The sequence below is a fragment of the Tamandua tetradactyla genome, chromosome 3 (assembly GCF_023851605.1).
Source record: "Tamandua tetradactyla isolate mTamTet1 chromosome 3, mTamTet1.pri, whole genome shotgun sequence".
Taxonomy (NCBI): domain Eukaryota; kingdom Metazoa; phylum Chordata; class Mammalia; order Pilosa; family Myrmecophagidae; genus Tamandua; species Tamandua tetradactyla.
In genome coordinates this window covers 84,315,627-84,569,474 of record NC_135329.1, presented here as the reverse complement: position 1 = coordinate 84,569,474, position 253,848 = coordinate 84,315,627, and the positions used below count along the sequence as shown (strand labels likewise).

General features: G+C 42.0%; 2 protein-coding genes, 1 long non-coding RNA gene and 1 pseudogene across 4 annotated transcripts; 2 read left to right on the top strand and 2 right to left on the bottom strand.

The window, feature by feature from the left end:
• Positions 1 to 3,225: 3,225 nt before the first annotated feature.
• LOC143676203 (translocating chain-associated membrane protein 1 pseudogene) lies at positions 3,226 to 5,730 on the bottom strand (annotated as a pseudogene).
• Positions 5,731 to 17,495: 11,765 nt separating this feature from the next.
• UGGT1 (UDP-glucose glycoprotein glucosyltransferase 1) lies at positions 17,496 to 137,310 on the top strand. Of its 2 annotated transcripts, XM_077153429.1 has the most exons (41): positions 17,496 to 17,705; positions 28,361 to 28,496; positions 32,871 to 32,953; positions 35,352 to 35,482; positions 52,045 to 52,157; positions 56,591 to 56,765; positions 57,955 to 58,051; positions 58,747 to 58,825; positions 60,533 to 60,633; positions 61,318 to 61,417; positions 62,513 to 62,573; positions 70,399 to 70,490; positions 71,834 to 71,984; positions 73,844 to 73,963; positions 75,057 to 75,142; positions 80,530 to 80,665; positions 83,123 to 83,254; positions 87,522 to 87,686; positions 88,813 to 88,933; positions 91,318 to 91,416; positions 92,170 to 92,193; positions 92,695 to 92,789; positions 94,466 to 94,672; positions 95,494 to 95,625; positions 96,383 to 96,513; positions 98,506 to 98,601; positions 112,372 to 112,474; positions 113,484 to 113,563; positions 114,671 to 114,860; positions 116,400 to 116,558; positions 117,089 to 117,174; positions 118,945 to 119,029; positions 120,417 to 120,505; positions 121,169 to 121,273; positions 122,475 to 122,559; positions 123,621 to 123,803; positions 124,836 to 124,996; positions 126,021 to 126,135; positions 130,430 to 130,546; positions 131,416 to 131,584; positions 132,964 to 137,310. In XM_077153429.1, the coding sequence occupies exons 1-41, from the start codon at positions 17,630 to 17,632 to the stop codon at positions 132,987 to 132,989; spliced, it is 4,692 nt and encodes a 1,563-aa protein (XP_077009544.1). In that variant the 5' UTR covers positions 17,496 to 17,629; the 3' UTR covers positions 132,990 to 137,310. The 2 variants fall into 2 exon arrangements, with proteins under 2 accessions (XP_077009544.1, XP_077009545.1); XM_077153430.1 differs by lacking the exon at positions 92,170 to 92,193.
• Positions 137,311 to 153,612: 16,302 nt separating this feature from the next.
• Positions 153,613 to 184,943, bottom strand: HS6ST1 (heparan sulfate 6-O-sulfotransferase 1). The gene is made up of 2 exons (XM_077153428.1): positions 184,416 to 184,943; positions 153,613 to 157,568 (listed from the first exon to the last, which is right to left on the bottom strand). Exons 1-2 carry the CDS (start codon positions 184,940 to 184,942, stop codon positions 156,857 to 156,859), a joined length of 1,239 nt encoding a protein of 412 aa, XP_077009543.1. The 5' UTR covers position 184,943; the 3' UTR covers positions 153,613 to 156,856.
• LOC143677459 (uncharacterized) lies at positions 161,806 to 162,404 on the top strand. Its single transcript, XR_013172611.1, has 2 exons — positions 161,806 to 162,048; positions 162,298 to 162,404. It is a non-coding gene; the product is annotated as an uncharacterized LOC143677459 (long non-coding RNA).
• Positions 184,944 to 253,848: the final 68,905 nt, after the last annotated feature.

Sequence of the window (253,848 nt, the reverse complement as noted above, 5' to 3'; positions counted from 1 at the left end):
TAACTTTTTTTTATTAATTAAAAAATTAACAAACAAAACATTTAAATATCATTCCATTCTACATATACAATCAGTAATTCTTAATATCATCACATAGTTGCATATTCATCATTTCTTAGTACATTTGCATGGATTTAGAAACAGAAATAAAAAGACAACAGAAAAAGAAATAAAATGATAATAGAGAAAAAAAACTATACGTACCATACCCCTTACCCCTCGCTTTCATTTACCACTATTGCAAACTGAATTTATTTTAACATTTGTTCCCCCTATTATTTACTTTTATTCCATATGTTCTACTCTTCTGTTGATATAGTTGGTCTGCTTTTAATGAAGGGTTATAAAATGCTTGTCTTAATATTCTGAGTATTTTGTCTAGAGGACAAAGTTTCTGTCATATAAAAATAATATCCTTGTTGCTTATATTGACTTTATCATCCTTCATTTTAGAAGACAAGTTTTCTCACTTTTAAAGGAATTAAGTCTTTTCCTTACAATCATATTAACTCCTATTTTGCTTTGGTTAAATAAGAAACCAAATAACTTCACAGTAACCCACTTTCCTGTTTAACATACTGCTCAAGCCTAACAACTTTTGCCCTCCTAAAATTGAACACTAAAGGGTATCTTTTTATTTCAAACTGTTTCATTGATTTTCTCTTTCACCTTATAAAAGCAAGATACTAAAAATAGTTTAATATAGTATATAAAAAATGTTTGGGAAGCATTATTATAATCAAAAGGGATTTTGTTATCTTATGTTTGAATTTGGTCTCCATTCCTGGACAGCATGGGTGTAGATTTCCTTAGGAGGTCCTGCTTTGCCCTTAACAATCACTAGGATGTGAAATGCACTGGTGCAGTCATTTAACCACATGCATGCCTGCAAAGCAGCATCACTGACTTGGGTTCTGGAGCCAGATCATGGCCAACAAGTATATTCCTCCCTTACAAACCCCATACAGAGAGCTCCAATGTACCCCTATCCCCCAATACACAGATTCACCAATTTTAACATTTTGCCAAATGTCGATCCATCTGACATTTTTGAAGTATACATGGTAGTTATTTGTTTGCTTTGTTCCTTGCTTGTGTTTAGAATGTCCCTCCTTTTGGGTTTGCCTGATGTTTTCTCATGATTAGATGCAGGCTTTGCATTGTTGACAGGAATAGCACAGAAAGGATGCTGCATTGCTCGCCTGTGCATTAACAGGAAGCACATTTTGTTGGAAAGAAAGCCATACCTGAAAGAGAATAAACACTCACCCAATTGTGGAGAAGAAAATAATTTAATGATCTTGCAAGAATGGGCGCACAACCAAAATGTGGTGGTTTGCGCACCAAGTGACAGGAAACAGCAGCCTTTATTCCCTAATCCTAGCACAACAGATCCCTCCCCTGTTTCTCAGCTGATTGGATACTCCAGAGGTTACAGCCTATCCAAGTAGTTCAAATCTCCCACCAAAATGTCCCACTGTACATCCCAGTGACCCTGGTCATTACCTATTTAAACTTGTTTTACCCATATAAGGATCTGGTACCAATTCTAGGCTTATGTCAGAGGCCCTCTCCTTCCCCTGCCCATGAGACCAGTCTGAGCAGGTTTGCAGCCCTTTGTTTAGTAAATTTCATTTCTCCCATTCTGTGACATTTTGTGTGAAAGCTAAACTTAATTCTATTCTTAAAAATTCCCCCTCTTTTTTTTTTGAAAGTAAAAATTTTAATTTTGATTGATTTCTCAATGTATATAGTTTAATGTGATGCCAGTTTTTAATGGCAAAAATTTGGTTCCACTGAAAATGCATAATGCTACAGAGAGCTTTTTCTAGAAAGTAGGTAAACAGCTGGAAACAGAAAGCAAAACTTTCTAGTAGCATGGCAACTTAAACTGCAGACAGACTTATCAGGTATACAACTTTTACACTAAAAATGGCACAAACATTAGCTGGTTACAAAAGTGAGAAATGGAAAACAAAATGTGAACACCAAAAGGAACAATATATGGACTGTAAAAATCACAGAAAAAAACCCAAATTTAACTATGAGAATTTTAAAGGATAATTATAGAAAAGGGAACCAAATATTTCACTCAAATGCTTTTTAGAGTCTTTCTGTAGAGATAGAAATATATATCTATTTATCCAAAAATATATTTTATACAGATAAATGTTTCTCACTTAAAGATGGGACCAAAGTTGTAGTTTTAACATAAAGCACAGTCTTTCATAAGACTATTTGTTCACCTGAATTTTCAATGTAAGTTTAGTGCATTAAATGTTTTTCATGTATAATTACCTGACATTCTTTTTATAGATATAAATCAAGAAGGCATTATTTTTCAAAAGGGTTTGCAGGTTAAACAATATTTTTCTAAGATGCTGTACACATCAAACGTATGAGCAGCCCCATAGGAATCATTGTCATAAACATATCAAAAAGGGCTATATGTCAGGTTTTCCTTTATATAGTAAATATAAAATAGTAAATATTTGATTTTTTAATTTCCAGTTTGCAAGTGTTTACTTGTAAACAGCAGCAGAAAAATTTTACTTAAGTACTTTTATGTTGATATATTTTGATTTAATATATATGGTAATAAATTTTCACATGTTGTAACCATTAGTACACATAGATATTTTTAAAAATTGGGATGTAACACTAAACCACTACTATAAAATAAAGCACACAATTAGTTTGGTGCTTTTACAAATCTTCTTTTTTCAGGTGAAAATGCTACAAAAACTCCTAAAAATTAGAGAACACTGAAAACATAATAAAGTCTGATTTTGAATTTTATAGTATTTCCATTTTGCCCTGAAAGAGAACTTAAAAAATATGACCTTGCTGAACAGGCCACCCTTGCAATATAAAAAAAATTGGTGAGAGCAAGACAGTGTATCACTGACATGTAGAATTTTTGTAAATAATTATCTCTCCAAATCATTAGAAAAATGTTAAAAATAAAAAAAAATTATATAGTGGTGGTCCCTAAACTATTTTGAAGGCAGGTAGCTTAGTCCAAATTAAAATATATATTTTTCATTCATAGTAATCATCCTCCCCTCAAATGCCCTTTAAAAAAATGCATGAAACAGTACAATAGCAAGAATCAAAGAGCACAAACTGTATTTTCAAGAACAGAACAATCTCTAGTGTTGAAAGATATCTTACAGCAGAATGCAGATTTCTTTGGTGACACCAGTCAATAAATAATTAATTTTTTTATGATGACTTATCTTTTCTATTATGGGGAGAGTCGGCTCCATTTGAAGTTACTGTCCTATTTGCACCATTTTCTATTCCTTTTCTAGAAGACCTGTCTTTAGTCACCATTGGTTTCTTCTTCACAGTTGTTACCTGAAAATTAGAATGGTCCCTCCACCTCCAAAGCTGGAAATTACTGAATTTCCACATCATGAATGCTTGCATAATGCATATGGATGCCAGAACAGCAATTCTAATAGCCAACACACTGAAATTTCCAGTACTGAAATTCAGCTTCTGATTCTCTGCTCTTGCAAGGCCAAAGCTAACAGTAAGTACAGAAAGAATTAAAGTCAGAAGTCATCCCCAAACAAACAAAATTGCCCACAGAGAAAACCCTTTCTGATACTTTTCATCACTAAAATAAATGTGGAAAAGAAATTCAGCAAAATAAGGCAGCACCATAAAAACAAGTCCAAGATGATTCAAATTCAAAAGATAAGCTCCAGCAATGTGAGAGAAAGAGGTAAAGACCAATATAGTCAAGTTGACGTGGAATATCTTCTTTTTTGGTTTTCTGGAAGTAGAGTTCAGGAAAAGCATGATACCAGTAAGCCAACTATGACATGTAGAAAAACTTCATTTAAAATGTCATCAGGATATGGGGATGGGCCTGCCACAAGATAGTTGGGTCTGAGATGTAGTTTTCAGGAAACAGAATGAATGTGCCCCAAATACAGGAAAAAAGGTAGACTGCCCTAAGTTGACCAGATTCATTAAACTTGTTGTGTTTCGTTTTGGAGAAATGCATTCACCTGTTAATTTTATCCAACACACACTCTTGAATTATGGCATGAATAATTACTGCCACTAGCCTGTAGAAGAAAACTGTAGCCAAATCTTTGATAGCATAGTAATAAAGGGACGCTGCTTCGTTGCTTGTTCTTCTGTTGCTGGGAGGGTAACATTGCACTGAAGAGCAACGAAAATGAGAGATGCTTTTCCTGTTATCTCCAACATCAGCCCCGGCAGCAAGCCCATCGCCACACAGTAGACGATGTCTGTGTGATTCTGCAGGGTGAATTCGTGGCTCAGGACCGGGGGGCTCTTGGTGCTCTCCTTATGAATCGCCATGGGAGCCACTGGTCAGGCCCACAGGTGCTCCGCTCCTCCCAGCTCCTCGCTGCCTAGCCGCTGCCCCCGTCGCCTCCGGCCGCTGCTAAAAGCCCTCCGCAGCTGCTCACTGGGGCTCCACTTCCCATCCTACAGCCACCCCCCAACACACACTCTTTCTTTAGAACTCTTTTAGTTTTCACATTCTAGTTCTTTTTCAAACTTGATAAGAGCCTTTTCACATCCTTCATCATAGGGAACTTCCTCTTTAAGGGGGTACAAATTTTGTCTGTACTGAACAGGCATTTGCTTAGTTAGGGCAGTCTTAATAAGTCTTTGCATTAACCCTCAGGTGCATGGGATGATGCAACACCCAATTGCCAGTGAGTACCCTGCCTATGATGTCTAAAGAAGTCTAAATGGACAGTGCCACCTCTTTCCATTTTCCAAACCAGCTTTCTAATCATTCCATGAGGGGGTTACCAATGCTTGAATTTTCCACTAATTCTTCAGATAAGGCTAGTCAGGCTTTGCTGAATTCAGCAAAGATTTATTAATTATACCAAGGATGTAATTAATATATATAGTTAATCCAATCCACATTTTTGCTAACAATGACCCACCAGAATAAGGATGACTCAAATCCTACAGCTACTTGATTTCTAGCCTTCGACTCATCTGGGATTCCCCATGGGACCCCTATACTGTCTAAATAAATTGAATTGTCGAAGGAACCAAGTAAGCTTCTTTTCTTTTACCTTGGGTTAGAACTTCTTCCTCCTTTTCAAATGCCAAGGTGAATGGGATGGCCAATTGGCCCAGAGCACAGGTCCCCTACCACTTCTTAGGTAATACTAGTTGGAGGATGCCCTTTCCACAATACCACCAAAGTATTCAGGGTATAGTTAAACTGGAGAAATTGCTCGGGGTATAGTTAAACTGGAGAAATTGCCGGTACTATCCTCAGTCTCATCACATGTTTCGGTAAACGAAGGCATGGTCCCAAGATCCTGTAATCCTTCTCCACATCTAGAGAGACAGTCAGAGTGGTTTCCTGGACCAAGATGGGAAGCTAGTATTGCCTTGACTTTTCCACTTCTGAATGGAGGGAAAGGAAAGGGCAACGTACTACAATTTTCACCAGGAGTAGTATTCTGAAAAAGGAGTGCCATGCACTTGAACTCCTCTTCAGGTTTCTCCATACCTATTGGAAAGGGCATATTAAGAGCAGTGGGTTGGCCTGTTGCACAAGCATAACTGTTGGCTATATACCTAGTAGAGGGATTTCCAGGTCATATGGTAATTCTACACTTTCTGAGGAACGACCAAATTGGCTATCTGGGGCCTCTTAAACCCTCTCCAGATAAATTTGCCAATTGACTTTTCCATTTCTGCAAAGTAAATTTGGAATATTTTTTTAATTTTTAATTTTTTTTAAGAAAATAAAACAACATACAACGTACAAACATGAACATTCTTACCATATGACCATGCCATTCTTGGTATATAATCAGTAACTCACAATATCATCGCATAGTTGTATATTCATCACCATGATCATTTCTTAGAATATTTGCATCAATTCAAAAAAGAAATAAAAAGAAAAAAGAAAAAAACTCATGCATACCATACCCCTTACCCCTCCCTCTCATTGATTGCTAATATTTCCATCAACCCAATATGCTTTAGTCTTTGTTTCCCCTATTTTTTTCTATACCCCTTATCACTCCCTTTCATTGATCACTAGCATTTCAATCTACTGAATTTATTTTAACATTTGTCTCCCTTATTATTTTTTATTTTTATATCCATTTATTTTTAATTTTTAATCCATATGTTTATTTATTTTTAATCTATATGTTTTACTCATCTGTCTGTACCATGATAAAAGGAGCATCAGACACAAGGTTTTCACAATCATACAGTCACATTGTGAAAGCTATATCATTATACAATCATCTTCAAGAAACATGGCTACTGGAACACAGCTCTACATTTTCAGGCACTTCCCTCCAGCCTCTTCAATATACCTTAATTAAAAAGGTGATATCTGTATAATGCTTAAGAATAACTTCCAGAATAACCTCTCGACTCTGTTTGAAATCTCTCAGCCATTGACACTATTTTGTCTCATTTCTCTCTTCCCCTTTTTGGTCTAGAAGGTTTTCTCATTTCATTGATGCTGAGTTCATTCTGGGATTTCTGTTCCACGTTGCCAGGAAGGTCCACACCCCTGGGTGTCATGTCCCATGTAGAGAGGGGGAGGGCAGTGAGTTTGTTTGTCGTGTTGACTGAGAGAGAGAGGCCCCATCTGAATAATGAAAGAGGTTCTCTGGGGGGTGACTCTTAGGCCTAATTTTAAGTAGGCTTAGCCTATTATTTGCAGATATAAGTTTCATATGAATGAACCCCAAGATTTGAGTGCTCAGCCTATTTCTTTGGTTGTCCACACTGCTTGTGAGAATATCAGGAATTCTCCACTTGGGGAAGCTGAATTTTCCCCCTTTCTCACCATTGCCCCAAGGGGACTTTGCAAATATTTTTTTATTCACTGTTCAAATCATTCTGGGATTTATCGGGGCATCACTCTGGACAAACCTACGAAATCTCATGCCCTACTCAAGGTTCCATGTACTTATGGTGTTCAATTAAACTGTCCACATAAGTTATATTAGGAAATGCACTAGTCAAATTAAAAATTTTCTACCAAATAAACTTCTTTTGCTTTAGTCTTACAATAAGTAAAGTTTTAAAAATGAATTACCATCTATTTTCAACACCCTGCAATATTGACATTCCTTTGTTCTTCCTCATGCAAAAACATTTTTTAATTTGTACATTTAGTCACTATCATTGTACACTCTAGGCATTCTTAGATGATACCATCTAAGACTGTTGGAATTTTGATTAGGATTTTATTGAATCTGCAAATCATTTTGGCTAGAATTGGCATCTCAACAATAGTCTACCAATTCATGAGCATGGGATGTCCTTCCATTTACTTTTATCTTATTTGAGTTTTTTTAGCAAAGTTTTTTGGTTTTTGTGTATAAGTTCTTTTTATCTTTGGTTAAATTTATTCCTAGACATTTGATTCTTTAAGTTGCTATTGTAAATGGAATTTTTTCTTGATTTCCTCCTCAGATTCCTTATTACTAGTGTATAGAAACACTACTGATTTTTGTATGTTGAACTTGTACCCCACCACTTTGCTGAATTGATTTATTAGCTGAAGTAGCTTTGTTGTAGATTTTTTTGGACTTTCTATATATAGGATCATGTCATGCAAATAGTGAAAATTTACTTCTTCCTTTCCAATTTGGACGCCTTTTATTTAGTTTTCTTGCCTAAATGTTCTGGCTAGAACCTCCAGTACAATGTCAAACAGTAGTGGTGAAAGGGAATATCCTTTACTTGTTCCAGACCTCAAAGGGAAACTTTCAGTCTTTTCCCATTGAGTATTATGTTAGCTATGGGTTTTCATATGTGCACTTTATCATGTTGAGAAAGTTTTCTTCTATTCCTATCTATTTTTAACAAGAAGGGATGCTGGATATTGTCGAATGCAGGTCTTTTGTTGACAAATTCTGTTCATTTCTGTTTATCTGTGGATATTTCAAACTTGCTCTAATTTTTGAGAGACAGATTTGCTGGATTAAGAATTCTTGGCAAGCTGTGTTTCTCTTTCAGTACATTAAATATAACATACCACTGCTTCATTACTTCCATGGTTTCTGATGAGAAATTGACATTTAGTGTTATTGAGGATCTCTTATACGTGAGAATTGTTTTTATCTTGCTGCTTTCAGCATTCTCTCTTTATCATTGGCATTTGATACTTTGATTATGAGTGTCTTGGAGTAGATCGATTAGCTATTAGGGTTTATTCTATTTGGAGTAAGTTGAGCTTCTTGCTATATTTATATTTTTTCATGAGCTTTTGGGAAATTTTTGGCTGTTATTTCATCAAATATTCTTTCTGTCCCTTCTCCTTCTAGGACACTCATGATGTGTATGTTTGTGCGCTTCATGCTGTCAGTCAAATCCCTGAGACACTGCTCAATTTTTTTCTAGTTTTTTCTCTATTTGTTCTTTTGACAGTATAATTTTGATTGGCCTATCTACTAGATGACTGATTCTTTCTTCTCCCTGTTAAAATCTGCTGTTGTATACCTCTAGGTCATTTTATATATCCATTACTGGTCATTCATCCCTATAATTTCTGTTATATTTCTTTTAAACTTTTAAATTTTTCTTTATATATATATTTTTTATTGAGAAATCTTTACACACATACTGTCCATACATGGTATACAATCAATGGCTCACAATATCATCACATAGTTGTATATTTATCACCATGATCATTTGAAGAACATTTGCATCACTCCAGAAAAAGAAATAAAAAGAAAAAACTCATACAGCCTATACTGCTTACACCTCCCTCTCATTGACCACTAGTATTTCAATCTACACAATTGTTTGTAGTTTTTTAAAACTTTTTTAATTATATAGTATAACATATATACAAAGCAGAGAAATTAAAAAGCAGCAGTTTTCAAATCACTCTTCAACAAGTAGGTACAGGACAGATCCCAGAGTTTGTCATGGGCTACCATTCAATCTTTTCAGATTTTTTTCCTTCTAGCTACTCCAGAACACAGGAGGCTAGAAGGCTTAAATATTTTTTTGTCACCATAATCGACTTTTTTTGTGTGTGAAAAATAACATATATACAAAAAAATGAATAAATTTCAAAGCACAGCACCACAATTAGTTGTATTTCAGAGTCTGACGTGGGTTATAATTTCACAGTTTTAGGTTTTTACCTCTAGTTGCTTTAAGATAACTGGAGACCAAAAGAGGTATCAATTTAATGGTTCAGCATTCATATTCATTTGTTAAATCCTATCTTCTCTGTACAACCCCAACATCACCTTTGATCTTTTCATCCCTCTCTTTAGGGGTGTTTGGGCTATGGCCATTCTAAATTTTTCATATTGGAAGGGTCTGTCACTAATATGGGGTAGGGAGATCAAACCCTCTAGGTTTCAGGACTTATCTGGATCAGGGACCCATCTGGAGGTTATAGGTTTCTGAAAGTTACTCTAGTGCATGGAACCCTTGTGGAATCTTACATATTGCCCAAGGTTTTCTTTAGGATTGACATTGCCTTCTTAATATCCTTTAGCTCTTTATTCATATTTTCCTTCGTATATTTGATGTTTGGTCCAACTTATTCTGGACCTTTATAGTGGTCTGTGCTTACGTTTTCAGATTTTCTCAGCTCTTCTTTATCTGATTCCTGCCCTGAATATGCAGTACAATTTTTAAGATTGCACTTTTTGTGCAATTGTTTCACCTCCAGGATAAACTTCCTTTCCTCTGTTCCTTCTCTGGTAATCTTGACATGCTCTGTTTGCTTTTCTATATAATTTTTCTCTGCAGCTCCTGTGATTTGTTCAAATCCTCTCCTTCACACAGTGCCCTACTTTCCTTATACTTTTCAATTCTGGGAGCCTCCTTCCTTACAAAAGTTCACCTCCCTTCTTTTTTTTTTTCCTATGAGGAATATCTGCCTCTGGCTTCTTCCCCATGAAAGTGCCATGCTGGGGAGCCTGATGGAGTCAATCTAGAAGGGTTGTATGAATCAAATGTTGTACATCTCTCTCTCTCTCTCTTTCTATACATATATATATATATATAGATAGATAGATCTATATTTCATATAGATAAAAAATTAGATATATCTTATATATATACATATATATATATATATTCCAAAGGATAGCACTTCCATAGGTCAATCTGCAAAGTCTAGAAAAGATGTTTCCCTCCCTCTCTCCCTCTCTTTCTCTCTTTCTCTCTCTCTCTCTACATATATATATAATATTAATATATTATATTAATATATAATATATTATAACGTAAGCACAGACCACTATAAAGGTCCAGAATAAGTTGGACCAAACATCAAATATACGAAGGAAAATATGAATAAAGAGCTAAAGGATATTAAGAAGGCAATGTCAATCCTAAAGAAAACCTTGGGCAATATGTAAGATTCCACAAGGGTTCCATGCACTAGAGTAACTTTCAGAAACCTATAATATTAATATATTATATATATATGTAGAGAGAGAGAGAGAAAGAGAGAAAGAGAGGGAGAGAGGGAGGGAAACATCTTTTCTAGACTTTGCAGATTGACCTATGGAAGTGCTATCCTTTGGAATTTACCCATAGAAAATGTTTAGAGAATGGCTCAAGTTTCAAACTATAGGGCCACCCTGATTTTTCCTGCTCATTCATCTTGTCTTGAGCACACACATGTGGTCCTGGGAATTTCCTCATTTACACAGATACAAATACCTCCTCTTCTATTGGAGACAGTTTGCCTCATGGGCCTGGGTACTGCACTGTATGTCCTATAGCCATCAATTTCTTTCCCTAGGCATCACAACTTGACTACTCTCCCACAACTTTCTGTAGTAGACCTCAGTAAGCTGCCTTCCTCAACAAGACAAGTTCTGGGACAGCGAGTCCCTCAGGTCACCAAAGAGATTGGGCCAGACATATATGCTCCCTATATGTGCACAAGGATTACTCTGCCCGCTCAGAACTGGGACTAGGGATACATGGACTGGGAGTGTGGACGAGCTCTGCACCAAGCTGGTGAGGGGAAGAGTCCAGCAAGAGTACCATGAAATCTATCACCTTTAAGTAACCCTTTTTGGGTATGGTTCTCACTCTGCTATTACAGTCCTTTAACTCTTTAATGGAGCTTTGAGAAAGGTGTTTCTGCAGTTCTTGCTGGTTGTTTAAAGTTTTGTTGGGGAAATGGAGCCCTGAACTGTCTCACTCTGCCATCTTGATTGGGAAGGGCTCCAGACCTTATACTTTTTACAAAAATTAACTCTGTATGCATCATAGACCCAAAAGTAATAATGCAAAACTACACAACTTCTAAAAGATAACATGGGAGAAAAATCTAGGTGACCATGAGTCCTTAAATATAACACCAAAAGCACAATCCATGAAAGCAAAAGTTAAGTTGGAAGTCATAAAAATTAAAAAACCTGCTCTTTAAAAGGTTTTTAAGAGATTGAAAACACAAGTCACAGTGTGGGAGAAAACATCTGTAAGATACACATGTGATAAATGACTTGTATCTAAATTATACAAAGAACATTAAAATCCACAACAGGAAAACAAGCAATCCAATTACAAAACAGATCAAAGATCTGAAGACACCTCACCAAAGAAAATATACAGATGGCAAAAATGGAAAGTTGCTCAAGTATATATGACATAAAAATGTTGTGAATTAAAATGATGGAGAGGTACCACTATACAAATTTTAGAATGGCTAAATTAAAAGAAAAATCCTGACAATACAAAATGCTGAAGAGGGTTTGGGGACTCTGGAGTGCTCTTTTATTGCAGGTGGATCAATGAATCAACTGGAAGACAGTTTGGAAGTCTCTTATCACATAATCTTAGTCTTGCCATATGAACTAGCAATTATTCTCTTACGTATTTTTCCAAAGAATTTAAAAGTTTAGTTCAATTGGGTGTTGGGGATAGGGAGGGAAGAGGGAGAATGAAGTCAGATAATGCCAGTAGCCAAAGGGGTAAAATGGCCTATGACATTATTCTGTCCAGAGCTGGGAGATGCATAAGGGACACTGGAGCAATTTACACTGACACATGGCTGCTGCACCAGTAAAAACGAGACTTTGCAAGCTTGCACCTACTATTATAACACACGCTCCCTTGATGGCCACACATCTTCAGTCAGAAATACAAATATGTGCACACATTCCTTGAGTGCATATAATTTAGAACTAAAATCCTTATGATTAGATGAAAATGCCAGAATATGAGGAATAGCTCAGCCTGAACAGTGTGGTAGTCCCAGCGAATATATCATATATGGGTTCTTTGCTCTCTTATGTTCTTTGGATGTGATTGTAGCACTTGTAGGTTTGGTGTTGAAGAACTGAAGATAACTGGTGTTGGATAGAGGAGACTTATTTTTTATTATGGCAGCATGCTATTTTTTTTAACATGGTGATTGAGTTGAACACAATCAAAGTACTCATCTCCCCTTCTTCCTGGATGAGTGAGCAGATGATTAAATATTGAAATCAGCATCCCTGAATATCTCCAAATGGGCAGTGTCTGGCTACTACTTCTGTTTGAAATGCTGTGTTTTTGTTCTGGCCCAAAGCTTTGAATTGCTACTCGGCCTATTCTTTCTTCCATGGAGCTGTCACCATTCAAACATGGTAGATTTGGCAAAATACTAGTTAGGTTGAGTCCTGCTTACTCCACTCTGTCATCTTTGTATCAATCAAATGTTGTTGTTCTTTTTCAAAACAGTTTTTAGCTGATGTTCATAAAGAGCAATGTCCTTAGAATTGTGCTACTAATTAAAGAAAATCCTAAGAAGGTACATTTTTTCACCACAGCTGTGTCACACCAACATTTGGGCCCTCAGCTGGAAAACTAGAATCAAGTTTCAAATAACGCCTTTTTAATTGTATCCTCTAGTATTATAGATATAGGACAATAGTGCATCATACCTCTGTGAATGTAAAATATCTTATACCTGCTTTATGATACACAGTAGTGACTGTGCTATATCAAACCTGTTTTTAATGACGTTATTCTAGAATTTCTTTCTTTCCAGATGATGATTGAGAAGCTAATAAAAAATGTTGCCAGGTACCATAACAGTAATAGAACTTGCTGTTTTCTAGGTTTTCGTTTTCTACTTTTTTTTTTAATGGAGTGTGCTGGATGTCGCTATAATTTTGTTCAGATGACTGCAGAACCTGGAAAAGCTGCTGCTGCTATTGACGCATAACATACTGCTATTGTTCTTTTTATATAAATACATATATATTATTTGAATTTTTGGAAACTTTAGCTGTGTTGTCAACTTTGGAAAAAGTATCCCAGTTGTACTGTGTTGAGTTTGCATTGTACAGAAATTAACAGCCATATTGGTCTAGAAATGTTAATTTTTTTTCCATTTGTACAGGGATAACACATTGTATTAAATATTTAAGGTCTTACCTACATGGGTTTGATTACAGAAACTAATAAAGTATTCTCTAAATAGTAAAAAAGTTTAATTCATACAAAATGCTGTACGTGCATGTTTGTAGCAGCTTTATTCATAATCATTAAAACCTGAAACAACTAAGATGTCCTTCAATAAAGAAAAGGGATAAATGACCTATGGTATAGCTTACAAAGAAATATTTTCAGTGGTAAACAGAAATGAACTATCAGGCCACAAAAAGACATGGTGAAATCATAAGTGCATTTTTATGACTGAAAAAAGCCAGTGTGGAAAGGTTACATATTGTATGGTTTCACCTATGTGACATTTTGGAAAAGGCAAAACTCTAGATTAAAAAAATCAGTGGTTGGGTGGGCCAAGGTGGCTCAGCAGGCCTAGTTCTCGCCTGTCACGCCAGAGACCCGGGTTCATTTCCCGGTGCCTGCCCATGCAAAAAAAAAAAAAAAAAAACTCAGTAGTTGACATGGGTTTGGGGAGGGTGTTCTAGTTTGCTAGCTGCCTGAACGTAATATACCAGAAATGGAGTGGCTTTTTAAAAGGGGAATTTAATAAGTTGCTAGTTTACAGTTCTAAGGCCCAGAAAATGTCCCAATTACAAGTCTATAGAAATGTCCAATCAAAGGCATCCAGGGAAAGATGCCTTGGTTCAAGAAGGCTGATAAAGTTCAGGGTTTCTCTCTCAAGTGAGAAGGCACATGGCGAAGACAGTCACAGTTTCTCTCTTGGCTGAAAGGGCACATGGCAAGAGCAAGGCGTCATCTGCTAGCTTTCTCTCCTGGCTTCCTGTTTCACGAAGCTCCCCAGGAGGCATTTTCTTTCTTCATCTCCAAAGGTTGCTGGCCAGTGGACTCTCTGCTTCTCGTGGCTATGTCGTTCTTCTCTGGCTCTCTCTGAATCTCCCATTCTGCAAAGTGTTTCCTCTTCTATAGAACTTCAGAAACTAATCAAGACCCACCCAAATAGGTGGAGACATGCCTCTACCTAATCCACCTTAACAACCACTCTTAATTAAATCACATCTCCAGGGAGATTATCTAATTACAGATTCAAACATACAGTATTGAATAGGGATTTTTCTGCCTTTACGAAATGGGATTTAGATCAAAATACGGCTTTTCTAGGGGACATAGATCCTTTCAAACCAGCACAGAGGGGAAGGAGGTGGAAGAGAAGGGGAGGGCACATGATTAGGTGAAGCACTGGGGATTATTAAATTGGTGAAACTGTTCTTAATGAAACTCATGGCTACATGACATTATAATTTGTCTAAACCCAGAGAACTAGTACAATATAAAGATCAAACCTTAATGCAAACTATGGTGCTATAGTTAATCATAATGTAGCAATATTTGTTCATTAATTGCAACAAATATACTACAGGAATGCAATATGTTAATAGTAGGTTAGACTGTGGGTTTCAGGGTAAGAGTTGCAGTGGGTATATGGAACTCTACATAGTAATCTGCTCAATTATTCTGCAACTATAATACTATACTAAAAAAAGTCTATTATTTCCACATTTTATAATGAGATTAAAGGATTAGGTTATCTCTTTGGTTCTTTCCATCTTTAACATTGTACGATTTTTAAAAATTTTCTCAGCTGCACAACTGTCAAGGAGGAATTTGTTATGATGTTCTATTTCCTAACCTTTGACTTTTTTCTCAGCAATCACCTAAAACTTGCTCAAAGTAAATCCTCGTATATGGTGAGAAAACATAATTTCATCTCACTAACATTGTGTCAAAGCATCGAATCTTTCCAGTGAACAACTGACTACAAGATTCCAGACAGAGGCCAGCAATAAAGCAGAGGTCAGGAGAGAAATCTACCCTAGAGAAAAGAACTAACCATTTCCAGAAGTGGGTTAAATGGCAGCATGGATGAATTCATAGATCCTTCCATGATAGAAGTACCTTATAAAAATATATTTTAGGGAAAGATCTAAAAGTAAATGAATCTTGGTAATTAAAAAGAATCTATTTTCACTGGCAGAGGGATAGATAGATAAACAGAACTCAGAAAAAGCCCCCCCATGGACAGCCAACTGTTTTTTGATAAGGGCACAGAAATAAATCAATGGCGGGAAGACAGTCTTTTCAACAAATGTTGCTGAAAAATGGTGCATGGACTTGATGTAAAACTCATACCTTATACAAAAATTAGCTCAAATGGGTAATAGATTTAAATTAAATTATAAACCCATACAACTTTAAAATATGTACAAAATTTTATACATATATATGGTATAAAATTTTGGTTTTGATATTGTAATTATTTAAGATATAATCAGTAGGGAAACTGGTGAAGGGTACACAAACATTTTTGTACTAACTTCCAAGTTTCTTCTGAATTTAGAATTATTTCAAAATCAAAAGTTAAAAAAATTAAAAATCTGTCTTGTTCAAATAAAAAAAAACTGAATTTTCAGAGAGAGATTAAGAAAAAGAGAAACCTTGTCCAGAGTGATGCCCTGATGAATCCCAGAGTGATTCGGTCAGTGAGTGGAAAAGTATTTGCAAAGCCCCCTTCGGGGAATGGTGAGAACGGTGAGAAATTCAACTTACCCAAGTTGAATTGTTGATATTCTCACAAGCAGTGTGGACAACCAAAGCTATAGGCTGAGCCCCCAGTCTTGGGGTTTGTTCATATGAAACTTAACCCCACAAAGGATAGGTCAAGTCTACTTAAAATTTAGGCCTAAGAGTCACCCCCAAGAGAACCTCTTTTGTTGCTCAGATGTGGCCTCTGTCTCCAGCCAACACAACAAGCAAACTCACCACCCTCCCTGTCTACGTGGGACATGATTCCCAGGGGTGTGGACCTTCCTGGCAACGTGGGACAGAAATCCTAGAATGAGCTGAGACTCAGCATCAAGGGATTGAGAAAAACCCTAGAATGAGCTGAGATTTAGCAGCAAGGGATTGAGAAAGTCTTCTGGACCAAAAGGGGTAAGAGTGAAATGAGACTGTCACTGGCTGAGAGATTCCAAACAGAGTGGAGAGGTTATCCTGGAGGTTATTCTTATGCATTGAGTAGATATCACCTTGTTATCCAAGAAGAAATGTAGAGGCTGGAGGGAACTGCCTGAAACTGTAGAACTGTGTTCCGGTAGCCATGTTTCTTGAAGATGATTGTATAATGATACAGCTTTCACAATGTGACTGTGTGATTGTGAAAACCTTGTTTCTGATGCTCCTTTTATCTACCTTGTCAACAGATGAGTAGAACATATGGAATAAAAATAAATAATAGGGGGAACAAACGCTAAAATAAATTTAGTTTGAAATGCTAGTGATCAATGAAAGCGAGGGGTAAGGGGTAGGGTAGGTATAATTTTTTTTCTTTTCTGTTTTCGTTTTCTTTCTTTTTCTATTGTCTTATTTTTCTGAATTGATGCAAATGTTCTAAGAAATGATGACTATGCAACTAAGTGATGATATTGTGAATTACTGATTATATACGTTGTTTGATTTGATTTGTTAAATTTTTTAAACAAATAAATAAATAAAAGAGAAAAAGAGAAACCCAACATTTTTAGATGTTAATAGTTTTAAACAGTGGTTTATATTTGCCAAAAAAATAATTCAAAAGACAAAGCCATCTCTGTAGAATGGCTACAGAGGGGACCAAAGAAAAGAAGCTAAATCAACTTTTAAAGTAAAAAAAATATATCTTCCCTGTCACGAAAGCTATTAAATTTAGGGGTTCAGGGAAAGTCAAAGTTGTTTGAAAACAGGAACACAATTTGCCCTTTATTGGGCAACCGTGCTTTTAAGAGACGGTCTTAAGGAAGGAAACTCTTGAGCACCCCAGAGTCCCAGCTGGAAAAAAGAGAGACACTGCTATCGAGCGCTATACCTCGTAAAGCTTCTAGAGATGTACCGTCAGTCCCACGCCTCCCTAGAACTCTGAAGCCCGCGGGCCCCGCACCTTGCTGAAGGGGTTGGGAGAAAGGACAGAGACTTGACCACCTTCAAGTGAAGATGGCGGCAGCGCGGCGCTCTATATTCCCCAGTCGCTACTCGGCAGCCGGAAGTCCTCCGGCCCGCGCCTCCAGGAAGCGGAAGTAGGGGGTGGCCGGCGGCCGGGCTGCTGCCTTGCGAGGCCGGCTAGTGAGCCCAGCGGCGGCAAAAGGCGCGTGTCGGCCTCTCACTGGCGCAGCCTCGGGCGCTGCTATCCCGCCCCGCTCCGGCGTCATCGTAGACACGGTAGTGGATGAAGAGCGGCCGGAGCATGGGCAGGAAGAAGGACGCTAGAGACGCGAGTGCCGTGGCTGCGCGGCGGGTGACAGGTACCAAGGGGGTGGCATGGGGAGGCCTCGTAGACTGGTAGAGGGTCTGGGGTGCAAGCGACCCCGGTTGCCCTGCCTCAGTTTCCCCACCGGTTACCCAGCTCTCCCTCTAATCGTATCTGTCGCGAGTTTTCTCTCGGGGGGCTTCCAGGCAAGGTGTCGCTTCCGCAGGAGTGGCTCACTTCGGTGGTCTTGACCCTTCCTTGTCCGAGTGCACTGGGAGGTGACGGTAATACCCCAATGTAAATTCAGACCGATCCTGACCCTAAGGAGATGGATAGACAGCAGTTTACAGGAGTCTGGTTGAAGAACGTCTTATTCCTCTCCTAGATTTCTCTTTTCCTTAAACTGAATCCGGATGTTGCATATTGGTTTCCGTTTGCATTTAATACTAGTGTCTGTGAGCTGGAAATTGCATGATCCGGTTTCACTTTTCGTGTGGGGACCTGCCAGAGGAATATGATCTGCGTACATAGCCAATAAGTTATGTATTTGAGCAGTTCTTGTTCCCTGGCCAGAATGTCTAGAGTGGTATGCATTTCTTGCCAGATTTGACAGCATATTTTGTTCAGTTATAGTCCTGGGATCCTGTCTCTTACTGTGCTACGCTAACTATAGTTATGTTTTGGAAGCAGTCATCGATGCAGTTGACAGCCGATTGTAGTATAAAGACTTGTCTTTTCTAGAAATGTCTTGTACGCTTACCCTTGCAGGTTTAGACAATGTTTTTTTGTTTGTTTTTACTAGCTATTTAACATCACTAGATTAGTGATGATTGTAGCCTTTCCACGTGACTGGGCTTTACGTGAAATTTATTTTGATTAAAGGAAATAAACTTTGCATTTCAGCGTGACATCTTTTTCTTTTTAAAACTTTATTTTGCAATACTTTAAAACTTACAGGAGAGTTACAAAAATAATACAAACCTCCTACAGAGAATGTTATCATACCCCTACATCCCCAGATATTCAGATCCACCATTTTGGTGGATTTTGCAACATTTGCCCAGACAGTTTACCTTTCAGTGCGCCCATGCATCCATTTGTCCATCTGCCTGGCTGTCTGTCTTGTCTGTGAATCCAAACTCACTGATTTCTCATTACATTTTATGCAATTGCTATTTAGATACTGTAGGCAGTAAAAAGTGGGATTACACACCCAAAATAGGTTAGTACTGGCATTCGTATATTTACCCATGTCCTTGCCCTCACTAGAGATCTTTATTTTTTAATGCAGAAACTCTTGTTAGCATTGCTTTGTAGAGCTGGTTTAGTGATACTGAACTCTCTCAGCTTTTGTTTATCTAGGAATGTCAATCACGCCCTCTTTTTTTTTTTTTTTTTTTTGCATGGGTAGGCACCAGGAAACCAACCCAGGTCTCTGGCATGGCTGGTGAGAACTCTGCCACTGTGCCACCATTGCTCGCCCCACTCCCTCATTTTTGAGAGGCAGTTTTGCCAGATAAGAATTCTTAAATGGCAGTATTTTTGCTTTCAACACTTCAAATATGTCATCCCATGGCCTTCTTGCCTCCATGATTTCTGATGAAAAATTGGAATGTCATTTAGGGTCCCTTGTATGTGACATGGTTCTTCTCTCTTGAGGTTTTCAGAATTCTCTTGTTATCTTTGATATGCGACAGTTTGATAATAACATAGGGTTTTGTGGGTCTATTTGGGTTTATCCTGTTTGGAGTTGCTGAGTGTCTTGGAAATGTATATTCCTGCCTTGTGTTGAATTGGGGAAGTTTTCAGCCATTATTTATTTGAATATTCTATCTGCCCCTTTCTTCTCCTGGGACTCCCACAATGTGTATACTAGTACACTTGATTGTGTCCCACAGGTCCCTCAGGCTCTGTTTACTTTTCATCATTCTTTCTGCTCCTCGCACTGAGTGATTTCACTTGTCTTATCTTCAAGTTCTTTGATTCTTCATCAGTGCCAATCAGCTGTTGAACATCTGTAGGGAATTTTAATTTGTTATGGTGGTCTTCAGCTCTGTTTGGTTCTTTTTATAATTTCCATTTCTCTGTTGATACTCTATCTGTGTTCATCTGTTGCTTTCTGTATTGCCTTTGGCTCTTGGTCCATGTTTTTTCTTTAGTTGTTTGAGCATACTGAGGACTATTTAAAGTGTTTGCCTAGTCTGTTTCAGTTCTGGTTCTCCCCATTGATGGTTTCTAATGCTTTAATATGCTCCTTTCCCTGAGCCATCACTTCCTCTGTGTGTGTGTGTGTTTTGTAACCTTTGTAAACGTGGACGTTTTGGTATTTTAATGTTATCACTGGAATCTAGACTCTTTGATGCCTGCTTCTTAACCTTGTATCCAGCTAGTATTAATGACCAACAAAGGAAACCCACCTTTTTTAGTCCCTTAGTGAGTTTAGGGAATAGATCCAGGCCAAAGCATACGGACCTCCTAGATTCTTCTGTGCATGTTCTTGTCTGGGGCATGTACTTGTGTCCCTACAAATTCCTCTCTTTACCTGGTTCCTCTTCCCTAGGAGACTGATTTTCTCACAGTCTGGACACTGGACTCTTTATCCTACAGGCAGAAATCATAAGTCCAGGGAGCATGATGTGACTGTTCTTATGAGCTGCCTTTTCATGCAAGGCAGTTCTGCGAGCATGGACCCCTCAAGCCATGAAATAGATGACCAGACATCAGACCATATGTAACCAGGGTCCCTCTGCTCTCTCTAGAACCAGAGCCAGAGATCTATACTGGGAGTATGGGTGGGCTCTGTGCCAGAGTGAGTGGTGGGAGAGGGTCCAACCAGGGCACCGTGAGATACTACCACTTTTAAGTAGCTTTTTTCTTCATTTGGTGGTTGCTCTTCTACTGCAGTCCTTTAACTATTTTCTGGAGCTTTGAGAAAGATCTTTCTTGCCGGTTCTTGCTGGTTGTTCAAAGCTTCTGTGAGGGGAAGGAGCCCATCTTGGACAGGGTGGGGCCTTGAATGCAATTTGACTTTGAGGAAATAAATTGCACTGTGAAGAAAATTATATTAGAATATTACTGCAGTTACCTCTGATCATTTCTATAACAAATACATGTCTTCTTTTAGGTGAAATTAGATTTTATGTGGTCACAGAAAACATCTTTCCTGATAGGTATAAATATACTAACTTATATCACTCAAAGTTCATTTACTATTCAAGAAGGGTGCTTCTGTAACCTGAGAAATTAAGAATTAACAAGTGATTATGATTACTGAATCATGTAAATGTTTTTTTCTTTCTGTGTTGTAGAATAGCCATAAGTTAATAACTGAAATTACTTATATTCAACTAGCCTCAGCCCTGTGTATACTAAGTATTGTAATGGTTATTCTAGCCTAGTCTGAGCCATATTTGTACTTGATATTCTAATGGTAACATCTCTATCTTCCCTTGCTTGAATCCATAAAAATCCTGAGCTCCTTAGACTTGGCCCATAGGCCATCTGATCTTCTGCTTCACCCTTAGCATTAAAATCTTTCTCTCTTTGAAATCCTGATGCAAGGATTAGCTGTTCTGCACACCGGGCAGAGAACTCCATTTTTGTTTGGTATCACTTCCTAGTATTTTTCTTTGCTACTGTTATTAGATTTGTATATTGAAACTCAGATGGCCATTTATAAAGTTGTAGATCACAAGTTTTTAAAAAGAGTTTGTTAGCTCTGATCGACAGTTCAAAAATAGAAGAAAGGGGTACGAGAGTAGTGCAGTAGTAGAATTCTCACCTGCCAGCGGGAGACCGGATTTGATTCCCAGCCCATGCACTTCCCAAACAAACAAACCAACCAACAAAAAACAAGCAAACAAAAAATTCAACAAATGGTGCTGCAATAATGGAATACTCACGGGGAAAAATATTAAAATGTGACCTCGCCATACAGCATAAAAATAAAAAAAAATAGAAGAAAAAGATGGTGAATATATTTAGAATTTTTATTTTCTAAAAAGTGAAAAGTATTTACTATGACGTTGTTTTTATTACTATTGCCTGTATCTTATTATAGATAAAGAAGTAAGAGGTAGTGTCCTTAATTTAAAGGTAAGGAAATGGGGTCACAGATTAGGATCTTACTGAGAGTTGATGATCTAGTTCCTCCTAGAACTTGTCAAAGAGCGTTTTCTATTTAGCCTTTATGCCCATGGTCTTGCAGTGCCATTTTGGAGATTCTAACTGCTGTTATATCTCAGACTCTTCATCTTTATAAGCAACCTGAAGGACCAGCAGGGTCCCAATGATAGGAGATCCCATTATAAACTGGGGGTGTCCTCAAACCAACGGCCCCTTCAGTAAATTTCTTACCTTTGCTTCTCTGGTATTGCTTGTGGAATCAGGGACATGCGATCAGAGTGGGAAAGCTCTTCTTTTTTTTTTTTTAATATTTTTGATAAATCTTCACACACATGCATTCCATACATGATGTACAATCAGTGACTCATAGTGTCATCACATAGTTGTGTATTCATCACTATGATCATTTTTTTAGAATATTTGCATCACTCCAGAAAAAGAATTAAAAAGAAAAAATTCATACATACTATAACCCTCTCATTGACCACTAACTAGTATTTCTGTCTACCCATTTTTTTTAGCCTTTGTCCCCCCATTATTTATTTTTTAATCCATAATTTTTTTACTCATCTGTCCATACTCTTGATAAAAACAGCATCAGACACAAGGTTTTCATAATCACATAGTCACATTGTAAAGGTTATATCTTTATACAGTTATCTTTAAGAATCAAGGCTACTGGGATACAGCTCAACAGTTTCAGGTACTTCCTACAGTCACTCTAAACCACCATAAACTAAATTGGGATATCCATATAATACATAAGAATTATCTCCAGGATAACCTCTTGACTCTGTTAAAAACCCCCAACCGCTGAAACTTTGTCTCATTTCTCTCTTCCCCCTTCCTAAAAGCGGAAAGGTTACAAACAGAGTGGAAAGTTCCTCTTTAGTTTATTGCTTTCCTCCTTTTTTGTTCCCATTGGTACTTTACCTCAAGGACTCTTTTTTTTTTTTCTTTAAACAGTACAAGGGGATCTCTGGATAATTCACAGGTACATAGATTCATAATACTTGATTAGTTTGGAAAGTTGAAAGCAACTCTGAGGGTTTTCATTTTTACTCTTCTCTCACTCTTAGGCTTTTTGTAGGTAAGGCACCAGCCCCAAGCTTAGCCCCAAGCACTTGTTCACAAATGCCAGTACTTCCCCAGGGCCTTTCACATGCTCCCAGTCTCCTTTTCCTATTCTGCATGCTGTCTGCCCTCGTGTCCAGTTTTTCATCAGGAATCACCACTTTGGGAATTGTGCACCTAGGCTCCTTCAGGAAACAGCGTAAACATATCCAGAGCATGGTACCACTTAGACGTAGTTCATATGTCCTGTCTCCAGCTTAGAAACTCAGTGACTTTGGGGGGAGAATTTAAAAATTTATTTTTCTCTCAGCAGTGTGTTTCCAAGGCATATTTTTGCAGCCATGTGAGAAGTTTAATGTGCTATTTTATAATATAGAAGATTTTTTCCTTATGATAAATGTTTTATTAAAACATCTATAATTATTCAACTGTAAAAAGGAATGAGTTCTGATGCATGCTAGAACATGAATGAGCCTTGAAGACATCATGTTGTGTTAAATAGGTCAGAAACATACACAAAAGTATTATATGATCTCACTACTATGAAATACCTAGGATATACAAATTTATAGAGACTGAGGTTACCAGGGACAGGGCAAGGAAGGAATGAGGAGTTACTGCTTAATGAGTACAGAGTTGATTTTTGGGTTGATAACATTTTTTTTTTTTTTTTTTTTTTTAAAGGAAAGACAGAGAGAAGGAAGGAAGGATAGAAGGAAGGAAGGAAGGAAGAAAGGGAAACATTTTTAAACATTTTCTTGTTTTATTGTATTCTGTTTCTCCATTTTTGTTACATGGGCTGGGGCCGGGAATCGAACCGAGGTCCTCCGGCATAGCAGGCAAGCACTTTGCCCGCTGAGCCACCGCGGCCCGCCCATGGGTTGATAACATTTTGATGGCACATGGTTGTGAATCTAATTGATAGCACTGAATTGTATCCTTGAAAGTAGTTAAAATGGCACTTCTTACTCCTGTGTAATAGTCTGGAAGACCAAGGGCCAGAGTAATTAGAAATCATGTTTATAGTAAGTAGCAATCTCGGGAATTGATCACATGTCCCCTGCCTTTTAAAAGATTTTCTCTTTTCACTAGCCATGTTTGTTCAGTCAGTCAGAGAATGTTTCTGAGACTGAGGTTCCTGGACCTGTAAGGCAGGGGACCCTTAGTAGTCCATGAGTGCCCTGAAGTTGGATGTAAAAGTTTGAGTCCTTGCTTGCTGTTTTGGGGGAAATGTCAGTAACTTTTACTAGATGCTCAAAGGTACCCACTATTCCCAGAAACCACGAGTCATTGCCAGCTGTTTTCATTGACAAAGCTCTGGTTTGAACAACTTCATTTACAGTAGATTTTGTTTTTGTGTGTGTACTCTTTTGTTTCTGCAGAGCTTCTGTAGAAGTCTTTATAAATGTTTTTTTTAATACTTAGGATTATTTTTATTTATAAATGGGACATTTATATAGTTTTTTTTGTTTCCAAAGTAGCTGGCAGTACCTGAACTTGAACCTCTTCTAAAAGTTCCATTCCTATTCAGTATAATTGCTTTCAGTGGACCCGCTGTTTTTAAATATATTGTGTGTTATATGGAGCAGGACTTTAGCACAATAATAATGCATTTATTAAAGAGAAAGATACTTGTGGACTGCTCCCGCACCCCCCTCTCCCAACAGTGGATTTTTCACCCATGATGGAGGAACTAATGGGCCTGATGGGCTCAGAAGCTCAAGTATGGTTTAGTGCTTCCCATGCAGTCACACCCACTTTTTGATTCTCACTCAAGTGTGCTGAACTTGATATGAACTTTTTTTTTTAATAATTTTTATTAATTAAAAAGAAATTACAAGAAACACAAACATCCGTAATATATGCTCATTCCGTTCTACATATATAATCAGTAATTCACAATATCATCACATAGTTGCATATTCATCATCATGATCATTTCTGAGAACATTTGCATCAATTCAGAAAAAGAAATAAAAAGACAACAGAAAAATAAAACAAAAACAGAAAAAGAAAAAAAAATTTTTACATACCATATTCCTTATCCCTCCCTTTCATTGATCGCTAGTATTTCAAACTGAATTTATTTTAACATTTTTTCCTCTATTATTTATTTATTTATTTATTTTTTTCCTGAATCTACTATGTGCTTTTATTTTTTTATCCAATTTTTAAAAAATTTTTTTTAATTAATCAAAAAAAGAAAAGAAATTAACACAACATTTAGAAATCATTCCATTCTACACATGCACTCAGTAATTCTTAGTATCATCACATAGATGTATGATCATCATTTCTTAGTGCATTTGCATCGATTTAGGAAAAGAACTAGCAAAACAGCAGAAAAAGATATAGAATGTTAATATAGAGAAGAGAATTAAAATAATAATACTAATAAAAAATATATATATATATAAAAAGGAAAAAGAGAAAACAAAAACAGAAGATACAAACAAACAAACACACAAACAAAAAACCATATTTCAGGTGCAGCTTCATTCAGTGTTCCAACATAGTTACGTTACACTTAGGTATTATTGTGCTGTCCATTTTTGAGCTTTTGTATCTAGTCCTGTTGCACAGTCTGTATCCCTTCAGCTCCAATTACCCATTATCTTACCCTGTTTCTAACTCCTGCTGGTCTCTGTTACCAATGATATATTCCAAGCTGATTCTCGAATGTCGGTTCACATCAGTGGGACCATACAGTACTTGTCCTTTAGTTTTTGGCTAGACTCACTCAGCATAATGTTCTCTAGGTCCATCCATGTTATTACATGCTTCATAAGTTTAGTCTGTCTTAAAACTGCATAATATTCCATCGTAGGTATACGCCACAGTTTGTTTAGCCACTCGTCTGTTGATGGACACTTTGGCTGTTTCCATCTCTTTGCAATTGTAGATAATGCTGCTATAAACACTGGTGTGCATATGTCCGTCTGTGTCTTTGCCCTTAAGTCCTTTGAGTAGATACCTAGTAGTGGTATTGCTGGGTCGTAATCCATTCTGCCATTCTATGTCTTTTGATTGGGAAATTCAGTCCATTACCTTTTAGTGTTATTACTGTTTGGGTAATATTTTCCTCTACCATTTTGCCTTTTGTACTATATATATCATATCTGATTTTCCTTCTTTCTACACTTTACTCCGTACCTCTCTCTTCTGTCTTTTCGTATCTGACTCTAGTGCTCCCTTTAGTATTTCTTGCAGAGCTGGTCTCTTGGTCACAAATTCTCTCAGTGACTTTTTGTCTATAAATGTTTTAATTTCTCCTTCATTTTTGAAGGACAATTTTGCTGGATATAGAAGTCTTGGTTGGCAGTTTTTCTCTTTTAGTAATTTAAATATATCATCCCACTGTCTTCTAGCTTCCATGGTTTCTGCTGAGAAATCTACACATAGTCTTATTGGGTTTCCCTTGTATGTGACAGATTGTTTTTCTCTTGCTGCTTTCAAGATCCTCTCTTTCTCTTTGACGTCTGACATTCTAACTAGTAAGTGTCTTGGAGAACGCCTATTTGGGTCTAATCTCTTTGGGGTGCGCTGCACTTCTTGGATCTGTAAATTTAGGTCTTTCATAAGAGTTGGGAAATTTTCAGTGATAATTTCTTCCATTAGTTTTTCTCCTCCTTTTCCCTTCTCTTCTCCTTCTGGGACACCCACAACACGTATATTTGTGCGCTTCATATTGTCCTTGAGTTCCCTGATCCCGTGTTCAAATTTTTCCATTCTTTTCCCTGTAGTTCCTGTTTCTTTTTGGAATTCAGATGTTCCATCCTCCAGTTCACTAATTGTAGCTTCTGTCTCTTTAGATCTACCATTGTAGGTATCCATTGTTTTTTCCATTTTTTCTTCTTTGTCCTTCACTCCCATAAGTTCTGTGATTTGTTTTTTCAGATTTTCTATTTCTTCTTTTTGTTCAGCCCATGTCTTCTTCATGTCCTCCCTCAATTTATTGATTTGGTTTTTGAAGAGTTTTTCCATTTCTGTTCGTATATTCAGCATTAGTTGTCTCAGCTCCTGTATCTCATTTGAACTATTGGTTTGTTCCTTTGACTGGGCCATATCTTTAATTTTCCGAGCATCATCCATTATTTTCTTTTTTTTTTTTTTTTTTTTTTTTTTAAAGGAAAGACAGAGAGAAGGAAGGAAAGATAGAAGGAAGGAAGGAAGGAAGAAAGGGAAACATCTTTTAAACATTTTCTTGTTTTTATTGTATTTTGTTTTTCCGTTTTTTGTTACATGGGCTGGGGCCGGGAATCGAACCGAGGTCCTCCGGCATAGCAGGCAAGCACTTTGCCCGCTGAGCCACCGCGGCCCGCCCCATCCATTATTTTCTGCTGGTGTCTGGGCATTTGATCAGATTTCCCTGGGTGTGGGACCCGGCTGGTTGAAAGGTTTTTCTGTGAAATCTCTGAGCTGTTTTTCTTTTCCTGCCCAGTAGGTGGCACTCGTGGCGCTCGTCTGTCTGCGGGGCCCACCAGTAAAAGATGCTGTGGCTCCTTTAACTTGCCAATCTGAATCTCGCAGTCGGCCCGGGAAACCGTGTGTGGAGGGGGTGGGTCGCTGGCCGCCGTGGCTTGGGGGACTGCGGGTCCAAATTGCCCAGCTGGCCCGAGACGCCAAGCGTGGCGGGAGGGTCCCACTATCCAACGTTCCCAGTCAGACCGGGGAGCTACGTGCGTGAAGGGGACCCCAGTCGCCAGCCGCCCCGGCCGGGAAAACGCGCACCCCTCGGGTTTCTCACCGCAGCGGATTCTCCCTGCCCGTTCAGCCGTTCCAGAATGGGGTACGCTGTCTTTTTGGTCTCTGTCGTGGCTCTGGGAGCTGTTTCGTATTGTTTCTGTTTCTTTAGTTGCTTTTCTGGAGGAGGAACTAAGACCCGCGCGTCTTACTAAGCCGCCATCTTCTCCCTTGATATGGACTTTTGTGGCCAAAAGAGTTTATAGTCCGGTGAGAATTCTGATAAGGGTCCTGTTAGGCAAACTTCTGGGATGAAAAATTTGATCTTCTGATAGTGTGTAGGCACAGTCTTAGGATCTCAGCATTTGGAAAGGCTGTTGTCTAGAATTCAGGAGACCTGGCATTCTGTAGCCACATCACTTTGTTACGACCCCAGCTACTACCTCGTTTTGTAGATAGAGTCAGTCAGGCTGAAGACCTACTGAACCCTTACATTTCCTCATTCCACAGTCTGTCTTTGAGTTTATATTTGAGACCCCTCATTTATGTTTTCATCTATCTCTACCTTATTTCCTCTCACAGTTATAAAGTATGGCTCTGTACCACCTGCTGTGTCACCAACGAACTTTTCTATTTGTATGTAACGTAACCTTCCAGAAGAGGAAATAGAACCTATGTAGTAAAGAAAATAACGAACTACGTGCCCTTAATTATATGTCAATCACTCAGCAAATATTTGTCGAACAATTTGAATGTTAGATGCTGTTATATTTCAGAAGTTATGTTTCTTTTCCTTGTAGCAAAAATTTTTTCCTTTTTCCTTTTTAGGGGTTTGCTATAAAATGGGACTTCTGATTGTACTCATTGAACTGTGGCTATTCTCCTCAGTAAAGGCAGATTCAAAAGCCATTACAACCTCTCTTACGACAAAATGGTTTTCTACCCCGTTATTGTTAGAAGCCAGGTAAGAAGACATTTTTTTTTCCTTTCACGTATTTGAGTAAAAATGTAGGCTCTGCCAGAGAATATTTAGGAGCTTTTTAGGGAGTGAGATTATCATCATCAAATGCATTTATTAAGAGCACCTTTCACCGTGGCACTGTGCTGTGTGCTTTACAAAGGCTGTTCAGCAGCAGAGTCCTCTTTCAGTAGAGCAGTACTATATTGATTCCTAATGATGTTTACACTTCAAAGAACTATGTGAGGTTGCTTACATTATTATATCTTCTGGGTAAAATGTTAATGTGGTAATGCTTGTTTGAAGAAGGTTTCAAAGGGCTATTTAAAAGGAGGAGGAGGCGAGCTTGGCAAGAAAGGGAAAAGAGGGCATGCTCCTCATAAAAACTTGGAAGAAGACCCCCAAGATTAGAGAGTATAGGGAGGAAACTGAGGAAATGACCATGTTTTATCTAAGATGCTCATTTTCTACAGTTTAACACTGCAAAATCAGGATGTGTTTTTAATCAAATCAGACTGATATCTTAAAGTTGGTAACATTTTTCATTCTTAGTGGTGCATCAGAAAACAGCGGTATGTCTTAAAATAGTATCTTAAAATCGGTACACTACAGTATAGTAACAATTTCTTAGGGAAATTTTGAATTCCAAATCTACTTCTAGCTACTGTTTATAATTATATTCAGATTCCTCTTTCTGCAGCCACATTTTATATGTTTATGGATGGAAACTTATTCATTGTATCTTAAATAAAACATAGTTAGGGCCAGAAAATAATCTTTCCATAGAAAGTGCTAGAATAGTAGGTTACAAAAAACACTAGTGCAAGCTTCCTCAGTTAATTTTGTGATTTTCCTTTAATCCCTAGAAAATGTGAATGAAGAGTTTCGTTTTTGTTGTATATATATATATGTATATATATATATATAGTTCCTTCTCCTAAGGAAAAAGCCTCATTTGATGTTACTGAGAGGACCACTGGTCTTGATTACTCAGGAGTTCCATGGACTTTCTGCTGAACAAACTTTCTTTCATCATTTCTCTGTGCCTTCCTTGTCTGAGCAATAAAATGGCAAAAAATACCCACTGCATGTATTACAAAGTAATGTCATGGTGATTATATTATTTGATAAATGGTTTGAGCTCCTCAAGTATCAGAACTTTATTTGGTATTTTAGTCATAAGGGTGAAGCCACAGAAGGCAGTTTGAGGTCATCACCTGTCAAGCCAGGACTCTAATAACTGAACTTTGCTTTGTTCTCCTAATCATATTTGGGATGTTTTATCTGGTGTCTGTACAATTAACTACAATGTGTTTTGTGATATTCTGCTTAACATTTATTAACGGAATTACATGCCATTATTCTCACTTATTATTTACGCCAACAAATTTCTTGGCTTTTGTGCCCTGTCTTATAAGATTCTTATGGCATATACCTATTAACTTTTGAAAAAGTATGCTAAAATTGTCAGCCTTAATTTCTCACCTTTTTCTCAGTTTCCTTGAATACTATGAAGTAGGTGAAGTATGTTTCCTTCACCAGCATCTCAGTCACAAGTATCTTCCCTTCTTTTCATGATATCCCAAGTCATTTGCCATTTGGTTCACTATTGTAGGCCTCTTTTTGCATTGCTCTTTGCACACAGTTTGCTAGGTATGAGACCACTCCATTTTCCCCTCCAGAGCCAGCCGAGGCCACCATTCTTCCTTTTCGTGTTCATGGCAGAACTGGTGAAGGACTGTGGACATTGGTCCATCTGGATGAGGGTAGGGGTCAGAATCTTCCTCCATGTGTTGAGGCATTCAGCAACTATGGGTATTTTGCCATTTTTGTGTATAGCACTCAGGGACTAAAAATATCCCTGTGTTTATTTTTAGATTGGGCCTGATGTTATGAAGGGGTTTGTAGTTGTCCATCACATGATGTTTGTATCTGATGGAAGCAAAGGCCTGGATATGTTTTAAACAGCTATAATCACTGGCAAAAATACTGCATAAAAAGGTATTATTAAAATTGAAACCAGTAATCATTTATTGCGCTAGATATAATCATCTGAGAATGCAGCAAGATATAGGGTAAATCAGGTAGACTTAAATTTATGTTCCAGCTTTTTCCATTTACTGACTCTGTACCCTTAGGCAAGTTAATAACCACTCTGACTTGCAGTTTCTTTGAAAAATAGTTATAACTTGGAATTGCTGTGAGAATTTGAGATGTGGGTAGATATGCTGAATATAAGGTCTGCCACATAGTAGACTCTCCTTAAATATTAATTTCCTTTCCCTTTCTAGTCCTATATAGAAAGAGCTTATTCTGATTTCCCACAGTAATTTTGTAAATCGAAGAAAACAGGCATACTACCAGATTTATACACGGTAGACATATGGGCTATTTGTGGTTTTTTTAGTTGTTTTTTTTTTGCTACAGATTAGAAACTTTTTATTATGATGTTAAAAATGTTCCTAAGCAGTAAACTGTACCACACTTTGAAATTTGCTTTATAACTATTTGTTTTTTAAATTTATGTGTCTCCCTACACATATGTATTTCTATATTTATATATATACACACACAGAAGCAAATACATGATATGTGTATCATAGGGAATTTTGTTCACTTTTTTTTTGAGTGCATAGGATGGGAATTGATTACTTCTTAAATTGAAATTGAAATTTATCATTTTTCTGTATATATGTTATAGTTCACAATAAAAAATGTTAAAAACGATAAACTAATACAAATTGAAAAAAAAAAAAATGTTTCTAAGTAGAGAGAATGGTATAATGTATTTTCCCTTTACCCATTATCTAGTTTAAGTGATTATCAACTCAAGTCTGATATTTCCCCTCACCCTGGAATATTTGAAAGCAAATCCTAGACATTATATCTCTTCTGTAAAACTATACGTTTTTACTTAATGGGATAGGTTCAAGATACTAAAAAGCAAAAGGAAACGAAAAATAAATGTACTGTGGAAACTGGAGGTGTTCCTTTCAACAGTACCTATAGTCTCTTCTCCCCTGCATGGGCTCAGCGGATCTAGTAATTTTGTTAAGATTATTCCAAATGTAGATCTTTTAAGTTTTATTTATTCAGTGGAATAAAAAAAAAAAAGAATGCGTGTTTCAAGAGATTTTCCTGTAATTATATGAAAAGCTTGTATTTATTTGCATGTGGCCTTCATGTAGGAGGGATCTTAGCACCAGTGAATCCTTGTTCTTACCACTGCACTGGTATGGGCCTCATCCCTCCCCTTCCACTAGCATGTCTTGCAAATGCTGCTTTAATTCATGAATTAGTTTTGATTCACATATCATAATGTATCTGCTTTACTACCTGTTTTCTTAGACTATAAATTATTAAAAGGTTGGTTTGGTGTCTATATCAGTTATTAGAAAGCCTAGAAAAACACCATGCCTTAGGAGGCACTAAATAATTTAATGTATTATCGTACTGGTTATTTTCAGAAACCGATTTTTAGAGAAGTTGTGCATTTCTAGGAAATGTTTCTTTTTTTTCCCCATATTTCTGTGTCTAGCTGTGGAGTAGAATGAGAGTTGTACACCCCAGTGTTGACAAGTAATGGGAAAGTCTTCCTTTGGCTAGGTAAGCTGAGATTCAGATCTGTAGTTTGCTTTAAGACAGTGAAAGATCTCTACTACATTAGTATAATAGTTTGGAGGAGAGGATAACCAGTTTACATTAATTATTCAATTAGTGCATACATTTTCCTTTTAGGGATTTTAGACTCTTGAACGAGGGAAAGTTAAGATGGCCATTATTTTAGGTCAGTAGTGGAACAATAAGTAAAGAAAATAAAGACGGGGTAAAATCCAAAGACCTGATTTAATTAGATCAATATTAACTTCAACCCAAAATTTGGTGCTCTTGAAAATTTGTACTTATGGTTGCAACATAGATTACAACATGCTGCCTTGAGCCTCAGAAGTTTTTCTAGGGGTTTATGTTTTCCTGTGGGAGAGCATGAGGCAAAACCTATTTTTTTCCTTTCTAAGATCTTTCAGAAAATAAGTGAGCAGATCTAACGATAGAATTATCAGTACCTAATTCTGCTTTGACTAGCAGATAACATTTTCACTAATGGGGTTTCATAAGCTTCCTTTATAGTGGGACTTCCCTGTTGTTACTTTTTTTTAAATTCTGTTTCATAAGAATAGCTATTAAGCTATTAAGTTAATAAGCAACTAATAGCCAATAAGCTATTAAGACCTGCTTACCATATATATAACATGTTTATATATAGTATGGTATTATTAATTAAAAGTCAAACTCTGGGCATTTAGAAATTTAAAACCTGTTTTTATACAAGATTTTATTAAGTTGTTTTGTTTCTGACTGACATTTCTCCCTTTTCTCCAGTGAGTTTTTAGCAGAAGATAGTCAAGAGAAATTTTGGAATTTTGTAGAAGCCAGTCAAAATATTGGATCATCAGATCATCATGGTAAAATTGAAGCAAATGTTTGTTTGATTTTGGTATCTGGGAAAATAATTAGAAAGAATGATTTCTTTGACAGTATGTATGGTGTGGCAGTTAAGGGAAAACATTTTTATCTTCAATTACTAGAGATCTGGTGATAGCCAGCAGGGCTAGCAAAACCCAACAATTATTTTTGAAGGAGGTTATAACTTTGGCTCTAAGTACTACCTTAGATTTTTCCCCTTGTTTTTTTTTTTTTTTTTTTTTTTTTTTTTTTTTTTTTTAGACAGAGAGAAGGAAGGAAGGATAGAAGGAAGGAAGAGAGGAAGAAAGGGAAACATCTTTTTAAACATTTTCTTGTTTTATTGTATTTTGTTTCTCCGTTTTTCGTTACATGGGCTGGGGCCGGGAATCGAACCGAGGTCCTCCGGCATAGCAGGCAAGCACTTTGCCCGCTGAGCCACCGCGGCCCGCCCTTTCCCCTTGTTTTTGTTCTTTTGTGAGCTGTTATTAAAGTGCTATATGACAATTTTGTGGAAGTAAACTTTCATCTTAAATAATTTAGTTTTAATAAGTATCTGGTTTCATTCACTATTTCTTTTGTTATAAACTAATTACAGCTGAGCTATTAGTTGTTAGGTATTATTGATAAATTAGTACCATCCAGAATGTTTTCATTTTCTCTGCCAGCCACCTACAACTTGAGTGTATAAAAAGATTGAGGTTTTTCCTTTTATAATTTCTGATATTAGAAAATTTTCTACTTTAATTTTCTTGGTATTAGAAAATTTGACATTAATAGTCAAAGATGTTGATTCATGAGTAGGCAAAACCTTATTACAGTCAACTTAAAGTAATTCCTTGTTGAATAGGAATAGATCCTTATTGTCGAGGAAACACCAGATAGTTGTCTGACTGCTATAATATGCTGATTTTTAACTCTTAATTTTTGTCAAAATGATGCATATATAGAAAGTCATGTCTAAATTTTTTTTTGTGATGTAAGTACATAAAGGTTTTGAAGAAGCATCTCTAGGGTTTAATTATGTAGAGTCAATTAAAGTTGTTTAAATGATCAAAAACCATTTTACTTTTCGCTTAAGGCTTTATAGAGCAAATTTATTGATGTGAGTTTTATAATGAAATTTGAATTCTGGCATTTAAAATGAACTTTCTTCAAGATAAATAATATGTGTTCTTGGTTAAAGTTATGGGAGTACTTAAATTCTTGAAAGTATTCATAAACATGTGTTAAAGAATTTGTGCATTTGAAATATTATTTATTCATAGTCCTGCCACCCAAAGGTAGATGCTATTAACATTTGGCACCATTGTTAGCTATTTCTTCCTAGTTTCCTTTTCTACTTAGAAGGAAATGTTGTGTCGACCATTTTATATTTTGTTTTTTAAAATGTTCATATTTTTCTTTTAAAAATTTAAAATATAATTTCTTTTGAATAGATTCAGTATATGATTTAGAAATAAAAGCTATATAAGAGGCTGCACATAGAGAAATCTTGTTGTCTTCCCACCCTAGTTCCTTCCTTCTGTTTATCTCCTGCTTTTCATAACCATTTAATTTCCTGTTTAACCTTTAATGTTTTTTAACAACAAATACTTACATATGTATTTTTTCTCATTCTTATAGTGATAAAAGGTAGCTTAATGAATACGTTGTTTTATACCTTTTGTTTCTCATTTAGCAACGTATCTCAAGTATCTTTTCATGTTAATATATATAATATATATATATATATAAAACATATATATATATTTTCCTGTTTCGAATCATCTCATGGGAACTCTTTGCCTGTGTCTCTTCCCAAATTTGAAAAGTATGTCCGTAGCCTTTTAATACTTATCCTGTTCCCCTGCCCTGCTCAGTTTTTGTTATTTGGGATTATAACATGTGCACCGCATTGGAGATGGAAAGATAAATACTTAAGTTTTGATCTCTGCCTGTAGCAATGCAAAGGCTAGTTAGGGGAGGGGAGATAGACAGTGGATAAATCATTTAGTGCAGGATGTGGTAAGAGGACTGAAAGAGATAAGCAAAGAAGTAGTATCACAGCAGAGAAGAGGCACATTTAAATCAGTGAGGCATGTGTTGGGATGAGAGCTGATTCTTTGGAATAGGTGATTACATAGCTTCCCAAGGAGTGGTTAGAAGTTAGCCACTGGGAAAATAAAAAATCCAGGGAGGGGGATTAGATTGGACAAAGGGAAGTAGAGAGGAAGAGGCCAAATATACTCATGGGAATTTTAAGCATTTGGCTGTAGTTCAGCTCGAAGATCAAGACAGCATACTGGCAATATTTGTAGTCATATCTTTTGTAACATGCAGTTGTATTTGTTATGACTATATTTATTTGGATATCTGCAGTCATTTACAGTTTTTTCCATTAATGTTTTTCCTTGACAGATACTGACTATTCCTATTATCATGCAGTATTAGAGGCTGCATTCCGTTTTCTGTCACCTCTACAGCAGAATTTGTTGAAATTTTGTCTGTCTCTTCGTTCCTACTCAGCTACAATTCAGGCCTTCCAGCAGGTAAGTTAAGGGCTTATATTGCAAAATATATTGCAAAGATTGTATCACATGATGAGTGGATAGATTGTAGTTGACCTAGCATTGTATTACAGAGCTATAACTTTTTTTTACCTGAAATGACCTAGGATTTATGATTTTGTACAAAAGAGATTAATTTTAAATTTATTTTTTATTATAAAATAAAACATACAGAAAACCATGCATGACAGATATATAGTTTGAGTTATAAAGTGTGCACCCATGCTGATGAATAGGATGTAATTAGGCCCCCTGGGAATTCTCTAGGTGCTCTGTCTCCCCTTTTGCCCTTGTAAAGGACCCCTTCCCCACTTGGAATCACTTTCTGCGTTTCTTTTTGGTTTTATTGATAAAGAGTACATCTCTACACAATAGAGTTTAGTCTTTCCCAGTTTTTAAAAATTTGATAATTTTGGTGGGCGAACTTTCTTAATTTATAGATTCTTACTCCATCCCCTTTCTTTTCTTAACTGAATAACTTGAGCTGTAGAATTTTCCATAGTCTACATTTAGTGGACCAAATACTCATGAGGTAGTTCAGCTTACTTTGTCCTCTGTTTCCTGTAAATTGGCAACTGGATCCAGAGGCTTGATCAGAATCGGGTTTCATCCTTTTGACAGGTCTCTAGGTAGTGTTCTCTTCTTCCATTAGGAAGCACCTAATGTCTGGTTCCTTCTCTTTAGGATGGAGAAGCCATTACTGCTCCATGCTTTATCTGTTAAGAACTGAGAGTTGTGAAGTGATGGTGCCCTGATTTGGTCAATTCTTTTTTATTTGTTTCTGGAACTATATAAAGAGGCACATATCCTTATGTAGTCTTGTTCAGTGGTATTGCTCACCTATGCGCTCAATTTCTTTCCCTTTATTTACCAGTTATGAAATGAGTTTGATTCACTTGCGTCTTTTCTTTGACCATTTAGTTCTTTTTATTCCTTATAGTAGCTTGAATTTACAAAACGTTTATTCTGGTAGCATATACAACCTAAAATTTTCTCTTTTAGACCACATTCAAATATGCAATTCAGTGGTATTGATTATATTCACAAAGTTGTGCTGCTGTTATCACCATCTATTACCCCAATTTTTCTATCACTCCAAACAGAAACTCTCTACCAATTAGGCATTAACTCCATATTCCTTACCCAACCCTGTCCACTGCTTACCTACATTCTGGTTTCGGGCTATGCATTTGCATATTATAATTATTTCATATCAATGAGCTCAAACAATATTTGTCTTTTTGTGTCTTCTGGCTTATTCACTCAACATGTGTCTTCAAGGTTTATCCATGTCACATGAATCAGAATTTCATTCCTTTTTATTACATTTATGTGTATCCTACATTTTGTTTTTCTGTTTATCTATTGATGGACACTTGGGATGCTTCCATCTTTTGACAGTTGTGAAAAATGCTACTATGAACATTGATGTGCAAATATCTGTTTGAGTCCCTGCTTTTAATTCTTTGAGGTACATACCTAGAAGTGGGATTGCTTGGTCATATGGTAGTTCTATAGTTAACTTTCTGAGGAACTGCCAAAATGTTTTCCACCACAGCTGCACCATTTTACATTCCCATCAACAAGTGAGTGTTCCTCTGTCTCCATATCCTTTCCTACACATGTTATTTTCCTTTTTTTTTTTTTTTAATAGTACCTATTCTAGAGGGATATGACTCCCGAGCTCTTTTGATGCCACCCTACTAGTCTTTGGTTGCTTTGTGGCTCTCTGGTATGATGCGAGGTTTCAGGCTCACCTTATACATCCTGGTCCTAGATTTGGATCAACAGTTTCTTTAGAGGTTCTTAAAAATGTTATTGTTATGGTTGGGAGTGGTATTTCAAGATGTAGTCTAAGCACTTGGGTTATTTGTTGCTAATGGATCATTGTTCTTAGGCCTTCTAGGTGGTCAGAGATAGGAAATAATTACACACACACCCACACTTATTTAAAGATAAAATACAGTTCCTACTGATATTCAAGTTTGATACTACTTTGTTACATCACTTTTTTCTTCCTTATGGAGAATACCACTTCTCAGGGACATGAGGGATGACAGAATTAACATGGCTTGTGATTATCCATGGTACATCCCAGTAGTCTTAATAACGTGCTTGTGCTATTGCCACCAGTTGCATTTACTGAATACAGTTAAAAACTTTTCTTTTAATCTTCCCCCACCCTCCCCCTTTTTAAATGAGTGTGTTCTCCCTAAATAGTCAGAGCATAGTCACTTCAACTTTTAACCCTCCCTTAGTCTTCTATCTATGAATAATTATAGATTATAATTATATACCACCAGTCTTTTTATTAAATGTCTGTAACCTCTGATGCGTGCTCACTGGTAATTCCTTAGGAAGGCTCATCAAAATAAGATTTCCTTGGTTTTTGCTTGTTTATGTTTCTCTTTGCTCTTTATGCCTTTTTTTTCCCCAAAGAAATAAAGAGTTTATTTCAGGAGATCAACCAAATAATCTTATCTCACTGGGTCTAAGAGGTTTAGGGTTTTTATGGATTCAAGCAAGGGGAGATGGAGTTTCATTACAATATCAAATCTAAATAGGGCTGAGATTAGGCTAGAATGATCATTATAATAGTAAGAATTAACAGGGCTGAGACTAGTCTAGAATGACCATTACAATAATAAATATAAACAAGGCTGAGACTAGACTAGAATAACCATTGCGGTAGTAAGTATATGCAAGACTGAGTCTAGGCTAGAATAGCCATTACACTAGTAACTGTACACAGGGAGACCAGCCTAGAATGACCAGTTGTGTTTCAGTAATTTCAGGTATTAACCTTTGGCTATTCTATAATACAGAAAGAAAAAACATCAATGTAATGATTCAGTAATAAGTAAATTGAAAATTATAACTTTAAATATAAGGAGTAGAAGGAGGTGATCTGTAACTGTGTTACATTGGGGAATTAACTTTTTATAGATTTTAGATAGAACCTGAGGTGTTCCTTATAGTTTCAGGAATAGTGCTGACAATAACTGGCTGAGACCTGCATGTACGAGTAACCTCTGGAATGATCTCAGTTTTATCAGGTGAACAAATCCTTTGCCATAGTTTGAAATAAAAAGATATCCTTTAGGGTTTGATTTTGGGAGAGCAAAAGTTGTTATGTTTGAACGTTAAGATAAACTGGAAAATGGGTTACTGGGAAATAATATTTGGTTTCTTATTTAACCAAAATACCAACAGAAAGTAAAATAGTTAATATGATTGTAAGGAAAAGATTTAGTTCCTTTAAAATGAGAAGGCTTGTCTTCTAAAATAAAGGTTGGATAAGGTCAACATAAACATCAACGAGGATATTATTCTTATGTGGCATAGAATCTTTATCTTCTAGACAGAATGCATATATGGTTAAGAAAATCTTTATAACCTTTCTTTAAGAGCTGAATGACAATCTCCATTATTTTAACAGAAACTAAACTACAGTTTTGTGTGAATACACAGTTTGACAAACAAGCTCTTAAAAAATACTGTAAACATACCTGTCAGATTTTTGGTCAGCATTGACTATAACAAACAGAATTGACTTTCACATACCCTTTACAAACTTTCATATCCATTTAGGTCTTGTCTTACATATTTAAACCAGCCATTTTACATTAGGACAAAACCACACTCCTGTAAATAAGCTTATGAAATTTTAGCCAGCATTGACTATGACAATTAAAATTCACTTCCATAGACTTTCAGAACTTTCCTTATTCTTCCAGACTTTGTCCTACACATTCTGGAAGACAAAACTAGATGCCTTTTCTTAACAAAGCACAGCTTGTATACTTCTGCGTACCTTATGCTACCAAAAAGGTCTTTGATAACTTCTTTAAATAAAACATAATTATTTTTAAAATAATTTGTCAAAATAGTAACTTAATATCATTAAACACAAACTTAATTTTTCAGTCTTTTTTTTAAAACTTTTTTTATTGTATATTATAACATATATACAAAGTGAGGAAATAAAAAAGCAATAGTTTTCAAAGCACTGTTCACAAGTAGTTACACAACAGATCCCACAGTTTGTCATGGGCTACCATAAGATCCTCTCAGATTTTTCTTACTAGCTTCTCCAGAATGTGGGAGGCTAAAAGGTTTAAATATTTTTTTTATCACCGCAATCAACTTTTTTCTTTCTTTTTTTGTGATAAATAACATATATACAAAAAAGTAATACATTTCAAAGTGCAACACCACAATTAGTTGTAGAACATATTCAGAGTTTGACATTGTAATGCTGTGCCTGACGTGTCGTTTGGTCTTCAGGCTGCTCTGACCCAAGCCCCCCAAGAGCTGGGTTGAAGCAATCAATGAACTTATATAAATTTAGGGAGAAGCAAATTTACCCAAGTAGAATAAAATTGTGTATGGTTCAAAAGTCATCCTAAAAAAGCAAGAATATTACATGAATAGATTTTGTCATTGTTTTTGCCTTTTTATTTCTATTGGAGGTTAAAAAATCTCTTTGTATGCTTAATGTCCTAAAATTATGAACAATTTGAAAGACATCAAACTCTGGAAAAGGTACTATTATTACTTAATTTGTCCCAAACATACATCCACGAAAACTTTTCCATAGCTCTCAAGGACACTTTCCTTTATTTACTGAAATTTGGCAGTTAGATCCTATTCAGTTACTCCTATATCTAAGGCTATTAATGTTTTAATAATAATTTGTTTATTACAGTTACCATTGCAAAGGTATTATTTGAAAGAAGTCATTTTAACTGGGGAATTCTCAGAACAAACATGACCCATTTATTCCACAGCATTTCCTCTGCCTATCATTTCTAGTCTGCAGACCCAGTAGAAAGAATTGTAAACCCAGCCTACCCTTCCCCCATCTTTCTTTATCCAACCCTTTAGCTGCCCTACCTGGTTCATTCATAGTTGGCCAAGGTTTAAGAGGCCTTGAGAACAGGGATAGGTGGGACAGAAAGAATGAGGTTTTAAGTGAGGACAGTGGGATTTAAGATCCCTGGTGGCCTTAGTGTTGATGAGAGTTTCTTTGCCCTTCTATTAATTCTTTCCAATTACTAGATCTTTTTCACCTAAAGATGTGACTCTAACAGTTGGAGAAGTTTTTGCCATTTCCCTTTGCTGCCTTAGGGAAATTCCAGGGGACTGTTTCTTTCCAGTGTCCAGGTTTGTTTTCAGTAATTACAAGTATTAAGACTTTGAACCTTGTTGCCTAGAGGACTTTTTTTTTATTTTTGGAGGTGGGGGCGGTACTCCAGGAGTACCAATTTATACATATAAGCACTTATTTATCTTTAAGCAATTCAAATGGAGTTCTTTTAAGAATTCTTGTTTGCCAGTTTAGAATTGCCATACAGAGGTAGGAAATTGTACATTGAGCAAATACACAAATAAAAAGTTAGATGCAAAAAACCAGAAACATAGAAATATAAAACCACTAACTTTTGAGCCCTTTTCATTCTCTTCCACTATGATTGAATATTAGCCTAATTTGGGTTATAGGATGCTAATATTGAAGTAATTTGGGCCTCTATAGAATGAGCTATTGTTTCCAATTCTGTAAATCTGATGGAGAATGAGGTATGCACATATGCAGATCCTTTCAGGTCTCCCTGTTCATCTACTCCTAAAGATGCTTGCTGCAGGGTTTTGTTGGTAGCTCAGCAGCTGATTTTAGAGAGCAGGCCTGGCCAAATTGAGTACCTTGGTGGGTATGAGCTGGGAGACAATTTTTATCAGAGGAGTAGGAGGAGGTAGGGGAGCTTCCTTCTTTGTCTGTTGGTCCCTTGGTTATAGTGTGGAGGTGGAGCAGATGAAGGAGTTAATAAAAGGCTCTGTTAGATCAAGGAGGACATTTTTCTTTTCTCCACTAATATTTGCAGGTAAAATTTTGTATTTCTTCATTAGCATTGACTTTTTTTGGTGGGGGCTGGGATGGGGTAGGGTATGGGCAGGCTCTAGGAATTGAACCGGGTCTCTGGCTTGGCTGGCGAGAATTCTGCCAGTGAGCCACTGTTGCATTGCCCAACATTGACTTTTTTTTGCATGGGCAGGCACCAGAAATCCAACCCATGTCTCCGGCATGGCACCTGAGAACTTTGCCTGCTGAGCTATCATGGCCTGACCCCAACATTGACTTTTGAGAGAGGCAATTAAAGGATTGAATACAGATCATCACATCCTATTTTACTTTCTTTTGCAGAACTAATCTAATTATAATACAGTGTTTTTTCTATGGAATCATTCTCAGGTCATTTTTTTCTTCTGATTGTAAATCATATTGAGGCCATACATTATTCCTATGTTACAGAAATAAACTATTTTTTGTTTTTTCATAGGCTTATAATTAAAATCTGTCCAATTTTCAGAATATATATATTCAGGAATGGTCTTGGAATCAGAATTTCTCATTTTAAAAAATTTCAATAATCAGTAACTGTATTAGCTTGGGTTCTCTAGAAAAACAGAATCGGCAGGAGACTCTGTAAATACAAAATTTATAAAAATACCTCATGTAACTGGGGATGTAAAATCCAAGGTCTGTAGGGCAAGCTGGCAGCTCTGATGAAGGTCCTCAACAAACATTCAGGAGAGGCTGGCTGGCTGAAGCAGGAAGAGTGATTGTCTGGTCTGAGCCCTCCTTAAAAGCCTTTAGGTGATTAGATTAAGTATCACTCTCTACATAAGACACTCCCCTTATCTGCATGGAGATGCAGTTAGCTGTGGATGCTGCCAATGAGGTCATGATTTAAGGCCATGAAATGTCCTCATAGGAGCAGACAGGCCAGTGCTTACCTGATCAGACAACTGGGCACCACCACCTGGTCAAGTTGACGCATGAACCTGACCATGACAGTTCACCCCTTGTCATCTTGGCAGCTATACACATCACCTTAAATCATATTTAATCTCTAAATAGACACAATAACAAACACATTTTTCCTCACCTAACAATACTCAGCTGTCTCGTGTTCAGTTCCTAGCAGGGCTTGTGGAGGATATCACCCAAGTCCTGCTAGGAATTGTCACCTAATTGGCACTGTAATTGAGTTTTCAAAAGGCCATTCCACCTTTCTATCAATCCAACTGCCTCTGGATGATGGGGAACATAGTAAGAACAGAGAATTCCATGAGCATGTGCCTATTCCCGCATTTCATTTGCTGTGAAGTGGGTTCTTTGATCAGAAGCAATGTTATGTGGAATACCATGACAATGGATAAGGCATTCTGTAAGTCCATGGTGGTAGTTTTGGCAGAAGCATTCCAGGCAGGTAAAGCAAACCCATATCCAGAGTATGTGTCTCTTCCAGTTAGAACAAATTGCTGCTACTTCCATGTTGGGAGTGGTCCAGTGTAATCAACCTGCCACCAGGTAGCAGGATGATCACTTCAGGGAATGGCGCCATATTGGGGCTGAGTATGGGTCTCTTCTGCTGGCAGATTGGACACTCAGCAGTTCCTGTAGCCAGGTCAGCCTTGGTTAGTAGAAGTTCATGTTGCTGAGCCCTTGCATAATCTCCATCGCTACCACTATGACCACTTTGTTCATAAGTCCATTGGACAATGACAGGATTTACTGGGGAAAGAGGCTGACTGGTATCCACATAAACAGGTCATCTTATCCACTTGATTATTAAAACTTTCCTCTGCTGAGGTCACCCTCTTGTGGATGTTCACATGGTACACAAAGATCTTCATACTTTTAGCCCACTCAGAAAGGTCTATCCACATTTCCCTTCCCCAGACCTCTTTGTAACCAATTTTCCAATCATGCTCTTTCCAAGTCTCTGTCCATCCAGCCAAACCATTAACAACAGCCCATGAATCAGTATACTAATGCACCTCTGGCCAGTTTGCCTTCCAAACAAAATGAACAACCAGGTACACTGCTTGAAGCTCTGCCCACTGGGAGGATTTCCTCTTACCACTTTCCTACAGGGATGTTCCTGAAAAGGGTTGTAGTGCTGCAACTATCCACTTTCGGGTGGTACCTGCATATCATGCAGAGCCATCTGTAAACCAGGCCCAAGTTTTCTTTTCCTCAGTCAACTGGCTGTAAGGAACTCCCCAAGAGGCCTTAGCTCTGGTCTGAGAAGGAGGAGGTAATGTGGCAGGAGTGCAGACTGTGGGCATTTGGGCCACTTCCTCATGCAGCTTACATATGCCTCCAGGACCTGCTCTGGCCCTATCTCATATATACCATTTCCATTTTATGATGGAGTGCTGCTGTGCATGTCCGACTTTATGGCTTGGTGGGTCAGACAACACCCAGCTCATGAGAGGCAACTCAGGTCTCATGGTAACTTGGTGGCCCATGGTCAAGTGTTCAGTCTCTACTAAGGCCCAATAGCAGGCCAAAAACTGTTTCTCAAAAGGAGAGTAGTTATCTGCAGCAGATGGTAAGGTTTTGCTCTAAAATCCTAAGGGTCTGCATTGTGATTCTCCTATAAGGGCCTGCCAAAGGCTCCAGACAGCATCTCTGTTTGCCACTGACACTTCCAGCACCATTGGATCCACTGGATCATATGGTCCAAGTAGCAGAGTAGCTTGCACAGCATCCTGGAGCTGTCACAGAGCCTCCTGTTATTCAGGTCTCCACTCAAAAGTAGCTGCTTTTCTGGTCACTTGATAAATGGGCCAGAGTAGCACACGCAAATGAGGAATCTGTTGTTGCCCAAATCCAAAGAGACCAACTAGGAATTGTGCTTCTTTTTTGGTCGCAGAAGGGGCCAGATGCAGCAACTTATCCTTCACCTTAGAAGGGATATCTTGACATGCTCCACACCACTGGACTCCTAGAAATTTCGCTGAGATGGGAGGTCCCTGTATTTTTGTTGGATTTATCACCCATCCTCTGACACACAAATGCCTTACCAATAAGTCTAGAGTGGTTGCTGCCTCTCGCTCACTAGGACCAGTCAACATGATATCATCAATATAATGGACCAGTGTGATGTCTTGTGGGAGAGAGAAATTATCAAGGTCCCTGTGGACAAGATTGTGACAGAAGGCTGGAGAGTTGATATACTCCTGAGGTAGGACGGTTAAAGTATATTGCTGACCTTGCCAGCAGAAAACCAACTGTTTCTGATGGACCTTACTAACAGCTATTGAGAAAAAAGCGCTTGCCAATCAATAGCTGTATACCAGGTATTGGGATATATTGATTTTCACAAGCAATGATACCACATCCGGAACAACAGCTGCAATTGGAGTCAACACTTGGTTGAATTTATGATGATCCACAGTCATCCACCAAGATCCATCTGTTTTCTTCTCAGGTCAAATAGGAGAATTGAGTGGGGATGTGGTGGGAATTACCACCCCTGCATCCTTCAGGTCCTTAAGGGTGGCACTAATCTTTGCAGTCTCTCCAGGAATCCGGTACTGCTTCTGATTTACTATTTTGCTAGATAGGGGCAGTTCCAATGGCTTTCATTTAGCCCTTCCTACCAGAAAAGCCCTCACTCCACGAGTCAGAGAGCCAATATAGGGATTCTGCCATTTGCTCAGTATGTCTATTCCAATTATACATTCTGAACCTAGGGATATAACTTCAGAACGGGTTCAGTGGGCCCCTGTGAGATGACCTGAGCTAAAACTCCATCATCATCTGACCTCCATAAGCCCCTACTCTGACCAGTGGACCAGAGTGATGTTTTGGGTCCTCTGGAATTAATGTCACTTCTCAACCAGTGTCTAATAATCCCTGAAATATCTGATTATTTCCTTTTCCCCAATGCACAGTTACCCTGGTAAAATGCTGTAGGTCTCTCTGGGGAAGGCTTGGAGGAAGTTGCACAGTATAAATTTGTGAAAGTGTAACAGGGTCCTCCCCCAAAGGGACCTGGCCGTCCCCTCATTCAAGGGGCTCTGGGTCTGTAAACTGTCTCAAGTCTGGAAATTGATTAAGTGGCTGTGACTCTTTGTTTTTGTAATTCAAGTTAGACTTCTGTTCATTTGACCTATAACTCTTTTACTTATATAGTCCAAACAAGAATTTAGTAGACTGCCCATCTATTGTATGTCTAGGTACCCCATAATTTATTAGCTAGTGCCACAAGTCTCTGCAAGTCAGATTTTTTTTGACTCCTGCTTTGAGTCTGCTGTCCATTATGATAGCCATGCCCACCTTGTCTTAGGTGATTAAGTGCTGCCACCTGGCTTCTGCCAACTCGGGATCTGATCATCCCCATTGTGTTTAAGGATTCTAGCTCAGTAACAACAGTTCCCACAGTAATACCTGACCTACAGAAAAGGGTGACTACAGAGCTCTTCAGGGATAATGGAGCTAGTCTCATGAATTTATTTCTCAAGGTTCTGGGGAGAGATGTGTCCTTTAGACATTCCTGGGACATGTGAGGTATTCCATGATAAATGCACTCTAACATGCCAGTTTCTCTAAGCAATTGGATCCCCTCATTTACATTATACCAAGGCAGTTCTGGCATTTCAAGCTCAGGTAATGTTGGCCACTTTTTGATCCATGTTTCAGCCAACTATTCAAACAAACAGTTAATGCCTTTTCTAACCCCTTGAACTATAACATTAACACAGAATCTCTGCTCAGTGTGCTCATGTCAATAAATTCAGCCTGATCCAGCTTTATATTCCTCCCACCATTATCCCACACCCTTAAAATCCATTGCCACACATCCCCCTGATTTCTGTCTATATAAATTGGAAAACTCATGTAGTTCTTTTGGAGTATTAGCATACCTCCTCATGGGTGACACTTTGTACCTCACCTTTTGGGGCCTGTAAGGACTTTAGCCTAGTTATAGGTCTGGAAGAAATGAGGGGTGGTGGGAGTGGGTCACAGAACGAAGTAGAAATAGCTTCCAAGCCAATTGCCTCAGGGCATTTGTTTGCAGTTTCATCTGGTCAAACAGGATTAATCCCTTCAGTTGGAGGTTGGGTGGCCAACTTCTCAGGGCATGCTGGAGGAGGGCAGCTGTGTCCTCCGGGCAGACTATTATAGGTTATCTAGGAAAGACTCAGAATGATCTAGGGTTTCTACCTCTCCACAGCCATCATTATCAATCCATATGTCACCATCCCTTTTTCAGAGTTGCACTCCTTTCCAATCAATGCCCTCACTTTAATGGCAGACACCATGCAAGGTTGAGATTTCAGTTTTCTTTGTAAAGTTGCTTCACTAACAATGAGATTCTGAGTCTGATTTTCAGAGTTCTCAAGTCTGCAGCTATAGAAAATAAGATTTTCCTTCAGGGTACTCATAGAAACTGTCAACAGTGCTTGAGCTTCTCATTTGAAGCCTTCAGCTCATCCCTTTCCTTCATCAGTGTATACAATGTATCTAACAACAACCAGCCAATATCTCTATACCTCCTAATTCCACAACACTCTGTAAAAATGTCAAAAACATTATCCCTCAGAGGCTGGCTTTGTATAAGCGAAGCGTTAGCAGAATCCAGGGTGATATTTTGACTATCTCTTTTGCCAGTTCATCCCATGGATTGGCAGTGTCTTGATTATGGGAAGCAGAGACTTTAGTGCCTTTTGAATCCAGCGAGAGCAGAAAACCAATTGTAAATACCCATTTTTAAGATTCTGTTTCTTAAGAACTATTCCTGGTACCAAGCTGTATTAGCTACAGTTCTCTAGAAAAACAGCATAGGCAGGAGATTCTGTAAATACAAAATTTATAAAAGTGTCGCACATAACCCTGGGGATTTTAGAGTCCAAATTCTGTAGGGGAGGCCACAAGCTGGCAGCTCCAGTGAAGGACCTAAAAAACTCTCAAGAGAGGTTGGCTGGCTGAAGCAGGAAGAGTGATTGTCTCTTCTGAGTCCTCCTCAAAAGCCATCTGGTGATTAGATTAAGCATCACTCTTTGCAGAAGACAGTCCCCTTAACTGATTGCAAATGCAATCAGCTGTGGATGCTGCCAATGTGGTCATGATTTAAGGCTGTGAAATGTCCTCATAGCAACAGACAGGCCAGTGCTTGCCTGACCAAACAACTGGGTATCACCACCTGGCCAGGTTGACACATGAACCTGACCATGACAGTAATCAATTAGAAACACTTAAAAAATACAAATGTAGTACACACCAACTAACAATTTAAAGACATTTAACACTATATATTAAGTAACACACCAATTAAAAGTTAAACAGGTATCAAACAATTTCATTAAATAGCAATTGATTGTTGGATTACTTAGTTTCCACGAGTATTCTCAGCAGACAAACTCAGGCCAGGACCTTGAACCCCGTACAGAATGGTACTCAAAATAGAAAAGTGTAGCAGTCTGAGCAAAAGGGGATCTTTCTGGAAGCGGGGCCTAGGCTTCAAAACCCAGGTACAGGGAACTTGAACCTCCATACAGGCTTCCTGACCTACTTTTACCCAGTCACATGTCTGGATTTGGAATTGGAAAGTGCTTTTCACATCATATGTATGTTGAATCCTTTTTACCTAACTTTAGTATCTGTCATTTTCTTTTAAATCCCTTTTATCTCCTCTTCTTTGTTTTTATTTGTAAATTATTCCTCCTTTTCATCTACTTTTCTTAGCTATTTACCTATATTTATTTGTTCTTGTTCTCCTTCCAGTTTACTCTTCATTTCTCAAAAGACTTTTCTTTCATTCCTAATTCTTTCTTGAGTTCTGCCATCTTAGTTCAAAGTTTTACTAATTCTGGCTTAGGCTGTTCTTTTTTTATTTTAATTGAGAAATCTTCACACATACATTCTTTACATAGTATACAATCAGTGGCTCACAATATCGTCACATAGTGATCATTTTTTAGACCATTTGTATCACTCCAGCAAAAGAAAGAAAAAGAAAGAAAAAACTCATACATACCGTTCACCTTACCCTCTCCCTCTTATGGCCACTAATATTTCCATCTACTTAATTTTTTTTACCCTCTGTTTTCCCTATTACTTATTTATCCATATTTTTTACTCATCTGTCCATACCCTGGATATAATGAACATCAGACACCCGGTTTTCACAATCACATAGTCATATTGTAAACGTCCTATCTCTATACAGTCATCTTTAAGAATCTAGGCTACTGGAACACAGCTCAGCAGTTTCAGTTACTACCCTTTAGCCACTCCAGTACACCATAAACTAAAAAGATATACGTAAGAATAACCTCCAGGATAACCTCTTGACTCTGAAATCTCTCAGCCACTGAAAAATTATTTTTTCTCATTTCTTTGCCTTTTGGTCAAGAAGCCTTTTTCAGTCTCTTGATGTTGGGTCAACATAAGCCCTGGCTTATCCTGGGCTTTCTGTCTTACATTGCCAGGGAGATTTATGCCCCTGGGTGTCATGTCCCACATAGGGAGGGCAGTGAGTTCACCTGCTAAGTTGGCTTAGAGAGAGGCCACATGTGAGCAATAAAAGAGGTTCTCTGAGGGTGACTCTTAGGCATAATTTTAAGTAGGCTTTGCCTATCCTTTGCAGGAATAAGTTTCACTGGGGCGCACCCCAAGATTGAGGGCTCGACCTATTGATTAGACACTGGTTGAGAAGTGACATTAATTCCTTTAAAAGTATCAGAAATTCTCCAAACGGAAGTTGAATATTTCCTCCTCTCCATTCCCCCAAGGGGACTTTGCAAATACTTCTTTATTCAATGTCTGAATCACTCTGGAATTTATCAGGATATCACACTAACCTGGACAAACCAACAAAATCTCATGCCCTATAAAAGATTCCATGTGCTTATGGTGTTCAAGTAAACTGACTATGCAAGTTAAATTGGGGAATGTACTACCCAAAATATATATTTTGCACCAAATAAAAATCACTCCCTTTAGTCTTACACAGAAGTTGAAGTTTTAAAATATGGACGGTATCCTTCTTGATCAAAGTGGGGAAGGGAAATAAAACAAAGTATCAGTGCTAAGAGATTTCAAATACAGTTGAGAGGTTATTTTGGAGGTATTCTTATGCATTATATAGATATCTCTCTTTGGTATTTAGGGGATTAGAAGAGCTAGAAGGAAATACCTGAAACTGTAATCCAGTAGCATTGACTCTTGAAGATTATTGTATAACTGTATAGCTTTTACAGTGTGACCGTGTGATTATGAAAAACTTGTGACTGACACTCCCTTTATCCAGTGTTTGGACAGATGAACAAAAATATAAGAACAATAAGTAAGTAATGGGGGGAATAAAGGATATGAGATGTTTTGGGCATTCTTTTTTAGAAAATTTTAAGTAATGAAAATGTTAAAAAATTAACATTTTTTATATGTAGTTTTGTATATAGTTGAATGCACAACTATATAATGATACTGTGAACCATTGATTGTGCACTTTGGATAGATTATATGGTATGTGAATACATCTCAATAAAATTGCATTAAAAATGAAAAAAAAATGTGGACGATATCATCCTTTACCCAGTCTTCTGATATAGCTTAGTCCTATCCAGATCAGCTTCATTCATATCTCTACTCAATGTCTTGATCCCTTTTTTTGACTTTTTAAGCAGTTCGTCTATGGGATACTGCTGACTTTCTTAGCTTCAGATTTCTGAGTCACAGTTGTCACATAAGTACATGAAGTTTCTGGGATAGACCATGTTATATACAAACAACTCATTATCTCAGAATTTAGAATTAACAGACTTCCTGAATATATATGACTGCTCTAAGAGCTTGCAATCTAGGCCTGCTTAGGTTGTTCTTCATGGCTTGCATCATTTTCTTAAAGTTTTTAAGAAACTTGCTTTAAATGGGTTACATTTTTGATCTGTCTTCTGGGTGTGTGTTTCTGTCACGGTTGCGTTGGCTGGAGCTGCACTGTCCAATACAGTGGCCGCTACCCATATGTGGGTATGTAAAGTTAAATCAATTAAAATGAAATAAAATAAAAAATTAGTTTTTTGGTTGCATTCGCCACACTTCAGGTGCTCAGTAGCTACCTGTAGCAAGAGGATTCCCATCATGGTAGAAATTTATTTTATGTAGCATTAAAATTTTTGGTTACATTAAATTTTTTTTTCTTATAATAGATTTCTGTGTGATTTGACCTCGATATTTTTTTGTTCATTTTGAAGTGAAATTAGTTTTCTTGAACTTTTAGAGGGAGGCATGGCTCCCTCTTCTGTTATTTTTGGGTAGTGTTGTTTTATGTAGTGTTGAATATGGAGCCTTGCTTTCTGACAGTTCATGGTCCTGTTCCTTTCCTGCACTTTTATAAGGACTTTCTCTTCTGTTGTCTCATTCTTATTAAGCTCCCAGTGGTTACATGTAATTGTGGGTCCCTGTTCTGGAAGGGGGTCCTGGCTTGTGAGTTTTGAGAATTCAGAGTGGTTAACTGCTCCAGCCCCTTTAAGATGTTACTACAGACCCCTTGCACTCACCTGATACTGAATTGAACAAAGCCCCTCGATCCCCCTTGCTTTATGGGTTTCCTGTGGGTACAGGATCATCAGACCCTTGTTGCTTCCCTTTGCTTTCTTGTGCACAGATTCTGATATCCACGGGCTTTGTTTTTGGTTTGTGTCATGGGGATCCCTTTCCACCTACTTTTGCCATAAATGCAGTCTCTGTCTTTTGTCGTACAGTCTGAAATATTTACAAATGAAATGATATGCTATTTGGGATTTGTCTTCAAATGACCCAATGAATTCCAGTATGTGAGGAGGTGATTTATAGCTGAAAGAAGATTGGGCATGAATTGATAATTATTGAAACTGGTTGATGGATACATAGAGGTTCAATATACTATTTCTTTTACCTTTATGTTTGCATTTTTCCATAATAATTTACAAAAAAACCAATAATGTAATAAAAAGTTGTATCTGCTTTTCATAGCAAGCTTTCCACTTCTCCCCCATCTTTTCTTAATTATTTTATTTCATTCATACAGCGAAACATCTTACTATTAGTACAATGTCCATGCATAAGTGATGCCAGTGCACACACAAGTGCTGGCCATTATACTTTCCTTTCCCCTTTCATTATGTTCATTAAACACACATCACTCGATGTGCTTCTCTTTCAAGTGGCAGAATGACTTAGGCCTTGTTGTTAATACATTTTCATTGTAAATGAAGACTCATATCTCCTGCCTTTCCCTTGAATATCATACTATGTTTCTTATATATCTTTACTTTTTCATCTATACTCTTTTGGGGGGGGCCCAGTTATTTTTTTTAAGATCCTGCATAATTCTTCCTATTTCACTGAGACACTTCATGTTAAGTTGTATATTATACTAAATTAGGATAGCACGGTTAAATTGAGTTAGAACAATATAGTTAAATTATGGTACTTAAAATTGATGCTTTTAAGCCTAGTTTTCAATAAGTTGCATCCTTTTCCCTGGATATCTTTAGATACCTTCTGAGAAAGAATTTCTTTTGGGTATAATAGCACCTATTATAACTTGGGGGTGTATTGGGAGTGACTAAGTGAAATAAGTAAAGCACGGGGCTGTAAAACTGTTACTTGCCTGGGACATAATGAATATTAGGTAGATGTGAATTTTTGTTTTATTGACATTGTTAGGAATTTTTTCTTTAATATATTTTATTTTGTGTGATAGATAGCTGCTGATGAACCTCCACCAGAAGGGTGTAATTCATTTTTTTCAGTGCATGGGAAGAAGACTTGTGATTTTGATACCCTTGAGACGCTGGTATTAACAGCATCCGAAAGGTAGAGTGTGTGTTTCTTTAAATATCATGCATTTCGTTGTCCATTCTTCTATGTGCAGTGCACTTTCTCGTTTTGCTTCTGTTTTGTATTCTGTAAATGTGAGTGTGGAGTCTGGGACCAGACTGACTAGATTTGAATCTAGTTTCATCATTTCAAATGGTGTTGTGAACTTGGGGAAATAATTTAATCTTTTTCCCCTTACTTCATTTAAAATGGAAATGGTAAGAGTACTTATTACTGTTATTACTTAGTAATGGCTGTCTGTCTCTGCAGGGTTAGTCATCAGCTTAGCAAAGAATACTATATGTGTTACAGCCAGTACCTTAATTGATGATATTAATGATGATGTCTCAGGATATTATCAGTTTCAGACAAAGGTGACTGTTGAAAAAATATTTTGAATATTAGGTTGGATATAAATGGACTGGCTTTTTTGCTTAAAGTTAGGCTTCCTGTGGTGGACAAATGGAATAGGTGCCACTTTTGGTCCTTCCTCTAATGTGGTTATAAAGAGGATTGCAGGGCGCTCTCTGCATTATATTATTGCTGTGCTGTATCAAAAGTGCTGATGGCATTTTGGACTATGTCGTGCTTCTTTAGCAAAATTAGACCCAGCACATGGCTTCTGCCCACCAAATGCTATCCTTGCTTCTCATTAGAGTGGCAACCAAATACCCTAGCTGACTGAGGTTCAAGGCATGGGCATTCCATAATGGCTGCATGATGAAGTGGGGCTCTCTTGATTGTTTTTTTTTTTTATGTTTTAACTTTTTTTAATTGTGTAAAATAACATATATACCAAAAAAAGGCAATAAATTTTCAAGTACATTTTAACAAGTAGTTATACAACAAGTTTTAAAGTTTGGTATGGGTTACAGTTCCATGATTTTTCATTTTTTCTTCTAGCTACTCCAAGACACTGGTGACCAAAAGAAATATCAGCAGTCATATTTATTTGTTAAATCCTATCTTTATTATACTCTTCCTTCTCTCTTTTTTCTTTTTTGTGAAAACGTATGTATAAAAAACCAATAGATTTCAAAGTATATTGCAGCAATTAGTTGTAGGACAGATTTCTTTAAACATGTTATTGCTTTGCTTACAATTAATAAGATAGACATTCATAAAGAAAAGAATGATCATGTCTCTTCTGAGATGTAACTACTTTTTTTAAGGGTTTGGCATACTCCTTTTAGACTTTTTCTATGGTTACCAATTTATATGCATAGATAAACCTGTTTTTATAGGAGACATTTTTCCATTTAGTACATGTGGGTGTACCTTATTATTTTTACACATGCATAATAATCTGTGTAAAAATGGTCCTTATTTTTCTTTACTAATGGTTTATAAGGTTTTTTTCCTTTTTTCTTTTGCTGTTATTCCAAGGCTAGAGTAACCATCCTTTATACATCTTTACGTTCTGTTGAACAATTTATTATAAAAAAGTATGGTGGGTCTTAAAGTCTTCATTAAGCTCCATTAGTATCTTGATGCCATTCTTAGAGAAATTTTTTTTTTTTTTTTACTTTTTGAGAAGTTTTTAAAATTTATGAGGAAAACTTAAATTTTAAATTAAATACCAAGAAGACCATAATAGTAAAACTGTTAGAGGAGGGAACCTTACTGTTATTTTTTTGTTTGTTTTTGTTCCCCCTATTATTTATTTTTATTCCATATGTTGTACTCATTTGTTGACAAGGTAGATAAAAGGAGCATCAGACACAAGGTTTTCACAATCACAGTCACATTGTATAAGCTATATCATTATTCAATCATCCTTAAGAAACATGGCTACTGGAACACAGCTCTACATTTTCAGGCAGTTCCCTCCAGCCTCTCCATTACATTTGAATAACAAGGTGATATCTACTCAGTGTGTAAGAATAACCTCCAGGATAACCTCTCGACTCTGTTTGGTATCTCTCAACCATTCTTTTTGAAGAAAAAAGAATGTTTTTTCTCATTTTGTCTCATTTCACTCTTCCCCCTTTTGGTCTAGAAGATTTTCTCAATCCCTTAATGCTGAGTTTTAGCTCATTCTAGGGTTTTTCTCAATCCCTTGATGCTGAGTCTCAGCTCGTTCTAGGATTTCTGTCCCACCTTGCCAGAAAGGTCCACACCCCTGGGAGTCATGTCCCACGTAGACAGGGGGAGGGTGGTGAGATTGCTTGTTGTGTTGGCTGGAGAGAGAGGCCACATCTGAGCAACAAAAGAGGCTCTCTTGGGGGTGACTCATAGGCCTAATTTTAAGTAGGCTTGCCCTATCCTTTGTGGGGTTAAGCCCCAAGAATGGGGCTCAGCCTATAGCTTTGGTTATCCACACTGTTTGTGAGAATATCAAGAATTCAACTTGGGGAGGTTGAATTTTCCCCCGTTCCCACCATTCCGCAAAGGGGACTTTGCAAATACTTTTCCGCTCACTGATCAAATCACTCTGGGATTCATCGGGGCATCACTGGACAAACCAACAAAATCTCATGTCCTACCCAAGGTTCCATGTACTTATGTTGTTCAGCCAAGCTATCTACATAAGTTATATTAGGAAATGCACTAGTCTTAATATAAATTTTGTACCAAATAAACATTTTTTGCTTTAGTCTCACATATAAGTTGAAATTTTAAAATATTAATTACCATCTATTTTCAGCACCCTGCAGTAATGACATACCTTTGTTCTTCCTCATACAAAAGTATTTTTAAAATTTGTACATTTAGTCACTGTCATTATATACTCTAGGCAATCCTAGATTATACTATCTCAATCTTTATTGTCTATCTTTCTTTCTGATTTCATTTGTGCCCCCAGCCCCCTCTATCATTCTCACATTCAGCTTCATTCATTGTTTTAACATAATTGTATTAAAGTTAGGTAGCATTGTGCTGTCCATTTCTGAGTTTTTACATTCCATCCTGTTGTACAATCTGTGTCCCTTCAGCTCCAATTACCCAATATCTTACCCTATTTCTATGTCCTGATGGTTTCTGTTACCAATGAAATTCTCCAAGTTTATTCACTAATGTCAGTTCATATCAGTGAGACCATATAGTATTTGTCCTTTTGTTTCTGGCTAATCTCACTCAGCATAATGTCCTTAAGGTCCATCCATGTTGTTACATACTTCATAACTTTATTCTGTCTTACAGCTGCATAATATTCCATCGTATGTATATACCACAGTTTGTTTAGCCACCCGTCTGTTGATGGACATTTTGGCTGTTTCCATCTCTTGGTAATTGTAAATAATGCTGCTATAAATATTGGTGTGCAAATGTCCATTTGTGTCCTTGTTAGGTCTAAATTTTAAGTAGACTTGACCTGTCCTTTGTGGGGTTAAGTTTCATATGAACAAACCCCAAGACTGGGGGCTCAGCCTATAGCTTTGGTTGTCCACACTGCTTGTGAGAATATCAATAATTCAAGTTGAATTTCTCCCCGCTCTCACCATTCCCCGAAGGGGGCTTTGCAAATACTTTTCTACTCACTGATCGAATCACTCTGGGATTCATTGGGGCATCACTCTGGACAAACCAACAAAATCTCATGTCCTACCTGAGATTCCAAGTACTTATGGCGTTCAATCAGACTGTCTACATAAGTTATATTAGGAAATGCACTAGTCAAAATATAAATTTATACCAAATAAGCATTTTTTGCTTTAGTCTCACACATAAGGTGACATTTTAAAATATTAATTACCATCTGTTTTCAGTACCCTGCAGTAATGACATGCCTTTGTTCTTCCTCATGCAAAAACATTTTTAAAATTTGTACATTTAATCTCTATTATTATACACTCTAAGCATTCCTAGATTATACCATCTCAGTCTTTAACATCTGTCTTTCTTTCTGATTTCATTTATGCCCCCAGCCCTCCTCCCTCTGTCATTCTCACATGCAGCTTCATTCAGTGTTTTAACATAATTGTATTACAGTTAGGTAGTATTGTGCTGTCCATTTTTGAGTTTTTGTATTCAGTCCTGTTGCACAGTCTGTATCCCTTCGGCTACTCCTTTACTGTTATTTTTGAAGAATGTGCTTAAAGCCATCTGCTTTTTCTGTAACTTGCACATTTTCTTTTTAGATAAAAAGATACCTATGTTTTATTTATAGGACAAACTAATAAGCTAAGGCTTTAGTAAAATGAGATTTAGATATGTATTCCCTTTCTGGCTTTTTTTTCTCTTTAGGAATTGGTAGCATTTACTAATCCAGAGTCCTCATTGTATAGTTAGTATTTATATAATATACTTTATTTTTAGTCATTAACAAGTAAGACTCATACCCAACAGTTATTGTAAATAACTGAAAAGTGTTCAAGACTGGTACCCTTTATATTAAGATACTTATACTCTTTACTTAAATTATCCTGTAACTTGTACTTTTTATAGTTTTAAATTTAACATTTTAAACTTTCAATATGTATTTTTAGACCCAAACCACTGTTGTTCAAAGGAGATCACAGATATCCATCAGCCATTCCTGAAAGCCCAGTGGTGATTTTCTATTCTGAGATTGGCTCTAAAGAGTTTTCTAATTTCCACCGCCAACTTACATCAAAAAGCAATGCAGGCGAAATCAATTATGTATTCAGACATTATGTATCTGTAAGTATTGACTTATTTTACAATAGATTTGAATATTAATTACCCAGCATGACCCTAGAACATAAGCTGATAATCCCTCTTTGCAAAATAATTATTTGAACTACTTTTTAAGAAGTATAATACTTTCATTGAATGTGTTTTGTTTTTGAACATACGTGGTACTTTGCTTGTCACTTATGCTAAAAGAGTGGCTTAAAATATTAATATTTTATTTCAAAATGAACCGTGTAAACAATATTTTAAAATTTAACATTGTCATCACACTATGGAACTGATTCTTGAATTCAGTGTTTTCATTGTTCCTTTTCAAACTGTATTTTTTTAAAATGCCTTTTCATTTGTTGATGGGGGAAGGATTTCTAAGGAGATGAAATCAGGTGAACTAGTTCTGAAATTAAGCTTTGAAACCATGTGTAACCACATGTAATTTAGATTGTTAGCCTTTAGTGTTTCTAGGTCATAAAGAGCTTAGTTAATATTGGGTGCTAAGTCCATGCCAATAAAATAAAAAAATTAAGATATAAATTTGTACCAGCAGAAACAGGTTTATCAATGTCTGGTTTGACACTTCCCTCCACACCCATCCCTTGCACTATTTCTGGTAGTAAAAATTCAGGTGTCTCAGGGACCATCATCAGCCATGCTGGTGGTGAACCTGTGGCATTTGGTTAGCACCAGCCCTTCCTAAAGGCATTTAAATTTAATAAAAAAATGCCCACTTACATACTTATAGTCTCACTCAGGCACTTCTGAGTTGGAGACCTCTCCAGTTTTCAGTGCCTCATGTGTAAGTTCTTTATCTCTTCTTCAAGTTCTTCACATATTTGGGACATTTTTCCTTTCAACTGTCTATTCATCTCTTTTTGCCCTTACCACGGACCTATTCCCACAGCTATGTCAGGCAGGATACACAAAGGCAAAGGCTTTATTCCCGTGACTGGAATTTTATAGGGTGAGAAACATATGAACTTTGAGTTGATTTGTTTTAATAGATTAATTTATATTTAAGTGGTAGGTGAGTACTTTTGTTTCTGTTGGTATTTTGGTGTGCTGTCCTAGCCACATATTTACTATCTTGAGTTCTTAATCCCAGGTGATGGTTTCTGGATATATTATTAAAATGGTAGCATTGGTACCGGTGCCATTTGGAGAGTGGGTGGTAATGCTAGAATGCTTGCTCTACCTGCAGAATCCCAAAAAGGAGCCCGTGTACCTCTCAGGCTATGGTGTGGAATTGGCTATTAAAAGCACTGAGTACAAGGCCAAGGACGATACTCAGGTGAAAGGTGAATTTGTAAAATAAGACCCATGTGCTTTCTTTTCCTTAAATATGTTACAGGATTTGTTTGCATAATGAAAAAAGAATAGATTTAGGAGGGTAGTTGTCTGGTGTTTGAATCCTGGTTCTGTTAAATCTGGGTTGGGTGATTAAGGGAAATTTTTAGGTTCAAATTTTTACCTGTGTAAAATGTAAGTAATGATTATGTGTGTTTTTTAAAATGTTTTTGTGAGAAGTAAGATGAATATGTAACACATTTAGAATAGTTTGTGGTTCAGAAAAGTTCAGTGAATGGTTCACAGTCATTAATTTGGAGAAATTCTTCAGAATTTTGACATGAAAAAATCCATTGTTCTTTATTTTTAAAGCTACTAATTCTGAAATTTTTAACATGTAAAATTTTCCAAGTTTAAGGAAAAAATTCTTAATTTATCCAGGAAAATAGGAAATACTAAAATGCATTTGTTCTTTTTGCTTAAAGAACTGTAAAATGTTAATTGATTTACTCAACATTTTAAATTATTTTATGATTTTTGGAGTATTTTTTAAAACATTCAAACTTCATGATGTTAACTTATTTCTTTTTTCCTTTTTAAAGCCTTTTTTTTATTAATATAACATATCTAAAGCAAAGAAAGAAAAAGCAATAATAACTTATTTCTAATCTAACTGATTAGACATTTATTTGCTGTGCTTTTATAGGAACTGAGGTGAATACGACGGTGATTGGTGAAAATGATCCTATTGATGAAGTTCAAGGATTCCTCTTTGGAAGATTAAGGTATGTGTTTTCACTTTGCTTTGGGAAGTACCCTTGTTCTCTTTAAACTCTCAGGCTTCCTTTCATTCTAAGGTTCATCTTTCTCATTACTGTCTGGTTTACAGACTTAACAAGAATCTATATGTTAATCTGAAATTAAAATTAACCACTTAATTAATAGTTCAGTTTATGATTTCCATTTTTTCTGAAGCATGTTGTCTTAGACAGTACAGCTATTGCTGCCTGCCTATGATTTCCTTTTCTGCCTATGATTTCCTTTTTGGGTTTTTTACTTGATGTCATAAAGCTATATACCATTTCTTGATTGATATAATAGGAAAAATCAAACTGTTTCACTTAATATTTTCCCCAAGAAGATCAGAGGTATTTTCAGTGTGAGAGGTAATGGGAGGCATAATAGATTTTGCATATGTTAAATTGCAGCACATTTTATTGTAATTTGCTTTATGTGAAAGGGAATAGAGAATGGTTTTTTGGGGGGTGGAGGGATGGGGGGAGTATAATGCCATAACGACTTTATAAAGGCTTCATAGAATTTTATATCTGAACAAACTTCTTAGCTGTTATTTCAAAGTTTGCATTTATTTTTGTCATGGGTTGATAATTGTTCAGAGCCCTGAATTCTGAATTATTTGAAAATTCTATTTAGGATAACAACAATGTACTTTTTTTTTATAAAGTAATGAATTATATAGAAATAATGTATGCTAGGTTCAGTTTCATATTCTTTAGCTTTAGCATTTGGCAGAGTGAAATGACTTAACCAGACTCAGTTTCGCAGAGCTGACTTATTTTGTATTGGATGATTGCTGACATGTTGAGTTCATCCTATGTAAATGTTTAGCATTGGTTTTCTTTTTGTTTGGCATTGGTTTTGGCGTCACTAGTAGGTAATCAGGTTCTATTTTATTTGGTCCAGGTTTCCAGAATCCCTTTTCATATTCAGGTTAAAAAAAATTTTTTTTTTATAGCATTGTGATTTATGCGTTCCCTGTGTAAAGATATTATGTAGACTACTGAAGATGTTTTCCATGTTTGAACATTCAAAATCATTATTTAGCTATCCAAAGTAGTTGGACCATCTTTTGATACTTGTTTCATAAAGAAGAGTTTTGTAGTAACTGATTGAAAATGAGTCTGTGGGAAGTAAGAGCATTTAAGCAAACTTCTACCTTCCGCATATTGCATTTGAGAAATTTAAATTTTTGGCATTTAGAAGAATGGAACTGAAATCTACCAGTCACCTGTCCATCAATCTCTGCCTCTGAAAGCCTCTGTTTTACTAGCTTTAAATGGAGTCCTATATTTCAAGATAAATTGAAACCAAACCAAACCCAGTAACCTTGGTTTTGTCTCAATTATATTCAAGTGGCTAAAGGATTGTGAGCATGGCTGAAAGAAACTCATTTTGGGATGGGCAGCAATATATTTTCAATTTTATTTTGAGAAATTAGATTCATAAAGTTTAGAGAATAATGTAAGATATACCCATGTACCCACCCCCAACCTTGATAGTTGCTGTCATACTTGTGCAAGGGTTTCTTTTACATATTTTATGGTTTATTGTACTTTAATTTCTTTTTTATTGGAGAAGTTTTCCTAGGGTTAGTAGGGAAATAACATGAAGATAAAGTTAGAGCCAACTTCTGTCTAAGTGTGCTGGGGAAGAAAAGACACATTAAAAGACTGAATTTATGTTTCTTTTAGAGACCTGCACCCTGACCTGAAGGGACAGCTGAAAGAACTCAGAAAGCATCTTGTGGAGAGCACCAATGAAATGGCTCCTTTAAAAGTCTGGCAATTGCAAGGTAATAAACATGTAGAGGAAACACTGGCCTATTTTTTTGGCTTAATTTTGTGGTCTTAAAAAATGAAGAATTTGAATTTAATTATATGTATTGACATGATTCTGAGGGTATCACAGATTTTAAATGTAGTGTGATTAATTATGATTAATCATAGAAGAAAGGGAGATCCTTTCGTAGACAGATAACAAAGAAATATATGCAAACGATGCTAGACCTTTCTCTATGTGACTGTTTCCATAAGCTTGTCATAGTAGAAGCATCTTTGTCTTTGTCAGTATGTACCTATATGTATACCTTTCTTAAACTGTGTATTTATAGAACGTGAAAGACCTGTCCACATAGAGATGTGTGTGTGTGCTTTTCGATCAAGATAACTATTGCTGCTATTCTTTGTGATGTATTGTAAATTCAGAGGAGGGAAACAAATTTGTGCTCAATTTGGCCTGGTCTAAAAGTGTTAGTATGTGCCTTGTGTTTTAAGCAGGTAGATAAAAAACATGCCACAATAAATACTCTAGGGATCTATGCCATGAGTGAAAACTGAAATTAAACCAAGGTCACCCTCTCTAGTAGTTGCATTCTAAGACATCCCTAATTACTAAAGAAGTGGTGGGAAATCACTGTTTTTTCCTTCCTCTTACTGCATTAGATTAATACTTCAAATTATGTTTGACATTGTTGCAGATCTAAGTTTCCAGACTGCTGCCCGAATCCTGGCTGCCCCCATGGAGCTGGCTTTGATGGTTATGAAGGATCTCAGTCAGAATTTCCCTACCAAAGCTAGGTAATACAGAGTAAGGCTTTATGATGTTCTCTTTAGCGTAATACGCGGTCACCTTCATGTTTACATGTAAAATGAGGTAGTGAAAATGCATAGAAATTGAAGTTCTCTATTACTGCCTCCATTTCCATGACTGCAAATAACATTCTGAAGGGAAGGCAAGGCCTTTAGAGACAGCTGTCAGTTATGTTTTGGGCACTGCCACTTGCCAATTGTGTATCCTTTGCAAATCTCACTTTCTTCGGGAGTAAAATGGGAATAACATTACCTACCTTTCAGATTGGATCAGTTAAAGTCAATGTAACTAATCTAATCTAGAGTCTGGCACGCAAGTACTTTTTTCTTCATGAGGGATTTCATAAGCATCTTCTTATTTAATCTTAAGGAAGAAACTGCGAGTTGTAGAGGTTCGAGGACTTTTCATAGTGACAGAATAAGAAATTGAATGCAGGTTTTCTGACAATGTTTTCAATTCTTTAATGTTTACCTGCCTTTTATAAGTTGAACTCATAATTATTTTAAAAGTCAAGTTTTTAGGAAATAATGATTTAAATGGTTGCCAGTCTTTTTCTTGAGTCAGTGAATGAAATGCTTTGACTTCTGATGTAGATGTTTTGTATATAAATTTGATTATTTATTAGTCTTGGAAAATAATTCTTAGATAGGATTTATAAATTATACAGTAAATTCCCATTTAGTCTGGCATGCTACTTGAGAATTACATGGAGAATTTTTACCTCTACCATAAGTGCTTAAATAGGATGAACAGTCTGTTGACTAGTTTATTTAAGATTTAGACTGTGTGCACTAGAGATAACGTATAGGAAAGAGTTTCATATATTAGACTAAGAACTTGGAAGCAACTGCTTCCAAGTTTAAAATGCTACAGTAGCTGCTACTTTGGTGTTATATCTTACAGTAATGAAAAAATATGTACATCTGAGAGAGGAGAAATAGATTTATCTATTATAAATATTGAATATATTCCATTTATTTTATAATTTATTTAACAGTGTTGTTTCACACTTAAATATAGGTAAACCAAAGGGGTTTATATCAAATGTTAAACCATGCATTGATAATGTTTTATTTTCTTAGAGCAATAACAAAAACAGCTGTGAGTTCGGAACTTAGAGCTGAAGTGGAAGAGAATCAGAAGGTAATAATCAGTGGAAAACACTGGCATTTCTGCTTTATATTATGCCTTTAAAGATGGGGATGTTTAAGAATGTTGCTCTCCTTTTACTAAACATGGTGATATTTTTATTTCTGTCATCTTTAAAAATTTTTCTTTTGTATGCTATATGGCGGGGTCACATTTCATTCTTTTTCCATGTGAGTATCCTGTTATTGCAGCACCATTTATTGAATTTTTTGTTTGTTTGTTTTTGTTGATTTCTTTTTTGTTTTCGGAAGTGCATGGGCTGGGAATCAAACCTGGGTCTCCTGCATGACAGGCGAATTCTACCACTGAACTACCCTTGTACCCCTAAATCTTTACTTTTTATCAAAGTTGAATATGAATATAGTTTAAGAGTCCACACTCTAACATGTCACCCCTACTATGTCCCCTGTTCCAGAAGCAAGTGCTTTCAGCTCTTAGCAGATTCAATATTTATCTCCACACTTCTGTTGTGCTTAAATTTATCCTTCATTTTTCAGTTGCAGGCCTTAGTATTGACCCTCTGCCTGGAAGTCAGTGAGGTTTAACTTTCTTTCACCAGTTCCACCCCCAACATCTTACCACTACTTCATATTGGCATTTTTCTCATCTCTCCATCTTCCCAATATATTTATTTTGTGATTTTGGATATAGATTAATATTACATTGTTAATGATATAAAGCTAATGATGTAATGTACCCTGATTACTTTCCTTTCATGTTCAAATTTGTTTTCTCTCAAGTCAGTAATTACCTTATTTTGTTTCATTTGCTTTAGGGTTGGCAGGAATGGTTTTGGTAGGGGTTTGATGAACTCTGATGGGTAGCAGTGTCTGAATGAAGCTTGTGTAAGAGCAGCTTCCACAGTAGTGTTTTGACTCTATTTGAACTCTCTTAGCCACTGATACCTTATTTGCTAAACTTCTAATTCTTCTTTTTATGGTGTTCTCATTTCTCTCTGAATATATCAGTGTTGGATATGTGCATTTTCTTCTCTTGCTTAATCTGTTTCCTCTGAAATTCCCTTTTTGTGTCTCTTACTCTCTTGTTAGGTCATAGGTGTTTCTCAGGTATCTGAGGTGGTCCCTGGCTTGCTGTGTATGTTTAAGAGTGAAGCACTGAAAAGCTGATAGGAAGCTCCAAGAATAAAGGTTTTGACTAGGGAGTTCCAGAATTGCCATTTCCTGGCAAACCCTAGAGGCAGTAGACTTAAATCTCCCTCTGGCTGCCAGAGCCCCCAGGAAAGGATCTTTTCATCTGCCTGTAGAGTGAAGTCTGCATACAGGGCTGTGGAAGACTCCTAGGGAAGAACATTTAGTAGCTTCCGCTCCTTCCCAGTGATTTCACTATGGAATCCCTGCCCTCAGTTTTTTCTTCATTGTTCAGAGTCCATATAGTCTTTCTAGGAAATTTGACACTGATTTTTCTCGAGTGGGTGTGTGGTGGGGGTTGCAGAAGTTATCTGTTTGTGTGAAACCATCAGAAGCTTGGGGACTCTTTTATCTTAAAAAGGCTTGTGATCAGCTCTTGTTTTCAGCCTGATGTTCACCCCTTATCCATGTGTCCCTTGTGTTCCCATTTTCTTTGAGGTGCCACAGGTCAACTTGGGGTTCTTGTCTGCTTTTCCTGCTCTTGGCCGTGTATTAGCTTTCCCAGGACCTCTAAGATGGCTATTATTCATCTGTCTGTTCTCCTCTTTCCAAAATTTGTTGCTGTTTTTCTTTTCTGTTCTCTTTTTCCTTGTGGATTTATAACTTTAAAAAGTCCCCTTAGTAACCTCTTAATGGTGTTTCAGGAAGAGAAGAAAAGAAATGCTTGTGCTCAATGCCCTAATTTCACCCTCGTTTTCCTTAATCTTCTTGTGTAAAATATTAGTTAAATAAATCTGAGGAACAAATGTGCCATATATTTCTCAAATATTTACTAAATTGAAAAAACCTAGTTGAAAATTTTATTTACTCATTCTCAGGAACCATATCAAATATTACCTTAAGTTGTTTCCTCCCTCCATCCAAGATGAAGACAGAACATTTAATTTGTGAAGAGTATATTGTTATTTCCTGGATTCTTAATTTTTTCTAGTAAAAAACAGATGCATAGGGCAGGCCATGGTGGCTCACTGGCAGAGTTCTTGCCTGCTACACAGGAAACCTGAGTTCAATTCCCAGTGCCTGCCTATGTAAAAAAAAAAAAAAGATATGTTAAGTAAGTTCAAAAAAGTGTGCACATCTTAAGTATTTTATGATGAATTTTCACAACATACAGCCATCTGTATTACCAGCATTCTGCCTTAGAAATAGATATGAGCTGTGATTGCCACCTCAGGGATGGTCTTTCCTTAGTCAGAGGGGGCTGTGCATCCAGCCTAGGAGTGGATGTGTGGACATGGTGGTCTTCACTCCCTTGTCACGTATTTCAGTGCTCAGCGGATGCAGCTCTCCATTATTCTCCTAGCTTGCCCCTCACTTAGTCCTGGCAGGCTTTACCGTTGTCTCCTAGGAATTCCTCCACTTTCAGGGATATGAATGTCCTCTTTTCCCTAGGAAACCATTTCCTTATGGCCCTGGGCACTGCACTATATGTCCTACAAGTCCTCAATCCCTTGCCCCAGGCAGCACGACTTGACTGTAGGAGGGCTCAATGAACTTCTACACAAAAGGCAAGTTCTGTGACAGTGAATCCCTCAGGCCACTGTCAGGCAAATTTAGCCAGTTACACATGCTCCCATTTTGTGCGTGTTCCCTCCAGAACCGGGACCAGGGAGCACTAGGAGTCTCCTCCTGGTCTGTACTGAGCTGGTGAGCTGTGAGGGCAGTGTCAGCCAGGGTGCCACCAGAAATTACAGCTTTTAAAATGCTTTCCTTTTTTTTATATATATTTATGTAAATTTTATTGTACAATAAATTTCATAATACAGTTCTTTCTAATAGGCGATTATCTCAACTCTTTCACCTAGGTTTATATCCCTATGTTATATTATCTTTGGGTTTTACCTTCTTTTTTTTCCTCTTAAATAATTTTATTGACAAATTGTCACGTGCATACAGTCCATACATGGTGTATAATCAGTGGCTCACAATATCATCACATAGTTGGGTATTCATCACCATGATCATTTTTTAGAATATTTGCATTACTCCAGGAAAGGAAATAAGAAGAAAAAAGAAAAAAACTCATACATACCATACCTCTTACCCCTACCTCTCATTGACCACTGGTATTTTCATTTAACCAATTTGTTTTACCCCTTATTCCTCCTACTATTTATTTTTTTAATCCATATTTTTTACTTATCTGTCCATACACTAGACAAAAGGAGCATCAGACACAAGGTTTTCACAATTACACAGTCCTATTGTAAAAGCTATATCATTATACAGTCTTCTTCAAGAATCAAGGCTAATGGAACACAGCTGAACAGCTTCAGGTTCTTCCTCCATCCATTCCAATACACCATAAACTAAAAAGGGATATCTATATAATGCATAAGAATAACCTCCAGGATATAATTCTCAACTCTGTTTGAAATCTCTCAGCCACTGAAACTTTATTTTGTCTCATTTCTCTCTTACCGCTTTTGGTCAAGAAGGCTTTCTCAATCCATTGATGTCGGATCCTGATTCATCCCAGGATTTTTTTCCCACGTTGACAGAAAGATTTACGTGCCTAGGTGTCATGTCCCATGTAGCAGGGAGGGCAGTGAGTTCACCTACCGAGCTGGCTTAGAGAGAGAGAGGCCACATGTGAGCAACAAAAGAGATTCTCTGAGGGGTGACTCTTAAGCATAATTATAAGTAGCCTTTGCCTATCCTCTGCAGGAATAAGTTTCATAGGGGCAAACCCCAAGATCGATGGCTCGGCCTATTGATTTCATTGTCCCCACTGCTTGTTAGAATATCAGAAATTCTCCAAATGGGGAAGTTGAGTCTTTCCTCCTTTCTCCCAGTCCCTCAAGGGGACTTTGCAAATACTTCTTTATTCACTGTCCAAATTAACTCTGGAATATATAGGGATATCACACTAACCTGGACAAAACAAAAAGATCTCATGTTGTATTTAAGATACCTTGTAATTATGTTGTTCAACTAAACTGACCATACAAGTTAACTTAGGGAATGCACTATCCAAGATATGAATTTTGCACTAAATAAACATCTCTCACTTTGGTCTCACACAGAAGTTGAAGTTTTAAAATATGGACAATATCATAAGCCAGAAACAAAAAAAACAACAATTTTTGTTGTTTTAGACAAAACAACAAAATGCTTACAATGCTTTAGAAAATGCTTACAAGAAAACAGGGGCCTAGATTGTAAGCTTTTAGAGCAGACGCATTAAGTCCAGAGTGGTGATTATTATTTCTGGATTTTGAGAGGCTGTTTTATATGTATAACCTGATATTTAGAGATAAGAATGAAGCTGAACAGGTTGGGGTTAAAGTAATTCAGGACATAGGGGTAAGGAAGACTCTATATTTTAGAACCACCCATACTCTTTGAGACCAGTGGAATAAAGATTTATTTGATCTGGAACTGAAATTTTCTGCAGCATATAATCTAATTCAACCTATCTGTATAGCTCATTTGAACAAGTGAAGCACACAGAGTACAGAATGATAAAGAGGTCCTTTAATCCTGTATAGATTATTGTAATGCCTGGAAACATCCTAGAGTATATTTAGCCGATAATCAAAACGTATTGGCAAAGTCCCCTGAGGGAGGGGAGAAAGAATGTGAAACTATTAAATCTTACTATCAGGGAATCTCCTGATACTGTGTCAAACTTTAGGAACACCCAAATCAATAGACCATGCCCTCGATGATGAGGTTTTCTCTCATGAAGCTTATGTAGGTAGCATAGAAGCTTAGACTACCTATAGGTATGCCTATGAATTACTTCTGAAGGACCTCTTTTGTTGCTCAGATGAGGCCTCAGTCTCTAAGCCAACCCTACAAGTGAAAACATTGCCCTCTCCACCACATGGGACATGACATCCAGGGGTGAAATTTTCCCTGGGACGTGGAGAGGACTCCCAGGGATGAATCCAGACCTGCCACCATGGAATCAACAATTTCATTCTGACCAAATGTGGGGAAAGAAGTGTAACTAATAAAGTATCAGTGGCAGAGAGAGTTCAGATAGAGTCTAGAGGCTACTCTGGAGGTTGCTGTTATGTAAGCTTTAGGTAGACCTTGCTACCTATCATAACCTGCCAGCCCCCAACCAGGACTATTCCAGCCAATCCTAAAGAATACCTAGGGCAATTTATAAGATTCCACAAGGGCTCCAGGCACTAGAGCAACTTTCCAGAAACCTATAACCTCCAGATAGGTCCTTGGTCCAGATAAGTCCTGAAACCTAGAGGCCCCAGCCTCTCCAGAACATCAGATGGTCCCATCTCCCTATCCCTTATTAGTGATAGAGCCTTCCGATATCAAAAATTTAGAATTGCTGTAGCCCAAACAACCCCAGTGAGAGGTATGGAAAGATCAAAGGTGATGGTGGAATTATGCATAGATGATAGGATTTAACAAATGAATATGGATGCTGAATCATTAATTTGATATCTCTTTTAGTCTCCAGTATTTTAGAGCAGCTAGAAGTAAAAACCTAAAATTGTGAAATTGTAACCCATGTCAAAGTCTGAAATATGTTCTACAACTAATTGTGGTGTTGTGCTTGGAAATTTATAGCTTTTTTGTATATATGTTATTGTTCACAACAGAAAAAAAGGAGAAAAAAGTTGATTGTGATGATAAAGTATTTAAGCCCTCTAGCCTCCTATATTCTGGAGCAGCTAGAACGAAAAATATGAGAGGATTGTATGTATGGTAGTCCATGACAAACTGGGAACTATCCTGTAACCACTTTTTGAAGAGTGCTTTGAAAACTATTGCTTTTTTATTTCTTTGCTTTGTATATATGTTATACTATACAATTTAGAAAGTTAAAAAAAATGCATAATATCATTCTTTATCCTGTATTCTGATATACCTTAGTCCTATCCAGATTAGCTTCCTTCATATCTTTAGTCGAAGTCTGATCCCTTTTTCAACTGTTTAGACAGTTCCTGTATGGGGTACTGCTGAGTAGATACCTACTTGTTTCAGTGAATGCTCTGTTACTACAGTCCTTTTTCTGTTTTCTGGAGCTTTGAGAAAGATGTTTCTGCCAGTTCTGTTTTTTGTTTGACGCAATTTTATTGGGATATATTCACACAGCATACAGTCCATCCAATGTATACATACAATCAATGGTTCACAGTATCATCACATAGTTCTTCACCACATTCAGTATTTTTTAGGTATCACATAGTTGTGTATTCTTCATCATGATCATTTTTAGAACATTTGCATGTCTCCAGAAAAATAAATAAAAAGAAAAAACCCATACTTCTCATACCACTTACCCCTCCCTCTCATTGACAATAGTATGGCAATCTGCCAATTTTTTTTACCCCTTTTTCTCCCCCCCGTTTTATTTAATTATTTTTATTCTATTTTGTTGTTGTTGTTGTTACTCATCTGTCTATACCCTTGAAAGTTGCATTAGCCACAAAGTTTTCACAATCACGTGGTCTCGCTGCAAAAGCTATGTAGTTACAGAATCATCTTCAAGAATCAACACTACAGGAATACAGTTCAACAGTTTCTGGTACTTCCCTCTAGCTACTCAAATGCACCATAAACTAAAAAGGGATAGCTATACAAGGCATAAGAATAACCTCCAGAATAACCTCTTAACTCTGAAATCTGTCAGCCACTGAAACTTTGTCTCATGTTTTTCTTCCCCCTTTTGGTCATGAATGTTTTCTCAGTCCCATGATGCCAGGTCCTGGCTCATCTCTGGGAGTCAGGTCCCAGGTTACCAGGGAGATTTATACCTCTGGGAGTCAGTTCCCACTTAGAGGGGAGGGCGGTGAGTTCAGCTCATGTGTTTTGCCAGTTTTTACTGATAAAAGCTTCTGATGGTGGAAGCCCTGAAGCTATCCACACCACGCTCTTGATCCAGGGTTGGGATTTTGAAGCCCTTTTAGGTTAAATTCCTGCTGCCACAGCCTTGATTTGCATTACAAACAGGGAAGAGTGGCAGAAGTGTAAAAGGCAAGGGTGGTAAGTGTATGCAGCTATTCCCTGGCACAGGTGAGCAGAGTTAAGCTAAATTCCACAGATTCTACTTAACTTGACCACTGGGTAGAAGGTGGGAGGAGTACAGCATGGACCCCAAATAAAGGAGATGACTTCCTTTTCTTTGCTATTAAAGGGTGTTATTCAGTTCCTTTGATCAAGGGGGACTTCTCTTCTTATGTAAACACATATGTCTGTTTCTTTGATGTTAGGGTTAAGGGGAAATATTAGCTTTAGTTACTTGCAGGCAATTTAGGAAAGGAAATACAAAAAGTTAAAATATGTGAATGTGTCACTTGGCAGAAAGAAGCATATCGTTATTTTTAAATTGAAGTTAGATAATATGTATTTATTATTTCCTGATGTAGGTATGCTTTGTTTTTAAAACATGATCCCAGCACTTGGTTTATTTCATTCCCTGACATTGCAGGGCAGAGTTGTACTAAGTCTCACTAGAAGCATGGTAAGAGGGGTTTATTTCATTCAAGAGGCAGTTTATTATAGAAAGTAAATTCTACAAAGCAGCTTTTGGAGCACACAGAAGGAAATCTTAGCCTGGCTTTGGAGTTTCCCATAGTAAATAAGCAGATGTCAAGATTTGTACATATAATACATATAATAACGCCTACAAACACTGAATTTTTTCTGTTAAACATTCTCTTATTGCTCCGTAATAATTTTTTTAAATCTTCCAGTATTTTAAAGGAACTTTAGGATTACAGCCAGGAGATTCAGCTCTATTCATCAACGGACTTCATATTGATTTAGATACGCAAGATATATTCAGGTATGGGTAATATTTTCCATTCTCTGAGCAAGTTTTCTACTGTGTATCTGTTTGTGACACATTAGTATTTTCATTCTTCCTCCTGGCAGTGTGAAGTACAGCTGATGGCGCCCCATACCCCAGTGAGTGTGTATGGGTAGGCTTTTCTTGCTGACGAGCAGGGTGAAACGTTGCCGCTGTCTGTCAAAATGCTGTGTACATTTAAGGGCTGCCTGCTTTTCAGGGATGCCGTTTTAGTGCTGTGGGTTTTTCTTTTAACTATAGAAATGCACTGAAAGCAAGTTCTTTTGCTTTGGGGAAAAGGTGGATTTTATTCAAAGGTGCTGTCTCTGATGTTCAGAAGGCATTCTTCCAACAGATGTCTTTTAAATACCTCTCTTGTTGTTGTTAAAGTGTGGCTCAGGATTAAGATAGCTCTAAGTTGTCTTCATGATTTTTTAGGGTTGGGAGAGTGGGCAGTGAATTCAACTTTTTTCCTTGGAATTAAAATGGGCACAGTTGACACTGATTTTTGTAATATTAAAAACAAAAACTATAGCTAATGTTTCAGAAGAAGTGGTTTCCTGGTAAGATTTCTTTCACATTTATTGTATCTAAGTTTTTACATACAGAGCTAGTGATAAGTTGCTACAATGGATATAGACAGATTAAAGATTGCCCATATCCGTTTTCATTGCTTTTTTTTCTTTCCAGAATATTACAAACCGAGTACTTACTTGTTCATTGTAAACAGATTTAAATAATAGAAATAAGGGAGCTAAAAAAGTAGTTCACCTTTTTTATGTCAGCCCCCTCCTGAACATTTCTATCTCCTTTCCCATCTCATCTCTAAGTTTAGTATGAACTTTCCAGACTTTTCTGTGGTTACTTATGCATGCATCTGTGTAACTTGATATTGATATTGATATTTAAACATGTATTAATGATATGTAATATAATGTGTTTTTGTATTTTTTTAACTTTTTATTTTGAGATAGTTATAGGTTCACATGCAGTTGTAAGAAGTAATACAGAGAGATTATTGTAGTGTTTTTTAAAAACATGCAGTATAAAATAGAGATTTTGGGTTACTTCATTCTCCAATTATGGACATACTTAGAGATAATTTATATACACAATATATATGTTAATAAGTGTAAATAAATATGAACCAAGAAGGAAGTCCTACCTACTTGGTTCTGGATTCTTTGACAATTTGATTTCTGAACTGGTCTGATAGTTGTATTACATTTGAATGGATACATTTTGTTCACACTGGGCACCATAGCATAGGCACAGTTTTGTTTTTTTTATTCATGTGCACAATTTTTAAAGATTTTTCCCACTGACATTTTCCCCCCCAGTTTATTTGATATACTGAGGCATGAAGCGCAGGTCATGGAGGGTCTGCACAGATTGGGAATTGAAGGCCTTTCTTTGCATAACGTTTTGAAGCTGAGTATCCAACCCTCGGAGGCCGACTACGCAGTAGACATCCGGAGTCCTGCCATCTCAGTAAGTGTTCCTGTAGTGGGGTCAAGGGAGCTTTATTATGGTATTTTCAGTGGTCTTTTGTGGGAGGTAAGCTCTTCCTACCAACTCTGTTGTTGCCAAGAAACAAAGATATGCAACTGCTTATGTGGGTCCATGTGTAATAATAAGGAAGGCCCTTACGTGCTTCCAAAGTTGGGTTGTTACATCTTGACTGTACCTCTGGGATTCAGCCAAGCAACTCTTGGGAAAGGATGTTTAATTTGTAGTTTTTCATTTGCATACAGGTTTTGTGTGCTGTTGCTGTGACATTTGTATTTCACTACTAAAAAGATGAAGTTTAGTTAACCTATTTTAATAAGAGTTTGAGAAGGATCTATGTGGAATACCTGCTCTGTGATCTCTCTGACCTTAATCCCCTCAGCTATGAGAATTAGGGTGCCCTCTGGAGATGATGTAGAAATTGTGTACGTGTTAGAAATGAGCACATCATTCACTCCCCAGGCACTCCAGGCTTGTTCACCTGGTTTATGGATTGTGTACTACATTTATCTTAGAGAAATTTTATTGAAAGACGTAATGTAGTGATCATTACTTGACTTCTACTTGGTGATGTAACTTATTTTGAGGAATACTGTTATGTCATTTGTTTTTGGTTTAAAATGTTTTAATTGTGAAGAATAAAGAGATTAACATAATTAACAACCATATGCCTCTCAATTGAAGCCTTCTTTATATCCGTTTCCCATTCTATCCCCTCCTCCCTGCAGGTAATTCCTCTAAAGAAGTTGGTGTGAGTTCTCCCTGTCCTTATTTTATGCTTCTCTTTTGTAATAAAATAAAGCAATGTGTAATACTGTTGTATAAACAATATGTAGTACCGTTTTGTATGTTTTTTTAAAATTTAGATGAATGTACTTTATCCTTGACCATCTTTCATGTAACTTTTTTTTTCAAGACTTTTAGGTTGATACCTTCAGATCTAGTTTAGCACATTGTATTTTATAATATCACATTTTATATATTTTAGAGAAATAATATATATATTCAGAGTTTAAAATATAGAAGTATAGAAAGGTGTATTGTTAAATCTCATCACCCTGCGAGCAAGTTTTTCTTCTCAGAGGCAATGAACAAGTATGGTTAGTGTCTTGTGTATCTTTCCAGAAGTACTGGAGGCATACACGAGTGGAGAAATATATACATACATTCCCACCCTGCCCTTTTCATGCAAGTAGCACATACTGTTTATTATCTACTTCTCTCTGGATAGACATTGGTTTCTGATTTTTTTCTGTTATAAGCAGTGCTAGAATGGCTCTCTTTGTATTTGTTTCCTTGCATGCATGTGTGAGAATTTATGTGTGGTAGAACATAGAACTGGAGTAGTTGGTGGTAGGTTTCAGTCTCAAAAGTGATTGTTCTAGACGCCAACATTTGGGTGGGTTCCCGTTGCTCTGTGTCTTTGCTCATGCTTGGATATTGACAAACTTTTAAAATTTTTGTCAGTTCACCCACATTAATTTGCATTTTGTTTTAGTTCTTATTTCCTAAATTACTAGTGAGGGTGTACATCCTCAGGTTTATTGCCCGTTTGGGTTTGTCTGTAAATTAGTATTTATGTTCTTGGCCCACTTTCCTAAGGGACTGCTTGTGTTTTTCTTATTGATTTATTAACTCCTGTATCCTTCTGGACGGTAGTCTTATAAGTTGCAGGTCACTCATTTTTTCCACTTGATCTTTGTATCCTAAATTCTGTATCACACAGAATTTGAAAATGATCTTTTCCCAATGCTTTGTAAAACAATTTGAAATTATTACTTCAAATTTACTAGCTGGAGACTAAAATGTCTACCTCACCTTGCATTATTCTTTTTGTTTAGTGGGTCAACAACCTGGAAGTTGATAGCAGATACAATTCGTGGCCTTCTACTTTACAAGAGTTGCTTAGACCTACCTTTCCTGGTGTTATCCGGCAGATCAGAAAAAACTTACATAACATGGTAAGTTAAGTAAATCTTCCTCTGTTGTCTGGTCATGAACTCTCCCTTGCCCCTCTTCTCCCTTACTTTTTCTCATATTTAGAACGCTCACTTCTCTCCTTTACTAGCTGTCTTACCACCCTACATCTCCCGATATGGTCTTTTGTCCTGCTCTCATTTCAAACTGGAAGAGTTTGGTTGTGTCCTGATCAATTTTTAGAGCCATGAGCTATTGTAGCAGCAGCACAGCCTCCATGGTGCCAGAGTCCATAAAGTGAAGGTCTAGCCTGTGTTGTCCTTGTTTTAAGTTTGTCTTTTTATTCCCAAGAAGTGTTGTGCTCCTGTTCTTTTTTTTAATATCTTAATCACTTATATTTAGTAGCTCAAAGTGTAGTACCTTGTCTTTTTGTCAACTCTTGTTATTCCTTATTTTGCTGTTAAACATAGAGTGAAGACCAGTCTTTGTTGGCCCCCTGTATCCCTCTGCTTTCTTTCTCTTCCTTGCATAGCTGGTGACAGGTTAGGGCCAAGGTCACCTTCCTCAACACATGTGGAGAAATCTCTGCACTCTGTGTATTTTTCTTCTTATTTCTGAAAACTCTTTTTTCTTTCCCAGTCAAAATTTCGATCATTTCTTCTCTTCCTTGCTTCATCTGAACTTCATTAGATAGGATTTGTGAAATTGCTTAGCACATAGTGAGTGCCCAGTAAGTGATAGCTAATATTTTGGAGTCTAAGAATTTGGATTTGTTGTAAATGTTCAGAGATCCTTTAAGAAATGAATGCACAAAAAGGTACTCTCCATTTTTGAAGGTGAGAGAGTTGATAAGACTTGTTTTTTATTTGGTATAGTAGAAGCATTAGGGGCCAGCAATCAGCTGTTCTCAGGCAATTAGCTAAGACCAAGAGAAGATGACAGCATTTCAGGATCACATTCCTTGCATATAAAGTGAAGGTCGCTTCTATTTGTATAGCTCTTTTGTTATGTCACGCGAGAGTAGCTAGAAAAAACATGTCTTCAAGTCCAGAGACCAGTAGCTTTTTATTTGGCCTGGTGACATTTGAATAAACATCATTTCATGTGTTCTTTTCCATTCCACTCCTCCCTTCACAGGTTTTCATAGTTGATCCTGCTCATGAAACCACAGCAGAACTGATTAACACAGCTGAAATGTTCCTCAGTAATCATATACCACTAAGGTAACACTGATATTGATCTGATGATATTTCTGGTTTAGCTGAGGTTTTGTCATTCTTAAATGATAGTCTGGTAGCTACTGAATTGTGGGATAATTAATAGTGGGGATTGTTAATGGCAGTTTTATCTTTTGCTCCATATGAAGCCAGTTATCTTTTGGTTTAGAATATTTGATTTTCAATGAATAGAAGCTTACCACCATTGAATTATTAATAAATGTAAAAGTAGTTTGTGGTCTCAGCTTGCTTCCCAATGAACAGGAATTTTTCTGAGTGTCACAAAACCTAGTCCACTTTCAGTGGATATACCAAATTTTGCCAGTAGCTTCAGTTAAGGAATAAATGTGCATGCAGCCTTTGTAGGTACAGTTAGGCACATTTATTTCACTTGGGTTGCCAGAGCTACCAACAGGGGACTTGAGTAGCTGTTTCCACTGTTCCCTTCAAGAAACAGTTTTTTTAGAAGGTTTTATATATAAATGTTAAGATATTTTTACTTACATTCTGAATAAGATCTGGTAATTTTACGTGTTGTTCAAATTTAAATTCTTAGAGAAACCTGAAAATAAAGAAGAAAATAACTTTTTAGCTAATAAATGCTACTATGTGCTCCATGCCCAGCCCCTGAGCTAAGTGTTATGGGTAATATATATGTCACATCCCTACCTTCTTGGAGAAAGTACTCTGCATACTTGGCAAACACTCTGAAAAAAAATTAAATTAAATTAAAAAAAGAAGGTGTTTGATCAAGTGCTCTTTTGTAAGTGCTTTGGGATTTTAGGGAAACAAGATCATAGACTAAGATAGGAAGGAAGGACAAAGTGTCCTAGAAAAATTGGATTTGAAGAAAACCGAGAGCTTTGATTACTGGAAAAGCAGAGATTTTGAGTCTAATAATATTTTTCCTTCAGAATCTGAATACTTCCTAGTTGGGAATAAACTGCTGGATTATAACCAGAAACATCTTTTAATAAAAAGGGAAGGATCAGAAGACGTTTTTTCCTGGTACATGGTGGGCACAAATGAAATATTTTTGGAAAGTGTATTCAGAGGCAAAAGAGAGGATGTGGGTTTTCAAATGGAAAAGGTCCTTAGATTCTTAGGCAAAAAAAGGCATATGAATTGTTGGTGGAAAGGCCCAAGGCAAGTTGGCTGTTATTTTACTCTGGATTGTATTTTAGGATAAAGAATTTCCTCTGTGTGTGTAATGATATAGATTGCATATTTTGTTTTTTGTTTTTGTTTTTTATTTTCCTGAAAGCTTATACTGTAGATTTATCCTAGTCTTCTTGATATCCATAGCATAGTGATTCTTGAGGAGTGGAGAAGAAAAATGCATTCCAGTTTGAGTTCAACCTCTTGATGGTTATTTGCAGATGCGTTAATATTCATGTACTACTGTATAGTCTGGGCTATATTTCATTTGAAAGTGTAGTTCAGACTGAAATATTTTTAATAGGACTTGGAGCTAGCTCTACTGTGGCATTTTATCTGTAGAGGTTATTTCCTGGTCAAAAAGTAAGATAGGTTTAATGAAAATTACTCCGGATCCACTCCTGGGTATATTCTCAAGTCAACTAAAAACATATGTCTATACCAGCACTTATACACAAATGTTCACAGTAGCAGTTTTCATAATAGCCAAAATGTGGAAACAAACCAAATATCCATCAACTGATGAACTGTCAAAAGAAATTTGGTATAGTCATACAATGTAATATAGTTTAGCCATAAAAAGAATGAAGTTCCGATAACTTGTTACAACATAGATGAATCTTGAAAACGTTATGGTAAGCGAAAGAAGCCAATTTCAAAAAGACCTGTACTGTATGATTCCATTTACAGTAAATGTCCAGAATAGGCAAATTCATAGAGACTGAAAGTAGATTAGTAGTTGCCCAGAGCTGGAGGGAGGAGGCAATAAGGATTGACTGAAAAGATATGAGGTTTCTTTTTGGCATAGACATGGCCTGTGAATCAAATAGTGGTGATGATTGCATAATGTTTTGAATATACTGAAAACCTCTAAATTGTACACTTTAAACAAATGAATTTTTTAAAATATTTTTATTGAGATAGCTCCATGTACCATACAGTCCAGCCACAGTACATGATCAGTGGTTCACAATATAATCACATAGTTTAAACAAATGAATTTTATGGTATGTAAATTATATCTCAATTTTTAAACACTGAAAAAAAAAAAAGGATTTTAAAAACTGTCCTTTCCCTATCACCACCCCCCAATTACTTCAGAATTACTCTTAAATCATCCATAAAGTACGTATGGCTTTATTTATGTCATAACCTCCTGATTGACGTTTCTTCATTTAACCCTGAGATAAAGTACCACACTTATGTTTGGTAACTACATTGTGCAAAACCTCAAAACACACACACACAAGCACATGTTGAACTGCAAAGAGTTTGATGACAGTGTTTGTATGCCAAAATGTTTTCAGGAAACAGGGCTAAGTGAAAGAAGAGCAGCCTTGGATCACTCATCCCTTATTTTCTGGTTAAAACAGGGTTTCTTTTTCTCTTTTTGGATTCTCATCCCTCCTCTTTAAAAAAAGAAAAGAAAATCCTAAACACATACAGTTGTGATCAAATAAGTATGATGTGGCTCTATTGTATTACCTTCACATTTTCAGAAATTGTTTAGGAAAGTTGGAGTAATGTCTCAATTCGAAAGAAAAAAGCAGCATCTGGTATAATAAATCTAAATAGCTGTATCTTTTGTGGTTGGATAAATCAGGAATGACTCTGTGACCTATGGAAAGCATCTTCTAATAGGACCAAAAGTAAGACAAGGCTTTTGGGTTGTGAGAATTTCCTTTTAAGTATCAGGTTATTATTATTATTTTTTAAATGCCAGTACTGCCTGTGAAGATTACACAGTGAATTACTTTATTTGATGAGCCGCTTCCTTACCCACGTGTGCCACTGGCTTTCATTTAAGGACCCAGACAGTAGTTAGTCCTGGCGAGGTTTCTGTCCTTTTCTTCTCGGGGAGCTATTACAGTACAGCGGAGTGCCCGCACACCGAGTTGGCCTGGCCATTCAGGTCCTGAGGCCAGCAGTGGTGGTCTGAGGAAAGCCGTTCATTTATCTGCACCGCATTGACTCATCTGAGAAAGATGATAACCTAACTTTCCAGCCTCACAGCTCCGGAGACTTGAAAGAGCTCCAAAAAGTTATGAAAGGTTAGAAAGCCTAATGCAAAGCGCTGATATTGTCATTTAGAAAATCCTTATTACTAAATTTCTTTCTAATCAAATACCTGACAATTTTTATTTTTTGGTCAGATATGATTTTTGCCATGTTCATTGAATGTAAGATCTTTGTTTCATCTACCAAATACTTTCTGTTCAAAACTATTTGCCTTGGCTCTTTTAATGTTTTAAAATATACCATAGACAATGAATAGTATATGAAACAAATGTTTTATTTTAAAATGTTAAAAAAAAGTTATGCAGAAAATACTAATATAACTACCATCCAGGTTAAGAAGGAGAACATTTTCAGAACTGGGAATCCACAAATGTGCCCTTTCCTACTTTCCCTTTATACAAGATAACCGCTATTCTGATTTGTTTGGTAATTATTCTTTTCCATTTTTAAAAATCATTTTTCTACTTGTGTCTACTTTTTTTCAATTTTATTGACATATATTCACACACCACACAAGCCATCTAAAGTATACAATCACTGACTCATGGTATCATCACATAGTTATGCAGAAATCCTCATGATCAATTTTAGAACATTTTCATTACTCCGAAACAGGAGTAAGAATAAAAAATAATAACCTAAATCCTCCCATAACCCTTTTTCTCCCCTATTATTGTGTTGGTGTTAACCATAGTCCATAGTTTGCAATAGCTATGTTTTTTCCCATATACCTCTCTATTTCTATTATTATTATTATTATTTTACATCTGTAGTAGTTCATGCAAGAATGTATTTACATACATGACTTTAAACACCACTTTCAATCAGTCGTTTTTCTATCTGTGTATACTTTTGGGGTTTAGTTTACCTGGCTTTGAGCTTTAAATAAATGGAATTGAACTGTCTCTATTTGGGTAACTTCAGTTTGACATATGTGAGACTCTTTTGTGTTTGTGCATAGTTTTTCCTTTTCACTGCTGCAAAATAGTGTATTATATGAATATAATACACTTTTTCCGTTTGGTTATGGGAAATTTTGTTTTCCCAGTTTTCGGTTTCTATCAGCAGTGCTATTCCAAATAGTCTTGTCCATCTTCCCGGGCACATGCGCCAGATTAAGTGTGGACCTCCATGTGAACTAGGTCCTGTGGAGAGTACAAGGTAATGCTCAATTGTTTCCCAAAGTGGCTGTACCTCTCTGAACCTCACCAGCAGGGTCTGAACGTTAAATTACTCCACCTTCTTATCAGCACTGGGGTATTGTCCAGCTGAATGAGAGCCACTGTTTTATATCACAAATTCTAAGGTTCACATTACAGAAGATAAAGAAATCAAGAGTTAATAATTTTCCTAATATATTTTATTTAATCTAATATCCCAAATAGCATCATTTCAACTTAAATCAACATAAAAATATTAGTCAGATATTTTAGCCTTCAAAATCCATTGTATGTTTTAAACTTGAAGTTTACATCAATTTGGACTAGCTATATTTTAGTGCTCAGTAGCCACAGATGACAATGTTCATTATAGTGGCCAATCTGTAGATTTTATTCATATAACATTTAAAATTTAATGCAATTGAGGGTACACAGATGGTTCAGTGGTAGAATGCTTGCCTTCCATGCAGGAGACCTGGGTGCAATTCCTGGATCACATACCCCCCCCAAAAAAAAACCCAGAAAAAGTTAATGCAATTTAACCTTAGTTAGAGTTTTTTGCTGAAGAACAGTAGTAAATCTTTTTTGCTTCCCATTTACCTATGATTTTCATATTGCCAGTGTTTAATCTCAAATCCCCTTTTCTGTATATTTTTATCTTTTGTAAATTCTCATTTTACTTAGAACATTATGTAGTAATTTTTGTTTTAAAACAGATCAAAACATCCACTTAAAATTTAGCAACATCCTTCATATCAGTAAAAGAATCTTTTCATGATATAGAAACAGTTAATAACAAAAGTCCAAGTCCCCTCCCCCCCACCAAAAAAAAAATAGCCTGAGTCATCTTTGAGAGTCTTCATTTTTATTTTGTAAGTGGTATATGCTGTTTGTTATCAGCCATGTTAGAGTAGGATATGAACTTTGCTTTCTACTAATGGTGGTTTTCCTCTATCAGCTACAATACTCGGGTGGGGTACAGATTATCATTCATTCTAATAGGTTGTGTTCTTTGGAATAAGTTTCTTTTTCTTCTTTTTCCCTCCTCCCTCCCAGAATTGGCTTAATCTTTGTGGTTAATGACTCTGAAGATGTTGATGGGATGCAGGATGCTGGAGTGGCTGTTCTTAGAGCATATAATTATGTCGCCCAAGAAGTAGATGATTATCATGCCTTCCAAACGCTGACAAATGTATGTTTTGTTTAAAATGACAATGTTGTAATCTAATTTGCTCTGTAAAGCAATGTATAGTAAGAGGATTCTATATTTCTATAAAGAGAAAATGTAAAGTAAATTCTTTCACACCAAGTTCATGTTTTGGATTTCTGGGGTCAACTTTCCTTTAGCAATTCATTAAAATTAACATTAGATCACTGCAATTTCAGCTAAGCCAAATTGCCTTGAGAACACTGCTAGTGTATCTTGGTCTTTTGTGTCTTGATGATTTGAAAGTTGATGCATTTTGGTATATGTGATGATATCCTTTTTTTACTTGTTTAAAATATATGTTCCTTGTTTTTGATTTGAGCCCATCATCTGCTTTTCTGATGAGGGTTTAGTTTAATATTAAGTCATAAAATTCTTACTGAGAAACTCTGATTTCCCTATTTTAATTGGAAACTCTGAAATGCTTATATTGTTTGTATATTTAATGTATTCATTTGCTCAAAATTCAACAAGAGCTTTCTCTATTTTCTTTTTTTATACTTTGAATATAAAAAACTTTTTTTATACTTTGAATATTAAAAAAATATATAAAAAGTTACTTCTTTTGTTTACAGATCAGTGGTACCTATTTTAAAACCATCTTTAAAGTAATTTGCTTTCACCCCTTATATATGTATTTTAAATTTAAGCCTTTCGTTTTGAAATAAGTTCAAACTTAGAGAACAGTTGTAAAAATAATACAAACCCCACACAGAGAACTCCAACATACCCCCACCCCCAGATACCCAGATCTACCAAGTTTAACATTTTGCCACTTTTGCTGAATCAGTCTGTCTGTCCACATGTCTATCAATCCATCATCATTTGTCTTCTATCAATCTTCTGAAAATTTGAGGGCAGGTTGCATATATCATAGTCTGGAACACAACGCTTCCTAAGAATGATATTCACTTATATTTACCTTAAGTGCAGTTAACACTTCAAGTGGAAAAAATTTAACATTGTTACAAAGCTTAAAAATTCTATATTCCAATTTTTTTATAACCCTGTAATGTCCAGTATAAGGTATTCCATTTAATTGCCATTATTTCCTTAGTTTTTTCTTTCTTCATTTGTAACTGTGGAAAAACACATATGCAAGCTACATTGTCCTTTTCCAACCCCTCCCAAGCACACCATTCAGTTTACCACTTGAGAACTTTGTTGTGTTCATTGGTTAACAGATTCAACTGGGCAATTTTTGTTCATTAAACTGCTTGCTTATTTTTTTGGGTTATGAAAGTCTGCATATGCCAGGGCTGATACTAGTTGCAGGGGCTACAAAGAGTAGTAAGACGTCACCCCTTTTCAAATCTAGTTGGGGGGACACATGAAACACCAATTTAATACTGTCTGCCAAGGTAGCAGGGGACCTCCCTCCACCTGAGTGAGGTGGTCATGGAGTGGGAAATGGTCCCACCTCAGTCCAGCAGGGAGCATAAGAGTCTGTTGGACAATAACTCCAGACCAGATGTAGTTGATTCCGCATCATTAGCATGGCTGGAGCCCATACTGGGAGAATTGAGTGGGAACGTGGGAGCCTAGTTGTGGAGGGCATTATGGGCTTGGCATTCAGGCTTAAACTTTGATCTCTAGGCAGTGCTGAGCAGAAAGAAGCAGGGGGCAGGGATCATACTCGGATTTTTAAAAGTCGTTCCGATGGAGTGCGTCTTGGGAAAAGAAGGTGGCAGGGGTACCAGCTGTTGAGCTGTTGCCCTGCTCTCCATGAGAAGTAACGGTGAAGGTAATTATCAGCAAGGCTATAGAGAATGAATGGTTCAAAGGAGCTGCCAGTGATAATTAATGATTTCAAGTCTGTTATATAATGTTTTTCTTTCCCCCTGATGATCAGCTTTGTGTGTTTCTTTGATGAAACGATAATATAAGTTTTCGTTTCTTACTGTTTATTTTTAATTGTAAAAGTAATATATGCTCATTCAGTGTTTCATTAAGTGTCTCTGTCTTTCCTTTCTCCTTGCCCTTATTATATTCATTAAAGGTAGCCACTTTTAAAAGGCTGTCTTTTTTCCTTCTGGATGTTTGCGCATATCCAGATGAAATTTTATTGTCTTTTGGTTTTGGTCTGTTTTAAGAAATGGACTATGCCATATGTATTTTGCAGTCTCCCCCCCACGTCCCCCCAACTGTCATGGATGTGAGCTCTTATTTCAGGGATTTCTTGTACATATTCACATGTTTCTTACGTTAACGCACTTTTGGATTTAATGTGCCCATGGATTGTTTGGGTCATTTTAAAAGATTTATTTTCTAATCTGAGAAGGAGCCTTAAGGAGGACTGTGGAAATGGGAGAATTGCTTGCCCTGCTTGACCTTTTAAGGAAAATAGCTATGTATTCCTTGACTCTCAGGAATCTTTTGTAATAAAGAATTTAAAATATGGATTTAAAAATGTAGTTGGTGACCTGGTTTTTCTTTTGTCAGATATATAACAAGGTGAGGACTGGAGAAACGGTGAAAGTTAAACACGTGGTCAGTGTCCTGGAGAACAAGTATTCAAATGTCGAAGTGAATAGCATTTTGGGGATTGATTCAGCTTATGACCAGAATCGGAAGGTAAAAGACTTTGGCACACTTCCTTGTACTGCAGTTTTTTCTTTCCTTACCTCTCTTCTTTTCTGATTGTTGCTGTTATTGATAATGCTTTAGGTACTCACATTAAAAAATCGAGAAACCAGATCACTTCTCAGGATTTGAAAATATGTTTATATTCCACTTGTGATGATATCACTTATTTTTAGTGGCATATTAACATTAAATTGAAAGTTTAGTTTTTTTAAGGCAATGATGTATGAAGCATGTTCTAGATACAATTCATAAGAAGTATATGATATACAACTTAATAAGTATCATTTTGTTTTTTTAATTTAAGAATGGAAATGTATTAAGAAATGCAATGACCAAAATGAGAAAGTATGGTATTAATGATACAGGGAAATATTTTAGAATTTTTAATTTGAAACTCCCTGTTTTTTTGTTAACATTTAAATACAGTAAATGACTTTTCTCTGTTGCAGTCAGGTATAGTAGGTCATCTCATTGAAAATACATGTTATGTTTCTGAAATTATACATTATTTTAACTTAAACATATAAATATGTATTTATCTGCCAACTCTTTTTTCAATGGAAAACAATGCCTTTGGTTCGTGTTTGCGGCTCTTATAAATACACTCATAATGAATTGTTTTTAATTTCTCTTTCATCTGAATACAGAATCTTTCTAGATTTTTATAATTTCCCTCCCAAGTCATTTATCGTTGTCTTACCCACACTTAATTGAGTATCACTTGGTTTTATCTGCTCACCTTTTTTGAGTTTTCCCAGTTATTCAGCTTTGTTTTCTTTGGAAAAACAACTTTTTCTTTTTGCACTCATATTTTACTGGTTTATATAACATTAAATTAGGTATTTCTACTACCAGAAGCAATTGATGTTGAAACAGATGCTACTGATCCTTGCTAAGCTTGTGCTCCATCTGGGGAGCAGACACGGGTGAGCATCCCAGAGAGCAGCACCCAGCTTCAGATTTAATATAAATTTTGGGTAATCCGGTAATTTGGTCAAATGGAGATTAAGAAAATCTGCTTCTATAAGTCAGTCCTGGTTTTAGAGGAACTAAAAAAAACAAAGTATAAAAACAATATGAGAAATATCTGAAATACTGTAGAATAAAATAATGTGAACTACATCAAGGTTTTAGTTTTAAACACATGGAATAGTACTGGATGACTGCAGTCTAGCCCTGACACTAGAAAGTTCAACAAACTGTGACGACTATTCTCTGTGAGTTGGGGGGAGACAAAAAAAAATGTGAGCGGTCAGGTTTTAGCGAACAGTGGAGGGTATGAAAGTTTACATTTTGTCTGTGGAGATAATGGAAGAGTGAGGGGTTCCTTTGCTAGCTTGGGGACAAGATGACTGGTGAAAGCCTCCTAGAGGGATGACATCTGAATGCCTTGGGAATTACCTTTTTAGAGACAAGTGTGATATATGTACTAAAAAAAGAAAATCCTAAGATTTATTATACATGTAAATTTGATGAGTACAAAACTAATTAAAGTACTGGCTCTACACTACTGCTATTTATACCAGAAGCTGATAGATCTGAGAGGAGGCAGCATGTCTGCCTTTCTCCTCTTTTTTGTCTTCCTGTTTTTAATTCTGTGCTTTAGTTTTAAATCTGCTTTGTCTGAGGTATATTAAGTCTGGTTCTGGAATTTTAGCTGTTTATGAGATTTCAGTTTCCTGGAGAGTGGTTGCATTATAACAGCCTTTTGTTCAGTTAATCTGGTGTTTAAAATAAAGTATATTATATTGATGTGGGTGCCTACTGATTTCTCAGATTGACAGAGACAACAAGAGAAGTACTCTATAGAGAAAGAATAAGTGAAATTAGAGAAAAAAGCAGAGCCACTTTGGTAATACCGAGGACTTGAAGGAATTCATGAAATTTTCTGTTTCACATTCGGAAAAAGCTTAGCTCTTATTTTCTCTCATCCTATTGAAGAAAATGCACTAGTAGCACTTTCATTGTGGAACGTTGCAATGTCAAAAGTATCTGCTTGAACAAAATTGAATAGACTGGACAAAATTGGGGAGAGGGTTTTTTTACACGTGTTTTCTGGTTTGAAATTTTTGCTTTGCTGAAGAATCAAGTGGAAGAACAGACTAAGCTCCTCATTGGTTTTCAGCCTGTGCCATTTCCTCATCTGCAGTGATTAGAGGCTCTTCCCTGTATAACCAGATAATATTATTTGAATTTAAGCTGTTTATTTTTCTGGCTACTTGAGTATTCTTAAGGTGAGCATGTTGAGAAGATCTCCAGAAGTCCTAAGAATGTAATGATTATTAAGATTTTTTTTTTTTTTTGCATGGGCAGGCACTGGTGATAAGATTTTTAAAACCGCAAATGCTTTGCCCCACACAAAAAAGCCTAAGAGAAGGAATTATTTTGAAATAGCTTAATAGAAAGACTGACGACTTTTAGCAGATGTCAACGTACTTTGTCTTTGCCTTTTAGAATAAATCTGAAGTGACTGTATCTTTGTATCTGAAAGTAGTAATTATTTCTAAAACTAGGTAGTACAATTAAAGTAGAATCTAAACCAAAGATAACTTATCTGATAGGTGTATATTTTAAATCTTTCAAATTCAGTAGCAGTATGAATCTTTTCTATCATGTACACAGAAACATTTGCATTTGACATACTGACTTTGAGATCTTGTTAATCTTAATTGTCAATTTGTGGCTTATTCATTCATAAGACTGCCTGTGATTAGTACTAGTTTATTATTTAGTGTTTTTAGTGATCAGTTGATGAGAAAATCCTCACATGTGATTTTTAAGTTTAGATCTTTGATAATTAGCCTGCGTTCTGCTATTTGGTCTTTTCATACTGTTCTCCAAGCAACTAAAAGGAAAGTTTACAGTCATTCCTCTCCCCCACCCCCACTCCTGACTTTCACTCATTCCCTTTCCACTGAAAACACCTTTTATGTATTTGTTAAGGTTGCTTAGTGTTTTGTTTTTTGATTGATTGAAGAGGGATAGTTTTAAGAGTTCAAATTATATTAAAATTGAGTTTCTATGAAATAGTTGAAATTTTAGTAAACATCATTAGTATGGTAAGGATTTGGGGCATATAAATGAAAGATTTTTAAACAACGATGTAGAGAAATGATTGTAATTACCTAAAAGGCCCTTTGGCTGTGCCATATTATTTCCCATGAGATAAATCACACCTTTGTTTATTACTGTGGGTAGAGCTGATTAGAAACTAAGCAGTCTTTTAATGATGACTGGTCTTAGTTACCCAGTTGAAGTACTTTTCTATTTGTCCTGTATTAAAAAGTGTATAATTATATCCTGCTATTTTCAGAAAATATCAGTTACAAGGTGGTTAACAATTTTTTAAAATTTTAATTTTTAAAATAAAAAATGAACTCTTTACATCTCAGATGATAACATATTTTCTACTCCAAAAAGTTAGTTTTGGGTCTATGATTGAAATCTGAGGGGGCAACTACCTATGTTGACAGTCCAAGGAAATCATCCATCTCAGATCCTTTGCTAATTTTTTTGCCCTGACATTTTATTGTCTAGGAACCCTTTGCACTGAAGAAGGAAATGATGTGGTTTAGTGTATTATAAAGCAAAGTTTGAGGCTTTTCCATAACCTTGTTTTGTTTTCTAAAGGTTTTATTCCTTTCTTAAAATGGGCCCTTATTAATTTAGAATTGGCTGTAACTGTTATATCTCAGCTGTCTACCCAGGAGCACTAATAATTGATGGTAATCTCTAGCCGGGCTGCCTATTATGATAACCCCTAGACACATGTGGCTATTTAAATTTACCTAAAATGAATTAAAATAAAAAATTCATTTCCTTAGCCATACTAGCCAATTTTCAGGTACCCAACAGCCACATGTGGTTATTGACTACTGTGTTGGACCTCTCAGAGAGATTATTTCCATCATCATAGGAAGTTTATTGGGCAGTACTGGCTATGATATATGTAGTTCATGTTTACTACCCAAGACTGCTTAAAATCAATACACACACAATCACTTCTAATTTTAAGGTTTGCTAGTATTATAAAAACTCAGTAATTTTATCTCATATTTACCAAGAAGGAAACTAACCATGTCACCTTTGATTTTTAGAAATTGCTTTAGGTTTTTCTTTTAGCAGTTGTACTTCTTGTGATTGTTATTTTTATTTATTTGTTTTTCTTTTAGAACAGACATGGAAGAAAAATATACTTTGTTCCATTTGCGTTATGAAGGGCTAAAGTCTACTAATGTGGTCCCTTGTGTTTTAGGAAGCAAGAACCTACTATCAGCAGACTGGGGTTGGTCCACTGCCTGTGGTTCTGTTCAATGGAATGCCGTTTGAAAAGGAACAGCTGGATCCCGATGAGTTAGAAACCATCACAATGCACAAAATCTTGGAGAGCACAAGCTTCTTTCAAAGAGCAGTGTATTTGGTGAGTGGCATTTCAAGGCTGATTTTTAAAGAGAAAGGTTTGGTTGACTGACTGTAATCATTTTTTATAGTCTCTGTAGTAGGTAATAAAATTCTTTAAGCATCACTGTTTTCCTTAGGCAACTATTAATGGATTTGGAGACTCACTGCAGGTTTTAAAGTATGCAGTTCAGTGGTAGCAGTTTTAACTGCTGCTAATTTCAGAGCATTATCATCACCCCATAAAGAAACCCCATACCCAGTAGTAGTCACTCCCCGTTTTCCCCACATGTAGGCCCTGGCAACCAGAACCTATTTTCTCTCTTTATGGGCATAACTATTCCAAATACTTCATATACATGCAATATGTGACCTTTTGTAATTTTGCTTATCTTTTCAAGGTTCATTCATGTAGCTATATTGGGGCTTCATTCCTTTTTTAATTTTTTAAATGTTTTATTGTGAAATATATATATTCAGAAAAGCAAAAGTTTCAAAGTGCATTTTAATAAATAGTTATAGAACAGATTTTGAATTTTGATATCGGTTACAGTTACACAATTTTAAGTTTTCCTTCTAGCTGCTCCAAGACACTGGAGACTAAAAAGAAATATCAAATAATGATTCAGTATTTTCTATTTTTTTCAATCCTAATTTCCCTATTATAACTCCTTCTTTTCCTTTGATCCTTCTCCCAATCTTTAGTGATATTTGGGTTATGCTGATTCAGACCTTTTTCACATTAAAAAGTGGATTCGACAATATGGGATAGGGGGATGGAACTGGTTGATAATCTTGGAGAGACTGGCACCTCTGGGTTCAGGAATTTTCTGGCCTGGAAACCATCTGAAGGTTTTAGGTGTCTGAAAAGTAAACTTAGTGATGCAACTTCTGTAGTATCTCAGATAAAACCCTGATGTTCTTTAGGGTTAACAGGAATAATCTTGGTTGGGGTTTGGCAAGTGTGGCAATTAGCGATATCTAACTCAAGCTTCCATAAAAATAGCCTCCTGAATAGCCTCTCAACTCTATTTGAACACTCTGAGATGATGACTTTTGTTCATCAACGTGACTTAATAAACTTTAGTTCCTAAGAACTTTTATTGATCAGATGAGCTTAACTTTCCCACCTTTTGCCCTTCCTGTAGGGTGAGCTGTCCCATGATCAGGATGTGGTGGAGTATATCATGAATCAGCCAAATGTTGTTCCACGGATCAACTCTCGGATTTTGGCAGCTGAGCGAGAGTACCTGGATTTAACAGCAACCAGTAAGGAGCATTTCAGGACAACTTTTTTGGGTTGTTGTTGTTGTTGTTTTGTATCTATATTCTATAACATGTAATCCAAGATTGTGACAAAATTTTATGTTTAAACTCACTGTACCCTTAGTTCATAATATGAGCTTTCAAATTCTTAGGTTTCCTTCAAACGAAATTAAATTATTTCTGAATAAGACATTGAAAATGGATGATTGGTGAAAAATCTTTGAAAAATATTCAGTGCCATGTCCATGCCAAATTAAACAGGCAGTGGCAGTAAGAATGGACTTCTGTTGTTGGCTTCCTTACAAGTCATGAAGCAGTTAAAGCTGTTCTCGTCATCCTGATTTTAGAATCAGTAGGCAATGATGTTGATCAATTTCTTAACTAATTTTACACTGAGAACCTAAGAATGCCTTAAAAAATGCAGCTTTATTGAGATTATGTATATGCAATAAAGCTCTTTTAAAATGTACAAGTCAGTGCTTCTTAGTTTTTACGCAAAGTCTCACCACTATCTAATTTCAGAACATTATCATTACCCGCCCCCAAAATATCATTCCCTATTCCCTGCTTCTCCTAGCTCCTGGCAACCACTAACCTGCTTTCTGTCTCTATGAATTTGCCTATTCTGGACACTTCATACAAACAAAATCTTATAGTATATGGCCTTTTGTGATAGATTTTTTTCACTTAGCATAATATTTTTAAGGTTATCCGTGTTGTAGTGTGGATCTGAACTTAATTCCTTTTATGGCCAACCAATATTCCATTCTGTGGCTGTACCACATTTAGTTTATCCATTCATCAGTTGATGTCTGTTTGGGTTGTTGCCACAGAATACCTTTTTAGGAACTACATGTGTTCATGTCAGGTGCAGTTAGTTCCTTGTGCTTCCATGGAGAGTCCTGAGCAGATACCTGGAGACGTGGTGATGTTACCATTTGACTATGAGTTATCACTTGAGGGTGAGGGTGGGGGTGGGGGAGAAGATCTGTGTAATGGTGAGGTCAGACCAAGAGTTTTCCCGGAGTATTGTATAATGAAACTGTGTGACTACTATCTCTAACTTACTTGAAGCTTGAATTTCTCTTCCTTTAGGCCGAGGGCAGTGCAACATAGCCTTATATTTGAAAAGAAGCTACTCAGAAAGTGAGCCGAGTTGTTTCTTCATAGTCAAATTTTAGCTTCTTAGTTTTAGGAGCTAAAGACAAAAACTCTTTGCCCTGAATTTTTGTTATTCCCATCATTTTTAATTAAACTGAGCGCATGGAGTACTCATGAGCAGGGAGCATGTTTGTTGATTTCCTTTCCCATGAAGTATTACAATAATGAGCTGTGAAATAATGCTAGTCCACAGGGCCTGAGGTGCAGTGTCTGCTGAGCAGAGTAGAGGCACTAGTGGAAGAGCAGCAGGCGTCCTCTCTGTCTGGTGATTGCAGCCCTGCCCTTTGTTGCGCTGGTTCTTTTATAGATGGATACTAAGTTTTAAGGCCATGGTGCCCTCTAACCCCTCCCAGTGATGCCATGGACATCTGCCTTATTTACCACGGCTTTCCTTTTCTTAGAGTACTGGCTGAAAGGCTAGTAGGAAGATGGTATCCATTGTTGAGTGCAAGAGCAGATGGGTGAATAGACGGACAGATAGACAGATGGGCAGGCAAGCTGGGTGTGGGATCAGACCCATTTGGGTGTATTAGCACAAAAGATTGGATAGGTTCCTAGAGCTGAAGACCATTTTGTAGAGAAGAAGCAATTACTGGTAGTGAAGAGCAAGTGAAAGACTTAATGGAACTGGAATTTTATTTGGAGTGATCTGAGGGAAATTGATTCATAGAGCACTTGGACACTAAATAGAAAAGGTACATATCTAAAAATAATGAAAAGGACTTTTTGTTTCTATTAAGGTAAAAAAAATTATTTTGTTAGACGTGAAAAAATAATCTGTTTTCTTATGTTTTCCTTTCTGTTCACTCTCTTTCCCCATCTCCCAAGTAGATTAGGGAAGAACTTATTCTAGTGGATGAATTTTGGAAAGGAGAGATGGAGCTAAGGGGGGTTTCTTTAGGAGATTGTTGTCCAGTTGTGATGTGATAGAAGTGGGAATAGAATAAATTTAAACCTTAAAACTGACCTGTAGGTTTGTGAGAGTTATGTGAGATGTGTAAACTGTTCATCTAGTTTGTGATGCAAAATGTGATTTATGCAGGAGGGGACATGTGAAATTGTTCAGTAAGCATGAGTCTTTGTATACATTGTACACATGCATTTTATAAATCTTGCACTATGGTCAAATCAGGTGATCAGTTGAATATTAACCTTAGATTGAACTATATTTCAATGTATTCATATATTAAGCATATTAACTATAAATCTTTTTTTTTCTTTTTCAGATAACTTCTTTGTGGATGATTATGCTAGATTTACTGTCTTGGATTTCCAAGGCAAGACTGCTGCTGTAGCCAATAGTATGAACTATTTGACAAAGAAAGGTAATCTCGTTTAGGCTTATGCTGAATTCAGCATTTTCTTTTTCTTTTTTCTTATAAAAATAGCAACAATAATTCAATATTTAGTGTGTGTTGGGAAAACGAGTCCATAATTTTCTTTCATTAATCATTTCTTATAATGTTTCAAGTCTTTATGTCTAAAAATTCAATTTTCTTTTTATAAATTTGATGAGACATTAAAGTCAAAAGGAAATATCTTTCATTGTTCAAATCAGAAAAATATGATATTTAAATGGATTAATGGATTTAGAATTGGTTTAACTTGCTGTCTTCACTATTAGGTAAAAGCTGATAGCTCTGGAAAGTCTTTTGTATTCTTTTAACTGATTTTTATGTATTGCTTTTTATTTAGAGTAAGTTTGTGAAAAGTGCTGCCCTTTCCATTGTTGATAGATCATTTTCCAAATCTGGACACTTATTCCTCATTAAAGGCAGCTATTTTTATCTGTATATATTCTTCTCCCAGCGGAATTTCTCGTTTCCCAAACATATGTATATATAGGCAATTGTTCCATTACTCCTCAAATAAATTGGTTCTGTAACTACTGTAACAATAATGGTGATATGGGAATTTCTGCTTACATTTAACCCACCCTAGAATGGCACTTAAGAAGCAGGAAAAAAAACATAGGTCATGTTAGGTAGTATTTAAAATTTTGAGTATTGAAATTAATAGACATTAATTATAGAAGTGACATTTTCTTCTCTTCTACTTTTTCCTTTACCTTTGTCTAGGAATGTCCTCCAAGGAAGTCTATGGTAACTTAAAGCTTCAGAATGTTCTATTACTTATCTTCATTATCTTATGTGATTTCAGGGATCATTATAATTCAAACTTTATTGACACTTTAATGTGATATTTCTGGAACCTGTGGGTAACAGTAGGCTATATCAGTACAGATAAATTTGATATACATTTTTGCAAAGAATTATTTCAGCAAGTTAAAAATTGATGTTTAAAGTCTTTAATGTTACTCACATGTCCAGACTTCTTCATTTTACATGCTAATGGATGCCCATACTATAATATAATTAAACTAGTGCATGGTCCTAGTTTGTAATTCTTCCACGTGGAAGGTCACCCTGCTTTCATTCTTGTTTAGAAGTTTCACTGTTTTTGCTTTGTATCTTTACTAAACTTGTCATTTTCCTATGTTCTGCATGTTTTTCAGCAATTATTCGCCTTAGTAACAATGTTTATCATAGAATGTGCTTTTTTTTTTCTCTAGCTCAGTATAAAATGTTTTTGTTTTCCTACAGATGATTCTTTTATCAGGCCAGTTACTTTTTGGATTGTTGGGGATTTTGATAGCCCTTCTGGAAGGCAATTATTGTATGATGCTATCAAACATCAGGCAAGTATTTACAACTTATTTTGTACTTCTCTTTGAGGCTCCAGTTGTCTTCTGGGAGTCTGTGTCCTGTTGTAGTTGATCTGGTGGGGAAATGGGAGTGCTGCTTCCTTAGATCCTGAAGGAAAGGAGTGCTGTTTCCGCAGTTCTTCCATTTAGTACGAAGAGAGAAAAGATGGCAGCTCTATGGCCTCATTTAAGGTTATAGATTCTTTTAAAGATACATTAAAATAATGAGAACGTCATCATAGGTTATTACCTGACTGTGCTCCTGCTGCAGAGATGCTGGAAAGATCATTTTGTATAATGCATAGAGGGTCTTTCCAGCGATCGATGTCAAATCGGGGATGCCATGCAGAGCCATCAGTGTGTACTAATTGGAAGCACCTAGAGGCATACACATGGAGATGATCTGGAGATCTTGCTGCATGTCAGTAGTAGAAGTTGAGTGAAAGTCAGTGGAGTAGTCAATTCTTAGAAGGCATCATTGTCAGAGGATGACACAGCCCTCCTTGTGTCCTCTTACTGCCCCCATCCCTAGGAAGGCATACTGAAATAAGGAAATACCAGGTGGTTTTCATTTCACTAACATACTGAGGCCACAGGGTAGATGCTGTGGCCAGTTTGAGGTGAATTAGGTGTAGTTCTCATGGAGGAAAATAGACCTGCCTTTAAAGCATTCTGAAGTCAAATTGATGAACACACGAATGGTGATAGAGGAAGAGAACATGGAGGGAGAAGTTTGTTTTTAAAATAAGTATTTTGTAAAATTTAAGCACAAAAGAAGTACAGAAACCACAGGGTACATAGTGTCACAAAGTGAACTCGCCTGTGGGACCATCACCCAAGTCAGGGACTATCAAATGATCACATTCCCAAAGCCATTCCCTCCATGTGCTCCCAGTCATTTCCCTTCCCTCTTCCCTTTTCTCACATCATTTAGAATAGTGTGTCTGTATTTGAACTTCATTTAAATGGAGTCTTACTGTGTTGTGTTTACTCTTTTGTGTTTGGTTCCTTTGCTAAACATTTTGTCTGTCATCTATGAAGTTACCAGTAGTGATAATTTATTCTTTTCTGTGTGTAGCTTTCTATGTTATGGCTGTATCAGAGTTTTGTTTAATTTGTGGGCAATTGGATTGTTCCTCATTTGAAGCCTTAGAATGAATGCTGCTATGAAAGTTCTTATGTGCATAAATATGAATTTCTGTTGCTTGTGTTCTTGGTATAAGCCCTCTTTTTGCTTATATGAGTTCCAAATATGTTCTCCCACATGGATTCTTGCCTTTTTTACCTTGGAAAAGATTAGTTTTTACTAGAAATTAGAAAGGCCTTGTGAAGGAAGAAGGATTTGAACTTAAGGAAGTAAGGATGGCTGGGTGGGCATTCTACCATGAGGGGTGGTGTTGTTAGAATAGAAACCACGCAGAGGAAGGGTAGGACATCAGAGGTCTGTAATGTGTGCTCTCTTTACAGGATGCAGGAAATGAGGGTTAAAAGGTAGACTGGGGGTCCATTCATGTGGGTCTTTTAGTGCCTGGCTATGGCATTTGAATTTTATTTTATCTGCAGGGGAGAGCGAATTGAATACTGTTTCAAGAGGTATTATTTAACTCATGTTAGTGCTGTTTATTAAGTTCAAAGCATCTGCCCTATAACTGTTCCTGTTTCGTAAATAGAAATCCAGTAACAACGTTAGGATAAGCATGATCAATAATCCCCGTGAAGCTATAACTTATGAGAACACTCAGATCTCAAGAGCAATCTGGGCAGCTCTCCAGACACAGACCTCCAACTCCGCTAAGAACTTCATCACCAAAATGGCCAAGGAGGAGACCGCCGAGGCCCTGGCTGCGGGTGTGGGCATCCAAGACTTTTCCGTTGGGGTAAGTCTCTGCTCTTCAGGAGGCTGCCCCCTTCTGTCATTTGCCGTGTCAGTTCACTCCCATGGCAGGGCCGGCCTGTGCCTTCCTGCAGCTCCCTGTGGTTTTAGTTCTTAGTCTCAGAGGATTTATTTTAATTTGGAAGAATCTTTCCCAGAAACAGCAATTCTGTCATGTTGCCTTTATTCCTTTTAGGCTTCTCGGGTTTCCAGGTGTGTGTACTATAAGGCTGTATATGTTTGAAGCACAAAGCCAATTGTTTTGTGGTTTTTAAAAGACAGACAAAGTTTGATTTGTTTGTGAAACAAACGACTGTGATTTGAGTCACGTATGAGTTAGTAGCTTATAAGTTCTTTTTTTTTTTTCCCCAATGTGGGGAGGGAGGTGGGTAGTACATGGGCTGGGAATCAAACCCAGGTCTCCCACATGGAAAGTGAGCATAGCTTATAAGTTCCTGATGTGTTTCCAGTATGAGTCTACTTTTGACAAACTGTTTGGTAGTTTTAAAACTTCTTGTAAAATGTTCAGTTGACTTAAATTTCTGTTAGAAAAAAGGACTCTTGTGAAAAAAAATGCATGAAGAATAGTTTGCCATTTATTCCAAATCACATAGAAGAATACAGGGAAAGGAAATAAACAGTTCTTGATAAGTGGGAGGTAGGGGAAATTAGGAGGAAGAATGGAAAATCGAGGCATCATAATGTTGTTAGTCATTAGAATTAGTTCCACTACAAGAGTACTTTATGATTTATTCAGTAGGGTTATTTGCTTATATGGTTTGCTTAATAATGATTATGTTTCCTTAACAACAATTACTTTCCTAGGGCATGGATTTCAGTCTTTTTAAAGAGGTCTTTGAGTCTTCCAAAATGGATTTCATTTTGTCTCATGCCATGTACTGCAGGGAGGTTCTGAAGCTGAAGAAGGGACAGAGGGCAGTGATCAGCAATGGACGGGTGAGGATTTTGTCCTGGGCCAAGCTTGACTTCAAGTTAGATCAATGAACAGTCTTTGCAGCACTCTACTCTGAAGCTAGTTATCTCTTCAAACAGCCACACTTTCTCCAAAGGTGATTAGGGCTTACAAAGTGCTGACAATCATTTTCTGCCCCATTTATTTCAAAGGAGTATGCTTTTTAACATGGAAGTCCCTGTATGAAACCTCATGCTATCTCTCTGTGTCCTGCCCTTATATGGGGTTGTGAGAATATGGCCACTCTCAGCACATAAATCAACAAGGCTTTGATACAGAAAGTGTTCAAATGCTGTGGAACCATGCCCTTGCAGGTTTACTGTGTAATTAATGCAGTACACAGACCACATCTGAAGTATCTGCAGCTACTGGAGTGAGGCGAAGGAGGCAAACTAAATTTTAAACTCTTAGCACTGAGGGCAGAATCACCGATATATACCATCAGCTTAGCTATTTAAATTCAGTGAGACTTAGTGAGAAATTCACTGTGATTTTGCAATTCCGTAAAATAATGTGAAAAAGTCTAGAGTATATAGTTGAGGAAGTAGTTTAATAAGTAACTGTATGAGTTACTTTGCATTTTGTTTTTGTTTCTTAATCTGTTTTATTTACACATGTACCTGTCAGGTATCTTCAAAGTGATTTGGTTTTTAAGCTAGTTGAGGACATTGCAGGGCTCCTTGTTTCCTAATTACAGGTTCTTCTTCAGCACTCACTACCCTGGGCCTCTTTTCTTCATAGATCATTGGGCCACTGGAGGATAGCGAGCTCTTTAATCAAGATGATTTCCACCTCCTAGAAAATATCATCTTAAAAACTTCAGGACAGAAAATAAAATCTCATATTCAGCAGCTTCGGGTAGAAGAAGATGTGTAAGTTTTGACATAGAAGTTAATTAGTTCATGTCATTGAGGCTGTTATTGGAGCTTTGTTTATTGGTAGACGTTAGGATTATATATTGATCATGTATGCTGCCTAAGCTTTGAAATGTAATAGTGTTCTTCAGTTCAAGTTTTAATTTATGCTTCCAATAAAACCAGCTGATTTCTTTGTTAGACTGCTATTTAAAGTACTGAATTAGTTCTCCCTTTTTTTCTTTTAAACTTTTTATTGTGGGAAATTCCAAACATATAAAAAGTAGAGAGGCTAGGTTATTTATTACTCAGAATACCTCTGTTCAAAGATACTTTTCCTTATCATCTATTTGGTTACTCTTCAGTTTTATTTTATACAGGAAAGGGAAGGCAGATGAAATACTTCTTTTCCTTTATTTACCGGTAAGAATAATGAGTTGCTTCCCTTGCACCCACCACAGGTGATGATGAGTTAGTTGTTGTTAGTTTTTAATCCTTTTAGTGTTATTATAAGCTAATGACTTTTAATGAATTATTTCTCTTAATGGAAGAAAATAGTTTGTCTGGGCCATGCACCTGCTGTATAACGAGCCCAAGGCCGTCTAGACCTAGGTTCTGCATTAAACATGAGATAAATGTGTAGTTGGAGAATATAAAATTTAGAAGTTCCTCTGTTTTTTTCCCTTCATCTTTTCATGTAGCATCATGCTGTAAAGCTCAAGATGCATGTCTCAGTGAAGCGTTGACTTTGAGAGCTGCCAAAGCAGTCATGCTGTAAAGCTCAAGATGCATGTCTCAGTGAAGCGTTGACTTTGAGAGCTGCCAAAGCAGTCACTTTGCAAGTCTTGTGTATTCTAGCCCTTGATGCAGGGCAGGGAGTTCCCCAGGAGCTTGGACTGCTCCTCTCTCTTGGGAGGCCTGGGGGAGCCTCTTCATTACTCCGGGAACTATCTAATAACTATGTCCAAAAGACTTGTTTTTTGCCAACCAGAAAGGGGCTTGATGTCTGCTCACCCCAACCTATATAACCAAGGGTCCCTTGAAATGTTTTGTGACCATGTTGTGGCAGATTGCAAGAAACATATTCAGAGCAAGTGTTGAGAAGTTGAACCAAAAGACGTAATTTCATAAAGTTGTTTGGGTTCAGTGAGAAAATGTATAGGCCCAATTCCAGTTTACATATATTTATCAGTGGCTTTTTAAAATAAGAATTTCTTACTTAGAGTAAGAAGTAAGAAATTAAAGCCTTTCTTTCAGGCTCATGATTCAGTTCAAGATTTTGGTTAGAAATCAACTTTAGAAAGGGTGGGGAAAGCAGAAATGCTTTTCTGAGTTGTTTTACAGCAATGTTTTTAATAGTGAAACTGGATAGTGATTGGTTTAAATGATTATCATGTTCCATAAATATAATGCTATGCAGTCATTAAAAATATTGATGTATCCTTGTTTTATTAACCAACGAGACATTGTTTATGATATATTGAGTGAAAAAGCCTCTTACCAAATAACATAATCCGATTTTTGCTTATGTATTGAAAAATACAGAATTATGAGCCAAAACGTTTTTATGCCTATTTCTTGCTAATAGTATTGAGTATAATCTTAGTTTTCTCCTTTGAATTCTTTTTTTTTTCTGAATGTTTTCCAGTGATTTATTACTCTAGTAATCATAAGAGGTAATAAAGTTATTTAAAAGTGAATGGGCGGAAGTGTAAATAATATTAACCAATATGCCCTGTGTATGTTGAGCCATTGTAATATTTACCAGAGCCCTGTAAAGAAGGTGGTATATTCCCATTTCACATAAGGGAAACTTCTCTAGGCTTGTGGAGCTAATCAGCTAAAAAAAAAAAAAAAATCTATGCTTTATCTCATGCCTGTTGGTATAACGTCTTTGCTTTTTTCAAACCATCTTCTCAGTGTTTGGTATTTAGGCGGATAATGTGCTCAGCAATTACTGGAAGTCTACAATCAGGGAGGTGCTAAATTCTTCCTAACCCCATCTTTCAGAGCGAGTGACTTGGTGATGAAGGTGGATGCTCTCCTCTCAGCCCAACCAAAAGGAGATGCACGCGTCGAATACCAGTTTTTTGAAGAAAGACACAGGTATAAAATTGATGTTGAATTTGCACGATTTCTTGAACGTTAAGCTTGCATTGAAAGTGACTTTTACAACAGCTCCTTCATTTCTCCATACAGAGTTTAGGGATTGGACATTTTGTTTGGTGTGGAGTTTTTAACCCTGATATATACAGCTCTTGTACATGTAAAAGTTGACATTCTGAATACAGTATTTTAGAAAACAAAACATTTCATAAAACAGGCCAGTTCTAATTTTCTGATATTCAAGAATAAACAGAGGTTGTTCTATTAACAAAAGTTTCACATTATGAAGAAGTCCTTGCCTTTTTCTTTTCCAGTTTTTTATTTTGAAAAATTTCAAACTTAGGTATTAGCTAAAAGAATACTCAATGAATACCCGAATATCACTAGATTCACCAGTGGTTAACATCATGCCATGTTTGTTTTAGCTCTGTCATTCATGTGTTGTGTGCGTGGGTGGGGGGGGGTTATGTCTGCATATGTACATATACAAATACACAAAAATTTTTTCTAAACCATTTGAATGGTGGACATCATCACATCGTTCCTGAATTCTTTAGCATATATCTACTGACTACTAGAGTACTGAATACTAGAACTTTCTCCTGCATAACCATAGTACTATTAGCATACTTAAGAAATTTAACCTTCGTACAGTTATATTAGGTCCACATTCAGATTTCCCCAGTGTCCCAGTAATGACCTTTTTTTTTGCTGTGATTTTTTTTTACTACATATTTTTACTGAGAAATCTTCACACATGTACATTCCATACATGGTGTACAATCAGTGACTCACAGTATTATAACATAACTGTGTATTTGTCACCATGATCATTTTTTAGAACATTTGTATCACTCCAGGAAAAGAAATAAAGACAAAAAACTTATACATACCATACCCCTTACCCCTACCTCTCATTGATCACTAGTATTTCCATCTACCCAATTTATTTTACCCTTTGTCTCCCCTATTATTTATTTTTTTAATTCATTTTTTTTTTACTCAGCTGTCCATGCCCTAGATAAAAGGAGCATCAGATAGGTTTTCACACTCACAATCACATTGTAAAAGTTTTCTCTTTATACAGTTGTCTTTAAGAATCAAGGCTATTGGAACACACCTCAACAATTTCAGGTACTTTCCTAGGGTCCCTTGAAATGTTTTGTCACTCTAAAACACCATAAACTAAAAAGGGAAATCTATATAATGCGTAAGAATAACTTCCAGGATAACCTGTCAACTCTATTTGAAATCTCTCAGCCACTGAAACTTTATCTTGCCTCTTGTCTCTCTTCCCTCTTTTGGTCAAGGCTTTTCTCAGTCTCTTCATGCTGGGTGCCAGCTCTTCCAGGAATTTCTTTCCCATATTGCCAGGGAAATTTACACCCCTGGGAGTCATGTCCCAAATAGAGGGAAGGGTGGTAAGTTCACTTGCCTCATTGGTTTACAGAGAGAGATCATGTGTGAGCAACAGAAGAAGTTCTCTGGGAGTGACTCTTAGACCTTATTTTAACTAGGCTTAGCCTATCATTTGCAAGAATAAGTTTCATGGGACGAACCCCAAGATCGAGAGAGTCAGCCTATTGATCTGATTACTCCCACTGCTTGTGAGAATATCAGAAATTCTTCAGATGGGGAAGTTGAATATTTCCTCCTTTCTCCCTATTCCCCCAAGGGGACTTTGCAAATTCTTTATTCACTGACCAGATTACTCTGGGCTATAGCGGGTCATCATACTAACCTGGACAAACTAACAAAATCTTCTCCCCTTTTCAAGATTCATGGCAGTAATGATTTTTTTATTTTAATTTCTTAATTTGTTTCACTAAATAAGTTTTGAACCTTCAGATTTGCTGAAATTACACAGTAATGTTGTCAACATGTATATGCCGAATTTCAGTATTGTACCCAACACAGATTTCCCTCCTAATGAATTATAAAGTGGAGGATTTATAACTTGTTTTTTTTTTCTTGGGAAGCTGAGGAGGTTCTAGGTCAAATATGTTGCCCATGGATACTTCAAGGGCGATTAGTTGTTCTTCCACTTTAGTCACCCTTCATCCAGAGGAGTTCCCTGGTTTTTATCTTTTATGACATTGACTTTTTTGCAGAATTCATACAGGTGGGCTTGTGGAATGTCTTATAGTTTGGGTTGTCTCCTCACAATTACCTGTGGATTAGGTTGTCCTTAGGAAAAACCCCATACAGTGACATAGGTAGCCCTTGACTTACCTGACAAATACATATCTTGATTGTACCTCAGAACACCTGGGAGGCTTTAACTACAGCTGCCTGGACCCTTCCTCTCTAGGATTCTGATTTGATTCATAGCAAGCATACTAGATTTTGGTTTTGTTGGACCTGTGCTTTCTCACAGCCAGTCCTCGTGGGAATCTTATTTGAGTGGTCAGACTGTTGGATGATTCTAGACTAGAATAGAGACTCTTTCTGTTTTCACTGATCCTATCTCCTAAAGTAAATTGCTTATCCTTGAATTTTGCCCACTGGGACCCAGATCTTATCTCCTCAAGCTCTTTACATCAGGAAGTAATTCACTCTCTAGATATCTAGCTCAGGAAACATTTCCTAATTGACCTGCTGTCTTTTCCTTTTTTTGGCCAGGAAGCATCTTTCTCTGCACAATACTCTTGTTATATAATTAACATGCTCTATTTATAAATTCTACCATCATAAAAATTTAGGATTAATTATACCTAGAGAAATTCTTATTGGAATTGTATAAGTTAAATGAGTATGCGTTGGATTTACATCAGAACTTTTTCACTGATGCTAGTAACTGAAAGTTCTGAATTATTGGCTATATGTGTCCTCATGTGCCTTTGCCCTTGAAGTGTCCATGGGCAGCAGGGCCTCACTTGGGAGCCTGTGGGAAATACAGTTTCTGGTTTCACCCCAGCTCTTCTAAGTCAGTGTCTGCCTTTTTTTTGGCTTTTTAAAAGGGGAGTTTATTAAGTTGCAAATTTATAGTTCTAAGGCCATGAAAATGTCCAAATTAAGGCAAGGCTCTGAATATGTCCAAATTAAGACACCAGCAAGAGATTACCTTCATTAAAGAACGACCGATAAAGTTCACGGTTTCTCTCTCAGCTGGAAGGGCATGTGGCAAACGTGATGATGTCTGCTAGCTTTCTCTCCAGGCTTCCTGTTTCATGAAGCTCCCCTGGGAGTGTTTTCCTCCTTTTTTTTTTTTTTTTAATTAATTAAAAAAAATTTTTTTAAGAAATATAACGACAAACACACACAAACATTCTTTTTTTTTTTTTTCTTGTTTTTTGGGGGGAGGTGCATGGTCCGGGAATCGAACCCGGGTTAGCGGGCTTTCTAACCACTAAATTACATGTGCACCCACACAAAAAAAATTCTTATCATATGATCATTCCATTCTGTATATATAATCAGTAATTCACAATATCATCACATAGTTGCATATTCATCATCATGATCATTTCTTATTATATTTGCATCAATTCAGAAAAAGACAACAAAAAATTCATACATACTATACATACCCCTTACCGCTCCGTTTCATTGATCACTAGCATTTCAATATAAATTTATTTTAACATTTGTTCCCCCTATTATTTATTTTTATTCCATATGTTTTAGTTGTCTGTTGATAAGGTAAATAAAAGGAACATCAGACACAAGGTTTTCCCAGTCACACAGTCACATTGTGAAAGCTATATCATTATACAGTCGTCTTTAAGAAATATGGTTACTGGAACACAGCTCTACATTTTCAGGCACTTCCCTCTAGCCTCTCCATTATATCTTGACTAACAAGGTGATATCTATTTAATGAATAAGAATAACCTCCAGGATAACCTCTCGACTCTTTGGAATCTCTCAACCATTGACACTTTGTTTTGTCTCATTTCGCTCTTCCCCCTTTTTGTTGAGAAGGTTTTCTCAGTCCCTTGATGCTGAATCCCAGTTCATTCTAGGATTTCTGTCTCACATTGCCAGGAAGGTCCACACCCCTGGGAGTCATGTCCCACGTAGCCAGGGGGAGGGCGGTGAGTTTGCTTGTTGTGTTGGCTGGAGAAAGAGGCCACATCTGAGCAGCAAAAGAGGTTCTCTTTTTTATTGTGTAACATATGCACAAAGAAAGAAATAAAAAAGCAATAATTTTCAGAGCACTCTTCAACAGTTAGTTACAGGACAGATCCCAGAGTTTGTCATGGGCTACCATACCATCCTCTTAGATTATTCCTTCTAGCTGTTCCAGAATATAGGAGGCTAGCAGGAATAAATACTTTTTTATCATTACAGTTGGCTTTTTTCTTTTTTGTGATAAGTAACATATTTCAAAGCACAGTACAGCAATTAGTTGTAGAACAGATTTTAGCGTTTGGTATGGGTTACAATTCCACAGTTTTAGGTTTTTACTTCTAGCTGCTCTGAGATATTGGAAACTAACAGAAATATCAATTTAATGACTCAGCAATCATATTCGTTTGTTAAACCCTACCTTCTGTGCATCACTCCACCATCACCTTTGATCCTTCTGTCCCACTGTTTAGGTGTATTTGGGCTATGGCCATTCTAACTTTTTCATGTTGGAAGGGGCTTTCAGTAGTATGGGGTAGGGAGATGGAACTAGTTGATGTTCTCGAGAGGCTGGGCTTACCTGGTCCAGGAACTCATCTGGAGGTTGTAGGCTTCTTGATAGTTACACTAGTGCATGAAACCTTTGTAGAATCTTATATATTGCCCTAGGTGTTCTTTAGGATTGGTTGCAATGGTTTTGCTTGCACTTTGGCAAGTTATGATAGGTAGCAATGTCTAACTGAAGCTTGCATAAGAATGACCTCCAGAGTAACCTTTTGACTCTATTTGAACTCTCTTAGCCACTGATACTTTATCAGTTACACTTCTTTTCCCCCTTTTGGTCAGGATGGCATTGTTGATCCCACAGTGCCAGGGCCAGACTCATCCCTGGGAGTCATCTCCCATGCCACCAAGGAGACTTTCACTTCTGGATGTCATGTCCCATGTAGGAAGGAAGGTGGTGATTTCACTTGCGGAGTTGGGCTTAGAGAGGGAGAGGCCACATCTGAGCAACAAATGAGTTCCTTTAGAAGTAACTCTTCAGGTATACCTATAGGTAGGCTAAGCTTCTCCACTATATGCATAAGCTTCACAAGAGCAAGCTTCAAGATCAAGGGCTTGGCCTATTGATTTGAGTTTCCCTAGTGTTTGACACAGTATCAAGGATTTTGAAATCCCAGTGGTAAAATTTAATGGTTCCATCTTTTTTCTCCTGTCCCTCAAGGGACTTTGCCAATGCTTTTTGATTGTTTGTTTAATATACTCTGGAATGTATCCAGGCATTACATTAAGCTATACAAGATTAAAGACCCTCATTCTTATTCTGGGCTCCCTGTGTTGCAGTTGTCCTGACAGGTTTAGTTAGATTATGTATTATAGAAAATTTAGGTTCTGGGCAAAATAAACCTTTCTTCTTGTGGTCTCAAAGAGTAGATGAAGTTCTAAAATGTCCAGCAATAAGCAGTTTCTTATATAAACTATGGCATGGAAGAGAAGGGAGAGGCCAAGATGGCGGCTTAGCAATGTGCGCGTTTTAGTTTGTCCTCCAGAACAACTACTAAATAACCAGAAACAGTACAGAGCAGCTCCCGGAGCCACGTCAGTGACCGAACACACAGCGTACCCCAGTCTGGACCAGCTGGACTGGCTGTAAACCTCCCCAGAACTGTGAGTTCCCCAAGCTGCGGCGGCCAGCTCACCTCCCCCACAGGCGGCTTCCCAGAGGGGAAAGGAAAGGAAACTTACCAGCAGCAGGTACTGAGCACAATTAAAGGCCGGTTGTGGAATTAATTAACAAATTCTGACTACTAAAAATAGGCCCCCAGCTCAGGTGAACCTGATCAAGGTAGAGGTCGCTCATTGGGCAAACAGAAAAAGAGGAAAGGGGAGGAAATGGAAGTTTTTGTGGCTGTCTTTCTATGGAGGCTTGGCTACTTCTGGATTCAGCGGTGGGACTTCTTGGGCTGCAGCTGCCCCAGGCATAGGAAGAAACGGACTGCTTTCAGGGCTGTCTCCCACCTGTGCCTTCCTCAGGGGAGGGGTGAAGTCCAGCTCAGGTGGAATCCCTCCTTCAAGGAGTTCAGACCCCAGGGCTTGGCAATTTGAAGCCATTAAAACCAGCCTGCAACCTCTCCTCTGTCTCCACCAGGCCCCCAGCAGGGAGAGTCTGCCAAAGTTAAAGGTACTGCATAACCTTATGCTGGTGGGACTTGCAAGCAGACAAGCACCACATACTGGGAAGGATAGGAAAAACAGAGTCCAGAGACTTCACAGGAAAGTCCTTTAACCTACTGGGTCTCACCCTCAGGGAAAACTGATTCAGGTGACTCCTTCCCCCTGATAGGAGGCCAGTTTAGTCCGGGAAAACCCGGCTGGAGTCTATAATACCTACGTAGACCCTCCTAAGGGTGGGGAGGGAAAAGACACTGTACATGCAGGGCAAGAAACAAGAACTGAAAAATTATCCTCTGCTAAACAAAATCTAAGCAAGAGGTCTAGAAAAAGCTGAACTGAAGGTCAAAGAACAGATAGACAACAAAGTCACCCAGCAAGAAAACACTAGGTAAGATAAGTGAAAGCAATCTCCAGAATAAGCTAATTAAGGTAATTAAATGTCTAGACACCAGAAAAAAATAACACATCACACCAGGAAAATTGAAGATATGGCCCAGTCAAAGGAACAAACCAATAGTTAACTGAGATACAAGAGCTGAAACAATTCAGAATATACGAACTGACATGGAAAACCGCATCAAAAACCAAATCAATGAATTGAGGGAGGCTATGAAGAAGGCAAGTAATGAACAAAAAGAAGAAATGGAAAGTCTGAAAAAACAAATCACAGAACTTATGGGAATGAAAGGTACAATAGAAGAGATGAAAAAAACAATGGAAACCTACAATGGTAGATTTCAAGAGACAGAGGTTAGGATTAGTGAACTGGAGGATGAAACATCTGAAATCCGGCAAGAAACAGAAACTATAAGGAAAAAAATGGAAAAATATGAGCAGGGACTCAGGTAATTGAATGATAATATGAAGCACACAAATATACGTGTTGTGGGTGTCCCGGAAGGAGAAGAGAAGAGAAAAGAAGGAGAAAAACTAATGGAAGAAATTATCACTGAAAATTTCCGAACTCTTATGAAAGACTTAAAATTACAGATCCAAGAAGTGCAGTGTACCCCAAAGAGAATAGATCCAAATAGACGTTCTCCAAGACACTTACTAGTCAGAATGTCAGAGGTCAAAGAGAAAGAGAGGATCTTGAAAGCAGCAAGAGAAAAGCAATCCATCACATACAAGGGAAACCCAATAAGACTATGTGTAGATTTCTCAGCAGAAACCATGGACGCAAGAAGGCAGTGGGATGATATATTTAAATTACTAAAAGAGAAAAACTGCCAACCAAGAATTCTATATCCAGCAAAATTGTCCTTCAAAAATGAGGGAGAAATTAAAACATTTATAGACAAAAAGTCACTGAGAGAATTTGTGACCAAGAGACCAGCTCTGCAAGAAATACTAAAGGGAGCACTAGAGACAGATACGAAAAGACAGAAGAGAGATGTGTGGAGAAGAGTGTAGAAAGAAGGAAAATTAGATATGACATACAAAATACAAAAGGCAAAATGGTAGATGAAAGTACTACCCGTACAGTAATAACACTAAATGTTAGTGGATTGAACTCCCCAATCAAAAGACATAGACTGGCAGAATGGATTAAAAAACAGGATCCTTCTATATGCTGTCTACAGGAAACACGTCTTAGACCCAAAGATAAACATAGGTTGAAAGTGAAAGGTTGGGAAAAGATATTTCATGCAAATAACAACCAGAAAAGAGCAGGAGAAGCTATACTAATACCCAACAAATTAGACTGCAAATGTAAAACAGTTAAAAGAGACAAAGAAGGATACTATGTACTAATAAAAGGAACAATTCAACATGAAGACATAATAATAATAAATATTTATGCACCGAACCAGAATGCCCCAAAGTACATGAGGCAAACACTGCAAACACTGAAAAGGGAAATAGACACATCTACCATAATAGTTGGAGACTTAATTCCCCACTCTCATCAATGGACAGAACATCTAGACAGAGGATCAATAAAGAAACAGAATTTGAATATTACAATAAATGAGCTAGACTTAACAGACATTTATAGGACATTACACCCCACAACAGCAGGATAAACCTTTTTCTCAATTTGCTCATGGATCATTCTCAAAGGTAGTCCATATGCTGGGTCACAAAGCAAGTCTCAACAAATTTAAAAAGATTGAAATCATACACAACACTTCCTCAGATCATAAAGGAATGAAGTTGGAAATCAATAATAGGCAGAGCACCAGAAAATTCACAAATATGTGGAGGCTCAACAACACACTTTTAAACAACCAGTGGGTCAAGGAAGAAATTACAAGAAAAATCAGTAAATATCTCAAGGCAAATGAAAATGAAAATACAACATATCAAAACTTATGGGATGCAGCAAAGACAGTGCTAAGAGGGAAATTTATTGCCCTAAATGCCTATATCAAAAAAGAAGAAAGGGCAAAAATCGAGGAATTAACTGTCCACTTGGCAGAACTGGAGAAAGAATAACAAACTAACCCCAAAGCAAGCAAAAAGAAAGAAATAACAAAGATTAGAGCAGAAATAAATGAAATTGAGAACATGAAAACAATTGAGAAAATCAGTTAAAACCAGAAGTTGGTTCTATGAGAAAATCAATAAGATTGATGGGCCCTTAGCAAGATTGACAAAAAAGAAGAGAGAGGATGCAAATAAATAAGATCAGAAATGGAAGAGGAGACATAACCACTGACCCCACAGAAATAAAAGAGGTAATAACGGGATACTATGGACAACTTTATGCTAATAAATACAACAGTGTAGACGAAATGGACAAGTTCCTAGAAAGGCATGAACAGCCAACTTTGACTCAAGAAGAAATAGATGACCTCAACAAACCAATCACAAGTAAAGAAATTGAATCAGTCATTAAAAAGCTTCCCAAAAAGAAAAGTCCAGGACCAGATGGCTTCACATGTGAATTCTACCAAACATTCCAGAAAGAATTAGTACCAACTCTCCTCAAACTCTTCAAGAAAAATCGAAGTGGAGGGAAAGCTACGTAATTCATTCTATGAAGCCAGCATCACCCTCATACCAAAACCAGGCAAAGATATTACAAAAAAAGAAAACTACAGACCAATCTCTCTAATGAATATAGATGTAAAAATCTTCAACAAAATTCTAGCAAATTGAATCCAGCAACACATTAAAAGAATTATACATCATGACCAAGAAGGATTCATCTCAGGTATGCAAGGATGGTTCAACATAAGAAAATCAATTAACGTAATACACCGTATCAACAAATCAAAGCAGAAAAATCACATGATTATCTTGGTTGATGCAGAGAAGGCATTTGACAAAATTCAACATCCTTTCCTGTTGAAAACACTTCAAAGGATAGGAATACAAGGGAACTTCCTTAAAATGATAAAGTGAATATATGAAAAACCCACAGCTAATATCACCCTCAATGAGGAAAAACTGAAAACTTTCCCCCTAAGATCAGGAACAAGACAAGGATGTCCACTATCAGCGCTGTTATTCAACACTGTGTTGGAAGTTCTAGCCAGAGCAATTAGACAAGAAAAAGAAATACAAGGCATCAAAATTGGAAATGAAGAAGTAAAAGTATCACTGTTTGCAGTTGATATGATACTATATGTCAAAAACCCTGAAAAATCCACAATAAAACTACTAGAGCTAATAAACGAGTACAGCAAAGTGGCAGGTTACAAGATCAACATTCAAAAATCTGTGGTATTTCTATACACTAGTAATGAACAATCTGAGGAAGGAATCAAGAAATGAATTCCATTTACAATTGCAACCAAAAGAATAAAATACTTAGGAATAAATTTAACTAAAGAGACAAAAGACCTATACAAAGAAATCTACAAGAAATTGTTAAAAGGAATCACAGAAGACCTAAACAGATGGAAGGGCATACCGTGTTCATGGATTGGAAGACTAAATATAGTTAAGATGTCAATCCTACCTAAATTGATTTACAGATTCAATGCAATACCAATCAAAATCCCTACAACTTACTTTTCAGAAATAGAAAAACCAATAAGCAAATTTATCTGGAAGGGCAGGGTTCCCCGAATTGTTAAAAGTATCTTGCAGAAAAAAAATGAAGCTGGAGGTCTCATGCTGCCTGATTTTAAGGCATATTATGAAGCCACAGTCAAAACAGCATGGTACTGGCATAAAGATAGAGATATTGACCAATGGAATTGAACAGAGGGTTCAGATATAGACCCTCTCATCTATGGACATTTGATCTTGGATAAGACCGTCAAGCCAACTCGCCTGGGACAGTACAGTCTCTTCAATAAATGGTGCCTAGAGAACTGGATATCGATATGCGAAAGAATGAAAGAGGACCCGTATTTCACACCCTATACAAAAGTTAACTCAAAATGGATCAGAGATCTAAACATTAGGTCTAAGACCATAAAACAGTTAGAGGAGAATGTAGGGAAATATCTTATAAATCTTATAATTGGAGTTGGTTTTATAGACCTTACACCTAAAGCAAGAGCACTGAAGAAAGAAAGAAAGAAATGGGAACTCCTCAAAATTAAACACTTTTGTGCATCAAAAAGCTTCATCAAGAAAGTAGAAAGACAGCCTACACAATGGGAGACAATATTTTAAGTGACACATCAGATAAAGGTCTAGTATCCAGAATTTATAAAGAGATTGTTCAACTCAACAATAAAAAGGCAGCCTATCCAATTACAAAATGGGAAAAAGACTTAAACATACATTTCCCAGAAGAGGAAATACAAATGGCCAAAATGCACATGAAGAGATGCTTCAACTTCCCTGGCCATTAGAGAAATGTAAATCAAAACCACAATGAGATATCATCTCACACCCACCAGAATGGCCATTATCAACAAAACAGAAAATGACAAGTGCTGGAGAGGATGTGGAGAAGGAAGCACACTTATTCACTGTTGGTGGGAATGTCAAATGGTGCAACCACTGTGGAAGGCAGTTTGGTGGTTCCTCAAAAAGCTGAATATAGAATTGCCATATGACCCAGCAATACCACTGCTAGGTACCTACTCAAAGGACTTAAAGGCAAAGACACAAACGGACATTTGCACACCAATGTTTATAGCAGCAAGTAGATGGAAATAGCCAAAATATCCATCAACAGACGAGTGGCTAAACAAACTGTGATATATACATACGATGGAATATTATGCAGCTTTAAGACAGAATAAACTTATGAAGTATGTAACAACATGGATGGACCTTGAGAACATTATGCTGAGTGAGACTAGCCAAAAACAAAAGGACAAATACTGTATGATCTCACTGATATGAACTGACATTAGTGAATAAACTTGGAATATTTCGTTGGTAACAGAGACCATCAGGAGATAGAAATAGGGTAAGATATTGGGTAATTGGAGCTGAGGGGATACAGACTGTGCAGCAGGACTAATTGTAAAAACTCAGAAATGAACAGCACAATACTACCTAACTGTAATACAATTATGTTAAAACACTGAATGAAGCTACATGTGAGAATGATGGAGGATGGCTGGGAACATAAATGAAATCAGAAAGAAAGATAGATGTTAAAGATTGAGTTGGTATAATCTAGGAATGCCTAGAGTGTATAATAATAGTGAAATGTACAGTGTACAATTTAAAAAATGTTTTTGCATGAGGAAGAACAAAGGAATGTCATTGCAGGGTGCTGAAAATAGATCATAATTAATGTTTTAAAATGTCACCTTATGTGTGAGACTAAAGCAAAAAATGTTTATTTGTTACAAAATTTATATTTTGCCTAGTGCATTTCCTAATATAACATGTAGATAGTTTGATTGAACTCCATAAGTGCTTGGAATCTCAGGTAGGACATGAGATTTTGCTGGTTTGTCCAGAGTGATGCCCTGATGAATCCCAGAGTGATTCAATCAGTGAGTGGAAAAGTATTTGCAAAGCCCGCTTCGGAGAATGGTGTGAACAGGGAGAAATTCAACTTCCCCAAGTTGAATTCTTGATATTCTCACAAGCACTGTGGACAACCAAAGCTATAGGCTGAGCCCCCAGTCTTGGGGTTTGTTCATATGAAACTTAACCTGCAAAGGATAGGTCAAGTCTGCTTTAAATTTGGCCCTAAGAGTCACCCCCAAGAGAACCTCTTTTGTTGCTCAGATGTGGCCTCTCTCTCCAGCCAACACAACGAGCATTCTCACCACCCTACCCCTCTCTACGTGGGACATGATTCCCAGGGGTGTGGACCTTCCTGGCAACATGGGACAAAGATCTTGGAATGAGCTGAGACTTAGCATCAGGGGATTGAGAAAACCTTCTTGACCAAAAGGGGGAAGAGTGAAATGAGACGAAGTGTCAATGGCTGAGAGATTCCAAACAGAGTCGAGAGGTTATCCTGGAGGTTATTCTTATTCATCAAGTAGATATCATCTTGTTATTCAAGATGTAATGGAGAGGCTGGTGGGAACTGCCTGAAAATGTAGAGCTGTGTTCCAATAGCCATGTTTCTTGAGGATGATTAAATAATGATACTGCTGTCACAGTGTAACTGTGTGATTGTGAAAACCTCGTGTCTGATGCTCCTTTTATCTACCTTGTCAACAGAGGAGTAGAACATATGGAATAAAAATAAATAATAGGGGGAACAAATGCTAAAATAAGTTTAGTTTGAAATGCTAGTGATCAGTGAAAGCTAGGGGTAAGGGGTATGGTAGGTATAATCTTTTTTTTTTTCTTTCCTGTGTTCGTTTTATTTCTTTTTCTGAATTAATGCAAATGTTCTAAGAAATGATGAATATGCAACTAAGTGATGATATTGTGAATTACTGATCATGTATGTTGATGTTTTATTTTGTTTCTTAATTTTTTAGTTAATAAATAAATTTTTAAAAAATGTTAAAAAAAAATAAAAATAAACTATGGCAGGCAAACTTGGCAAAATATTCCTTACACAAAATGCTTGATGTCTAGCAGCATAAAAAATTTATGATTAGAGTGGTGGGGAGAGGAAAGGATTATAAAATTGCCAATATTCTATAGTTGCAGCTGATTTTATGCAGGTGTATAAATCTGTAAAAAAACTTAAATAGGGATGCAACAAAGTGATTGGGTTAAATGATGAGACAACATTTTTTTTCCCATTCTTCTCTGTTTGAGAGGTTTTCTGTAATGTTCTATGTCCTTTCTATTATTTTATAAAATCTGTTTATTCCTTTCCTCCTCCTACCTTTCTCGCCAAGAAATAACAATATTGTCACAATGTTCTGTAACTGTCAAATGCTATCATCTGAAGTTCATAGCAGTTTTTAGTTACATACAAGTTCAAGCTGTTTTTCCAGTCTTCACACAAATCTTTCCGTCTTTTTTTAGTGTGCCTGAACCATTCAGGGTTTGCAGTCTTTGGGCGCAGACATAATCACATAGTTGACCACCATTGGAGCCTGGCTGTTCTAAATCTAAGTTATCTTGAAATGTTAAGAGGACTGGTGTATTTTCCGTTAGACCAAAGGGGGTTAAAATTAAAAAAAGCTAATTTTATCTCCTGTTTCCTCCACATTAATGGTCTGGTTTTTTTTGTCTTGTTAGTGCAATTAAACTGAGGCCAAAGGATGGGGAGACATACTTTGATGTTGTGGCTGTTATTGACCCTGTCACCAGAGAAGCACAGAGACTCGCTTCACTGCTCTTGGTAGGAACAGAAGCTAAGGCCACTTTATGTGGTAGTTATGGACCCTGTAACTCTGAGAGCTTTCTTGGTTCCCTTTGTTATGGTGAAAAGGGTATTGACCAATGCAGTAGGGCATCTTGGAAACAGCATATATCTCCATAAAGATTGATAATGGCTCTGAAAACAGCAACATCCCTTAGAAAATTGGTATAAGTTTGGTTGGCTACCTCATGTAATTAAAAGATATATATTTCAAAGCCTTTTTGTACATTATTTTTCACAATAAAAAATAAAAACAATTATTAACAAAGGAAGTTAGAGCAAAATAAAATGTTTTTGAATTAAGTTGAGTTATGCCATGTTTTAATAGCAAGGAATTAAAAAGGTAAAAGTTTGCTTTTTCGTTTTCCTTTTTTTTTTAATGAGCATGAATTTATTTTGTTATAGCTTGTCTTTTAGACAAGTGTAAGATGTTAGAATTTTAAGTACATTTGAGTTCTGCACAAAACATGGTTAGGTGCTTCAATTTTTTTTTTTCTTTTTACAGTTGAAATTTTTCTTAAAGTAATATTTCATTGTTACCTTAAGCAAATACTTAAACCTTAAACTAACCTGTTAACCATAAGGTTAGTTGATTATACTAGTTTTTTCATGCTATAGTATGTAAGTTGCACTGATGAACCTCTTAACCTGTCCTGTGTAGATTGACATCCGTGATCTCTCCGTTACTTTACCATGGCTGTGCCTTAAACTTTGTGGATATGACGGCCGGGATCTGTAAAAGCCTGCCTCCCATGTTCTTGGCCAAGATATATGTATGTGTGATGTAGATTCTGCATTAGAATGGCAATTTCCAGAAACTTCTCCAGTGTACCTTTATGATAGTTATTATCTTTGTATCTTTTTTTTTCTTAAATATTAAGAAATGTTCTCTTTCTCTGAAGAGAAAATCTAAATGTTTTGCCTCAAATATCAGTCACTTCCTCTGTAGGAAAAGTTTTATGTTTTGACATCTGATTTGCTGTTTTAGGTTTTGGCTCAGCTGATAAACATGAACCTAAGAGTGTTTATGAACTGCCAATCAAAACTTTCTGACATGCCTTTAAAAAGGTAAAAGAAACTTGAAAGTATGATACTGAATTTAAAAGCTGATATTGATTGTTAAACAGTTTTATATATGGACATCATGTCTACAAAGGTCATTTACTGAAAGTTCAGTGTTAGCAAATTTCTGCTCTAATTGGAAGTTCTAAGAACTTAGCATAGGCATGGGAGAATTTAGATGACAGCAGGACCAGAAGTTGTACTTGTGATTTTCTTTTTTTGTTGTTTTTACTGTCAGAATTTTATGATTCTCTAAATTCTCAATGTGGTTACTGACTTTACATAGTCAAAATGTGCTTATGGAGCAGAAAGATACTTGCCTATACTTTTTCATCTTAAAAGAAAAGTAGTTATTTCAAGTTAGAATATATATAGAGAGAAAGCTTGATGAGGCTTTTTTTCATATATCTTGAAAAGAACAGATTTAGCTATCTACTGTCATGAGCTTTCAAGTGATCATTTATGAGAAAATTAGTAATATAAAGCAGTTAGTAGTAATAGCATATGGCAAATATTAGGACTATAGGAGATTCCTAACTTAGCAATTCTAAGTGCAAGTGGGCAGTGGTGGCTCAGTGGCAGAATTCTTGCCTGCTATGCCGGAAATCCGGGTTTGATTCCCAGTGCCTGCCCATGCTAAAAAACAAACAAACAAACAATTCCAAGTGTAAGGAAACAGTGACAAAAAGTCTTCTCAGCTCCCCCCATTGTTCTCATATATATTTAAATTGTTACATATAGTGTTTTCAAGCCTATCCTGAGAACAGAGTTACCATTTAGGACTTTAATTTTATAAGAAAATGAGGTTTTCTCCTGTTATGGGAGGAAAGTACTCAAGAAATGATTGCAATCCCAGCAGCAGCTACTTATAATAGTGTAAGAAGGAATTCTCTTTCCCTTCAACCCTAGCTCTCTTTCCTGTCTCGTGTTCCTATAAACAACTGCAGAGACAAAATTGGGCCAAAAGATGGTTTGGGACAGAATTTTTCCAGTCTGAAAGTAGTTTTCTCCAAATCTAGTTTGTTTTAAACTAGTTGTTTACCTCAGTGAATGTTTCTAAGCAAACCTGTGTTTGCTTAGAAACAGTCTAACAGCTTACTTTCTCCATTTCAGCTTTTACCGTTATGTCTTAGAACCAGAGATTTCTTTCACTTCAGACAATAGCTTTGCTAAGGGTCCAATAGCAAAATTTTTGGATATGCCACAGTCTCCTCTCTTCACTCTGAATTTGAACACACCTGAGAGTTGGATGGTGGAATCTGTCAGAACACCCTATGATCTCGATAATATTTATTTAGAAGAGGTAAGAATGCCATTACTTCCAAATATCTAATGCATGTGTAAAACCTTTTTAAGATGTGTTGGTGTACTAAAGCAAGACAGTCTTGGGTTGAAGAGACTAATCACAGTCTAGGCAGACTTCTAAGGTCTTAGTATTCAGGTGTAATTGTATTTTTTTTTTTTAAGTAAGAGCTTTCTTGAGATATAATTCACACACCATAAAATTGACCCTTTAAAGTACACAGTTCACTCATTTTTAGTATATTCTCAGATTTTTATTCTACAATTAGTTGTAGAGCAGACTTCAGAGTTGTAGAACAGATTTCAAAGTTTGGTATGAGTTACACGTCAGCATTTTTAGGTTTTTCCTTCTAGCTGCTCCAAGACACTGGAGACTAAAAGAAATATCAGTCTAATTATAGAGCAGTCATACTCCTTTGTTAAATCCTATCTTCTGTTATAACTCTAGCTTCTCCTTTGATCTTCCTCCCAATCTTTAGGGGTATTTGAGCTATGCCCATTCTGACTTTTTCATGTTGGAAAAGGGTGTCGATAATACAGTTTAGGGGAACAGAACTAGTTGATTTTGTGAAGAGGTTGGCCCCTCTGAGTTTTTAGGACTTATCTGGCCTAGGAACCCATCTGGAGGTGCAGGTTTCTGGAAAGTAATCATATTGCATGGAACCTTTGTAGAATCTGAGATAAAGCCCTAGGTGTTCATTAGGGTTGAGAGAAATAGTTTTGGTTGGGATTTAGCAACCCATGATAAATAGCAATATCTAGCTGAAGCTTGCATCAGAGTAACCTCTCAACTCTATATTAACTGTCTCATCCACTGATACCTGATTTGTTGCATTTCTTTTCCCCCTTTTGGTCAGGACAGCATTGTTAATCCCACAGTGCCAGGGCCAGGCATCCTCGGAGTCATATCCCACACTACCAGGCAGACTTTCACCCCTGCTGGATATCATGTCCCACGTAGCAGGGAGGGTAATGATTTCACTTGCAGAGTTGGGCTTAGAGAGAGAGGCCACATCTGAGCAACAAACGAGGTCCCCCAGAAGTAATTCTTAGGCATACCTATTGGTAGGCTTAGCTTCTCCACTACATAAATAAGCTTTATGAGAGCAAGCCTCAAAATCAAGGGCTTGACCTACTGACTTGGGAGTCTCTAATGTTTGACACAGTATCAGGGGTTTCCCTGGAGTAAAGTTTAATAGTTATATATTTTTTCTTCCATCCCTCAAAGATCCTTACAAATACTTTTTAATTATCTGCTCAACATACTCTGGGATGTATACAGGCCTTACATGAAGCTATGCAGAATTACAAGCCCTCATTCCCATTCTGGGCTCCCTGTGTTTGGGTTGTTTAAATGATCTATCCAGACAGGTTGAGTTAGATTATATGTTGCAGAAAATTTAGGTTCTGGACAAATAAACCTCTCTTCCTTTGGTCTTAGAGGTAGGTTCTAACATACGTACAATGTCTTCCTTACCCCTGTATACTATTTCTTTTAACTGCTGAGTACTCTTTAAGTAATATAACTTTGCTGTTGCAGGTGGATGGCATAGTGGCTGCAGAGTATGAGCTGGAGTACTTGTTACTAGAGGGTCACTGCTATGATGTCACCACAGGCCAGCCCCCACGAGGACTGCAGTTTACATTAGGGACCTCAGCCCGCGCGGTCATCGTCGACACCATTGTGATGGCCAATCTGGTGAGCAGCTGGCCTCAGGTGGAATAATGCAGCTGAGCTCATTGGATGCTGCAGTTCATCGGAGTGCAGTTAGGTTTCTGAGCCAGGAGATGGGATTGCAATGCAAGATTGCCTGAATGGGGTCCATCTAAAAATCATTAGTTTCTTTAAACTTGTATCGTAGATAAGAGTTACATTACCCATGAACTTAGAAGTAAAAATGGCTGCTCTAGCTAAGTTGATTCCTGAAAATGGATTGCTCATGAACCAGCAGCCTTTTTCCTTTCATTAAAGGTTTGCAACTGACCTATCACACCTTAATGATCTTCATTGATGCATATCTGAAGTTCAGGCTTCTTGGCTTGGCTGCCCTGTGTTTTGCTAGAGTTTCTAAAGGGAGGCTTTTTGTTTTTAAAAATAGTGGTGATTTGTTAATTATCTTGTTTAAAATATAGGTAACTAATAGTACAGAAGAAGACATAACTGTCCCTCAGAAACAGCATTTTGATTTTTCAAAAACAATTAACATTTGGTATTTCTTCTTATTCTAGGGATACTTTCAATTAAAAGCAAACCCAGGAGCTTGGATTCTCAGACTTAGGAAGGGACGCTCTGAAGATATTTATAGAATCTACAGGTAGGATTTAGTTGTTCAGATGCATCTTTACAGAATATTTCAAAATGTTAGTGAGTGCAAATTGAATACTACACTGGCAGTGAGCCAGACAGTGGGAATTTAATTTTCAGTTGTATGTATGGTGATGAAAAACAATGCTTTTTCCAGGAAATCAATTATTGAAGGATTAATAGGGTAAATTGAATAATAAGAGGTGTAAATACTAATTAGTATAGTTAGCTTTCTTTATGCAATAATTCCTCTGTATGTTCTTACATCTCCCAGCATCATATCTTCTCACTGTGATGAAAATCAGGGAAGAAATGGAGACAGTTGGAGGAAGGAGAAAATAAATAAGGAATGGTCAAATATTTTCACCCAGATAGTGTATTTTTAGACCATGAGTGATTTGCACATACATGGTTCACCTAAGTGTTGGGCATAAAACTTTGGTGTAAGAACTGGTTTTTCTTGGGCTGTGGTAGTATACAGGTACCCCCAGAACATTCTTTCCTACTAATCAGTACCCGGTTTTTGCGTTGTAACTATTGAGAAAATTTTCCTGCTTTTCAAAAATGCTAGTCTAAATTCTGCTTAACACATTTAAATTAGTTTTAACTACTGTAGAAAGACTTTTTATCCATTTATTTAGGGAATGATTTCCATTAGAGGTTTTTTTTTTTTTTTTTTTTTAATCCCTCTTATTGTACACTTATCTTGGCTCTGTAGACTCTTACTTGACATGTATGAAAGCAGTTTGGAGCTAGGGCACATTTCTTACTCCCAGAAACAGAAGAATTTTGCGTTATATTTACATCTTCATTGTAAATAATGAAGTTTTTTCCTCCAAATAATGTTTTCACCAAGTGAGGTTTTATAAAATATTAGTCTGTCATAAGAAGATAATCTGTTGTGTTTCCACATTCTCTCTTCCTTGCTGCTCTTCACCCTCCCTTGGGCATCCTCTGTGGATATTCTCACTCTGGAGTATTTCAGGCTTCAGGCTTCTCCCTCACCAGAGTTTTACTTTTGTGTATGAACCCTGGTCTCTGCTGGCTGACCACAAATCAAGTGAATTCATATTATGGCTTTCTGTCATCAGCCTTTTGAAATATGGTTACTTTGGAAATTTTAAGCATTCCTTTTGTGTAGTAGAGAAAAGTTATTTTGAGTTTTCCTATTCTGCCCTCATTTGCCTGTAAGTAGAGCTTCTTGTAGTTCTTTCTACATAGTTAGACGCACCAGATTGAATACAGGGCTGATATGTGGCTGATTGTATGCCTCCATACGAAGGGAGAGTAGGTTCTTTTACAAAGCTGTAAAACAGAGCCAGGTTTTGGCATGACCAATCATCGAGTAGAAAGTAAAGCATTTCTGGTGGTGACTGGAGTGACACATCCACCCTGACACTCCCTTCCGGAGGGTGCAAGGCCCAATGCACGGTTATAGTACCTTATTGTACGTGATTGTTTAGCATGCCTGATGTGCTCACCATGCTCTGGGAGCCTCTCCCTCCACAGCTTGGGATTGGAAGGAGCATTCAGGAGGAGGTTTGGGCTGTGGCTGATGGCAGGTCACATGTGAAAGCATAGAGATTTCGACAAGTACTTTTTTGTGGCTTGAAGGGACTAGGAATTTCTTCAGGTTGTGAGAAAGTAATTTGTTCTGAAAACTCCTTTCTGATAAAGATGATAGACAGATATGGAGGACTGTTTTCAGACCATATACTACATTTTTAGAATCACGTTTTGTAATACCTATATTATTTTATTGTATTCTTTTCTCTCTAAGCCATGATGGCACAGATTCTCCTCCTGATGCTGATGAAGTGGTTATCCTCCTCAACAACTTCAAGAGCAAAATTATTAAAGTAAAGGTGAGTTTGGCATACACCAAGGTAACCATTCTTTTATAAGAATCCAAGATTTAATTTACCTTTGCAGCTTTACTTTAGCATTTATAGGAATGCTTCTTTAAATACAAAATGACTTTTGTCAATATGAATTCATGGTTTTCTTCAACTGAAATTTTATCTCTTGGGTAATTTCAGTGAGCGATATAAGTCCTGTTTTGTATAAAATGTTCTCACTGTGTTGCTTATAGAGTCACAAGTCACATTATTACTGATTGTTTTATTCTCAGAAAATTTTATTCTCAGTGCAAATTCCAAAAACAATAGTAAAATGATAGCTGAATTTCATTTTCTTTGGTTCTCAGGATTTTGACTGTCATTGCTGTTCTAAATTCAAGTAAAAGGTATTATGAATAAACAGTCATAACCCACAGTAAAATCTACAGCAGACCACATGTGCTGAGCAAGACTGTGGTCCCTGTACAATAGAGAAGATGCAGCATGTCTTCATACCAGTAAATCCTGAGCAAGGGGCATGAGGCAAGATGATACCTGTCTGCCAGGCAAGCTATAGGCTGCACTCTGCAGATACCTGTCTACAGATAGTGCCAGCCTGGTGAATTGTGCTCCTGCCTTTCTCACACTACCACCTACATGGCTAAACTGAGGCGCTTTGCCCTTACACCAGCTGAAAATAGTTCCTATCTGATTAAAAGAGGTTGCCATCTCCTCACTTAAGGTTCTAGTGTGAACATCACATGGAAACTGTATTGAAACTTTTGGACTCTGGGTTGGGTCATTCCTTCTGTGGGAGAATTGATTGATAACGATGCAGCTTATTCCCTATTGTTGACAGTGCCCATAAAGTATGTCCGGTGAAAATCAGTTTCATGTTCATTAACCACTGTTCTAATTTGCTAGCTGCTGGAATGCAACACACCAGAGACGATTGGTTCTTAATAAAAGGGGATTTATTTCATTAGTTCTTCAGAGAAAAGGCAGCTAACTTTCAATTGAGGTTCTTTCTTACATGGGAAGGCACAGGGTGATCTCTGCAGGCTTTCTCTCCAAGCCTCTGGGTTCCAACTTCTTTCCCCGGGGTGATTCCTTTCTGCAGCTTCAAAGGCCTATGCTGAGCTGCGAGTGCCGAGATGAAGTATGCTGAGCTGCTTGGGCTGTGCTACATTGCTATCTCTCATTTAAGCACCAGCCAGTTAAGTCAGACATCATTCATTGCAGCAGGCATGCCTCCTAGCTGACTGCAGATGTAATCAACAACAGATGAGGTTCATGTACCATTGGCTTATGTTCACAGCAACAGAACTAGGTGCCTTCACCTGGCCAAGTTAACAAATGAATGTAACTACCACAACCACACTAGGGGAGTAAGGATCATCATGTATGGTTACAGGTTCAGAAGAAGGCAGACAAGGTGAATGAGGACTTGCTGAGTGATGGAACTAGTGAGGATGAATCTGGATTTTGGGACTCCTTCAGTTGGTAAGACAGCATCATTTTTCAAAAGGCATATTTTTAAGGAAAAATTGAGACTGTAAGAGCCATCCCTACCTGGGCTTCAGATTCTGCTTTGTGCAGCTAGATCTTGCCCCTGTATTCAGAGTTGATGAACGTTTTCCAGTTGACTAACTAAAAGAGATTAATGTCTCTTTATGGTGATGCTACTTATGTTCCAAACTTCTGGACTCTCATTGGATTGTACCTGCTCTTTGGAGTATTGATCACTTATTATTCAGTTTCTTTCCATTGTACCAATTGCATACCACAGTACTGGGGTTCATACTGTTTCCTAGAACAGTACAGTGCTTGTAGTCAGCATCCTTGTTGTCCTGGGGGTTGTTGTTGTTGGCCTTGAATTCTCTGGGGGTGTGGGGGACCTGCTGCCTGTTCCTCTGCACCCCCCCTCAGGACAGTATGGGAAGGTGAAAGCAGCATCTCTTTGCGGCTCCTCTTAAAGGGCTGCTTCTGTACCAGTATTTCAAGGTTCTTTTTTTTTTTAATTGACAAATCTTCACACGCATACTTTCTATACATGGTGCACAATCAGTGGCTCACAATATCATCACATTATTGTGTATTCATCACTATGATCATTTTTTAGAACATTAATTCAAAGCGTTCTTGATTTTACCTTTATTATTATAGGGGTTTTACAGGAGGACAGAAGACTGAGGAAGCAAAACCAGAGAAAGATGACATAATTAATATTTTCTCCGTTGCATCTGGTCATCTATATGAAAGATTTCTTCGGTTAGTCTTGGCAATTATTTCAGTATATGTGAATGAATTTTACCCAGTTGTCTGATTTATAAAGAAGTGGTTTTGTGAGATTCTGCCCATTTTATCCCTATGTATTTGAAGCACACTGAGGATTGTGAATAGATTGCCATGTATAATTATAATTATATTTGTTTAAAATCAGTCAACTCCATTAAGTCAGCTATATGGTTAACGCATCTGGGGTGAATATCACAGGCTATAAACCTTTAGTCTCACCATGTACGTAATATAAATGGTGGTATTGACCAGGCAGCCAAGTGTCAGACCAGAAAGTAGGAGGTTGGCATAGAACATAGAAGTGGGACAGGGCCATGTGACATTTCACTGTCTCCCAAAGATTCATGGGAGTTCAGAGCCAAGAAAGATCTTAGTTCTCATGGGAAAATGCACCTTTATTTTATAAACAATAAAAACTGAGACCCAGAAAGTACAGAGGCCCTGGGCTAGGGCTGGGGACACAGTGGTCAGAGGAGGCCCTTAGAGTACCCTGGCACCGGTGACTTAGAGGAGTGGAAGAGAGTCGTTTCCCAAGGGCCAGGGTTCTTGTTGCTTTTAACTCTAGTTTTGTTTAACAAAAAATCAAAGGGCCATTTATTCATTTTTTAACCCTTCTGCTTCCAAGAAATATCTCACCTAAAATATTAACTGTCAGATGTTACTAACCACTGAATTAAACTAAATTTGTTTTTTGTTGGTAACAAAGTAAAGAATTCTGAGCCTGTAGGCACTTACCATTCCTTACCACTCTTTGCTGTTGCCCCCAGCAGGGTTCTCCAGCATAGGTTGTGGAAGGCAGCGCAGCCACAAATTATTTCTGTAGTACCCAGCTGCTGCTGTGGCTTTATCATTTTTTTTATGGGGAATGGTCAGTCACCACTGCCTGGTAGTCACAAAGCAGTTTATTTGAAGGGAGCAATTAAAACCAATTTGCCTCTTATCAGTTAGAGGTATTTTTATAGTTGAGAAACACCACTCCCATTCAGAGGTAATTTTGTAAATTGGAGGATGTGCAGCTATTCATTTTACATGACTATGTGTCTCTCTTTGCTTAATTGAGCCAATAGTTAGCTCTGTTTTGAAGAACATTTAGTGGTCTTTTTGTTAACTTTACTAGACCTCACTTGGTTAAAAAAGCATTGCAAGATTATTTTTATTTGCTTTTGTTTGACAGCATAATGATGCTATCAGTACTGAAGAACACCCAGACTCCCGTGAAATTCTGGTTCTTGAAGAATTATTTGTCCCCTACATTTAAGGTTTGTTCCTCAGAAAAAAGGAAAACATTCTTATTAGTTAGATACGTTCAGTATAATAATACTAGTTCAGGTTCTGTTTTATCTGTTCCAGTTTTTTATTTTCCCTATTTATTTTTCCTTTTTAAATTTTATATTTTATCTTCCCTTTTTTATAATTCATATTTCTTCGTTGGTTATTGTTCCAAATTGGTGTGTTTGGGGGGGAATAGTTTTTATAAAACTAAACAGAAAATGAGGATCTGTTTGAAACTTGAATAGCATAGAAGAATAGTCTGTCTCTTGTTAGAAGCAATGTTTGATGAAATAATGTTCCCCTTTTGCAGTGTGCATGCATGTCTTAGTTTAATGTAGAAAGCGCAGGTCCACTTTCCACTGATGAAAATGACTTGTTTTATCATGAACAGCTACCAAATGATGTGTATAAGAAATGCTTCATTTGCACAAGGCACAATACCTTTCTGCTTTTTTTTTTTAAGTATTTGTTATCTATATTAATTTATTTACATTCTATTTAGTTGTTTTTCTTTCTTTTCTTTTTTTCTTATTCTGGAGTGATGCTAATGTTCTATTCATTTATTTTAATGTGTTGAATAACATCTCTACTAGATCAGTAATTTACTTCTGGGTTCCTGAAGATACTTGAATTTAGAATTTGAACAACTACTTATTAATGCCAACAAGTTGTCCAGAGGACTTGGGCTTGTCATGTTATTTCCCTGAGAATGACTTACCCTTGAGACAGCTTAAAAATCAAGCCCCAAAAGTATTACTGAAATAAAGTTTATACAAATGGGCTTAAAGTTCACTTCCTTTTAAAAGCATACACAGAGATGTACATTAGTTATTGAAAAGCCTCCTGTCATTTCATGTGATGATTAAGATAAATTTATCCATATTCTTTTATGTAGTCTCAAGTACATAGGGCTTAAAGTCTTTTTAGTCCACTGTTTTGGTAATCGTGTTTTACTTGTGCTATAGTCATGGTGGTTGACTTAACATTATGAAGTCAGTTTTTTTATAAGAATAAATGATTGTTTGTTGTTCCCTGTGTCTAAAAATAGGAGTTTATACCTTACATGGCAAATGAGTATAATTTCCAGTATGAGCTTGTTCAATACAAATGGCCCCGGTGGCTCCATCAGCAGACTGAGAAGCAGCGTATGATCTGGGGCTACAAGATCCTCTTCCTAGATGTACTTTTCCCTCTCGTTGTTGACAAATTCCTGTTTGTGGATGCCGATCAGGTGAGCCCTTGAGGGCTTAAAGGGAGTGGCTTTTTAAAATTATTTTCTCTTTAAATGAAATGTATTTTATTTTTCCATTTATCATAGTACATGTTTATTTTATACTGTTTAGAAACTGTGGAAAGGTATCCATCATCCAGATGTGATCACTTTAAAATTTTTCATTTAGTGTATCTCCTTTTCATTTTTTTTCTGTACATAGGTGTGATTACTTCCTATATGCAATTTTCTGTGCCAATTCACCTAACATGAAAATTAAAAATTAAAAAATTGAGGCTTAATAGAGCTTGCCATCATCTAATTTTTGCCCAAAAGAAAGGAGTTGTTGACATGAGTAGTAAAACCCAAATGGCTGCTTGGCCTTGACAATTTGGAACTGTGTGGATAATATTCTAGCTACTAGGAGTGGACCTAATTAAAGGGACACATGTAGACTTCAGATCATGCAAACTTGACAAACATAAAAGCACTGCTACAGCTTTCTCCCCTTACCCTGGCCAAAGCCTGTGTTTATTGTGTGAATGGAATCCCATAATGTATGCAAAAGTCATTTGGACAGAGGCTTCATTTGCCTTTTTTGGAATACCCTGGCTCCTCTGACTCAGGCCATAACTGGCTCAGTCTGCCTGTGATATATTTACATTTTATTCTTGTTTAGCACTTACTCTGTGCCAAGCATTGTTCCATATCTATCTATATATTAGCTCATGTGATCCATCCTCCAACAGTCATTATCCCCATTTTACAGATGAGGAAACTGAGGGCAGATACTGAACATAAATTTACGTGTTTTACTTCTATTCTTTTGGAGTACTTAGAGTACTGACTGCCAAGCACTAGGCTGAGTGTCTTATGTGTTGGTGGAGGTGGTCAGCTCAGATGTGCAGCAGTCCCAGCTCAGGCAGGTCCCTGCGGAGCTGTTGACTGTTGTACTGCTCCTAGCACTGCCTGGCAGCACTCTGCATTTTAGGGAAACTCCACTGGAGCCGGCTGCACATTGGCTTAAAAGACTTTTGATCTTCTTTTCTCCAGATTGTACGAACAGATCTGAAAGAGTTAAGAGATTTCAATTTGGATGGTGCTCCTTATGGTTATACTCCTTTCTGTGATAGCCGAAGAGAAATGGATGGCTACAGGTTCTGGAAGTCAGGGTACTGGGCCAGTCATTTAGCTGGGAGAAAATATCATATCAGGTACTGAAAAATGGTACTCTGTGGTTTTCTTTTCTTTAAAATTAATTTTGTTTATTTAAAATCATTACTAGGTAATATATTAATATGGCTCAAAAATTTAAAAATTATAAAAATATACAGTGCAGAAAAAGCTTCTCAACCCTTTCCCACTTTTACTCAATTAGAACCTGCACAACAGGTAATCTCCATGATTAATTTACTATATGTCTAGAGTCTCTTTTATATAAACAATGATGAATGTTTATTTTTTCATACTCCCTTTTTACCACACAAAATATAGCATCCTATTTACACTATTTTGCACCTTGGTTTTTCAACTTAATATCTCTTGTAGATCTTATATCAGTTTGTAGAGAGAGATTTATTCCTTTTGATAGCTGCATATTATTCCACTGTGTTCCTATAACAGTGTTACAATGAATTATCTATTAAATAATTATTTTACATATTTCAAATATATCAAGTAGATCTGCAGGATAAACTCTTAGTTTGAACCATGCATGTATTTGTTGCTTTTCTAATGAATACTGCATCATCTTCTCTGGGCAAAATGTGATTTGGAAGAGTTAGAGGAAAGGGGAACCTGCAGGAAGTGGCGAGTACAAAGATAGATATTGGAGTATGGCTAGGTGTGAAACTGATCCTAAAGAACTGTAGAATTGTGGGTTCCCCCCCTTGCCTGTAACCTTTGAGACATCATCAGGTTATTATCTAGGGGTTATGTGTGGGTTACTGTAAGTTCTATTACCTAATCAATTGCTGGAAGTCTTCTTTTGTCAGAGATTCTTTTCTTGTGAAGGCAATTGAAGAAAGAATAGTGACAAACATGAGGTAGTGGTGGCAGAGTATGCGTTTTAGAATAACTTCCCTAGACATCTTTGAAGTAGCATATACTGACCTCCAGTGTTTCTGTAGGACTTCAGCTTCCTTTACAAAGAAGCCAGAATCGTGGCCAGTGACTACTCCATTGGAGTGAGCTCTTCAGCCACATCTCTGCTTTAACACCTGGGTTTTCTTTTCTCAGTGCACTGTATGTTGTGGACCTGAAGAAGTTCAGGAAAATAGCTGCTGGTGACAGACTCAGGGGACAGTACCAGGGTCTGAGTCAGGATCCCAACAGCCTCTCCAATCTTGACCAGGTAAGTGGCCCTATTTCAGGTCAGTGCTTTCAGTGAATAATATAGTGTTATGTCAGAAGTGCAGTGTCATTGCTTCTTAATTCTCTCCTCTCATACATGTCCTTTGTTTGGACACTTCATGGAAAGAGATTTTGTGCATGTTTGTGTGTGGCATTTTTATCTGTCAAGAGAAGACAGGTGAGTGGTGATTGGGGAGGGCGAGGGAAGGGAGTACACTGCCTCTCCAAACCATTACCTTATCCTTTAATCTTATACTTAATTTCATTAATCTGATACATTTCATTTTCTTCCTGATAGGGTCAGTTTCTTTCTGTTTTGGGAACTAACAAATTCAGAGTTTATGTTTTAAAATATCACAATTTCCTTTTTCTCTATATCAAAAGGCATAGAATTTTGTTCAAGAAGGAGAGCTGAAGGATAAATGTTTAATTAAACAAGGAATTTTTTCAGAAGTGAGATTGTAGTTTAAATGTTTTAAATGCTGACCTTTTAAGTAATTTTTGTTTTTCTCTACCTTAACGTTTTTTTTAATTTTTTATTGCGGTATATTTTGCACCCATAAAGGGAAGTTCACAAAATACTCTTCTCCTTTCCTCCCACTATGCTTATGTTAATACACTTGATAATGTACCACAGGTCTCTGAGGTGCTCTTCATTTTTCCTCCTTTTTCTTTCTGCTCCCAAGTGGAGAATCTCACTTAACTTCCAATTAAGTTTGCAGATTCTTTATTTTGTCCATTGAAATCTCCTATTAAGCCCTTCTGGTGAATTTTTCATTTCATTTCAGTTATTGTAGTTTTCAACTTAAGAATTTATATTTGATTCCTTTTTATAATTTCTGTTTCTATTGTTATTCTCCATATCATCATTCTCATACTTTCCTTTAGGCCTTCAGACATGATTTCTTCCAGGTTTTTGAACGTACTTAAAATAGCTGTTTGAAAATCTCGTCAGTCCAACATCTAGGCTTCCTTAGGGCTAGTTTCTGTTGATAGCTTTTTTCCCAGTTTATAGATCATTACTGTCTTGTTTCTTTACATGTCTCTTCATTTTTGTTGAAAAACAGATATTTAAAATAATGGCAGCTCTGGAAATCTGATCTTCCCCTTCCCCAGGGTTTGTTTTTTTTTGCTTGTCTTAGCTGTTGCTTATTTAGTTAGTGACTTTTTGGAACTAAATTTGTAAAGTCTATTTTTTGCTTGATTAACTTAACAGTCAGCCAGTAATTGAACAGGGATTTCCTTAAACACCTGGAACCAATAAATCTCCTAGTCTTTTCTTAGGGGTCTCTGTGTGTGTTGGGACACACAAAACTTACCCAGGCAGGTCACAAGCTCTGCCTTAGCCTTCCTGTTGCTTGCAGGTAGCCTAAGTGTCAACTGGAGAAGTGAGCCCTGAGCATGTGCATGGCCTTTTAGCCCCCCAGGAGTGTGTAAGAGTTTTTCAAAGCCCCTATGGGCATCTCATTCCTCAGCTTTTGATTGGTTTGTTGTTTACTGGAAACGTCCGTCACCTCAGACAGCCATGGTATTAAGATGAGAAAAAACCGCTGGAAAGAAGCTTTGAGCCCTAGTCGAGATCAGGTGAAATCAAATAACATTAGTCCCGTAGAGTGGGGTCTTCCATGGAACCACCTGACAGGACAAGTAATTACTCCTCTTCGGGAATGAGGCTTTGAAAGAATTCTAGGCCTGTTTTGTTCATTCCAATACTGCTGCAGAGCTGGGGAGCGAAGATGAGACTCTAAGATAAGTGAGAATGCCAAAAAAGTGAGTGGTTTTACCAAGATACAACCATTTTTCTCAACCGAATGCTTTTCCGGGTTTTTGCAAGACATTGGTTAATTTCTAGAGTTCTAAGAAAGTTTGATTCCCCCCCCCCCTTTAACTTTTTATTTTGGATTACTTTCAAACTTACAGGTCACTTCCAAAAATAATACAAGCTCCATAACAGAGAACTCCAAGATGCCCCAGTACCCCCAGACCCCCCGATTTTAACATTTTCCCACATTTGCCATTTCTCTCTACTCTCTTTCTTTCTTTCTTTTCTTTTCTTTCTTCTATTTCTCTCTTTCTTCTTCCTTCCTTCATTCCATCCTTCTATTATTAATCCATTTTTCTGAACACTTGAGTGTGGAATGTACGTGATTAGCATAGAGCCATCATGGTCCCTTCTGAGCATGCATTTTTCTCAGACACGTGTGTGGCCCTAGGAATTCCTGTTTACATGGCTATAAATGTTCCATGTTTAAGATTTGTATTGGCTTTCTACAGATTTTGTTGTGTTATAACTTGGTTTTCTTTTTGTTCGTCTTGATTGGTCTTTGTAGAGTTTCTTGCATCTGTGACTTAATGTCTGCGGCTACATTGATTTGGAAATTTCTCTGCCAAATTTTCTTGACATAATGCTTTTGCTCTGTTCACTCCTTCCTCCTGGGATTCCCATGATAGACCTTTTTCCTGAGTCCCATTTTTTTTTTTTAACTCTGTTTTTTATGTGTCCTCATTTTAGTCTCTCTGTATTTCATTCTGGTTATTTCTTGTTTAATTTGTTAAACCTTCCATTTGTTCTTAATTTTGCTTATCGTATTTTTCAGTTTTGTATTTTCATTTCAGTTCTGTACTGAAGTTCTCAATTTTAGGTTTTATCATCTTTTGTATAGTATGTATGGTTGATACCTTATATCTCCATATAATTTATGGAGCTTCTGCAGGTCTGGTTTTGTTGCCTATTATTTGTGTTATCTTTCTGTTCATGTTGTCTCTCACATGCCTTTTTTTTATGGTATGCCAGACATTGTCTTTGCAGAGTTGTTTGTGGAAATAATTTGAGGTCTAGAAGAATGGTATCATACAACAGGGAAAACTTGCGTGTTTTTGGCAGAAACTTGGGGGCATTGACAATCAAAGATTATTTTGATCCTGTTTTAAGATTTGATGATTTAGAATTGAGCTGTAGTCCTTGGCAGGCCTATTTCTGGTTCACACTCCTAGGTTTACCAACCCAAAGCCAGAAGAGTTCACTAGAACACCCCTTAACCACCATGTGCCTTATGTACCAGTCTTTGTTACCTTTACCTGTGGGGCTATCAGAAAACCTAGCCAAGCAGCATGTGACTCCAAAGGGAAATCAACCCCAGAGATCAGGTTTTCCTGTCCACACCTTGCTTCTCTTCTGGCTGATAATTCTTCATTCTTTTGTTAGCTCTCTGATGCCTTCAAGGATATATTTTTCATAACATATTCAGCTTTTCTAGTTGTCCTCAGCAGAATGTTAGTTTCATTCTCCTAGTCTACCAATACTAGAGCTCTAAATTTTTTTAAACATAGGATAGAATTGAAAACTAATACTTAATGTTTTGTTTGTTGTTAATTTTTTTAACTAATAAAAAAAAATTCTTCCAAATCCAGAAAAAAAAAAAAAACCAAAAAACTAATACTGCTTTCTTGATTCTGTCTTCTGCTGCAGTGCTGCAAATTTGACAGTTTGTAAAAGCTTGAACAAGTCTGCATATCAGGGTTTTTGTTTTTAAACATTTTTATTCACACACCGTACAGTCCATCCAAAGTATATAATGAGTGGTTCTTGGTATAATCACAGAGTTGTGCATTCACCACCTCAGTCAATTTGAGTCATTAGGTTTTTATCCATGAAAGTCTTAGGAAAGTGAAACATTTTTGAGGCAAACTCATAAAGTCTCTTGAGAATAAAACTTCAATGCGTTGAGTAGAGAGTTGCTGAAGAAATGTGGGCCTCCTATTCTATGGGAACAAGTCCTAGTAGACGAGGTGGATCAGGACATCTTTAAGCAAATCTGTTGCATCAAAAGTCTCTTGAGAATAAAACTTCAATGCGTTGAGTAGAGAGTTGCCTGGAAGAAAATGTGGGCCTCCTATTCTATGGGAACAAGTCCTAGTAGACGAGGTGGACTCAGGACATCCTTTAAGCAAATCTGTGAGATATAAGAACCAATACTTTCTGCATAGGTGATATCTAAAAGATGAGTATTTTTCTTAGAATTGCCCTCATGTAGAAGTATCTGGGTACAGGCTGTTTGTGAATTTTATGCTAAAGTTTTTCTGCTGCTTATTAGGGGTAAATGTTTTATTTAGAGATTTTTAAAAATACTGAAAGTAAATTATTTAGCTTCCTAAGGCTTCCACCAAGACCCTTTTCAGCTCTAAAAAAAATGATTAGCATGTACAAAAAAACCTAACAGCACTGATTTACTGTGTGTTTGTTTAAATTTCCCTCAGAATGAGATTTCTTCTGATTCTTTTTCTTTGCCAAATAGGATTTGCCCAATAATATGATCCATCAGGTGCCAATTAAATCACTCCCTCAAGAATGGCTCTGGTGTGAGACGTGGTGTGATGATGCATCCAAGAAAAGAGCAAAGACCATTGATCTGGTAAGTTGCTTTTTGTTTTCTTCTTCATCTTCATCTGGTTTGACATATATTGAAATAATTATTAATATGCAGGTTCTTACCTGGTCATTTAGTGGAGTTGTATAATTTTGGGGTTATGGCCACCTGCAATGTCAACCATTCTCTTTTGTACTGGTGGCAGGAGATGACAGAAGACAGTCAGTCATCTCAGGCAGAAACAGCTCTTCTCAGCACTTAAAATCAGCAAGTTGGCTCTTTTGCTTCCAGATCATCACTTTGCCTTGTACATTTTTGTTGCACGAAAGGCAACATGATATTTGTGGCCATTTAATTTAGAGGCTTGGATTTGCAGATGACATAGAATCTCCTTCTCTCTCCTCTAACTAACTGCTTGCATACAGTTTATATGATATCTTTACACAGTAGTGGCTGAATCCCAATTAGCTTGCGTGACCAGGCCCAGTTTGGTCCTCTGAGAACTGGCTAGGGACTAAGAGGGGCTTCCTAGGACCTAGATATCTTTATTAAAGTAATCTCCTTCTGGAAGGATAGCCAGTCCTCCCCGTGCACGTTTCAGCAATTTATTATTAAGGTCACGCAATGGCAACATCAGCTGAACAGAATAGACTCTACAAATTTATCTTTCCTTTACAATTTTCCAGCAGGACTCTTACTTTTCCTGTCTTTTGATAGCTCCCCAGAACTGCTTTGTAGAAAATGTATAGGTAGCTTAAAACTCTACCACATTGCTTCTGCTGGTATGTCATTTGTTTCCTCAGTATTGCTCTTTTTGTCCATTAGAACTGGTAACCCAAGAACAGAATCACCTTTGAGTTTTGCCTAATGTAACCTTTCCTAAACTCAGCTGAAGTTTGTTTTGTTTTTCTCAGTGTAATAATCCGATGACCAAAGAGCCTAAGCTGGAAGCCGCTGTTCGAATTGTACCAGAGTGGCAGGACTACGACCAGGAAATCAAGCAACTACAGGTCCGCTTTCAACAGGAGAAGGAATCAGGAAGGCTGTATGAAGAGAGGAAAACAAATGAACGAAGCCAAGAAGGTACAACCTTTGGCTTTATAGAAGGTCTTTTTCATTTCTCTTTAGTTGCATAAACAGCACAATAATAAAGAAAAGGAAAGGGAAAATCACTCAATCCTTCCATCCTAACGTCATACATAGCTGCATTTTTCATCTCCCCACCTTTATTTATTTACTTATTTTTGGAGAAGAGTTCTTTACTTGGGATGATTTTGTTGTTTAGATTGATGAATTGGGGGACACGTATGCCCACCCTGAAATTATTTTGAGGAAAGTATTTGAGAAGCTTGTAAGATTCCTTGTTCTTCTTTGTCAGACGAGAATTCTGCCACTGAGCCATCATGGCCTGCCCTTGGCTCTGGTTTTTAAGATTTATTCGACTGAAAGCTTATCTTAAAAGAGCAGTTGGGGCAGGCCACGGTGGCTCAGCAGGCAAGAATGCTCGCCTGCCATGCCAGAGGACCAGGGTTTGAGTCCCAGTGCCTGCCCATGTAAAAATAAAATAAAATAAGTGTTTCATGTCTGTTTAATTGTTAACTAATATATTAAAAAAAAAAAAAAAAGAGCAGTTGCAGAACATGAGTCTTGGGTGATTTACCTGAATACTGTACCATGATATAAAATTTCAAAGTTTAAAAGGAAACTCATTGGCAAAACGTCAGAAATTTTCAGAGGTAAATGGGCAAAGAATATGAAAATAAGAGGACAATACAAGTAACAAATTCAGAGAAACAGTAATCAAAGCAACCTATCTTTAATACTTCCTGTAGAGAAAAAACACATTGATTAAGCCATTTTTGGGGAGATGGTAATAAAACTTCTGGCCTTACCTTGCTCTAGATTTTGTATATTAGAACAGTCCTTTTTTAAAAGCAGTATAGCAGTCATTAGCAGCCATTAAGATGTTTATACCTCAATAATTCCTTTCTTGAGAGTTTGTCTTAAATGCTTCAACACACAAAAAAGTTACATTTACAAAGAAATTTATTTTATCATTATTTTTAAGGCAAAAACTTTTCAAACAACTTAAGCATCCAGTAAAAGAGAATGGCAAATGAACTGCACTGAGAGGAAAAATAGGAAAACCGTCTGTATTCTATTAAGTGAAAAACAGCGGCATTCTGAGTAAAAATGTGCATATATTTACTAGAAATAATATTGCTCTGGAGGGGGGATTTGTGTAGTTTCAACACTTGTAAAAATAAAGGTGTCTCCTTCATTTTTTAATTTGGTTTCAAAATATAACCCAGAGACACCAAATCAAGACTCATGAAAATTCTAAAAGAGAGATAAAATGGGGTTGTGGGCACAAATAATGGGTTATAGTGCCGGGCCCTGCCTGATGTGTGTCTGTTCCTGTGAGGACGTTCTGCTCTACTTCCATTGCTCTCTTTTCTCAGGCCCTCAGAAACGTGAAGAATTATGATGTCTGGAGAAGGATAGGAAATGACACCTTTTGAAAAACGGTTTTTATATTAAATGCTAGTTTTTTTACCTGTCTACACAACTGCTGATGAATGGCCGGGTGGATGTGCCACACCTTCTGATTGTGAGAATTTGATTTGGAGTTCTACACACCGGTGAGCTCTGATCTGGGGCATTGAAGCTCCGGTGGATTTGTACCTCGGAGGAAGACGTGTAGCTGACCTTCCAAGACTCTCCAGAACTGCTTTCTCACTGGAAGGGAGCATGCAGGGGGAAGACAATGTGTACTTTGGTGCCCACACCCGAGAGCACACACCCATCACCCTGTCAGGGGAGGCAGGCCAGCTGGGGCTGCCACATCCTTCCTTACCTCAGTTTTACGTGGCAGCAGAGCGCGGTTTGTCACCTGCAGAAGCTTTGTCCACAGGTTCCATGAACTCTGAGGTCTATGCCAGCATGTTGTTTGTGCCCCGCCTGTGTTCTCTTCCCAAGTATTAGGTCCTTGTTAATCAGAACCCAACCAGCTAATCATGTGTGTTCAGGGTTGGCTCAGTGCAGCAACTAAGCTAAATTAATTTGGGGGTAAAATGAAGGGGAGTGGGGTGGGGTGAATATAGGGAAAATACTGCAAATGGGAGGGCACTGGGCATTGGGTGGAGGGGAGGAAGACCAGAATTTGGCTGTTCTCTTTTATGAACCATCAGTTCCATCGTGAGTAACTTGAAATGAAGACATTATTCCTATTCCCCACTAAGTCCAGTGAACTCTTTAGGTAACTGTTTAATAACATTTTTGTATTTATGAAATCCTTTGCTTTTTTCCCAACCTTCTTAAAAAAGACCTGTTAGCTATTTCTTTACGGAACACAGCCATGCTAAGCTCCCCTAGTCTGCCCATTGTGGAGGACTCCAGTGTGACCCTCGGGAAGGGCACTCAGATTGTTTGCTCACTCTTCCCTTATAGGATTCTTTCCCTCAGACACAGCGGAGAGTTGGCTTCGACTCTTCTCTACACAGTAACCAGGCGAGATTTTGACTGTGGGATTAATGTTTTTATATAGGTTGTTCTGTGTTCCCTTCAACTGAGTGCTTCTGGTTGCCTTTGGTTTGCAGCAATTGCCAGAGTCCATATTGCTTCTGACACCACAGAGATGCATTTTGAAGAAAGCTAGCCCTTTAGTCATTGCTGTTTCTACCATACTCTCTCTGCATCTTTACCTTGACAGCCTGGGTCTCCCTTCTGCACCAGACTTTGCTGCTGTGCAGCCCCCACAGCAAAGACTTCTGGTGGACTGTGGTTCCTGAGTGCTGGGGCGCAGGCGTCCTTCCACGTTCCTGCCATGGACTGTATGGCATTAACATGGAATGTCACCTGCCTTTGTGGAACACAGTTTTTACTTTCACATTTTGCCTGATTTTTAAAAACACCAGGCTGGAGGCAATGTAAATAAATAGCTAAGTCCTCGCTTTTCTGAAACTGATAACATACTGATTTGCAGTCTTTTTAAAAAATCAAAGTCTCATCACAAATATCAAGTAACTTATTTTCTCATTTCCAAATGCAAGTGTCAGCTGAGGAGCCTTCCACTCAATCTGAAGGAATTTTTCACTTTGCTGTTGTAATTCTTAAAATTACATTTTAAAATTCCTTAAAAATCGGAAGTGAGAAGAAGCTTAAAAGAGAATTAGGTAAATGGACCAGAACCCCAAATTAGGTAAATTGATCTGAAACCCAAAAGGTCCAGGTAACCCTCAGAGTCACTGCTGTTGGCAGAGGCTGTTGCCTGACTCCTCTGCCCCTGCCCACACTGAGCGAGAGCACTAGTGAAAGGAAGAACGTTTATTCAAGCTTCATCTTCAGATCTAATTAAGCCTACAAGAGGGGGAGAATTGTACATTTTCCCACTTTGTGAGGGAAGAGTAGTAAATGCGTCCTTGGGTGTGTCTTTCTATCTCCTGTGCATATTGCAGGGAAGGGTGGCCTGGAGTGCGCTCTCCGTTTGCTTCCTGGTGCCCCTCACTGTCCTGGGCACAGGTCTTACTAATGGTTGATTATAAGTGTGCAAGAGCCAGCTTGCTTCTGAAGTGTCCTAAGCCCCTCCTTCTCCCACTAGTCCTTCTTTTCTTTGTTCATGTGGCATAAGCACCTTCTAAATCCCCGATGCCCTAGGAAATGATGTTATCACTAAAATATGGTCGTGGTTGGCCTTATGTCATCTCTACATAGGAAAGCATTATTGTGACTGATGAAATAGGTGAGACAAATTTCTTTCCAAGAAGAAAGAATTGATTGCACTGAATGTTTAAGCTTATGGAAACTGCTAACAGTGGGTTCAGTTTTTAACCATCATTTACTTGTAATGGATTTTTCTTCTTTCATGCTGTAGTAGAAAATTTTGTCTGAATAAGTGGCAAAGTGGTGTGAAATAATGTGACATGTCAGAATGACATGAGACAATATAAGCCTGTTTTTATGTTCTGTGTACAGTGGCATTTGATTGGATTCAAGATCTGTCCCTACAGCCTGCTCGTGGGCTGTGAGAATGCCTCTGTGCTGTGCCTTCGTGTGGCTTTAAAATTGTACAGAAAAAAGCAAACAAAAAATTGTCCTGAATACAATGTTATTTCTCCATGTGATTGATAAAGGTTCTGCTCTTTCAAAATGTTGCATTTCAAATTGAACCCACAAATATTTGCATATGTACTAAGTGCACAAGATTTTGAGTGTTAAGAACAATTTCCATGAGTGGAGCTAAATTTACTCTGCTGTCTTTATGTCCTAATGTTGATGAACCTTGTTAGAGGTATGCCAGAATTGAAAACTTTTATCTAGCTGCTAGGTCTAAGAGTCCCTGAACTAAAGATAATAGGGGGTAGAGCCAAGAGGGGTAGAGCTGGGGAGGGCATCGAATTTTCAGAAGAGATTGCCCAAGGTGGAAGGAAATCTCATGCCTTATTAGAACAGGTTAGATACCACACACATAGAAATAAGTATAAAATGACTTCTTCTATCACCCTGCCAGTGGGTAAATTTAGGTACTGGAAAGCAGTCCTTTTTAAAAGTTGCCATGGTTAATTTGGCCTGAATGGTTTAAAGAAACAAACTCATGAGTTACAAAAGAATGTCTAGTATATTTTTCTGAATAAAATGTTAGTATTATGGTATCAAGTTTCATGGAAATGTAAAAGTATTGGCAAAGCCACTTGAAGGAAACCTTCCCTTGATAATGAAAAACGGAGGTTGAATTATGTGCAGTTGTTTAAATATATTTTCCATTGTTGTGCAGTTTTGATAACATGCTTCTTACGGACTTAACTTCTTGGGGGACATTTTGGGGAATGATTGGAGTTAATTTAAATGTAATTTATATGTCTTGTTTGGTAGGGTGATACTTTTTATTCAAATCGTGCTTTACATCTTGATTCAGTGAGGAAAAGATCTTAATCAGAACTTTGGTAATTACCTGGCTGAAATCAAGCAAATAATGCTTGAATCAGAATTAATAGTTATTGATATTTCAAGGTGTCTGGAAGATACAAATTTCTCGTTTATTATTTGGTCTTTGATTTCTGTATGTAATAAAGAAGCAGCTGGCTGTTGACCTGCAAAGGGTCTGAGTGGCAGTGGATCAGTGAATTCAGGAGAAGTACTCTCTCCCTTCCAGCATCAATGAGCGTTGCCACTTTATAAAACTAAATCACAATATTAGCTTCAAGCAGCTCCATGATTCCCTGTAATCCGTGAAGTTTAAACTCTGTGGTAAAGATTTTGCAAGCAAGAGGCCACCTTGTGACTTTTTCCCAACTACCTAGCAAAGTAGATGCCAAATTTGGAGAATTTAAGTAGGACATAAGCAAAGGTATGGAGCCGAGGCCTTCATCCTGCCTGCACCTTATGCCTTGCTTTGCTTATTGCCCTTTCAATTTCCAACTGCCATAATTCCTTTATTTAAAAAAAAAAAAAAAAGGAAAAAAAAAGCAGAGTACTTTAATCTAATGTTGATAATTTGAGGACAAAAGATTATCAAGTACCATGTTTTCTAATTGTTTATCCTTGGTAATAAGGTAAATGTAAAAACAGATAAATGTTCAAATTTTTAAAGAAATTGTACACTTTAAAAGACCTTTATGAATATTCTGTTATTGTAATCCTGTCACATTAAATGCAACATAATGCCCAGGTGCTGCCCCTTGCTTGGGAACAAGCATTGGGGTTTTAAGTATACACAGATTCCTCTGCAAGAGAACTGAATTGAGAATGAACTTCCTGGTACTGTAATGAAAATAAGGTCTGCTCAACACAATAAACTTTTTCCTCTCTTCTATAAAGCTGTCTGATTGGTCACTTACCTTTTTTTTTTTTTTCTTAAGTTTTTTTTTTATTGTGAAATATATATACAAGAAAGCAATAAATTTCCAAGTACATTTTAACAAGTAGTTATAGAACAGATTTTAAAGTTTGATATGAGTTACAATTTCAAGATTTTTCATTTTTTCTTCTAGTTGCTCCAAGACACTGGAGGCCAAAAGAAATATCATTAATGCTTCAGCAGTCATAGTCATTTGTTAAATCTTATGTCTGTTATCCTCCTCTCTTATTTCTTTTTTGTGATAAATATATACAAAAAAGGAATAAATTGCAAAGTATGTTGCAACAATTAGTTGTAGAACAGATTTCAGAATTTGGTATGGGTTATAATTCCACAATTTTAGGTTTTTATTTCTAGCTGTTCTAAGGTACTGGAGACGAAAAGAAATATCAGTATAGTAATTCAGCAGTCGTGCTCATTTCTTAAACCCTACCTTCTCCTTATAACTCCACCATCACCTTTGATAGAATGGGTATAGTCACTCAGCTTTATGAGTTCAGGCTTCAACCACCTCATTTGACAAGGAGCAAGTCTGGACAGAGGAAGGGGATCTTTGCCTGAAGGCCTGTCCTGTGATGGGGCCAGGTTAGACTCTCGGGCGAGCACCCTCTAGATAGATGCCTCAGGTAGCATTTGGCAGGTGGACAGCCCCACTGGCAGCACTAACAATAGATGGACTGGGAGGGGCTCCTCAAGACAAGAAGGCATCTCAGGGCAGTGGGCCTCAGGGCAATGGACCTCACCTTGGTCACTGGATAGCATGGGTTTTGTTCATTGCACATGTTCTGAGCTGTTTCACGGGACAGGTATAAATTTGAATATGTGATGCTTGTGCTCCAGGGACTCGCTGAACTTTGTCACCTGGTGTGGTCTGTGCTCTAAGGCAGAGGTTGGCAGCGGGTGGTGGTGGTGGGGTATAGTGGCTGAGACAGCACAGTGCAGGGTACCTGAGGAGCAGCAGAGAGGACTCGATGGTCAGGAAAAGATTTCTATGAGGAGATGATGCTGAAATTGAAGGCTGAGGGGTACATAGGAGTTAGTGATACCAGGAGTGGGTGTGAGAACTGGGAGAAAGAGGTAACCCCATAAGGGATTAAGCTAGTGTGTATCTCATTTACGGAGTTGCAAGTGAACTTTTGTGGCCAGGGTCACTGGCAAGAGAGGGGGTCTAATTTGATCCTGGGTTCTAAGAACATCTAAGTGTTTTAAATAGATCAAATAGATAGAGAGAGATAAATGATGACAATCCAGGATGGGAAATTCAAACTGGAATTAGGAATTTAATAGAAATAAGAGAAGAAATCATAAATAGAGTCCCCCAAAACGGAAATCTTATTTAATATTAGATGATGCCAGAGACAAGTGTTATTTCAACTAACAGTTATTATATGTATTGCTGAATGGCCAGAAGAACAAAGCAAGGAAACTGATATGAATATTTCACTCGTTTTACACCTATTGTGAAAAGTACAGCTGAAGACTTCATTTATGGTGAGGTTGAACATGTTTCTATATACTTCTTGGCGTCTTTCCTAAAGTGCCTGTTAAGTCTTTTGCCTTTTTTTGTATTGGATGTCTTTTTTTGTTTGTTTGTTTATTCGAAGGATTCTTTTTATATTTTAACAATGAGCCCACTGACAAGTGTTTGTATATCCACTTTCTGCCTAGTATTTTTACTCTCTTAATAGTAGTTTTGATAAAAAAATTAAGAATATCTTAATTTAATGTAGTCTATTTTTATCAATCATAACCTTTATCATTAGTGGGTTTTGTATGCTCTTTTAATAAATCTTTGCCTGCCCCAAGTTAAAGAAAATATTCTGTGGAAAAATAAAACCATCTCAGGGTACCTGAAAGTTGAGAGAGCTCACTGACACTATACGTACACTACGAAGGTAATAAAAGTTCTTTAGGCTAAAATGGAAATGATGTCTGATAGGAATTCAGATCTATAGGATGGAATGAAAATCACTGGAAATAGTAAATATGTGGGTAAAGGAAAGCCTTTCATTGTTTCAGATTTTTAAAAAGATGGTTGATTGCTTAAGGCAAAAATAATGCCTAGGTGATGTGGGGCTTATATGTTCAACTAAATTATGGCAACAGTTATGGCAACAATGGTTCTCTGGAGAAACAGAATCAACAGGAAATACCTGTAAATACAAAATACATACAAGAGTCTCACATAATCATGGGGATGTGGAGTCCAAGGTCTGTAGAGCAGACTGCAAGCTGGCAGCTCCAATGAAGGTCCTCAACAAACTCTCAGGAGAGGTTGGCCGGGCAACTGTGGGGATGTAAGAACCCAAGATCTGTAGGGCAGGCCTTCGGCTGGCAGCTCCAATGAAGGTCCTCAACTAACTCTCAGGAGAGGCTGGCTGGCTGAAGCAGGAAGAGGGATTGTCTCTTCTGAATCCATAAAAGCCTTCTAGTGATTAGATTAAGCATCACTCATGGCAGAAGACATTCCCCTTAGCTGATGGCAAATGCAGTCAGCTGTGGATGCCATCAACGTGGTCATAATTTAAGTCCATGATATGTCCTCATACAAGCAACACACAGGCCAGCACTTGTCTGACCAGACAACCAGGCACCAGCACCTGGCCAACTTGACACATGAACCTGACCATGATGTATATTAAGGAAGTATTTTGTTAATACCATAACAACCACCTAAAAAAATTACAATTGTACTCAAAGCCAAGAGAGGTGATAGAATGGAACAATTAGAGTTTACATAAAATCACATTAATTAAAAATATATGTAGCAATAATTATTTTGACTAGTGCATTTCCTAATATTACCTATGTGGACAGCTTAATCGAACACCGTAGTCCTTGGAACCTTGAGTAGGGCGTGAGATTTTGTAAGTTTGTCCAGAGTAATGCCCCGATAAATCCCAGTGATTTGAACAATGAATAAAAAATATTTGCAAAGTTCCCTTGGGGGAATGGAGTGAAAGGGGGAAAATTGAACTTCCGCAATTGGAGAATTCTTGATACTCTCACAAGTAGTGAGGACAACCAAAGCAAAAGGCTGACCCCCCAATCTTGGGGTTCATATAAAACAACCCCACAAAAGATAGGCTAAGTCTACTTAAAATTAGGCCTAAGAGTCACCTCCAAGAGAACCTCTTTTGTTGCTCAGATGTGGTCTCTCTCAGCCAACATGACAAGCAAACTCACTGCCTTCCCCCTCTCTATGTGGGACATAACTGCCAGGGGTGTGGACCTTCCTGGAAATGTGGGACAGAAATCCTGGAGTGAGCTGGAACTCAGCTTCAAGGGATTGAGAAAATCTTCTCGACCAAAAGGGGGAGAGCAAAATGAGATAAAGTGTCAATGGCTGAGAGATTCCAAACAGAGTTGAGAGGTTATCCTGGAGGTTATTCTTATGCATTATATAGATATCACCTTTTTAGTTAAGGTAGAGGCTGGAGGGAAGTGCCTGAAAATGTAGAGCTGTGTTCCAGTAGCCATATTTCTTGAAGATGATTGTATAATTATAAAGCTTTTGCAATGTGACTGTGTGATTGTGAAAACCTTGTGTCTAATGCTCCTTTTATCTACCTTATCAATAGATGAGTAAAACATATGGATTGAAAATAAATAAATAATAGGGGGAACAAATGTTAAAATAAATTTAGGAAATTGAAATGCTAGTGATCAATGAAAGGGAGGGGAAAGGGGTATGATATGTATGAATTTTTTCTGTTTTCTTTTTATTTCTTTTTCTGAATTGATGCAGATTTCCTAAGAAATGATCATGATGATGAATATACAACTATGTGATGATATTGTGAATTACTGATTATATATGTAGAATGGAATGATCATATGTTAAGAATGTTTGTGTTTTTTATTATATATTTTTAAAATTAAAAAAGTAATTAAAATATATTTATATATAGCAATAATTGACAGAATTGAAAGTGAAAATATGCTAATTCATAATCATAGTTGGACATTTTAATGCCATTTTCTCAGTGACTGATTGAAGAAGGAGGTAAATATCAGTAAAGATTTGAATAGCATTATCAACCAACTTTACATCTTTGTAAAGTCGTAGAACACTACATCAAGCAGCTGCAGGATACTTATTCTTTGTAAGTGCACATGGAATGTTCACCAAGATACAGGATATTCTGGGCCATAGAAAGCCTCAAACGTTTTCAAATATGTTCTCTGACCATTATTGAGTTAAAAACTATTAGGTTGGGCCATGGTGGCTCAGCAGGCAAGAATGCTTGCCTGCCATGCCAGAGGACCCAGGTTCGATTCCTGGTGCCTGCCCATGTGAAAAAAAAAAAAACCATTAGGTTGGAGTTACTCTATGACACCTAAGGTTCAGAAAAGGAGTGTTACAGCCCTGAAAGTTGGCACAGCTATATACAATAACAACTAAAGTAACTGAAAAATGAGATAAGGTCAGAGGGCCAAGATGGTGGCTTAGTGACGTGTGGGATTTAGTTCATCCTCCAGAGCAGCTAGTAAATAGCCAGGAACAGTACAGAACAGTACTGGTCAGTGACTGGGCACACAGCATACCCCAGTCTGGACAGGCTGGACTGGCTGTGAGCCCACCCAGAACCATGAATTTCCCAAGCCATGACAGCTGCTGCCCCTCCCCCACAGGATGCTTCCCAGAGGGTATAGGAAAGAGACTTTACTAGCAGCAGGGGCTGAGTGCAACCAAGCTCCAATTGTGGAATTAATTAACACATTCTGACTACTAAACATGGGCTCCCAGCTCAGCTGAACCTCAAGTAAAAGCTGAGGTTGCTGGGTTTTGCCTGGGCACAGAGGGGACAGGGCTGATGGAAAAAGAAAAGAAAAGAAAAAAAAAAAAAAAGGTTTTTTGGATTGGATAGCAGATAACACTTGAAAGGGTCTGGGCCCTGAAGAAAAGGAGGGGGCACATAGGACCTGAAGATACACAAAACAAATCAACTTAAGCTCTTGATTAGCAAATCCGAGGAATAGGGGTCCTGCTCTGAAAAGGATTTTTCTTTTTCTTTTTCTTTTTTTGTGGCTGTGTTTCCACAGCTTGACTACTTTTTGGATACAGCTATAGGGCTTCTCAGGCTCCAACTGCCCCAGGCATGGGGGATTAAGTTTGTTTGAGTATTTGTCTGGAGCCTGTGCCTTCCCCGGGAGAGGGGTGGGTCCCAGCTCAGGTGGAGTCCCTCCCTCAAGGAATTCAGACCCCAGGGTCTGGAGAAGTGAAGCAATTAAAGCCAGCCTCAACCTCTCCTCTGTCTAAACCACGCCCCCAGCAGGGAGAGTCTGCTGAAGTTAAAGGTACCACGTGACCTTATGCTGATGCGACCCACAGGCAGACAAGTGCCACATACTGGGCAGGATAGGAAGAACACAGAGTCCAGAGACTTCATAGGAAAGTCTTTCAACCTGCTGGGTCTTATCAGCAGGGAAAACGGACACAGGTGACACTTTCTTCCAGAGAGGAGGCCAGTTTGGCCAGGGAAAATCTGGCTGGGGTGTATAATACCTAAGCAGACCCTCCTAAGGGGGAAAAAAGGTACCATACAGGCAGAGTAAGAAACCAGAAAACAAGAACTGAAAAATTCTGATCTGTTAAACAAAACCTAATCTAGAGGGCTAGAATAAGCTGAATTGAATGTCAAAGAACAGATAGACAACAAAGTCATCCAGCAAGAAAATCCTAGGTAAAAAAAAGTGAAAGCAGTCTCCAGAATAAACTAAAACTAATTAAGGAAATTAAATGCCTAGACGCCAGCAAAAAATAATGAATCTTACTAGGAAATTTGAAGATATGGCCTAGTCAAAGGAACAAACTAACAATTCAAATGAGATACAGGAGTTGAAGCAATTAATTCAGAATGTTCGAACAGACATGGAAAACCTCATTAAAAATAAAATCAATGAATTGAGGGAGGGTATAAAGAAGGCAAGGAATGAACAAAAAGAAGTTGAAACTCTGAAAAACAAATCAACAAATTATGGGAAAGAAAGGCACAGTAGAAGAGATGAAAAAAACAATGGAAACCTACAATGTCAGATTTCAAGAGGCAGAAGATAGGATTAGTGAACTGGAGGATGGGACATCTGAAATCCAACAAGCGAGAGAAAATATAGGGTAAAGGAAAACAATAACAAAGATTAGAGCAGAAATAAATGAAATTGAGAACATGAAAACAATCAAGAAAATCAACAAAACCAGAAGTTGGTTCTATGAGAAAATCAATAAGATTGATGAATCTTTAGTGAACTTGACAAAAAGAAGAGAGAGGATTCAAATAAATAAAATCAGAAATGGAAAAGGAAACATAACTACTGACCCCACAGAAATAAAGGAGTTAATGAAAGGATACTATGAACAACTTTATGCTAATAAACTAGACAATGTAGATGAAATGGACAACTTCCTAGAAAGGCGTGAACAACCAACAATGACTCCAGAAGAAACAGACGACCTCAACAAACCAATCACAAAAAAAAAAAAATTGAATTAGTCATTAGGACGCTCCCCCAAAAGAAAAGTCCAGGACAGGATGGCTTCACATGTGAATTCTACCAAACATTCAAAAAAGAATTAGTACCAATCCTGCTCAATCTCTTCAAAAAAATTGAAGAGGAGGTAAGGCTACATCACCCTCAAAGTCACACAAAAATATTACAAGAAAAGAAATCTACAGACCAATCCATCTGACGAATATAGATGCAAAAATCCTCAACAAAATTCTTGCAAACTGAATCCAGCATCATATTAAAAGAATTATACACCATGACCAAGTAAGATTCATCCCAACTATGCAAGATAGTTCAACATAAGAAAATCAATTAATGTAATACACCCCATCAACAAATCAAACCAAAAAAACTACATGATCATCTTGATTGATGCAGAAAAGGCATTTGACAAAATTCAACATCCTTTCTTGTTGAAAACACTTCAAAGGATAGGAATGGAAGGGAACTTCCTCAACATGACAAAGGGAATATATGAAAAACCCGCAGCTAAGATGATCCTCAATGGGGAAAAACTGAAAACTTTCCCCCTAAGATCAAGAACAAGACAAGGATGTCCACTATCACCATTGTTATTCAACATATGTTGGAAGTTCTAGGCAGAGCAATTAGACAAGAAAAAGAAATACAAGGCATCAAAATTGGATAGGAAGAAGTGAAACACTCACTGTTCACAGATGATATGATACCATATGTCAAAAAACCAGAAAAATCCACAGCAAAACTACTAGAGCTAATAGATGAGTACAGCAAAGTGGCAGGTTACAAGATCAACACTTACGAATCTGTAGTGTTTCTGTACACTAGCTATGAACAACCTGAGGGGGAAATCAAGAACAAAATTCCATTTACAATTGCAACTAAAAGAATCAAATATTTAGGAATAAATTTAACTAAAAATTCAAAAGACCTATACAAAGAAAACTACAAGAAATTGCTTAAAGAAATCACAGAAGACATAAATAAATGGAAGGGCATACCGTGTTCATGGATTGGAAGACTAAATATAGTTAAGATGTCAATTCTACCTAAATTGATTAACAGATTCAATGCAATTAAAATCCCAAAAACTTACTTTTTAGAAATAGAAAAACCAATAACCAAATTTATCTGGAAGGGCAGGGCTCCCTGAATACCTAAAAATATCCTGAGAAAGAAAAATGAAGTCAGAGGCCTCATGCTACCTGACTTTAAGGCATATTAGGAAGTTACAATGGTCAAAACAGCATGTATTGGCATAAAGGTAGATATACTGACCAATGGAATTGAATAGAGTGTTCAGATATAGACCTCTCATCTATGGACATTTGATCTTTTTTTTTTATTAATTAACGGAAAAAAAGAAATTAACCCAACATTTAAAAATCATACCATTCTACATATGCAATCAGTAATTCTTAACATCATCACACAGATGCATGATCATCGTTTCTTAGTACATTTGCATCGGTTTAGAAGAACTAGCAACACAACAGAAAAAGATATAGAATGTTAATATAGAGAAAAGAAATAAAAGTAATAATAATAGTAAAAAACAAACAAACAAACAAACAAAAAACAAACCTAAAGCTCAGATGCAGCTTCATTCAGTGTTTTAACATGATTACTTTACAATTAGGTAGTATTGTGCTGTCCATTTTTGAGTTTTTGTATCTAGTCCTGTTGCACAGTCTGTATCCCTTCAGCTCCAATTACCCATTATCTTACCCTGTTTCTAACTCCTGCTGGACTCTGTTACCAATGACATATTCCAAGTTTATTCTTGAATGTCCGTTCACATCAGTGGGACCATACGACATTTGATCTTTGATAAGGCAGTCAAGCCAACTCATCTGGGACAGAACATTCTCTTCAATAAATGGTGCCTAGAGAATTGGATATCCCCAGGCAAAAGAATGAAAGAGGATCCATACCTCACACCCTATATAAAAATTAACTCAAAATGGATCAAAGACCTAAACATTAGATCTAAGACCATGAAACTGTTAGAAGAAAATGTAGGGAAATATCTTATAAATCTTATACTCGGAGGTGGTTTCCTAGATCTTACACCCAAAGCATGAGCATTGAAGACAGAAATAAATAAATGGGAACTCCTCAAAATTAAACACTTTTGTGCATCAAAGAACTTTGTCAAGAAAGTAAAAAGCCTACACAATGGGAGACAATATTTGGAAATGATACATCAGGTAAAGGTCTAGTATCCAGAATATATAAAGAGATTGTTCAACTCAACAAGAAAAAGACAACCCAATTACAAAATGGACAGAAGACTTGAACAGACACTTCTCAGTGGAGGAAATACAAATGACCAAAAGGCACATGAAAAGATGCTCAACTTCCCTGGCTATTAGGGAAATGCTAATCAAAACCACAGTGAGATACCATCTCACACTCACCAGAATGGGCATTATCAATAAAACAAAACGACAAGTGCTGGAGAGGATGTGGAGAAAGAGGCACACTTCTGAACTGTTGGTGGAAATGTCAAATGGTACAACTGCTGGGGAGGGCAGTTTAGCGGTTCCTCAGGAAGTTAAATATAGAATTGCCATATGACCCAGCATACCATTGCTAGGTATCTACTCAGAGGACATGAGGGCAAGGACACAAACAGATGTTTGCACACCGATGTTTATAACAGCATTACTTAACAATTGCCAAGAGATGGAAACAGCAAAATGTCCATGAACTGATGAGTGGCTGAACAAGCTGTGGTATGTACATATGATGGAATATTATGCAGCTGTAAGACAGAATAAAGTTATGAAGTACGTAACAACATGGATGGACCTTAAGGACATTATGCTGAGTGAGATTAGCCTGAAATGAAAGGACAAATACTGTATGGTCTCACTGATATGAACTGACACTAGTGAATGAACTTAGAGAATTTCAGTTAAGAACAGAGACCGTCAGGAGATAGAAATAGGGTAAATATTGGGTAATTGGAGCTGAAGGGATGCAGATTGTGCAACAGGACTGATTGTAAAAATTCAGAAATGGATAGCACAATTCTACCTTATTGTAGCACAATAACGTTAGAACACTGAATGAAGCTGAGTGTGAGAATGATAGAAGGAGAAGGTCTGGGGGTGCAAATGAAATCGGAAAGAAAGATAGACGATAAAGACTGAGATGGTGTAATCTAGGAACGCCTAGAATGTATAATGACAGTGACTAAATGTATAAAATTTAAAAATGTTTTTGCATGAGGTAGAACAAAGCAATATCAATACTGCAGGGTATTGAAAATAGATGGTAATTCATATTTTAAAATTTTAACTTATGTGTGAGACTAAAACAAAAAGTGTTTATTTGGTACAAACTTTGTATTTTGACTAGTGCATTTCCTAATATAACTGATGTGGACAGCTTAATTGAACACTATAAGTACATGGAAACTTGAGTAGGGCATGAGATTTTGTAGGTTTTTCCAGAGTGATGCCCTGATAAATCCCAGAGTGATTTGAACAGTGAATAAAAAAGTATTTGCAAAGTCCCCTTGGGGGAGTGAAGAGAAAGGGGGAAAATTCAACTTCCCCATGTGAAGATTTCCTGATATTCTCACAACCAGTGGGGACAACCAAAGCAATAGGCTGAGCCCTCAATCTTGTGGTTTGTTGTTATGAAACTTAACTCCACAAAGGATAGGTCAAGCCTCCTTAAAATTAGGCCTAAGAGTCACCCCCAGGAGAACCTCTTTTGTTGCTCAGATGTAGCCTCTCTCTCTCAGCCAACATGACAAACAAACTCACTGCCCTCACCCTCTCTACATGGGACATGACTCCCAGGGGTGTGAACCTTCCTGGCAACATGTGACAGAAATCCTGGAATGAGCTGAGACTCAGCATCAAGGGGTTGAGAAAACCTTCTCGACCAAAATGGGGAAGGGTGAAATGAGACAAAATAAAGTGTCAATGGCTGAGAGATTCCAAACAGAGTTGAGAGGTTACCCTGGAGGTTATTTTTATGCATTATATAGATATCACCTTTTTAGTTAAGGTGTAATGTAGAGGCTGGAGGGAAGTGCCTGAAAATGTAGAGCTGTGTTCCAGTAGACATGTTTCTTGAAGATGATTGTATAATGATATAGTTTTATCAATGTGACTGTGTGATTGTGAAACCTCGTGTCTGATGCTCCTTTTATCTACCTTTTCAACAGATGAGTAAAACATATGGAATAGAAATAAATAAATAACGGGGGAACAAATGTTAAAATAAATTTAGTAGATTGAAATGCTACTGATTGGTGAGGGGGAGGGAGAGGGGGTATGGTATATATGAATTCTTTTCTTTTATTTTTTTTTCTGGATTGGCACAAATGTCCTGAGAGGTGATCATGGTGATGAATATACAACTATGTGATGATATATATGGTGAGTTGTTTATATTTCAAGAATGGAATGATCATATGGTAAGAATGTTCGTGTTTGTATGTTGCTATGTTTAAAAAAATAAAAACTTAAAAAAAAGAAAAAAAGAAACCAAGAAGCAAAATGTGTAATTAGAAAATCCCCAGATATTTGAAAATTAAACACACTTCTAAATAATTCATAAATCACAAAAGAAATTAGAAGAGACTTTGCATCTTTAGAGCTAATCTCTTATAGACACCATATAATTGGATGATGCCTTTTTTTTTTTAATCCTTTCTCCTTTCTTTCAGTCCTGTATGAAAATCCTAAGGCAAGGATATTATTGGTTCTGCTTGGGTCATGTGCCCATGCCATGGCCAATCCTTGTGGCTGTGGGAGGGGCTGCAGTGGGCATGGCCATATCATGACCTCATTCTTGTGACCTGGAGGTTGGGACAAGGGGGCTGGGAGATGCACACAGGAGCCTGCACTGGTTCCCTGCACTGATGGTGGGTAGACCCCCCAACTGGAATCCCATTTATCCAGGCAGCACTGTGCAAATGGGGCTGTGGCACCCAGTCTTGGCACCTGATCAGGACCTCTTGCGAGGGTGCTTTCACCCGGGCCTCAGAGAAGGGGCAAAGCGATGTTTGGAAAAGGCAGGGCCCACCCTGGAAAGCATAGCTCGTATCATTGCCCATCTGTGAATAGCCCTGTAAAACAAGCTGAATGTTGACCCCTTCCCCAGCCCCAGCTCTCAGTTCCCTCCCGTCCCGGACACCGTGGCCTCTGAGATCCCAACTGGCTGGGTATTTCTGACTGCCTCCGACCAGCTGTGGGTGCCGGTGATTTCTTCCTGCTTCAGGATCCTGAAGCCTGAGCACCATACACTTGCCTCTCTCTAGGCTTTTTATAATTATGATTTTATTTTGAGAAAGATAAAACCATACATAAAAGTACAAAGAATAATACAGAAAATACCTGTGTTGCTACCTCCCAGAAGGTAGCAACTGTTTCTGTGCAACTAGAAAATCCCCAGATACTTAGAAAATTAACCACACTTCTAAATAATCCATAGATCAAGAAAGAAATCTCCCATGCTTCCTTTCCCACCTGCATTGCAGGGTCCTGAGGATCTGTAGAGGGGCATGGGAGGGTGGGGTGTGGGGAGAAAGGGCCCTGGCTGTCCAGGAGAAGCTGGAACGGCCAGCTGAGGGAGGCTGTTAAGGTACAGATGAAGGGAATACCCTCCTGGTCCAAGGTCCATGCCCATGGCCCAGTGTGGACGGGCTGGGCAGCAGCTGAAAGAGACAGGTCCAGCCCTGCCTTCTGCTTGGGACCCTGGCAGCTGTGTGTCCTACAGGCCCAGGTGGCCAGGAGACTTGTCAGGGAGGCGTGAGGTGGGTGCCTGGCTGGGGGTCCCCACAGCATGGGACAGGAGTGGAGAAAGGGTTAATAGGGTGGGAGAGTTGAGGTGGGGGGCTTGTCAGGATGACACCGACATGGGCCCTGTGTGGGACCCCTGTGCCTTACCTGAGCTGCGAGCCTCCTGGGCAGTGTTGTGGGGCGCATTGGAATAGAGACCACACAATTCAAAACTGAGAGCCAATTTGGAGTCTTTATTAGCCGGCCAGCGACTATCTCAGAAACTTCCAAGAAGGAAGATTCTGAGAGCAGCCCCTAGAGGTTTTCAAGGTGTGCTTATAAAGGCTAAAATTATGTTGTGGTTTTGCAGTTGCTAGCAAGCAAGTGTATCATAGAAGCAGAAAAATGCCATTAGCTGTTGCCAAAACGCATCCCGTTCCCTCAGTTTCCTAACATTGGTTATTGTTTAACTCTTGGGGACATTCTGCCCCAATGTTGTGGGGACTTTCCCTGCTTGGGCCTGATTGATTGCTCCTGGCCCTCCACAGGCAGGTGGGTGGAGGGGTCCATGAGGTCAGAGACCATGACTCCATGGCCTTTTCAATAGGTGGCTGGAGACTGCCAGGGGTCCGTGGGTGACTATCAGGGACACAGGGGCTCCCTGTGCCCGATGCACGCAGAGGGAAGAGGAAGTGCAGGAGGACAGGGTCCCTAACAGCCTGGTTTAAACCAGAGGGGTAAATTGAAATAATTTAAATCAGCCTTCAGAGGGCACAGAGGAGAGCGCAGGCCAGTCTCTTTAGAAAGGGCACCTCCTGGGCAAGCCATGCTACTTGAAAGCAGACCTTCTGCTGTCCTGCCTGAAGCCTGCTCTCTCCTGGGAGCTGGGGAGTAGGTGCTGGGCAGATAACCTTTTGCATGGTTTTGTGGGTAGAGAAGGCAGGATGAGTGTCCCCCAAGTCTGGGTGGGCATAAAATGGTGGCCGGCAGTGGGGGTGGACTGGCAGGCACAGGGCAGGCCTCAGAAGAAGGGGCAGGCAGTGCAGTTCCCAGGGGTCCCTGGAGGGGAGGCTTGGGGTCCCTCCCCTTTAGCCCTAGGCCTTTCCCCACCAGCCTGGGCTTTGGACAGTCTCCAGGGACCTGGCTCTCTTAGGACCTGACCCCCAGCATCCCCTTGATGGGGTCACATCTGCTCAGCCCATGAAACAGGCTCAGCAAGAGCCTCCGCTGCCTCCTTGGGGCTCTTGGCCAGAGGTTTTTCCAAAAGGCAGCGTGGCCCTAGCTGCGAATGTCTGTGTGCCAACCTGCACACCTGAACGCACATGCACACATGATCTGCAAACCGGCATGCACATGCATGTGCACACATGCAGACAATACATTCTGCAAACCTCCATGTACACACACACACGCGCATGCACACGCACACACACACAGGCCATGTAAATCCCTGTGGCCTCCTGTACCTTCTCTGCCCTGCTGAGGGGAGGGACAGACAACAGCTGAGCCATAGCCATTCCTGCTGACAGAGGGTCAGGTGAGTCGTCCCCAACCATGGATCTGTGCCTGAGGCCTCTGTCCCTTGCGGTGGCACCTTTGCAGGAGGCTCCCTTTGCAAAGGTTGCTGGGTCAGCTGTGAGGACAGGAAAGTCGCAGGCCCCTGCCCTTGGGGGTGGGCAGTAGGAGCCATGGGAGGGGATCCAGCCTCATGTTGGACCATGACTGACGTCCTAGAGCCTGACTGCAGACCACCATGGCCCAGCTCAGTGAGTGTGCTTCAGGAGGTGGGGGCAGGGCCGGGCCCCTCCCCCACTGGGGTCCCTGGTCCGGGTTAGAGGCCAGTGCCTTTCAGGTCGGGGGTGGGCTGGAGGAAGGAAGGAAGGGGCTGTGGACCCCTTCTCCAGGCCCAGGCTGACCCTTCCACTTACCTGTTCCTTTTACAGAGAAGGAAACAAGAGGTGCCTAGGCTAAGAGCAGGCTTGTGCCCCCTTGGGAATCTGAGCCCAGATGTGACGAGAGCTCCCCTGTTGTGAATGGGTCTCTGTGCTGGTTTGGAAGGATGTATGTCCCCTAGAAAGGCCATGTTTTAATCTAAATCTCATTTCATAAAGGTAGAATAATCCCTATTCAATACCATATGTCTGAAACTCTAATCAGATTATCTCCCTGGATGATGTGATTTAGTCAAGAGTGGTTGTTAAATTGGATTAGGTGATGACATGTCTCCACCCATTTGGGTGGGTCTTTATAAGTTTCTGGAGTCTTATAAAAGAAGAAACATTTTGGAGAAAGAAATTCAGAGAGAGCAGAGCAGAACGACATAGATGCGAGAAGCAGAGTTCACCAGCCAGTGACCTTTGGAGATGAAGAAGGAAAATGCCTCCCAGGGAGCTTCATGAAACAGGAAACCAGAAGAAGAAGCTACCAGATGATGCCATGTTGGCCATGTGCCCTTCCAGAGGAACTCTGTGTTCGCCATGTGCCCTTCCACTTGACAGAGAATCCCTGAACTTCATCAGCCTTCTTGAATCAAGGTATCTTTCCCTGGATGCCTTAGATTGGACATTTCTATAGATTTACTTTAATTGGGACATTTTCTCAGCCTTAGAACTGTAAACTAGCAACTTATTAAGTTACCCTTTTTAAAAGTCATTCTGTTTCTGGTATATTGCATTCCAGCAGCTAGCAAACTAGAACAGTCTCCTTGGGCTCAGCAGCCTTAAGTGGGAGTTTGTGGGGCAGGGAAAAGGTGTCCCCCACAATGGAGTTGCCCCACGCCCTCTAGTTCTTCAGTTCCTGAGCCCAGGAGTGGGCTCCTGGAGGGGCCTGGAAGCCCTGGGGATGGGGGCTGGTGGAGGAGGCGTCACGGAGCCACTTGTGTAAGTGGGCTCAGCAGGACTTTTTAGCACCGCAGTGTCACGTAGGATGGGACAGGGGACAGCCGGCCACACGGAGGCCATGGTCTTTTGCCAGGATCAGACTTCAGCTTCAAGAGCCAGGCCAGAGCCAGGCCAGGGTGGGGTAGTGGGGTCGGTGATGGGGCTGGTGCTCACACGGAGTCCACAGTGGGGTGCAGGGAGCTGGGGGTGAGGGCTGGTGGGCAGTGGAGTCCTCTGAGTCTCTGGCTCATGTGGACTCAAAAGTGGCCTTTGCAGAACCTGAGTCTTCTGTTCTCAGGTTTGCACAGGTGTGGACGAGCCCAGGTGCAGAGACCCAAGGGGCGGCCACCCAGGAAGTTTTCCTTGAGTAGCTGAGAGTTTCACATCACAATTAATGAACTTTCTGTTTAAATGGTGTACATTTTTACATTGTAAGATTTTTACTGCATATTGATGCCTGGTGTGATTCAATAAATTGCTTCTAATTTAAAAATTAATATTCAAAATAAAGTTATATATTTATTTTTAAAAATGGGGAGACAGTGGCTCAGTGGCAGAATTCTCGCCTGCCACACTGGAGACTCGGGTTCGATTCCCGGTGCCTGCCCATGCAAACAAACAAACAAACAAACACATTCATGGGTGGGCCACTGTGGCTCAGCAGGCAGAGTTCTCACCTGCCATGCTGAGACCTGGGTTCAATTCCTGGTACCTGCCCATGCAAAAAACAAAGGGGGGGGGGTTCTTTACCTTTTAGGAAGATGAAAATCACTATGTTTGGGGCACCGTGTCGGTATTTGCAGGACAAACTTCACCTCTGATCATAGCACTGGCCCTGCAGAGCTGAATGGGACTGGTGAAAAGTGGGCTCCTTCTGGTAACGGGCAGGAGCAGGCAAAGTCAGGGATTCTGAGGAGGAGGAGGGAGAAGGGGCCCCTGAGTCCTGGGGTCTGAGCACTAGCCGAGCTTTCCCAGAGCCTTCCATGGTCACTGGGAACAGGCTCGGTCGTGCGGGGGAGTTCTCCCTGGGAAGGGAAGGACTCAGCACATGCGGGCCCAGGCCACAATGAGTGGAGACCCAGTGAGCGGGCTGCTGTAACCCATCCAGCGGGGCACAACTGGGCCCAGAAACTTAGCCAGCCTTCCTTCCCGCTGTTCCTACCCCTCTCCCCGGGTCAGAGAACAACCCACTTAGGTGGGATTCATGCTGAAAAGATTTAATTGGATCTGACTGTGGAAAACAATCAGACCTGTGCAGACCTTGTAGGACAACGGGCCCGTCACGCAAAAATGTCAAAGATGAAGAAAGGAGAGGGGGCTGTCCTTGGTTAAGGACATAGAAGTAGCCAGCAGCCAAGTGCACCCGTGATCTAGGGAACACGAAGTGACACGGATCATAATCAGGTATCGTCAGCATGAAATTTGGGGGACCTGATAACAGGGTGTTTATAGCAGAACTGTCATCCTCAGGACAGGAAGTGATCAGAAGTGAAGCGTTCTGGTGACTGACTGAAGATTATTCTCAAACATGGTGGAAAAATGTGTGCATATATGTGCATGAGACAGAAAGAGCAAGCACAAGCTGAGAAAGGGGTGAAATGTTCACACCAGGTAAATGTGGACCAAGATCCATGGGAATCTGTGAACTATTCTTTCAGCTTCCCTGGCATTTCCAATCTTCAAAACTCAAAGTCGGGGGTTATTGTGAAAGCAGCCAGGCAGCATCTGCCTCTTATCAGCCTTATCCTCCACAGCACATCACCTTTCCAAATCCCGTACCTAATGGCTGCCCATCACTATTCTTTATGGCAATGGCAAAGAGTGACCCTTTTTACTTGTATGAAGTGCCCCCTACCCCTGCTGACTGCTGCAGCCGTGAAACTCGGTCTGGGAGATCACAGCAGTGCCAGACCAGGACAGACCAGAGCAGGCCAGCGGCTCCACTTCAGAGTTTATTCCACCTGCTAACATTCATTCTCAACCTAGACAAAAACAATTAGGATTATGACTGACTTTTCCATCAATTTTTTTTTGCATGAATTAAAGATTTATTCTCAACACTTTTTTTTTTTTAAGAAGAAGCTATAAATAAATAAAGCTTTAAACGCTCCTGGGGTTCAAGTTGAACAGTTTCAGTTCCCCAAAAGTTCACAGATGCATTGCCAGTCCCTGGACCTCCTCCTCCAAGGGAGATGTGTCTGCAGGGTCTGTGCTGAGACGGCCCAGTGACCAAGATGTCCTCTTGGTCCCAGGAAGGGTCCCTGGGGTTGGAGGCCCCTTCCGTGGCATCCTGGATAGCACAGCAGGCCCAAGGCAGCCTCTGCCCCTATGCCAGTGGGACACACTGCCCAGGGAAAGGTGGGTGGAGATCGGAGATGTCACTGGGCCTGGGTGCCAGCATAAGACAGGCTGTATTTCCAATGCAGCAGAGACTGAAGAGTCACCCGAATTTCCATGAGATCTGGGCAGCGGGCTGAAGTTGAATCACATTCCAGTATATACAGAATGGGTTGTGGGCTCCAGGCCTACTGGTGCTGGAGCTGAGGAGCCCACGGATGCAAGAAAGAGAGGGCTGAGCTCTTTGCTCTTGCCCTGGACCCAGACACCTCCTGACAGAAGGTCCTGTCCAGCTCTCAGCGCCCACGTGGTGTATGCAAGCCCCCATCCTCCTCCTGGGGGCACACCCCAGATGCCTGCCCACACTACCCTGGCCTCCCATTAAGGAGGCATGTCACCCAGTCCCCAGGAGCGCTCATCTGCCCAACACAATCGGCCCAGTCCAGGGTGGCCCTGAGCTGGTTGGAACCCCACCCTGCCCTGGACTCCAGGGTGAAAGGGCCCATGGAGGAAGTCCTGAGGGAGACTTTGGGCCAGACCAGCAACTATTAAAACTGCTTTTTCCTGGGCTGCAACTTTACAGGACAACACCTGAGTTTTCCTCATGTTCCAGGTTTCATGCGCCCACTCCTCCTACCCAACCCCTTTACTCCATGGTGCCAAGTTCTGCGGTTGCTGAAGGGAACGTGGGGCAGGGAAGGGGAGTCCCTGGTGAGATCTGCCCTGCTCCAGGCCGCCCTGCTTTGGGACTACGGGGTCTGCCCTCATGCTCTCCTGATTTTCTTTGTGGAGTACCTGTGGTGTCCACGCAGGAGCCGCTCACTCCTCTGCACCGTGCAGACTCTGCACACTCAGCTCCCAGAGCCAGGCTTTAGGCCCCCTGGGGAAGGGCAGTCCCAGAGGAGCTGGTGTCCAGGCCTCAGCAGGAGTGAGGGACAAAGGAAATGGGAAGAGCCGGGCTGAGTTTCTGGGTACTGGGGAGGCTCTAGCTGGCAATCTGCCAGCCTAAGGGAGGCCCCTTCCTCTACAATGTGGCCCAGAATGGTCAGAGTGAGCAGCTGAGACTGTAGGTTCCAGCCAAACCAGTTGTGACCATACTCTGCATACAAGGTTACTAGGCTGAAACTCATGAGCCTTTGAGTATCTGAGGAGCAGGGGCTTAGGGCCTGGGGCAGCCTGCCAACCATTCTCAAAAGGCCAGTGTGGAGAACTGGGACATGTATTTTCTCAGTTCCTTGATCTTCCTGTCTGAGTCTGGTCTGGTCTGACTGGGTATGCCCCCCAAAGGCCAGTTAGGACCCTACGCTGCCCAGGGAAACGGAAGCAATGCAGTGTGGGAGCCATTTTCCCACAGGCCCCCTCAGCCTGAGGCCTGTGAAAATGGGTCAGGGGCTCCAAGAACTCTACTCTGACCTCTTGACCTGTGACATGAAGCTGGGCTATGGGTTTTGACCCTGGACCAGAGAGGGGAGTGGGCTTTCTGCCCGCTTCAGATGGGGCGGTGTCTATGTTTGAAGCAGCTGTAGCTGGTATACACTGCCTGGGCTGGTGGGCTGGGGGCTGCCAGGGCCAGGGGTGGCTGACAGCCCAACTGGCCTCGATGGAGGGCAGGGAGGAACGGTGCCTACACAGGTCAGCAGGGGTCTTAGGGAGGTGGGGCAGGCTCAGCCCCTGGCTGGGTGCTCATCTGGGGCTTGGGGCCGTGGCCTAGCTCTGCTTTTCTCCACTGGCCACAACCACGCTTGTTCTGGGGCCTCCCCAGTGGCTGGACAGCCCACTTGCGATTGGCTAAGATATCTTCTTTAAGCTTTTGGCAGCTGGGATATACCTGCTTTGAAGACAGAGAGGCAGAAGCCCCACCCTGCCTGGTCCCAAGGGAGCCCCCTCCAAAAACGGTCCCTACTACCAGACCACCACAGCCCTGCGACGGAGGAAGAGGTGCACCCCCCCTAGCTTGGTTGGGGATGCATCGTCCCCCGTCAGGTAGACTTGGGGATGCTCTTCAGGTCTAAGTCCGGAGTGGGCTGGCCACGCGGGGGCCCGTCTGCCCCTACCACTTCTCCACAATGTGGCTCATGTAGTCCTCGGTGGGCACGCGGCCGGGCTCCTCGGCCTCGTCCCCCCGCGGCAGCGCCTCCTGGGCGCGGCTCCGCAGACGGTCCTCGCGGCTCCGCAGGCGCTGCTCGCGGCGCTCCAGTTGCCGTTTGTACTGGTAGCGCTGCTGGAAGAGGTCCCGGGCATAGTCGTACAGCTGCATGTCCAGGTCGTTGAGCTCCTCAATGCGCCGGATGGTGGCCCCGGCCACCTCCACACCACCGGCCCGCGTGCTGTTGTACTGCAGGAAGGGCCGGATGAACTTGAGATGGAACGTCCGCTCGAACAGGTACTGCGTCTTGCGCTGGAACTCCGTCAGGCCGAAGAAGGCCATGTCCCGCAGGTTCTTCTTGGCGCTGTCAAGTAGCAGCTGGGCCCGCCTGGCCTCGGGGATGAAGGACAGGTTGTAGCAGCCCACCAGGCTGAGGTCGGCCAGCATGCGCACCTGCCGGTTGTTGGCCAGGTTGTACGGGCACTCCATGAACTCCTGCAGCGTGCAGCCCGACCAGTCCGTGCCCTCGTAGCAGGGTGGCAGCTCCTCGGGCGTGGGCGTGCGCCCGTCGCACATGTGCAGCGACGTCTTCCACGTGGCGCCCCGCTGCACGTGCCGCCACTCGCTCAGGTAGCGGGACACCGGGTCCCGCAGCAGCGTGATGTAGTAGAACTTCCTACAAGGAGTAATGGGAGAGGGGGTGAGGGGGCTTGCAAAGCTATGGGGATTGCCAGAGCCTGGCTGCTCTGGGGTGGGGGACTGGGGAAGAGCGACTTCAGCTCTGACCCAACACTGCATTTAGTTCTCAGCACCCTCTTTTCTGGGTGAGAAAATCCAAGATAGGATGGGAAGGGTGCTGCCAACTACCGGGGGGCGCCCAGCCCTCCACTGGGTCTCCTCTAGGAACCTCTTCTGGCATTGTCCTGCTGGGGGTTAGGACCACCCGCGACCACAGATTAAGAGCTCCTGATGGTGGTGAACACGATGCCACTGGGTACTGAGTAAAGGACAGCTAAGGGGGTGGGGAGGAAGGCAGAGTCTGCCACAGGGGTCCACGCTGCCAGGACACCCAAAGCCGCCCCCCTCCCCTTGCCCAGGACTGATCTTGGGGCACAGTTGGGGAAGTAGGGGAACCTGTGACTTCTGGCAGAAGTTTCCTCTTGGTCTTACTTTTCCCTCCCAGCAAATGGAGCAGGCCAGAAGACATGATTCCCATTGTGAATCCCTCTTGGAAGGCTGTGCAAGGGGCAGGGAATAGAGATCAGGACCAGCAAGCTTGATTCCTGATCTCCCCGAAGCCTAGGTTCTGCCTGGGCTCCACAGCCGCAGGTTGCGGAACCTCCCAGTTTGCTGCCTGGGTCAGGTGGGGGTGAGGTTGCCAAGCCCTCACCTCCTCTGGAATCACCTCCTCCCCTTGTACCCTACAGGCCTGACATCCTTGTTGTTACAAAATAGCTCTCAGTGGCTTTTGCCCTCACCTTTGGGGGGAAACAAGTCCTTGCTGAGCCAGGGAGGGACTACCCTACACACCTCCTTGCCTTCTCTTGCACCCCTGACCCAGATCCACGCGGCCCAGGCCTCCTCTCGGCCCCACCCTGGGACCTTAGCACAGGCCATGGCTTTACTGGGAGCGCTCCCCCCTCTCAATTTCATCAGCCAACTGGACTTGTCTCCCAGGTCCTGGCTAGTGTCCCTTCCCCAGGGAAGCTGTCTGCCACCCTCCTCCCCCCTGCTCCTCCTCTTCACAGGACACCCTCAGGTTACATGATAACAGCTCCCAGAGGGAGTGAAATGGTTGAGAAAGGTGCAGACTTCCCACATGCTCACTAAAGTCTCAAAATGCCCCCTGGGGATGGGAGTGAGTCAGAGGGGCCTCAAGGGGGATGCCTCCCGAGCCCTGGGGTGCCAGGATGAAGGAAGTCAGCTCCCCCGGGCACGAGACACTGTAAATCTTGCCTCAAGGATTGCATCAGGAAAGGCCAGGTCAGAGGGCAGGCCTGGGGCCATGTGGATCTGGCAGATGCCTTGTCCCCTTGCCTCCAGGATCACATCTGGTGATGGTTAAGGGGGCCTGTGGTCAGTGGTCGCCCCTGGGAACCCTGCAGATCTTGCAGCAGGATTCATAAAAGAAGCATAGCAGTCAGGTGGGAGGGGGATGTAACCTGAGGGGGGTCAGGTAAAGCTGGCAGCCCTGCACTGGTGCACGGAAGGCCTGTAGCAAGGACCCTGGCTGCTGCTGCACTGAAGAACACAAGCTGAAGCTTGATGAGAAGCTCACTGGTGTTACCGCAACTCCACTTCCAGGAAGGAGTTTCCTTAAAGAAAAAGGCCAAGACATGCAAAGCCCAGTGCACGAGTTCACCACAACCCTCCACAATACAAGAAAGCAAAGGAATAAAGAGTGCGCACATGCACCGGCTGTCCTGCAGCCAAAAAGAGATGTCCGCGAGATTTAAAGACATGGAGAAATGCTCGTGCTGACCTGTGAGGTGAAAATCAAGCTTACAAAAGGACTGCTTGGTGGTCACAAACTTGTGACAAGCATATATCTGCGGTAAGAGGTTGTTTCAGGATGCTGAGGTTACGCATGGGTTTTTAACATTCATAACTTTCAAACATGTTGAAAATAATTCAAGGAACACACATTACCCAAATGGGTGTTTCGTTTTTTCAAAACATTTTCTTCTTTTTCTATTTCTGCACTGTCTGCAGTGGGCCCATATTGTATATAAAAAAAAGTAATAAATATTAGAATGGAGAGCCCTCTGGCCCTGCTGCCAAGGGGCCATCTGCAGGGCCGGCCGCCTTTGCGACCTGAAGGATGCTTCCTTAATAAGAGCCTGACGAGCCCTCAAACCTGATCCCGATGCTCCCAGGGGAGGGAGGCGGCAGCCTCTGCTCAGAGGACAGGGGCTTGGCTCCCACGACTTCGGGGCGCACAGTGCAGCCTCATGAGCCCGGGGACTCGCAGGGTCCAGGCCACCCTCCCCACGACACACCCACAGGACTGGTTGCGGTGCTTGGAAACTGCTTCTCAGAGAATCTGGAACTCAAGAGACGTGGCATCCGACGTCAGCGTGCAGGCGTAGAAGGGTGGCTCGGCCCATGGGAGGGCTTCTGGGGAGGCTGCCCTGCCTCCTGGACCTCACCCATGGCCAGCAGATCCCACGCAACCCCAGGGCCCCCAGGGCGGGGAGAACCAGCACTCTGCAGAGTCTCGGTGGGACACACCTGCCCTCACCCTCACATCCAGAATGGAAATTTCCTGGAAGTGCACCATCGAGCCAATGCGTACAGGACCCCCTGTGAGGAGGCTGAAGGTCTGTTCCTGCGGGAGGTGGGAGGCCCCGACTCCAAGAGGGGCACGTGGTCCAGGTCAGTGACTCTGACAGGTGGGCTTGCCTGGGAGCCAGGTCTGCTGTAGGGGCCTTGCAGAGCCCCGTGCCTATGCCTCAAGGAGCCGAGCTACAGCAGCCACATGTCCCTTCTGCAGGGAAGGTTGGGCTCCATGGGGCTTTGTAGGTCAGACCACCTCCAGCAAAGCGGGGGGCTTCCTTGGCCAGCCCAGGTTGGGAGGGGAAGCCCTTTGTCCCCGCCCCGCTCCCTGCAGAAAGAAGGTGAATGGACAAGAGGGCATTTCTGGGGTCACCCTCGTGAGCCAAGCCCCGGGTTGGCTAGCGACATACCCCAAACAAGTTCCATCAGGTGCAAGGCAGCAAAAGGCCAGGTAGTCACCTGATGATGGAGTGCCTGGGGGACGTTGAGGCTGCTGGGGGGAGGCACCCTCACAAATGAAGACCACTTACGGCTGCTATCACTTTCCTGGGTCCCCATAACCACTCCACTTACAGATGAGGAGACAGGCTCAGAAGGGCGATGTGGATTCACACCAACAAGGTGGGACCCCACAACCTGAGTTCCTCTGTGGGATGGGGATATCATCCACTACACAGATGGGGAAACAGAGGCCTGCAAGGCACCTCACCTGCAGCTCAAGGAACAAGGTGCTGTAGGGAGAGGGGAAGGAAGGCTCTGCCTTGGAGGACTGGGGTGAGGGAGGATGGGCACAAAGGGTCTGAAGCCTCCCCCTCCAACCCCTCCACTGCGAGTCAAAGGGAAACAGCAGCTCACCACACAATCCCTCCAGTCTGGCAAATGCACAGCCTGCCGGGGAGGTGCTGGTCGGACATGCTCTCCAGAATGGACCCTATCCCATGCAGAGGGGGAGGCTCCCAGTGCCCTGACACCTCCCCACAGTCCAGTGCCCTGCACAATGGCGGCAAACCCAGGGCATTCCTCAACACTCACCACCAACATTTGTTGGGAGACACCACAAATGTAAGTCCAGGCAAAGGGGGCAGGGGTACTTTTGGCAGGGCAAGTGCTCTGAGGGAGGAGAGCTATGGGCTGGGGAGGAGAGGAAGGGCTGAGCCCAGCGCAAGGACGGTCAGAGGAGGGTCCATGGAGAAGGGGAGGCATGAATGGGGCTGAACAGGCAGCATGGAGGAACAGTCACTTCCTGGCATGGATGCGGTACAGGCACCTTGTGCAGGGTCCAGGTGAGCTGAACTCCTAAGGATGGGGGGGAAGGGAATACACCTGTAGGGAGCAGCACTCAAGGGACTCCCCCAAGCTTAGAAAACATTGCGCAGAAGTCTGTGGGGCAGGAAGAAGCCTAACAGATGGCTCGAAAACTCAGAACCCAGGGCTGACTTTCTTCAGAACAGAACCACCCACTTTTCCCTTCAAGATTCCTGAGATGACGAGGGGTCTGAACTGGAAGAACTGCCTGTGTTTCCTAAAACTGAAGCAGCAGACCCCACGGAGAGTTCCTGAGTGTCCGCAGGCCCTGGACCTGATGGGGGGAGGGGGGAGGACTAGGGGAGGGAGGGCATTGCAGGGGCGGCCACCAATGACCTGCCCAGGGACGCGGGGAGCTAATGTGCTCTCTCTCCAACTTCTGTGGGTTCAGTCTCTCTGAAAGTTAAAGAGACCACCTGCTCCCTCCTCCATACAGCTGTGACCTTGGGAGAGACCACCCACCCCAAATGAATGGAAAATACATGTTATTCAAGATGCCTGCTCCTCCCCGGGAGCAGAGATGGGCATTCCTGAAGGCCAACTCCCAAAGACAGTGCTCTGAATTGATACCTATGGTATATGCCCTTGCCTGCTGCCCACCATATCCCACCCAGTCCAGCCCAATGCCAGGGCTGCCCCCAGTACTTGTTACTCATTCCTTATGCCACTGCCCCAGCAGTCCTTTGGCTCATGGCTGTCTGCAATACAGACCCCATCACCTGCCTGTGTGCAGCCTGGTGTGACTGTGTGACTCTGCCATGAAGAAGCAAGGGCAAGCGCCCTTAGAGACACCTTCTTTTCCCCGTCTTCCTTCCAATGGCTAGGATGTGGATGGGATTGCTTGGTGTCAGCTGTCATCCTGGGCCATGAGGCAGAAGCCCCCTATCACCCTCACCCCATCCTGGGAAGCCGGGCTGAGCCTCTGCTGGCTCCTTTTTCAAGGGGAGAGAAATAAACTGCGGCTTGTTTCAGTCTCTGACCCTATTCCCTCTATTCAAGGTCAAAGTGCCAAGGGCCTGTGCACCAACAGAGGGTGAGCTACTGGGGGTGGGGGCTGGAATGGGGCAATGTCAGGGGCTCATTGGTAGTGGTTTACTGAGACTACTGTGCTTTACCTGGCCAATGGATATCCACAGACACTCTGCAAGGTATGAATGAGACCCATTTTGTAGATGGGAAAACAGGCTCAGAGAGGTTATTAAAATAATTCAAGTCACAAGATGGCCAGCAGGCAGTGCTGGGCTTGGGGTCCTAGGCTACCTGGACCCAAACTAACTGATGAGACCTGTCCACCCACTACACCCCAACTCCAGGTGGGTGCCACCTCCCCATGGTGGGGCAGATCAGGCCTGACAGCACGGCCCCTGAAGTACCTGGAGATGTCTCACACCACACCTCGGGCCCTGGAAGCTTTTAACTCATCCTGAGCTACAATCCTGTTTCCCTGAAAGCACACTGAACTGGTTAAGAGGCAGAAGTGACCTGTGTTAAGAAAAACTATGTCCCAACCTGCTGGCATCAGGCCCTGCGATGACGATGCATCACTGCTGAGTGGAGGCTGTCAATGGCAGTGATAATGGTTTGTCATGATACGGGCTCTCCTGGATGTCCCAGGGTAGAGCAGCAGCCCTGGACCTTGGCCTCCCAAGGGGCTGTTCTCCCGCCTGCTGGCAGGTGGCCAAGGACACTGTGAATCAGAGCTGGGTGCAGAGTTGGGTGGCTCCTCCTGCAGGGCTCTGCCAGAGTCTGAATAGTGCTTTTAACCTCTACTAGGTAGCCAGCCACAAGACAGTGTGAGTGAGACTTTCAGGACCAAATCCTCCTGCAGGCAAACAGGTGGCCAAGGTGGGGGTGGCCAGGGAGGGCAGAGCTGCTATAAGCCCACATGGCTCCCTCTCCATGCCCCCACCCCCTCCAGCTGCCCCGCTGTCCCAGCTCAGCACCCGCTGGGGCCCAGAAAGTTGGGGAGAAGCACACGTCCCCAGATGCTCCCGTCTGGAGGGGCTTGGTGGGAGGGCCAGCTCAGGCCAAGCCCGTCCAGGATCCAAACCCCTCCTCTCCAACCACCAGCACTAGTTGGGCCTCTGGAATTCAGGGTCTGGAAAGTCCTTGGAAAGGCACAAGCAGCGTCACCCGTTGGGCTATTGCCTGAGCCTGCACGCACACGGCTGCATAGCCAGGGGCCACCTCTCTGGTGCTGTACTAGACGTGGAAACCCTGGTTCCAAGCTTTCCTCTAAGTGGGCTCAGGGAGGCCCCTCCCGGTGCTGCCCCAGGGCCTCCTGGAGACCTTTCTCAGGAACAGCACAACCTCCCCCACTGGGGGGTGTGGCCACCTGGGAAGCCACTTCTGGCACAGGGTCACTGCCTCTCTCACCTGTCACACCGTCCAGCCTTGCAGCCCCGCGAATGCTCCAATCCTGGTGCTTGGCTGCCCATGCACATACCTTGTCTCCCCACTCCCTGCTCCTGCTGTGGTGGCTGCTACCACTGGGTGGGGTTGGGGGCAGCCCAGAGAATGGACCCCAGAGACCTAGGAGCAGGGTGGACAGGGTTATGCTGTGCAAGGTTCTGCTCAGGCCCTCTACACAGAGCAGTCGGGAGGCCTCCTTGGGGAAGGCAGCCTGGGGCCAAGTCTGTGAAGACAAGGTGGTGGCCTCTGTTGGAGTGAAGGGGACTTGCTTGGCCGGGAAGGTTTGGAACTGTGGAAAGGCATGGGGGGCAGTGGGCCCCTGAAAACACGGAGAAGGCAGGAAGCTGGGCCTGCTAAAGGGGAGGCCTTTTCTTCCTCTAGGAGAAGGAGGCCTGGAGTCCCCTGGTGGCTTCCTCTGAAACCCCACAGAAGCTCCTAACCCCCAAGAAACCTCTCTTCAGGCCAGCCAGGGTGGGAGGGAATGAAGCCAACTCCCAGGATTGCACCATCTGGGCACTATCCAGCACAGGGCCCATCACAGGCATGATCCTCAAATTCTATGGCAAGCAGATGGAGGGGGGCTAGGCCCTGCCATGGAGTCCAGACCCGGACAAGGTGGAGGCGGGGCCCTCAGCCCCCAGCATAGCCCCCGTCCCTCCCGAGCTCCGAGGCAATGCCCATTGTCCTCGCTCTCCATTCTGCTGGCCTGCCGGCTTCCTGCTCCAAGCTCAGGAGTGGGCGTCCTGGCCCAGACCCTGCTCCCTGGCGCCTGCAGCCAGATGGGAAGATGAGTTTTTTTTAGATATCTCTGGGTGACCCACCCCTGCCAGGCCCCCGTGCCCAGGGCCGCCAGCACAGGCTCCCCCTACCCGCCCCACCCCCACCAAAGGTCAGGGTGGGCGCACTCCCTTCTCAAAGGCCATGAGTAGCTGGTTCTTCCTTTTCGGGAGCAGCTCTCTCTCGAGAGGAAGGACGTTTCCTTGCCAGGTCGGTCTGAGGACTTTAATGTCCAAGTTCTTGGCTGTGAACTTTACCAGATTCTGGGATAAAATGAATCATGTTCCCTGGGGGCCAAGGCCTTGTGCATCCCAAGCTTTCTGAGTTCAGTACTCCCTGCAGCACTGGCCTGGGTGTTTGATAGGGGAAAAGGCCTGTCCCCCGTGCACGCACAGCTGCTGTCCCCAGTGGCCCCTGACCTTGAGTGTGGGAGGGGGTGGGGAGAACATGCAGCCCAGTCCCTCCAGGGTCAAGGCTCCAAGTATGGTACCCCCTGGTGTGCAGCAGAGGGCATCTCTGTGCCCAAAGGCCCTCCACGGCCCACTCAGCTCCCACCTGGGGGTCCCCACACTGTTCCTGCAGACCCTCTCCCTCAGTCAAGGCTTCTCTAATGGCACAGCCGCTGGAGCAGGCTCCCCCAGGCTGAAAGTCCCTCCCACAGGCTTTCCTGTCTGCACCCCTCCGGCCTCCACTGGGCCAAATCCTGCCCCGAGGCTAGTGCATTCTCTCCCTCCCATGGCAGACCTGTGGTCTCAGGTCTGCACCTGCCCCCCAGGCTGGCTCACGAGGGCTCCCTCCCAGGGCCAGCACAGAGAGGCAAAGGCATCTGCTTCAATCTCTGTCCAGAAGGAGGCTGAGGACTTTGGCTAGACAGTGGGAGCTCCTACATCCTGTCAGCTTAAGGCTTTCTCAAGGGCCTCAGGACAGATGGTGGCTGGGGTCCCCTCTGTCCCCTGTGTGACTGGAGTGAGTCATCTTCAAAACAGGACAATGGAAAAGACCCAGGCCCAGGCTGCCGGCGAGGACTTGGTAAAGGCTGGGTGTGTACAGCTGGGTGAGGGCTTGCTGTGAGGAGCAGCAGCTGGTTTCGAGGCAAAGTCCACAGACATGGGGGTTGTGAGCTGGGATGCGGGCAGAAGACCTCCCTTTCTAAGCCTCAGGACTCAGCGGCCTCTCCTGTGTTCTGTGTTCCCTACATCCCATGCCCTATTCCTCCGCTCACAGGAACGCTGACTTAGCACCTGCCGTACGTACACCCTCCCACACTGTATGGATGGTGTGCATTAGAGATGTTGGGGTTCCCCGGGACAGGGAGTCAGGGACCTAATTTAAACTCAGGGTCAGGCAAGGCTTCTGAGGATACGATGTCTGAGCTGAGAGCTAAGGGATAAGGAGGAGTAGGCCAAGCAAAGAGCAGGGAACAGCATTCCAGAGGGTGGGAACAGCATATGCAAAGGCCCAGAGGAGGCAGACAGGCCTGAGGTAAGGCTGGGGTGGCAGACCAGAGGCAGATGTTACATGTGCCAAGAACTTCTGTTCTATCTAAATACAAGAGTTGGGAGGAAGAGAAAATCATAAGGGTTTCAATAGGATGGGAGACTGCTATTAAATCATAGAAAAACAAAGCTTTCCAACCTTGTTTCGAAATGTCAAGCTATTTAAAAAACATGCAGACAAAAATCTTTTGGGCTTAGAAAACACCTTAACAGGGGCCTCTCTTCATTTGACAAAGGCTGCTATTATAACTGGCAGGAATGAAAACCTTCGCTTGCTATTTGAACGAGGTGAATGGACTTTTAGAAGGGAGGGAAGGCTGCCCGCAGGCAGCCCCCTTCCTGGGAGGCAGAGACATTGGCTTCCCAGTACAGACAGTGGGGCTAGGGTGCTGACAGTGGTGTGGCTGTCTGGTTGATGGGACAGGCCTGGCTAGTAGGGGGGGGGGATGGCCCTGAAGTCCCCAAGGCAGATGGTCCCATGGAGTGGGTCCCAGGACCTGAAGCTATCTCCTCTACCTTCACCTCCCACTGCCCCCTAGATCTCCTCAGAACCTCCCAGGATTCCAGAGAACCTTGGGGTGGGGTAATGATGCCATGAACAGTCCCACTTACTCTTGGGGTGCTGAGAGGCCACGGCCTGCCGCATCCCTGCAAGGCAATCACCAGCTTGCACAGTGAGCCTTTGTGCAGAGGAGCAGGTTGGCTCCAGTGCAGCCAAGCTGACATGGAGGTCAGAGCTGCCCAGACACGGGCCCAGCCCTTCCTGACCCAGGCCTCCTGCCCAGCACTCCTCTGCCCTACTGTCCTCCCATCTGTACCCCTCAGTACCCCTCTGTTCCCTGGGCGCCTTCTGCCTGCCCAGCCCCGCTCGAGCACATGGCCATCTCCTTTTCTGACCAGGGGCTCTGCTGCTCTGAGAGCCTCCCTGGACACCCCCAGGAGGGGGCAATGGCCCACGGAGCTCAGTCAAGGCGCTTTCCGCTGAACAGCTGCCTGTGCCGCTTCCTTTCCTCCTGCCCACCACTCCCTGGTGGCTGCGGCAGTTCTGGAAGCCTGGTCAGGGTGGGGCGGTGGGAGGAAGGGGCGGTCCCACCGGGTCTCTGTGGGGTCTTGGGTTGGCTCTCCAGCAGCCCCAGTCTCCCCTACCCTCTCGACACTAACAGAAGCTGTGGTCTCGCTGCCCCAGGGTCAGGGCCCTCATGCTGGGTGGGCCTGGGCCAGGAGCTAGCTGCCTCTTCATGCTCACACCTACCACCTGGCACCAGCTGGCTTCTGACCCCCGGCAGGCATGAGCACACATCCACACGCAGGGTCACGGGAAGGTGACTCAGACCCAGGGCCAGGGCAGGAAGCAGCCCAGGGCGGGGGAGGCCGTGTGTTCAGCAGGACCCTGGCTCACAGCCCTCGGGGCTGGCTTTCTGTCACCTGGGGTGCGAACCACTCCCACAGCCCTCAACTCACAGCCCCTGCTTGCAGTGCTGCCAGCGCCGCTGCAGCGGGAGGCCCGGGTGGCAGTACACGTGCCCAGCTCTGCTAAATACCCTCGGGTCGCCAGTCTCTGCCCGCGGGCACCCTTCGCAGGGCAATATCTGCCTCCGCTTAGATGCAGGCACAGGCCAGGTGGCAAGGCCCACGGGTGGCAGGTACACGGTTTCTGCGGGGGCTAGGGCATGGGGATGGAGGTGGAGCAGCCCTGTGGGGAGTCTGTGAGGACTCCGGGCACGGTGGGGAGCTCCCATTAGGCCATGTGGGAGCCTGGGTGCAACTCTGACTCAGCCACATGCCGGACACGGGAGAAAGATGGGGCAGGAGAACTCAACAAATGCCAAACGGGGAGGAGGGGGGCTGGCCCTGGAGGGTGGGGGAGGGGGTGGGCAGAGCACCGTTTCCCTCAGCTTTGAATTGTCTTGTTTGCCCAGATTTATGGAACCAAGATATATTCAGAGACAAACTGACAAATTAAAAGCCTTTTGACATACACGACCTGAGCTGACCCTCCAAGGGGCCTGCAGGCTGCCCTGACAGAGCCCTCTCCAGGACAGTGCCTCCTGGGGTCCCGGGTGGAATCATCCCAGATCTTCCCATACAGCCGGGGACTGGGGGGGCAGGGCAGACTCCCCCCATGCCCACGCCCACAAGTATCCACATGAGCCCAGAGAGGGCAGGGAGAAGTCAGCCCCACACAGCCACCCAGCATGACAGCTTCTCCCCTGACAGGTAGAGGTGAAGCAGCACGTTCTGGAAAGATGCCATGATGGCCGAGTTTCCTTCCCTGCCTTGGGCCCCACTGACCTCTGCCCTCACAGGTGATGTGCTGGGAGAGCCTCACTTTTGGTCTGGGGTCCAGAGCCCAGGAACCCCCCAGGCCATTTGTGGTTGACACCTGGGGGTGTTATGGTGGGGGAGGGGTGGCTGCCTCGCTCCCGTAACACCCAGGATGCACACTGTTATCAGGCCCTCTGCAGGTGAGCTCTGCTGCCAGCATCTCCCCGCCAGCAGGTGTCTGCCATCAGAGGCCACAGGTACTGGGCCCACATGCAGGAGCCTCGAGAGGAGGAAAGGAGAGAGGCCAATGTAGAAGGCAAAGAGCCTGAATAGACTTACCTGCTATCGCCAACCATGGTTGAAGGCACCAGGAGAACATGCAAGAGACATAGAGAGAGAGAAAAGCCATCAGTCAAATCACTCACATGAAGCATTAAAAATAAAAGTCACACATACTCCTATAACCTTAAGAAAAGTCACAGCAGTAAGTTAAAAACCTCCCTGTAAGTATTTAAGAATGTTTGCAGCTGACTTTCAAATTGTTCTGTTAAAAAGCAAAAACAGTGTATAAACACACACACACATACGTGTAAACATGTGTACAAAGGCAGCAAGACATTAGGAACTGGTGATTCTCAGAGAAAAATGTAAGGTTTGTTGTGTTCCTACTTCAACATTTACTTGTAGGTCTGGCAATTATCAAAGTAAAAAGTGGTCAGAAAATTCCCACAAATGAAATGTCAGGCGATTTCTACCAAATTCTAAAAGTACAGATTATTCCATTTTATATAAACCTCCCTAGATAACAGTAAAGGTACATAATCCCCAAATCAGACAAACATGTAACAACAGAAAGTTACAGCTCATCTCGTTCACCAAATACATGCAAAAATTCCAAACAACATCCAGTGGTGTGCGGATAATAATACCCTGTGGTCAGGTTGGCTTACCCCAGGTATACAAGGATGTCTAATGTCAGAAAATCCACGTGACTCATCCTATTGACAGGTATCAATGGATACGTAAGAGCATTTGCTAAAATTAAGAGCCCATCATGATAAAAATTCTCGGTAAAGGAGGAACAGATAAGAACTCCCTTAACTGGACAAGTATGCAAAAAACAAAACTCAACAAGCCTAGTGCACTGTCCTCATGCGGAGGAATTAAATTTCCTTGGAAACCAGAACAGGATGGAGAATTCCCTACACCCGTGTCAAGGCACCGCTCTACAGGGACTCGGCCGGCGGAGAAAACAAGGAACTAGAGACCTGCGGTAGACTGATCTCTGTGCCCCAGGAAAAGGGGTCTCCACCACCCACCCGTTCCTGTGGGCGTTCACCCACTGGAAACAGGGCCTTTGGCAGACATCATTTTTAGTTAAGGATGACTCATGATGGGCCTTAACCCTCCTAATGAAAGAGGCCTTCTAGAAGGCCATGGAGAGAGGCAGAAGTTGGAAACCGGAAGCCGCGAGAACCTGGAAGTGACATGGGAGGACATGGCCATGTGGTGGGAAAGCCAAGGAGCTCCAGGACTGCCACTAGGCAGCCCCAGGATGCCACAGGTTTCTGGGGGAAAGCACCACCTGATGACGCGTTGATTTGGGACCTCTCCTATCCTCATAACCATGAGCCAATGATTTCCGATTGTTGAGCCAACCCACTGCACGCTATTTGTTTCAGCAGCTGGAAAACCAAGGTGAGGCATAACTGTCAAACAGAGGTCTGTTTGTCCGTCCTGTCCCAATCGTCACCTCCCAAAGTCTGAGCTAGGCAGACTTTGCTCATGGCCACTGACCAGCATGCCTAGCAGGTAGGCTCTGCGCTTGCTCTTTGAGGAGGGAGGGTGGGAGTCCCCAAGGGGCAGGAAGTCGCAGCCCCATCGGTCCCTTTTCCTTCCTGCCTGAGCTCCCTGGGACTCGGGTGGGTAGGGCCCCAGGAACTGGTGATCTCAGCAGATGTACCTGCTGACTTCCAAGGTGATATCAGTCCCTGTCCTGGCCCGAGGGAGAGCCCCTGGCTGCAGGCCCTGGTAGGTGTCCCCAGAAGCTGAGCCCCTCCCTCGGCTAGAGTCAGGCTGGACCGGAGTAGGTGGCCTGTGCTGTGTGTCTGACCTGGCATGTGAGGTGTTTAGGGGTTCACATGAACATCTCCGGTGGCCTCTGGTCTGGTGGGGCATTTGGGAGGCTCACAGAGGTGGTATGTGAGGTGCAGCTGGGCCCTGGCTGAGTGCCTGACAGCCTTTCCAAGTCTCTGAGCCCTTGTTCCATGGAACAGCTCTTGCTGCCTTCCGACAGCCACTCCTTCTCCTTGGGGGGCCAGGCTTGGAGGTGGTAGCAGGTGCAGGGTATGCTCAGGAAACAGAGGAAGCCTCTAGACACATTGCAGGGGGGCATGAGCCTGCAAGGACGCACCGGAACAGGCCTGCCTGGGGGCTTTGGGGGGTGGCCCTGTGCTCTCAAGAGGGCTCTGGCTCAGCTTCTGCCATGCAGCTTCCCTGTGTGGAGTCCTCGGCTCTCCCTGTTTTCTGTCCACCCCGATGGGGGCCCTAGCTCCCAGGAACTGCAGGGGCTGAGGGTCTGGCCAAGGAAGGAGCCTAAGCTTGTCCCTGCAGGTGGAGGGAGCCAGCAGTGGGCTGTACCGGGCAGCAGACACACTGAGGGTAGATGGCGAGTGTGGCAGGCCCAGTCCCGGGTCACAGGGCACAGCCTGGGTGAAGTGGGTGGGAGAGGGCATCACCCTCAGACATGCCTATCAGACCAAGGCTGCCCCCTGTGTGGCATCCACGCTGGACGGGAGGCTGGCTCTGAAGGGCTCTGGGGCTGCATCTTGCCTTGTCCTTCCCTCAGTGTGGGGAGCCCTTGGCCGGCAGCTAAGATGGCAGGTGGGTCCCAGGCCCCCAGATCCCCCTACAGATCAAGGACCCAACTATTCCCATGGTGTGGGTTGAGAGCCATCTGTGGGTGACAGTGTCCAGGAAAGAGCACAAGACAGTGAGCTGAGAGACCTGCTGCAGACTGGCCCCATGGCCTTCACAGGCCGCGCACCCACTGATGGAGAGTGCCGCCTGGCACCCCCCTCCACAAGCCACTGCCCACCCCCAGCCCCTGGGTCTGCAGGGTTCTCTCACTCCACCTTCCTGTTTCTGCAACAACAGCCAATCTGTGGAAGCCGATTTCCTCTCATGTCCAGCCTTGCTCTGAGTGGGAGGAGGGGGCGGGCAAGGCTGGGAGGGGGTCTCCAATGAGGGGAAAACCACTTCAGCTCTTAAAGGAAACTGATGGGAGGAACTAGACACGCGAGAAAATATCCATAAGCATTAACTGCTAGCAAAAAAGAAAGAAATTCTTGTTCTAGGATCTGAGTCACCTCTGCTCTGGAACACATGTGAGGGAGACCGAGTCTGTGTGTATGTGTGTGTGTGAGACTGTGTCTGAGAGTGTGTGCCTGTGCGGAGGGGTGTGTGTGAGCGCGTGAGTCTATGTATGAACCAGGGGCTGCATGAGTGGTGTTTGGCCTTCGTCAGCCTCAGGGGTCCCGACAACAGGGCCTCCAAAATGGCTGCTCAGAGAAGGCTGTGCCCACCTCCCAGCTGGCGGGCACCAGTGACTTCTCGTCCTCCCCAAAGCCTGGCAGATGTGGGAGGAGAGGGGCTGGAGCCCAGCAGGGGTGGGGGAAGAGGGGCTGGAGCCCAGCAGGTGTGGGGGGAGAAGGGCTGGAACCTGGTAGGGGTGGTGTGGGGGGAGAGGGGCTGGAGCCTGGCAGGGGTGGGGGGAGAGGGGCTGGAGCCCGGCAGGTGTGGGGGGAGAGGGGCTGGAGCCCGGTAGTTGTGGGGGGAGAAGGGCTGGAGCCCGGCAGGTGTGGGGGGAGAGGGGCTGGAGTCCAGCAGGGGTGGGAGGAGAGGGGCTGGAGCCCAGCAGGGGTTGGGGGAGAGGGGCTGGAGCCCAGTAGTTGTGGGGGGAGAGGGGCTGGAGCCCGGCAGGTGTGGGGGGAGAGGGGCTAGAGCCCGGTAGGTGTGGGGGGAGGGCTGGAACCTGGTAGGGGTGGTGTGGGGGTGTCAAAGCCAGGGGCTCTTTCCTGTGTTAGAGAGTAGAGTCCTGTGTGTTGGGTAGGTGCTGGGATGGCCCCGGACCAGCCTGCAGACGGCAGGAGGGGAGCAGCTGCCATGGCCCCCTGGAGCCTTCCCATATGAGAAACACCATCGAAGGTCCCCTCCTGAACTCCAGGTCCAGCTGAGCCCTGGCTCTGGGCAGTCGGAAAGTCCCCTTGGGTAGGAAGCTGGTATTGCTCCATACAATGAGAGCTGCGGGGACAGGCTGCCCAAAGGGACCCTCCCCAACCCAGGACCGAAGTGGCTGCATGGGTCTCCCTGGGGACAGCTGGCAGGCTGGAGGCCCTCTGTGCAGCATGGCCCCGAGGGGAGGCTGAACACACGCAGGCCTGCACGACCTCCACGCCCCGTGCTGCTCACAGGGCCTCAGAGTGGCCTGGCAAGTGGGAAGGACCTGCCCGTCCGAGCCTGGGAGCCAGTTCCCTGCTGGCCCAGACTCAGGGGGGCCTGAGTCTACAGGCATGAAGGGCTGCTCTCTGCCTGGGGTGGCTTCTGCACACCATGTGCCTTAGTCTGGAGCACCCTGCACCCTCTGCGTTACGGCTGGCTCCTACGCCCACCTGGAGCCCTCCGAGGGCCTCGACCCTCCCAATTATGGGTTCTGGGAGAAAAGGGGGAGGGTGCAGCTCCCAAGAAGGAGGCATGACAAAGCGCACAGATATCAGCCTCCCCCCAAGTGCCGGCCAGGGGCTGGTTTCTTCTACACGCCCAGGAGCACCCACACCCGACCACAGTCTTCTGACAGCCAGGGTTCCACGCAGGCCGCATGGCTCCAGAGTCTCATCTTAGGCCCTCCCAGGTGACCAGGAGCCCCAGGGAAGTGGGGACAATGCAGGGGGCTCCTAGGGGCAGCTGAAATCACCGCTGCCTCCTCCCTCCTTGGAGCCCGGCTGTGAGAGCCGGAAACAGCGAAGGCTGACGCGTGTGATGCGTCACTCTCCGGGGAGATCCAGGGTAGGTGGAGCTGGGGAAGGAGAGCAGATGGCCTCTGGGGCGGGGAGTGGTTCTGAGGTCACCTGGAGGCCGCGTGGGGGCATATGCAGACCTCGGAACAAGGGCCTTGTCTGTCACAGCCCACCCCTGCCCACCTGCCTGCAGCCTCCCAGACACTCGCAGCCTTGGGGCGGGAGGCAGGGCGGCAAGGGGGTGAGACTGCCTGGCCCCTGGTCTCCTCTGCTCACTCTTGGCTCTGGGAGTTTCGATGCAGGGGGCTCCTGGGGGCAGATGAAGCCACCTTCACCTCCTTTGCTAGCCTGGCTTCCGGGAGGGCTTAGGGAACAGCCTCTGCTTTCAGGATATGGCTTCTCGATGGCATGGTTTTAAAGCACAACTTGCCCAAAGGCAGGCTTGGCGTCAGCATAGGGAGTTAGTGGGTGCTGGTGGGGGTGGGGTCCCCCAGGTGTGCCATGACCCCGTGACAAGCAGGAAGCCCCTAGATGGTGAGTGGAAGGCTGAAGGGTCAATCCCTGGGGGTGGCTCTGCTGCGCTGTGGCAGGTGCTTGTGGTTGCTTCAGCCCCCTGCCAAAGGTCCAGGACTCAGTTCCCAACCCTGTGCTGTGCTCAGCGCATCAGCCCAGCCCCTCCTCTCACCAGCCCTGCCCAGGCACTTCTGAGCCCCAGGGATCCTGCCTGTGAGACTGAGGCATTAAGGCTTCTGGGTGCAGTCAGGTGGGCCGAGGCCTGAGCTGTACGCAGTGGAGTGGGAGGCATGGGTTACTCGGGCCATGGGGTCTTCTCCAAGGGAACCTTGGCCCCCACCCAAGAGCTGCTCCCACAGGCAGGAAGCCTGATACTGAATGGGGCCCTGGGTGCTGCCCACTTTCCTCGGCACGGGCCCCCGCCTACGCCTTTCCTTCCCTGGCTCAATGTACTGCTGGGAGGGGGCTCAGCAAACAGTCCCCAGTGAATGCATGGTGAATGCGTGGCACACCACCTGGCTGCACAGTGCCCTTTCCAGGGTCCCACGGCTCTGCTGGGCACCTCCCTCACACGGGGTGAGGTTTCCCCAGTGGAACACGCACCAGGCCTCTAAGAGCCCACTGCCCATGGTGACACCACAGCGGCCTGCGTTCTTGATTTCAAACGCAGCCCCTGTCTTTGCAGGCCCTCATTTCCTGACAGTGCCGGAGCTCCAGGGAAATAAATATCTAGATGGGGAGGCTCCTGGCCCGCTGCCTGCCTGAGCCTGGGGAGATGTGAGCTGTGCATTTCCCTCCTGGATAGCAACCACCAGCCCTGTGATACGACCCAAGGCAGTGGGTGGGGGTGGGGTGGGGAGTCAGAGGTTGCAAATACAGGACTGTGCTGGCCACGTGGGGGTGAGGGTGATGAGGGAAATCCTCATTCCCCCATCTCGGGGTGGGGGTGCAGGAATCTGTTTGCTGAAGGGGTGGTGCAGCAGGGGATAGGGGTGGGGCCAGGGGACCGAGGCTGTCCAGGCCCCACTAGGTTGGGGAGCAATGCGGTAGTTTCCCCATAGACGCAGGCCTCCCCGGATCCCCATCTGGAGGGGAGGGGGTCATGACTGCAGAGCAGGGAAGGCGGGGCTCGGGTCTTAGCTGCAGAATCCTTTCTTCCAACACCATCTCATGGGCCCACAATAAAACAGACAGGGAACAGAAGTGCCCTGCAGGGGTCCCCCTGCTTGCCTGGCTGGCCTTTCTGGGGCTAGGACATCCTAACGGGCGGGCAGCTGGCCACGTCTATCAATCGGGCCTCCCACGCCCAGGGGAACTAGAGACGAGCAGACCCAACCTCTGCCCAGACCCAAACGGCGCAGATGGAGAGATGGGGGTTGGAGAAGACACCAGGACACACAGGAACTACCTTCTGCCCCTCTGTGCAGTGCTTCAATGTCCTGACAGGGGAACAGACCACAGGCATGAAGAAGGGGCAGGTGTTGGCCTGCCAGCTGTCAGGGAAGCGGACACTTCCCGCTGCGACCCCTGGGCGCGGCTGTTAGCCTGGTGATGGGCTGGGGACCTGGGTGACCGTCTGGGAGAGCGCCGTGATAGGCACAAGTACCAAAGGGGAGCTACCGTGCCCACCCCTGGGGACACACCCGAGTCCATGGAGGCTGAGGGGGCAGCTTCCCCCACACTGTGCGGGTAATAGCCCAGATGGAGCCACTCCCTGCCTGCTCCCAGGGCCAGGTGGAGGAAGGAGAGAGAGCCCTGCACACCTGATATCAAACCCAGTAGCCAACAAATTAGACACGCAAGTCAGGGATTGGCGTGAGAAACCTTAAAAACAAGACTGGGGGTGAAAAGCGAGTTGGTGGAGGTTACGTGTCATTTGGTTCAGGTTCTGGGAAGTTTGTGATATCACAGCAGTGCAGGATGCTGTATTGAGGAGATGCATGTCTGCAGGAAAAGTATAAAAACAGGCTCAGGGAAAATAGGAAGCACTGCACAGAGGGGCAGAAGGGGGTCACAGGTCGGGGGGACGCCCGGGGTGTCATCTTCACTTGTCCAACCCCGAGGCCAAGCAGTGTGGACAGGGATTTGCTAAACGTGTGATTATTATGGCTGAATCACAACCCCACTAAGACACATTCAAGTCTTGACCCAGCTGGAGCTGGAGCTGGAGCTGGAGCAGGGTGGGACCCACCCCACATGCTGGTGTCCTCGTGAGAAGGGGAGAATTAGGCACAAACACACACAGACAGAGGGGAGAGAGCCATGTGACAGTGAAGGCAGAGAATATCATGGCTGTCCGGCAAACTACCGGCAGCCAGGAGAGAAGCGTGGGACCGAGTTTCCCCAGCAGAGTGCCAACACCCTGGTCTCGGACCTCTGGCCTCAAGCCCCCAGCGGGTGCTGCTTTGTGGGGGCAGCCCCAGGAGACCAAGCTGATGAGACAGACCCCCTGGACGGCCCAAAAAGTGCCAACACCCCAGGGATCACACCATGGGCTCAGCTGGGGGGCTGGCCCAGGCCCTGGGCAAAGGGGACTCCCAGGAGAGACAAAGACCACCGGTGAAAAGTTCTGGGGGGGGCTCAGTGGGGTGGGGAAGAGAAAGCCCCGGGACTCAGCCAGGCAGGGCCTCATGGTGTATGGCTGAATATACTGCCAGCCCCACCCCTTAACTTGCACCCCTGGTCCCCCCGGCCCCCTGTCAAGTCCCAGTCTCTGGGGTGGGGTGGCTGTCTGCACAGGCACATTCCAGGGTGTCGGCCCTGAAAGGCCAGTGATCCTGGCAATGTCCCAGCCCCTAACCCTCCACTGAAGCTGCCAGGGGGTCTTGAGCTGACAGTCAGCAAGTGGGGACGAACCGACCTTGTAGCCGGTGGCAGGAGAAACAAGGCGTGCTATTATGTGCTTTTTGCAGTAAAGAGCCCACGGTGTCAGGTGCAATTCAAGCACCCACCTAGGAGACAGACACTGTTCTCCTGCCAGTCACATATAAGAGGAAAGTGAGGCAGAGAAGGTGCAGAGAGCTTGTTAGGGGCAGTGTGGAGCAGAGCTTATGAGCTCTCTGGCTCCCAATGCAGGATCCTTGCTGCCAAGGCACCCATCTCCCATGGGGAGCGGAGCAGAGCTTATGAGCCCCGATCAAGGCCAGGTACTGACACAGGTTCCCTGAACCCAGTGCTAGCATCCCACTTTGCAGGCAAAGAGCACGAGGCTCAAAGGTAAACACTTATCTGGGGGGGCATTGAGGAGCTCGGAGGATCGAACGTTCACTGGCAGCACTGGGTGCTGAGAATGGCCTGGGCTGACTGCAGAGAGCCCCTCCAAGGATGGCCTGGACTCTGGAAGGACAGAACTGGTCCCATCTCCCCATATCTGCAGGCCCAGGACAGACACAGAGGGGCACGGTCCCTGAGTTACTGGCCTTCGCGACCCCACAGCCAGCCCTGCCCTCAGTTGGCTCCACAGCTTTGTAAACAATTAACTCTAGAGTTTTAATTCTGTCAGACAATTACTGACTTGTTCTGAATCTCCCCATGCCTCCCCCCACCCCCCAGGACATGTAAACCAATGGAGGCCGCGGCTGCTCACGCTGTACGGGGTGGATGCGCGGCCGTGAGGGCCTCACCCTGTGCGTGCTGACTCTGGACTGTGGGATTAGGGGGTGTGGCTCTGACCAGACACACGCCACCCGGCACGGAGGGGCTGAGAGGTCACAGGTGGCTGGCAAATCAAATGTCGAACTCAACAACCCTGGCAGTGGTTCACTGCCAGGGAACTGAGGCACGGAGAGGGGGCACTTGCCTGGGCCGGCCCCTGAGTCTGCTGGCTCCAGACAAAGGCAGGAGGGGCTGATGGCGGGGGGGGGGAGGCTGGGTGCTCCTCTCCTTGGGTTCCCAATGCCCTTGTCTGCACAGTCGAGGGGGATCTCCTCTTGACACATGCCCCGGGCTGAGCAGTGGCTGGTCCCTCTCTGTCCCCAGGTGGACTTCAGGGTTCCCACAGTGCCCTGGGGAATTCAGGCAGCCCTCAAGGGACCTGCGACCCCAGGACTGGGGTTCACAGCTGGGTGAATGAACGCACACCTGGGGCTGGCAACTGCTTCCTCTTCAAAGAACAGCCCCAGCTGGGACAAGAAATAGCCGCCCACCCCCACGGAGTCTTGGGCAGAGACAGGGGCAGGCAGTGCTGCTGCAGAAAGAGGGAGCTGGCTGCCCGGGGGACTAGGCCTCCTCTACAAAGCCCCAGCACCCACCAAGCAGGCCTGGGGGTCACTGAGGTTGGTTAGGGGCAGTTGGCGGCTAGGGGGAGACTGGCTACCCTGGCTGGCTTCTGCTCCCTCTGCACAGGACATCCCTGGCTGGGACGGACCACGGGTTGGTCTCCCAGTAGCTGTCTCGTGTGTGTGTGTGTGTGTGTGTGTGTGTGTGTGTGTGCGCGCGCGCGTGGTGGGCGGGGAGGGGGTAAGGGTGCCATGGTTTTCCATGATAATAGGCTGGGAAAGCAGGGAACTTTGGACAACACCACACCAGGGCATGGGCACTTGGCAGAATTGTAGACACACAGAACATCAGGCCTCAAGTACTGCAACTGGAGAGTAAGGGCCTGCACTCGATGCGTCTAACCTCTGCTGACCTGAGCCCCCACACCATCACGCTGGAGCAGCTCCCCAAGCTGCTGCTCACCAGGCCCTTCCTTCCTGGAAACCCACAGCTGGCTGAAAACCACCAGGCGAGGTAAAAGCGGCTCACAGGCCCCAAGGCTGCCTGTGTGCCGGGGGCAGAGCCGGCCTTCAGCAGGGGGAAGGTCTCGTTGTAGGCGGGTACCGGGGCAGGAGAAGCTAGGTTTGCCTGGGGTGGTCAGGGACCTGGAGATGCACCCCAGCAAGGGAGTCGCCCCAGGAAGCCAAGGAAGCCTGGGAAAACTCCCAGCTTTTGCCCCTCACCGTCCCACGTGCTGTCCTGTCATCCCAGAAAAAAGAGATGAACATGAGCACAAACGGATCAAGACCTTGTCAGCCCAGTGCCCCTGTCCCTGCAGGCACACTGTGGCATGACTGACCACACGCTCTGCCGAACATGAGCCCCCCCACCCCCTCCCCGCCCTGGTCCTCCTTCTACTGGACAAATAGGAGGGGTCAGAGTGGGCACTGTGACCTGTGCTGGGGGGCTGAGCCAGCAAGCTCTAGGCCTCGCGGACCCCCGAAGCCAACCTGCTCACACGGCAGTGGCAGGGGCTGCTGTGCCAGGGCCCAGGCTGATTCCTGCCTTCCTGCTGCCTGGCAAGGCTGTGGGGGTCCCTGTAAAGCCAGAGACCAGGTCCACGAGTTGAACTGCCCCTACACCCAGGATCTGGAGGGCCTGGCTCTCTCAATCTCAGGGAGATGGTGGTGGGGCCTGGGGTCTACGGTTCTACAGCTGCAGATGGTCCCAACCGGGGCGGGGGTAGGGCTGGGGGCTGCGCAGCCATGACAAGGGCTGGGAGGTGTGCCCAGGCTTCGGGGTACACCCCCAAACCCCAGCTCCTGCCCTCCTCGCTGGGGGTTCCAATGAGCTTTCCAGCATTTCTGGGTCTTGAATTTCTGGTGTGGAAAATGGGGGGCCAAGCAAGATAAGTCATTTTGAGAATCCCTGAGCTTCCCCGAGTGCAACCCTTCTCTCTCCAGACCCTGGCTCTTTGCCCAGATTTGGGACCCCATAACCCATCACCCCTCTCCTCCAGGCACCCCAGGAGAGACTTGGAAACTGGCTACCCAGACATCTGCAACTGATCCCTCTTTCCTCTTCCCCCTAACAGTGGTGAAACCCAGATATCCATGAGCAAAGGGGGCCGGCATCTGGGGGTAACTGGGGCCCAAATGCTCCCAATCCCCCACAAGGTGACAGGAGACCCCCAAGGACACACCAGCCAGGCAGGAAGTCCCAAGGGAAACCACAAGACAAACGCTTTCTTGCTAATTTAAGAAAATTTTTGTTTTTTTCTTTTAACCCGCAATACCGCTCACTACCAAGAGGGCACAACTGAGATGGGGCAGGTAAAGTGGGGGAAAGAGCTTCCAGAAAATGACAGCACGCTACTGAGAGTGTAAAAATGTGCAGACCGTTCAACTCAGAAATCCCACCCCTCGGAACTTCCACAGGAAACCACAGCCGTGAAAAATATCCACGGGACGAAATGTCCACATGACCCAGGACCGGAAACTGTGAGGTTGGCAAAGGAGAGAAACATCCAGAAGCAGCTCGCCCGCAGTCACACAAATACCAAGTCTTAACCGAGTAGTTCAGATTACAGTAAAAAAACCGTGCAGGGCCACGGTGACTTTGTTCTCTTTTATGCTGTCACCTCCCAAGTATCTACCACAATCGGTCGTCACTTTACTACCAAAAGAAGAGAGAGGGAGGCAGGGCCCCTCAGCAACAGGTGACAGCAAAGCCTGTCCCACCCCCACACCAGGGGGCCTGGGACCAACAGTGTCACTGACCGCTGACTGTGTGCCAAGGACAGCAGTCAAACTGTGCTGATAAGCCAGCCTGATTTCAAAGTGACAGTGGATGCCACTGGTCCCGGGTTGCAGGGCGGGGACCTGTGAATACCCAGCCCCAAGCCTTTTAGCACCCACACTCTTGTGGACCCTCACGGCCTGAGGCCACTCCAGTGGGGTATGTTTTGCAAGAGAAGTCACTAGAAGGTCAGCAAGGCCTGATGTCTCCAATTCTACAGTGCTTGAGGGGCAGCCCGAGTTACAGAGCAGGGATGATGTCGCACGCCAGCATGCCACCGAAAAATAAGTACACCCCTTGAAGTTGTGTCTAGTGTATTTCCTTAAAAATGGAATCAGCTGTCTTGTTTTGGGTTCTATTGGCAATCTAATCCTACACAGTTTGACTGTGAACTCCCTTCTGGTCTCCGACTGGGGGTCAGCCCCCGAGGTCTCTCCTGGCCATGTGGGGCCCCTACCAGGCTGCGGTGGGCCCTGCTTGCTGGCCCATTGCCACACTCGGTCTTGGGCCTTGATCTCAAGTAGCAGACATCACTCAAGGCCAGACTCTCTGGGGGATGCTGCCGACACGTCAGGGAAAGGGAGGGGGACCAGAAGGTCCTGCCAGTGCTAGCCTGCAGGCAGTGCCACGTGATGGGATGTGCTAGGGAGGCCGGCGAGCATGGGAGTCACGGGAGAGTCAGGGAAGGCTTCCTTGAGGAAGAGATGGCTGAGCCAAAACTGGAGGAAGACTGGGGGGTGGGATGGAAGGGACAAGGAAGGGAGGGAGAGGAAGGCATGTGGGCAGAGGGCAGCAAGAAAATCTCAGCTGAGGGCACCAGGTGTTGGGAAGCAGAGGCCTGCAGTGAGGGGTGAGGAGGTGGCAGTGTGGGCAGGCACTGAGAGGGCACACACCACCTGGGCTGGCCTACTTGGCCATGCCTGGCAAGGCCACGTAATGGGCAGCCAGGCAGTGGCCCACTGAGGTGTCTCTGATGGGCCTACTGCGAGGGACATGCAGGCCGAGCCCAGGTACCCTGCCAGGGTAGGCTGTAAGCCACAAGAAGCTCCCACGATTTCAGGGGTAACCCCCCGGTGGCCCTGGCATGATTCTACCTGTGCCTTCTCTTCTGCCCCATTGCCTCCAGGAGAGAGGCATGGTGCCAGGAGCAGGGCTCAGAGCCTGGGAATGACCCTGGAAGGCGGTATGCAGGGACTTTAGAGAGGTCCTTGGAAAGGACACATGCCAGTGGGCCAGCCAGAGAGCCCTCCTTCCAGCGTGGCCAGACGTGCGGACACCTGCTCCTCTCTACCAAGCCAGAAATTCCCAATCACACTCCAGGAAACTGTTAAAAGCCCATCCATCTCTATTTGTCACCTCAGTGTGTACCCCAGCTAGGGCGACCCAGGCTGCTGGTATGTGCTATGTGTGCGTGGGGTGGGGGGACTGGGCACATCTTCCCGTCTGTGTCACAAGCCCTGACTTTCTTAGGAACCAAGGACTGCCTCACTCGGAGCTGCGGGGCCAGGGAGGGCAGGGGAGGTTTCACCCAAGTTCCCATGTGTGTGTGGCACTGGGGATGCAGAGAGGAGAAAGAAGGGGTCCCTGTTGGGCCCAGGCCAGAGAGGCCCCACTGGAGTGGCCCACGGACCCAGGCCCTCTCCTCTTCCATCAAAGACCCGCCAGGCCATGGGGAGAGAGGGCAGGCAGGCTGTGGGGGGGAGCGTGGGTGATGACACACTAGAGCAGTTGGGGTGACACCGAGCCTCCCTGCACCAGGCATGCCCCAGAGGCCCGGGCATCCCCACCACCCACAGGAGCAGGACTTCCCAGCCGGCCCTCTGTAGCACCCCAGCTTCCGCGGTGCCCCAACTCAGCCCCAGGCTTAGAGGAGCAGCTTGCGGATAAACCTCAATGGCAGACTAGCTCTTGTATGAACAAAGCCAAGATGACTTCAGCCTCTCGAGAAAGTTCATTAAAAAAGCAATTTACCTGGTGGCTGAAACGGAAAAGACAAGGAGGGGAGGGCCGGGGGAAGGGCACTGGCAGGGCCTGGGTAGCCAGCAGCCCCACTGCCCAGAGCCGCTGGCCATGAGGGCGGTCCTCTGGGGTCAGATGACCACACTGCCTCTCCATCCTCACCTCTCCCACCCTCCACTCTGGGCAGGGGTATGAGTGCCTCCTTTCGGCCCAGCAGGGAGGCCAAGGGCCCTTCACCCTGGTGACCCAGACAATAAATTGGCCTCAGGAGACAGGGCCGCAGGAGGAGCTTCCTAGTTGCAAACAAGGGCTGGGGCACCTGAGCACATGCTCGCTTCAAAGGCTTGAGCTTCTGGCAGCCCGAAAAGCAGGTTTTGCACACCTTCCTGGCTCTCCCTGAGCTGATGCCTGGCTGACGGCTGGCTGGGTGCACCCACCTGGGCCTCTTGGTAGAAGGGGTGTCCCTGGGTCCTCTGAACCCCAAGCTTTTCAAAAGCCCAGCAAGGGCAGAACGGAGAGCTGCTGTCTGCGAGGGGTGAAGTGGGATGGCCAAGGGGCAGGGGGCTTGTGGCAAACCTGCCCCAGATCTGGGACACCCACTTCCTGACAGCCTAAGAAAGTCCCTAGCAGTGCAGCACCCTGGACTGTGTGCCAGCTCCTACCAGCCAGAAGCCCTGGTCCTCAGCCCAGACACACCAGGATTCCCGCACCTTCTTGACCAGAGGGAGCCCCCAAAACAGACGCACACACCAACTCCCTCGGTCCCCAAGCCAGCCTGTCAGTGGCTTCAGTTCTAAGACAAACCCTAGAAGATAAACAAAAAGCAGGGACCTCGGGGAAGAGGCCTGGCAGGCACCCCTGCAGGGCCAACTGCACAGCAGGAACAGGAGAGAATGAACCCCAACTTCAAACATTTGGCTACAGAGTGCTGCCCAGGAGAGCTGTAACCAGTACTTCTTCCTACAATGGTGCCCAGAGAGACCAGCCTTGTACCCCCAACCCACAGAGAAGGGTGCCTGGCTGCACAGGTGCCCGTGACCTGCTCCACAGCTCCCCACCCCAACCCCATCCTGGGGAAGGGAGGCTATGTCAGCCAGCTTTGTTTCCCTTTCAAGGGGGCCTGCCCTAGAGGCTCTACCTGCAGGATGGCAGTGCCTCCTGTCCAGCTCAAGACGGGTAGGCCGGCCACACGTGGGCCTTTGTTCTACCTGCATGTGCCTCAGGAATAGCCCACCCTCACCTGGCAGCTCCTTTCCAGCCTGCATGGACCACTGTGGGCATGCTGGGGATAGGTGGGGGAGGGCTGGAACCACAGGTGCAGGGAAGAAGCACTCTCCCTCACTAGCTCTTTTAATGTGAATGTGGGTGAACCCAAATGTGCCAGGTGTAACACAAACCCATAGGGATCTACTTCCTAGGGACAACTAGCTCTCAGCAGGGGCCACAAGGAGTCAGCCTGGACCTATAATTGAAACCACCTAGGTTTCACACCTACAGTGGGACGAACGTCTGGGGGAATTGGATGGAGACCCAAGGACGAAGCCCTGGCACTGACCGGTGTGAAGGGGAGGGTGCAGGACAAAGAAGGGTGCCCCGAAGAAGTAGAAGGGGCCAGAGATATCAAAGGGCACTGGTGACAGCCGGCGGAGCAGAATGAGCTAAAGGCGTCCACCCAGGTTAGGACCGGCTGGAGTGGGTGCAGGGAACCCATGGCGGGAGCAAGAAACAAAGATAGGCAGAAAAGAGTGGACGCAAAGCAGTCGGCAGGACAAGGGCGGTGCAGAGACCCGGCTGGAAGAGGACCCACACGCGGGGGATAACTGCCGCCGTGAGTCCCGAAGGCGCCGTGCCGAAGTGCCCCAGCGCCTGGATCCCGGCTAGACGCTCCCTTCCCACTCTCCTCCCAGGTGCACATCTGGGAGCTATTCCCCGCACTCCAGTCCCGGCGCTCACCTGGGCGCACATCCCCGCACCCTTCCCCTCACCCCCGCCCCCCCGCCCGGTGCTCACCTGGGCGTGCGCAGAGCGGCCGGGTCGCGGCGGTCCAACACGCCGGGCACGCAGTTGGTGAGCTCGGTCCAGTCGGCGTGCAGCCCGCAACTCCAGCCGGTGGAAAAACGGGAGAAGAGCCAGGTCTCGCGGCGGTTGGGCCGGTAGCAGGTGCACTTCTTCTGGCCGGGCCGGCAGTCGCAGGGCACCTCGAGGCGCACGTTCTGCACGAGGTGGCGGCCGAAGGTGGTGCCGCCCGTCTTCTGGATGTGCAGGAAGACGATGACGTCGTCGCCCTTCATGTCGAAGCGCAGCGAGCGCTCGAGCTCGCGCACAGGGAAGTAGTACTTCTTCTCGTAGTGCGGGTCCGGCGTGGGAAAGAGATCCAGGTCGTCCGGGGGCGCGCGGCCGCCGGGGGCGCCCAGGCCCAGCCCCGGGCCCGCGTACTGGTAAAGGATGAGCATGAAGCACACCGAACCCGCCACCACCAGCACGAACTTGCTGGCGCGCTCAACCATGGTCCTGCCGCCGGCGCGCCGCCGCCGCATGTGTCACCATCGCCGGCGGGCCAGGCGCGGGGCGGGAGGCCGGCCGCCGGGTCCCCGCGTCCCCCGCTGGTCCCCGGCGCGCTCGGCCGCGGGCGCCCGGGAGGCCCGGAGGGCGCCGCCGCCACCACCGCCCGCCCTCCCGCGCTCCGGCCCGACCCCGGACCCCGGCGCCGCCCGGCTACTCCGCGCCGCAGCCGCCCGCAAAAGCGCGGGCCCGGGTCCTGCGCCGCGCCATGGCTGCTCCCCGCTTGGAGCCCCGCGCCCACCAGCTCCGCTCAGCTCCGCGCCGAGAACGCTCTGCGCCGCCCCGCGCGCCGCCGCGTCTCCGCAGTCCGCCGCCCGCCCCACCCCCGGCCCGCCCCTCGGCCCGCCCCCGCCGTCGCTTGCAGCAGCTTGCCGTCGCCGCCCGCTCGGGTTCCTAGCCCCGCCTCCGAGCGCCGGGGGCCGCGGGCGGGGGCTGGGCGGGAGAATGCGGGTGGGCACTCAAGACCCCTGGCTCCTGGCGGCAGCCGCAGGGGGAGCTCGTGTCCGGTCGCTGTGGCGAGGATGCAATCGCTCCACGAGGTACTGAGGTTGGGACGGGAAACAGCGGTCGGCAGTTCTCCTCCACCCTCAGGTCTTGGCTGCGAGCGGAACCCCATTCTCCTGCCCGCCGCGGGACATAAATGGGGCAAGCCCTTGACCTTGCACGCTGGGCGCTGTCAAGTTCCTCATGCTAGAGGATCAGGGCCGGACCTGGAGAGACCGAGGGGGCGGTGGGACCCGGGGCTTGGCGACGGGCAAGGGGCCGCGGTGGGGAGAAGAGGACGGGGGGGGGGGAGGGGACAACCCAGGTACCCCTGGCCCCCTCTGCTTTCGACCGATCACCCGGAGCCCCTCCAACGAAGGAAGACAAATTTAAATGTCCGCAGAGGATTGCGGGACCGCTTTCTACAGCCGCCCATTGTTCGAAAGCAATTCCAGCCACGTGCGTCTTTTCCTCCGTGTTGATGATACTCCAGTGAAAAAGTTAAAAAAATTGAGCCAATCCTTAAAGAGTGTGAGTGTCCACAAAAAAATGCCCACTTACAGCATTGCCTTTCACTGTCCTGCAGCGTGCCAAGCAGCTTCATGGGCTTCCCTTTGCCCCATGGCTTGGAGCCTGGGGTCTGGGGTAGAATCCTGGGATCCCCTCCCCAGCACACCTCTCCTTCCCGTGTGCACACAGCATTGGGGATCTGCCAAGCTCCCCATCCACATCCTGGTCCTTCACAGCCCTTGGAGGTTGCTACACCCTAGCTAAGCAAGAGACGGGGGTCTGGTGTGAAGTGACCTGCCTGGAGTCCCATGGTAGCCTGGACAGTTCGGGTGGGCCCTGGTTTTCTGGACTCAGGCGCAGCGTGGCTTCTGGGAGGAAGTCTGCCTGGCAGGCCTGGGTTCAAGTGTCCACCTGCTTCCTGGGGTCTGCTCACAGCATTTTCAGTCCTGTTGGGGGCCCCAAAGCGTCTGCCTGTGGGTGGGTGGGGGGGATGGGGAAGATTGTGGCAATTCTGCCCTGGGGCTGGTGTGTGCAGGGGGCTGGCTGGTGTGGAGTGGGCCCCTGCCGGCTATGACCTGGCCTCCCCTGCAGACCGTTTCTCCATCTGCAGATGGAAAGTGGCAGGAGGCCTGCAGGGCATGGGAGTGGAAGGTCCTGGTTACGGCTTCTTCTGCCTACATCGCTTCACAAGCCAGTCCCCTTGCCTGTGCTGCCCTCCAGGCTGCCCCTGAGCCCAACAGAGACCCATCCTCAATGTCTGCTCAGACACCCCACATCCAGCCTTCAATATCTGCTCTCCCATCCCTCTGCTGGGTCATGCTATGGGTGGGCTCTGATGGCAAGAGATACATCAGTTACCGCTGGCATGAGGGACAGAGATAAGCAATGGTGTGTCCATGACATGGTCAGGGCCAGGTGAGGGCTATCCAGGGGCTGAGGTGTCCCCGAGATGTGATGAGTAGTAAACCTGTAGGACTAGTGAAGTGGGAGTCCAGGGCAGAGGGGCCAGTGGGTGCCAAGGCAGAGGGCTTGAGACAGCATCATGGGAGCAGACACTGGTAGGGCTGTCCAGACTTTGAGGAGGGAGTAGGGAAGAAGGTGGCATTTATTATGCACTAGAGGCCACAGGTATCACTTTTGGTGGGGACACCAAGACCTCTTGGGGGTCAGCACGTTCTCGGAGCAGAGGTTGTATGATCATGCTTGTCCCAACCTTAACTCTGCCGCCTCTCTTCCCTGGGTGGGGGTGGGCCCAGCTGTGTTGAGCTAGTCGTATTTTCCATTACTGTCATTCCTAATGATTCTGCTTTAGCATAAAGAAAATTGATGATTTTTTCAGCAAATGATCAGTGAGCAATTGGAGATCCATTTCTTGGAGCAAAAGTGACCCCTGGCCTAAAGGTAAAACCCAAAACTACCAACTTTTAGAATAAAATCTAGAAGAGCTCTGTGGCTGTGGGGTAAAGATTCCATAGCTCCAACCTTCCAAAAGTATGATCCAGAACAGAACAAATTGATAAATTGGACATCATCAAAATAGAAGACTTCTGTTCTTCAAAGGACAATGTTAACAACTATGTGATGATATTGTGAGACATTGTGTGTACACCATGTGTGGACTATATGTCTGTGAAGAATATATATATATATATATTTATATTTTAAAAAGATAGTGTTAAGAGAGTAACAGGACAAATCCCAGGTTACAAGGAAACATTTGCAAATCATATATCTGATAAAGGACTTCTATCTAAAATATATAAAGAACCCTCAAAACCTGACAAGAAAATAAAAAGCCAACCACCCAATAAAAAATAGGCAAAGGATTTGAACAGACATTTTTCAGAAGAGCCATTCCAATGGCAATAAGCACGTGAAAAAATGCTCAGTGGCTTCGGCCATTAGGGAGATACTGATAAAAAGCACAATAAGACAATCACTAACCACCTGATAGAAGGACTAAAATAAAAAAGGCTGACCATGCCAAGTGCTGATGAGGATGTGGAGTGTCTTGATCTGTCAAGGCTGCTATGACACATACCACCCACTGCTTGGCTGAAACAGGAATTTATTGGTTCACAGTTTTGGAGGCCAGATGTCCAACATCAAGGTCTTGGCCATCCATGCCTTCTCTGGAGTCTGTAACGTCGGGTGGTGGCTGGCCGGCAATTGGTCTCTACCTCTGTCCCATGGCCGTCTGTCTCTTTCTGTCTCCTTCTGTAACTACTACTCCCGTGTCCTAATTTCCTTTGCTTATAAGGACTAAATCATATGGATTTAAGGCCCCCCTGGTTCATTTTGGCCTCATCTTAATAGGAGCTTCAAAGATCCCATCTCAAAGTGAGTCTATGCCCACAGGGAGGACTTGAATATGCCTTTGTGGGGGGCAGTCTACTACATGAAGGAACTGGTATTCTGATACTTTGCCGGTGGGAAGGTAAAATAGTGTAACAGAAAATGGTCCAAACTGTTGGAAAAATGTTTGGATTTCTTACAAAGTTAAGCATACACCCATCCTGCTACTCCAGTCCTAGGTGTTTGCCAAGAGAAATGAAAGCGCATGCTCATACAAAGACTTGTACCTGAAGATTTATTGTGGTTTTATTTGTAACAACTCCAAATTGGAAACAACCCACTGATACATCAACACTTTCATAGATAAACAAATTGTGGAAAAAAAAAACCCATACAATGGAAAATTACTCTGCCATAAAAATGAGTAAACTGTTGAGACTGTTACAAATGGATGGATCTGAAAGTAATTACACTGAGTGAAAGAAAGAAGCCAGATAAAAAAAGAGTATGCACTGTATCATTCCATTTATATAAACTTCTAGGAAATGCAGATTCATCTACAGTGACAGGAAGCAGATAGAGGTTGCCTGGGGACTGGAAGGGATTGCCAAGGGGTGGGAGGAAACTTTTTTGGGGTTGTGGTAACAGTTTCACTGATGTACATACACCCAGATCAAAAGGTATCAAATTGTGCATCGGAATGTGTGCGGTTTATTGCAGGTCAATCATACCTCAGTACATCAAAGATTTAAAAAATCACAGCAGAAGCCCTCCTCAAAGCTACTCCATAGAACCACTGGCAAAAGCACCATCAAAACCCAACTAAGAGGGAAGGTGTAATTTTCAAAAGGGGCTTTCCACCTGCTCTGGAAAGACTGGCATGATGTCCTGAACACAGTAGACTGACCTAGAGCCTACCATGGGGTTTGAAGGTCACAGGACAGCTGAGAACAGAAGCTGGTCTTGCTGGGGGCTGAGGGTGGTGGACGTTCTCAGATCTTGGCATTAGCAGGCTGGGCTGGGGGCAGGAGGCCAAGGACTTGGGGTTGCAGGGGCTGAGGAGGGTCCTGGCCTTGGCCTCCATTCCGGGGCCATCTGTCCATCCACGGGCCACCTGCAGAAGAAGCATCTGTGGACACCATGCTGGCCAGGCCCTCATCAGCTCCACACCTCCTCGGGCACACCCAGGACCCTGGGCTGGGCTTTCCTTGTCAGGGGCTAAGTGCGCCCATGTGGCACCTCTAAGCCTCTGGGTCTGCACCTTGACCCTTCCCTTGTTCTGCAGTGGACCCGGCTGATGTGCTTCTCCTGGGGCCCACAGAGCCACATCTCAGAGGCCAGTTTCTGCTCTGTAATTGGGAACAGTGTAGGTACCGCGATCACAGGGCTGAGCCTGAGGTTGGGGTTCTAAGTGCAGGGATACTAAATGGTACAGTAGGTGATATGGTGGTACAGTGATACTATAAGTGGAGCGATACTAAGGAAGGTATGAGGAGAATGAAGGTCAGTGTGGCCCAGTGACCTGGCCAAGGTCACTGATAAGTGGGAAAGACAAAGATTTGAACCCAGATCTGCTGGATTACAGGGACTGGGCCCTGCCCCTGTCCTCAAGAAGGGTGGCTAGACTGGCAGGCAGTGAACTGTAAGACCTCTCCATGCAGCGGGAGCTAGAAGAGGCAACAGAAGGAGACACTCTTCTGTAGTAGAGGCTGGGAGGAGATGCCTTGGTGGTGGGGTCAGAATTTCAAACCAGCTTCACTGTCTACAACAGTGAGTGTCATTTTGGCCGTTTTGCATGAGCTTACCACACATCAATTCATAAAGCTCTGCACCTAACTCTGGGTGCCCCCACATCTGCCAACTCTCCTCCATCCCATAAGCTGCTTTAACACTGTCCCTGGCCCAGGCAGGAGTGGGGGCAGATTGGTCAGTCTCCTCCAGGCTATGAATAGTAATTGCATAGGGGCCCAGTCCCCCCCGGTCAGATGCAGTGGTATGCCTGGAGCGTCCTCTGTCACTTGAGCACCCCTCACCCCCACCCCCTATGCAGCTGAGGCCTGAAGAGTCTCTCTTTGGGGGTCTGGAGCAGCACTCAGACCTGGAGGCCAGCCCACCAGGTGTCCTTATCCAGGTGATGAGTCATACACGCTTTGTTGACCGAGAATGAGTGTACCCAGTGCTGGAGCTGTGTCTTTTCTCTGTGGGGCAAAGACAATGATGCCCATTTTACAGATGAGTAAACTGATCTTCAGAAGGCTGAGGTCATCTTGGTTTTAAGGGTTAAGGTCACCCCCTGCCCTGGCTGTTGGCGCTTCCACTTTTTGAAGGATTAAGCTTTGGCGCTTTGCTCTGGTGCTTCCTCCTTCTGGAAGCTGAGGGTGGGGCAGGTGGAGCCTGAGCACAAACCCTGCTGCCATCTCCCCACGAGGCCTCGGCCAGCACCCTGGTCCTCCACCCCCCAGCTGTGAGCCCTGGGTGTCGGGGTCCGGAGTGGAGCCCGTGGGTGTTCTCCAGGGATGACCACGCTGCTCTCTGTTGTGAGTGTCAGCAGAGCTGGGACTCTATCCCCATAACTGGCCTTACCCACCCCTGCTCCCATGGCACTCCTCTGGGTGGGGGGAGAGTCTAGGGGACTTCCCTTGGCTCCTGGTGAGGGTCACTGGGGGTGGGACTTGTGGGCTGAGGTGTGTTCCAAAGAAAGCCGGAGCATTATTGAAAGGCCAACGAAGCCTGCTGAGCTTGGCTTGTGGCCCTTGGTTGCCAATGAGGAGACCGAGGCCCAGAGAGGTCCTGGTTCTCAGACAGGCTGGCCTGGGGAAGGGCTGAGTGCAGGGTCCCAGGAGTGACTGCCCTGTGTGGAGCGTAGCAGCAGGTGGGTAAGGCCAGGTACGGGGATAACAGATAGGCTGTTAAATCAAACCTCCTACCTAATAGGGTGGCCAGGAAGGAGACTCTTAATTAGCCAGGAAGCCCTTTCTTTCTGGAATTCTCTTTCTAATTGACTACAGGGACTTCACTCAACTTCGCACTTTGATTTAGGCCCCAGGGCAGGAGGTGAGTGTCTAGTATCTCAGCACCAGGTCATCAAGAATGACTTCAGTGGATGTCTACCTCGGGGATCAGGGTGAGTCGCCCGGGGCCGGCACTGGGCATGCAGCGGGTCTGCTTTGCTGGATGGTTCCCTTTTCCTGCTAAGATTGCATCTGAATATCAGAGGGCCAAATGGTGGCTGGAGGCAGCGCCTAGCATCAAGTGTTTCTAGAGTGCAGGGAAAATCAATTGCAGCAATTCTGCTCGGTGGCGAGCTTTGTTCCCTCAACGTTCACTTCATAAATCCTCTTTAACGTATGATCTCTGATTTGATGTCGAAAAAGAAAAGGAAAAACAAAACAAAATAAAACAAAATAAAACAAAATGGCTAGTGGCAGGATGTGATGATCAATTAAAAACAAGCCCTTGCATTTCTGCCCCGTAAGTGGAAGCAGTGATAAGATTTTGGCTTTGGGAATGAAGGGCGATTTCCTTTGAACCGAAAATAGCCTCCGCACTAGCTGGTCCGCGTTCGCGCCCGCCCACGCCGGCCCGCGTAGAAGTAGGAGTCGGAGAACCAGTAGATCAACCCGCGTGCCCGCCCCGCCCCCTCCCTCGAGTGTAGTCCGGGGGGCGGACGCCAGAGGGCAGCACTGCTGCCTCCCGCCGCGCCCCGCAGCTGACTTTGCAAAACTGGGGGATTTTCCACGTTCGCGTCCCTCCTGCTCCTTCGGCCGGCCGCCCATTGTTGCTTCTGAAGGGGGTGGGGGCGCACAGCCGTAGCCCTGCTCGGAGGCTCCCCCGGAGACCCGCTTCCCACCGCGCGCGGGAACGGGGGATGGGGGGAGAGGAAGCTGCTTGTTTGGGGACAAACTTTTAAAGGGAACTCGGGCTCGCGGCCGAATTGGCCTCGCCGGCAATTATACCAGTGCGAGCAGCCGGCGGGGACCCAGTTGCCTGGCCCCGAGGGCGCACTGGGGACCTGGGGAGGGGATTCTCCAGGAGGATCCCGGTTCTCCTCTCCCCTGCTCCCCGCTCCCTACACCCATCCCCCCATGGAGGCCACATTGGCTCTCAAGGGCCTCCCGCCTGTGTCCTCTGCTGGGGACACCGGGTTGGGCCTGGGTCTCTTTGAGCCTCTCGGTTCGTTCTCTCCTGCCCGGTCCCACAGCAGGAGGATGCTCTGGGGTGTCACCTGTGGCCAGGTGTGGCCTTCCTGTGTACTCGTCTCCCTGCCCTGGCGCCATCCTTTGCCCTACGGCTCTGCAGTGTTCCATCCTCCCACCTGGGACAGAGGGATACTCGGGACACTCGGGACACGTTGGGGCTCTCCTCCCCACTTCCCGTCCCCCTCCCCCCTGGGGAAACCCATGGCTCGGCTCAGTTTCTCTTGGGAGCTGGCCCTTTACCCCTCCTCCCCCACCTGCACCTGAGCATTGGGGCCAGGCCCCTGGGGAGGAATGGCCACTGTGGTGGCCTCAGCGTCCGGTTTCTCTCTCCTCCCACTGGCCATGGGAGAGAGTCAGCCGGAGGAAACACATTCTGGCGACTCCCCGGGCCTCATTCTGTCTCCTGTTTCTCCTTTTCTTTGTGTCCTCTCTTCCTGCTGAAATCCTTTGGGGAAGAAGGTCAAGCATAAATAGATGAATAAAAGCGGAGCTTTTCAGACTGAAACAACATGGGCCCCCAGTACCTGAGGGCTCTGCCCCTCTGGTCAGTGGAAGGAGTAGGTGTGGCCTTGTCCTCCTCCCCCACCATGCTGGGCACCCTGGTTCTGCCACCCGCACCCCTGGAGCATGGTGAAGGCAGGGAGGGGACCCCATACTGTACCCGTCCATCCCTGTAGACTTGGGGTGCTGATGGCCTGGTGGGGAGCAGTGGGGCGACATATTAACCCAAGGTCATTGTCCTCATTTTTAAACATGGAACTTCTAAAGGGAGGTGGCTTTGGAAATTCCAGGACAAACTCAGACTCCTAGCCCTGTGTCTCCGGGGATGAGGGGTGAGGGGTCGAGTGGGGGAGTGACAGGTGGGGAGGATGCCCATCACAGATCTGTGCCATTGCTTTCTCAGCTGGGTGGGCTGCAGGGCACAGAAGGGTGCCCCACGCAGCTGGGAAGGCAGTGGGGAGAGGGTTTGGGGAGATACATGGGTGGCAGCCTCCCCACGGGGCACTGATGACCCTTTTGAGGATTAAAGGTAGTGACTGTGGCTTCCTGAAGCCCTCTGGGGCTGTGGCTGGGGCAAGATGTGGGGTTGCCTTCCAGCAGCCTTGACCCACCACCGTGTACCCCTGTAGCCAGCTGGACGCCTGACTCTGTCTCCTACAATTGACTGGCTCCCTCTCCCCAGATGCCTATTTCCTCCAAGAGCTCACCTGCTGTATTCTGCTTTTGCAGGGCTGCCCTCCCCCCCCCTTCTTATCTGGCCCAGCTCCTTGTACCCAGAGTTTTCCGCTCCCTAGAAGTCACATTTCCTTGTGACAGTCAGTTGGTTTTTCTGACGGAAGCTGCCTTTTGCAGCAAGGTCACAGGGCCTGCAGGGGTCTGGGCTGCAAAAAAGCAGTTTGCTGGTCAGGACCCTGGCTGCAGAGAGTGTCCCAGTTCTCACAGCCCCAACCCAACTACCTTGGACCTGTGCAGCCTCTGAACCCATCACCGGTGGCCCAGTGGGAGGAGGTTTCATCTGTGGGGAGCGGGCATTGGGCTCTGTCCTCCCTCCCTTCAGCCCTTCCCTTTGGGGTAACCCTGACTGACCACAACCACTTCCACTGGGTCTGCAGTGACCATTTTTCTTTGTTTCTAAGTAGCAAGGCTCCTGCAGGTTGCTCCTCTCCTTTTCTGTCTTGAACTGCCCTTCTTTAAGAGGGAGCATTTTTGTGGTACTTCAACACTCAGGGCGTGTCTGGCCCTGGCCTGGGGTTCTGAGCAGCCTCGGGGGTCCAGAGGCCAGAGAGAGTGTCAGAAGGGTGGTTGGTAGGAGGGGGGGACCCCTTTGTGGGCCATGAGAATGTGGGGAGGATGCTCACCCACCCACCCACGGCTTGCAGTGCAAAACAAGGGGGCCGGCATGGGGTGCCAGGCATTTACTGGCTGTAGGCCTGCAGCCTCTGGTGGGTCAGAGTTGGCTAGGCAGGAAGGCACGGCGGTCACGAGCTCACAAGCGAGTTGGGGCTCTGCTGGCACCCTCTGACTGTGGGGCTTCTCAGGTAGCAGCTCAATTGATCTGCCTGGGAGTCTGTGGACATGTCTTGTCCATTCGGCTCCCTTTACAGATGAGGGAGCTGAGACCAAGCGTTCAGGTCACCAGTCAGGGTCACAGAGCTGGCAGGTGGGCAGGCGGGTACTTCACTTGTAAGATAAAGACAGGCAGGGGCAGGGATCTGCATGGCGCTGTCTGCCTTCCAAGTCCTGGCCAGCCTGAGGACTTGGAAGCTAAAAAAAACTAAAAGCTTCTGATTTTAGCTTTTGGGGTGAGCGGGGCTTGGGACCCTCCTTCCCCCCTCTCCTGGGCTGGGTCTCAGCCTTGGCCATATGAAGACAGAGTCAAGCAGGGCTCCTTGGAGCAAAGGGCATGGTCTAGCCAGCTGTGTGACCCAGGGCAAGTTACTGAACCTCTCTGAGCCCCAGATTCCTCACCTGTAGCATGGTGGACAATAATGGACCTACTTCATGGGGTCCTCCTGAGGCTTATGTGACCTAATACATGTAAAGGGCTAAGGGGACTGTCTGATTTGTCGTCAGTACTAGATTACTATCCGTGTTAAAATGGGTGTTAACCAGCTCCTACTATATACTGACCCTGAGCTAGTCTTCTGTGTGCATCAGTGTATTAGGTTCTCTTGGCTGCCCTTAGGCTTGTCCCCCATTTCACAGCTTGGGGAGCTGCAGCTGAGCCAGCCTGAGGACCTGGCCAAGCTCACACAATCCCACTGCCTGATGAGAATCTGGGGTGGGGGTCGTCTCACTTCCCCATGTGCTGGCAGCCCAGCCCTCAGGGAACCGGACAGTGGGGTCATGGGGCCAAGCCCAGCCCCTAGCTCTCCCTGGGCTCTGATGTCTCCAGTCTGGTGACCATTTTTCTTTGGTTCTAAGTAGCAAGGCTCTTGCAGGTTGCTCCTCTTCCTTTCTGTCCTGAACTGCCCTTCTTTAAGAGGGAGCATTTTTGTGGTACTTCACCATTCAGGGAGTGTCTGGCCCTGGCCCTGGGGTTCTGAGCAGCCTCGGGGGTCCAGAGGCCCGGGAGAGTGTGGGAAGGGTGTTTCCCTTGCACAGCCTTCATCACCTTTTTATGGGGGATGATGATTCCTGAAATATGTTAATACAGCTCTCTCATTAGCATCTCCTGGTCCTGACATCTCCCTCTTCAGCTGGAAGCATCCACTTGCTTCTGGCACTTTGGGCTGGCAAGAGTGAATTTTCAGCTTCAGAATCCCAAAATGAGGCTTTTTGAGCACCTAGTCAATAGGCTTGAAAGCCAGACTTTGCTGAGACACAAAGACTCCTGCCATCTTTTATTTCCCCTTTGAATGTTTCGAGAGGGTGGTAGGTGTTCTGGAAGGCAGTGTGTCTATGGGGGGGGGGGGTCCAATCCTTTGAGGATCTCTGGGCGGAGGTGGTTCTGCGCATTAGGGCAGTCTACGCCAACATGGGGAGTTCTCAGCGGGATAAACACGGTTACTACCTGGTGAGGAGGGTGGAGAGGCTGAATGTACCCACCCTCCCCGCCTCCAGCTGCCCAGCATTTCTTTGTAGAGAGATGGGGGCACAAAGCATCCAGGGATGGAGAATGTGGCTGAAATCTGGGCTGGGACAGGGTGGTTCCATGAGGACCACTGGGGTTGGGCAGTTTCATGACATAGCTGGAACTGGGGGCTGCACAAGGCCCAGGGTCCTGCCAGCTGCATGCCTGGGCAGGGTTTGACCCAGGTGCCAGCTCAATTCTCACAAGTTACACCCTCTCTCTCTTGCTCTGGGGTCCTCTTGGACTCCCGAAGAATCCAGAGTTCTGAAAGACCAAGCATTTACTTGAGCCATGCAACTAGGGACCAAGTTGTCCCCAGAGAGAGCTTGAGCATCATTCTCAGTTAGAGGTATAAACTGAAACACTTATGGGTGAGAGGACATGATGTCTGGAATTTGCTTTAAAATGCTCCAGTGGGTGGGGTGGAAGGGGTACAAATGGAACACAACTGGTGTGGGCTGCGAATTGTAGATCCTGGGAAAGAGTAGATGGTTCATTGTGCTATCCTCTTTACTTTTGTGTGAATTTAAACTTTTCATAAACAAAAGTTAAGAATTAAAATAAAGCCCTAAAATTATTGGATCAGACTGGGATTACCAGATGGAACTAAGTGAGGTTTTCTCTGCTATGCAGTGGAATGGGCTCCTCAAGCTGATCACAGCAGATAAGGAGAAATAAGAAGGAATGACTAGACTTCTGGTCCAGACAAGGTGGTGTAGACTCGTTTCCCCTTCTCCTCCCTACTAAATATAGCTACAAACCCTGGAAATGGCCCAAGAGATGACGAAGGATGCTTGGAAGTTGGGAGAAGAAGGCAGACTAGTTTGGGCTGGAGGAACAACATAGAAGCACCCAATAGAAGATGCACCAGACCCTGTGTTTCCTGACCCCCAGTTGTCCAACAGAAGGTGACCCACATGGGCTCTCTCCTACTCATGTAGAGCAACATAGCCACTGAAAGCACCAGTTTTGAGCCTGGCAGCACTAGCAAGGAGGCTTGTTGAAGAGTCCCAATGACAAAGCAGCAGGGAGGCACTCCCCTTTCTTGCAGAGCCTGAGAGACTCCCCCACCCCCAGAAACAGCAGATGGGTTAGGTGGCATCACCCAACCAAGGGGGTTGTTCTAGTTTGCTAGCTGCCAGAATGCAATGTACCAGAAACAGAACAGCTTTTAAAAAGGGGAATTTAATAAGCTGCTAGTTCACAGTTGTAAGGCCAAGAAAATGTCCCAGTTAAAGCAAGTCTATAAAAATGTCCAAAGTAAGGCACCAACAAGAGGTTACCTTCACTCAGGAAAGGCCAGTGAAGTTCAGGGTCTCTCTCTCAACTGGAAAGGCACATGGTGAATGTGGCGATGACGTCTGCTAGCTTTCTCTCCTGGCTTCTTGTTTTGTGAAGCTCCCACAGGGGCATTTTCCTTCTTCATCTCCAAAGGTCTCTGGCTGCATGGACTGTCTCTGGTTCTCGTGGTTCTCATCCTTCTTTTGTGGCTCTGCTCTCTTGGAATATCAAAACTTTCCCAAAATGTTTTCCCTTGTAAAGGATTCTGGTAAATTAATCAAGACCCACCTGGAATGAGTGGAGCCATTCCAGGCGGGTGGAATGGATATGGAGTGGAGCCATCTCCATATCCATGGAGATAATCTAATCATGTTTCTAGCCTAAAGTTCTGAAAAGGGATTAAAAGAAAAGGCTGCCTCCACATGATGGGGTCAGGATTAAAACATGGCTTTTCTAGGGTACATAATTCTTTCAAACCAGAAAAGGGGGTGGGAAGTCCCACTACAAGTAGTCTAGCCCAGGAAGCCTCTTTGCCTCCATGAACTGGAGAATCCCTTTGCTTACCCAGAAGCATTAGGTGGCCTGAGGAAACTCTGCCGTCCTCAGGCACTAGCAGGGGGCCCCAGCAGAAGCAGGTGACCAGCAGATGGAAATAACACCACAGCAGCAGTGAAGATTAAATTACCACTGGAACCACAGATGACAAAATTAGACCAAGACCTGCATGCTAAACTTAAACAGAGTGACTGACAGCTAAAATAAAATATTTACTAGTATGTTAGTCTCCTAGCAGAATTGGAAAAAAATTTCAAGGATACAATTGAAGATCACCCATCACACCAAGGAACAGGAAAATTGCAATTGAGTATGACAAAATAATCAATTGGTTCCAATACAGAGATGAATCACACATTGGAATTATCAGGCAAGGATTTTCATTTCTTTCTAGGAAGCTGTCCATTTCATCCACGTTGTCTAGTTTATTAGCATATAGTTGCTCATAGTATCCTCTCAGTACTTCCTTTATTGTACAATTCCAATCTTTTAAAATTTATTGAGACTTGCTTTGTGGCCCAGCATACGGTCTGTCCTTGAGAATGATCCATGAGCAATTGAGAAAAAGGTATATCTTGCTGTTGTGGGATGTAATGTTCTGTAAATGCCTTTTAAATCTAATTCATTTATCATATTATTCAAAATCTGTTTCCTTACTGATCCCCTGTCTAGATGTTATATCTATTGATGTGAGTGGGGAATTGAAGTTTCCAACTATTATGGTAGAGGTGTGTACCTCTCCCTTCAGTGTTGTCAGTGTTTGCCTCATGTACTTTGGAACACTCTGGCTTGGTGCACAAATATTTATGATCGATAAGTCTTCTTGTTGAATTGTTCCTTTTATTAATACATCGTGTCCTTCTTTGTCTTTTTTAACTGTTTTACATTTGAAGTCTAATCTGTTGGATATTAGACCTCTGTTTTCTGGTTGTTGTGTCCAATATCTTTTCCCAACCTATTTTTGTCCTTGGGTCTGAAATGAGTTTCCTATTATATAGGAACAGATGGCTCCTGTTTTTTAATCCATTCTGCCTGTCATTGTCTTTTGATTGGGGAGTTTAATCCACTAACATTTAGTGTTATTACTGTAAAGGTAGTACTTTCTTCTACCATTTTATCTTTTGTATTTTATATGTCATATCTTTTTTTTTCTCTTTTTACCTTTATTGATAGTGTTCATTTTATACTCTTCTCCAGATATCTCTCTCCTGCCTTTTCCTATCTGCCTCTAGTGCTCCCTTTAATATTTCTTGCAGAGCCAGTCTCTTAGTCACAAATTCTCTCAGTGATTGTTTGCATGAAAATATATTAATCTCCTCTCATTTTTGAAGGACAGTTTTGCTGGATGTGGAATTCTTGGTTGGTAGCTTTTCTCTTTCAGAATTAGAAATATATCATTCCACTGCCTTTTTGCCTCCATGGTTCCTGCTGAGAAATCCACACATAGTCATATTGGGCTTCCCTTGTATGTGATGGATTGCTTTTCTCTTTCTGTTTTCAAAATTCTCTCTTTGTCTGTGACATTCTACAATCTGGTTATTATGTGTCTTGGAGTACGTCTATTAGGATCTATTCTGTTCGTGGTATGCTGCAATTCCTGGACCTGTAATTTTATATTTTTCATAAGAGATGGGAAATTTTCGGTGATTATTTTCTCCATTAGTCTCTCTCCTCCTTTTCTCTTCTCCTTCTGGGACATCCACAACATGTGTATTCATGCATTTCAAGTTGTTGTTCAATTCCCTGAGACACTGCTCATATTTTTCTATTCTTTTCCCTATATTTTCCTTTGTGTTTCAGATTTCAGATGTCCAGTTCTCTAGTTCAGTAATCCTTTCTTATGCCTTTTCAGATCTATTGTTATAGGTTTCCGTAGTTTTTTCATCTCTTCTATTGTGCCTTTCAAATTCCCATAAGTTCTGCAATTTGTTTTTTTCAAAACCTCAAGTTCTTTATGTTCATCCAATGTCTTCTTTATGTCCTTCCTCAACCTGTTGATTTGATTTTTGATGAGATTTTTCATGTCTGTTCAAACATCCTGAATTAGTTGTTTTAACTCCTGTATCTCATTTGAAGTGTTGTTGAAGTCAAGATATTGACAGGGCAATATCTTCAATTTTCCTAGTCTGACTCGTTATTTTTTTGCTGGTGTCTAGGCACTTGACTTCTTTAATTCGTTTATTCTGGAGATTGTTTTCACTCTATTACCTAGGATTTTCTTGTTGGATGACTTTGTTCTCTATCTTTCTTTGGCATCCAGTTCAACATATTCTAGACCTCTAGTATAGGTATTGTTTTACTGATCAGCATTTTTCAGTTCTTGTTTTTCTCTTTCATGCCCTGCCTATATGGAGCCTTTGTGTTTTTTTTTTTTTTTTTTTGAGGAGGGTCTCCTCAGATGTTATTGACCCCAGTCAGATTTTCCAAGACCAGACAGGCTCATATCTCATGAGGAGAGAGTAGCCGGTATCTGTTTCCCTGAGGGTGATACCTAGCAGTTTATCAGACTTTCCTATGAAGCCTTTATACTCTGTGCTTTTCCTATCTTGCCCAGCATGTGGTACTTGTCAGCCTACAGCTCATCACTGGTGTAAAATGATGTGGTGCCTTTAATTTCAGCAGACTCTCCCTGCCAGTGGTGTGGTTGAGACAGAGGCTCAGGTAGTAGGTGGACTATGATTGCTTCAGGTTTCCAGCCCCTGGGGCCTGTATTCTCTGAAGGAGGACCTCCACTTGAGCTGGGCTTTGCCCTTTTTTTCTTGCAGAAGATACACCTTTTAGGGAATTTACCCCCTTCACCTATTTACTTTATCGCTCAGACATACCTTAATTCCACCCTTACTTGGAGCAGTGCTAGAGCATGAGAATGTTTGCAGTTCTATCTAGTGAGCTTTTAAGAAGTAAAAAAAAAAAAAAATCCTTTTCAGAGCTTCCTGGGTTTGCTAATCAAGAGCTTGAGTTGATATATGGCTTTCTGTATTCTCAGGCTCTATGTACCCTCTTTTCTTGGGGCCCAGCCCTTTTTCAGTAGTTTGTGCTGTCCAACTCAAAAAGCCTGTGGTTTTTTTTTTTTTTTTTACATCATTCCCTCCTCCTCTCTGCCAGGGCAAAAACTCCTGGCTCCTTTAGTGCTTATTCCAGGTTTACCTGTGCTGAGGGACTGTTTTCAGTAGCCAGAATTTGTTAATTAATTCTGAAATTGAAGCTTGGTTAAGCCAAATGCTTGCTACTAGTAAAGTCTGTTTCCTTTCCCCTTGGGGAATTTGCCTGCCATGCCCATGAGGGTGTGGTACCGGCCTCCAAACCTTGAGAGACTTACAATTTTTTGTGGGATCTCAGCTGTTCCACCATTCCAGACTGGTGTATGATGTGTGTCCAGTCGCTGATGTCTGGCAGAAGTTGTTCCGTACAGTTTCTGGCTATTTACTAGCTGCTCTGGAGGATGAACTAACTTGAACACCTCACTATGCCACCATCTTGCCCTGTCTTCTGGCAAGGGTCTTAAAGTAGCCATCACAAAGATTTCTTTAGAAACAAATGAAAACATAGAAAATCTCAACAAAGAAATGGAAGTTATAAACATTGTACCTGAAAAGTACAATAACAGATATAAAAACCCCACCTTGAGGACTCAATAGTAGAGTGGAGATGAGCGAGGATAGAGTCAGAGGAAAAAGCAATAGAACTCATACAATATGAACCACAGAGAGAAAGTTGACTAAAAAAGAAAGAAAAAAATAAACAAATGAATAAAGAACAGAGACTCAAAGTCCAGAGGCACAATGATCAAAGATCCAAGTACTCACATCACTGGAGTTCCATCAGAGAAAGGGAGTGGGACTGAAAGAATTGAAGAACTAATGGCTGGAAACACAGTGTGTTTGTTAAAAGACATAAATCTATAGATTCAAGAAGCTGGGAGACTCCCAAATGGATAAACTTAAAGAAATATAAACCAAGATAATTATCATAGCTATTAATTGACATCATATTTAAACTTTTGAAACTAAAGACAGTGAAAAAAAAATCTTGGTAGCAGCCTTAGAGAAATAATACATTACTTATAGGGGAACACTAATGTAAATTGCAGTGGATTTCTCATCTGAAACCAGGGGCCAGAAGGAAGTTGCACAACATTTTATCAAGTGTTGAAAGAAAGGAACTGTCAAAAGTGAATTCTATATTCAGGAAACCTATCCTTCAGGAAGGAAGGGGAAATTAAGGCTCTCAGAGGAAGGAAAACTAAAAGAATTTGTAGCTAGCAGACTTACCCTTACAAAATAGCTAAAGGCAGTTTTTAAACAAGAAACAATAAAAGAAGGTATCTTGGAGAAGGAAGTAAGAATAATAGAAATAACTGAAAATATGGTTGCATGCAATAGATTACCTTTATTTTTATGAATTTTATAAATCATATTCAATGATTGAAACAAAAGTTATCACATCACCTGATGTGAACGTCAGTAATTAACAATGGAAAGCAAAGGGATCTTCTCACACCTCAAGACTATATGCAAGTCACCTTAATATTCTTTTAGTATTTTAAAAAGATTTACAATTTAAATCCATGTGGAATTTATTTTGCTATAATATATGAGATAGACATAACTATTTTTATAAATGATGAATCAATTTTCTCAGTAACATTTATTGATTAATTCAGCCTAACAGTGAGAACCAGTGGATAAGCTATGAAAATCATAGTTAAAGAGTATTCATCAGGGTGCACTAGTGATTCAGTGGTATAATACTTGCATGCCATGAGGGAGATTCCTGGCCCATGCACACCCCCTGAAAAAAAAATCAGAGCTGAGATTATAAAAAAGCCTAAATGTACCAAATTCTAGAAAGTGGAAGAAGTCCATAGCTGCTTCTCTCTCTGGTGAATGGATATGGGGGAGAACTTGGCTATACATGAGGATAAGAAGAAAAGAGCCAAAATTTTAATGAACATTTACCATATAGGTTGGCATAATGGATTAGACTCTTGTGGCTCCTCAATCACAGAGTGAGTCTGCACCTACCTACCAACTAAAGCTGCACTAAAGTCCAAACCCAGCTCAACCCTTAACAATACTGGCTTGATAGGCGAAGGGGAGTATCCTAAACTGAGAATACAACATCATGAACTTCAGTCTCTACTATTTTAAAGACAAAGTTTGGCACTAAAAAAAAAAGTAGTGAGGCACATACAAAAAGCAAGAAAATGTGACCCTGCTTAAGAGAAGAAGTAATCAGTAGAAGCAGACCCAGAGATGGATCAGACATTGGCATTACCAGACAAGGATTTTGACACAAGAGTTAAAAGACCAGGTGGGCCATGGTGGCTCAGTGGTAGAGTTCTTGCCTGCCATGCCTGAGACCTGGGTTCATTTCCTGACACCTGCCCATGTTAAAAAACAAAAAGTTAAAGGACCCACCAGAAAAGGTAGACATGTAAAAAAGACAGGAAATTTAAACAGATATGGAAACTATAACAAAGGACCAGATGCAATTCTGAAAATGAAAAATACTTTATCAAAAATGGAAATTTCACTTGCTGAGCTTTTCAACAGCCTGGAAACTGCAGAGGAAGCAATTAGTGAATTTAAGGAATTAAAGAAATATGAACCAAGAGAAAGTTTATAGATTAAGAGAGTAAGAGAAATTACCCAAGCTGAAACACAAAGAGAAAAAAACCTATATAACAAAATAGAAGAGACGATCCAAGATCTATCAAATAGTCAAATATAAAGCATGTGAGTGGAGCACCAGGAGTAAAAGGGAGAGAGGAAGAGGCAGAAAAAGTATTTAGCAGAGAATTTAATAAGACTGATGAAATTCACCAAATTTTCACTGATCCAAGAATCTCAGCAAACTCCGAGTGACATAAACACAAACCAAACCTCACTGAGATGCATCATAGTCAAACTGCTACATCAAAAAGCTAGAAATCGAAGAGAAAATGAAACACAAAGTAGAAAAACAAAAATAAATTGAGGATTGAAAATTAATGAAGTGGAAAATAAATAATAGAAAAATATCTGTAACTCAACAGTTGTTTCTTTGAAAATATTAACAAAGCATTCTTGAAAGACTAATAGAGAAGAAGAGAGAAGAAGCATGTTACTAATATCAGAAATGAAAGAAGGGCCATTACCTCAGATCATATGGACATTAAAGTGGTAATGAAGTATGCTGTTTTGAAACTGTTATGTGCCCCCAAAATAAAGCCTCTTTTAATCCTAATCCAAATTTGTGCGGCAGCCATGTTCACTTAATCCTGATTCAATATTGTAGGGTGGGACCTCTTGACTTGGTTGTTTCCATGGAAATGTGACACACCAAACTGTGGGTGTAACTTTTTTATTAGGTCACATGTGACTCCACCCATTCTAGGTGGGTTGCAATTAGTTTACTGGAGTCCTTAAAAGGGGAAACAGTTGGGAGAAAGCTCAGATACAGACATTTAGAGATGCTTGGAGTGCCAACAGAGGTGCTTAGGGAAGCTGTATGAAACAGGATGCAGACACTTGAAGAGAAGAAATCTCCAGACCTGGGAGATGCTAAGCTATGAGAAGAAATCAAGAGTTTTGCTCTGGAGCAGCTAAGTGAGGGCCCACAGATGCTTAAAGAGGAAGCCACTCAAATCAGAAACTGGAAACAACAGGACCAGGTACAAGAACCAGCAGGCCATGTACCTTTCCATGTGAAAGGCATTGGCCATTCTTTGGAGTCAAGGTGTTTTTCTCTGGATGCTTGGACATTTTTGAGGCTATAGAACTGTAGACTTGTAACTTAATAAACCCTCTTTATGAAAGCTGATCTATTTCTGGCATATTGCATTTCCAGCAGTATGAGCAAACTAAAACATGAAAGAATGTATTGAACAAGTTTGTGCCAATAAATTCAAGAATGCAGATGAAATTAGTCAAATTCCTTGAAAATTGCAAATTACCAACTCTCACACAAGAATAGAAAACCTAAATAGTTCTGTATCTGTTAAAGATATTAAACTTGTAATAAAAAACCCTCTCCTCCTACAAAGAAAACTCTAGGCCCAAATGGCTTCTCCAGGAAATTCTATCAAATATTTAAGGAAGAAAGCTTGCAGCCCTATAAAACCTTTGAAATAAACAGAAAAGGAAGAAAAACTTCTCAACTCGTTTTGAGGCCAGCATAACCCTGATATCAAAACCTGAAAAAACATTACCAGAAAATTACCAACTAATGCCCTCATATATATGTATGTGCAAAAATCCTTAACAGAATATTAGCAAATTGAATTTAGCAGTACATAGAATAATATATCATTATCAACTGAGTTTGTCCAAATTCAAAATATGTCAATGCAACCTTAAGGTGGTGACTAAAAGAGACTAAAGTAATAAAGGAGAAAAATCATATGACTATCTCATAAATGCAGAAAAAGCATCTGGTAAAATTCAATGTAACTTTGTGATAAGAATTAGAAAGAGAAGAGTATTTCCTTAATCTGACAAAACCTAACAAATTGAGATTAAAAATACTTTAAAAATAGTACTAAAATGACAAATACCTAGGAATAAGTATGATTAAAGATTTTGAATAAGATTAAGATCTTCAATGTTGCAAAACATTGTTGAGAGAAATTAAATATTACATAAATGAATGGAGGGCTATACCATTTTCATTGATTGGAGTTCTCACTATTGAGGAGATGTCATTTTTCTCCAAGTTGGTTTATAGATTCAAAATAAACCAAAACAGAATTCTAGCAGTCTTTTGAAGAATTCTGATTTCAAAAAGTTATAAAGAAAAGTAAGTGGAAAATTTACACTTGCTTTTTAGACTTTTGATATCAATAGTAATTAAAATGGTGGAGAGCTGACTTAGGATAGACAGATGGGTCCAGGGATCATAAGAGAGCTTGGGAAATCAGCCTACACAGTGTCATCAATTGATTTTTTTCTTTTTTAGAGGAGGAAAAAGACAGCTTATTATGGAATAAACATTGAAGTAGAATGGGATGTGTCACATGCAATCTGCAGAAAGCCAGAAAGAGAACTCACCCCTTAATGTAGATAAGGGGATTCAACCTGTTAGGTACACATTTTCAATATACTTCAGAGGTAGGCTTGCAATTTGGAGCTAGGAGCCCCCAGGAAGCCAAGCTAATTTCTTCTCAAGAAACCAGGAGCTAGGGGAGATATCTTCCATGATTACATTTCAAAAGGACAAAGAAAGAATTTAGAATTACATATTTTTAAAAATCAATACTAAGAAATGGCAGAGGAGAAAGTCTCTTAACTTATGTTCAGCTGGGAGAATAAAACCTTTTCATTTCTTTTTTAAAAAAAATTGTTTTTGTCCTTCACTCTTTTTTGGGAGTTAATATTTTATTGTGAAATAGCCACACACATACAGTCCAATAATATTATACAATCAATGGCTCACAATATCATCACATAGTTGTGTATTCTTCATTGTAATCATTTTTAGAACATTTCATCACTCCAGAAAAAGAAATAAAAAGAAAAAAAGAACTCATGCATCCCATACCCCTTACCTCTTCCTCTCATTGACCCACAGTATTTCAATCTACCCAATTTTTACCCTTATCTCCCCTTTTATTTATTTATTGTTATCCTTATTAGTATTTTTTCACTCCTCTATCCAAGCCCCGGATAAAAGGAGCATCAGATACAAGGTTTTCAAATCACGTGGTTACATTGTAAAAGCTGTATAATTATACAGTCCTTTTCAAGAATCAAGATTACTGGAACACAGTTCAGCAGTTTCAGGTACTTCTGTCTAGCCACCCCAAATACACCATAAAGTAAAAAAGGGATATCTATGTAATGCATAAAGATAACCTCTTGACTCTGTTTGAAATCTCTCAGCCTCTGAGACTTTATTTTGTCTCATTTTTCTCTTCCCTCTTTTGTTCAAGAAGAGTTCCTCAATCCCATGATGCCAGGTTCCAGCTCATCCCTGGGAGTCAGGTCCCATGTTGCTACGGAGAGTTACATCCCTGGGACTCAGGTCCCACGTAGCGGAGAGAGCAGTGAGTTCATCTGCTAAAGTTGGCTTAGAGAGAGATGCCACATCTGAGCCACAGAAGAGGGTCTATCTACTCATAATGATCAGTAGGCTTAGCTTCTTTGCAGGAATAAACATCAAAGGGGTGAACCCCAAGATGGAGGGCTCAGCCTATTGAATTGGTTGTCCCCACTGCTTGCAAGAATATTAGGAATTCTCCATATGAGGAAGTTTAATATTTCCTCCTTTCTTCCCAGTCCCCTAAGGGGACATTGCAAGTCCTTTTTTATTCTTTCCCAAATTACTCTGGGATATATATCAGGGCATCACACTAACATGTACAAACCAATAAGATCTCACAGCTTATTCAAGATTTCATGTAATTATGGTGTTCAAGTACACTGATCATACAAATTAAATTAGATAAGGTACAACCCTAAATACAAAGTTTGCACCAAATAAACATTTCTCCCTTTGGTCTTGCACAGAGGTTAAAGTTTGGAAATATGGGCTGTATTCTTCTTTTTTTTTTGTCCGTAACTTTTTTTATTGTATAATAAAATATATACACAAAGTAAAGAAAGGAAAAAGCAATAGTTTTCAAAGTACCCTTCAACAAGTGGTTACAAGGCATATCCAAGTTTGTCATGGGCTACCACACCATCATCTCAGATTTTTCCTTCTAGCTGTTTCAGAACTTTGGTGCCTAGGAAGAAAACATGTATTTTTTATCATGATTTTTTTTGCATGTGAAAAATAACATATATACAAAAAAAAGCAATAAATTTCATAGTGCAGCACAACAATTAGTTGTAAAACAGATTTCAGAGTTTGGTCTGAATTTGGGTTACAATTCCACAATTTTTGGTTGTTACTTCTAGCTACTCTAAGATACCGGAGACTAAAAGAAATACCAATATAATGATTCAGCAGTCATACTCGTTTGTTAAATCTTACCTTCTCTGTGTAACTCCACCATCACCTTTGATCTTTCTCCCACTCTTTAGGGGTATTTGGGCTATGCCCATTTTAACGTTCTCATCTTGGAAGGGCTGTCAATAATGTGTCATATCATTCTTTACCCAGTATTCTGATATACCTCAGTCCTGTCCAGATCAGCTTCATTCATGTGTGTAGATGATGTCTGATCACTTTTTCAACTTTTTTAACAGTTGCTGAATGGTGTAATGCTGACTTTCATAGTTTCAGAGCTCTAAAACTGAGCCTCAGGTGTTACATAAATACCTGAAGTTTCAAGGACTGACCAGCTTATATACAAATAGTTCAGTATCTCAGAATTTAGAAATATCAGTTACAACTCCTAAATATATGTGTCAGCTGTAAGAGTTTACAATCTAGGACCCCTTACAATAGACCTCAACCTGATAACCCCTGCTTTCACCTTCAATTCCCTGAGTTTGTATATAATAGTTAGTCCATATGAGTGAAGCATGATAATATTTGTCTATTTATTCCTGAAACATTTTATTCAACATCCATTCCTTAAGGTTCATCCACCTCTTTGCATCCCTCACAACTTCATTCCTCTTTCAGCCACTCAGTAGTTCATTGTATATAAACACCACAGTTCCCCCTTCCATTCCTCAGGCATTGTACCCTTAGGCCACCTCTGTCCATTGTGAATCAGGAGCACTGCCACCATAAACACCAGTGTGCAAATGCCCATTCATATCCCCACTCTCAGATCCTCCAGGTATATACTGTGCAATGGGGTTGCAAGATCATATGGCAACACCAGCCCTGTGCTTCTGTGGAACCACCGCTCTGCCCTCCAAGGAGCTGTGCCTCTCAGTTTTCCTACCAAGAGTGAATAGGTACATCTCTTCCTCTACATTTTCTCTAGCACTTGTTTCTCTCTGTACATTTTTAAACAAAATTTTTTCACACATCATACAAACCAACCTAAGAAAATAGACATGTCTTCGTCACCATAATCTATATGAAGACATTTCCTTTTCTTCCACAAAGAATCCATACCCCTTCCCCAGCCCCATGCTTGTTGATGTTTAGGTTTGGCATAATGTCTTTGTTACATTGAGTGAAAGCATATTACAATGTTACTGTTGACTAAAGACCATAGCTTACATTGATTATACTTTTTCCTTATACCATCCATTTTCAACACCTTGTAATGTTGACATTCATTTGTTCTCCCTCATGCAAAACTGTTTTTATATTTGTACATTTATTGTCCACTCTAGGCATTCCTAAGTTGTACTGTCTTTGTCTTAAACTTTATCCTCTATCTTTTCTTCTGGTTTTGTATGTGCCCCAGCCCTTCTTCCTCAACCATACTCACATTCAGCTTCATTCAGTGTATTTTTATTATTGTGCTACCTTCAGAGAGTATTGTGCTATCCATTTCTGAATTTTAAAAATCAATCCTGTTGCACAATCTGTACTCCTTCAGCACCAAATGTCCAATCTCTACCCTATTTCTATCTCCTGACAGACTGTTCTTAAGTTTAACTCTCAAAGTTCACTCATTAGTATTAGTTCGTATTAATGAGACCATACAGTATTTGTCCTTTTTTTGGCTAATTTCACTCAGTATAATCTCCTCTAGATTTACCCACATTGTTACATGCTTCATGACTTTATTCTGTCTTAAGCTGCATAATATTCCATTGTATTTATATACCAAAGCTTGTTTAGCCACTTGTCTGTTGATGGGAATTTGGGCTGTTTCCATCTCCTGGTCAATAATAATAATGCTACTAAAACATCGGTGTGCAAATGTCCATTTGTACCCTTGCCTTCAGTTCCTCTGAATTTAAATCTAGTAATGGGATGGCTAGACCATATGGCAATCCTATTTTTAGCATCCTGAGGAACTGCAAAACTGCCTTCCAGAGTGGTTATACTATTTTATGTTGCCACCAACAGTGGATAAGTGTGCCTCTTTCTCCACATCCTCTCCAGCACTTGCCGTGCTTTTTCCTGGATATCTTTTTCCTGGATAATGCCCATTCTAGAGGGTGGGAGATGCTATCTCATTGTGGTTTTGATTTGCATTTCACTAATAGCCAGTAAAATTGAACATCTGTTCATTTGCCTTTTAGCCATTTGCATTTTCTTTTCTGAAGAGTGTCTGTTCATGTCTTTGGCCCATTTTTAAATTGGGTTGTTTGTCTTTTTGTTATTAAGTTGAAGAATCTGTCTATATATTCTGGATATTCAACCATTATCTGATATGTGGTTTGCAAATACTGTCTCCCTTTGGTTAAGCTGCCTTTTTACTTTCCTGAAAAAGTTATTTGATGCAAAAAAGGTTTAATTTTGAGGAGATTCCATTTATCTATTTATTTTTTCAATGCTTGTGCGTTGAATGTAAGGTGTAGGAAACCACCTCTTATTACAAGATTTATAAGATATTCCCTATATTTTCTTCTAACAATTTTATGGTCTTAACTCTTATGTTTAGGTCTTTGATCCATTTTGTTAAGTTTTGTATAAAGTGTGAGATATGGATCCTTTTTCATTCTTTTGCGTATGGATATCCAGTTCCCCAAACAGCATTTATTGAAGAGGCTGCTCTGGCCTAAGTGAGTTGGCTTTACCACCTTATCAAGGATCAATTGTCCATAAGTGAGAGGATCTATTTCTGAACACTCACTTAAATTCCTTTGGTCAGTATATCTATCTTATGCCAGTACCATGCTGTTTTGACCACTGTAGCTTCATAATATTCTTTAAATTCAGGTAATGTGAGACCTCTCACCTCATTTTTCAGTCTCAAGATATTCTTAGCTATTCAAGGTATCCTACCCTTCCAAGTAAATTTAGTTATTGGTTTTTCTATTTCTGCAAAGTAAGTTGTTGGGATTTTAATTGATGTTGCATTGAATATAAATGAATTTGGGTAGAATTGACATCTTAACTTCATTTTGTCTTCCAATCCATGAACACAGAATGCTCTTCCATTTATTTAGGTCCTGCAAGATATCTTTTAGCAATTTCTTGTAATTTTCTGTGTATGGGTTTTTGTATCCTTAGTTAAATTTATTCCTAAATATTTGATTCTTTTGGTTGCTACTATAAATGGATTTTTTTCTTGACTTCCTCCTCAGATTGCTCATCATTAGTGTATAGAAACACTATTGACCTTTGGGATCTGGTACCCTGCCACCTTGCCGTATTCATTAATTAGCTCTAATAGCTTTGCTGTAGATTCTTTGGGATTTTCAACATATAGTATCATATCATCTTGCAAGCAGTGAGAGTTTTACTTCTTCCTTTCCAATTTGGATTCTTTTTATTTCTTTTTCTTGTCTAATTGCTCTGGCTACAATATTGAATAACAATGGTGACAGTGGGCATCCTTGTCTTATTCCTAATCTTTAAGAGAAAGCTCTCAGTCTTTCCCCATTGAGAATGATATTAACTGTCAGTTTTTCATATATTCCCTTTATCATGCTGAAGAAGTTCCCTTCTATTCCTATCCTTTGAAATTTTTTCACTAAGAAAGGATGTTGAACTTTATCAAATGCCGTTTCTGCATCAATCTAGATGATTATATGGTTTTCCTCCTTTGACTTATTAATCGGTATACTACATTAATTGATTTTCTTGTGCTGAACCAGACTTGTATACCTGGAATAAATCCCACTTTAATCATGGTGTGTAATTCTTTTAATGTGTTGCTAGATTCAATTTGCAAGTATTTTTTGAAGATTTTTGCATCTATATTCACTAAAGAGATTGATATGTAATTTTATTTTCTTTTATTTTTAACTATTTTATTCAAAAACATCCACATACATGCAGTCCAACCACATTATACAATCAGTGGCTCACAGTATCATCACATAGTTGTGTATTCTTCACCATGATCATTTTTACAACATTTGCATTGCTCCAAAAAGAAATAAAAAAAAAAACCAAAAAACTGAACTCATATGTCCCATACCCTTACCTCCCATTTCATTGATTTTCTCAAAGAACCAACTTCTAGTTTTGTTGGTTTTCTTGATTGTTTTCATATTCTCAATTTCATTTATTTCTGCTCTAAGCTTAATTATTTATTTCCTTTTGTTTGCTTTGGGATTAGTTTGCTGTTCTTTCTAATTCTTCCAACTGAACAGTTAATTTCTCAATTTTTGCTCTTTCTCCTTTTTAAATAATAGACATTTAAGGCAATAAATTTCCTTCTTAGCACTGCCTTTGTTGTATCCTATAAATTTTGATATGTTGTGTTTTCATTTTCATTTGCCTTGAGATAGTTACTGATTTCTTTTGTAATTTCTTCCTTGACCTACTGGTTATTTAAGAGTGTGTTGTTTAGTCTCCTTTGAATTTTCTGGCCCTCTGCCAGCTATTGATTTCCAACTTCATTCCATTTTGATCCAAGGAAGTGTTTTGTGTGACTTTAATCTTTTTAAATTTATTAAGACTTGCTTTGTGACCCAGCATATGGTCTATCCTTGAGAATGATCTATGAGCACTTGAGAAAAATGTGTACCCTGTTGTTGTGAGGTATAATGTTCTGTAAATGTCTGTTAAGTCTAGTTCATTTATTGTGTTATTCAAATTCCCTGTTTCCTTACTGATCCTATGTCTAGGTGTTCTATGCATTGATGAGACCAGGGAATTGAAATCTCCAACTATTATGGTAGAGGTGTCTACTTCTCCCTTTAGTGTTTTCAACATTTGTGCCATGTACTTTGGAGCATTCTTGCTCAGTGCATAAATATTTATGATTGTTATGTCTTCTTGTTGAATTACTCCTTTTATTAATACATAGTATCCTTCTTTGTCTCTTTTAATTGTTTTGCATTTGAAGTCTAGTTTGTCAGATATTAGTATAACTACTCCTGCTTTTTTCTGATTGTGCCTGAAATATATTTTCCCAATCTTTCACTCTTAATGTGTTTTTGTCCTTGGGTCTAAAATGAGTCTCTTATAGTCAGCATATAGATGGGCCTTGTTTTTTAATCCATTCTTCCAGTCTGTGTCTTTTGGTTGAGAAGTTTAGTCCATTAACATTTAGTATTCTTACTGTAAAGGCAGTACTTTCTTTTACCATTTTGTCTGTTGGATTTTATATATCATATCTGTTTTTTTTCTTTTCACCTTTACTGAAAGTTTTCATTTTTAAACTCTTCTCCAGACCTCTCTCTCCTGCCTTTTCCTATATGCCTGTTAGTATTTCTTGTACAGCCATCTCTTGGTCACAAACTCTTTCAATGATTGCTGAATATATTTTAATCTCCCACTCATTCCCCTATTTATTTATTTATTTATTTATTTATTTATTTATTTATTTACATGGGCAGGCACCAGGAATAGAATCCCCCTCATTTTTGAAGGACAATTTTGCTGGATATAGAATTCCTGGTTGGCAGGTTTTTTCTTTCAGAATCTTAAATATATCATACCACTGCCTTCACCTCCGTAGTTTCTGCTGAGAAATTCACACATAATCTTATTGGGATTCTCTTGTATATGATTTCCCTATATTTTCTTTTGTGTGTTGAATTTCAGATGTCCAGTCCTCTAGTTCATTAATACTTTCTTCTGCATATTCAAATCTATTGTGTTTCCATCGTTTTTTCATCTCTTCTATTGGGCCTTTCATTTCCATAAGTTCTGTGATTTGTTTTTTCAAACTTTCAAGTTCTTTTTGTTCAGCAAATGCCTTCTTTGTAGCCTCCCTCAACTTGTTGATTTTATTTTTGATGAGATTTTGCATGTCTGTTTGAACACCCTGAGTTAGCTGTTTCAACTCCTGTATTTCATTTGAATTGTTGGTTCATTCCTTTGACAGGACCATATCTCTGATTTTCTTAGTATGACTCATTATTTTATTTTATTTTTTATTCAACATAGCAGTATACAAATACAGTCTTACCATATCATTATTCCATTCTTTTTTTATTTTATTTTTTAAATTAATTTTTAAAAAAATTACAAGAAAGAGACACAAACATTCTTAAGGTATGCTCATTCCATTCTACATATATAATCAGTAGTTCAAAATATCATCACATAGTTGCATATTCATCATCATGATCATTTCTTAGAACATTTGCATCAATTCAGATTGACGAAAACAGAGAAAAAAAATTATACATACCATACCCCTTACCCCTCCCTTTCACTGATCACTAGCATTTCAAACTAAATTTATTTTAACATTTGTTCCCCCTATTATTTATTTTTATTCCATATGTTCTACTCATCTGTTGACAAGATAGATAAATGGAGCATCAGACACAAGGTTTTCACAATCACACAGTCATATTGTGAAAGCTATATTATTATACAATCATCGTCTAGAAACCTGGCTACTGGAACACAGCTCTACATTTTCAGGTGGTTCCCTCCAGCCTCTCCATTACATCTTGGATAACAAGGTGATATCTACTTAATGCATAAGAATAACATCCAGGATAACCTCTCGACTCTGTTTGGGATCTCTCAGCCATTGACACTTTATTTTGTCTCATTTCACTCTTCCCCCTTTTGGTCAAGAAGGTTTTCTCAATCCCTTGAGGCTGGGTCTCAGCTCATTCTAGAGTTTTTCTCAATCCCTTGAGGCTGAGTCTCAGCTCATGCTAGGATTCTGTCCCATGTTGCCAGGAAGGTCCACACCCCTGGGAGTCATGTCCCATGTAGACAGGGGGAGGGTGGTGAGTTTGCTTGTTGTGTTGGCTGGAAAGAGAGGCCACATCTGAGCAACAAAAGAGGCTCTCTTGGGGGTGACTCTTAGGCCTAAATTTTAAGTAGACTTGACCTATCCTTTGTGGGGTTAAGTTTCATATGAACAAATCCCAAGACTGGCAGCTCAGCCTATAGCTTTGGTTGTTCACACTGCTTGTGAGAATATCAAGAATTCAACTTGGGGAGGTTGAATTTTCCCCCTTTCTCACCATTCCTCAAAGGGGACTTTGCAAATACTTTCCCACTCACTGATCAAATCACTCTGGGATTCATCGGGGCATCACTCTGGAAAAACCAACAAAATCTCATGTCCTACCCAAGGTTCCATGTACTTATGTTGTTCAACCAACTATCTACATAAGTTATATTAGGAGATGCACTAGTCAAAATAGAAATTTTATATCAAATAAACTTTTTTTGCTTTAGTCTCACACATAAGTTGAAATTTTAAAATATTAATTACCATCTATTTTCAGCACCCTGCAGTAATGACATTCCTTTGTTCTTCCTCATGCAAAAACATTTTAAAAATTTGTACATTTAGTCACTATCATTATACACTCTTGGCATTCCTAGATTATACCATCTCAGTCTTTATCATCTGTCTTTCTTTGTGATTTCATTTATGCTCCCAGTCCTCCTCCCTCTATCATTCTCACATTCAGCTTCATTCAGTTTTTAACATAATTGTACTATAGTTAGGTAGTATTGTGCTTTCCATTTCTGAGTTTTTATATTCAGTCCTGTTGCACAATGTGTATCCCTTCAGCTCCAATTACCCAATATCTTACCCTATTTCTACCTCCTGATGGTCTCTGTTACCAATGAAATATTCCAAGTTTATTCATTAATGTCAGTTCATATCAGTGAGACCATACAGTATTTGTCCTTTTGTTTCTGACTAATCTCACTTAGCATAATGTCCTTAAGGTCCATCCATGTTGTTACATACTTCATAACTTTATTCTGTCTTACAGCTGCATAATATTCCATCATATGTATATGTCACAGTTTGTTTAGCCACCCGTCTGTTGATGGACATTTTGGCTGTTTCCATCTCTTGGTAATTGTAAATAATGCTGCTATAAACATTGGTGTGCAAATGTACATTTGTGTCCTTGCCCTCATGTCCTTTGAGTAGAGACAGCATATAGATGGGTCCTGTTTTTTAATCCATTCTGCCAGACTATGTCTTTTGATTGGGGAGTTTAATCCATTAACATTCAGTGTTATTACTGCATGGGTAGTATTTTCTTCAAATTGTAGTTTTTCTTCAATCCAAAAAACCAGCCTTTTGGATTTTATATGTCATTTCTAATTTTCTTTCTTTTTACCTTTACTCATAGTCTTCCTTTCTACACTCTTCTCCACACCTCTCTCTTCTTTTTGTATCTGTCTCTAGTGTTCCCTTTAGTATTTCTTGCAGAGCTGGTCTCTTGGCCACAAATTCTCTCAGTGATTTTTTTTGTCTGAAAATGTTTTAATTTCTCCCTCATTTTTGAAGGACAATTTTGCTGGATATAGAATTCTTGGTTGGCAGTTTTTCCCTTTTAATAATTTAAATATATTGTCCCACTGTCTTCTCGCCTCCATGGTTTCTGCTGAGAAATCTACACATAGTCTTATTGGGCTTCCCTTGTATGTGATGGATTGCTTTTCTCTTGCTGAATTCAAGATTCTCTTTATTTCTTTGACCTCTGACATTCTGATTAGTAAATGAATTGTAGTACATCTGTTTGGATCTATCCTCTTTGGGGTACACTGCACTTCTTGGATCTGTAATTTTAAGTCTTTCATAATAGTTGGGAGATTTTCAGTGATAATTTCCTCCATTAGTTTTTCTCCTCCTTTTCCCTTCTTTTCTCCTTTTGGGACACCCACAACACATATATTCATGCGCTTCATATTGTCTTTCAATTCCCTAAGTCCCTGCTCATATTTTTCCATTTTTTTCCTATATTTTCTTTTTCTTGTCGGATTTCAGATGTTCCATCCTCCAGTTCACTAATCCTAGTTCTGCCCTCTCAAAATCTACCATTGCAGGTTTCCATTGTTTTTTTTTTCATCTGTTCTACCGTGCCTTTTATTCCCATAAATTCTGTGATTTGTTTTTTCAGACTTTCGATTTCTTCTTTTTTGTTCATTCCTTGCCTTGTTTATATCCTCCCTCAATTCATTGATTTGGTTTTTGATGAGGTTTTCCGTGTCTGTTGTATATTCTGAATTAATGGTTTCAGTTCCTTATCTCATTTGAATTGTTGGTTTGTTCCTTTGATGGGGCCATATCTTCAATTTTCCTAGTGTGATTTGTTGTTTTTTGCTGGCATCTAGGCATTTAATTACCTTAATTAGTTTATTCTGGAGATTGGTTTCACTTCTTTTACCTACAGTTTTCTTGCTGGGTGAATTTGTTGTCTATCTGTTCTTTGACATTCAGTTCAGCTTTATCTGGACCTCTAGCTTAGATTTTGTTTAATAGAGGAGAACTTTTCAGTTCTGTTTTCTCATTTCTTGTCCTGCTTGTATGGTGCCTTTTCTCCACCACCTTTAGGAGGGTCCACGTAAGTATTATAGACCCCAGTCAGATTTTTCCAGACTATACTGGCCTCCTATCAGGAGGAAAGAGTCACCTGCATCAGTTTTCCCTGAGGGTGAGACCCAGCAGGTTGAACGACTTTCCTGTGAAGTCTCTGGACTCTGTTTTTCTTATCCTGACCAGTATATGGTACTTGGCTGCCTGCAGGTCCCACCAGCATAAGACGATGCTGTACCTTTAACTTTGGCTGAGGGTGTGGCGGAGACAGAGAGGTTGTAGGCTGGTTTTAATGGCTTCAAATTACCAATCCCTGGTCTGAATTCCTTGAGGGAGGAATTCCACCTGAGTGGGGAAGGCACAGGCTCTAGACAAGCCCCCAAATGAGCTGGTTTCTGCTTATGCTTAGGGCAGTTACAGCCTGAGAAGCCCTGCCACTTTATCCACAGGAAGTCAAGCCTTTGTAGAAACAGCCACAAAACCCTCTGTTTTCTTTTCTTTTTTTTTTTTTCTCTTTTTCCATCAGCCCTGCTCCCTTGGAGTTGGAGCAAAAATGAACAACCTCTGCTTTGACCAGGTTCACCTGGGCTGGGGGCCTATTTTCAGTAGTCAGAATTTGTTAATTAATTCCATAATTGGTGTTTGGTTGGGCTCTCCCCCTGCTGCTGGTAAAGTCTCTTTCTTTTCCCCTCTGGGAAGCAGCCTGTGGGGGGAGGGGCGCTGGCCGCTGCGGCTTGGGGAACTCGCAGTTCTGGGGGGCTTGCAGCTTGTCCAGCTGGTCCAGACTGGGGTACGCTGTGTGTCTGGTCACTGATGTGGCCCCAGGAGCTGTTCTGTACTGTTTTTGGTTATTTAGTAGTTATTCTGGAGGATGCACCATTGCTAAGCCACCATCTTGGCCTGGAAATCTCATCATTCCATTCCTGATGTATAATCAATAACACAACATCATCACATAGTTGTATATTCATCATCATGATCATTTCTTAGAACACTTGCATCAATTTAGAAAAAGAAATAAAAGAAAACAGAAAAAAAATCATACATAACATACCCCTTATCTTTCCCTTTCATTGATCACTAGCATTTCAATCTACTAAATTTATTTTAACATTTTTTCTGCCTATTATTTATTTATTTTTAATCCATATGTTTTACTCATCTGTCCATAAGGTAGATAAAAGGAACATCAGACACAAGGTTTTCACAATCACACAGTCACATTGCAAAAGCTATGTCATTATACAATCATCTTCAAGAAACATGGCTACTGGAACACAGCTCTACATTTTCAGGTAGTTTCCTCCAACCTCTTCATTACACCTTAACTAAAAAGGTGATATCTATTTAATGCGTAAGAATAACCTCCAGGATAACCTCTCAATTCTGTTTGGGGTTTCTCAGCCATTAACAATTTATTTTGTCTCATTTCACTCTTCCTCCTTTTAGTTTTCTCAATCTCTCAGTGCTGAATTCCAGCTTATTCTAGGATTTCTGTCCCACATTGCCAGGAAGGTCCACACCCCTGGGAATCATGTCCCAGGTAGTGACTCATTATTTTGCTGGTGTCTAAGTATTTGATTTCCTTAATTAGTTTATTTTGGAGGTTTTTTTTTAACTCTTTTTCCTAGTTTTTTTTTTCCTGCATGGGTTTGTTCTCTATCTGTTCTTTGACATTCAGTTCAACTTATTCTAGACGTCTAGCATAGGTTTTGTTTAACTGATCAGAATTTTTCTATTCTTGTTTTACTTTTTCTTGCCCTACCTATATGGAGTCTTTTTTTTTGAGGAGGGTGTCCTCAGATATTGCAGACCCCAGTCAGATTATCCCAGACCAGACAGGTCCACGTCTCAGGAGGTAAGAGTCACCAGCATCAGTTTGCTCTGAGGGTGAGACTCAGCAGGTTGACAGACTTTCCTATGAAGCCTCTAGACTCTGCTTTTCCTGTCCTGCCCAGCATGTGACAGTTGTCTGACTGCAGCTTCCCGCTAGTGTAAAGTGATGTGGTGCCTTTAATTTCAGCAGATTTTTCCTTTTGGAGGTGTGATTGAAACAAGGTGAGGTTGTAGATTGGCATTGATTGCTTCCGTTTTCCAGTCCCTGGGGCCTGAATTCCCTGAGGGAAGAATTCCACTTGAGTTGGGCCCCATCTTTGTCTTAGGGAAGGTACAGCCTTTAGAGAATTAACTCCTTTCACCTGACTTGTTACTTCATCTCTCAGACAAGCTTAATTCTGTCCTTGTTTGGGGGCAGTGCTGGAGCCTGAGAAGACTTCCAGTTCTATCTAATGAGCTGTTAAAGAACAGAAGAAAAGCAAAAAAGAAACAAACTAAAAATCCTTTTCAGAATGGGACCCCTGCTCCTCAGGTTTGTCAATCAAGGGCTTAACTAGGTATGTGGCTCTATGCATCTCCAGGCTGTATGTGCCCCATTTTCTTGGGCTCCAGCCCTTTTCCAGCATTTTGTGCTGTCCAACTAAAAAAGCCTCTCCCCCTCTCCCCAATCAATCCTGCTCACTCTATGCCAGGGAAAAAACTCCTAGTACCTTTAGTGCTTACTCCAGGTTTATCTGTGCTGGGGGCTTATTTTCAGTAGTCAGAATTTGTGAATTCCACGATTGGAACTTGGCTGAGTTAAGCCCCTGCTGCTAGTAAAGTCTTTTTCCTTTCCCCTTGGGGAACCAGTCTGCTGTGCCCAGGGGGGAGGGGTGCCAGTCTTCATCACTTGGGGACTTACAGTTCTGTGTGGGATCTCAGCCATTTAACTTGGTCCAGACTTGTGTACACTGTGTGTCCACTTAGTGATGTAGCTCCAAAGGTTGTTCTGTACTGCTCCTGGCTCTTTACTAGCTGCTCTGGAGGACAATCTAAATTCCACACCTCACTGAGCTGCCATCTTGCCCCCTCCATTGACCCACAGTATTTCAATTTACCCAATTTTTACCCTTTATCTCCCCCTATTATTTATTTATTTAGCCTTATCCTTATTATTATTATTATTATTTTACTTGTCTGTCCATACCCTGGATAAAGGAAACATTAGACATAAGGTTTTCAGAATCACACAGTCACATTGTAAAAGGTATATAGTTATCTCAGCAAAAAGTAACACCATGTCTTTAGATTTTCAGGTCCCAGAAATGGTGTACACCCTTTATTCCTTCCTTTCTCTCACATCCTTTGTTTGTTTTATCAGACATCCTCTTGACCCTGGCTACAGCATATATTTGAAATTAGTTTACCTCTTACTACCTTCACCACTGTCAGCTTTGTACAAGCCACACTCATCTCTTACTGAGGTTGATGTAATAACCTCTTACAAGGTCTCCCTGCCCCTGTACTAGCCCCTCTACAGCCTATTCTTCACACAGCAGTCAGAGTGATCCTTTTTAAAGTGGGAGCCACATTATGCCATTCCTCTGCCTCAAAACCCTTCAGTGGCCTTCTATTTTCATCAGGAAAGACCTTACAGTAGTCTGGATATGCAGTATATATCCTATTTGCTCTAGCCCCCAGCTACCTCTCTGACAACAACTTCTCCTAGTAACCTCATTCACTCTACTCCAGCCATTGGCCTCAGGATATTTACATTTGCTGCTCCCTCTTCCTGTAATGCTTTACTCAGAGAACTATACTGTTTACTTTTGACTTCTTCAAGTTTTGGCTCAAATATTCTCTTCAACTGAGATTTTTCCTGGATGCACCATTTACGATCGCATACTACTCCTCCAGATTCTTCCTAAATGCCTTTCCTGCCTTACTTTTTTTAAAAAACTTTTTTCCATGTTTAATATAACATATATACAAGGCAAGGAAAGATAAAAACAATAGTTTTCAAAGCACTGTTCAACAAGTAGTTACATGACAGATCCCAGAGTTTGTCATGGACTACCATATGATCCTCTCAATTTTTTCCTTCCAACTGCTCCAGAAAAGTATATAGTTTTACAGTCATCTTCAAGGAACATGGCTACCAGAACACAGCTCAACAGTTTCATGTGTTTCCCTCCAGCCACTCCAATACACCATAAACTAAAAAGGGATATCTATATAATGTGTAGGAATAACCTCCTGGATGATCTGTTAACTCTGTTTGAAATATCTCAGCTACTGAAACTTTATTTTGTCTTACTTCTGTCTTCCTTTTTTTGGTCAAGAAATCTTTCTCAATCCCATTATCTGGGTCCCGGCTCATTCAGGGTGTTCTGTACCACCTTGCCAGGGAGATATACACCCCTGGGGGTTATGTTCCACGTAAGGGTCATCAATTGGTTTTTGATCAAGGAACCAAATGAATTCTATGGGGAAAGGAAATCTTTTTGATAAATATTGCTGACACAACTGGATAACTGTACAAAAAATAACCTGAAATGGCTGTGCTTGTTTGAGATTGTTGTGTAGCCCAGAAAAGCCATATTTCTTTTTTAATCCAATCTTACAGAGACAGAGCTATTGTTTAGGGTGGGACATATTGATTAGGTTGTTTCCATGCAGATGTCATCCTCCAATTATGGGAGGGATCTCTTTGATTAAATGGTTTCCATGGAGAAGTGTCTCCATCCATTCAAGGTGGGTCTTACTCCATTTAATGGAATCCTTTGAGAGGGAACCATTTTGGAAAAAACTCACAGCTGACACAGACATGGTCATTTGGAGATGCAGAAAGAAAATACCTCTGGGATGAACAGGAACCAAAGGGCCAGCAGATATCAGTCCCATGACTTTCCAGCTGACAGAGGTGTTCCAAACACCACTGGCCTTTCTTGAGTCAATATATCTTTTTATGGATGCCTTAGTTTGGACATTTTTATGGCCTTAGAACTGTAAACTTGTAATTTAATAAATTACTTTTATAGAAGCCAACCCATTTCTGGTATATTGCATTTCTGGCAGCATTAACAAACTAAAACAGATTTGGATACTGACAGTGGGGTGCTGTGGTTTACAAATACCAAATATGATGGAATGGCTTTTTAATTGGTTAAGGGGAAGATTCTGGAGGAATCGTGAGGAGCTTCATAGAGAAAGCCTAGAATGCTTTGAAGAGACTGTTGGTAGAGATGTGGACTCTAAAGATGCTTCAACAAGGCCTTAGATAGAAATAATGTATGTGTTATTGCAAACTGGAAGGAAGATGATCCTTGTTTTAAAGTGGCAGAGCATTTGACAAAATTAAGTGCTGGTATTTAATCAAAGGCAGAATTTGAGAGTAAAGAACTTGGATATTTAGCAGAAGAGATTTCATAACTAAATGTGGAAAGTGCAGCCTATTTTCTCTTCACAGCTTACAGTGAAGTACTATCAGAAAGAGATAAGTTGAGAACTGAACTCTTGGGTACAAAGAAAACAGAAATTGGTGATCTGGATAATTCTGGACTTCCAGAAGGGGAGACCCCAGAGAATATTGCCCCATGTAATGATTTAATTGAACATAGGACCAGTTAGCCATTACAGACAAACCTGGATTAGAGATGGAGTTATCCAGAAAGGATCTGTGGAAAGTCCTATTGTGTGATGAGTATGATTCCTGTCTACTTCATAGAAAACTAACAGAAGGGAATCTGTATGAACTGAACCACTGCCAGTCTGGCCTAAATGGAACAGGAAAGGGATAAATTGAAGGAAAAATAACTTCAAAGGCAGAACCATGGAAGCTAAAGTCTGAAGCCAAGAAACCTCAGGGCAGGAGTGCAGACCCACCCATGTACTTGAAGAGGGTATGTTTGTCCCGAAGGCAGAGAGTGAGCCTTCCACCTTATGTTCAGAAAGAGTTTTGGTCCCCTGGCCTCAGAGAGGGTGGAGCATATTCCTTGGGGATTGGGGAGAGCCTTGCTGCCACCTCATTCTTCTGAGGGGGTTGAGCGTGGAGTGTTGCCCTGATGCTGGGAGAGGGTGAGCTGAGAAAAAGCCAGTCTTCCCAAAGTTCCCCAAGGTTGCATCCCTCACCCTAGCATTTAGGCCCTTGGAAAGTGGGGGCTGGGGAAGTTGCTGCTTTCTAAAGCCCCAGGGATAAAAGACTTTCAGACTTTGAAATCTAATGGAGTTTGCCCTACAGGTTTTTGGAACTGTTTGTGTCCAATAACCCCTGTTTTCCTTCCAATCTCCCCCTATACAATAGGATCATCTATTCTTTGACTGCTCCTTTTTTGTGCATTGGCAGAAGACAAATTGTTCTGCATTTTATAGGTTCAGAGCCAGAGAATTTTACCTTAGGATATACTATGTCTGTAACTGACATGGATGAGATTTTGTATTGTTTTTGACTTTGTATTGTGTCTGTATTGTTACTGAAATGGTTTAAGTCTTTGTAATATTGTAATGGAATGAATGCATTTTGTATATTGAAAGAATATGTCTTTTTGGGGTCCAGAGGGTGGAATGTGCTGGTTTGAGGCTTTTGTGTACCCCCAGAAAAAACATGTTCTTTAATCCTGATTCAGTATGTTGGGTGGAATGTTTTTGATTAATTTGTTTTCATGGAGATGTGACCCACCCAATTGTGGGCGGGACCTTTTGATTAGGTGATTTCCATGGAGATATGTCTCCACCCATTCAAGGTGGGTTACTTACTGGAGTTCTTTAAGAGGGAACCATTTTGGAAAAAGCTTCAGAGCCAACACAGATAGAGACATTTGGAGATGCAGAAAGAAAACACTCCTGGGGAAGCTGTTTGAACCAGGAGCCAAAGGACTATCTGATGCCAGCCAAGTGCCTTCCCAGCTGACAGAGATGCTCCAAAAGTCATCAGCCTTTCTTGATTCAAGGTGCCTTTCTCTGGATGCTTTATTTGTACATTTTTATGGCCTTAATACTGTAAACTTGTAACTTAATAAATTCCCTTTATAAAGGCCAACCTATTTCTGGTATATTACATTCTGGCAGCATTATCAAACCAAAACAGTAAGTAATCCAAGAGTCTTTAAAAAGACTTGTATGTGGATGTTTGTAGTAGCTTTATTAACAATAACCCCAAACTGGAAGCATCTTGGGTCCTTCTCATAGGTGAATGAATTAAGCACTTTTTGATATATTCATGCTATGGAACTCTACTTAGCAATAAAACAGAGTGCACTATTGAATCACAGAGCTGCTTGGATGAATCTCAAAAGTATTTGCCAGCATGAAAGAAAGCAGACACAAAAGAGTTCATAATGTATGATTCCATTTGTATAAATTTCAAGAACAGACAAAACTAATCTCTGGTGATAAAGATCAGAATAGTGGCTGATTCTGCTTGTGCTTGTAGGGGAGGAGTGGTGGGAAAAGAGCTTGAGAAAACTTTCTGGGGAGATGGAAATATTCTAGATCTTGATTTAGATGTTTGCAACTATCAAACTTGTCTAACTGAACAGTGAAGATCCGTGCACTTTATTGCATGAAAATTATACCTCAATTAAAAAGAACAGTATGATGGGGGGATTTATATATAGCTATCTATTTTATTGATGTTTTGATGCATTTTTTCTATTATATTTTCTAACTAATCCCAGCAATTTATAGTCAAAGTCTATCAGACTTTTAACAAGTGATTCCAAGTGAGTTTCCTTGAAGCTTAGATTGATATTGTCAGTACATACTTGGGCACAGGTACACTACAGACCAAGTTCACTTCTGAATACAAATGTAAAAATTCTAAATAATAGAAAATTAAGTGTAATAATACTATATCATGACAAAACAGGATTTCGTCCAGGACTAAAGGGAAGAAAAGCACATGATTATCTTGTAACATGCCCCTAAACCTTTTGGATAGGAAAGCGATGGGGATGGGATGGGAAGGAGGTATTCTTACAACAATCTGAGACCTGAGTGTAGCCAACCATTTCTGGACTCTCACCATGGGCCAGGCACTGCTGCCAGGGCTTTACGTGATTCAACTTGCTAAGTCCACAGAAGGCCCTGCCGGCCAGTCTGATCCCTGGCTCCTGCCCATTGCTGGGGCTGGGGATTGATGTCCACACGGTAAGGGAAGGTGGAATCTTTCAACCCTGACATTCCTTCTTCTTGGCTGGGCTACAGGAGAGCTCTGGGGAAAAGTCTGCCTGGGGGAAATTGGGAAGTGCCCTAAGTGTTCTAGATAGAGAGAGGAGAGAGGATAAAGGGGACTGAAATGACGTTATCTGAGCCCTGGTTTGGACAGGCACGACACCTGGCAGCTTTAAGAGCACTGGTTTATATTAACCTCGAAGGCAAATGCCTCTTCCGGTTTACAGTGTGGGGCACTGAGGTCCAGTGGCCTGGCTGCTCAGGGAGGCCCTACCGGGGGCTAGTTGCTGTCCAAGTATCAGGATGGAGGCATGCCAGGACGTAGGTTGTGCACAGTTGAGGGCCTTGGGAGGTGGGAGCCCACCCTCTGGCCTCCCCAGGTACCTTCCAGGCCAGCCCAGAGCTGGGCTTTGCTGGCAAGCTTCCTGGATCCCAGTGGCAGTGTGTGCAGGCCCAGCTGCCAGGCCCGCCCCTGCTCACCCAGGCTTTGTGGCCCCTGCCCGGGATAGAGCCCAAAGGCTGAGGAGGCAGAGGCTTCCAAACCCCATGAGGGTTTTGTACCTGGGTCCTGGCATCAGAGAAAAGAGCACATGGCCCGGGCTTGCCTGCTCACTTACTAGCTGTGTGGCCTTGGACAAATCACTTCACCCCTATGTGTGCCTTGGTCTCCTCCTCTGCAAGATGGATAACAATAATTGTGCTGGCTAACATGGCGGGCACTTACCTTATGCCAGGTACTGCTCTAAATATGCTACACAAATCATCTGTGCCTTACAAAGCACACTCTAATACAAGGAATGTTTCTGATAAGGAAATCCAGGCCTAGAGAAGTTAAGTGTCCTGGCTGAGGCCACCTAGCTAATTATGTGCCAGGACTGTCTGTGCTCCTTGTACTCCAACAATTGTCCGATGTGCAAATAAGGGCAGCCTCCCCAGGGAAAGGGGCTGGGGCATGGAGAAGGGCCATGTGACCCCACACCTTCCAACACCATCACCACCGCCATCACGGAAGTCTGTCATACTGCACCAAATTGTTCCCTCCCAGTGTTCTTGATGATTACCTGGGCATCTGGGCACCATACGTAAGGCCCACTCTAACCCAAGGAACCACTGTCACCATCTGCATCCAGGTCCCTCTGTCCTTACTACCTCCATTTCCCTCTGTCCACCCCTCTCTGATCTCGACACTTTCTGTTCCTGCAGTAGGCAGGACCCCTCTGCACCCACCAGTTCTGGCACCCCACAAAGGCAGAGAAGCCCCAGTGCTCCTGACTTCCCAGGTATCCAGGCTTAAAGCTGCAACCATGGATTACTATCAGTTGTTGAAAGGAAATTCAATTCATTATCAATTGGAATATCACAAAATTCCATTTAAAAAAATGGAGAGTAAGGATTTGTAAGTTAGTAGATATCAGCATGCAAATCAAGAAACTGTCATGTTTTCAGTGAGTTCTCCTTGAACTTCATTTGCTCTGTACTGCCTTTGATAGAGTTTGTCCTGTGCTTTGTAGAAAATCAAACTGCTGTTTAATGATTCCATGGCTTACTGGCTATTTCTTTTTTTTTTTTTCCTCCGCTGATTATTTCTTATCCTTACTGCCACACACTTCGAAATAGCCTTGGGTTTTATTGTCCAATTCCCCCAAGGGCTGAGGTTTGGACACAAAATTAGCCTGGACAGCTGTTCTACCACCAATGACGCCCGCAGGCCCAGCTCCGGGAATTTTCTCATCGTGGTTTTCAATATCATCTTCAGCATCAGCAAAACCTTGTGACTTTGACCCGATTCTGGTAGAACTTGTGACAAGACTGAAGTACCAGCTATTCGAAAGGATGTGAAACTGGATCATTTTCAAATGAGGAAGACTTCATAAGCAATAACCAGCAGTGACCAGAAATTTGATCTGAAGTTCTAATTTCTACAATAGTTGAATAAATATCACAAACGGTTTGTTTTTTAATGGTGATTAGGAACATGATTGAAGAATGTGCCTTTTTAAGCTTGTCAAATTTTACTTCCTGCCATTTCAATTTTAATTCCACTTTTTATTACTTTAGCAAGCTCCTCAAATCACCCTCAAGAAACTTCTGGCAAACCCCTGTTGTCACAGCTGGAGTCTTCCAGACGGTTGGAGAGAACAGTTTGGTAACTTCCTCCTGAAATTCTGTATGGCTCTCAGGCCTCCTCTCTCCACCCAAATCATCGTACAAAGCTGTGAGTGGGAGTGGGGTGGTTAGATCAGAACTAAGGGTTTGTGGGAAATTATTTGTTGCCTCCTTTCAAGTGCTTCAAGCTCCCATCTTTCTTTGCTAAAAGAATCTCAGTTTTGTTTGGGTCAGCAATGTGCCATGCCTCAGATGACATACTCTTCTCCCAGCCTTCCTTGAGGCTAGTGATGGGTGTAACTCCTGGTTCTGGTGAATAAGACATAGGGTAAGTCTTCAGCAGGGTTGATGTTGGTAGTGGTAGTTCTGGGAAAGCATGGACAGATGTTGCTAACTTTTTATCCTTTATCTTCCTTCTTCCCTCCCTGTAGTCCCATTGTGATATCTGGAGTGGTGGCAGCCATTTTGTAACCATGAGGCAGCAAGGCTAAGAATTAAAAATGGTTTTCTAAGGGGGACCAAATGGAAAGATGGGTGCTCAGGACCTAGATGCCACCTTTGAAATTGTGATTATGTGAGAAAAATAACCCCTTTTTGATTAAGCCACTGTTGAGTGTCCTGTTACTCACAAACGTGATGCTAACACATTGTCCCTCCTGGGTAAAGGAAAGGTCTGATGTCATCACAGCTAACTATTCAACATATAGTGTCTGGGCACTTGCCTTACTCCTTTCAAATGGTATTCTATTCTTGTAATTTCTGTTTTTTCTTTTATGGTTTTAGTGATTTAAAACATTTCATAATCCTTCTCAGATAGTCCCACGATAGGAAGTTTTGGAGGTCTAATTCTGACTCTTGCTTCAGATGGCTGATTTCCTGGAATGTTCTGTAATTTTGGTGTGTGAGCTCATGTGTGCTAGGGCTTTAGGAGTCTGTGGGACTTCTTTGTGGTCTAGACTGAGGGGCTTGACATTTGCTTCTGCCCAGTGTCCATGGGTGTAACCAGCCCAAATATGCTAATTTCTTGGCTTGTTGGGTACCTAGGCCAGGAGGTAGAAGACACCGAAACTCCAATCCTATGTGAGGTGATTCTTGAGTTTATATATTCTTATGTTTTCCCTTTGGAAATCAAGCTGAAAGACAAGTGCTTTTGTTATCTCTCTTTTCTAGGGGGTATGATGCTTTTCTTATCTGTCTTTTACCAAGTATGGGCTTTTTGAGGCTTTAATGGTGATTGTGAACAAGATTGAAGACTATGCTTTTTTGAGCTGGTTAAACTTTACTTCCTGCTGTTTCAATTTTAATACTGCTTTTTATTTCTTTAGCAAACTCCTTAGCTTTCAGTGATCTCAGTGCTAATTCCCCACCATGCTTGGGCCCAAGAACTCTTCTCCCCTATACACAGAGCTATCAAAGCCCTGCTACGAGGGGCATGACTCCCAGGCAATACGGGACATAACTCCTAGAGTGAGAAAGACTTCTGGACCAAAAGGAGAAAGAAAGATGAAATGAAATAAAGTTTCAGTGGCTGAGAGATTTAAATAGAACTGAGAGGTTATTCTGGAGGTTGTTCGTATACGTTACATAAGTATCCCTTTTTAGTTTTGGTGTATTGGAGTAGTTAGAGGGAAGAACCAGAAACTGTTGAACTTTAATCTGGAGGCCTTGATTCTTGATGATGATTGAATAACCATATAGCTTTTAAGGTGTGACTGTGTGATTGTGAAAACCTTGTGACTTTATCCAGTGTATGGACAGATGAGTAAGAAAATAAAGATAAAAAAAATAATAATAATAGTGAGGTATGGGGGTATGGGGTGTTTTGGGTGTTCTTTTAACTTTTATTTTTATTCTTATTTTAATTTTTTTTTTCAGAATAATGAAAACGTTCAAAAATTGATTGTGATGATGAATGGACAACATATGATGACATTGTGTGAACCACTGACTGTACATTTGGGATGAGTATATGGTATGTGAATATATAACACATCTCAATAAAATTGCATTAAAAAGTCTGAGATGATGGACTGGTACCCATGACAAATTCTGGAATCTGTCCTGTAACTACTTCTTGAAGAATATTTTGAAAACTATTGCTTTTTTCTTTCTTTATATAATAGATGTGATATTATACAAGAAAAAAGTTACAAAAAATAAATATGTATTTGGAGTAATAAAAAATTGCATTAAAAAGAGAAACCAATAAAAACAAAACAAACAAAAACGAACCCAAGCCCCTCAGCTCCAAAAAAGAGATCCCATTTTCTCCTCCCTCTAACTCTCACTTCTGCAGGCATTCAAAGTAATAGCACTTATTTAACCCCCCGCTTTTCATGTCTTTCTCCATTTTGGGCCTCTTGATTTTCACCTTCATTTCTTTTTTTTTTGTTTTTACCTTCATTCCTTTTTGGACACAGCTATGCATTAAGATGTCTTTGATATTTTATCCAGTTTCTAGCACAGGCAGATTGGGCACCAAGATTTAGCTCCAAGGGTGTTTGCTGCATCATTATTTATTATAGCCCTGTGGCATTCAAAGGGTGAAAACCTAAGTCTCCCCTAAAAGACAATGAGCGGTTAGCTCCCAGGGGCTGGACTGGCTCTGATTTCATTCACCAATTTATTGCTAGGATTAGCTCAATGCCTGTTGAAGGTACTGTAATATCTGTGGTTCCATTCTGAGTTAGGAATGGTAATTTAATTGCTGTACATTCATATGTGGCTTGCTAAGCTGCATTATAATTATTCTGTATAAAATATTTAATAGAGTGGGAAGATATTTTTGACGTATTTTTAGTAAAAAAAAAAAACAAACAACAAATTGACAAAGCAAAACAAGAAGGAAATGTATGTTCCCTGACAGCCATGTGCACCATGAGTCTTATTTGGGAAAAGGAAGCTGAGGTGCAAAGAAAAAATATTAAGAAGAATATATACAGAAATGTTAAAAGAAGTTCTTTTGGAGTAGGATTATAGGTTGTTTTTGGCTTTTCTTTACACTTTTCTATGCTGCCTCAGTTTTTGCTAGAGAATTACATGACTTTTATAATACAACATGTTTTAAACATGCAGATGGGACAACTGCCATCAAAGTAGGTCCAGAGAGACTGTGCTGGCACTGGGTCACCTCCAGGAAGACCTTGCCTAGCTCCTACCCTCCATATATCGGTCCTGTGAGCGAGTTCCAATGCCTCCCGTTACCCATCTGGAGCCTGACCCTTCTCAGGCACTGGGGCTCATGAAGGAAAAGTTTAAAGCAAGAACGTTGAAAATATTAATAATAAATGATGCATATAATATGCAGTGTGTGCCAAGTGCCTATTTACTCATTCCTACATATTAATTCATTTAGTCCTTACAATATGTGATCCCAGATGAGAAAAGTGTGGCCCATGTGTTATAAGAAAGCATTTGTCTGAAAGTATACTGTTTTCAAATAGTGTACTTGTTTTCAGATGTGTCATTGTATCAGTCAGGATGGGCTAGAGTTTGCTGCTGTAACAAACGACCCCAGAGTCTCAGTGACCACAGACAACAAAGGTTTATTTCTGGTTTCTATGGACTCGGCTGTTGTGGACGGGCTAGACACGGATCTTCCTAACAAGGACCAGCCTCCAACTGTGTGTCTCCATCGTTGCTGCACCTGGGCAAGGCCAGAGGGGCAGCGGTGAATTATGAAGTGGCTCATTTAACATCCTCCTGGAGCGCTGCTTCTCCAGGGCCACACCCAAATCCAAGGGGCCCCAGCCTCCTACCCTGTGCTCAGGAACCAGAACCTTTTGGGGAACAGCATTCATGACAACCACAGACATCTAAATTGACCCTTGTAAAATTGGGTAATTTTTACCTCATTTTGGGTTAGAATGGGAGAAAAGGGAACTTGGTAAATGGCCCCAGGCTGACTTCAACTGGGTCCTGGGTGCTCCCCATTCAAGTTCTTGGAGGGCCTGGCCGCCAGCCCTGGAGTGAGGCCTCACTGCATTCCCCAACTCCTGTAAGCGTATTTTCTACCTCCCCAAAAGTAGGTCCCAGGGGTGCAAGGGTAGTTTAGTGGTAGAATTCTCACCTGCCATGTGGGAGACCCAGGTTTAATTCCCAGCCATGCACTTCCCCACCCCCCAACTCCCCCCCAAAATTTTTCAACTAATGGTGCTGCGATAACAGGATACTCACATGGAAAAGAGAATGAAATGTGACCCCCACCATACAGCATAAAAACAAAACAAAACAAAAACAATGGCGGTCCCCATGTTTCCCCGAGCCAAGGAGCCGTGAGCTTTCACAGCCCAGAGGGTCAGGGAGGGCTGGGATCGGCAGTGAGAAGGGCACCTGCCACTCTCCCCTGGCAGGTGAGCTGAGTGGTCGCCGTCCCCCACTTGGAAAGCAGGCCGTGTCCCTGCCCATGCCTGCTGGCTGCGGGGGGATGAGAGGACAAAGAGTTGCAGGGCCTGCCGGGGGGGCCCCTCACTAATGCTGCCCACTTAGCAGTCAGTGAACTTTTCCCTTTATATAATGAGCTATTCTTTCCGTGCGTCGATTGTACAATAAGCATAAGAAAGCTAGAAACACTTTAGAAAATGCGAGTTAAAACACGAGGTGCCCATCGCAAATCTAAACTTGTTGGACTTTCAAAACGTGTATCTTAATCAGTGAGTCAGTTGCTTTTGTGAGAGAGACCAAGCTTGGCTGATAGTCTCACCCTGGTACACCGAGGCTGGATCCAACCCCCCAACGAATGTCCCATCCCGGGAAGCCCCCGTTGTTCACTCTGTGCAGGGGTCGATTTTGGAGGGATAATCTCAGCCCACCTGCAGCTCTCTCCTGGGATAGAGATGACGCCCCAAATTCTAGGCTGGCATTTGCAAGTCTTTGTGAACCCACAGCCAGCTCTAGAAGTGGGACTGGGCTGCCCCTTCCTCCCAGGCATAGGGGTGGAGTGAGGAAGACGAGGGGATGGGAGAGGAAGGGGAGGAAGGGGGAGTGATGTGCATGTGGCAAATGCTTTTTGGAAGGAGTTTCCTCCTGGGACAGGGACTGGCATTTCTGGTCCTTCCTGTGCTCTCCAGAAGGGACTCTTTGGGGAAGCTGGGGGGGAGGAGGTGGTCCCTGCCCTGCTCCTGGCCCCTCTGTCGCACAACCAGCACCCCCATGTCCTTGGCTATTTCCTTCACAGTCATGTGTCCCCTGGGCAGAGGGGGTCGAGGGGGCATTTCCTGGGACAGAAATGTGCCCAGAGTGGGGGTCACCATCCTGTCCTCCTCCTGTGGCCCTGAAGACCTCTGCACCCAACCTCCTGGTACCTGTGGCTCTGCTGCCCCCGGGTTCATCCCAGCCTGCTGGGGGCCGCCTCTCACCGGACAGGGGAGCTTGGGGCCTTTGGGAGGTTACTGGTGCCTTCAGGTGGATGGGGGGCCAGCCAGTGTGGTGGATGCTGGTGGAGGCATCACCGAGTGGGTACCCCTAACTCAGTGCAGGGGTGAGGGTAACCTCAGATCTCAGGAGAGGGGCCTTCTCCTGAGAAAGGCCTGCAGCAAAAGCGACAGGTAGGCAGGGACCCCAAGTGAAGGCACGGCTCCCAGTCTTATCCCCTCACATCACATTGTCCTCTATGCCCTGCAGGCTGGTTACAGACCCCAAGCTACAGGAGGCTGAGAGGTAACAGCCCAAGGCCCCAGGTCTGGAGGGGTGGGGGAAAGCATGGGTTTTCCTGGTCCCAGCCATGAGGAGGGGCTCAGGAGAGTCCCCAGCTGGCCGGGAATGCTCTGTGCTTACCATTAGGTAAGTTGGATCTCCTGGGGGAGGGTTCCAGATCTCCCCATCCCGACCAGCCCCGCATCCCTCACAGGCCTGTTTGATCTGTCCCAGCCTCTCCAATTGACCCTGGGACCACTCTCCAATGGACCCTGAGTGACAAAACAGGAACTGGAACCTGGGGTCCTGCCTTAGCTGGCTCCTTCGTTTGTTTGTTCATTAGTTCAGCAAAAACTGCAAGAGCACCTACTGTGCTCTGGGTATGGAATTCCTGCTAAGAAGCAGCTGGGGTTCCCATCCTCGGGGATCCTGGCGGAGGGGTAAGCATTCAACAGCTCCTGGCAGAAGCAAGTGGGGATTTCTCACTGGGGTTGGTGCTGCGGGTTGGGGCAAGAGAGTGTGAGATGTGAGGGGCTGACCTGTGACCTGGCCTGGGGAGAAGGAGGACTTCTTAATGAGGACACTGGGCAGCTGGCCTGATGAGTGGAAGCATGTTCAGGTTAAAGAACACAACAGCTTATGGCCCCCCGAGGTGCAGAGGGCCATGCAGGGTTGATTATGCAGGTGAGGATGAGGTCTGCAGATAAGGGAAGGGATGGGTGCAAGTCCGTTTATTCCTCAGATATTGCCCTGCCAAGCTCTGGGATCTCTGGAAGGAGGCCAGGTCAGGCTCAGTGCCCAGACTTTTTCTCCCAGGACCCCTCTGTGCTGCTGAGCTGGCAGTGGGGGCCAGTGGGGATGCAGTGGCCTCTACCACACATCTGCCTGGAGAACAGTCGTCACCCTGACTGAAGCTCCGACATGTGCTCGCTATCTGGGATCCTGAGTGTGCTACCTGGAGCCTCTGAGGTGTTGGGGAAGTATAGGTGAGTGGGTGAGTGTGTGTGTGCCTGCACATGTGCACATGGGCTGTATGGGGATACGTGTGTGCATGTAGTCGGGCATATGGTGAGTATGAGTGTGTGCACCTGTGTGTGTGAGTGGACATATTGGAAGGGTGTAACAGCATGTATGAGTGTGTAAGTAGGCATGTGTGCAAGTGGGCCTTATGGGAGTGTGGGTGAGTGGGTGAGCGGGCAGGTAGGAGAGGTGTGGATGAATGAGTGTGAATGTGTGCAAGTGGGGTTCACAAGCCTGGTCCTAGTGGGTGGTTCGTGGGTCCAGGCGCCCACACTCTGAGCAGTCACAGAGGGTGGGAGGCAGCCATCACAGGCCTGGGTTCCAGACCCTGCTTTGGCACTTGCTACCTGCGTATCTAGAAAATTCATTAGTCCTTTATCTTATTCTGGTGGTGAGCATCAGTGAAATAGAATTATCTGTTATCTGGCCTCAGACCTAGACTCACACCCCACACCCGAGCAAGAGGCTTCTGGGCAGGCCCCAGCAGAGGGAACACTGGGTTCCAGCACCAGGAACCAGATGGGGAAGGAAGGCCCCCTCCGGGCAAAGACAGGCTGTGGTTTGGGGTTGTGGTATTTGGCCAGGAAGCCCCTCGGCCTCTCTGGGACCCCCAGTCCCTACCAGGGCTTCACAACCAGCCTGTGAAATTCCCCGGGGGCCAGGGCAGCTCTTAGACTCCTGACCCTCTCTCTGGGTGCCTCAGCTCAGGGGTGGGTTTCAGGCCCTGTGAGCCAAGCAAGGCTCGCCAAGGCCCTCTACCTGCAGTGGCAGTGCCCTCAACCCAGGCTGGGGACCCCTAGAAGCTAGCATTCTGCCACCTGTACCATGTGGCTGGGGCGGGGACGAGAGGCCTACTTTGTCCCAAACCTATCCTTTCCTGGGCTTTTGGATGCACCACCACCAATCCCCAGGTATATGTGGGACCCCCACCGTGGGCCAAGCAGGACCTGGGCGGGCGCTGACCTAGAGCGTTGGCTGGCTTGCCACCAGGGCTGTCATTCTGGCTGGGGGCCGACCAGGAATGGGCCATTTCATAGGGTAGAAATGGAAACTGTCAGGACAACCCAAGCTGAGGCAGACGCAGAGGTGCAGGGTCCCTTCTGCCCAGCCACCGGACAAGTCTGTTTGGAGCATGTGATGTTCCAGCAGAGGCCTGGGGCCCTGGGGAAATCTCCAGGTGCAGGCAGTGGGAGGAAGCCAGGCTCACCTGGCAAAGGAAAGCTGGGACAACTAGGTCCCTGGAGAGCAGAACTGTCCTCTGTGTGGACGGTTCCCTTGGAGCTGTTCCAGCTGCAGAAGAAGGGATGGGCTGCAAGGGGGTGAGGAGTCAGATGTGGAAGACAGGGATCCCCCATAAGGCCCATGCATGCATATGCACACACATAAACTCACCCACACCCTTCTAAGGTGCCGGCTCTCACACGCCCAGGTGCATGCTGACACGTCCATGCCCCTGCTTCCGCTGTTCCTACCTCCCACATGTTTTCCGAGTGCATTATACTCCCAGTTGCACCCCCCAGCCACAGACATTTGCCTGGATGGCAGCTGGGGTGCTTTTCCCAGGAGCCCACTCCTCATTTCTGGCTCTCGGTGCCTGCTTGGCCACGGTGGGGCCTGGGGAATTGGAATGCAGAGGTAAAGAGAAATTTCTCCTAATTCAAGCCATGTCCAAGCCATTGTCTGCAGATGTAGCCAGCTGCTGCTGCGTTTTTCACAGGCAGTGGCTTGCCAAGAGCCAGCAGCACGTCTGCCAGAAGCCCAGGGGGCGGAGAAACACCAGGGGCTGCTCAGCGAGGCTGACTCTGTGGGCCTGTGTGTTCGCTCCGTGCCTTTGGAGGAGAGAGCAGGCGATCCCGTGGCTTGGGCCAGCTGGACTGTGGGGTGGGGGATAGGCATTGGCCTCCTGCCCCAGGAGGCCAGCAGGGTCCCTGTAGTCCTGGGTCTCTGACCCAGCCTGGGAGACATGTTCCTTCATGCCTTCAAAATCTCATTCATTCTTTTCTTTCTTTCTTAAAAATAACTGTTTTGACTTTTTGAACAGGGAGAGTTGTTCCAAGCAAGGAGCTGCAAACGGCTCTCTGTGAAAGAGCCCCTGCCTCATCCTGACACCTGGATTTCCTCCCTACCAATATTCTGCAGTTCCTGCATATCCTTCAAGAGATATTTTCTGCATATTAAAGCAAATATGTCTAAATTCCTCTTTCCCCCCTTTTTAAATCCCCTCCTTTTTTTTTGCAAAAAAGAAAGTACAGGCTCCATGCTGGTCCTCAGATTGCATAATTTACTTAACCACGTTATTGCGGAGCCACTCTGTGAATCTGTAAAGAGAGCCTTTATTAATTTTTAGAGCTTCATGTTTCACACTCTGGATGCAGCGTAACTGATGTAACCAACAATACATCCAGCCCAGTGTGGGCCCAGCCCTGGCACCGGCCAAGCAGGAGGCCGGAGGCTGGAGGACACTGGCTATCCAGTAAAAAGGAACAGGACCCACTGTTCACTCTAATGAGAGCATGGAGAAGACCCTACGTCTGGCTGGACGCAGGCTGAAAGGGCCCCAAAGCTGGACTAGGCTGTTCTGATCTGCCCTCGTAGAACATAGGTGTTCTGTTGTTTCCATAGGGTCATTTTAGAAGATCACATTGAAAATATAAGGTACCTGTGTCATGCTCTCCCTTCAGTGCCTCGGACCCTCAGAGATTGGCATGCCACCCCTTCCATGCCTGTGTTCCGTGGTGTACAGAGCTCATGCTAGCTTCACGCCCTTACAGGCAGCCCATGCTGTGACAGGTCTTCCCCAAGTTCGGTTTCCTAATTCCATAACCTGTCCCTCTTCCAACCCCACCACCAGGGTTTACAGAGACCATTCCACCCCTTTAGGCCCCAGATGTGAAGACAGACATCCTGCCACTCAACTCTAGGGCTCTCTGTTTCCCAAAGCAGAGGAAAGGGAGGACACCAAGAATTATTGAGTATCCACTGTGTGTGCCTGAGAGAAGGGAATTAAAAATTAAAAAGCATAAAGCCAGGGGTGAATTAACATTCAGAAATTATATCATACAGTTTGACACTATTATTGAAAGTGAAAAGCACATTTGAAATGGAATTTTTTGGTGACCAAAGCAGATTGGCTTAGAAAATTTGGACTCGGAAGTATATGCGTTTTGATTTCTGACAAGGGTGGCACAGTAGCAGGAAATGAAGGGCTTTTAATAAACAGTGCTGGTGCTGGACTTATTGAATATCTACATGGAAAAAAAATGGATCCCTATCTCACACCATAAATAAGAAATCAACTCTTGTCAATTTAGCCTTAAATGAGAAAGGCCACACAGCATATCTTTGGAAGAAAATGTAGGTACATCAGTCAGAGTTTAAGGGGAGAAGAGGAGAAGCGGAACCAGTAGGATATACACACAAGCTCTTACACATATGGACACACACATACATGTGTACAGATATGGATTTACATGGGATTAGTTTAAATCCATTACATATGGATTTACGTGGGATTGGCTTTCACAGTTGAAGAGGCTAAGCAAGTCCAAAAATCTGTTAGCCAGGCAGTCAGGAAAGGTAGCTAATGGCTGTTGAGAGTCTCTTTCTCAGAGAAGACCTTCACCCTTTTTTGGAAGGTCTTCTAACTGTTATGTCAGGACCATTTGGGATAATCTCCCCTGATTAAAGTCACCTATGCCGAATCCCTTCCTGGCAGCACCTGAATTAGTGCTTGATTAAACAAATGGGAGAAGGGTGTTGTGCTGGTTTGAAAGGATACATGTAAAGCCATGTTTCAATCAAAATCCCATTTTGTAAAGGTAGAATAACCCCTATTCAATACTGTATGTTTGAAACTGTAATCAGATCATCTCCCCGGAGATATGATTTAATCAAGAGTGGTTGTTTAAGATGAATTAGGTGATGACATGTCTCCACCTATTTGGGTGGGTCTTGAGAAGTTTCTGGAGTCCTATAAAAGCAGAGAGTCCACAGCCAGCGACCTTTAGAAATGAAGAAGGAAAACCCCTCCCGGGTTGCTTCATGAAACAGGAAGCCAGGAGAGAAAGCTAGCAGATGACGCTGTGCTCGCCAAGTGCCCTTCCAGCCAAGAGAGAAACTGTGACTGTGTTCACCATGTGCCTTCTCACTTGAGAGGGAAACCTTGGACTTCATCGGCCTTCTCGAACCAAGGTATCTTTCCCTGGATACCTTTGATTGAACATTCTATTGACTTGTTCTAATTAGAACATTTTCTTGGCCTTAGAACCGTAAACTAACAACTTATTAAATTCCCCTTTTTGAAAGCCATTCTGTTTCTGGTGTATTGCATTCTGGCAGCTAGCAAACTAGAACAGGTGGTGTTTTAGTCTGTTAAGGTACTGGAATACAATATACCAGAAATAGGTCGGCTTTTAAAAAGGGAATTTATTAAGTTGCAAGTTTACAGTTCTAAAGCCAAGAAAATGTCCAAAGTAAGGCACCAACAAGAGGTTACCTCCACTCAAGAAAGGCTGAGCCTCTCTGGAACAACTCTGTTGACTGGGAAGACACGTAGCAAGCATCTGCTGGGGTCTTTGGGTTCTGGATACCTCTCTCAGCTGGGAAGGCACGCGGGTGACATCTACCCACGCCTTTCCTCATTTCATAAGGCATCCTCAGGGAGCACCTTCCTTCTGCATTTCCAAAGGTCTCTGGCTGTGTGGACTTTGTTGGTTTTAAAGCTTTTTCCAAAACAATTCCCTCTTAAAGGGCTCCAGTAAGCAACCCCACTTATTGAATGAGACACATCTTCATGGAAACCATCTAATCAAAAGTTACCACCCATAATTGGAGAGATCAGAAACAATCAGAAAGATCTTACCCAACAATATTGAATGAGGACTAAAGGACATGGCTTTTCTGGGGTACATAATAGCTTCAAACTGGCACATCAGGGTAACTGTGCACTAGGGAAAATAAAATGATTGTATATTTCCTGGATTACTAGACACTGGCTTAGGAGTGACACTAATTCTAGGAGACTCAAAATGTCACTCTGGTTCACCAGTCAGAGTCAGGGCTTATGGAGGTCAGGTGATCAACGGGATTTTAGCTCAGGTCCATCTCATAGTGGGTCTAGTGGGTCTCCTTACCCATTCTATGATTCTTTCCCCAGTTCCGGAATGTATAATTGGAATCAGCATACTCTGCAACAGGCAAATCCCTACATTGGTTCCCTGACTCATGGACTGAGGGCTATTATGGCAACAAAGGCCAAGTAGAAGGCACTAGATCTGCCCGTATCTTGCAAGATAGTAAACCAGAAGCCATACCAGATTCCTGGAGGGATTGCAGGTAATAGTGCCACTCGTAAGGACTTGAAGGATGCAGGGGTAGTGATTCCCACCAAATCCCCATTCAACTCTCTTATTTGGCTTGTGCAGAAAACAGAAAGGTCTAGCAGCATAACCGTGGATTGTCATAAACTTAACGAGGTGGTGACTCCAATTATAGCTGCTGTTCCAGATGTGGTATCATTGCTTGAACAAATCAGCACATCCCCTGGTACCTGATATGCAGTTATTGATCAGGCAAATGCTTTTTTCTCAATAGCTGTGAGTAAAGACCACCAGGAACAGTTTGCTTTCAGCTGGAAAGACCAGCAGTACACCTTCACTGTTCTACCTCAGGGGTATATCAACTCTCCAGCCCTATGTCATAATCTTGTCCACAGGTAACTTGATTGTTTCTCTTTCTCACAAGACATCACACTTGTCTATTACATTGATGATATCATGTTGATTGGACCTAGTGAGCAAGAAGTAGCAACTCCCCTAGACTTATTGGTAAGGCATTTGGATGTCAGAGGATGGAAGATAAATCCAACAAAAATATAGGGGCTTTCCACTTCAGTGAAATTTCTAGTTGTCCAGTGGTATGGGGAATGTTGAGATATTCCTTCTAAGGTGAAGGATAAGTTGCTACAAATGGCCCCTCCTATGACCAAAAAAGAAGTACAATGCCTAGTTGACTTCCTTGGATTTTAGATACAGCATATTCCTCAGCCCATTTACCAAGTGTCCAGGAAAGCTGCTAGATTTGATTGGGGACCAGAACAAGAGGAGGCTCTGTGACAGGTCCAGACTACTGTGCCACTTGGACCATATGAACCAGCAGATCCAATGATGTTGGAAGTGTCAGTGGCAAATAGAAATTCTGTTTGGAGCCTTTGGCAGGTCCCTATAGGAGAATCACAATGTAGGTCCTTAGGATTTAGGAGTAAAACCTTGCCATTCTCTCTAGATAACTTTTGAGAAATAGCTTTTGGCATGTTTCTGGGCCTTAGTAGAGACTGAATGTCTATCCATGGGCCATCAAGTTACCATGAGACTTGAGTTGCCTATTATGAGCTGGCCATAAAGTTGGGTATGCACAACAGCACTCCATTATAAGATAGAAATGGTATATATGAGATAGGGTTCAGCTGGTCCTGAGGGGACAAGTAAGTTATGTGAGGAAGTGGTCCAAATGCCCATAGCCCCCACTTCTGCATCATTACCTTCTCTTTTCTAGCCCAGAGCTGTGGCTTCTTGAGGAGTTTCTTATAATCACTTGACTCAGAAAGCAAAAACTCAGGCATGATTCACAGATGGTTCTGCACGATATGCAGGGACCACCTGAAAGTGGACAGCTGCAGTACTGTAGCTCCTTTCTGGGATGTTCCTGATAGATAGTGGTGAGGGAAATCCTTCCAGTGGGTGGAACTTTGAGCAGAGCACCTGGTTGCTCATTTTGCTTGGAAGGAAAACTGGCCAGAGAGGCATTTTTACACTGAATCATAGGCTTTGCTAATAGTTTGGCCATATATAGTCAGGCACTTGGAAGGAGCATAATGGGAAAATTGGCAACAAGGAGGTCTGAGGAAAGATATGTGGATAGACCTTTCTGAGTGGGAAAAAATCATGAAGATATTTATGTCCCATGTGAATGCTCTCCAGTGGAAGGTTTTATTACTCAAGTGGATAAGATGACCCATCCTGCAGATACAAGTCATCCATTTTCCTCAGCCCTCTTGCCATTGCCCAATGGGTTCATGAACAAAGTGGTCATGGTGGTAGGGATCGAGGTTATGCATGGGCTCAGCAGCATGGACTTTCAGTTACCAAGGCCAATCTAGCTATGGCCACTGCTGAGTGCCCAGTTTGCCAGCAACAGAGACCCACACTCAGTTCCTGATATGATACCATTCCCTGAGGTGATCAACCTGCTACCTGGTGGCAGGTTGATTAAATTGTATGATTTCCATCATGGAAAGGGAAGTGATTTGTTCTACTGGAAATAATACTCCAGATATGGGTTTGCCTTCTCTGAATACAATGTTTCCACAAAAACTATCATTTGTGGACTTACAAAATGCCTTATCCACAATTGTGCTATTCCACACAGCACTGCTTCTGATCAAGAAACCCACTTCACAGCAAATGAAGTGTGGGAATGGGCACACACTCATGAAATTCTCTAGTCTTACCATGTCTCCATCATCCACAGGGAACTGGGTTGAGACAACAATGGAATGGCCATTTGAAGATCCAATTACAGCATCAACTAGGTAGCAATACCTTAGAGGTCTGGGGCAATGTTCTCCAGGAAGCTGTGTATGCTCTAAATCAGCATACACTCTAAGGTACTGTTTCTCTCATAGCCAGGATTCATGAGTCCAGGAATCAAAGTGTAGAAATGGGAGTGGCACCACTCACTATCACCCCTAGTGATTTGCTAGAAAAGTTTTTGCTTCCTGTTCCTGCAACCTTAAGCTCTGCTGGTCTATATGTCTTAGTTACAAAGGAGGAGTGTTCCTACCAGGAGACACAACAATGATTCCATTGAACTGGAAGTTAAAACTGCCACCTTGCCACTTTGGGCTTTTCATGCCTCTGAATCAACAGGCAAGGAAAAGGATTACTGTACTGGATGGGGTGACTGACCCTGACTATCAAGGGAAAATAGGACTGCATCCATACAATGGAGGTAAAGAATTGTTTTCCTGGAATACAGGAGATCTCTTTGGGCATCTCTTAGTACTACCATGCCCTATGATTAAAGTCAATGGAAAACTGCAACAACCCAATCCAGGCAGGACTACCAATGGCCCCAAAGTTTAGGAATAAAGATTTGTGTCACCTTACCAAATAACCAGGGCCAACTAAAGTGCTTGCTGAGGGTAAAGGGAACATGGAATGGATAGTGGAAGAAGGTAGTGATAAATATGAACTATGACCACATGACCAGTTACAGAAATAAGGACTGTGACGGTATGGATATTTCCTCTTGTTTTGCTATGAGTATGTTTATACTTTAAGAAAATATTTTGTTTTCTTATCATATGAAATAAGTTATATTGTTTATGTTATGGTATTTAAGCCATAAGACATCAAATTTAAGAGTGAATGTTATTCAAGTACTTGCACCCTATTCTGGAGAGATTTTGTGCATTTCCAGTTGTACACAGGACAGTTGAGTATTGTTAGGCAAAACAGATGTCTGTTATTGTGTTCTACTTAGAGATTAAATATGGTTTAAGGTGATGCATACAGCTGCCAGGTTGACAAGGGGTGGACTGTGATGGTCAGGTTCAGTGTGTCAACTTGCCAGGTGATGGTGCCCAGTTGTCTAGTAAAGCAAGCACTGGCCTAACTGTTACTGCAAGGACATTTCATGGCTGGTGTGGTAGTTAGATTCAGTAGTCAACTTGGTCAGGTGAAGGCACCTAATTCTGTTGCCGTGGACATGAGCCAATGGTACGTGAACCTCATCTGTTGCTGATTACATCTGCAGTCGGCTAGGAGGTGTGCCTGCTGTAGTGAATGATGTTTGACTTAATTGGCTGCTGCTTGAATGAGAGAGCTCAACGTAGCATAGCCCAAGCAACTCAGCATACCTCAACTCAGCACTTGCAGCTCAGCCTAGGCCTTTGGAGATGCAGAAACGAATCACCCCAGGGAAAGTTGTTGGAACCCAGAGGCCTGGAGAGAAGGCCAGCAGAGACCATCCTGTGCCTTCCCACGTAAGAAAGAACATGAGTTGAAAGTTAGCTGCCTTTCCTCTGAAGAACTAACAAAATAAATCCCCTTTTATTAAAAGCCCATCCATCTCTGGTGTGTTGCATGCTGGCAGCTAGCAAACTAGAATAGCTGGCTAATAAACCAGAAAACTGGTTTATTAAACCATCAGTTGATTGCATATGTGGCTGATTATATCTATGACCAACTAAGACAGTGTCTTCCAAAATGAGAGAATCCAACCAGTTGAAGACTTTTAAGGGAGAAGAGAGAACTTTCATTTTTCCTTCAACCAGCCAGCCCCCAACTGGCATCATTGGAGTTACCAGTTAGTGACCTGCCTTAACAGAATTTGTCCCAACAGTTGTGTGAGACACTTTTATTAAATCTCATATTTACAGATATTTCCTGTTGGTTCTATTTCTGTGGAAAGTCCTGACTAATACAGAGTTCATATCCAGAATACACAAAGAATTCGTAAAAATAAATAAGAAAACATTAAGCACTTGATAGAAATTTGGGAAAGTTACTTAAATGATACTTCACCAAAGAGTTAATCCAAATGGCCAGTAACCACATGAAAAGGTGCATTAGTTAGAGAAATGCAAATTAAAACCACAATAAGATACCCATGGTAACTTACCAATTCTTAGAAACTTCTCTCTTCAAGAGGTGGGACTCATTTCCCCTCCCTTTGAGTGTGGTTGGACTTAGCTTCTCACTTCTAGCAAATAGTATACACTAGAAGTGATGGGGTGCCACTTCCAACATGGGTCATAGAACATTATGGCTTCGGCCTCCCTCCCTCCCCCTCTCTCCTCTCATCACCTGCTCTGGGGTAAGCCAGGCACCACGTTTTTAGGACATATCCAGCAATGCTGTGGAGAGGCCTATGGGGTGGTAACTGGGAGTCCTGCCAACGCTATGTGAGGTGAGGGCACCATCTGGGATGTGGATGCCCCAGCTCAAGTCAAGGCTTATATACTTGCAACTCTGACTGACACTTTCACTGAAGTCTCATGTGACACACAGAGCCAGAAGCTCTCAGATAAGTCACTCTTGACTTTGTCACCCACAGAAATCATGAGATAATGTCCATTGGCTGTTTAACATTAAAAAGATTGATAATACCACATGTTGATGAGAACGTGGAGCAACTGGAACTTTCACGCGCTACCGACAGGAGTGTAAATCGGTATCATCCTCTTGGAAAACAATTTGGTATTATTTTCTATTTCTATTTTTTTCTTAAAGTATAGAAGGCATCCACCTTCAATGACCCAACCCTAACGACCTAGCAATTCCTTTTGTAGGAATAAACCCACCAGAAATGTGTGAGTGTGTCACAGGATATGCCGACAGAATCTTCCCATCAGCATTGCTTGTAATAGCCCAAACTGGAAGTAACCCATAAGTCCATCCACGGTTCATTTGTACAATGAAACACTCTAAATTATGAAAATTCATGAATGATGGCTATACCCAATAAGAGGAATAAGTCTCATATACATAATTTCGAGTGAAAGAAGCCAGACACAAGAGAATATACAGTATAATCCTATTTTGGTGAAGATAGCTTGGGTGAGGCGGAGGGACCCAGGGCTTCTAGGCATTGGCAGTGTTTGATTTCTTTACCAGGGTGGTGGTTTCATGGCTTCTAATTTTCTGCATGTTTTTGCTCTGTGCTTTTTTCCCATAGCACATTTGATTACATACTTCCAAAAAAAGATGAAAAACAAAACAAAGAACCCAACCCCCAGAGCTGCAGTTTTGTGGGCCTGTTTTCACAGCCTGGGTGTGGGCTTGGCAGGCAGCCATGGCGTGTGGTTTGGTGGACGCCATTTCACCAGAGCTGAACCTTGCAATGGGGCCTGGAGCTCTGAGGGTGTGATTCTGAGGAGCTCATGGAATGTGTGTTCTCCAGGCAATCTTCCAGGAATAACATTCCTTCAATGAAAGCTGGAAAGCAGAGGGTTTGACATTGTGTTCTCTGGCAAGAGCCTTCAGTACTGGTTAAATCACTCTACTGGCTGGAGCTGGCTCACCCATGTTAGAGGTGAAATGGGATGGCAGAGCAGATGCCATCTTAAGGAGATGAGGGAGAATCAGCTCGATTCTCAGCTGAACACAGATCTACATTCTGCCCTTGTTGGGAGCTGCCCAGGATATGTCTACTGAAGGGCTTGACATTCCCAGCACTGTTTGTTCCTATGTGCACCTTTTCCACAGTGGATTGAGTTCTTTCTCCTAGCCAAGGCAGGTCCTTAACCCTAATCCACCTTCCTGTGGTGTGAACTAGTGTAAATAGGACCTTTTTTTTTTTTTTTGAAAACTGAAAAGATTTGCTTTGCTCTACTAGCATGATAAAAATGAAATGGGAGAGGCGGGGCCAAGATGGCGGCTTAGTAAGGTACATGCATCTTAGTTCCTTCTCCAGAGAAACTACTAGGTGAACAGAAACAGTGCAGAACAGCTCCCAGGGCCATGGTAGGGAATGGACACACAGCGTACCCCAGTCTGGACTGGCTAGTCTGACTGCGAGACTTGGCTGCGGTGAGATCCCCGAGTGGCGCGTGACCCCCCGAGCAGCAGCAGCTGTGGCAGCCGGAGCTCCTCCCTCCCTCCTTCCCGGGCCGGCTGAGAGTCTCGGAGAGGCAAGTTTCCCAAGCTGCGGCAGCCGGTGCCCCTCTTTTGTGGGTGGATTCCTGGTACGGCTACAAGTCTTGGATCAGAGGGCTACTCAAGCCGCGGTGGCCCTCCCCCGCAGGCGGCTTCCTGGTTCGGTAGTGAATTCCCCGGGCCTGCTGCGGCTGGCACCAATAGGGAAATTAATAAAGGAGCCACAGGGTTACCTCAAGCCACGGCAGCTGACGCCCCCACCACGCGCGGCCCCCTGAACCAACTGAGAGAATTGGATCGGAAATCCCCAGGCTGCGGAGAACGGTGACCGGGGGGATCCCTTCCAAACACGTGAGACAAACGTGTGCCACGAGCGCCACCTACTGGGCAGGATAAGAAAAACAGAACCCAGAGATTTCACAGAAAAATCTTACAACCTTGTTGGGTCCGACACGCAGGGAAATCTGACTAAATGCCCAGACGCCAGCAGCAGAAGATAACGGTCCACGCTCAGAAGATTGAGAATATGGCCCAGTCAAAGGAACAAACCAATAGTTCAAATGAGATACAAGAACTGAGACAACTAATGCTGAATATACAAACAGAAATGGAAAACCTCTTCAAAAACGAAATCGAGAAATTGAGGGAAGATATGAAGAAGACATGGGCTGAACAAAAAGAAGAAATAGAAAATCTGAAAAAATAAATCACAGAACTTATGGGAGTGAAGGATAAAGAAGAAAAAATGGAAAAAACAATGGATACCTACAATGGTAGATCTAAAGAGACAGAAGCTACAATTAGTGAACTGGAGGATGGAACATCTGAATTCCAAAAAGAAACAGGAACTATAGGGAAAAGAATGGAAAAACTTGAGCAGGGGATCAGGGAACTGAATGACAATATGAAGCGCACAAATATACGTGTTGTGGGTGTCCCAGAAGGAGAAGAGAAGGGAAAAGGAGGAGAAAAACTAATGGAAGAAATTATCACTGAAAATTTCCCAACTCTTATGAAAGACCTAAAATTACAGATCCAAGAAGTGCAGCGCACCCCAAAGAGATTAGACCCAAATAGGCGTTCTCCAAGACACTTACTAGTTAGAATGTCAGAGGTCAAAGAGAAAGAGAGGATCTTGAAAGCAGCAAGAGAAAAACAATCCATCACATACAAGGGAAACCCAATAAGATTATGTGTAGATTTCTCAGCAGAAACCATGGAGGCAAGAAGACAGTGGGATGATATATTTAAATTACTAAAAGAGAAAAACTGCCAACCAAGACTCCTATATCCAGCAAAATTGTCCTTCAAAAATGAAGGAGAAATTAAAACATTTATAGACAAAAAGTCACTGAGAGAATTTGTGACCAAGAGACCAGCTCTGCAAGAAATACTAAAGGGAGCACTAGAGTCAGATACGAAAAGACAGAAGAGAGAGGTAAGGAGAAGAGTGTAGAAAGAAGGAAAGTCAGATATGATATATATATAATACAAAAGGCAAAATGTTAGAGGAAAATATTATCCAAACAGTAATAACACTAAATGTTAATGGACTGAATTCCCCAATCAAAAGACATAGATTGGCAGAATGGATTAAAAAACAGGATCCTTCTATATGCTGTCTACAGGAAACACATCTTAGACCCAAAGATAAACATAGGTTGAAAGTGAAAGGTTGGGAAAAGATATTTCATGCAAATAACAACCAGAAAAGAGCAGGAGTGGCTATACTAATATCCAACAAATTAGACTTCAAATGTAAAACAGTTAAAAGAGACAAAAAAGGACACTATATACTAATAAAAGGAACAATTAAACAAGAAGACATAACAATCATAAATATTTATGCACTGAACCAGAATGCCCCAAAATACATGAGGAATACACTGCAAACACTGAAAAGGGAAATAGACTCATATACCATAATAGTTGGAGACTTCAATTCACCACTCTCATCAATGGGCAGAACATCTAGACAGAGGATCAATAAAGAAATAGAGAATCTGAATATTACTATAAATGAGCTAGACTTAACAGACATTTATAGGACATTACATCCCACATCAGCAGGATACACCTTTTTCTCAAGTGCTCATGGATCATTCTCAAAGATAGACCATATGCTGGGTCACAAAGCAAGTCTTAACAAATTTAAAAAGATTGAAATCATACACAACACTTTCTCGGATCATAAAGGAATGAAGTTGGAAATCAATAATAGGTGGAGTGCCAGAAAATTCACAAATACGTGGAGGCTCAACAACACACTCTGCAAACCAGAAATTCTGATATGTCATTTTCTTATTTTCATTCATCTTCAGATAAGTACCAATTTCTCTAGCAATTTATTCTCTGACCCACTGATTGTTTAAGAGTATGTTATTTAATTTCCATATATTTGTGAAAGTTCTGGTTCTTTGGTGGTTATTGATTTCCAGCTTCATTCCATTGTGATCAGAGAAAGTGCAGTGAATAATTTCAATCTTTTTAAATCTATAGGGACCTTTTTTATTGACCAGCATATACTCTATCCCGGAGAATATTCCATGAGCAGTAGAGAAGAATGTATATCCTGGTGTTTTGGGGTTTAATGACATATTTATATGTCTGTTAGGTCTAAGTCATTTACCAAATTGTTTAAGTTCTATTTCATTTTTGATCCTGTTTTGTTGTTCTATGTATGCAGGAGAGTGGTGTATTGAAGTCTCCTACTATTATTGTTGAAAGGTCTATTGTTTCCTTCAATTTTGCTGATGTTTGCCTCAGGTACTTTGGAGCTCTTTGACTGGGAGCACAAACATTTATGATTGTTATTTTTTCTTGATGAATTGCCCCTTTTATTAATATGTAGTGTCCTTTTTTGCCTCTTATTATGTCTTTACATTTAAAGTCTATTTTGTCTGATATTAGTATAGCTACTCCTGCATTCTTTTGGGTACAGCTTGTGTGAAACATTTTTTTCATCCTTTCACTTTTAATCCATTTGTATTTTTGGGTCTAAGATGAGTCTCTTGTAAGCAGCATATAGCTGGGTTATTTTTCTTAATCCATTCTGCCAATCTGTGTCTTTTAACTGATAAATGTAGTCCATCAACATTCACAGTTATTACTATAAAGGCATTTCTTGAATCTACCACCTTATCCTTTGATTTTGTCAGATGTATATATTCTTTTATTTCTTTCTCTTTTAATTCTTTTTAGTACCAATACCTTACTAGTACTCTTCAACTCTGTGTCTCCTCCAGACGTCCTCTTCTGTCTTTTTTTTTTTAAGCCTACAGAACTCCCTTTAGTATTTCTTGTAGGGCTGGTCTCTTGCTGACAGATCCTCTCAGCATTTGTTTGTGAAAATTTTTCGCTTCTTTTTTCTCCCTCATTTTTGAAGGACCATTTGGCTAGATACAGAATTTGGGGCTGGAAGTCTTTCTCTTTCAGGATCTTAAATATATCATACCACTGTCTTCTCACCTCCATAGTGCCTGTTGAGTAGTCTGAACTCAGTCTTATGTGGTTTCCCTTGTATGTAGTAGATAATTTTTCTCTTGCTGCTTTCAGGATTTTCTGCTTCTCTTCAATATTCTACAGACTGATTACTGTGTGTCTTGTAGTAGGCCTATTTGGAGTTCATTGGGCTTCTTTGATTTACATTTTTATGTCTTTTATAAGGATTGGAAGTTTCCCCCCCATTATATCCTCAACTAATCTTCCTAACCCTTTACTCTTCTCTTCTCCTTCTGGGACACTGATGATTCATATATTTGTGTGCTTCATTTTGTCCATCATTTCTCCAAGATTCAATTAAAAATTTTTCTCTCTTTTTTGTCATTTGCTCTTTTGTGCATTCAAAATCAATTGTCCTGTCTTCTAGTTTGCTAATTCTTTCTTTTGCCTCTTCAAATCTGCTGTAATGTGTCTCTATTATATTTTTTATTTTAGCTTACAGCATTTTTAATCTCTGTGATATATGCTATTTTTCTATTCATTCTTTCAAATTCCTTTTTGTACTATTGTAGTGTCTTTGTTCCCCCCCCCTTTTTTTTGCACGTGCAGGCACCAGGAATTGAACCCAGGTCTCCGGCATGGCAGGCGAGAATTCTGTCACTGAGCCACTGTCACACTGCCCTCTAGTGTCTCCTTGATCTCCTTTATGTCATTAGCCATCCCACTGATTATATTTAACAGAGTTATGTGAACATCTTTGATTAGTTTTTCCAAAGTCTGTATCACCTTTAGGTATTTTAATTTTGTCATTATGTAAGGCTATATCTGTCTGCATCTTCATATGCTTTGTGATTTTCTGTTGCCTTTGAGACATGTAATTATTTTGACAGGGTTACTTTGGAAATTGGTTTCCTTCAGTAGTCTAAAGCTTTGTATTTGCGGGAGGGGCATGGGGCAGGATTCAGGGCATGGAGTGCGGGACAGAGGTGTTGTGACATGTTGCAGCTCAGGGACAGGAATGGTCTGGGGGCACTATGGTGTCCTGGGAGTATGTGGTGTGGGATGTGGGGGCCATGGGGGTGGGGTACAGCTTGTGCAGGCCTTGAACTGACCACAGGGGCAGAGCACAACATGGGGGACATAGTGGCAGAGCATGGAGAGTCAGATGGGGGATAGCTGTGCCGGTGTGTGGGGGCAGGTTGAGGGTGCACCCCTGGAGTGCAGGATTGTGGGTATCAGGGTGCGAGGTTTGGGGCATGGAGGCTGGGGTGCAGGGGAGGTGGGTTGTGGGGGTGCGTGTGTGTTGGAGACAGGGTGGGGTGGGGCATGGGAGCATGCATGTATGGGCTGGGAAGGGGGTGTGGCACAGATGTGTGTGAGCATTTGCATAGAGCTAGGTATATGTGGCATGCATGTGTGCAGCTGGGGTTGGGGGGCAGGATGCAGGGGTGTGGGATGTAAGGTTGAGGGTGTGGGGCATGGGTGCATGGGTGGCAGGCCAGGCAGGATGTGGGTGCCTGTGTGTAGGTCCTGGATGGTGTGGGGTGAGAGTGTGCACATGTGTGGGAGAGGTGGGTGGGGTGGTTGTGTGGGGCAGGGTGGTGGGGCAAGGATGTGTAGGTCCTGGGAGAGTGGGGGTGGGCAGGGGGGTTGCTTGGAACATGGAGAGGGGTGAGGGTTGGGTTGTGAGGGGTTGGGAAGGTGTGGGGTGTGGGATGTGGGAAGGTCCTGGGGCTTGGGTGTGGGGGTGTGGCATGCATGTGCGCAGTGAGGCTGTCAAGGTGGCTTGCAATTGCATGGCTCTGGAATGAGCTTCTGTACGCCGAGCGAACAGTTGGAGAGGGGCTCTGGCCAGTGTCTGGCACCTACACTCGACAAGTCTGGCATGCTCAGGCATTCCATGGCAGGCGACTCTCTCCAGGAAACCCCTTCCAAACACCCTCAGGAAGGGAAGCCAGCAGCACCAGAGGCTGGAATCCCGGTGATGTCAAAAGCAGGCAAAAGGATGGCGTTCCAAACCAGGCTAGGTCTTCTTTCCTTTTGATTTGGATTGATAATACTGGGGTTGGCTTCAGGAGAGCTTTGACAGTACAGTGCTAAAGGCAGGGACTGGAGTTAAAAATAAAAGCATTTCGTATTTGAAATAGTAAGAAAGTCTTGTTCTGTTCTCACTACATAAGTTTTCCCCAACTACTCTTATCCAGGCTGGACGGAGGGTGTGGGGAGGGGCTGGGGGCTGCTAGAGAGGTGCCCATTCCCACCTGCAGTGTCTCTGCCTGCTTTCCAGATGAGCTGATGTGGGAGGAGAAACTGAAGGTGGGGAGTGGGCCTGACTCTCCTCCCTCTCTGCCCTCCTTGGTTTCTCTACTTGGATCTGGAATTTGAGCTGGACTGGGGCCCTGAGGTGTTGTTTCAGAAGGTTATGATATCTGGCTGTGACAAGGGCCAGCCTCTCCGGGGGCTGCCGCCCTGAGTCACCCAGGCGGCCTAGGGGGCAAGGAGCGTGCAGAGGAAATCCCCTGCTAGCCGGAGCCTAGGGGGCCCGGGAGCCCCTCCCAGCCTCAGAGGAGGATGTGGATTTGGCTTTGGGCCCTAGCCTGTCCAGGCCATCCTCCCCGCCCCCCAAACCCATTCACAGACTCCAAGGCTGCCTGGGGGAAGCAGGCTGAGGCCTCCAGACGGGGGCACATTTTTGGAATTCCAAGCATGTCTGTTCCTTTTCCAGGCCCAGCACTGCCTGGAAATCTGGAACTTTACAGAGCTGTGGAGTTCTGGTCCCTCTTTAGTCTGTAGTCACAAGGACTAAGGGAAGGGACTTTCCAAAATGCACCCTCCTGGGGCCCCCTGCACCACCCTGGCAGACGCAGCCATGCCCTCTCTCCCCCCATCCTCCACCTCAGCCTCTGCCTAGGGGACAGCCCTCCCACCAGCCTTTCCCAGAAGACCCAGGATTGGAGGTGGTCATGGGAAGGCTTCTTTCCCAGGACACGTGATTCCAGAACAAGGTCTTACAAAATGACATGGTTTCAATCGGTGATCAAAGCTCCATAGGAAATTCTTTTAAAGAAAGGTTAAAAATTGGGGATAGCATATTGAAAAATTAAAAATAAAAATGAAAAAAGCTCTTAAATTTTGACCGTGACTCTGCATTAACAAAAAGTATGTGTGTTTGATGGCAAAATGAGACAATTTCACCGGACATCTGACTTTTGTGATACGATCATAGAAAGGGTCACTTTTGCAAAGAAGAGTCTGCTGGCTCATGCCTTTCCCTGGGCACCTGGGCTGGTGGTGGTTGCCTCTTCCCCAGTTGCTATGGGGAGGGGGTTTCTCCTCTTGGGCCCATGCCCCTCTCAGTTTTGACCAGAGGAGTGGAGGGTGAGAGCGGCAGTTCTCCAACTCTGCTCAACTTTACCACATCCCACATCTTTTTTTGCAAGATTCTTAATCGCACCCTGCTAATTGTGCATGTATTGCTGAGGTGGGCAACCAGCAAGGTGGGGGCTACGGCAAGATGGACCTCTGAACTCAGAATCATGGTTGTTTCTCTCTCTTTCTCCTGGGGGAAGCCAGCCGTCATGTCATGAGGCAGCCTGAGCAGAGACTCACGGGACACAGGACTAAGGTCTGTAAAGACCACTTGAGATTCCCTAGTGGAGTCTTCAGAGGAAACTACAGCCCCAGCTGTTGGAGATTGAATCGTGTCCCTACGAAAGAGACGTTCAGGTCCCAACCCCTGGTGCTGTGGGTGTGACCTGATTTGTAAATAGGACCTTTGAGGATGTTATTAATTAGGCTGTGCTCAAACTGGATGAGGGTGGCCCTTCAGTCAATGTGGCTGAAGTCTTTATAAGCAGAGGACATTGGACGCAGAGAGAAACCTTGGGGAACAGCCAGAAGCTGGAAGTCAACAGAACCCAGAAGAGAAAAGGGAAGATGCCACCATGTGCATTGCCATGTGATGGAGAAGCCCGTGATCTTCAAAGATTGTGGACCATCCAGAAGACACGTCTGGCAGGAAGAAGCAGTCTATCAAAACTGTAAGCCAGTCAATTCCTGTTGTCAGGCCAACCCATTGTATAGTATTTGTTTTAGCAGCTGGAAAACTACAACACTGGCTGACGCTCCACTGCAACCCACGAGAGACTCTGGGTCAGAGATGCCCACTGAAAGTGTGCCCAGATTTCTGACCCACAGGAACTGTGAGATAATAAATGTCTGTTGTTTTAAGCTGCTACTCTTGGGGGTAATTTGTTACACAGCGATAGACAGCGCAGGTGGCTTTGCTAAAGAGAGCTAGCTTTTAAACATGGGGAGACCTTATTTACCCTTCCTACGGGAAGGTGAAGGCCCTCTGTATGCAGCACCTTCTCTTGCTTTGGGCCCCATGGCCTCGAATAAATGACCGGATCATTGTTATGGATTGAACTGGGTCCCCAGAAAGGTATGTTCACATAATGCCTAGTCTTGTGACTATGGTTTTATTGGGAAATAGGGTCTTTGAAGAGGTGATTAGTTAAGATGAGTCAAACTCAGTTAGGGTGGGCCACATCCACTGTGGCCGGTGTTGTTAGAAGGGGAGGAAAATTGGACACAGTCAGAGAGAGAGAGAGAGAAGACAGCCAGGAAGGGAGGCAGAGATAGAGTTATGCTGCAAGCCAAGTAACTCCATGGATGGAAGGTGAGCTACCGCCCGAACCCAACAGACCTCAGGGGCACGGCTGTACCGACACCTTGATTTGGGACTCCTGTCCTCCAGAAACATTAAACAATACATTGTCATGGTTTTAAACCACAGTTTGTGCTATTTTGTTACAGCAGCTCTGGGGAACTAAGACTGATGAGAGGCTGCAGCTGATGCATGATGGTGGCAGCTACAAATCGTTCGAATGAATGAAGAAAGGCAGGCAGGAAGAAAATCCCT

Bases quoted from the DNA above. Each gene is read 5' to 3' on its own strand.
- HS6ST1 (XM_077153428.1), bottom strand. From the start codon at position 184,942: ATGCGGCGGCGGCGCGCCGGCGGCAGGACCATGGTTGAGCGCGCCAGC. The intron at 157,569-184,415 runs GTGAGCACCGGG...TACTCCTTGTAG, and splicing joins GCCGCTCTGCGCACGCCCAG to GAAGTTCTACTACATCACGC.
- UGGT1 (XM_077153429.1), top strand. From the start codon at position 17,630: ATGAAGAGCGGCCGGAGCATGGGCAGGAAGAAGGACGCTAGAGACGCG. The intron at 94,673-95,493 runs GTAAGTCTCTGC...TTACTTTCCTAG, and splicing joins TCCAAGACTTTTCCGTTGGG to GGCATGGATTTCAGTCTTTT. The intron at 121,274-122,474 runs GTTAGTCTTGGC...TTTGTTTGACAG, and splicing joins CTATATGAAAGATTTCTTCG to CATAATGATGCTATCAGTAC.